This window comes from Ascaphus truei, chromosome 8 (assembly GCF_040206685.1).
Source record: "Ascaphus truei isolate aAscTru1 chromosome 8, aAscTru1.hap1, whole genome shotgun sequence".
In the NCBI taxonomy this organism is placed as follows: domain Eukaryota; kingdom Metazoa; phylum Chordata; class Amphibia; order Anura; family Ascaphidae; genus Ascaphus; species Ascaphus truei.
In genome coordinates, this window is record NC_134490.1 from 99,363,469 (window position 1) to 99,610,641 (window position 247,173).

Below are 247,173 nucleotides of genomic sequence, written 5' to 3' on the forward strand. Positions count from 1 at the left end.
CATTTGTACACATTGCCATAACTCCTCCTATATACCTAGTTAGACCTCAGTAAGGGATATCTGTACACCAGACCCCTTTCAGATAGTTGATTCAATCAAGCTCAACTATTTGTTTTAATAAGTGATCCAGAGTGCCTCCAGCACTCGACATAGGATCAGCGTGTGTCCAAAGTCAATCTATTTTAATCACCATTATGTTAGATATTAAGATCATTAAAGATTAATTTTAATTAATTTATATACCAGTCAGCAGAGGAGTTTGAGTGCTAGAATTTGGGTTACTTGTCTTCGTTTTGTTCTCTCTCACTAACTTACTCAATAGCACCTCTCCCGTACATTAGTACTCATATCCATAGATTAAGCTGCAGCAGGGGTTCCTTATTATACTGTTTCTTGTGGTGCCTTGGTATCCCCAACCTTTTAGCGAAGGACAGGTCAAAAAAGTTTCCGGTCGCTCCAGAATCGATGAGAACAGAAACATCAATGGGGTAATTGTCTTTATACTGTACAACAGCTGAAAGGTTCAAGTGAAAATATAGTTTTTGGTTTCTCAATGCTCGGCAGGTCGACTCTTTCTACTACTGAGTTAGCGCTCTAGTGTAAGTTCTTGGGTTTTCTGAGATATTCCCACACAAAATGCCCTAGATTACCACAATAGAAACATAAGTCTTGCTTTTGCCTTCTTTCCCTTTCCTCCTTGGAAAGGGATACCTGGGTACCCCTTATTTGCTGGGTTTGGGTGAAGTGAAGACTCCCTTATTTGACAAACATTGCTTTCATGTCGTACTGCATCTAGGCATTCATAAATAGTTCTGGAGTCTTTCCTCCGTCTTTCTCCATTACGCTCTGTTAAAAGGTGATAGAAAAAAGAGATATGTGTTTACAGCGCTAATGCTGAAATAAAAAATATAGTATATTATAATACTAAAGTGATTACTATACCCTTACATAAAGGACTAGGCTGCCTGGACAAAAATGACCGATACAGAATAAAATACAAATAGCTGGTGCCTATAATAAAATAAAACTCTTAAATCACCAATGAATACACTCTGACAAAATAAAGAATCCAATCTTGGTATCCAAACAGTTCCTGAGATGAATCTTGAATGAAGTCTCACAGCACATGCAGACAAAAACAAAAAGAACAATCATAGTGTAACCCTAATAAAAAATATATATAGTATGATACTATGCACTAAACATAAAATACCTAAACATTAAACACTCACAGAGAATAACTAAATGACTGTTTCAATGTAATAGTAAAACACATGTAACATATGCTATAAAAATGACAAACAATTGCCTATAATATCTTGGAACATTGGTCGCAAAAGTCCATCCGGTAAGAGTAAAATTAGAATCCTACTTACAGTACAACAGGACCAAAGTGTAAACGCTCATAAGACACTTCTCCCCTCCTTTCTCAGTAGCAGGCCTCTGGGGACACTCCACACAGATCCTCCGGAGCTCAGATTCTGCTCTGGCGTTCACCGCCGCCGCGATCACAGACCCGCTGGTCACATGGCAGATATGTGACGTCCCGGCACTTGTAGGAAGAATTCCCATGGCCAGTCTTAGGTCTATGGGGGGATGAACCAGCAATGCTCACGTTCCAATGAGTAAAAGATTACCACCCTACGCTTTTCGTGACGTAGGTCACTTCATTAGGGGGATTGTTGGTAATGTAGTATAAACATATATACTCATATGACTAATTGTAAAATAATGATTGAATAATTACATAATTGTACTTAAAATAAGATACTGTGCAAGTTATTCTTAATACTAAATACATATACTATGGACACATACAACTTCTAAAATACAACCGTAATAAAAACATAAACATATAAAAATAATAAATAACAAATGAACAAATAGTTAATACCTCATTGACCCATCTAAGGCTTGAAAACTTATCCAAGCCAACACAAACAGTCACCAACACAAAAAGGCTCACTTATTAATTGAATGACTGAATTAAAAGGTGTTCCAATTGAAGAAATAAGTCCACTAACCCTGAGTAGGTAGCGGGATTTGGGAGCAACATGGGCCAAAATGTCTTCAATTTCATTTCTGAGACCTCTATAAATAAATAAGAAGGCAAACTGAAGTTAGCTGAAAGTATTATAGTGCTACATGCAAGAGCAATAGCAGCAGTGGACAAAAGATAATAGGGAACAGTAAGTGCAAAGGGAATACTAGACACAAATAAGAAGATACTTGTAGATCTGAGGAGAGACTAGAAACCAGATGAAAGGGATCATGGAAAGACACAGTGCTAAGGAACAAAGGAAAACCTGACTGCTGACCTGTTAAACAGAACGTTTGGCACACAGAGAAACCAACAGACTGGGTGGGGTTTTACACCCAAACTAAGATAGTAGCTGGCAACTGCTAGCAACTCTCATGGAGAGTTGTAGTTCTACAGTAGCTGGCCATAATCTAAACCTAACTCCTCTGTGCACCCCTACAGGTCTGCAAGGAGCACTGCAGGAGGGAATCATGACAATCATCATCTCCAACAGTCCTATGACCACCCCCAAAAAGGCCAGAAGCAAACTGGGCCGCACATAGATTTTCACAATTTTCTTGTTGGTTTTTATGGCTGATCATTTCTAACGCGTGCAATATTCAGCCAAAATAGCGATGCACGAATTAACGCGGCTGTTAATGATGCGTTAATGACCCTGCATCACGATCATATTTCTATCATTGGCTTATGTAATAACTAATTTTACAGAAGCTTATGATAGAAATATCACTAACCCATTTGATGCCTGTGGTTACATACAGCAAAGGGGTTAATACATTAAAGGAATGCACCACCTAGCGCCTTTGCCCACCATGGCAATGCTTTATAACCACTAAGTTATCCAAGGGGTTAACCCATCCCACCACCCCCTAGGAAGCCTAACCAACCTCTCCGGGACAACTACCCCCTACCCTCACATCACCCCTCTATACTAATGTCCAAGATCCCTATTAGCCAAATGCGGCTATTAGTGGTTTAGGGCATTGTGGCAGGACGGCCTCGCAGTTGGGTCAGGAAGAGTCCCAAACAGTGGATAAGGTTTTAACTTCAGTGGTTTATTTTTCTATGGTCAGACAATTAATAGGCACATCGTCCCTTTAAGGAAAACCAACACAAAAGAAAACTACTGCCTTGAGAGATTAACTATAGAGTAAGTCCCTAGCTATCCCCCTGGGTAGCTAACCTACTTCCAGGTCAAACAATATTATGTAAATATCTGGTATGAAGTTCTTATCTGTATTTTGGGAGCTATGCCCCAAGAGAGTGCAAGTAATCCCTTCTGGATACTGCAACAACAGCTTTAATTCCTCTGCAGGGTTGTAAGGCGTATTACTTGTAGACAGGGCTGTGTACAGCAGGCTTGTCTCAGTTCATGGAAATCCTCTGTCTGGGGACCGGAGACTCCGATGTACTTCCTGGTTTGGAAAAGTCTCCCTCCCTTCCTGCTCAGGTCTGGCACCTTATACAGCTACCTGACAGCTGCCTTAACTCAGCCCTGATAGCTCAGCTACCTCCAGCTGGGTTAACCCTCTAACTGCTGGTTTCAGCTGTCAGAGGTGTGTATCCCATGCGTAATTATCAGCAAATGAATTCACCCTGTCACAGGCATTAACAAAAATAATATACACATAAGAACAAAAACAACAAGAACAATCAAAGTACATATTAAACATAAAATAATTGATTGTCGCTGTGGATACTTAGGCTCTCTCAATGAGGAGCCTAGATAGCCACATTGGCAATAAATGGTAAGCTGTAATACAAAAAAAAACATTAACACAATATTAAAACACATATATTACCCCCTCATTTCCTTAGTGGCAAACCGCTAAGGCAATGAAGGGGTTAACCACTCCCGTCACCCCTCAGGGGAAACTACCCCCATCAGCCAACCTCTCTACCCCAACAAGAGCTCTCCACCCCCACTCCCCCTCAATACTGGGCAATAGTCCTATTAGGCAAATGTGTCAAATAGGATTTTTGCCAATTGAAAAGCATAAAATATACATAAAACTAAATCTAATTACTAAGCCATTTAATCCATTGATTGGCTTATGCACTGTAGGCACAGTGCCATCAACGGGGGCCTAGATACCCACATTGCCGATCAATGAACACCCTAACTAAATAAAAGTGTTACTTACCCCTTCCAGAATAAAGGCCTTCTTCCTCATCATTAGGGGCAGCCGCTGTAAAATCTAATAAAGGGCCGATACCCAACCATAAATAAACCCACAAACAAACCCATGCCCAATGGCCAAGTACAGTAAAAAAAACCTCCAACCTTATATAAGGCATTTGTCATCACATTTCACAGTCACGTGGTACATCCACCAATCGTATTGGTGGATGTAGCATGTGAACACCAATCAATTTGGTTGAGAATGACCTCTCAACCAACATGATACATCAAGCAATAGGATTGGTTGATGTACCATCTGATGCCTTCCCTTGTTGTGACGTCACCTTAATGGGGAGAACAGAGGGAGGAAAACTTTGAAAGTAGAAGCGCTCACTTCATCAGTTAATCACTGCAAACTTTATTGAAAAAAAATAAACACTCCACAAGACTTTGCAAATGTAAAAAAAAGAGTGTTTAATGGTGGTCATATTGACGTTTCGGTCTTAACGTTAGGATAACGGATGTTTAATAATATAGTTTATTAATTGAGAAGAGAGAAAACAATACAGACCGGCGCCTCGAATGTCCAAAAAGGAAAATAAGTCCAAAGATGTGCTGCAGTGTCCAGTACAGGTGATCCAGTTGCTAGACAGCAGACTCCACAGCAGCAATCATGGTATATAATGCAGGGAAGATAAAGAGAGAAATCATAGCGTGACACTGCATATATGAAACATGTAACACACACACACACAAGACATACACCACTAACAACACTGACAGAAAGGCTGACAATATAACAGATTTATTAGAACAATATACTAAAATTGGCAGTGAACTATGGAGCAGGTCTAGGATCCGGTGTGTAAAAACCGGAATCCTACTTACAACAATCCAGAGTTTTCAGGCAGTGATAGCAAGTGATGCAGTCCGGTATCAGCTGATCCTAGGCGCGTGGTGCTTCTATAATGGCCGCCGGCGCCTCCTCTGATAACTCTCAGGCCGGGCGTCTCTGCAGGCCAACCCTCGCGAGATTTTCCATCCGGAATGACGTCACTCGCTAGGTGGAGCTATTCGCCGCTTACCGCTTGCCACACGTCTCCGCTGCCATCTGGAACTAGGGATTAATGCAGGGGTCCGCTCCTTGTGGTGTTCACTAACCAACTGAGCACATTTATAATATTAGACGAGGTTTATCCACACATAGTATTTCGCACCACTTCAGCGTGCACCATAATAAAAGTACTGTTGGACTGAAATGTCAAGCTATAGAAAGTGCACAAGCGAATTGGAGGGGGGGTAATCAATTACAACAGATTAGTAGGCGTGAAGCTTACTGGATCTATGAACTGAAAACCCTCTCTCCTAATGGACTTAATATAGACTTCGATCTGGGTGTCTTTCTTAAATAATTTTTTATAAATATTTTAAAATAATTTTTAAACATAAAAACAAAATTTTAAAAATATCATATATATTTGTATTGATGGTTTTATAATATAAAGTATTTATCTATAATGTTTCTAAATTTAAAATAAGGTTTTACTAGTAGAGTTATGATATGGTATAATCAGGTTCTTGGAGAATTACATTTTTTATATTGAACCATATACTATTCAATAACTCTTTAATTTTTAATTTTTAATATTTTTTTTTATATTCATTTGAATTATGACATATATATATATATATATATATATATATATATATATATATATACAGGAATTAACTGCATCATTAGCTATCTTGCACATAGTGGGTGCAGGATTGGTGCAAAACTGTGCAACATCAATGGTGGATAGATAAATATCTAGTAATGTGTAAAAATTGTAATAAAATTAATTTCATGATTGTCAGGATATTGTGAATATGAAATGTATTTGTAGCGTGTTTTATGTTATATGTTGTATTATGTGTATGTTAGGCTGCCGTTTTTTAGCACAGGTCATGAGTGACAGGAGTATCAACCACTCACGATTGTCATAAGATCAATTTGAGAGACAATCTATTTCCACCAATTGTGTATCACCTGCCATTATATAAGGTATGCATGGACTGTGCTAATTACCCCCTGAGAAGTGCGCATGCGCACGAAACGCATTGGGTGTTTTAGAGAATCATTTGGTTAGTGAACACCACAAGGAGCGGACCCCTGCATTAATCCCTAGTTCCAGACGGCAGCGGAGACGTGTGGCAAGCGGTAAGCGGCGAATAGCTCCACCCAGCGAGTGACGTCATTCCGGACGGAAAATCTCGCAAGGGTTGGCCTGCAGAGACGCCCGGCCTGAGAGTTATCAGAGGAGGCGCCGGCGGCCATTATAGAAGCACCACGCGCCTAGGATCAGCTGATACCGGACTGCATCACTTGCTATCACTGCCTGAAAACTCTGGATTGTTGTAAGTAGGATTCCGGTTTTTACACACCGGATCCTAGACCTGCTCCATAGTTCACTGCCAATTTTAGTATATTCCTAATCATCAACAGATGCTTTCGGGCGGAGCGCCCCCCTCTTCTTGCGAGGCCAGACGGGAAGTGCTACGCAACAGCCAGTAGAAGGGATGAGGTATTAGGTCAGCAGTGGAGTCAGCGGCACCACCCTACGCGTTTCGAAAGACGCAGCTTTCTTCCTCAGGGTTATAAGGATAATGTCTTGGTGTGTCCATATATATACTACATGAATTAGAAGATGCAGTGCACCTGATTATAGTCCCGGGCATGCGCAGTAATGGTGACCCAAAACTGCAAGATCAACTCAGCAATCTGCTACTGCTTGTACGTCAGATTGAGAGGTAAACTCTGTCAGTGCCGTGCCGAGGAGACAGAGCCTGGAGCTGTTACGCCACAAATGATTCGTATTAAAATAGAGATAAAGGCAAATCAAATTCAATTATGTACGTTTCCTGGCAGCTTATGATGAAAAAGTTAATAGGTTTGCCACAGCTGCTTTTTTATTTTATTTTTAATCAAACAAAAACAAACCCCCAAAAAGTTAACATATCCACTGCCTGATGCCACTTTCCGTCTGGCACGTGGGCTTTTCAGCCTCAGCAGAGGAGTTTTCAGTGGGACTTGTCTTATAGGATTTTTACCTGTCCAGTATTGTCATTCATTTGCGTCGTTTTATTAAATGTTTATTTTATCAGTTCACCTGTTGTTCACCTCAGCATGTTTACTTTATCGAGTTTTGTCTACCATCATATGTCTTAGTTTGTATTGTTTTGTTTTAACCCCACAGTATTACGCTATGTATTCTGTTTGTTTTTATTTCATGTAACGATTTCCTCACCGATTAGAGCACATCCTTGGATTCATACTACCTGCCAGTCCTGGTTGTATATATCCTTTATTTTTGCATATATTTATATGTGTTGGGCGCTAGAGATATAAACACTTCCTTCACATACTTGTTCCTCTTACCTGGGGGTCAGAGTTATATCACAGGCAGCCGCCTATATTCTTGTATACCAAAGAATACTAGGTTATTTACATAGCACTCACATATTTCATTAGATTTAGCGCTACCTTACTCTGTTTTCTGGTAGAGAACAGGCAGCTACATCTGTACTTAAGCTGGCAAACCTCCCATACAGGAACTCCCATAGGGAAAACAAACGGTGCACTGCGTCTCACACAAAGAGAATAGGGATATGATAATCAAAAGGTTTATTTAGATAAAAACATGGACAAAAAGAGTACTGATGCAGACACTCACACGCAGGGTGCTTTATCAAAGAGTATCAGGTGATTGCCAAGTGCTCTCCTATATAGCACCTCCCTTCATAACACTGACAACTGAGCCAATCAAATGGATAATCTGTATAGCTAGCAGCTGGTAATTATGCAAATAGCAGGGAGTATACAATAGGGAACTCTTAGTATAAAAACTTGGTGAACAACTATGTATAAGAGAGACGTTAACCACTCCTCTCTTATTGGTGAATCATTGATTAAATTCACATTAATAACAACAAATTAAAAACAACTAATTCAGGTCTATTTTACTAGACCCCCATGAATAAGCTGTATAAACTAAATCTATGAAATGAATATATATGTATCGTTTAGACCAAAGTTTGTTAAACATAGCCAGTGCTACATTTAACTATATCTCTAGAAATGAATCATATTATAATGCAACCTGTGGAACTCTAAACAATTCTAGATAATAAATGGTGATCATTATAACTCATTGAATTTAATAAACCATTTGAATAATTCTAACTGTCTGAATAAACTGTAACATTAGATATCTATGGACACCTTGCTTATAAAAACTATAGTCCATTATATCATACCATAACGTGAATGAATTAATAAATCCATACTCCATGTTATTCATCATCTATTACTAGTTAATGAATTTATATCATATAAATATATATTCTAACATGGGTAAATAAACATAAATGGAACATCTATGAACATGATATATGAACATTAAACCGCACACCAGAGTGATCAAGATCTCTGTGATAAGAAATGTTTCAATTCCCAATCCACATTGATGCCATTGGGGCCCAGAGTATCTAATACAAAGATCCAATACATCTCCCTGCGATTGAGAAGATTGAGTCTATCACCTCCTCTAGTGTGCAGTGGAACATGTTCAAGACCTGAGAAATGAAAAATGGCAATACCACCTTCAACAAAGTTAGTAAAGTGTCTAGATACAGGATGAGACAAATCATGATTTTTGATGAGACGTACATGCTCAGAGATCCTTGTTTATAGGGGTCTGATTGTACGACGCACACAGCTTTTGCCACATCCACACCAAAGTGTGTAAATGACAAAGCTAGTGTGACAGTTTATAAATGTTTGTATCTTGTAACTATTTTTTGAATGTGCTTTTCTTATTCTTTTCAAAGGATTAGCATAACTGCAAAAATTGCAGTAGCCACAAGAGAAAAAGCCATTAGGAATGCCACGAATGCAGCTTTGTTTATCAGCTGATTGGAATAGACTAGGGGACACTGATGTCGCAATGGTATTAGCTTTTTTAAAAACCATGCGAGGTCCCCTAGTTAGAATCGGTTGTAGATCAAGATCTAATCTGTGTGTGTCCCAATGTTTTCTTATGATTTTGAAAATCTGAGTTGCCTGTCTATTGTATTGTGCAATGAATAAAGGAATCTGCAAGTCCTGTTTGTCTTTTTGTTTCTTATCGTGTTTCTTATGACTTAGCAAGTCCCTTCTATCAGTATGCTTAGCTTGTTCGAATGCTGATTTTATAACCTCTTTGGGGTACCCTCTTTGTTCAAATCTGTGACATAAATCCTGAGATTGTTCACAAAAGACAGCCTCCTCTGAACACAATCTTTTATATCGGAGAAACTGCCCTTTTGGAATTCCATGTATTAAGGATCTTGGATGACTACTTTTGGCATTTAGAAATGAATTCCTTGAATGGGATTTTCCAAAAATGTTAGTTTGTATATGATTGTCCATATCCACGGATAACGTCACGTCTGAATAGTTAATATGATTAATATTAGTTTCAATCGTAAAATGTAAATTAATATAATTATTATTAAGTTTATCAATAAAGGTGTTTAGTGTATTAATATCCCCATCCCAAATAAAAATCAAATCGTTTATAAAGCGTTTATAAAAAATCATATGGTGACGAAATCGATTAGTGCTACTATATATGTGCTCGTGCTCCCAGTAACCCATATACAGATTTGCATAAGAAGGGGCAAATGAGGTCCCCATTACTGTCCCCTTCTTCTGCAAATAAAACTGTGCATCAAACAAAAAATAATTGTGCATGAGTAAAAATAATATTGAATCTATAAGAAATGTTCGTTGTGCAATTAATAAATGTGAAGATTGCAAAAGATATTGTGTTGTCGTAATACCGTGATTGTGCTCAATGTTAGTATAGAAAGACGTGACGTCCATGGTGACCCATCGATAACGTTTTTCCCATGTCACATTTTCTATAGCCATGAGTAAATCTGTGGTGTCACGTATAAAAGAGGGCAGCCCAAACACTAACGGTTTCAAATAGTTATTCACGTACCGTGATAGACCATCTCCCAAATATCCAATACTCGACACGATGGGTCGCCCCGCAGGCTTGTTGAGTGACTTATAGATCTTTGGGAGATGGTGAAACACAGGCACAACAGAATACTCAGTGTAACAGAATACTCAGTGTAACAGAATACTCAGTGTAACAGAATACTCAGTGTAACAGAATACTCGGTGTAACAGAATACTCAGTGTAACAGAATACTCAGTGTAACAGAATACTCAGTGTACAGGAATTGATATTCCTTAGGATGTAGAACATGCAATGCTTTCCCCAATTCCAAATGATCCGCAAATGATACCTGGGAGCACGCAAGATAGGAGACTGCTCAGTGGTTCAGGAGTTCTACTGCAATCCGGTAACAATTATTAACGTCTAGGAGGTGGGCGAGATATCCTGACTGACCGGCTACAAGTGGAGACACTGAGTCGCAGAGCCCGTGGGAGTACACTCGGTACATCAGAGGAACAGTCCAGCGTGGAGGTATACAAGTGCCCTGCAGTCTGACATCATCGTGCTGTTTGTCAAGCCAGTCTAAGACTGCCCCGTGGGAGGACACGCGCTAATGACTGACCTGTGGATCCGTGGACCCTATGTGTGAATACTTATGGATTTTCCTATTCATCAAGCCTTGAGTAGAATTGACTCTCATTGAGAGCTTATATCTTATAGTCACAGATGTGGTACATGTTCAGTCTTTTCTCCTATCAACAAAGAGACTTATGAGGTTTTCTTTTTGAGCACCGGATTTTTGAGCAGCTATGCTCTATAGCAGGCTTGCACAACTCGTAAAGTGCGAAGGGCCGAACTGCTCCAAGGAAAAAAAATTTGGGCCGCATGGATAAAATCATCATCATCATCATCATCATCATCATCATCATCATCATCATCATCATCATCATCATCATCATCATCTCTCCTCCAGCACCTCTCATCATCATCATCATCCTCATATATCTCCCCCAGCACCTCACATCATCATCCTCGTATCTCCACCAGAACCCCCCACTAGCAAGCTTTGCGATACTTCCCATCTATCTCTCATACCCCCATCTCTCCCCCTCACCCACACACATAATACTCCCCCTCCACATCAAACACACAACCCCCCATGCACCTCACATCCCACCCCCCCTGCACCTCACATCCCTCTCCCCCCCTATACCTCACATCACACTCCCCCCTGCACCTCACATCACACTCCCCCCTGCACCTCACATCACACTCCCCCCCTGCACCTCACATCACACTCCCCCCCTTCACCTCCAATCACCCCCCCTGCACCTCCAATCACCCTTCATAATCTCCCCCAGTACCTTTCAGCAGTCCCCCCAGCACCCTTCAGCAGTCCCCCCCAGCACCCTTCAGCAGTCCCACTAATCCTCAACCCCCCCATCTTTCAGCAGTCCCCCCCAGCACCCTTCATAATTTCCCCCAGCACCCCCAGTCATCCTCAACCCCACCCCCAGCACCTTTCAGCAGTCCCCCCCAGCACCCTTCAGCAGTCCACCCCAGCACCCTTCAGCAGTCCCCCCAGCACACTTCAGCAGTCCCACTCATCCTCAACCCACCCCCCACCTTTCAGCAGTCCCCACCAGCACCCCTCATAATCTCCACCAGCACCCCCACTCATCCTCAACCCCCCCAGCACATTTCAGCAGTCCCCCCCAGCACCCTTCAGCAGTCCACCCCAGCACCCTTCAGCAGTCCCCCCAGCACCCTTCAGCAGTCCCCCCCAGCACACTTCAGCAGTCCACCCTAGCACACTTCAGCAGTCCACCCCAGCACCCTTCAGCAGTCCCACTAATCCTCAACCCCCCCCCACCTTTCAGCAGTCCCCCCCAGCACCCTTCATAATCTCCCCCAGCACCCCCACTCATCCTCAACCCCCCCAGCACCTTTCAGCAGTCCCCCCCAGCATACTTCAGCAGTCCACCCCAGCACCCTTCAGCAGTCCCCCCCAGCACACTTCAGCAGTCCACCCTAGCACACTTCAGCAGTCCACCCCAGCACCCTTCAGCAGTCCCACTCATCCTCAACCCCCCCCACCTTTCAGCAGTCCCCCCCAGCACCCTTCATAATCTCCCCCAGCACCCCCACTCATCCTCAACCCCCCCAGCACCTTTCAGCAGTCCCCCCCAGCATACTTCAGCAGTCCACCCCAGCACCCTTCAGCAGTCCCCCCCAGCACACTTCAGCAGTCTCCCCCAGCACCCTTCAGCAGTTCCACTCATCCTCAACCCCCTCCTCACCTGACAAGGTGACAAGGGACTTGACGCTGGCTACAGTTTCAATAAACAAACCAATTCGTTTTTTGAAGCTGCAGCAGTCACTGGGACCTCGGCAGCCAATGAAATCATTCTTGAGAATGATTTCAAGACTGCAACTTGGATCCCTAACCTCACGTCTGTACCCCCCCCCCCTCCCAGCCTCGTCAACTCCTGAAAATGTCTGCTGGGAGGATGAACACAGATCGCCCAGCAGACTGATGCCCGCCCTCGCGAACGCCCGCCCTCCAACTCCTGCCTCCGGCACCCTGAACGAGGCCTAAGAAACGCGCTCTAGCAGCCGACCCCGGAAGCTCTGGGTCACACTGCTAGAGCTCTGGGTCACACTGCTGGGTCACGACTGGAAAGAACTCCCCACTTGGTGCGGACCTGCCGTCGTCCCTCCCTAATCTTCCCAGGACAAAGTACTAGTCTTCTGATATAAAAAGGAACCGAGGTCGCATCGATAACAAGGCTACGAGGAGGCACCCGCAGAATGGCAACCAGAGAAGTGATGCGGCTTAACCGAAGCCGGAGACGCAGGAGGGAAAAGCCATCATGTACTTAAACTTAAAAACCATAGTACCTTTTTTCTGATCACTTTAAATTAAGTTCATTGTGAAGGACATACGTTTTTCTGTTACAATGCTACAGTTCTGGAATAAAAAGTATTCTTGATTGAATTCCAAAGAGAAATGGATGATTATCCTCATGCTTCTGAGTTTCAGGTTATGCTGACCTATGCCTTAACCATCTCACTTTGCCACATGTTGTACTAGAGCTTCACTTAATGTCAGACATTGTTTGTTACATTTAATTTAACACAACATTGTGCTTTTTAAATAAAATATAAAGTATCTCCCATTTGATCATCCCTGAACTTGTGCCCAAGTCTCTCCTGGCAGCCTAGTCACTTAAATTATTTGTGCCAAAGGCACAATTTGAAAAGAGCTTTAAGTGAATTAGAATTCTATAGATAAAGATTTCACAAAGCTACCATTGTTCAAAGAAAGTATTATTATCGGTCCTAATATGGAAATGCACCATAATCTTTTCAACATGACATTTTGAAGTGTGAATCATCAAAGCATTGAGAAGATGAATGTGACAATGGATCTCCCTTTGGTTTCAATCAAAGTAACATCTTTGATAAAGTAAAGAAAAACGTTAGTCTAATTAATCAAAAGTCACTGCAAAATGCTAACACTGCAGCTCTGTATAATTTTAATACCTTAGTGAGCAGACACATGTGATTTTCAATATACTCTGGCTATCTAGAGAATTGCTTTATTGATGTATAAAAGCTCCAGTTTTAAATATGTCTGTTTGAGATATTTTTATGATAATCAAAACACACTCTGTTGTAGCTTTGAGGATTGTGTCTCAAAGCAATGTAAGCTATTGAAAAATCTGAAAATAAGTCCCCAACTGCTCTTCTATTGAATATTTTGATATTGGCTTATTGCATTTTTTTATTGCAATGAGCTATGCATGAACTACAGTATCTGGTTAAGCTAAGTCTAATGATTGTCTCATAAATATTAATTCAGTTGAATCATTATTTTTGTTGTACATTTTTATTTCATTTCAAAATGTTAGCTGCAATGTGCAGCTTCTATTGTTCTCTTTTTTTTTTTTTTATTGCTTTATGAAACATTCATAGGCCGGGAGTCAGTAAATTGAAAAAAAAAAAAATCGCATATGATAATGTGTATACAGTAAATACATAATATCCCCAAACCTGCATGTAACGTCTTACCGCAGGAGCGCAAAACAGTAGGTCATTGGTATACTGAGTCTATCCAGACTCCACCCACTGGGAAAGTGCTTGGTCCTACCGACAGGAAGGGCAATTCCTCCCGAGCTATGGCAAAAAGGTGCCAAATATTCCAAAAGAAGAAGAATCCTAACCTAACATCTACTACAATGGTAGCACCACCAACCTGGACCACTAGGGGCACCACCCAAAAGCTGCTTTCATATCTGGGAAACATACCATCCCCTCCGGATAATCATATTCTCTCTGTGAGAACCACAGACATAATACTATTCATTGGGGTTTATAGGGGTGAGGAGACTTCTGCTAACTCAGGCAGTTACAGGACTCCCAGAACACACCCAAACAAAAATCTAACATGAATATTGTGAATAAAAAAACAGCATCCCGGCCTATACTCTTAATAGTGGTTACTGGCGACAATAGGATCTCAGCCAATGCAGGGGTCACAGGGGTCACAGTAAGCACACTAGCAAATTACCACCAAAAATACAGTTTACAGCAGAATATCAAAATATCAAAATCTTCCATTAGCAAGCACTCAGTAATATCAATTTCCTTATAAAAAAGTTAGGTTTAATAGGGAAAGGTAAAGTACACAAAATTAATAACAAAGTTAGAGATATGAAAAGATATCAGGCTGTGCTCATATACTGTATTGATAAAACCTCTACCTTAATGCAATAGGTAAGTAGTGAAATATTAACACAAATACTTGTGACTGTGATCTAAAACAACAATTACATAAACAACAATAAAGTGTCCACATAGATAAAAGTTTTTTTGATGAGAGATCCTGATCTAACAGACCTCCTCAAAAAAAATATTTTGGATGGAATTCATTTTATCCTTACCCACAATTATTTCTTGTTCCAATAGCAATTCTATCTGCAGGTCAAAGGCATGGCAATGTGCACTAAATTTGCTCCCAGCTATACCAATTTGTACATGGGTAGATGGGAGGAACATTTTATTTGGAACAACTGCCCATATGCGAACAGATTAGTGGCATGGAAAAGATTTATTGACAGACATACGTAAAGTGTGGGATGGAGAAGCAGACACTTTTGAAGAATTCCTTAGATAGCTTAATGATAATGAGTGGTGCCTGATTTTTAATTCTAAACATAGTACAACGAGTATTGAATTCCTTGACCTCATTCATAGGCCGGGAGTCAGGTAGATTTAGGAGGTACTATAAACTCTACAATTTATACCAAAGAGGTTGATGTAAGTAATTATTTGGAGGCTTCCGGTAACCACAGTAAGAGCTGAATCCTTAATATACCCCTGTGAAAATTGTACAGGGTGTGGAGAAATTGCAGTATGGATTCAGATTGCATGGCATAAAACATGACGGCGCATATTATGAGAACCAGATTTATGGAAAAGGGACATAAGGAGGGGGATCTAGATAGAGCAACAGCAAAAGTTCAACAGAAGAACAGAGCAGATCTTCTGAGATCCAGGGGAGCAGGAATAGATAGTGTTCTGAAGGTCAGCATGAAGGAGAAAAAATATAAAGCACCATTTATTATGTATGACCTTTAATAATGCGGCGGCTAACATCAAAAAAATTATGAGTAAGCATTGGGATGTTCTTCAGTGTTACTGATTTTGGGTCCACATTTAAAAACTTTCCCCAATGTTATCTATTGGAAAGTACGTACCATTAAAAATTTCATAGCACCTAATATGATTAGGAACTCCACCTCTTAACAATGTATTGCTATCAACTGGTTGGGACCAAAACCCCAAGGGTGCTACAGATTAAAACAAGAAAAAACACAAAAGCGCACCAAGATGAGAGATAGATATTGTATTAGCAACAAATAATAAAATTAGTAACTTACATATAAAATTTCTTTAATAATCCCCGATTCTGGTGTCTATCACAGGAGTAGGGCATCACATAGGAAGTATGAAGGGTAATCTCAGTTCTGAGAGATCAGACCCGCGCGCTGGGGCTGTCTCTGTTCACTCTCCTGTCCTCCACGTGTGGTAGCGTGGTGCAGAGTGTAGCACACATGTGCAGGAACCGGGGCCTTCAATAGGTGTCCTTAGGATGCCTGTCCGTTTTTGATAGCATAGAAATGATCGGAAATAAGCAGGAACGGTACACTTGAGTGTGTACTGGTGGTGGGTAGTAAAACCGCCAGCCACAACAGTCGCGACGCGTTTCGTTTAACAAAGTAAACTTCTTCATTGCCTGAAGAAGTTTACTTTGTTAAACGAAACGCGTCGTGACTGTTGTGGCTGGCGGTTTTACTACCCACCACAAGTACACACTCAAGTGTACCGTTCCTGCTTATTTCCGATCATTTCTATGCTATCAAAAACGGACAGGCATCCTAAGGACACCTATTGAAGGCCCCGGTTCCTGCACATGTGTGCTACACTCTGCACCACGCTACCACACGTGGAGGACAGGAGAGTGAACAGAGACAGCCCCAGCGCGCGGGTCTGATCTCTCAGAACTGAGATTACCCTTCATACTTCCTATGTGATGCCATACTCCTGTGATAGACACCAGAATCGGGGATTATTAAAGAAATTTTATATGTAAGTTACTAATTTTATTATTTGTTGCTAATACAATATCTATCTCTCATCTTGGTGCGCTTTTGTGTTTTTTCTTGTTTTGCTGATATTGGTATCACCATCGGGGTTCCGGTGGAGACCACATTTGGAGGTGGGGGAGACACCTCATAAACACAGAAGCAGCAAGAGAACTGAGAGGGACCAACACTCCAAGTTTAAAGAGCCAGAGCGCGGACTGAACTTTTCATTACTGGTGCTACAGATTAATTCCGAAACCAACTCAAAATGAATAGTAACACTAACCAATCTAAACAATGAATTACTACAACATTATTGAATTTAAACAGTTAAATAGAAAGAAAGAAATTTTAACAATATCTTAACTAACCATAAAACACATTAGCTAACATAATATAACATTAAATACAAACGAACACCAATCGCAAACCTTTAATTACATTAAGCATGAAAAAACAAACAATGACATCCACATAATACATGAAATGCAAAAAAGCAACACCAATACCAAGCGAGAAATGCCCCCCAAATATTGGCATAATAATGTATTTATCTGTACCCTAAAGAGGTACAGATTAATATATTATCAGTCAATGTGCCTCCCTCAAAAAAATCAAAAAACACATCCAAAGATTAAACCTGTAAAAAGAGACATTTACAAACATTCAATATATTACTTACCATTAGAAGCGGTGGCCCTCCGACTCCCGGGGAAACAGGAAGCTCACGTACCTTGAAAGCCTCCAACAGCATCTGATGCCATCCGCCATGAAGATCTGGCTCAGGTACCCCAATCTTCTTTTTTCTTTCTTTAATCACCTTCTTCTATCTTTATCTGTCACAATTTCTTGTTCTTCTTTATCTTCTTTCTTCATCTGTCAATCCAAAATACCCCATGTTAAATCCCAGCCGATGCTGTCTCGTCGGCTTCTTGGGCTCAAATGAGGCGTCACGGCCTTAAATAGGGCTTGTGACGTCACATTTAGCCTCAAAATGGTTAACAGCCACCTGATTGGCTGTTAAAACCATGTTCCGACTTAAATTTTTTTTTTTTGGACATGATGTCACTTAAAGGGAATGATGCCAGCCAATCAGAATGGCTGTGCTTCATTTGCCTTTAAGATGACGTCACTAAATCCAAGATGGCCGCTGTGTCACAAGGTATTTCAGCCAATCAGAGTGTGGAATTGGTTCACACGATAACTTTATTTATTTATTTTATTTATGTATGCTAATGCAGTGTTAATAATGGTCAAATAATCTATTATCTATATCTGGATAATAGTTATTTTGCCCATTACTGTACTGTATGGGTTTGGGCGGAGGGGGAGGAGGGGCGTGTATTGATGTTTTTTTAAATATTTATTAATATACATTTCTTTAATAGTGTAGAGGTGCAGGGGGTCTCCGAAGCTGAACCACGTTGGTTTTATGTCCGGGGACCCCCTGCTTCCCGGGATACAGGCACCTTTATGGGGTGCCGGTATCCCTCTGCATTGAAATGTCCCGCGTCACGTGACCGGGGCATTTCCTTGCATAGGAGATACCGGCACCCCATAAAGAGGCCTGTATCTCGGGAAGCTGGGGGTCCCCGGACATAAAACCAACGTGGTTCAGCTCCGGAGACCCCCTGCACCGCTACACTATTAAAGAAATATATATTTAAATAAATAATTTTCGGGCGACATTTCAGTTGGGTGAGGCGGCTCTCTCAGAGCAGCTCTCTCTGCAGCAGAAATGAATCACCGGTTCAGGCCTTTTCAGAGGGTTGATGCTATCGCTGGCAGCAACTCGCCCGTTTTAGGCATTTTGCTATCACTGGTAATCGAGCCTTTCTGAATACCATGATAGCAACACCCAAAAAAACGGCATTTTACATTCCCTGGCGATTTTTTTTATCAACCCTCTCTGAATAAGGCCCAGTGTGTCTCGACATTTCCTTACATATCATTGATGCAATCCCAAGGGCCTCAAAACATAGGCTATTGAAAATGTCAAATTAGGAAAGAGAGGAGGATACAGTCTCTTTTTGTTGTCCAAGAGCAAAAAATCGAGTGTAGGGCTGATCACAGCAAAAGATAGGGCTGCAGGCTAATATCCAATAAAAAGTATTTATTAAATAGGCATAAAGGCAGACAGATACAAGGTCCTCTGACGTGTTTCTCGCCCGACGGGCGCATTATCAAAGATAATGCGCCCGTCGGGCGAGAAACGCATCAGAGGACCTTGTATTTGTCTGCCTTTATGCCTATTTAATAAATACTTTTTATTGGATATTAGCCTGCAGCCCTATCTTTTGCTGTGATCAGCCTACAGTACATTTGATTTTTTGCTATACCTATCTTGGACTGAAGCACGCCACACCGAGACCCAGCAGACTCCTACATTGTGAGTTCAATTCCTTATTTATATCCACAGACTTTCCTCCCGTAGCCAGTGTGTGCTCTACATCCCTTCAGCCGTCCAGACCGCCCGGCAGAGACATGTGCTTCTATACAGGGTGAGTGTTGGTTTTGCTCCACTTACCCTTGTTAGCACAGTCAGGTTCCCATTTATTGGTCTTACTTTATGGGGCTACATAGGAGTGAGATTTCTTATTATACACACTATATTGTGCATTCGGATGGATTAATGTTACATTTCAAATGGATCCCGGATTTGTTTGATACAGTACATTCTCATACCATGCTGTGATATTTTGTAGCACCAGTTAGGGGATTGTTACTATTTCTCCTATGTTCTTTTATCTTCATTTGATGTCCAAGAGGGAGACTTTTTGGAATGTTCAAATGAAAAGTCTTGAGTCCCTGGGTCTCAATGAAGAGATAGATGTTTGCTTCAATTGTGAGAAGTAGTAAACTATTTGGATTCACCAATCAATTATGCTCTGGTGTCATTCAAAAGACTCACCTGCCAGAGCCTCTGAGGAATTTAATCGGATTCATGAAACGTGTAGGGCATTGTGAGTAATTTCCCATGGAGCAAGTGAATATCACCTGGTGATTTCAAACTGGAAGTACAAGGCAGAATAAAGGGAAAAATCCCGACGTGAGGCTGCGGACTGTGTGCAGAGAGAGACCTGCTGGATGTCCACTGATCATCTGTGAGCAGTAAGACCTTCCCCTCCATCCCCACCCCCCTCTTCGCTTATGGGGTTAGACCCATTTCTTGCAATCTTGCTTGTGTTAGAAGTGTTCAGGAGTTCATCGCAGCGAGGAGTCTCCCTTTTCATGTGCTGTATTTTGCGTTTGTTTTATTTTTGGCAATAACCGTCGCTATGCTTATAGATCCACTGACGCATTGCCTGACATCAGCTTGCGCGACCTGCCCCAGCCACTCAGGGAGAAGTGCAAGGTTGCAAGTGCTGGTATAGCCCAGAGATATGCCCTGTACATCTTCAAACACCACGTCAGTTACGAGGTGTACTGCGGGTGGACCCACAACGTGAACTACGAAGGGAATCGAATAAAAAAGGCTCTGCCAGAAAATATACGGAGAACAATTGTGGAGGAAGTGCAGCGGTATTTCAAAATTACCGATCATTTAATGAAAATCGTGAGAGACTCAATAAATGGCATTTTGAGGCATACAAGCGCTCGTCCATGGAAGGACAAACTGGTGGGGATCGACTTCGCAGCTTGATTGTTCGTCTGCTCAAAAGTTATCAAAAAATGTTTTTAATCCCAAAAAATAAAACAAAGTTCATTTTTTTTAAATTGTTTCATTGTGTCACCTTTTATAAGAAATACAGTGTTTCAAAAACATTCAGTCAGTAATGGTTGGTTAAAATCAGTCAGTCCCTCAAGAAGGCTACAAGCATTAGAGGGGGTGGGGAGTTGATAAGCGGTTGCATTACTGTTGTCTTGTTAGTAAGACTTTGCGTGTGAGGTGCTTGGGGGGGGGGGAACTGCTACTGTCGAAGTGTGTGCAGGAGTTAGTAAACACAGTAAGGGCTTAGGGAATTTTCATGAATGGCTCGGGGGGTATGTGGTGTCTCTTGTTCACATACATGCATGCGCATAAATGTGATGACACGCATACTGTTTGTACTTCAACATGGTTCCATGAGACATATACTGTACGCATGCGCATTAAATCAAAACAGTATTAAAACAATACATATACAATACATATACTGTAGAATAAATACATACTGTATTGAATAAAAGATTATACATTTTTATTTTTGGGGTTTCTTATACAGTACAGTATGTACTGTAAAAAAAGTATTGAATATGAAAACAACAGCATAGTGTTTAAGGTTTTCTATAAAGCTCAGTAATTCTATACTAATCAATACAAATTGCACTGTCACTAAATTGTTGCCTCCAGTACTTGGATTTTTAAATCAGATTCATCAATGCGCAAGCAACATTTCAAAAAAGTGATATTATCCATCGAAATCCGTCCATTTGCCGTTCTCTGTTTGATGACAAAGTTTTTTTTCTGAGGAAAAATAAAATTATTACTGGTACCGTATCTGTTGTTCAAAATTTATAACAGAATGTTTTAACTCCAAAAAAATAAAAAAAAGTTGAATTTTTTTTCATTGTTTCATTGTTGCATTCTGCAACCTTTAATAAAAATTTCAGTGTCTCAAAAACATAAAGTAAGTACTGTATAACATTTCACATAATGGTTGGTTAAAATCAATCAGTCTCCTCAAGAAGGCCACAATAATTTTCTCGGTGGGGGGGGCGTCTCTTGTTCACATACACGCATGCGCTAAATGTGATGACACGCATATGCGTTTCAACAAGGTTCCAATGAGACATACAGTATGCAGATGCGCCTAGCTGTCCACCAATTATTCAGTATCTACTGTAGAAGCTGCTCAGCCAATCATATTGCTGGATTACATTTTCTAGAATTGTGAATAAAATAATAGAACTAAATAACCATAAGCAAAGCAATTGATTACAGGAGAACGGACCGAACTGCAGCAACTAATCGCTTGTCTGTGTGCATAATGTATTGATATTTTTAAAAAAAGAATAAAATACGGCAGCTTGAACTGCAGGTTTTTACCTTCATTATAGACTTTGCCAATTGGATGGTGCTGAGCCACTGCCAGTCCCGTATTCTTTATTATACACGTAGTTGACAGGTGACAGCGGGCCTGCTACACCTGTAGTTGACAGCTGATGAAACTGGAAATCTTTTTGGAACATGCAAGCTTGCTGGTATCTGTACGTGAAATCTTGCTCAGGCTGCAGGTATCCTGGCGGGGGCTGATAGCAAGGGTTGCGGGTCACCAGGTTTTCACTGACGGTCAGACCGTTATTGTAAGCCGGTGCTGGTGTTGTTCCATTGCTGGCATGGGACTGACGAATCTTAGTTGGTTTTACAGTACCATGACCTTTCACCTTTTGAAGTCTACATGTTCAAAGATACTGGAAAAATCTGGCAACACACACCAATACCCTCCTCTAACTCTGTGTACAGGAGCAATATGAGAAAAACACGGATCGATACATAACTTTTTCCTTACTGCACGCTTCCACACACGAGCATCTGGTGAAAATTTGTAAAAGTCATAATTTGAGATAAAATATTGATAAATTTGACCAACTGTGGCATTTTATCATCTGCTGCATTAATTGCGGACCATATTAAATAAGCGTACGTTATGTCAGGCTTTTTGCACACGTACTGCGGTGTACTCATTGCAGGACAGGAGAAATCCAGTACAGTTATTGAAAAAAGACACTGTGCATTGAGTTTTTATTATGAAACACCTACATTGATACAGTATTGTAACTTCTTTAGTAACAAGGTCAATTCACAATGGACCACTGTGGTTTTTTTTAAACACCTGCAAGTAGATACTTTACTGTAGCACATTAGAATTCATTACAATTCATGAATATCTGCCATCTGTCGGATACGCGAAGAATTGCCCCCAATTAAATCTGAACCATTATAATTAAACAGATGAACCGCGGATCAGCCATGGGTGCTGGGCGGCACGAATGCGGCATGAATGCAGGGATGCCCAATTTATTGCACGTGGATATCAGAAGATGCAACCGCTATGCCCCCGAGAATTTTTAAAATAAAGGCTGGCGCAGCAGTAAATTGAAAATTGTGAACAGTGGTGGGAGAGGGTGGGGCTAAAGTGGTACTCTCAGAATGAGGTTCATGTAGTTTGAGTTGCGTTTGGCTAATAAGTTAGTAGCGCATCCCACAAAGTAATACATTTGCAATGTCAGTGGGATTTGTCAGAGTAATTCCCTCCTTAGTGATATTACTTGGTTGTTGATGACTAGAAGGCTGGAATATATTGTTGATAACTTTACAGAAGTTAGCTGGGTTTGATGTTTTCTGGCGAAGATTATCACAGATTCTCACAGTAATATTGTGCTTTTGCATGTCTTATTTGCCTTGTGCACATACAGTATTCTGCAGACATCTGTAGTTATTAAGATCTTTGGTAGTTCCAGTTACTTTGTAGATTTTCCACAAGACATCCCTGAAATGGTAGAGCGCTATAAGGTCAGTTGTAACCCACAGAAGTTGGGCCCCCGTACTCTTATTCTGCGTAGTGGAGCATGGCTATCACAGAGTTTTAAGAACTCGGATTGGAAATAGTTGAGTTCAAAATAAGGGTTGGGAATTAAGTCGATTCTGTAGCAAGGGCAGTTGGTAAGGTCTGCCAGAAACTGTTGTGGATTCAAGTTTCTAAATGTTCTAGTGAGGAGATCATTAGGGCTTGATTGGGTTGGTTTAATTTTCCTTACACAGTCCACTATTGCATGGCCACTGAAAATGTCAGGAAGGATGCCAGAGGATTGGATTGTGCTGGGATTTGAGGAGAGAATACAGTCTAGCAAGGCATGGTTGTGAGATTTCAGGTTTGTCCGTGTGGGTTGGGAAATTAGTTGCGTTAGGTTAAGTGACTTGAGTTGTATCTGGATTTTGTGGTTTTTAGGGTCAAGCCAATTGTAGTTGAAATCCCCAAGAACTAGCAGCTCACTCTTCTCATTCAGAAAGGAAATGGAGCCAAGAAACTGGGCGATATCAGTCAGGGACTGTAGAGGGGCTTTAAATAATCTGTATTTTAAATCTTTGTACTCTTGAGCTATATATGCTTCTTTGCATAGTCATAGTAACAAGCAATTAGGTTTGGCTCACTTATTTTATACTTCTACAGGCTAGATCCAATCATAATGGGATGTTACCTAAAACAGGAATAATAGTTATGTTCCCTGAGTTAACATGCTATCCTCAAAGCGTAAGTAAACTCTATGATCTTTACGGGAGAAAACATTACTTTAGGTTATCCTATTGTCCTTAAAAGATCAACAATGACGTTAAGTTAGGTTAATGCTACGTTAAGTAATCTTGGTGGATATTTCGTTTTGGCAGGTATTAAAGTTGACTTAAAATGTACCAGTTTGAATGTGTTAAGCAATGCCAGCTTTAAAAAAAGGCTAACAATAATGAAAACTAATATATATACATACAATAAATAGGTCAAATACAGGATACTGAACTACTCAATAGTTGTGTTTAATATTGTGCATGTGTTAAAGCTGTGATTTTGCATACCATTTCATTAATGAGGATGATAACATTGTTGAAATGAAAGGGAATTTGTTTAATATGTTTATTATACCATGCTCCCTACTTAGAATTCACTTTCGATACACGAGCAGAAAACTAACATAACTTGTTAATTTATTTAGCTAAATGCTATGAATGAACAGCGTTAAGCCCCCCACCCCCCCTCCAAAAAAAAAAAGAATAATCTTGACCCTTTTCCTGGTTATTTGAGAATAGAAAATGATGTGCAATGATTTCCAGCATATTTTTACATAGGCATATTGATATGTTTAAACTTAAAATTCACCCTGCCAGCCAAATACATGTGTGCATATAAATTATGAGCACTCCATTACAGTTCTTGCATCGGCTATAGTGGTGCAGTTCTTGTTAGAGGTAGAGGTTATGATCTGAAAACATACGAACAATCTCCTAGGGCATATTTCCTTTAAGTTGTTCTCTACACACGATAATACTCGGACTGTTTCTTAGTATTTTTCCAACATAGCCCAAGTTTAAAAATCAAGTGAAAACAGCTGTTCTATATATTTGGCAGATGTTTCTTGAAATAATTCAACAATGCCAAAAGGTTCCAACCAAATCTCTATCAATTTTAGGTGTTGGATCTTGCAATCTATGCACTTGTTGAAACCAAAATATTAATTAAAACATCATAATCCTGTTACTACAACTGCTTGACATCACAGTCAGTTAAAGCATTTTTAACACGTTTTTACTGGATGAGTCACTTTTTTGTAAAGATTGTTTTTCTCCTAACGTAAAACTCCAGTTACTCACAAAAAACTAAAATAAAATAACAGCAGAAAATCATAGTTAATTTTGTGCTGATCTATTTCTTGCTTTTCATGAAAATGTCATATTTTACTAATTGTTATTTTACTAGCATCAGCCATTACCATGGCAACCTCTGTTAATGAATGTGAACGGCAAATTGTCAGCAACGATATCTCCTGAGTGCAACTACAGAATTTTAAACATGTGGCATTGCTAAAGACAATTACCATACAACTTCACATTGGTACAATAGAAGGAAAGGCGATATTTTGTTTTTATGCAGAGTAGAGAGGGTTGCTGCTTCTAGTTGTACACGGACACAGCAATGTCAGCGTATTCCATGATTTTCATATTAACCTGGTTATTATATCATGGTAAGTGTAAATTAAAATAAATACAAGATAGAAAAATACAATGTTTTCTAATACTAGTATTGAAGTGTTTAAGCTACAGTTAATAGAAAAGAAAAAAAATGTTATGCCCCTTACAAGTTTTGATGATGAATACATTTTAATACATTTTATATATATATATATATATATATATATATATATATATATATATATATATATATATATATACACACTCATACTTTATACTCATGAGCAGCTACGCTATACCATTAATATTTACAAAGCTTTATAAAATATTACGTACAGTGCCGGTCTTTTTTTTCTACTACAAAACTATGTAGTCGTTAATATATTGTCACGGTGGAACAGAACTTATATATAATAACCGGGCTAGATTGAACAAGACAAGAGACAGGAGGTGCCCAATGCTACATCCCATTGACAAAACATATATGATGAAAAGTATAAAGTAAAATACTTCAATAATAATAATATTAAATACTTGGTTATTTAATTAACCCTTTGTATAATTCCAGTATTGTTGGGTTATGTATTGTTTGTTTTATATAAACTGTTCGTGACAGGTAGATGCACATGGCCTTACAATGAGTGTATATCACTTTAACCACTAATTAATTTTTAATTGGTAAGTGTATTAATTAGTAGCCATGGGCATCATGTTAATATCCACCGAGGAAGTAGTATACGTTCTATGAAACGCGTAGGGTGGGTGTTATCTATCACCCTTGTGTCTGCATAGAGGTTTGCTGCAATTAGCTGGTCGCAGTAGCACTGGTATATCCATGCAAGTGGAGGAGTTTGTGTCACTTTAAGCACACGGGCACACGCGCGCGGGTGCGCATCTTCAGTCGGGCGGAGAGGAGGAGCAGAAGGAGGGGGATTAGCTACACGCGTTTCCAGCGTGGGTGCCCCAGAGAGACTGCTTCCCCCACCGGCATATCCCCGTGTGTGGTAGAAGGGAGATCCGGGCGAGTGAGCCGGTGCTACAGAGTGGGAACTCTGTTCTGACATAATCCCCTGGACAGTGACACTGTACCACCACCGCTTGCTATTACCCTGCTTCTCGTGAGTAGGGTTTTGATTTTACATCTCCGGACGACCAGCTGTTCGTTTACCCCTTGCAGCCATTGTTAATGGCATAGTTCATTATATGTATTTTAATAAATAAGTTTTAGCTTTGTCACTAGGAGTTTGTTTAATGTTCTGTGGTATAGCATAGACTGTCATTACCCAGCAGTGTTACGCTATGATTTGTCTTGTTTGTCGTTCTTCTCGTTCCATGGCTTGAAAGCATCTGTGCAGTTTTACTGAGGATTACAGGACTTGCCTTTATGGACTTTATTTGGCGCCATGTTTGTTTTTGTTTACAATCTGTTTCTGTCTGTACTAGGCAGTAGTTATCAGGCAGCCTAACCTTTATGTAAAGTGTGTAATATTGTCACTATTTGTTTTATCACTGATTAGTTTTATACACTTTAGCGCTAGTCACAATTTTTTCTTTTTTCTGTAATTTTTAGACCTGCTAAGGAACAGATGATTGTTATTATGTCCTGATATGTAAAACCATGGAATTCAAAGAGGGTGTACTTTCTTCTTCACATGACTGTATACAGCAAAAGTTATAATTTTACACTTTATCCATTGTCAGGGATACAATACAATTCTTCCCCTCTCTCCATGTTAATACATAGCACCATTACTTTCAATGGGGCTGAAGGCTTTTGAACCTCTAAGACAGGATTTATACATACATAGTAATTAGCACACAGACTGCCGGAGTTTGCAGCTATTTCCTGGAGAAAAACAGATGGTGAGGGGGATGCAGATCAACATATACACAGATCCCATTAATCCCTCATATCCCGATTATGATACAGGATATATAGCATAACACACAGTACTGCTGGGGAAATACATCTAAGACCTGGGACAATTCTGCTGAAGCAGGGGAATGCAGATAAACATATACAGCAGCGGCAGCTCTTATTCGAGCAAATGCCGCTGGCTGAATGAGGCTGGGAAGCGGGTAGCCGCGGCGCGTGGCGGCGCACTGTGACGTCACGGTCACAAGCGCGCCCGGCTTCCCCGTCTTCCCCGGCTTCCCCAGGCTTCCCCGACACCCCTGGAGTTCAAATCTAGGTAAGCGGGGGTGCGGGGAAGCAGAGGGGCAGAGTAGAAGCCGGGTTCGGGGTGTCTTTGGGGGGGTAATTGCGCGCGATGTGGAGGGGGGGTGCGTGGGGGAAACGCGGCGGCGCGCGTTTCTGACTGGCGGCAGCTGGGGTAGATCCCGGCATGCCGCCGGCATTTACTCGAATAAAAGATGTCGCTACTGTACACAGATCTCATTAACCCCTTGTGTCCCGCATGATTGCAGGGACTGTCGGCTGGGTGTTATCCCTTTATTCCAAGCCTAGCAGCCCCTCTCATGACATATATTTCTCTCAATATATATCTATGTATATATATATTTCCATTTCTATATATATATAAAACCAGAGACGAACATGAAACAGGTTATTAAGAATTTATATTAGTGTAGGGACCCTTGAGATTTGGTCTGCCGTGCAGTGGCTCAGGGGCTTACAACAATTTGGCCAAAATGTTAAACTAAAAGACCATTTTATTTAATAGATATCAATACATGTATATTTAGGCACTGTACCGTGCATAAAGTTTCGCTGGATGTGCATTGAGCTCTGTCTATGTTTCATATTCGTCTCTGGTTTTAAATGTATATTGCCATGCTCAGTAGCACTCCTCTGTGACACTTATACGCTTATATATATGTTGTGGCTATTTTGGGGGTTCAATATGAGCTTGTGGGTGTTCTATATGTCTTACAATTCTTGTTCAGCGGGTCTTAGCTGATTGGAGGGTGGCAACCTCCTACCTAATTTAAGCTCACCCCCTCCCACTTTTAAATGGTTAAAAGCTCACTCCATAGCATCTCCCACTCTCAGGGGAACTTGCCTGCTTGCAGTGTGACTGTGACAAATCTAATACAGAGTGCCTTTCCTGGTAATGTACAGGTTAATAAAAGCTTCAATCAGACTTAGAACTTTGCAACTAATTTTGACAGATTTATTATAAATCATTCTTCCTGGCAATGCACATGTTATTAAGAATTTATATTAGTGTAGGGACTCTTGAGATTTGGTCTGCCATGCAGTGGCTCAAGGGCTTACAATTTGGCCAAAATGTTAAACTAAAAGACCATTTTATTTAATAGATATCAATACATGTATATTTATTTACTGTACCGTGTATAAATTTTGCTGGATGTGCATTGAGCTCTGTCTGTGTTTCATGTTCTTCTCTGGTTTTAAATGTATATATATATATACATACATATATCTGGAACAACCTACCAGAGACTCTCATATCCACCACCAGCTTAAGTTCTTACAAATCTAAGGCTGTCTCACACTTTAATCTGGTCTGTAACTGTTTCATACGCTCATAATATATATTTTCTTTAACTGTGCATGCAATGTCTTGTATATAATGTATACCTTGTTCATTTATGTAACTGTATTTGTAACCATGTATTATTTTGTTTTACTCTGTGCCCAGGACATACTTGAAAATGAGAGGTAACTCTCAATGTATTACTTCCTGGTAAAATATTTTATAAATAAATAAATAAATAACATAGATATATATTGAGAGAAATATATTAACGACTACATGGTTTTGTAGTAGAAAAAAAAAGACCGGCACTGTACGTAATATGTTATAAAGCCTTGTAAATATTAGTGGTATAGCGTAGCTGCTCATGAGTTTTTGCTAAGCATGTAGTGATTTCACAACTCATTTAGAAAGTCTCCAGTGTAAGATAGTATATGACTCATTCTACGAAACAACCTGCAAATGAGCACATTCAGTCTGGCTCATATTTAATGATATCAAGTAACAGTACAATATAATAGATATTTTTATTCTAGCATTTTACAAACTGACTTCATTTATATTGGATTCAATCTAGTCTTTTCCCATTTATTGCATCAAATGTGTAATTATACATATGTATTCTTTATATGTAAAGTGTAAATTAGTTCTAATTATCATTAGGCTTCTCCATCAGTGTGCAGTTAAAAGGTAATAAACTGTAGTACAATTTTTGTTAATGTAGAGAAAAATAATTGAGGAAATATATAAATATAATGTTATATATCTACATATAAACTATTCCAGAACATTACAATAAATGTTATACACAAGAGGGTGCTTTCTCAAAATCTTGAACAAAATGATACTAATCAAGCTCTGATGATGAAGACAAATAATGTGTTTAAGCATTAACACTCTACATCAAACAAATTGAATTCTAAGATGTTTAAAACATTATTTTCCCACACATGTATAGAATTAAAAAAAAGGAACCAATAAATGAAGCAGCATTCTATTTTTAATGTTTTGAAAACGATATATTTTACTTTATAATATACAGTCTCCAGAACCGTGGTTTAAAAAGCTTAAAGCCACAGTTCCTGATATAGTGCTGCCGCAGTCTCACTGCTGGGTGTCAATGCTTCCGGATTGGACTCCCCGCAGGGATAAACCTCTGGCACCGAGACAGTTGCGGTCCGACAGCTTGCTCCTGTGCTGAAAAGAGTAAGAGGCCAATTCTATAAGCCTTGATAACGAACTTATCGAGGCTTTTGATCTATTCTCGCATTGTACTGTAGCTATTCAGAAAGCCTCGATAAGTTGGTGAAATTGTGTGGCGAAAGCATTTAATCGCGATTTCTGGCTCCTGGCCAAACACGCTGTGCGGTAGTCGGCGAGAAACCCCAAATCACAATTTTGAAAAAATCGTACAATTCTAGTAGCCTTGATTATCTTAATCAGGGCTCTGGAATTGCGATTTAATCCTAGATTCTTCTCGTCAGCAAAAGCTGGTGAGAAGGGTTGTGTGATGGTAGGGTAGCCAGTCTTCATAATAGAGGTGAACCTGACTTGTTACCCCTGAAAACCGTGTGTCCCTGGTAGCTTAGAAGCACCATAAGCCAGGGACATTGTGTGTATTATAACTTCTACTGTTGTCCAATAAACCAGGGATTTCTGGAGTAGGATTTAAAAGGGGGATATTTGTGTGGAAATGTGACATGGTCGGGGGGCAAAGATACCAGTTCTCCCCCCATTTTTACCCGCAGACCGCATCTGTGGGGTTTTAAAATGTATACATCTCTATACAGACAGTCCTCGTATTCTAATAAGTAGCCAGGATGTCTGCATAGAGATGAAGAATCAAAGAGGAGAAGGGAAGTCGAGAGGTGTCAGAATGTTTGGTGAGCAGGCAAGGGTAGAGTACCGGGTCTGGAAACAAAGGCTCCCCACGGAAGAGACTCTTTGTTCGCCCAGACTTAGTGGAGCCTTCTCAGTGGGAGGTATAGGGCTGGCAAGGGGAATCAATTGCTGGTAGGCACGATTCCCATTATCCAGTTTGAATTTCCTGCTTTCCGGCATCCTGAGTTGGCTCGACACTCCCCCTCCTCTGACGCATACAGCCAGACAAGCCAAAGCTCTGATTGGCTGGTAATGCTATGATCCGTGCTCTGATTGGTCGCCAGCCCCTTCTCCATGTTGAACATACAACAGCAAGGTCTATGTAAGGGGACTGGTCGATCAGAGAACCAGACAATCTTGAGACTCGGCCTGATGAAGCCCTGGGGATCTTTTCAAAAGTGCTTTGTTCTGAAAAGCAACACACGGAATGGAGTTGCCGGAGATGTCTAGCTTAGCTGAGGACAAGTTCTCAGATTTTGGCCAAGTTCCAGCTTTTATCTAGCTCACGATTAGCAGGTATAACCAGATATCTTTCCAGAAAAGAGTACCGTGGAGTTCCTGGATGTACAGTGGACAGGGTAATATTTATGAAGCATGCACCTTGTTGAGGTTAGAGACTCTCCCTAGACCCCCAGTTAAGTGTGTATTTCTTGTATTTTGTGTATCATTGTGTTTCTGCTGGTCTCACCAGAATAAGCCTCATTTTAATCCACTACCTAGTTCTGGCTATTAAATAGATCCCTGAAGGTTAAAGGTGTTACAAGTACTGGTCACTCATGACAGTGCCTATATTTAAAAAGGGAGCTAGATCACAACCGGGGAATTACAGACCTGTAAGCCTGACTTCAATAGTGGGGAAACTACTTGAAGGTTTAATACGAGATAATATTCATTTATTAGTAATAGACAGCATGGATTTATGGAGGATAGATCATGCCAAACTAACCTTATTTGTTTCTTTGAGGAGGTAAGTAGGAATTTAGACCAGGGTAATGCAGTTGATGTGGTCTACTTAAATTTTGCAAAGGGTTTTGATACAGTTTCACACAAGAGGTTGGTGTACAAAATAAAGAAAATTGGACTCAGTAAAATATATGCACCTGGTTTGAAAACAGGTTAAAAGAGGGTTGTCATAAATGGAACTTTTTCAGGTTGGACTAAAGTCGTGAGTGAAGTACCTCAGGGATCAGTACTGGAACCCCTGCTTTTTAATTTGTTTATTAATGACCATTAGGTTGGCATCGAGAGAAAAGTCTCCATCTTTGCTGATGATACTAAATTGTGTAAGGTAATAGAATCAGAGCAGGATGTAACTTCTCTTCAGAAGGACTTGGAGAGACTGGAAACGTGGGCAGGTAAATGGCAGATGAGGTTTAATACAGATAAATGTAAGGTATAGCCAGGTATACTATACAGGCATTTGGGATGCAAGAATAAAAAGGCGAATTACAAATAAAATGGCGATAAATTGGGGGAATCCTTGATGGAGAAGGATTTCGAGTGCTTGTAGACAGCAGGCTCAGCAATAGTGCCCAAAGTCATGCAATAGCTGCAAAGGCAAACAAGATCTGATCTTGCATCAAACAGGCAATGGATGGAAGGGAAGTAAACATAATGATGCCCCTTTACAAAGCATTTGTACGACCACACCTTGAATATGGAGTACAATTTTGGGCACCAATCCTAAGAAAAGACATTATGGAACTAGAGAGAGTGCAGAGAAGAGCCACCAAATTAATAAAGGGGATGGACAATCTAACTTATGAGGAGAGACTAGCTAAATTAGATTTATTTACATTAGAAAAGATGCGTCTAAGAGGGGATATGATAACTATATACAAATATATTTGGGGACAATACAAGGAGCTTTCAAAAGAACTATTCATCCCACGGGCAGTACAGACGACTCTGGGGCATTCCTTAAGGTTGTAGGTAAGGAGATTTCCCCATCAACAAAGGAAAGGGTTCTTTACAGTTAAAACGTGGAATTCATTACCCATGGAGACTGTGATGGCTGATACCATAGATTTGTTAAAAAAAAAGTTGGACATCTTTTTAGAATGGAAAGGTATACAGGGATATGCCAAATAAGTAAACTTTGGAAGAATTATTGATCCAGGGAATAATCCGATTGCCAATTCTTGGAGTCAGGAAGGAATTTATTTTTCCCCTTATGATTTAATGTAGAAGGTAGATCTGGTATGAAGTTCATCCTACTTGACAGATTGCCTTTAACCCCATGCCCTATGCGAAGCCCCATGCTGGGCTGGCAGGTGACAATGGGTGATATCAATGGAACCCATGAGTCCAGCTTAACAAGAGAAAAATATCCTGACTGACCCGTCTATTGTTATCTAATGCTTTTTAGATAGGAAAGGTATACAGGGATATACCAAATAAGTATACATGGGAAGGATGTTGATCCAGGGATTAATCCGATTGCCAAATCTTGGAGTCAGGAAGGAATTTATTTGTCTCCTTATGAGATATCCTTGGATGATAATACTCTGGGTTTTTTTGTTTGCCTTCCTCTGGATCAATAAGTATAGACATCTGATAAAATATCTGTTGTCTAAATTTAGCATACAGTAGGTTGAACTTGATGGACAGATGTCTTTTTTCAACCTCATCTACTATGTAACTATGTAACTATGTGACAGATTACGTAACCCTCCCGCTACCCACATGGTAGGTATAAACACCCACCGCGGGCCAAATAACACCTTCACCCTATCCCTCTACCCCCAATAATCATTTAAAAAAAACCTAATGCCCAACTCCTCTACCCACAACAACCCACCCAACACATACAGTACAGTAATGGGCAAAATTACTTTTATCAAATCTGGATAATAGTGCCCATTCAAAATAAAATATACAGCAGCATAAAGTAAATAAAATTTCTACTTACCCCTGCCAGGATGAAGGTCATCCTCGTCATCATCCTTCTCGTCCAAGTACTCCATTGACAGGAACACAACAAGAAAAAATATAATCTAATGGCCGGGTCGAGAGCTTCCTGATACGCCGGGAATCGGAGGGTCAAGACATCTAAAGGTAAGACAAATATTGAATGTATGTAATTTTACATTTTCAGGTGTTTTTATTGTATTTTTTTCTATTTATGCTTTTGATTGCCCATTGACTGCTAATGTATTTATCTATGCCCCTTTAGGGTATAGATAAATACAGTGACAAACAATGCATTTTTTGGCAAATTCTTGTTTTTAATTAATTGTAAAGTTTTCGATTTCTGTTTATTGTTTTGAGTTAATAGTAATGTATTTGTTGAGCTTTTTTATTACATTTTTGGATTGTTTATGACGTTTAATGTAATTGTTCTGTTTGTTAGGGGTTAGATATCTTTTATTGGTTTAGTGGTTAGGTGTTTGATTAATTTAATAATTCTATTGTTTTGGTGTTAGCTTAATTGTTTTCTTTTGGTGTTTAGGTGCTTGGGTATTTATTTTATTCTTGTGTGTTTTTGGTGCTGTTGTTGTTTGTTAGGTTGCCATTGACTGCTATAGTTGCTTATCATGCCCTTATTATATGGGCATGATTACCACTGTGCCAATCAATGGGTAGAGGTTGAGGATATTTGTTCCGGGGTGAGTGGTTAGGCCTCCCGGGTGGGTAGCGGGGAAGGGGTTTAACCCCTTAATTACTGTAGCGGTTATTAATCGCTAAGGTGATTAAGGGGTTAGGGGACATTAGATTGTATTTTTTATTGTGTTATTAACACAATTTCAATAAAAACAGCATGATCACCTGTAAGCAGGGGAGAAGGGTGCTCCACCGTTGAATAACTTCATCCAATGATCAATCAATCTTAAAGGGCCCCAAATAGACTATAACGGAGTGGGTATATATAGAATGGCCTGTGAGTCACTCATAGGATCAATAGTAATGGAGAAGCATACTTGTATAAACGATCCAGGTAAGAGTACTCAGCTATAAAGGTCATAAAGAATAAATATACAGTAAGCTTCTTACCCACTCCTGTAGTCTCTGGTGGTCCACTGTGGCGTGCCAGCCATTGAAATAGAGATCCAGAACAAGAGAAAAACAAGGAGCAAACAGCGTACTGCCAGGGAGTCAGGTGGTGAAAAAAGTAGATCCTATTTATTTCAGTACATCACCGATAAAAACATTACCCCAGGAGGGGAACAAAAAGCCTCCTACGCGTTTCGAACAGGTAGGATAAAGGACCTACCCGTCCGAAACTCATAGGAGGCTTTTTGTTCCCCTCCTGGGGTGATGTTTTTATCGGTGATGTATTGAAATAAATAGGATCTACTTTTCTCACCACCTGACTCCCTGGCAGTGTGCTGTTTGCTCCTTGTTTTTCTCTTGTTCTGATCGCCTGTAAGAGCTGTGCAGGAAAATGGAGTTTGTCTCTGCACTTTCTGCAAAGCTCTTCCGGACTGATAGCGGGAAATCAAACGTTACTGGAATTTAGCCCATAATGCAACTACCGGTATGTCTTTTTTTTTTTTTTTAATAACCAGTACGTAACATGTGATATATCATTTTTTCAAAAATGTCATACTGTGAGGTAGTACTGTAACATGTAAACACGCTTGATGGTGCAGTGATAACATTGAAGCTACCTGAATAGGTCCCTATGCATGAATAATCAATATCAGCTATTATGCAAACATGATCTAGTTTTCATGCCTTTTCCTTTTGCAAAAGTATTTTAACTTTGTGAATCTCACATGTTTGGTGAGTTATAGCATATCCCTACAAACATTTTCTTTGTACTTTTACCTCCACTGCTAATTTCTATCCAGAGGTCGCTACATTTTCATCATGCCCTTCCTAAACATCTAACCTAATAATAGGTTTTAAATCCAGTTAAAATATAAACATACTCCACCACTTCTTCTATTTGCTTGATCCCTACAAAAAAGCGAATAACCCTCTAATTTACTGCCCACAGTCATGAGTTTCATCCCACTATGATTTTAGGAGACATGTCCTTAATGAAGTGCAGTTCATGATCCCAAAAGCAAATCTCCTGCTTGCTTCTACTAGTGAAGATAAGGTGGACTGAGGTAAATCGCAAGTCAAGGCTTAAGACCCCTATAAGCACTGTCCAAGAGGAGCATGTTGGGGCTCCATTTCTGACGGGTACAGAACCAGCCAGATAAGATATGGTATCAGACTTTTATCATCAATTTATTCCGGTATTCCTCTGATCCTTACATCATTCCTCCAGGACCTATTTTGAGAGTCTGCTTAAAGATCTTATAGGTAGGTCTCTTACATTTGTGATTGTTTGACCTCCTTCTCAAGGGAAGACTGTGTAATGACCATCTCATAATGTTTGTTTTTGATAGTATCCATACCCAATGAGGATATGTCATGTTTTACCTCAGACACTTCTATTTGGAGATCAGAGAAAAATAATATAACAATTTTTGAATATACATAATAGATCTTTTTTTAGTGGCACCGTTCGCTTCCGATTCTAATGCAGTTGTGCCCTGTCTCGTCTTTTAGAAAACTGGGAAACCTATATGTATAATTACATTTTTATCTTTGTGGCATGCTCAGTGATTACAACAAAACCCTAACTGGATAAAAATTGGTCCAGAAGGGCCAGTGATCCAGTAAAAGATCCCTAGAAATAGCACTCAATATCACTCAGGAAATTAAATAGTAACAGTGTAACTAAATGAAGCAACGGGACTAAGAACGTCCACTGATGAGAAGTGATATGCTATATATAATAATTTAAAAACTATTTAATAGTACAGTATAGTAAAACATTGGGTGTTAAAATCTCCCCGATGCAACAAGGTGGTGCTGGTATACAGCACTACTATAAAGTATGACCAATACCTATGGGAACAGCAGAAAAATGGCTAAAAGAGCCCAACGGATAGGAGTTGAGCCTACTAGAAGGAAAGAAGTTTCTAATCCAACTCCCCCCTCCCACGACTATGCTACGATTGTAACTATATTAATAAAAACCGTATATTATACTCTATAATAATGAAGATCAAATATGCAAATGCTGTATTGTGTCACAACAGCTACAAATGATAAAGAAAGGATGCCAGTATATCCCTAAGGTCCAGATTGTAGTAAATCGATAATAAGGGATATATACCGTACATGGGCGTCCACAGAAATGTTTTCAGGGGGGGCATAATTTTAACTAGACAGAGAGAGAGAGTGGGTGTGGGGGGTGTGTGGGTGACGGGGTGGGTGACTGACACTTGGGTGGGTGACTGACTGACTCGCGTGTGACTGACACTTGGGTGACTGACTGACACTTGGGTGGGTGACTGACTGACTGTGGGTTGGTGTCTGTATTCATTCACAGACAGACAGACACAAACACACACACACCCTCCCTCTCAGACTCTCCCTCTCAGTCTCTCCCTCTCAGACTCTTTCAGACTCTCCCTCTCAGACTCTCTCAGACTCTCCCTCTCAGACTCTCCCTCTCAGTCTCTCCCTCTCAGACTCTCTCAGACTCTCCCTCTCAGACTCTCTCAGACTCTCCCTCTCAGACTCTCTCAGACTCTCCGTCTCAGACTCTCCCTCTCAGACTCTCCCTCAGACTCTCTCAGACTCTCCCTCTCAGACTCTCTCAGACTCCCCCCCCCTCTGACACTCTCTCCCCCTCAGACTCTCCCTCTCAGACTCTCTCAGACTCTCCCTCTCAGACTCTCCCTCTCAGACCAGACTCTCTCAGACTCTCCCCTCTCCCTCTCAGACTCTCCCTCTCAGACTCTCCCTCCCAGACTCTCTCAGACTCTCTTAGACTTCCCCCCCTCAGACTCTCTCCCCCTCAGACTCTCTCAGACTTTCTCCCCCTCAGACTCTCTCCCCCTCAGACTCTCTCAGACTTTCTCCCCCTCAGACTCTCTCCCCCTCAGACTCTCTCCCCCTCAGACTCTCTCCCCCACAGACTCTCTCAGACTTTCTCCCCCTCAGACTCTCTCCCCCTCAGACTCTCTCCCCCTCAGACTCTCTCAGACTCCCCCCCTCAGACTCCCTCCCCTTCAGAATCCCTCTCTCACTCTCACTCTCTCTCTCACTCTCAGACACACACACACACACACACACACACACACACACACACACACACACACACACACACACACACACACACACACACACACACACACACACACACACACACACACACACACACACACACACACACACACTCACCTTGTCAGGTGCCACTCTAATGCAGATAGTCCCAAGGTGTAGCCCCATCTCTTTCTTACCCCCTCTCTTCTTCATTCACTCTCCCCCCTCACCCCTCTCTTCCTCACTTCCTCTATTACACCGCCTGTCTCCTCACTCTCCCCCCTCCATCAATTATCCCCCTCTGACTCAAACTCACTCCCTGAATCCGCCCTCCTCACATTCATTCCCTCCCCCCCTGATCTCACACACACACACACTCTCACTCACACACACACACACACACACTCACACACACTCTCACACACACACACACACACACACACACGCACGCACGCACACACACACACACACATACACACACACACACACACACACTCAGACACTCAGACACACACACACACACTCAGACACAAACTTAGACACTCGCAACAAGGGGGAATCGGAGCAGGGGGGGGGGGACGGAACGGGGGGGCGGAGCAGGGGGGGAATCAGAACGGGGGGGGGGACCTGAGCAGGGGGGAATCGGAATGGGAAGGGGGGACCGGAGCAGGGGGGGGGAATGAGAATGGGGGGGACCAGAGCAGGGGGAAGATTTTGGAATGGGGGGGATCGGAGCAGGGGGTGGGAATCAGAGCAGGAGGACAAGGGGGAAGCAATAGTGGCATGGAGCAGTAGTCATCTGACTTACTCCATGCAGGAAAGGGCGGGCCTCGCTATGCAAGCTCAGATAGAGCTTGTGAGGGCCAAAAAAAAAAATCCTGGCAGCGTGCCAACACGCGCCAGCCAATCAGGATACAAGGGAGGTTTTTTTTTTTTTTGCAGAGACGCGCGCTCTTCCTTGCACATCGTGAGCGCGCTAAATCCTGTCATGCCAGTGCCCTCTGTCCCCCACTGTTGGCGGCCGTGGATCCAGGGGGGCAAGCGCCCCCCCTTGCCCCCTCCTGCGGACGCCCATGATACCGTATTGGTACTAAGTAGCAAATATAAATGCTATATTAGTACCTGAGGTACACGTAGACACCTCTACTGAAGGATGATGAAACTCCCTGGTCAGATAGCCATAATTGGGAGCAGCGTGGTCAGTCTGTGTATGTTGACCACCCTGATACCACTGATGGGATCAGAAAGACAGGTGGCATATATCCAAGATTAATATTGTTAGGTGGTTTATAAAGTAGTAGGTCTAGGTCTTTAATAAAACCAAAACCAGTGGGAACTAGGTATATGCCTGGTCTAAAATAAATGTCAGGCACTGTCCCAAAAACTGCAATATTACATAAAGATGTTAATGGTGAGTGGTCCTAGTATATCCCATCCTTAGGGTCTGTATAAAACCTCTAGTAAACAAATATGGAAACAACCCACTTAACACCTGTCAGTAGTGCAAATCTATCCCGCAAAGTAAGATAAAAAGCCTAAATCAGTCTCAGTAACTGGCCCCAAATGTCGAAGAGGGTATATGTACTGCTTAAAAAAGCAGATCTACAGTATGTGCAGTGAGCCCATTAGTATACTTGTGGTATCGGCATCACAATGTAAGTAGCCAGGTGATCGGTGGCAATTAGATACCTCAGAGCCTTTTGTATGGTCGAGCATTAAGGGATGTGGAAAGCTGTAATATTAATCCAGCAGGGGAATAAGTCAACTAGAAGGAGGTTAACTTTTACTCTCACAATACTTGATAAGTTATCGTATAGTTGCGATTCCTCTCTTTGATAATTTTTCTCGCGTATCTGAATGGTGGGAGCTTGACACTAATCTTAAGAGCATTAGATCCACAGTTCGGCAAATAAAATGCTCAAATTTCCCAGTTTCTGCAGCCAGACCACAGTTCCCCCTGCAGTCTCTCACTGGGCTGCCAGTGTGTGTGTTTTCCTCTCAGCACAGCAGCTCAGTTATTATTATAAACTCATGGACTACAGAAATACCTAAAAGAGTTTTGTTGAGTGCTACAGTATTTATATAAAGAAAAAAGTACACGTTGGTGAGAGCGACAGCTGTAAGCTACATCTTCATTGGCTGTGCATTTTCTTTCCCCCCATCCTAATGCTTTTAACTTTACCACATACACGCTGATCCTACCCTCACCTCAGTAATACAGATAATACTAGAAAACTTCTAAAGACTAAACCAAATTGGCATAGAAAGGCAGGAGAAGATAATAGTACAGGCTGAAAAAAAATTGTAAATGCATGCTTGCTAATGCAAGAAGCCTTACAGATAAAATGGGGGAGCTTGAATTAATAGCTGCAAGGGAGCAGTATGATATCATAGGAATTACTGAAACATGGTGGGATGAAACTCATGACTGTGCAGTTAATTTAGAGGGTTATTCCCTTTTTCGTAAGGATCGAGCAAAGAGAAGAGGTGGAGTATGCTTATATGTTGAACCAGATCTAAAAACCTATTATAAGGGAAGATGTTTATGAAGGGAATTTTGAAAATGTAGAGACCTTGTGTATAGAAATTAGCAGTGGAGGTAAAAGTATAAAGTATAAAGAAAATGTTTGTAGGGATATGCTATAAACCACCAAATATCTGTGAGATTGAGGAAGCTAAAATACTTTTGCAAATAGAGAAGGCATCAAAACTAGGTCATGTTTGCAGAATTTTAATTATCCAGACAAAGACTGGGGCAATGAGATTAGCATTACAGCATAAGGAAACAGGTTTTTGGGGGTGCTTAAAGACAATTATATGACCCAAATTATTGGGGAACCAAACAGCAGAGGGGCAATACTGGATTTGGTAATATCAAACAAGGTAGAAGTCATAGCAAATATCCAAGGCCTTAACATTTGGGTAACAGTGATCATAACATGGTCTTATTTGAAATAAATTATCAAAAAAAAGATTGCTTGGGTTCAACAAAGACCTTAAACTTTAGAAAAGCAGATTTTAATCAACTGAGGACTAATCTACAAGTAATACATTGGGATGATGTTTTTGCAGAGAAAAATGTAGAAGATAAATGGGCAGTCATTAAAACATTGTTAGGAAAGCACACTTATCAGTGTATACCCTTGGGCAATAAGTATAAAAGAAATAAGTCAAAACAAATGTGGCTAAATAAACAGGTAGGGGAGGAAATGGACAAGAAGAGGATGGCGTTTACATTATTGAAGTCAGAAGGGACGAGACATCGTATCAGAATTATAAGTAATGTAACAAAAATTGCAAAAGAGCAATCAAATTAGCAAAAATGGATAATGAAAAAAGGATTGCAATAGAAAGTGAGATCAACACTAAAAATTTCTTTAAGTACCTTAATAACAAAAAATCAGAAAATAAAATATAGGACCCTTTCAGTGTGAGATGGGCAGGCAGATTATTGGAGATAAGGAAAAAGCCGAAGTATTAAACAAATTCTTTGCCTCTGTGCTTACCAGGGAAGAATCAATTTCAATTGTTGTGCTGCAGGAAGAAGCCACAACCTCTATATTAATGAACAATTGGTTAGAAGTTCATAGGCAGCTTGGAAAAATTAAATTAAATAAGGCACCTGGCCCCTATGGTATACATCCCAGAGTTCTGAATGTGTTCAGTTCAGTAATAGCCAAACCATTACTTTTAATATTAAAGGACTTCATTTCCACAGGCTCAGTACCACAAGATTGGCGTAACGCAGATGTTGTACCTATATTTATAAAGGAGCTAGATCACAACCGGGAAATTACAGACCTGTAAGCCTGACTTCAATAGTGGGGAAGCTACTTGAAGGTTTAATATGGGATAATATTCAGAAATACCTAATGGAAAACAAAATTATTAGTAATAGTCAGCATATATTTATAAAGGATATATCACGAAACTGGGGAGTCTTGGTAGCAAAGGCCAAAGCGTGTTAGGATCCTTCATTTGTCTCCAGGTGCATCCGCTGATATGAGCCATCAGGCAGCACTTTTCCTTTGATTCCGCACCTTGTGTGTACATGCGGTGCGTTACTGCATCACAGCGTATTGATGTAACAGCCTCCTAACGTCCATCGTGAGATCCAAGCTCCACCGGCTCTCCTTCTCCTACACACACATCCAGGCTCAGCTCCCACAGCTTACAATACTAACAATAGAAAGCCACCCTATGCATTTCGAGGCATATCCTTTTCGTCAGGTGTGTGGATTTTGTTGATAAAAATGTCCTTTAAATACCTCCAACAGTCTAATACTTAAATAAATCTAGTTGGAGTAATACAATAATAAAAAATGAACCCCAAATGGGTTTGCCCTAACAATAAATACATATATACTAGGACCATAGAAATCCTCATATGCTATTCCAACCCCATATCAATTTATGAATAATAAATGCAATAGAAAAATGCATCCATCCAATGTCATGAAACCAAAATGATTTAGATAGGCGCTAAATAAAAGTGCAGTGATACAGTGATAGATTCACACAAAAAAAAAAAAATATATATATATAGGTAACTGGAACGATGTCTCAACCTTCCTGTGGGGAATATGTACAGATCCCCCTCAAATGGAATGGATACAGGTGGTTGGAAGGGAGCAAAAGTCGCAGGAACATCCAAAAAAATAAAAGGAAAAATAATAGTGCAATATGTTGTGATAAAGCGAATTCTGAGTTATCTTGGCTCTATAAAGTGTCTACTTACAATAAGTAGGTGTATATAAAGCGTTTTGCAAAGTAAGGTGGTGTGTAGCAGGCTGCAAATACAGGATCTTCACGAGTTTGAGGTGAAGGAGATCTCACTCAGGTACACATGCCACAGGAAAAATAGAGAAAGACCATGGTACAGATCAGACAAAAACAGTTTGTATTAAAAGCGGGGTTAAAAGTTGTACTTACAATAAGTACATAAACAATGTACACGTAGCGTTTACTTTAGAGGTGAAACCGGCGTCTATGTGGATAGCCTCTAGCTGCTGCAACTCCCAGTCCTCCTCGTCGGATCGCGATGACTGGCGTCTGACGTCACTTCCGGCGCAAGGGTGACGGCTTCCGATCAGGAACATACAGAGGTTGGCAGACAGCAGGGGAACCGCAGACTCGGCACCTTCTCCTTCTGGGCAGCTGTGCAGGCTGCAGGAATCGGCTCAACGCGTTTCGCTGTGTTACACCACAGCTTCCTCAGGAGCAAGTGAATACCCCTAGTGGGTGTGTAGTTTATATACCAGTGACATTTAGCTTTTATTGAGTAATTGTCACTGGTATATAAACTACACACCCACTAGGGGTATTCACTTGCTCCTGAGGAAGCTGTGGTGTAACACAGCGAAACGCGTTGAGCCGATTCCTGCAGCCTGCACAGCTGCCCAGAAGGAGAAGGTGCCGAGTCTGCGGTTCCCCTGCTGTCTGCCAACCTCTGTATGTTCCTGATCGGAAGCCGTCACCCTTGCGCCGGAAGTGACGTCAGACGCCAGTCATCGCGATCCGACGAGGAGGACTGGGAGTTGCAGCAGCTAGAGGCTATCCACATAGACGCCGGTTTCACCTCTAAAGTAAACGCTACGTGTACATTGTTTATGTACTTATTGTAAGTACAACTTTTAACCCCGCTTTTAATACAAACTGTTTTTGTCCGATCTGTACCATGGTATTTCTCTATTTTTCCTGTGGCATGTGTACCTGAGTGAGATCTCCTTCACCTCAAACTCGTGAAGATCCTGTATTTGCAGCCTGCTACACACCACCTTACTTTGCAAAACGCTTTATATACACCTACTTATTGTAAATAGACACTTTATAGAGCCAAGATAACTCAGAATTCGCTTTATCACAACATATTGCACTATTATTTTTCCTTTTACTTTTTTGGATGTTCCTGCGACTTTTGCTCCCTTCCAACCACCTGTATCCATTCCATCCAATGTCAGGCATAAATTAGTTATATGATAGAAGTAACTGCAATATATAAATAATTATAAAACAAAATGTCAGAGAATCAAAAACCGAAACCTAAACCTTACATTTTTAAATTCCAAAACTTTTGAATATATACTATATTAAATAACCCTCAGAATCAGTCATAAATCATAAATATATTTTAAAAAGGCTGATTATTTAAAACCTTCCTTTTGGCGAAGCTTCAGGAACCAATCGTGACCTTTAGCACCCAATTTGATATGTTCAATCCCTATTATTTTCAATCCACGTGGATTCATATTGTGTACAAATTAAAAATGTTTTGACACTCAAAGGTTCTAGAAACCTTTTTTTCCAGGGGCGTTTGTTCTCCCTACGTATTGCTTGTTAAATACAGGGGTTTGCTCCTGCACCTATTTATTGTAAGATCTCGGGGAACACCTCTCCCAAAGAGGGTTCCCTCCTTGCCACAACAAACCGGGCGCTCCCTGGCCCCAGCCCCACAGGCTCACCACCGCGAGCTGAACCCTCATCCTACCTCTGTGGTCCCCACGGCTGCCATCGGACTCGCGCATGCGCGCGCACACATACGGACTCTTCTGCCCTCTCGCGGGAGGAACTCCCGCCCCCTGCTCAGGCCGCGCGCACCTCCCTCGCGCGGTGCACATGCCTGATGCGCGTGCACCGCTCACAAGCCACGCATCAAACTCATCAGCTGTGGCATATTCTCTGACCTATCTCTACCTCCCATGGGGCCGCTCCTCCGTCCCCCCCATCCTGTTCCTATTGGGCTCTGTCCACATTAATACCCTGCTCAGCCATTCCTTCTTTGGCTGAGCATAGCTTTGTGTGACCTGCGTTACCCATGTTCGTGCCTGCCTTAGTGCTTCTTGTCTCTGTCTCTCCTGTGTACCGAACCGGCTTGACTGTGGACCCGCTCTGGATTTCGACCTCTGGCTTGCCCTCTGACCTTCCGACCTCTCCAACCCTCCACCTCAGCTTACGGATTCCTACCTATCTCCCGTCTCCAAACCCAAGGCTCTCAGCACGACCATTCTACTGGAACTTCCCATTTATCCGGCGAGTATCTGAACTTTTTCCATCTCTCCCGTTCAGTTCCGGATGCCTACTATCCACCTTCCAGGCGTGTCCCCGCAGCTGTGGGTGCAAGTACTACCCTTTCCACCTCAGTTCCGGGGTCCCTCCTTGTCCGTGGTGAGCACAGCGTGACATTTATGCACATTGGGCTATTTTGGTTGTATATTATTTGTTCTGACTAGCAATTGCTTCATGCCGAAGGGCACTTATTAGCAATTATAATTAGGTTTAGTAGTATCTATAGGTGCAATATTAGCACTTTATTTATGGCACCTTTTCATAATATTGCACACTGAGTATATGGAACTCCTGCAGGTGGTCATTTATATTACCCTATTACAGGTTACTTTTGATATAACCTGTGTTGTATGTAAGTTTATGCTGCTGTGCATATAGACAATCTGGGCACATTATGTGGTAGCCACCAACCTACTGTACATTGCCTGTTGCTATTACAAACTGGACCCAATTAGAGTCCAAAGGAATTAGAAATGCTAAAATAGCCTTTTACCAACAAGGCATTTCCAGCATCTATATCTTCATAGACCACTACAGTACCGGCATACAGTACATCAGCAGGTCCTGTAGTCTCAGGTTACATAGCAATTCCTAAAATGCCTAGAGTTAGCCCCAGTGAGGAACAGGCATCAGCTGCTTGACTGAGCACCTGATACCTTGGCCCAAACAGTTTTCAGTTATATATTTATAAGTATAGATATAGGGTGATCAACTATGGTCATACTTTACCCGATCATATGCTGCACACCTGCGCTCGTTTAGGTTTTAATATATGCTTTCTTGAATATTTTCAATAAAATGTATTTATTTGACTTTATAATTAGTAGAGGTCGAGTGCATCAAATGCGATTCTTTGTTTTCCTGTGTTTTTCCCATTTACTTATTTATCGACCTCAATACATTTGTTAGGAAGGTAACTTTAAAAAGACACTTTTCAAAAATAAGTGAATATTAAAACAATGAGGCGATAACAGATGATATCATCCAACTCACTGCTACGGATCAAGATGCCCTAGATTGCATGATTTCACTATTAGAAGAAAATGAAGTTTCGGAAATTTAAAAAGTACAGTATGTTCTGATTTAGCTGAGATAGAGACCCATCAGGACATCACATCCATCTCTAATAGAACATTCGTTCTGGAACCTCCCTTTTTACATACAGTACTACAGTAGTTTTAAACCACAGACCATTTTTTATCCCATACAATCGAAAGGGAAGTTCATTGACACCTTCTATGAATTGGTTTATAGGGATTTTAAGCTTTAGGTTAGCTCAGTTTATTTCTTAGCTGGGTCTTTGTATATGGAATTATTGGCCCGTACAGCTTTACTGAGTTTCTCTTTACTCTATCTACGTCTGTGTTTGTATTTTTTGCCTTACGATTGGTTGCCTTGTATACTTGTCTGGGGCCCTGTTTTGAACTTTAGACAGGTCTTGCGCTACAGTCTTGTATCTATCCTATTGGGATCACACCTCTGTATATTTTCACTGTAGAGAGGTATTTTAATCAAAGTGTGTCAAGGGAAGTACCTTAGACCAACCTGGTCTTTAGGAACGGACCATAAGAAGGGGTTCAAACCCTTAAACGTTGCCCCCCTTATTCTCCTTTCACTCTTTCCCTTGATTCTCTTCCTCTCCTTTCCTTGTCCCTTCCCCCTTGCTCTCGTTGCACAGAATTAATGTATTACACAGTTGTTTCTTTTTTTTTTTTTTACATATATCAGTGTATTTTGTACTTTGTGATCCCTTTAGATAGAATATAAAAATGTATTTTGGCACATCCATATCTTCTTTGGTATTCTTTGAGTGCTGGGAACCCAGTTGGTAATTTAGGATTGTTAGAAGTGCCTTTAAAAAAATTCTCCAACAAGAACCTTAACTGCTGCTTTATTTATAACAACGTCTAAACTATTAAACTACAGTTCTACAGTATATGCAGTAATCTCTTTCCAGAACATTTAGTAATGTCATACAAAATCTGCACAGTTCTTCCTAACTCTACAGATCAAAGTATTCTATCAAGTGTTTTGGCAGCCATCTGTTCAGCCTCATAGGATAGCTACTTCATAAAATAAAAAAAAACCCGCAAAGGAAACAGCCTCCCTGACTCTTTGTTGTTTTAACACCATCATCACCCTTTTCCTGGATTAACAGTGGTTCTGGACGAGAAAAGGATACTACGATTATTTAAAAATGAAGAGGATTTAGAGTACAGGCCATCGTTGAAAAGCTGTACGAATTAAGGCAGCATTTAATTTGAAGCTGAAAATGTGGTACATCCGGTATCACCTGGTTCATATTGGACCGACCCAAAAGTTAGAGAACTGAGCTAAACTATAGCAAATTTTAAATTGTATTCCCTGTATAGACCCGATATTTTTTAATAAACTGATTATTATTATACAAGAGAAATTAAACATATATAGTGCAGACTGTAATCACTGCTACTGTTCCTTATAAATCTATAAGAATAGAACTCACAAAAATCGCTGTATAATATCGCATGTCAGAGATCCATCTCTCTCTGACTGGAGCCCTTTCAACAGCAAATGTCAGGATATCCCTCAATGGGTGAGTATGGTATGAAAATAAAGAAAAACCACATTAGTGCATACTATTCAGACTCAGTATATTATAAAATCATCCGAGTGTTATAAACTCACATTTTCCATACAATAATCGGATGGGGGAGAGAACCGCCGGTGGATCTGGAGGACAATTGCAAGCTGCTTCCCAGCGTCTCACTCGCTCCTTGCTGTGTGCTTCCGCGAGCGTCACTGCCGTCGCGTCACTTCCACTATCGCGTCACAGCTTAGGGCGGGAGTTCAAACTAGGTCTGGTGCCAGCTCTGATCTTGCCAGTCCTTCCGATCGTAGGTTCTCTGGACAAAGCATTTAGCGAAACGCGTAGAGTTGAAGCAGAGAACCCAGGCTGGACAATTGGGCTGCGACAAATCATGGACTCTGGGGTGAATTGAGGCCGTTACCTCTCCCCCGAGCGATGTTCCCCTCCGGGCCCCCGTTGTGCTGCTAACTCCAGAAGGGTCTGTAATATAATAGTTAAAGTGTGCCGGATTAGCCTAAGTGTGTTGTGTTGAAATAGAGTTAATTTACTTATAAGTTTGTAGTTATATAATAGTATGTCAAGTGGCCAGGTTCTAAAATGGCCTTACCCCTCCAGGCCCCACAGCCATCTACCCTGATATCCGAACCCCTTTTCTACCCCCCATCCCCCACCTCCCTCCCCTGCCCCCTCTGTCCCCCCCCCTGCCCCCCCTCCTCCCCCTTCAGCCCTTTCCCCCCCATTCTTTCCCCCCCCCCCCGCCATTCTCTCCCTTCCCCACCCCCAGACCCCCCTAAGGGACAAATAAAGACAGCTAAAGGACCACTGAGAAACACTGAAATTACCACTGATTGCTGCCGTTACGCAAGGTTAGGACATTAGAGAAAATATAAGGTTGCATATTCTGTAGAATATTAGCATGTCCAAAGGTACATCTTCCACCCTCCGTAACCTTATCAGCACATATATGTTTACCGCCCCCCTCCCTCCTTAACATTCCCCCCCACCCCCATTCGCCCCCCCCTCCCTCCATACCCCCTCCCTCCTCATCCCCTCCCAACCCTCTCCCCCCCCCATCCCCGGGTATTACCAATGTTCAAAGCAGGACTCCTAAAGATCCCAAAGAGATTAGGAAAATGGGACTAAGAGATGTTTATGTGTGAGTCTAGGCCTACAAAGAAGGTATAGGATGGTATAACTTGTATAAGACAAATGGGCCTAAATGTACGCCCCCCTCCTGCACCCCTTAAAGCACAAAAATGCCCCTTCATTTCCCCTCTCCCCCCCCTTACCCTCTCCCCCCCCTCCCCTCCCCCCTCTCTCCCCTTATTTCCCCTCTCCCTCCTCCCCCTCCTCCCCCTCCCCCCACCCCTCCTCCTACCTCCCTCCCCTCCATCCCCCACCCCTTTCCCCTTCCTCCCCCCACCTCCTGACAGTCTCAATGGGCAAATTGAGACAGCTAAAGGTCCCAAAGAAACTATGAGTCTGGTCTGAACGCAATTTCCCCTAACAAGGTAGCGACCAAGGAAAATGTATAAAGTTATATATGCTGTATAAAATAAAGGTGCCTAAATGTACAATCAGCTACCCCCCTCCCTTCTCCCCTCTCCCCCCCCCCAGCCCCTAACAAACCTTAAAAAAGGCAAAACAGGGCAACCAAAGGAGCGACAGAATGTAGGGCACCTTCTCTGAAGGTTCCCCCATGAAGGTATAAATGGACTTACCAGATATAAAACAATTATTACTGAAAAAACATTTCCCCCTCATCCATCTCGCACTTGCCCCCACACCCCCTCACCCTCCCTCCCCTTCCCCCTCCCGCCCCCCACCTCCTGGCAATCTTAAAGGGCAAACTGAGACAGCTAAAGGTTCCAAAGAAAATCTGAGTCCTGACTGAACACAACCTCCTCTCACGAGGCAGGGACTAAGGAAACAGTATAAGGTTATATATGATGTATAAAACAAAGGTGTCTGAATGTGCAGCTATCTCCCCCCCTCCCCCCCCTTCCCCGACCCCTCCCCCCCCCAGCCCTCAACAAACCTTAAAAAAGGCAAAACAGGGCAAGTAAAGGAGCGGCAGAATTGAAGGCACCCTATCCGAAGGTTCCCCCGTGGGGATAAGGCGCAAACAAGGAAGGTATAAATGGGCCTACCATCAGCCAAACAAATGTTACCGGAAGAACACCTCCCCCCTCCCCCCATCACACCTGCCCCCCCGCCCCTTCCCCCCCATTTTCCTACCCCCCCCCTCCGGGCATGAAACCCCTAAGGGGATCAGCTCACATCAGCAGAGGACAGTCCACACCTCCTAGGATGTACCATAGGAATTGGTCAACACCCCATCAGCCCGGACCAGTCTAATTATGTAGGCAGTCTACCTGACCGTAGTGGATTGGCCTGGGACGCAGAAGGGAATTAATTGTATGGGGCCAAGATGCAGCCCTGTCCCCACCCACCGGCGGGCCACCCCCCCCACCCCCCTCCTTACACCTTCCCCCTAACCTGCCCCACTCCCCCTCTACTCCCTCCGAGTTAGGAGAGGACTTGTAAGCCAAAGAAGGGTAGAGTGAGCCCGATACTTGCTATCGGGCCTACCTAGACTTTAGATCCCCTCTACATAAACACTACCCTCGTACTACCCTACTACCCATATGAAAATAAATGTGAAAATTCGGGGAAATGGGGAACCATAGGGTCTCTACAACGCCCATTCCGGACGGTTACCGCCACCGGACCCACCCCCCAAGGGTCTTATACCCGACAAACCGACTACTAGTTAAGTCGGTCTTAATCCACTGACACCACACCAAGGTCTACTTTCATCTCTTTCTGTTACCTGCTGTTACTATCCCAGCAGGCCCCCTCCCCGCCCCTCCCCCCCCTCCTCACACACTGGTCAACTAAGGCCTACAAAGGACGAAAACAACACTTAATTGAACATCCAGTCACTGACCCTAGCGAGAAGGAACAGACCCTAAAAAGGTTATGGCTAAACAAGGACCAATTAAACTAGTATCCCTCAATGTAAAGGGATTACAGAATAATAGGAAAAGAAGGCTGGCCCTTCAAGAATAAAAAAGCTCAATGGTGATATTGTCTTTATCCAGGAGACGCACTTCACAGCGCAGGAGTCGCCAAAAATTTTCCAAAACACATTCCCTATGAGTTACTACTCATCATTTAGTAGTAAAAAGCGGGGAGTAGCTATTTTGATCCAGCAGGGCACCCCCTTTAATTTAACAAAAGTCACTACTGACCCAGAGGGTAGATTCGTTGTGGTGTACGGCTCTCTGGCGGGATCCGCGATCGCCCTGATCAACCTCTATGCCCCCAATGAGAATCAGCCGAATTTTCTCAAAAAGGTATTAGAGGAGATTGACCCGGAATATCTATCTTCCATGATAATAGGTGGAGACCTTAACATGGCACTTAACCCAGTAGAAGACAAATCGACCATACCAGGACGACTGCACCCAACCCAAGCACTAAGATTAGGGAAAAACTTTAGGGATATCATAAAGGAATTTTCTTTAGTGGATATTTGGAGAGCTCAGCACCAGGGACAAAAAGACTACACCTTTTTCTCGGCCCCTCACCAGACCTATTCCCATATTGATTATTTCCTTGCTACCAAGAACATTCTAGAAGCAACAACTAACACAGACATAGGCCCAATTACATGGTCAGATCACACCCCCATTTTCCTGAACCTCTCGGCCCCATTCATTAAAACATTTACTTATAGCTGGAAACTAAATGACTCTCTCTTAAACAACAAAGAGATAGAAAGAGAGATCAAAAGAGCCCTTAAGGACTATTTTAGGCTAAATCTGGGTACGGTGGAATCCCCAATGGGAAGCCCACAAAGCGGCTATAAGGGGCCAATTTATTTCGATAGCATCATACAGGAAAAAAGCCAAAGTAAAACTAACTAAAGAGCTCATGGAGAAAATTATACAACTTGAGCAAAAACACAAATTAAACCCATCCAGGAAAATTTACAAGTTACTAACATCCGCCAGAACCAAACTAAAAGATATACAATTAGACAATGTAGAAAAAGCTCTAAAATGGACGGGCCAGAGGTACTTTGATAAAGGGAATAAAGCCGATAGACTTCTTGCTAGCAAGTTAAGAGGCATACATAAAAGATCACAAAATACAGCGATCAAGAATAGGTCTGGTGAGATAGTCTATAATGAAAAAAAAAATCGCGGAGGAATTTACCAAATTCTACACCAAATTATATAATCTGAGATCTGACTCCGCGATTCCAAAGTCAACCGTAGAAGCATCAATAATAGATTACCTTGCCGACTGTAATCTTCCCTCCCTGACAGAGGAGGAGAATGATAGGTTGAATGGTAAAATAACGCTTGAAGAACTGACAGAGGCAGTTAAAGCATCCAAATCTTCCAAAGCACCGGGACCTGATGGCTATACAAACTTCTACTACAAGAAAATCCTAACCATACTGTCACTCCACCTACTAGATCTATTTAACTCCTTTATGGAGGGGAACCCAATCCCAAACTCTATGTCATCAGCTAATTTAGCAATAATCCTTAAGGACGGAAAGGACCCGACCCAGTGCGGAAGTTACAGGCCTATATCTCTCCTGAACAACGATTTAAAGCTTTATAGTAAGATACTGGCGAATAGGCTGAACCCTATACTACCTAGACTCATCCATCCAGACCAAGTTGAATTTGTCTCGGGGCGCCAAGCCGTGGATAATACGCGCAAAATAATAAACATAGTTGATCACGTCCATATGTCCAAAACAAGAGCGATGCTTCTGAGCCTAGACGCAGAGAAGGCATTTGATAGGATAGACTGGTTATTCCTAGTTAATGCCTTGAAAAAATTTGGCTTCAAAGACAAATTCCTGGAAGGGGTCCGGGCTCTCTACAAGAACCCTTCCGCTGCGGTCAAATTCCCAGGCGGAACGGGCGAGAGATTTCAAATTAAAAATGGCACAAGGCAGGGATGCCCCTTATCGCCTCTTCTCTTCGCCCTCACGATTGAACCACTTGCAACTAGAATTCGGAACAATATGAACATTCAGGGCGTTGGAATAGGTGAGATAAATTATAAAGTATCCCTATTCGCTGATGATATCATTCTGACCCTGACCAGACCCCAAACTTCTCTTCCGAACCTGCAAAGAGAACTGTCAGACTTTGGTAAAGTGTCTGGATACAAAATAAATTGTGGAAAGTCGGAGGCCCTAAATATTAGCCTTCCAGACGAGGAGGTGAAACTACTCAAACTAAATTTCAATTATCGGTGGTGTCCTTTATATTTTAAATACTTGGGGTAAATATATCAAGACACTACAGAGCTCTATACCAAGATAATTACCCAACACTCTGGGAAACGATTAAGAAAAACTTGGAACAGTGGCAAGGTTTCCAGATATCATGGATTGGGAGAATGATTTCCGTTAAGATGAACATACTCCCTAGACTGTTATACTACTTTCAGACACTCCCAGTCCATGTACCTGGCGCTGATTTAAAGAGCATACAGAACAGAATATTTAACTTTATTTGGCAGGGCAAAAGGCCCAGAGTAGCAAGATCGGTCCTGTTGGCATCAAGAGGAAGGGGAGGTATGGCCGTCCCAGATATACATAAATACTACATAGCAGCACAATTGAAACAAGCTGTTATGTGGAATGCCGACCCTGCCAAACACTGCTGGATCGATATAGAATCTAAGTATGCCAAAATGCCTTCTCTGCAGGCCTATCTCTGGAGTATAGACAGAGGAGATAGGCAAACACACAACTTAAAACTACAGGCGTCTCTACTTACCTGGGAAATATGGTCAAAACACAAGACCAGATTTGGCCTGTGCTCAGCCAATCCGCAACTCACGCCTTTAACAAATAACCCAAAATTCCCCCCGGGATGCGGATCTAAGCTATACGAACAATTAAAATCAAAGGGGATCGGGACGATCGCGGATCTTCTCAGCTTTGACACGTTCCTGGGCTACCAGGAAATACGAGCCAAATTTAAGATTAGGGAACTGGACACATTCAAATACCTTCAAATCCGGCACTTTGCCCAAAAAATTTGCTCAGCCCCAGAATTCCCCTCTCTGACCAAATTCGAGCGACTTTGTAAAGCAAACACCTACCAAAAGGGACTAATCTCCGACATATATACTATCCTGGAAAATTCGGCGGCCCCCAAGATCACGATTACATGCTCAAATGGGCAGCAGATTTGAACATTACAATAGAAAAAGAGATTTGGGAAGAAATTTGGCTGGCAGCCCCAGGAACGTCTCTATGCACCATAACGAAGGAGAATACCTATAAAATTCTCTATCACTGGTATCTTACCCCAGCGAGACTGAGCCAGATCTATGTTGGAGAGGCTGTGGACTTAGAGGAGACATGGCCCACATCTGGTGGACCTGTCCGGAAATTGTTAAGTACTGGGCGAAGGTCCAGAATTTGATAAAAGAGGTCACAGACCTAGAACTGCCTATAGAACCACTGACCTTTCTACTTGCAAGGCCAATATCCGGAATTGGGCGGACAACTAGGAAATTGATCTCCCATATTTTAACGGTGGCCAGATGTGAGATAGCGGCTTCCTGGAAGAGACAAACCACCCCATCCAAAAGGTCCATAAAAAGAAGGGTCAGTGAAGTGATGTTAATGGAGAAGCTGACGGCAATGCTCAGACAAAAGCTCACAGCGTTCGACAAGATATGGGAGCCCTGGTCACTTATCACGAGAGGAGGGCCCCAGTAGATACCACTTAAGGGAGCAAACTAGATCCCTCCGATTCTCAGCGCCAGTCCTGTATAACCGAAGGTCCCAGAAATGAGGCCTCCAGGATGTGAACTCCCCCCTCCCCCCTGCCTCCCCCCCTTGCCCCTCTGTCCTCACTCTCTGAGGACCTCCTTTTCCAGGACAATCAAGGTTGCCCTTTCTGTAACCCGAAAAGGTTAAAATGTTGATGTGTTAGGCTATGTAATGAACCTGTGTGTCACCTGTTGTACCAATGCCTAATAAAATTATTTGGAAAAAAAAAAAAGGGAGTGAAGTAATCCAATCAAGTCCCATATGATTTCCTACCTTTAAGGTGAGGTCACATCACCCAAAAAAGGCATAGATAACCACAGTGAAAATCACTGGATTAAATGGCTAGAGTATTTTTTAATAGTAATGTATTTTTATTGTATGTAATTTTATTGCACTGTAGTGTATATTTTAATGGGCAAAAGCACTATTAGCCATCTTTGACTATTGGCACATTTGCAAATTACTGTCTGGGGTGTTGGTGGGAGATGGGCCAGGTGAAAGGGGTAATTGTGACAGGGTAGGTTTTTAGGTCTCTCTGATAGGGTTAACCCCTTCATTACCTTAGCAGTATTAACCTCTAAGGTAATGAAAGGTTTAACCCTTCCTGCAGCCCTACTGGGAGGCCTAACCATCTACCCTGTGGAAACTACAAACTTTACCCACCCCCTCTACCAACAAGCAACTAGGCACTGCTATTTAGCCCCTTCGCTACTTTAGCAATTAGGCACTAAGTTAAGGAAGCTGAGCTGTAAGTGTACTTTTACTACGTAGGATTGAATTAGGGGATTCCTGGAGCTGAAATGAATGCAGGTCAGCGCCGAAGACCCAAGCTTCAATCCTATGTAGTAACAATACATTTTTCTTCTTTATATGCACATCGTGAATCCGATCTCGCCACCCTTTAGGTGGATAGATCTGAAAATGCATGTTATAGTTTGGAATTTTATAAGACCCTTACTCATTAGCAGTTAAGCACTGAAGTACTGTAATATATGTTGTGTTATTTTGTATGTTGTTCTGGCCTTTCTGTCTTTGTGTGGGAATTTTGAAAGATACCACATGGCTTGTCAGAACCAGAGTGCTAATGCACATTAAAAAGCAATTTCCAAGTGATTTTGACATGTTATTGAAGCTTTCTGAATAGCTGCACATGCAAAGTGCTTGGAAAGGGCACTTAACAAGTGTTAAGTCACTTATTGAAGCTGAGTGAAACAAACAACACGGGCAAACCAAAAACACCAATAGTGAATCCAACAAAGCAGGGATAAACCAAAGCAGTGAAAAGACTTCAAGAGATCTAAGACGAGAAATGCAGCTTTTTTGGAAGATGTTTCTCATAGAACAGGGTAATTGTGATGCATCAGAATTGGTCAAAATTCCTCCATAGCATATACAGATGATACTGGATAACAGTAGAAAGTCCATGAGTAATATGGCAATTGATAAATAAATTGATAAAGTGCCTAGTGCACGAAACGCGTAGGTGCGTTCGTGTTGCTCTGTTGTCCTTTTGCTGCACCACCCTGCAATAAACCTGACCTGTTGCTCAATTGAGTGCTCACCTTATTATTTTTTCCGGTCTCATTGGGAGTTGGAAACCGAGGCAGTGCTACACATCTTCACCTCTCTTCTTGGAAGATGTTTCTCAACATCTATAATGGCAAGGGGTTATCAAAGTGTGAACCCCGCTACAGCTAAATACTGAGTATGTATGAAAGGTAAGGTGCTATGAGGCAATTAACTAAAGGTAAGGTGCTATTAGGCAATTAACTAACACCACCTGGCTGATTACAGGTGGTAGAAAAAACCTGCCTCGGAGACAGGAAGAGAGACTCCTTAGCTCACACCTGAGCTGAACTAGGAGACAGAGCAGAGACTCCTTAGCTCACGCCTGAGCTGAACTAGGAGACAAAACAGAGATTCCTTAGTCCACAACTGGGCTGAACCAAGGAAGGACAGATGTCTTGAGCGACAAGCTGACCACAAGACAAAGGGGACAAGATTCTAACCTGGAGCCTGACATTGCCTGTGCACACAAGTGTGCGGTTCCAAGAGAGCAGAGAAGCTTTCCCTACAGCAGCCCAGCTAAGAGATAAGACTTTTCGTATAAGACTATTATCTATGTCTATGTGTATTGATAAATGTCTCCATGATTTGGGGCGGGTAAATAGCTTAGCTAACCAACTCAGTCAGAGAGGGCTGAGCTACATATGTAGATAGTCTCCAAAGTAGAGATAGGATTTTTGTTTGGCTTATTTTCTTATGTTGATTTTTGTTGTGTTTAAAGCGACAGGCACAATAAAGCCTTGTTTTAATTTCACCTGAAAACAGTCTCCATTGTGTACCTCTGCACATGTCCTCCTACATATGGTGTCAGAAGTTTAGGATGACAGGTGGCCTTTGAAGTTAAAAGTGCCCGGAGATTTCATGTGGAATTTTTTTTGTGCTTTTTGCCTACAAACAGCTTGAGCAACATAAACAATCACATGCAGCAGAGATCAAAGTTAAAGCGACACACCCAGGCAGGAAATCTACACTGCACTGAAACTCACAAAACCACAGATGGACTCTTTTTCCCAATCCCAAGAGGAGAAAGAGAGAGACTGCTGAAGCAGGTAAACCTTATTTGCCTATCACAATAAAGTGTAAGATGGTCATTGAAATAGGGGTTTTACCTTCCAGCCGTAGTCACGGTTCAAGAAGTGAGTTAGCCCTTAAAAGAGATAGGCGTTTGTTGTTTTCAAAGACTGTGCTGAAGCAGGGGAATTTTCAGCAAACAAATGCTGAGTGTAAAATTGCCCTACCAGGGAAAAAGGGATTGCTGAACTGTGTAAAAGGTATCCCAAAGCCAATTGCTGAGTGTTAAGTCACCCTGCCGGGAGTGAAAGAAATATTCCACTGCAGATAATGTTTTTTTTTTCTGCAAGTAAAAAAGTCTGCCTATGTATCCTGGGAGTAAAACAGGCACCCAAAGTGTGAAGAGTGAATGCCATAATACCCAAAGATGAGACTGAAAATTACTGAACTAAAGCAGAAAACCAAATTCTGTTGCTGAAGCGGAGGGATTGCACATAGCAAGTAAATAGTGTAAAGCAAATGCCTTTGCTGAAGCCAGAAAATGGGCAGCTAGCAAGCATTGTATTTTAAGAAATGTGGGAATTTAAAATGGCCACCCAGCTGAAGTCAAATTCAGACTGTAAAAATAGGGAAGAAAATGTGTTCCTGGTGTAAAGAACCCCACCACATGGAGCAGTGTCCCTTCAGGCCTTATTCAGACGATGAGAGTGAATGCATGCACAGCAATGCTAATGTTGTAAAACTTACCCAAGGGAAGAAAAAGTCTACAGAGAGGCCTGTGAGAGCTATGACCTCTACAAGCAAAATGTGCTCACCTGTAGGACTACAACCATTTGGGGTTCTAGCAAATACACTGGCAATAGCTGCAATAGCGCCTCCAGAGGTCAGGAAGAAAAATACACCTGATAGCCCCTAAATCGAGGACAAGATGCAGCGTTCCTGGAATGAACCCTACCCCACGGAAGATTGGCCCTTCCAGTCCGATGCGGAGGAAGACATCTCTTACAGTGAACACAAACCGAGTCACACCCACAAAACACCCCAAGAATGGTGGGGGTGCCTGAACTCGGTACGAACCGAAAAGACTGCTCCCTATGATGACGAAAATGATCGGCAGGAGAAAGAGCGGGAGCAACGGATCACCGAATATTTCCATCAGCTAATACAGTTGCAAGAAAAGCATGGTGGATCCAGTGACGCTGCTAAAATTTCAAATGAAGATGGAGACCCCAGTATCCCTGAGGGTACGGTGTCATCCAAAACAAAAGGCAAAAAAAGAAAAAGAAAAGCGGTTCTTCACTTACCGTGAAAGGAACAGACACGCCTGCAGATCTTGCGGAGGAAAAGGGGGTCCGAAATGCCCTGCAGCCTAGAGAAAATGGAGAAGTCGTCCCGCGGATGACCGAATATCCAGAGGGCCCAAGGCAGAAGTCGTGTACCCCAAAGAAGTGTCTGTCCGGTGCTAATAGTGAAAAAACCTCAACCAACCATCCCAGGGAAGTGGAGCCGGAACCTCTGAGTGACGATCCCTTGACCAGCCCTGGGGATGCCCTGAAGGTTGCCATGCATGACTGTAATTGGCTCCGGGAAAATAACGTGAAGCTACAGAAAGATGTGCTCACAATGTACTCTTTGACCAGGACACAATTGGACGATCTCAAGACTGAGCTAGATACTGCAAACTCTACTATTACCACCATGGAGGAAAAGCAGAGCCAATCTGATAAAATGATGGCTAAGCTGAAGCGGAAGTATGAGGAGGCACTGAAGCAGATGACAGTCTTCCAGCAAGAGATGCACACTCTTCGCATAGAGCTGAATGCCTCACAACAAGAGGTCAACAGTGTCCGGACAGAGGTAGACGTATCTCAGAAGGAGGTTCATACACTCCGCAGAGCACTGGATGCCTCACATCATGAGATCAACAGCTCCCGCACAGAACTGGAAGTCTCCAGAAAGGAACTTCACAGTCTCACTGAGGAGCTGGACATTTCAAAGAAAACTATCCTACATCTTAACTTAGATCTCAAAGTCTCTCAGAAGGAGCTTCAGAACCTAAACCTGGAGATGGAAGTCTCACGCCAGGAGACAGCCCGCCTCCAAGCAGATGTGCAAAAATGGAAGGTGGACTGCAAGGAGGCCCTGAATAGTACAGAGACTGAAAGAAGAGAAAATTTACGATTAAAAAAAGAAAATTCTGAGTTGACAGAACACGTCAAGGGAAAGAATGAAAAGCTGCACGAGCTTAAAGAAATAAATAAACTTTTGGAAGATGAAAAGTTTGAAGCAGAGCACCGACTGCAAAACCAACTGCAAAGTCTGCGTACGCACCTCCAGTATGCTGAGGAGAAGCAGCAAACGCTGCAGGAAGAAAAGATGCAGGCTGCTAAAGAGATACAAGCGCTGCTGCAACGTCTGAATACCCAGTACGTCCCCACAGAGCAGTATGAGGAGCTAAAGGCCACGCTGCATGTCTTCAGAGCATCATTGGAGGCAGAGCTTCGATACCAGGTGACTCTGTATGAGAGGGAGCGGGAGAAGGCTCAGAAACTGGAGTAAGAGCTGGAGAGACAGAGAGACTGTTCCATTCCCTTGAGTTAGTACACCAAGGAGAAAACAGATGCAGCGGCAACCTTGACGACAAAAATTACAGAACTCCAGAATATGAAGGAGACACTGATACAGACTCAGAGAAAGCAAAGTGCGCAGATAAATTACCTAAGAAGAGACTTGAAAGACGCACTCAAACAGAGTGAGACTCTGCAGACCAGTAACTTACAGATTCCTCCAATACGGGAAAAGGTATTGGCTCTGCCCAAGCACCGATATCCCACAGTAACTAATGCCCATGAGGACAAGGGTATAGTGAGAGTTGGGGACTCCATGCACCTTCAAAACAAGATTACGAAGTTTGAGCCACCTAAGAAAGCACTAGCCAAACCTGCAGCTGCCCAACAGGCAACAAACAGAGGTACTGTCGCGGCCGAGTTTATTCTAACACTTACCCGGTCTCGGCCGTGACAGATACCGGGCACGTGCCGAGGTGTCCCGTGCGTGCACCGGAGCCTCGGAGGATAGGTCCTCCGATCGAGGCACCCCCCTCCCCTCTCCGGGTCCACCGGGTCCCCCGGAGCCCCCCACCGCCATCCCCCACATGTCAGCAACCCTGTGCTCCCTTCGGGGAGCCCTGGGCACGCGGGCATGGCGCGCACGCACCCGATGAAGCTTGACCGCGCATCGGTGACGCGCGGCACGCTGAGGGGATTGAATTAGAAAGCCGGGAAACCTCCCGGCTTACAGCTCTAGCCGCATTAGAATAAAACGAGTCGCCACTGTAGGAGTGCAGAATCAAAGCCAGAAGAATCCTTAGCTGAGGAAGCTGAAAAGATAGGACGTTCTCTGGAAAGGGAGGTGGAGGTGCAACTCAGTCCCAAAGAAGCTGAATTGGTGACTCCGTTGTGTGGAGGAGGTGCAGAAAGACCGCTTCAAGAGCAGAAAACTCTAAGGGCTAGTCCTAACTGCTCTACAACTGTTGCCATACAGTTTGTCTACAAAAAGAGGAGTGCCTGACGCAACGGAAATCTCATGACCGCGTACTCGGTAAAAAGACTTTACTTGTAAAAAGTCCTCCTCGAGCGACTGAGGAGTGCTGATCTCAAGCTCCTTCGGGAGGAGACAAAAATAAACTGGAGAAAGGGCTCCAATCCCAGCGGGACAGAGGGTTCTCTTCCTCCATCCACTCTCATTCAAGTCACAGAAAGATCTCAAGTAAGAGTGGAAGGATGGGCTTTGGCCGTGGTAAGCCGGAGCTTCCCACAAACAGGGGAGGTATGTAACAGGGGACTTATCCCTGTTCACAAATGTGCCTTTAATCCAGTAGTGTGGTGGTTAACTGCTGGTAGGCAATTAACTAACACCACCTGGCTGATTACAGGTGGTAGAAAAAGCCTGCCTCTGAGACAGGAAGAGAGACTCCTTAGCTCACACCTGAGCTGAACTAGGAGACAGAGCAGAGACTCCTTAGCTCACACCTGAGCTGAACTAGGAGACAGACCGAACAGGGATTCCTTAGTCCACAACTGGGCTGAACCAAGGAAGGACAGATGTCTTGAGCGACAAGCTGACCACAAGACAAAGGGGACAAGATTCTAACTTGGAACCTGACATTGCCTGTGCACACAAGGGTGCGGTTCCAAGAGAGCAGAGAAGCTTCCCCTACAGCAGCCCAGCTGACAGATAAGACTTTTCGTATAAGACTATTATCTATGTCTATGTGTATTGATAAATGTCTCCATGATTTGGGGCTGGTAAATAGCTTAGCTAACCAACCCAGTCAGAGAGGGCTGAGCTACATATGTAGATAGTCTCCAAAGCAGAGATAGGTTTTTTGTTTGGCTTATTTTCTTATGTTGATTATTGCTGTGTTTAAAGCTACAGGCACAATAAAGCCTTGTTTTAATTTCACCTGAAAACAGTCTCCATTGTGTACCTCTGCACATGTCCTTCTACAGGGTCACATAATCAAACTATGACCTCACATATAGCACTATACCTCACTTCAGACAGTGTGCAATTTAGCACACAGCCGGAGTAGCATGAGCATCAGCAGATTATCAATTTCAATGACTGATGCATCCCTTTGTGCTATTATTTATATATATGTCTAAGGGCCTCTCCTTCTCCACTTAGCAGTGCTGTATACAGGTACTCACATCAGCACTCTTTGAGCAGGCTCCTAGGGTGAACCAGGTAACCAATCGAAACACTCGCAAGCATATAAATACCAGATTGCAGCTACGGGACTCCCCTCCTCATACCTAAGCCTTGAGAAAGCATTTCATTCGCGGAACGTGCACGTCGGCACCCGTCACGTGCACGTGCAGGGTCAGTATTGACGTGGCAGCCTTCTGACTCGCATTTGCGAGCAGCTGCCAGACCGCACGCGTGCATTCCCTCTGATACTGGGCTAGAGTATTAACAGTTCACTCGAGATCGTCGGAGAGGTGATTGTTTGTTAGTTTAATACCAACCAAGGTTCCTCAAGTGGCAGTATTACCCAGGACTGTGGAGCACATTCATGAATATGTGCATAGGCATACACACAGCCACACCGTCACTGGTCATTTATCAGTCACTTATCCACTGAAGTTTTTGCTATTAGCCTGTACCTATTCGGAGATTCTCCCTTTATAGGTAGCATTTAGTTGTGACATCTATACTTAGGGACGTGCATGTTCATTTATACATCTATTCATGGCTAGTACAGTACCAGACAGTTGAGCACATTCATTAATATGTGCACAGGCATACTCATTCAGCCACACCATTACCTGGTATCTGTCAGCTGCTCTATTCACTACTAGCTATACATGTACTGCATCCCTATTTGGTTGGCTATCACCTGCTTCACATAGGCAGGTCTACTACGCATCCTCACCTCTGCTTCTACCGAAGCAACTGTATTTAGGGAATACTGAATACCAGCTCCCTCACCGACATTTGATTTAATCCACCTCATTTGTTCACTCCTTTGTAGTACCCGGAGTGTCACATACACTCGACACAGGGTCAATATATGTGTGTCCTTGTTGAATTTTAAAACCCATTATTTTAATCAGTTTAACATTAAAGATTTTTTTTAAGATTGTCACTAATACCTTTAAAGTTTGAGTGCTACATCTGGGTTCTTGCTTCTTTGCTATCTATTATGGCAAGATAGAAAAAAACATCAAAGCGCAAGCCTCTTCACAGTGCGGTGTCAGAGAAAATCAGGCGTTTTTCAATATTTAGTCAGGTCGTGGTCTTTGGGAACGTAGGCATATGTAAAGCTCTCCATGATTATACAAAGAAAAAGGAGGTAGACATAGTGAAATATTGTTTATAGAATAAAAAATACACTTGAGCAGTGAACACATTAAACTAACATGCTCCAGGTGAAAAAAAAAAGCTGTACTGTATGACCACTCAGGGTCTAAAAGGTGCGCTGTCCCAATCGCTCACTCCTGTGGTAGCTGACTCCTCAACTGCTAGCTGGCAGTCACACTTCCTATGGCTTTGATGAAAAGTCTCCAAAGATGCAGGAGCAGCAGGAGGGGCATGTGAAGAACAACCCTACGCATTTCACTCGTGCACTGAGATTCTTCAGAGGTGCAGTAGTACTACGGCATCCCTGAGGAAATGTCCTCCAAAATTTTTACATATTAAACATCTTTTAAACTACAACATTTCTGACAATTTATTGATGTATCAAAATGTATTATTGCATTGCAGGAACTGTGCGTTTTTTTTTTAACCATGTTTCCCATGTGCAACGCTTGCACTGCCCACGAGCATGATAGGACTCCGGTACCGAGGTGGGGAAGTACAGAACCACGCACCCACAGCAGCAGAAGCGTGCCTGGCAGGCGTAATGTCAACGTAGCCTGGTCTGGGTTGGAGAGAGTGGGTTAGTCCTGATACTTGCCAAGGTATTGGGTTGGAGAGGTCAGAATTGTCAAAGTCCCTTAAGCCGTGGTCAGGGGTTGGAGAGGTCAGAATCGTAGGAGTCCTTATAGCCATTGTCTGGATTGGAGAGTGTTACGCTGTGCTCGCCACAAACTAGACGAGACCCCTGTGCTGAAATGGGATAGTAGCCACCAGCCACAGACACGGGGACCCCGTCTGGAATGTAGAGTAATCTAGCTGGCCGAGTCTAGGGCAGGAGAAGTGAGAGTAAACGTATACTTGCCGAGTTCGATGCGAGAGAGGTCCAGAGCGAGCGAGGTACTATTGCCAAGGTCAGAACTGGAGAAGAGCGGATGGTCGGAGTCCAGAGCCAAGGGTCAGGACAGGAGAGATACGGATTGTCAAAGTTCAAGCCAAGGTCGCGGTTCCAGAGAGCGAGAGTTCCAAAGGCAGGCAGACTCGGTACACGGGTAAGCAGAACTAAGGCAAGATAACAAGACAAGGGAGGCAGAGGCAAATACCAGGTAACAGAGTGTATGCTCAGCTGAAGTGCCAGTGGCACAGCTGAGCATAAGTAGCAGGCAAGGACCAATCACCCCAGGGGGTGGAGCGGGGGCGTAACCCTCACGAGGATCAGGGATAGGTCGGAAGGGAAGAGACAGCTGGCAGCACTGGAACTAATGAGTTCCTCTTGACTCGTCGCTCGGGGGCGTTGCGCGTGCGTCACGCGCGCGCGTCACACACAGGTGACATATCTTGCTTCTGCCCTCCATTCCCGCGGTGCGGGGGCATGGCCTGCGCAGCGCATCAGTGGGGACTGACGCTCCCGAGGGGAGTGCACTGCACATGCGGGGAGAGGCGCGTGATGGAGGAGGACAGCGCGGAAGGTTGCCAGTAGGTGTCGGGCCGGAGCGGAGGTATGTGCGGGTCCACGGAGTCCGCGCGGGAGCGTGCGAGGGACCGAGAGTCGTGACAGAGAGGTATGCAGAGTCGAGGGTAAGCCGGGATCAATATCCAGAGGGGTTCAGAAGTCAAGCCGGGTCGGAACATGTAGATTCCAAACTGCAAGAAAAGACAAGACAGGAGCAAGTCACAACAACAGCAGGAGCTCAAAGCTAAAACCAGTTATGCTCAGCAAAACAGGAAGTGAAGTGCAGGGCATTTGTAGCATACAGGAATCAGTAGCAAAGGAGGCGGAGCGTAGGCGCGGCCTCTTCGGATGCAAGGATTGGCTGCAGGAGACAAGTGGGCTTGATGAGAACTTGCAACATAGCTGGAGAGCGGTGCACAGCATCACATGTGCGCGCCGTGCATGAGAGAAACGTGATGCATCTGAGAGGGCAGAGCTAAGCTCTGTGGCAACCTAGAAGTTCTGCACGTGCGTGCGCTCTGTAAGCAGAGCGGGGGTGCGCGCATGCGCTGGATCCAGAGTGGAAGTCTGTGTGGTGACAGGTAAGGAGGGAACATGTCGCAAAGGACGTGTTCACTGATTCCTTACAGTACCGGCAGTACAGGATCGGCCTCAGGACGATTCCCATAAGGCTTGTGCAGGAACCTGGAGTGGAACCGCCTCAACAATCCAGGAGCATGAATCTGATGAAGAGGTATCAAAGAACGTTCCTCTGTCCCAAAACCTTTCCAGTGTACGAGGAATTGGACCACTCCTCTGGAGTATCTGGAATCGATTATGGATTGAATTTCTAATTCTTCTTGACCCTGTATGATGACAGGTGGAGGTTTGGGTGAGATGTCAGGTTTTAACAATGAGACGTGAAAGACTGCCAGGATTCTCATAGACTGAGGCAGTTGCAAGCAGTACGCCACGGAATTGACATGTTTGAGAATGGTGACTGAACCCAGGAATCTTGGAGCCAGTTTCAGTGTAGGTGTCTTCAATTTTATGTTCTTAGATGAAAGCCACACCTTGTCTCCTGGCCTAAACTTGAGAGCCTCACGGCGATGGCGATCTGCCTGTGTCTTTTGTCTGAGTACTGCTTCCAGTATAGTTTTTTGAATTCTCTTCCAAGAATTTTGAAGCGAGTTCACTCTGGAATCTGCTGCGGGAACTCCGGAAGGATTGGAAGAAATAGGAAGACAAGCTGGATGGAACCCATAATTTATAAAAAAAAAAAATAATGATTCTAGGGTGGACTCATTTCTAAGCGAGTTATGGGCGAATTCGGCCCATGGGAGTAGTTCCACCCAGTCATCTTGTGCATCCGAAATAAAGCATTGCAGATATTGCTCTAATGACTGGTTTGTTCTTTCGGTTTGTCCGTTGGTTTGGGGATGGTACCCAGAAGAAAAAAGAAGAGTGATATCCAACCTTTGAGCGAAGGCATGCCAAAATTTCGAGACGAACTGTGACCCCCGATCGGACACTATAGAGAGTGGAACTCCATGATTACGAAATATTTCTTTAATGTAAATATCTGCTTAGGTGGCAGAATTAGGAAGACCCTTGAGGGGAATGAAATGGGCCTGTTTGGAAAACCTATCAACCATAACGAGAATAGTATTCATCCCACTAGAAACCGGAAGCTCAACAATAAAGTCCATTGATAAGTGGGTCCACGGTCGGTCCGGAATGGGTAAAGGACGAAGCAGACCAGACGGCTTATTCCGGGCGGACTTATTTTCAGCTCAGGTGGAATATGAGTTGATTAATTCCTTGACATCCTTAAACATTTTGGGCCACCAAAAGGTGCGTCTGATCATATCAGAAGTTATTTTTGTACCAGGGTGACCGGCAGACTTAGAGGAGTGACCCCACTCAAGGATTTTCTGCTGAAATTGAGGTGCAGCATACAAACAGCCCTCCGGCACTTCCATACCCTCAGGAATGTGCATTTGAGTCTCCATGATCTTGTCCAGTGCAAGAGTTAGCCGAGATGACATATTTGGCAAGTAAGATGGTCTCAGGAATATCTTCGGATTTGTCTTCACTTACGAATTGACGGGATAAGGCTTTAGATTCTTAGGGCCTCATGCAGAAAGCGGCGCAAAGTCACTTTTCGTCCGTTTTGCGCCAAAAATGCATACCACGATTCAGTTAGCCCCGAAAAATTGGCAAAAAGCAAAAAAAAGCCACGTTTTTTGGCGGTTTTTATTTTTACGCCATCGGCGTGGCAAAAAAACACTTTGCACCGCAACTAGCCATGTTTTCAAACCCGCTCAATTCTAGTAGCGCCGAGTAGCTTTGTGCCGCTACTCGCCGCTCTAGAATTTAGATTTTCACGCAAATCCGTCTCGCCCCAAAAAGTTGACAAGTTCCTGGGGAGAGGCTGAGGATGAGCGACGGAACGGCACTTAGAAAAAAATCAGGCCCTTTTCCTTGCTCGGATTGATGCCGGGGTTCTCCGGAGCTGATACCATTAATACCAGCACTGGAGGCCCCAGGCATGCATCCGAGGCAGGAAAAATGCATGTAAAGCCCACTTCATTACCTTAGCGGCTAACTGCTAAGGCAATGAAGGGGTTAACCAGCCATTCCAGGTTTATTGTAGGTAGCGGGTGTGGGTGAAGGGGGTATTTGGCCCTTGGTGGCTGTTTAGGGCTTACGGGGGGGTTGCGGGTGGACTTAACCCTTCATTACCTTAGCGGTTAATACCACTATGGTCATGAAGGGGTGAAGCCCTCCCGATACCCACCCGCAAGCCCTAAACACCCACCAATGGCCAAATACCCCCTTCACCCACCCGCTACCCACAATAAAAAAAATACACACACAACAGCCACACAATAAATACATATATATATATATGTCTGTACATACTGTGCTATATGTATGCACACACAGCTGTCTCTCACACATACTTATACTCCTTGTTTTTCCATACCTATACACCAATAGGGACCACAAAGTATCCACACACACTTTTAGTTGTGCTACAAACTCTCACATTTCCACACCCACCCACATCATTTATATCCACTCCCACGCCACACACACCTTGTGTAAAGCACTGTATATACTGTGGGCTCTCCATTCATTTTTATTCACACTGATACACACACACACTCTTTCTTCACTTGCTTTCAGGAACCTTTTGACACCTCTAGTCATTAAACACATCCACACCGGGGGAAGGACCAGCACAGATAACATTCCAAGAGACACTGTTTTTAAGTATACCCTTGTTTCATTCATTGTAACATCGCCGGAAGAAGAGATCAGTTTATCTCGAAAGCTCGCACAAATAAAAGCATTTCGTTAGCCACAGAACGGTATCATCTATTTATTTTTTTATTTTATATATATATATATATATATATATATATATATATATATATATATATATATATATATAAACACAAAGAAGAAAACCTCTAAAAAGCACTCAGACAAATATATGCAAAAATAGTAATGGTAATTTATTAAATCAAAAAATAATGAAAAACACAAACAGCTGACTGAAGAACCTGCCTAACTAAATAAAACAGAAAATCATGTGAATAAACCCAAGAAAACCACAAAAATACAATATTGTAAACCCAGCATGAATGATACAGTATCAAAGAGTGAGTAGTTCCCACAGTGAAAACAAAAGACCGGCCGGCCATAGTAAATGATACTGAGCTGAAGGTAATTAAATAATAAACCTTGAAAAAAACATATACAATATTGTAAAATAAATAACAGATATTCTATACCAATATGCAGGATATTAGATGACAAAAACCTGTAAGCCTATTGCCATAACACAATTTATATCAATAAGGAAGCATGTTAAATAAGTACTTCAGTGACCCAAATACATATATCATAATGATGGGAAAAAAAGGATGATACTCAGCTCCTTAATGGCATGGCAGTGCAGTCTCAGGCAAGCACAACCCACAAGAAATGATTTCCATGGATGGGAAACAAAAAATAAATTGTCCCAATAAACACATAAATACTTATAAATAAATTCACCCCCCCAACACATACCGTGTATTAATGGGCACGATTACTATTAGCCACAAATGGATAATAGTGCATTTGCCTATTAAAAATACATAAAGCACAATAAATACATATAGCACTCACCCTTGTCCGGCTGCCATGATGAAGGCCATCCTCATCTTCATCCCTGTCCATGCCCCCTCCGATGCTGCAAAACATAAACAAGAATAAAAACAGCCAATATAATGTCCCCTGACCCCTTAATCACCTTAGCGGTTATTAACCGCCACAGTCATTAAGGGGTTAACCCACCCTCACCCACCACTTGGAAGGCCTAAATACTCTCCCCTACTACCCACCCCCCACCCCGAGAGGCCTAACCACCCTCACACACTACCCAGGCGGGAGGCCTACCCACATACCCTTGGGGCCAATACCCCCTTCCCCCGCCCCCAGTACCCACAATAAAAACAATACACAGCCCCTCAATAAACATCATTATATTTATTAAATACATAACCCACCACCTGTGCCCCCCCCCCATAAAATAAATGATTTATTATTTTACATACAGGGTTAATACCCCAAGCCCACCGGAGTCCCCGGTGGCCCTGACGGGTGTCCGTAGACCTCACAGTAGCCCAGCATCAGGTTTGAAACAGGGTCTGGAGGCTTAAAGGTGGTCCCTCCAGGCGCCATGGTCCACCAGGTGGTCTCCGTGGGTCACCGTGGGCCACATTGGGGTCTCCACGGGTAGGCCTGCGGGTGTCTGGGGGGGCCCCGTGTCAGACTCACAGGTGTCGCCCCGTGTCAGACTCACAGGTGTCTGAGGGGCCTCTGGTGGTTCACACGGTGGTCTGGGGGCCCTTGGGTGGTCCCTACGGGTCCGCAGTGCCCCCACAGCACATGTGGGGCCACCGGTTCTTCCCCACAGGTGGCCCTACAGCAGTCGTTTACCCGTGAGAAGTCCGAGGAGACCTCAGGTGGTCTCCAGAGGTCTCCGCAGACCTAAGGTAAGAACCCTGTATGTAAAAATAAATAAACCTATCCAATACATTAAATACACCAATTCCCCCCCCCCCCAACACATACAGTACAATAATGTGCAAAATAACTATTATCCAGATATGGATAATAGATTATTTGCCCATTATGAAACACATTAACTAGCATAATAAAAGAAATAAAGTTCTACTAACCTCATAAATATGAAGCCCCTTCTCCAGCAAATTCCCTGTGGTCCTCCGTTGCCAACACAATACATAGCCAATATATTACAATAACATTCTGATACCAATAACTCCCTTAATCACCATATCGGATAATAACTACAAAGGTAATTAAGGGGTAAAGCCACCCTTGTCCCGATACCCACCCTTCACCCATTCACTTGTACAGTGGCTTAATTATGCAAATATATATATATATATATATATATATATATACATACACACACACACACACACACACACACACACACACACACACACACACACACACACGCACACACACACACACACACACACACACACACACACACATGATTAACCAATATACAAAGAAATGTTTAAGGGTTAACAAAAACATGCACAAATAAAAATACCACTTCTCCATATCAGCCACAGTAAAACAAAATCCTATTTCCTAATAAAATCATTCTCAACTTCCAATCAAGAGCATCAAATGCCAATCAAAACATTGAATTTACATTGTATACATGATGTATAAAATTTGTGCACCATGTACCCTCTGCCACTCAATGTTAACAATAAAATATTCCAAACAAAATACAATGAAATCCAAACAAGTATACTATTTAAACCAAGCAAGGCAACAGAAATAAATTACCATTAATTAATCAAATCCCAAATCAATTAAAATACCATCCAAATCAATTACACACTTAACTATTTTAATCGTTAAACAAAACCATTCTCCAAAAAAGTTACCATCTGACAAAATATAAGTACCAAAAATAATCCACTATAAAAAAGCAAGCCTCACCCTGACCTAAAGTACAGCATACAACACTAAAAATTACATCTATCTAATTAAAAATTACATTACACACCTTTAAGCATAGCAGCATAGCAAAATACATTTTAAATACAGCAAAACAAGCATTTCCTACAAAATCATTTCTTACCCTGTATGTATATATCGATCTAGACATACATACATACATACATACATACATACATACATACATACAGTGGCAAGAAATTATCTTTAAAAAAAACTATCACATGTTTAAAAAAAAAACATGTACAAGTTAAAAAAAATACATATCTTTTGTTGACTTACCATTACTTGACCCACTCATCGACTCCCGTTGAACCGCTTACTCTCGAACCAATCCACGCACAGGAACCCATAAAATAAAAAAACATAAAATAATAAACCATAAAATAATAAACGAAGTTTCTCTTTTCTTTGTAATTCATTCCGTCACCGTCTTCATCTGTGTTCTTCCATCTTCCGGCTTCATCTGGGGTCTTCTGGGGCTCTTTTTACCGTCTGCTGCCACGCCCTCTTCTCTTCTTCCTCTAGGAGGTCCGTCTGACCAGATCGGAAGTTCTCTTTGTACCAGGGTGACCAGCAGACTTAAAGGAGTGACCCCACTCAAGGATCTTCTGCTGAAATTGAGGTGCAGCATACAAACAGCCCTCCGGCACTTCCACACCCTTGGGGATGAGCATCTTAGCCTCCAAAATCTTGTCCAGTACATCAAAAGAGTTAGCCGAGATGACATATTTGGCGGGTAGGATGGTCTCAGGAATGTCTTTGGATCTGTCTTCACTGACGAATTGACGGGATAAGGCATCAGCCTATATATTCTTAGTACCAGGAATGTAGGAAATTATATAGTTGAATCAGTAAAAGAACAATGCCCAGCGAGCCTGACGGGAACCGAGGCGATGGGCACCCTCGATATATAATAGATTTTTATGGCCCGTGAGGATCGAAATCGGATTTTCAGTACCCTCCAGGAGGTTTCTCCGCTCTTGCAGAGCAAATTTGATGGCCAAGAGTTCCCTGTTGCCAACATCGTAGTTTTGTTTTGCGGGGGAGAATTTTTTTGAGAAAAACCCACAGGGATGTAGCTTATCCTGGGGAGACAGTCTCTGTGAAAGTACGGCTCCTGCTCCAATATCCGAGGCGTCTACTTCCAAGGTAAAAGGAAGTTTAGGGTCCAGATGGCGTAAGATGGGAGCAGAAATTAATGCTTTTTTAAGAGTTTCAAAGGCCTGGCATGCCTCAGGAGACCAGGAAGAAGTGTCCGCATCTTTCTTCGTCAGGGCGGTGATAGGAGCCACTGGGGCGGAAAAATTACGGATACATTTACAATAATAATTGGCGAAGCCAAGAAACAGCTGAATCGCCTTGAGAGTAGTGGGCTGGGTCCAATCTACAACTGCCTTGAGTTTATCAGGATCCATGGAGAAACCTTTATCAAAGATAATGTATCCCAAGAAAGAAGTGGACGTTTGGTGAAAAATACATTTATCCGTCTTGGCATAGAGATGATTCCTGCGTAGACGGAAGAGAACTAGCTTGGTGTGCTGGATATGTTCGGATATAGATTTAGAAAAAATAAGAATATCATCGAGGTAGACAATTTCAAAAATATTGAGGACATCCCGAAAAATATCATTCACGAATTCTTGAAAGACAGCTGGGGCATTACAGAGCCCGAAAGGCATAACCAAATATTCTTAATGGCCGCCTCGCATATTGAAGGCCGTTTTCCATTTATCCCCTTGTTAGATGTGTATGAGATTGGAGGCCCCACGAAGATCGAGTATAGAAAAAATGGAAGAACCTTGTAGATGATAAAACAATTTGGAAATGAGCAGCAAGGGGTAACAATTCTTCAGGGTTATTTTGTTCAGACCCCTATAGTCTATGCATGGGCAGAGAGAACCATCTTTCTTCTTTACAAAAAAGAACCCAGCCCCATCTGGAGACGAGGAAGCCCTAATGAACCCTTTCTTTAAGTTCTCCTGAATATACTCAGATATAGTCTTAGTCTCAGGAAGAGGCAAGGGATAAGATCTACCTTTAGGAAGGATAGCCCCGGGAAGAAGATCGATGGGGCAATCATAAGGACGGTGAGGAGGAAGGATTTCGGAACGAACCTTATCAAAAACATCAATTAAATCTGCATATACTTCAAGAAGCATAGGTTTGGCCAGAGTACTGGTCTCTACACCAACGATAAGTTGTTCATGGTCCCAAGGCTCAACAAAGTATCCGGACGTTCCTCCTTCTCCTACCGTGCACCCCAAAAATGGAACAACCTACCAGAGACTCTCACATTCACCACCAGTTTAGGTTCTTTCAAATCTAAGGCTTTTTCACATTTTAACCTGGTCTGTAACTGTTTCATACGCTCATAATATATATTTTCTTTAACTGTGCACGCAATGTCTTGTATATAATGTATACCCTGTTCATTTATGTAACTGTACTTGTAACCATGTATTATTTGTTTTACTCTGTGCCCAGGACATACTTGAAAACGAGAAGTAACTCTCAATGTATTACTTCCTGGTAAAATATTTTATAAATAAATAAAAAATAAATAAAGTTATACCGAGCAAACACAAGCAACTTCAGAAGCAACACCCCATTGTATAGGTTTCTTGTCAGTCCAGTCTATAAGCGGGTTGTGTTGTTGGAGCCAAGGGAGGCCCAAAATTACCTGCACAGATGGTGAATGGATAACATCCAGTGAGATCTCCTCCTTATTACCGTCCTTGGTGGAGAAAGCAATATTAGGAGTTTTTAAAGTAATGAAGGCTGGCTGGAGAGGACGTCCGTCGATAGCCTCTAGGCCCACTGGTACTGACTTCTTGTCCAGTGGGAATCTTATGTTTAGTAGTGAAATCTTGATCCACAAAATTTCCCCAGACCCGGAATCGATGAAGGCAGAACAGGAACTAGAAAGCCAGGGCCCTCAAGGAGTATCGGCAGCAAGACCCTGGTAGGCAGACCTCTCTTAATAGTAAGGGAAGAAGAAATGAAGAAGAAATGGTACCCAATGCGATCCCCTCATATGTACACAGGAATAAATTCCAAGCTTCGGTGCTCAGTAAACAAAGGAAACATATACCTGTATCCAAAAAAACAGAAACATATATCCAAAAAAAGACTCCTGAGCAATAAGTATAGTCCAGTAGTGGATAAACTATAATAAAGCCTTGTGGGTCTCGTAGACCTAGTGCATATTGATATCCTTTGACAGGGCATGAGTAGTAACAGTCCATGTAGTGAAATCCATAATCTATCAGGCGATATAATGATCCTGTAATAGTGTATCATTAGGACATTGGCCCTGGAGTAGCAGTCAATAAGTGGTCACAATCTCCCCATCCATATCAAAGAAGAAACAAGTACTCACATATCTGGCAGTTCATCCATTTGCGTGCATCACGCCAATCAGTAGCAGCGAGAATGATCCAAAGGAACAATACAGAGAACAGCTATGAATAACAGTGATATTATAATATCATTCTGCTGGTGTGTACACCAGCAGAATGAGGTTAAAAATATACTTTAATCCATGGTGAAAACGTGGGGGGACACGGAGGTAAAACTCTGACGCGTTTTGGGCAAAAGCCCTTTGTCAAAGAGTAAGTTCGCGTCTGTAAATGCTCTCGTTGTTATGGACGTTCCCCCGCCCCAAACAGTGAGTGACGCGCGGTGGAATGGCATGAAAATCTAAATGGACAGACCTCATTGGCGGAACTTGTCAACCAATGGACTACCCGCAAGACAAAACTACTCCTGTGTGTGCGGAGGATCTTACACAACAGCGCAAGAGCATACATAGTAATACAATAAATGTGCCAACAAAGACAAAGTGATAAACATAAAAAACAAATAAACACAATAAAAAATTATTAAAAACAATGAACAATTTACAATGAAAGTAGATACTATAAGGGGAGCCTGTTGATAACGGAGTGAACACTCCAGAGCATGAAAATCCTACACATTAATAAAAAATCAATAATATTAGTTGAGGAACAATATAACAGATTATATGAAATATATACCCAAGACTGCAGACAAAATTGTAATACAATGATTGAGTACAAAATAACGGACCCGATATGAGAGACATTTAGGTTCAAAAATTAATCTAGGGTGTACAACTAAATACTAATACCAGCACAACAATGATGCATCCATGTTAGGAGATACCTATAAACAAAAATAAATAAATGAATATAATCCTGGCATAATAAAAATAGTCAAATGATTATACACTAAATATGTATCCATATTCTAAACCACTAATACGATGAGAGCTATAAACAATATTATAAGAAACAATTATTATATTAACCTAGACAAAAAATAATAACTGAATGAATATAGATAAAATAAACTCTAAACTATCTAGAATAGTGAACAATCAACATCTATATATGTATGTAATGTACATCCTAATAGAGAAAGGGTTATTAAAGAATAAATAGAAACATTCCTATGCAATAATAAGCATAGCAGTATCATGACCACATTACAAATGGCCAACAGTTGAAAAATCCTCAATCACAGAAATTCTATCTGTAAATATTCTATCGGAAAAAAGACAGAACAATTATTTCAAGAAATGTTTTAATTCCCAATCTGTGTTCATGCCCTTGGGCGCTAAAGTCCCAAGGGCATAAATCCAGTGCATTTCTCGACAATTCAAGTATTCCTCTCTGTCCCATCCCCTGGTATTGGTATGTATGTGTTCAATCGTACTAAAGGAGAAGGTGCTTATTGATCCTTCAGGACATCTGATGAAATGGCGTGCCACGGGCAACCTATCATCCCAATTTTTGATACTTCATAGAGGTTCACTAATTCTAATTCTGAGCGCTCGAATAGTCCTACCAACATACCCACTACCGCATGCACATTTTAGGATGTAGATCACATAGTTGGACCTACAAGTCATGAAAGAACCAATCTTATGTCTCTGATTTGTATGTACATTTCTAACAGATTTTATAGGTGTCGCATATTTGCAAAAATTGCAGTCTTCACACCTAAAAAAGCCAGTTGGAGTATTTAGAACAGAAAAGACTAGGTGAGATATGACTCCCGATAGTCTTCGCATTTCTAAATACTACCCTTGAGTTGGATTGGGTATACGTCCAAATCTTTGTCAGAATCTTAAGAATTCCCAATGTTTGTGTAAGATGAGTCTAATCTGTTCAGCTTGTTTGGAATATGTAGTGATAAACAATGGTGTTTCTTTGGCCTGATCAGTCTACAAGTGTAACTTCCTCTGATTGTTAACAGTATGTTTTTTAGCTTTAGCTAAATTTCCGCCCTATCAGTATGTAAAACCTGCTCAAAGGCCGCCTCAAGGACACCATCTTTATATCCTCTATTTTTAAATCTCATTCACAATTGCTCGGCCTGTAGGAGGAAGGACTCTTCAGTAGAGCAAATTCTTCGCAATCTTAGGAACTGCCCTTTAGGGATACCCTGGAGTAATGATCTAGGGGGGGCACTATTTGCTCTGAGCAGTGAATTGCGTGAGTTCTCTTTTCTGAAAATATCCGTCTGTATTTTCAGATTCACATCTACATAAAGATGTAGATCCAAGTAGTCTATATGAATGTCATGATAATTATGAGTAAATTTAAGATTGTAACTATTCACATTCAGATATTCAAAAAAAGCAAAGTGTCTGTAAATACCCACACCAAATAAGCAATAAATCATCAATATATCGGCGATAGAAAATAAAATACTCTCTGAAAGGGTTAGTATCGCCGAAAATGAGAACAGTTTCCCAAAATCCCATAAAGAGGTTAGCATAAGAGGGTGCAAAAGATGTACCCATGGCTGTGCCTTGTGTCTGTAAATAATATTGTGTGTCAAATAGAAAGTAATTATGTTGTAATAAAATGTGGTCTGTGCTAAGTGAAGATTAGAGTGATTCAGAAAATAACTAATAGCTTTTATTCCCAGTGTGTGATCCCCTCATACCTCATTGAGTGTTGGCGTTTCCCAGCTTCGTGGGACAGTGAAGCACCAGGTGACCCGACATTCTGCAGTAGAAACATAAACCTCCAGTCCTCCAACGTTGTTTCTCTGAAGGCGAGATCTGGTGACTTCCTAACTGCATCGGTTCTGGAGCCTCAAGATCTCTCTCCCACCCCCTATCTCTCTCACCCCCTGCTCTATCTCTCTCTCCGCTTTCTCCCCTCTTTCTCTCTCCCACCTCTTTCTCTCTCCCCCCCATCTCCCACCCATATCCCACCCATATTTCTCTCTCTCCCTTTCCCCCCCCCCCCTCTTTCTCTCCCCCTCTTTCTTTCCCCCCCCCCATCTCTCCCCCCTTCTCTCTCACCCCTGCTCTCTCTCTCACCCCTGCTCTCTCTCTCCTTTCTCGCCCCTCTTTCTTTCTCCCCCCATCTCACCCCCCTATCTCTCTCACACCCTGCTCTCCCCCCATCTCTCTAACCCCCTCCTCAATTGCCCCTTTCTCCCCCCCTCTCTCTCCCCCCATCTCTCTCACCCCTGCTCTCTCTCTCTTTTTTCTCCCCCCATCTCTCTCTCCCCTTTATCCCCCCTCTTTCTCTCAACCCCCATCTCTCTCACCCCCCCATATATCTCACCCCCATCTCTCACCCCCTGATCTCTCCTCTTCTCCCCTTTCTCCCCCTCTCTTTCTCCCCCCCTCTCTCTCCCTCTCATCTGAGCTATACTTTTGGCTCAGAGAGACGGGGGGTGGAGAGGTGCGAAAGGGGGGGGGGGCGGAGAGATGCGAATATTAGAGAGATGCGAATGGGGGGGGAACAGAATTACAGTTGCAACAGTACACATCTTTTGAAACATCTGACCTACTTTACCCTATCAGAGGACAGCAAGTCAACAACCAATGCAATACAAGCACTGGGAGCTTGTATTCCATTGGATGTCGACTTGCTGTCCTCTGATAGGGTAAATTCTGCCATGTGATCAGACGTCGGAGCTACAGATTCAAAAGTTTTGAGCTCTTGAAACTGAGCGCCGACTACAGCTCACAGGGTCGTGCAGGCGGACCCCCACGCAGGCCACACGCATTGTCGCAACGTGACTCATCGTTGCGAGCATGACACGCGCGCCCTTCAGTGCCACCCTGGTTGAGCCCTCAGGAGGGAACACGTCGTAAAGGATGTGTTCCCCGATTCCTTACAAAATGAGTGCTATCGCGCTATAAATCCTATCACGCGGCAACTGATTGAAAAAATTGCAGCCACGAAGAGCGGCATGGAGACGCTGCATCACCATTCATGGCTCTTACAGGCGATCATGCATTTTCAATATTAATTATAGTGTGCGGGAGCAGGGGGTCTCCTGTGCTGAACTGCATTGATTTCACCCTCGGAAACCCCCTACTTACCGAGATGCAGGCTCCAGTATGAGGAGCCGATATACCCCATGCTTTTAAATCTCTGGCGTCATGTGAACATGGGGATTTAAATCCTGCAGTGGGATACTGGCACCCCATAACCGAGCCTGTAACTCGGGAAGCAGGAGGTACCCGAGGCTTAAATCAACGTGGTTCAGCTCAGAAGACCCCTTGCTCCCGTACACTAGTATTAAAATGTTAATAAAAGCAGGGAGATCCCTGTAATAGCTGTGCAGGGAGATGTGCTTACACCCTTACTCAGTCATTTTAAAGATATTCACAAATGTAATCCAAGTACTTTGACATTTAGAGGGATTGAATCCATCCCCTAGTCGATGAGACAAGGAAATAAGGAGTTGTTGCTCTTAAAACGTGAACAATTTTGGATTTACACATTTGGGTCAAAACACCCTTTTGATTTTAATGAACTGACAGAATTAACTCCCTTTATAAGGTAATGACCAATAGCATTATGAATATTCATATTTATATGTTTGCTCTGTATACTGCGTGACTTCTTTGTTCTGTCCTCTAAGTATTTTGTCATGATAACAGTAGTTCCGTTGCATTTATTTTATCTATTTTAGTTTTTAATGGTTAATTCATATTACACGTTTTTAGGTCATGTTTTTTATTCTTGCATTTATATTGTGATTAGTTGTTACATTATGTCTTATTATGCAGATGTTTATAATCTAGTGCTACGTGAATGTATGTGAATGTATGTGAATGTATGTGAATGTATGTGAATGTGTGTGAATGTGTGTGAATGTATGTGAATGTATGTGAATGTATGTGAATGTATGTGAATGTGTGTACTTATCCAGATTGCATGGTATTTTGGATTAACATAATTTTATTTTATTTTAATTTTGCTTATTTGGTTATTAACATATTGAATTATGAATGTCAATATTGGCAGGTGTACAGTACATCCGAGCTAAATTGGGCATGATATATTTATAGTTCATATCATTACACATTAAGTTATTATGTGTGTTGCCGCATGACAAACAATGGGTCTGTGAAAGTTTGACAGCCTCACAGCACGGTTCTGCCTTCCCCATGCCAGCTCCCCAACTTTCCTTTATTTATTTAGCCATTCTCGTTGGCTGAAGGAGGTACTTAATGCGCGTGGACAGCGTCTCACGTGACCCCCTGTTGAAGTACGGTGTTACGAAACATGTCGTGGTCATGTGAGGCTGTCTCAGTGCACGTGCCCATTGGCTCAGGACAGCTACCAGGAAGTGTCAACGGGGATTCTACTCTACCGCAGTGCAGTTGCAGTCCTGACTGTTTTTACAGCATCTTCCTCTTCATCCCGTTTTTCACCTTTTTCATATTTGTATTTGTTTTGGGTTTGTTTTTGGTTTATCTGTTGTGGTTTCTTTAAGGTTTGGGCTATATGTATTGCACTTTATATGGCTGCAGTGAGTTGTAGTCACTATACGTTATAGCTACTGTACCATCTTCATTGTATTTTTGCATGTATGTGGTCTGGTTTCATCATAGGTGATCAATCATTGCTCAACTATATTTCCTGTCACTTTATGTGTATTTTAATGCTGTTATTGTAGCCTGCTAGATCCTGTGAGATCTGAATAAATATCCCAGGTATACCCCTTGGGTTATCTTGTTTAGGAGACTGTGGGGAGTGACTCCATGTGCCTAGCAGCAAAGGGGTCTGGTTTCTTAAAGACTTTTAAGACAGCACGAGTGCGGAATTCTCAAATTTTGTTAATCTTCAATACAGGTTATGACATTTTGAGCCCTCATTTACTGCAGTAGAAGTCAATGGCAGGAAACGCAGGATCAAGGTTTAATAACCCATATCAGAATTTAGTAAATACTTGCAAAAAGTATTGTTCACCTTCTTAGGCTCTCTAAACATCAATATCTTATATCATGACTGTAATGTAAGGCAGAAGTGCAATTCAAGGTGTCCTTTCAAGAAATGTGAATATTAGCTTTTAATGCCTTTAAAAAAAACTGCAGCTATAGGTGTAGCAAACCTCATTGTTCCTAGTGTTACCACAGCATAACCCATTATGACTCACAAAGACACATATTCACTAACAGGTGCTAAGCTTTAGCACAACCTAACTCTCTCCTCCCACCGTGCATTCTGTAGATGTTATTATTAAACTAACATTCATTAAGGTTAACATTAGGTTAAATAGTCTAAAAGAGCCCAGTGCATCTGGCCCATAGTTCTGTTGAAGGAATCTTGATGTCAGAGTTTCATTCTGTATTTACATTAGCAGTTTAATATGCTTCAAAACATATCTACACTTTGGTGTACAAGCGTAATTTATTGCATAAATAAACATGTAAAGACATTCATATATTTTAGTAAATGTTTTCAAAGAAATTTGCTTTAAACATGTGCATTTTTCATGTCAACCTTTAATTGTAGCTATTTTTTTATTCTCTGTATTTAATGCTATCATTTAGCTATTTAGACCAACATAAATACAATTTATAATCTAAAGACACCATTCTCATTTAGAAGCATTTTATATTTTCCATCTGATGCACAAAGTGGACTGTATTACTAAATCTCAGTAGCGATTATTCTGTGTAACAATGCTTATATTATACCATGTCAATAAGAGATAGCAACAATGTCTTGTTTGTTTAAACTCAACTAAACATCTTATGTGTCAACCTTGGAACTCTGGGGTATACTGATATATATTAGGTAACAACAATAAAGAAAATGCTACGCAATTAAAGTAATTTTAAGCTCTTTATTTGCAACATCAATTGTCACACAATACTTTAATTCCCACAAATTGTTTGCTCTTTACAATGTTTATAATGTTGAACATTTCATTATCTCTAATGCAAAACAGAAATGTGGTTTTATTTCGTCTTGTGGTTCCATTTAACATTCTTTCCTTGTATTTTGTTAATATAAATGTCTCTTGTGGTGAGAGACAGCAAATACATAAACAGACCTCTTTATAACCTCTTCTGTAGATTTAGGAAACTGTACAAGACAAAGAAAAACACACAAGAAAGGCTCATAGTTCATTGGCATTCTGAAACTGATGGAGAATCCTCAAAGTCAATGATAGTACTGTTGTACTTTGCATTTTTTGTTTCAGCATCAAGATCACTGGCTAGTAGATTTCTGTCTCCGTCAATTAATTCACATGGACAGCAACTGTCTGCCCCCTTCCCACTGTCTGCCTGATTTCCCAAAGAGGCATGGAAGTCAATCAATAATACTATAAGACGGTAAAGCTGTAACATCACAACTAATATATTCTTTGCAGTGAAAAACACCAGCATCTGATTTATGACATTGAAATAGGCCATAAGGATCAATCGGCAAATAAGGAATGGACCATCTTGTATAAACAGGCTTATTCCTATGTTCCAAAGGTCTGCACCATATCTGCACAGCAGCAAACACAAGTTCCTCTTGGATGATGAAGTTGGCTGGCATCCAATATTTTGCACTATAAAGAAAAAACAAATTGTAAAACATATGACAGCAAATTGTTAAAGCAGAAATCTCCCACGTATGGCTCTTTTTGTTCTGGTTTTGACACATTAAACTATAAATATGGCCACCAGGTGACTAATAAAAAGTTGTAACATCATATCCATGTGATATTGCAACTTTCAATGAGCTCACTTGAGTTAGCCATGACCCGCTGCCATTTTGTGTCCACTGTGTAGTTACATAGTTACATGTGTAAGCATGCTTGCCTTGTAATTGTAAGGATCCGCGCTGCGGGTATACCCGCGTCTAGCGCTTCCTTACTTCTTTTTCAGGCCGTCCGGGCTCCCCGGAGGCGTTTCCCTCTGCCTCCTGCGGTCGCTGCACCCCCGGGCCGTACGCGTCACCCCTACGGGTACGCGCAGACTCAGGCCGCCATTGATTGGTGCCGGGCGCCTGAATCCGCCCCCGCTGATGCGGCACAAGCGTCTGGCGTGCCTCTGCCCCATCAGCTCCACCTCCCAGGTCTGTTTTCCTTTCTGTTCCTTCCCTCGTCCGTCCCTCCGCTCCTCCCCTCACTCAGATCACTCCCAAAGCCTCTGGTAATTCTCCCCTATCCGGGTCTTCCTTAGGTCACTCCCCCGTTCCTCCCCTCACTCCCCTTGGCTCCAAACCCTCATTCTCTGCTCTCCTATCAGGTCCTCCTTTGGGCCGCTCCTCTGTCACTCCCCTTCCCCTGATTGGTCCCAGCTCCCTATTTAATCCCTCTTCACCATTTCCTCTTTGCTCTGCATAGCTTCTGTACCTTGGTGCTGTCTGCTCTTGCCTGGCCTCGCTGGTCTTTTCAGTGCTGCTCCTGTCCCTAGAATCTTTGCTGACCTCCCTGGATTTGACCTTTGCTTTGGACTGTACTACGCTGCTCTCTGGAACCCTTTGGACCTTGCTTTGGACTTCTACGCTGCAGACCTCTACAACCCTTGGACACGGCACACAGACAAAGTACTACCCTGCTCTCTCCAATCCACGACCCAGGCTTACGGACAATCTATTACGCTGCCCTCTCCAACCCACGACCCTTGGCATACGAATTTAACCCTTCTACGACGGAGCTGTCAAGTACGGTATCTTTTACATTCTGTTCACCCGGACCACCTACGCTACTTCCACACTCCGGCCGTGCCCCCGTTTGGTGCTAGGTTTGTGGTATTACTCCTTTCCACTCAGTCCCAGGGTCTCGTCTGGCTTGTGGGCAGGCCGAGCGTTACATAGACCTGGTTTAATTTGTTGTGTTTTTATATGTGTATAGCAGATGGTATTTTTTTCTGCAGATGCTTTTATAACTCCTTGGAACGAACAGCAATTAAACTACAGAAGTTAAACATGGTCAGCAACTGAACTACAAACGTTAAACATAGTTGCCAATATTGTTGCTTTCTTTATTTTCTTAGTCATGTTTGTTTTTTACTAGATCTATAATAAATGTATTTTATTTATTTACTTTATTTAAGGGGTTCATATATGCTTTGCATAATTTCCCCTGACCCTAATGTGCCTTTCTACTAATCAAATATTGTAAATGAGTGTATGACTTCCCTGGGGCAGGGTTCAAATGTGGGTTTGGTAAATTGTATTGTAAACCTAATGACAGACCCGAGTGAATCCAAAATATTGGTGCTGTTTTTCATGGTGCAATAAATACAGTTAACTTTTTTCCAATGTGACTGCATATCATAACTTTTCCTTTTTCGCATAAGTGTTCAGTAGCTGTAGAGTTATTTCTGTCTTGCTGCCATATCCAGTGAGAAGATTGTAAAATATCTGGACAGTTGGTCAAGGGAGGAGATGTCTAGGGTGAATGCAAGATGCCACCATCTTGAGAATGGGACTCTGGCCCTAATGTTTCTGCCTTTATACTGTGTATTTTTAGCTTGCATAAATAATTTTAGGCTAGCAAAGACCGGCCCTCACTAATTTTCAGGAAAGCTATTGCAAAATTGTCTGCAAAACCCAAGACGTAAAGAACCATTTCCCTGTTCTCTAGTATGTTGACACCCAAGGCCAGATGGTGTTTTGATGTTTGCTGTCTTCTCAGGAAACCCCATCACCCAAATAGAGACAGAAATATATAGAGGAAAGGTTAGCCTTTATAAGATGTTTAGCTCGCATAAGTAATTTTAGGCTAATTGTATAAGAAAAATGTACTTCTCCATTTAGTAAGCCTACCCCTTAGGGGAAGGACAAATGTAATTGAAACTGTATAAGAATATATTCTTTTTTGATTATAAGGCAGATCAGCTACCTGTAGCGGTCCCCTTGTGCACTCAGATGCAATAAAACTCATTTGACATTCTGAACCCCAGATAATTCTACTTCTATTATTTTATCCACTTTCACACCAGCCTTATTGGGAAGGATTGGCAATTCTCTAATAGCTTGATTGAACAATCTGATAAATCATCTGTGGTTGAGAATCATGGCACGTCTCAGGAGCAGAGTCCAAGAAAGATTTTTTTTCTGAGATTTACTACTTGAAATTCCATCCCCATAATACCAATAAGGAAAATGGTTTGAAAAACAGGCTTAGGGCATTCTACTGCTAAGAAAAATAGTAAAAGGTTCCAGAGTAAAAGCACTGAACCCCAAAATACTATAGTTTTAGAAGGGAAAAGACCAAGTGAAAATGAGGAGAAGATTACACAGCCTAGAGCAGGGGTCTCCAAACTCAGTCCTCAAGGGCCGCCAACAGGCCGGCTTTTGTGGATATGTAAAAAAACGATTGTTATGAAACAGCTGATCCAGTAAAGGGCACAAAACAACTCACCGGGTGGATGAATTGCTGTGCAAGTTTGCCTGGAGAACACCCACTAAGCATCACGGAAAAACGCCATCATACTCTGAGCACTCCACGTGGTATCCAGCCTGGAAGGATCTTTCTTGTATGGACCGGAGTTCCATGGTATCATTACCAGCTCCGGCACTCGGGAGCTCCACACTTCCGCAACGCAAGAGGATGGCACTTTTTCAAAGCGCCTAAGGCAGCAACGGGATCCAACAGTGACGGACGGAGGACTTGCTCTTCAGACTGGGGATGCAGAGGTAAACTATACGTTCTCTGTATTATATATCCCCATTAGTTCTCATTTCGTAGTCCCCACTTAGAAAACCCAGCCTGCTCATACCTCATTACTTGCTGTGGCTTCATTTGCTTATACGCTTGCAACAAAACAGCCATTGTTTATCCAAATAAGATTACATTATGGATACATCATGTGGGACTTTGTGAACTTTCATCTTCCCTGAGTGCTATTTTTTGTAGCTATAAGTAGTCATGCTTTTACATGGCTTTTATGGATATCCCTGTTTCAGCACAGGTGGCTCAATCAGTGGCTCAGTCTTTGGCTCTTTGACTGAGCCACTGTTTGAGCCACCTGTGCTGAAACAGTGATATCCATAAAAGCCAGCCTGTTGGGTGTCCTTAAGAACTGAGTTTGGAAACCCCTGGCCTAGAGGTACAAAATATACTAGAGCAATCTTTTCCTGATTCTCACCAGGTGCAAAGGGAGGATCTCCTGTTGTCAAATACCTACTGTATACAAATTGATGACAATTTTGTGACCCTGATGAAGTCTAGTTATTCCCCCACTTTGAGCTGGTGGGTGATCTACTGTTTGGACCTTATAAGCACAAGCAAACTGGTGAGGTACGGAAACAGGTTCTACTGCCAAAAGCTTTTAAAAAAAATGCAAACATTTAGGCCAGGAAAGAATAACGGTGGGCATTCTTGCACTATATCATTGTCCTTAAATTGTGTCCAGTTCAGAGTGCCACCTCATCAGTCAGAGCGGGAAAACTCCTGTTCAATTGGTGCCTTTGCCCCTTTGCCTCTTGTGGAGACAGCCTTTGAAAGGGTTGTGATAGACTAAGTAGGACGCTTTGATGTATGATTCAATGGTATCCAGAGGCATTGCCTGGGTAAAAACAGTAACAGGCAAATAGGTGGCTAATAAATTGATGGAAATGTTTTCTAGATTTGGTCCACACTAGGTAATTCTAACTGACCAAGACACCAATTTCATGTCTAAACTCATGACGGATGTCCTGACAGAATTGAAAGGGACATCAGTGCAAATGCAAAAAATTGTCAAAGTTTACAAATGAACATACTGTAGATCATTTTCACTCATAGGCAAAAGTTTACAAATTCACAGAGCACTTTCACTGATGGGAAAGTTTGTAAATTGCTCCCCACAAAAGTTAAAAAATGTGCACCATATTTGAGATTTTTTTCACAGTTTTCCAGAGATTCTAAAAACAACCAGTGAATCGAATTGTAATTAAATTCACCCATCTCTACTGATGGGAGCAAACATCCTCCTCTAAATATGTACTTCAGTATGTTCTCAATCTCAGAGAATGGATAGATCTGATTGTCAACTTTCCAAAGTACAGTATATTTTAACAACTCAAAGCAAACCGAGGAAAAGCATTATAAGCAGGGAGTCGGGATGAGAGTCTACCAATGTGGGAATAGGGAAATGTAACCTCAGAGAGAAAACTGGCTAAATGGCAAGAGTTTGAAAATCCTAATAGAACAAGAGAAGTAAATGATGAGGTGACCAAGCTCAGAACACAACGTGATAAAAAAAATACCATAGGAGGGGGTGCATGGGCGGCGCTGGTGGAAGCATCACGTGAGTAAATAGCTCTGCTCGGGACTGCTCACAAAAGGCAGTCAATAAGCCCCTGTCATGTCTCAATATCATGTCACCATAAACCTCAGACAGCCCCGGAACTGCCTGGGATAAAACACATGCCACCCAAATAAAAAAAAACAGTCCTCACAAGACCAGGAGGCTCTGGAGACAAAGTGGGATACCATTATAGAATCACAGAAAGGCATGCAATGTGAACTATTAGAAACAACAGCCCTTATAATAGAATTAAGGGGAAAGGAAGAGAATCTAGACAAAAGATCCAGAAAGAATAATGTGAGGATATGAGGAATCCCTGAGTGGAGGATCTGGAGGCATATCTACTGTTCAGTTTAAGCAACCTATAGCAGCCATGAGAGTAATGGGCATTAAGGTAATTCCATCGGGTGGGGTGCACCAGATAGAGATACTGCATTACAAAAACGTGAAGCTTATTGGATTTTCCATCTGCAGACTAGTAATGGAGGTGGAAAGGGATCCAAATCAGGAACTGGAGCACAGCCTCACCAATGTTACATGGGACACGAGGAGTATTTATCAAAGATTTATTAAATTAAAAGGACATGAAAACAAGGTCCTAACAAGCACTCTGACATGTGTCGCGCACAAGGCACTTTATAAAAGAGTAGTTTATCAGGAAACAAAGCACCCAATTATAGACAAAAATTCACAATTCTGTCAGCTGCAACATATGATGAATAAATTGCTCAGCAAATCTCATGCAAGATATACTTAATGTCAAAAGTTGAACTCAATAGACTAAATGGGGTGTGGAAAAACACAAATACAAAATAAAAAATTTCAAACTATTCTAAATAGTAAACATTGAATAAAATGAAACGTATTACAATCTATAAAATTTTAAAACATATAAGGAAACCTTGTATCAAACATACTGAGTGTATCAAATATATATAATAAATCAATACAAAGATATAAAGACATATATAGATCATGATGAGAAACACAAAATATATTGTATAAATAATAAAAACCAAAAAAAAAATGAAACAATGTAATGGATGAACCATATAATGGATAAGTAGACACAATCCCAAAGAGGAATCATATTGTAAGGGAGTCAAAGCATGTAGTCCATGGCTAATATATAACCTTTATTCAATTGAGTAGAAAATGCTTTAGCTCCCATTCAACATTTAACCCCCTAGGGTAAAGTGAATCTGCTGTGAAAACCCAATAAATTTCCCTTTTATTGAGAATATTAAGTCTATCACTTCCTCTAATAGCAGAAGCTATATGTTCAATGCCATAAAATTGAAAATGAGTGATGCCCCCTTGGTGACATTCTGTGAAATGTCTTGACACAGGATGTTCCAAATCTTGTTTTTTAATCAACCTGACATGTTCGGCAATTCTGCTTTCTAAAGGCGTGATAGTTCTACCTATGTATTTTTTATTACAACCCCACAAAATCACGTATACTATGTAACTTGTGTGGCAGTTAATAAATGTAGAAATTTTATAATTACATTTTGGTTGTGTGGTCAAGAATTCTTTAATGGGTTTAGCATATTGGCAGAAATTACATCTGCCACATCTGTGGAACCCACTGGGTATACCACAGATTTAATCATAGTAGGTGGTAGAGGTAAAAAAGGCTCGGAGATATACAGTAGAAGAGGCCAGAGTTCTGGCCTTTTTGAACACAAATTTGGGGCCCTCATCAAGATCTGTGTCAAGTCTAAATGTGTTCCAATATCTGTGGACAATTTTTTGTAATTGATTAACTTGTCCATTAAATTGCATTATGAATAAAGGATTAGAAGATTCCCATTTGTTCTCTTTTTTCCAATGCACTAATGTACTTCTATCTTGAATATTTGCCTATTGAAAGGCGACATCTATATCATTTTTATCATATCCCCTGGCTTCAAACCTTGCACTGAGATCTCTAGACTTCTCAATGAATGATGTCCGATCAGAGCAAAGCCTTTTGTACCTAAGGAATTGTCCCTTGGGGATCCCACATACAAGGGATCTAGGGTGACTAATCCTGGCATGGAGGAAAGAGTTTCTGGAACGTGTTTTTTTGTAAACATCAGTCTGTATGGTATTATTAAGATCAACACAGAGCGTCACATCCAAGAAAGTGATATGATGAACATGAGTGTCCATGGTAAATTTTAAATTCATAACATTATTATTAAGGGTGTTGAAAAAAGAGTGAAGTGTATCTAATGCCCCAAATAAAAATCAGGTCATCTATATTACGTTAATAGAAGACAATATGGTGATGGTGAATATTAGTGCTACTATAAATGTGATTAAGTTTTCAGAATCCCATAAATAAATGTGCATGAGAGGGGGCAAAAGAAGTCCCCATAGCAGTGCCTTTCTTCTGAACAAAAAATTATTGTGAGTCAAAAAGAAAATAATTGTGCGTGAGTTAAAAAAGGATACAATCTTGAATGAATGTGCGCTCTGTGCTGTAGAAAGTGAAGATAATTGCAAAAAGTGTTGGATAGCAGAACAACCGTGACCGTGTGCAATAATAGTATAAAGAGATGTGACGTCCATGGTTACCCAACGATAATTCACATTCCAGACAGCACACTCCATAACCAGGAGGAGATCAGTGGTACCACGGGTATAAGAGGGTAAAGCATGAACCAATGGTTGTAAAAACCTATCGACGTACCTGGAAACACCATCCCCCAAAGATCCAATAATCGACACAATGGGCCTGCCTGGTGGATTGTCAAGCCCCTTGTGGATCTTTGGGAGATGGTGATACACAGGCACGACTTGATGCAAATAATTAAGATATTGAAATTCTTTAGGAGTAAGTACATATAAAGTATTTCCTAGCTCCAGTAAATTTTGGAACTCCCTCTGAAAAACACTTGTGGAATCTCCCCCAAGTTTAGTATAGAAAGTACTATCACAAAACTGTCTTAAAGCTTCTATTTTATATTGTGTTGTTGATTGGACCACAATTGCACCCCCCTTGTCCGCATTCTTAATCACTATAGAATGATCGTATTTGAGAGTTTTTAGAGTAAGACATTCATCTCGGGTCAAATTATCACAGGTGGGAGTAGAGAAGGGAAAGCCACCTGCTAGAATCTTGAGGTCCCTTTCTACTAATGACTCAGAGGTAAAAATATAAGGACCTATAGAATGACTAGGTACAAAGAGAGATTTGGTTTTTGTCTAATCTATGTGACCAAAGAATGTGGGGTGGGGGGGTGTCAGTGGTAGAAACCTCTGTATGATTTTGTTCATATAGAATCTCATATCCAAAATGAATGTGGAGTCTGTAAAAGTGTGGGAGCAAACACCAGTTTGTACAATGCATGTATTCTAGAATCAGTATTTTTGTTAGAATATAGCTTTTTTAAGGCCAGTTTACGTGTTAATTTCTGAAGATCTATAACCGTATAAAATAAATCGAACTTTCTATAGGGAGAAAAATTGAGGCCCTTATTCATGAATGCCAGAAATATTAATATTATATGTTCTAGTAACATTACATTAGTTATATAAATACGCTAAGACTATACTGTAAATATACAGGGTTCGAATGAATATATTTTTTATTGCAGATATGGCTATAAGATCTATTAATTATGTATTATGGCATATGTATTGCATAACATTGAAAATATATATGAAAAGGTTATCAAGGTTCAAATACTAACTGTACTAATTACATCTTAAAACTGAATAGAGTGTGCCTTTAAGAGTAAATCTGAGAGTGGTTAAATGTATATTCACAATGTGTGTTTTCTGCGTTTATAGAATGAATTAAGTGACTTTTTTAACTAATTAATGTTATTAAGTGTATAGTAAGTTATACCACAAGGGTTGTATTAAGAATGTATTTATATAGTGTGACAGAAACCAGGGGATGGTAATAAATTCCGTATATAGGGCTCCCAGGATACTAGACAGTTTCTATCCTGTTTGGCCTGGGAGTGCAGCCTTATAATACATACACTCCATCCCACAGTTTGGCAAGAGCTGGAACTGAGGGATGAGAGATCCAGACCAGAGTTTGTCTGCTGCCTGATTTCTGTCACCTGTCATGCTAATTAGGAATCAGGTATGAAAGACTGATTTCCTGTTTGCTCTGGTCTCCCCACAAGAGCCAGGAGGCTGGAAGGCTGCTGAACTACAGAGGGGAGAAGCCTCTTCCCCAAACAGGTTCAATCTTTCTGTTCATTTGTGTAAGACTGCAAAAGTACCGTGTTTTGATGTTGGAAGTGGAAAAGCCACTTCCAACCCTGAGTCAGGGATATCTAAGTTAAGTTATCGCTCAGGTGAGCAGCTTTTGTTTTTGATCTGTTTTCTGTTGTATGCACTGTGGCAGTCTCAGTGCCTGGGACTGAATAAACCAGGCATAGCCTGTTTAAAGGAACAGTACGTGACGCCTCATCATTTAACCTACCCTAAAAGACCGTGTTCTAAACAGTCCCGGACAAACGACGGAGCCCCGGAGTAAGCCGTTTGTCACATATGGTGGAGAATGCGGGCAGAGCACTAGGGGGTCTGCGGGTTGAAGAACTTTGAAAAAAAAAAAAAAAAAAAAAGTTTTTTTCATCCTCTGCAAACAAGATGGAAGACGTGGTGGGTGCGCTGGTACGCAATGTCGCTGCCCAGAAAGACGCGAATGAAACCCAGCAACAGCTGTTAATAGCCCAGAAAGAAACTAATGCAAACCAGCAGCAGACGAATGCAGCCCATCAACAGCTGCTAATAGCCCAGCAAGAGATTAATGCCAACCAGCAACAGGCGAATGCCAACCAGCAACAGGCGAATGCAAACCAGCAACAGACGAATGAAGCCCTGCAAAATGCGAATGCAAACCAGCAAGAGACAAACCGCTTGCTGAGAGAGGAGCAACAGCGGTTCGCTCAGGGCTTACAGCAGGAACTCGAGATCCTGAGGGGGACTATCAGTAACCTTCCACTGGCAGCGGCAGCCCCAGTACCGAAAATGACCAGGGCAAGCCACTACCTTCAGAAGATGGGACCCTCGGATGATGTGGAAGCCTATCTTCTCACGTTTGAACGCACGGCACAGAGAGAGGGATGGCCAGAAGCTGAGTGGGCTGGTCTAATCGCACCCTTCCTAAGCGGCGAACCCCAGAAGGCTTACTTTGATCTAGAGCCAGCCGAAGCTAACGTCTATGCAAAATTGAAGTTCGAGATCCTCGCCCGCCTCGGAGTAACCACGGCTGTTCGCGCCCAAAGGTTTCACGCATGGTCCTTCACGATGGATAAAGCCACCCGAAGCCAGATGTATGACCTCATCCACCTCGCCCGGAAGTGGCTACAACCCGAGATCAACTCAGCCAGCCACATCGTGGAACGGTTGGTCATGGACCAGTTCTTGAGGAAACTTCCCTCTGCCTTACGCCGTTGGGTCAGTCGGAGTGACCCCCACAATGCGGATGAGCTTGTGGCCCTCGTAGAAAGGTACAATGCAGCAGAAGAGCACCCGCAACCCACAGTCGTGGAGCAACCCCACTACCCGAGGTTCCAGGATTCTTCCAGAGACGGTAAAAGGGTACCGGGGTTAAGGGGCGCTGAAGAGCGGCGACCACCTTCACGCATCACCAGCAACAGTGGTTCGCACACTAAGGGCAATAGCCAACATGGGGAGCCGGGAAAAGGCTCTAAGTGGGACACAGACTATGTACCTAAATGTGTAAATTGTCATGAGAGGGGCCACACAGCAAAAATCTGCCCACTAAATGATGAGCCCATGCAATGCAACAGCGTGGAACCTTATTCGCTGTTGTCCCAATGTATGGGCCCTAGCCCAGAGGACCCCTTGAATAACCATCTGTGGGCATTTGTAAAGGTTAATGGTAAGAGGGTTCGGGCACTTCTTGACTCTGGGAGCATGGTCACACTAGTGTCCGAATACCTCTTGCCCATTAAGAAGAAACAGGGAAACAGTTCACAAAGAGTGGCAATTTGTTGTATACATGGGGATAATCATGAATATTCCACTGTTGATGTTTTTTTTTAAACAGAGTTTGGTTCTTTAGATTTCAAGGTGGGTATTGTACCCAAACTGGCACATGATGTGTTAATAGGGACCGACTTTCCCCATTTTCTAAAAATGTGGTCCCCCGCTCAGAATAGCGCCCAGAGTTCAATAGCGGACCATAATGAAGTATTAGAAGAAACAAATCCTTTCCCTTTTTCAGAAATGGAGGTTGACGAGGGCCCAAATAAGAAGGGGAAAAAGGAGGAGTGCTGTAAAATTCCCTTCCCCATCACTACTTTGGTAGGGAATACCCCAAATCAAGATGTTGAGCAGACACTTACCACCCCAGAACCGGATAAGACCCTCGCTGACATAGAGGTCAGTCCTGGGAGTTTTAAGAAGGCCCAGTGGGAGGACCCCACATTAGCGGTAGCAAGGGGAAATATACGGGACCAGAATAGTACTCCTGGCCAACCAGATAAGTCACTTGCTTACCCCTACTTCGAGGTAGAGAACGACCTAGTATATCGGGTTGATAAAAGGAAATCAGTTACAACTAAACAATTGTTGGTACCACGGACATTCCGTAACGTAGTATTACACCTCGCACATAGTCATCCATTGGGGGGACACCTAGGGGTGGAAAAGACAAAAGAAAAGGTTCTTCGAAGCTTCTATTGGCCTGGGGTTCTGGCAGAAATTACGAATTATTGTTCCTCATGCCCAGAATGTCAGATCACCGCCCCGTTCAAGGCGTACCGCAGCCCATTGGTACCCCTTCCCATAATAGAGGTACCATTTGACCGGATTGCTATGGATCTAGTAGGACCCCTAATAAAGTCTGCTAGGGGACACCAGCATATATTGGTAATATTAGATTATGCCACCCGATATCCGGAGGCAGTTCCCCTACGTAGCACCTCAGCTAAAAACATAGCAAAAGAGTTAGTAGTTCTGTTTTCCCGGGTCGGGATTCCTAAAGAGATTCTATCTGACCAGGGAACACCATTTATGTCCCAAGTAACGAAAGAGCTATGTAAACTCCTAAAAATCAAGCATCTCAGAACCTCAGTCTATCATCCACAAACAGATGGTTTAGTGGAAAGGTTCAATAAAACCTTAAAGAGCATGTTACGGCGGGCGGTTGATAAAGATGGGAAAAACTGGGATTGTTTGTTACCGTACCTGTTATTTGCCATTAGGGAAGTTCCCCAATCATCCACTGGCTTCTCCCCGTTTGAACTATTGTATGGCCGACACCCAAGGGGCTTACTGGATATAGCCAAAGAGACTTGGGAACACGAGGTTACCCCTTACAGAAGTGTAATAGAGCATGTTGCCCAGATGCAGGACCGCATTGCTGCAGTCCTACCCATAGTGAGGGAACACATGGAGAAAGCTCAAGAAGCACAGAGGAATACATATAATAAGGGTGCTAGGGTCAGAATTTTTTCTCCAGGTGATAGGGTACTAGTTCTGGTTCCCACCGTGGAGAGTAAATTCCTTGCTAAATGGCATGGGCCATATGAGGTCTTGGAAAGAGTGGGAGAAGTAAATTATAAGGTAAGACAGCCAGGTAGGAGGAAACCTGAGCAAATTTACCATATAAACCTACTCAAGCCCTGGAAAGATAGAGAAGTCTTGTTAACCCTAGTACCCCCAGGTCCGTCAGAGAATCAAGAAACTGACCCAGAGGTTAGCATAGCTGAAACCCTGTCTGTTCATCAGAAACGAGAGGTTCAGAATTTAGTGAAAAGAAACAAAGAAATCTTCTCTATACGGCCAGGTAGAACTAGCGTAATTGAACATGACCTAGTCTCTGAACCGGGGGTCCGAGTTAACCTTAAACCGTACCGAATCCCAGAGGCCAAAAGAAAGGCTATAAGTTTAGAGGTTAAAAAAATGCTAAAACTAGGTGTAATTGAGGAATCCCAAAGTGGGTGGAACAGCCCTATAGTCTTAGTCCCAAAGCCAGATGGTACAACAAGGTTTTGTAATGACTACCGGAAACTAAACGCGGTGTCAAAATTTGATACTTATCCTATGCCTAGGGTAGATGAACTTGTAGAGAGACTGGGCAAAGCCCGATATCTCACAACCCTAGACCTAACAAAAGGGTACTGGCAGGTTCCCCTCACAGAAAGGGCAAAAGAAAAGACAGCCTTCTCAACCCCAGACGGCCTCTTTCAGTATAAGGTGTTGCCTTTTGGCTTACATGGAGCTCCCGCCACATTCCAAAGAATGATGGATAAAATTTTAAAACCACATGCTCGGTATGCTGCCGCCTACCTGGATGATGTGGTAATCCATAGTGAAGATTGGCAATCCCACCTTCCAAAGGTCCAAGCTGTGCTTGACGCAGTCTGGTCTGCTGGACTAACTGCTAACCCCGCTAAATGCACTATTGGTCTGGAGGAGGCCAAGTATCTGGGATATTCTATTGGCAGAGGTTTACAAACCTTGGCAGAGGCAAACCCCAAACACTCAAAGTGGAGGCGATACAAAATTGGCCAAGGCCAGTTACAAAAAAACAAGTAAGGACCTTTTTGGGGTTAATTGGGTACTATAGAAGGTTTATTCCCAATTTTGCAACTAAGGCAACCCCACTAACTGACCTCACAAAAGCAAGAGGACCGCTAATGGTAAAGTGGTCCCCCGAAACCGAACAGGCCTTTAGAAGCCTGAAAGAAGCTCTCTGTGCCCAACCAGTGTTGGTCACACCTGACTTCTCCAAAGAGTTCGTAGTCCAAACCGACGCATCTGAGGTAGGGCTGGGGGCGGTACTCTCCCAGGAGTCTCAAGGTGAGGAGCACCCCATCCTTTATTTAAGTAGGAAACTAAATCCCCAGGAGAAAAATTACTCCATAGTAGAGAAAGAGTGTCTCGCAATAAAGTGGGCTGTAGAGACGCTCAAATACTACCTGTTGGGGAGAAAATTCCGGTTGGTCACAGATCATGCACCCCTTACCTGGATGTGTCAAAACAGGGAAAAGAATGCTAGAGTGACCAGGTGGTTCCTAAGCCTACAACCCTTTAAATTTTCTGTGGAACACAGGTCAGGGCACAAACATGGCAATGCTGACGGGTTGTCAAGGATGCACTCCCTAATATCCATGGTCGCTCATCCCTCGAGGTCTGAGCTGGGGGGGAGGATATGTGACAGAAACCAGGGGATGGTAATAAATTCCGTATATAGGGCTCCCAGGATACTAGACAGTTTCTATCCTGTTTGGCCTGGGAGTGCAGCCTTATAATACATACACTCCATCCCACAGTTTGGCAAGAGCTGGAACTGAGGGATGAGAGATCCAGACCAGAGTTTGTCTGCTGCCTGATTTCTGTCACCTGTCATGCTAATTAGGAATCAGGTATGAAAGACTGATTTCCTGTTTGCTCTGGTCTCCCCACAAGAGCCAGGAGGCTGGAAGGCTGCTGAACTACAGAGGGGAGAAGCCTCTTCCCCAAACAGGTTCAATCTTTCTGTTCATTTGTGTAAGACTGCAAAAGTACCGTGTTTTGATGTTGGAAGTGGAAAAGCCACTTCCAACCCTGAGTCAGGGATATCTAAGTTAAGTTATCGCTCAGGTGAGCAGCTTTTGTTTTTGATCTGTTTTCTGTTGTATGCACTGTGGCAGTCTCAGTGCCTGGGACTGAATAAACCAGGCATAGCCTGTTTAAAGGAACAGTACGTGACGCCTCATCATTTAACCTACCCTAAAAGACCGTGTTCTAAACAGTCCTGGACAAACGACGGAGCCCCGGAGTAAGCCGTTTGTCACAATAGGTTAATTGTATAAACATATAGGGTTAATATATTAATATGCATTATGTATAGTTGTTTTTCGATGAGCATATTTTTATTCTCAAGTGATATCACATGTTTAGCTTTAATGTGGTAATTGATGGGACTATTTAATGCTAGGACCGGATCTAACTCCCATACATCATACCCCTGGAGAAGCGGAAGGATCCGTGAAACGCGTAGGGTGGAGTTTGCCCTACACACACGCATGCGCAAACAGAGTAGCATCTATGTGCACTCCTTCCAAACGGCCATTTGGGACCTCACGAGACACCACGTCACACCCAGACTGTATCTGTGGTTACCATCGCTTCTCGCGAGAGAAGCAACCGGACATCCGGGACATTGGGAGCCCCCGAGCAAGTAGAGGGAAGCCAGCCATTTGATCACTCAGCCAGTGAACCGGAGGATCATCACGCCCCATCGGGTCTGGAGTGCATCGTCAGGACTCCGGGAGTAGCTGTTGGCAGCGACAGGCATTTTTTCCTGTGATCTAGAGATATTTCATGCGCATTTCCTACTTGGGTCTAGTAAGTAGGATTCCAATTTTTGTTTGCCAGCGTGAGGAGAGGAGCTGTTTTTATTGTATTTTTTATTAATATTAAATGTATCTTTTGTTCATCTCACTATCTCGCTTACTTTTTACCCTAGGGAACTAACTATTCCCTTACCATTGGGCATTTAGTTCATTGTTTTTTGCAGTATTACACTATATATATTTTATTTCCTTCTCTTGTATGAGCTGCATCCCATGAATTGACCACCAATTGGATTCATCGATTTTTGGATTTTTGGACTTACAGTACCTGCTATTTTCACTTTACTAAGGACTTTCATGTTTGGTAAAATGTATTAATACTTGTTCACATTTGTTTTTTGTACAGTTTGTTGGTTCATGCACTACTGGTGTCATTAGGTAACACATTTTTTCATATATATATAAATATATATATATCTCTTTGGGTGAATCTTGGGTGGGTGGGATACATCTTGGGGGTGGGGGGTGGTGAGGTGGGGGTGTGTGAGTCCCCCCCCTCCCAGGCGATCGGTTCCCCCCCTGTCCCCGGTGCTTGTTTTCACCTCCCCCCTGCAGTGTTTCTCTCCCTCCCCCTTGTCCCCTGCGCGTATTCCCCACCCCCTATCTCCACCCCTCCCGGGCACTCCCAGCGGTCCCCAGTGAGGGGAGGGGAGAGAGAACGGGGTCCGGGGTGCTGAGGAGAAGTGGCGTGCGCTCCTTCCCCCTCCCCTCCCCAGTGCTCCCGGCGTCCCCGCTGAGGGGAGATAAAATGGGGCCCGCAGGTGGTGAGAGCTGCGGGTGAGGGGGTGATGGGGGGGGAGCCGGCGGGGTGGTGAGCTGCGGCTGAGAGAGTGTAAGTAGTGGTGGTACCGGAGGGTGTATGGTAGGGGTGAGGGGGGTGGTGGTGGTTGTGGCAGTTGTTTGTGGGGTGGGGGTGGCATTTGGGTGTCAGCAGCGGAGGGTGTGCGTGATGGGTGACTGCACCGGGTGGTGTTGGTGAAGGGGGGAGGGGCGGGAGCGGGGCGGTTTAGGGTGGGGGGTGGTGTTAGGGAGGGGAGCACATGGCAGCGCACGGTACCTGAGGTGGTGTCTAGTCCGCAGGGGAGGTGAGAGCAGGCAGTGAGGCAGTGATTGTTCTGAGGTTGGCAGTTGGGCTTGTGAGGTCAGCGAACCACGCAGGCCAATGAGAGTCATGTGGGGGCGGGATCGGGCCACGGACCAATCAGATTGGCCAGAGGGTGAGTGACAGACCAATGGAACAATCAGATTGCCCATAGGCACAGCAAATATACAACGTTTTCAGCAAACAAACAACATTTTCATGTGTGTGTGTGTGTGTGTGTGTGTGTGTGTGTGTGTGTGTGTGTGTGTGTGTGTGTGTGTAAACGTCCACTCACAATATACCGTTTGTTACATTCCCACAAATTTTTGTTTCGTATATCAGATAATTCCGTTCTAATACTGTAAATACAGTATGTCACACTGATACATACTATAATTGTGTAATAGCCCAAAAAAATTATAGAACAATAGACAAAGTAACTTTTTCACTTTTAAGTATCTGAAGTGCAGGACTGGTGTCACCCTATTAAGATGTCTTTAGGCTTGGAAATTGTACCTTTTCCTTTGTGGAGTTACCTAAATCTCCTGAATAAAAGTAACCACTCTTGTAATTTCTTTTTGTTCAATATATATTCCACAATGGATAGTTTATCTGAATGTAGTACTTACCAGCAAGGTCAAGAGGAAACTGTAGCATGCTCCATGTCCATACAGCAAGGATAGAATAAACTAGAATGGTGTTACTTCTGAAAAACAAATTAAGTGTGATTTATTAATGAGAACAAATAAAAAAATAATAAAACATAAATTGTATTTCTTTGATTCCATTGCAAACTTGGATTCCAATTTCTTAAAAGAATAGGGAGTTATGGACGTAACGTGTGTAATTATCTGATGAAAACTGCTGTTAGAAAATGCTTTCATGAATTATATTTTTTATTGTCTCAACTGGGATAGCTACTGTAGTTATTGTAATATGTAAATAGTGACTCGCCCTCCTAAATCTATGTGCAGGTAAGACATTTAACTTCTCCCCTGGATGTCATCTAGTTTTTATCAACTTCAAAGTACAGCACTTTAGATCAAGACAATTTGCTCGATAACACAAGAACAGATTAGGCACATTACTGTTAAATGGGCTTTTTTCCAGTACAAGAGTTAGATAAATAATCTAATCTCACTTGATCTAACTACAGTCTTACAAAAACAATATGTGGAAGTTTAACGTAGTTCGTCTATTTAACATGTATTTTAGATTCAATATTTAGCTTTTTTTGGCATCTACTGTATCTCAAATATGTGTTAAAGTTTGATTCATTTGACACAATATAATTTATAGCATCTTGGACCTACAGATGCAGCAACGAGTATTTGAACACTTGCCTTTGAAAATCTGGGGCAATCTCCCAGTAATGCTGCAACATTTCTGTGACATTTCTGCAAACAGATTAATGGCCCATCGGGTTAAAACAGCGGGGGTCCCTGGCAGTCTCTTCAGTTTGAATGGGACCCCCGCTGTGTTAATCCGATGGGCCATTAGTCTGTTTGAAGAAATGTCACAGAAATGTTGCAGCATTACTGGGAGATTGCCCCAGATTTTCCCAGGCGAGTGTTCGGATACTCGTTGCTGCATCAGTATACTGGTCAATTCACTTTTCAGATAAGATAACTTAAAAAAATGAATCCTTAATTTACACATTTATACAGGTTACAATATTTTATAGGGTGCTGTGCCTTTCTGACTTACTTCTGCTTTCTTTGTAGTCACTGGGAAGTAAGAAAATGTACAATGAATTTGACACAGCTTTTTAACACCCAAGTGCTACCCCATAAAACATGTTACAGCCCATTCAAGTGTAGGTGTCTTTATGCCCAAAAGGGATTTTATGGAGTAATACTACTTAGTAAATAGGGCCCTTTAGGACTCATTCACTTGAATGGAGTGGTAAGGTGTAATGTGGCATGGAATGTGTCTCGCAGAGTAGAACGTCTTAGTAAATATTACCCTCAATAAAATTAACATATATACCATATTTATGAATGTGTCAAATAGATTTAGAACGTCTATGGTGTTCATAATAAAAAACAGAAAAGCAAAATTAAATTTTTAAAATAAAATGCGACTGGAATTTCAAAGCTTTTGTTTCTGTGTCAACCAAGGGTGTAATTCTATATACTGTACTATGAAGCAGCTGCTTGGGCTGTTTTCAGCTGAAAACCCCTATTGACATGATTTTTTTTTTTTGACAAATGGCCACTTCAAAGTACATAAAATGACTCCCTAAAATTTATTACTATATAAAATAATCTGTAATCCTTTAAACCTTTAATTTTTTAGATACAATGGCCTAGAGTCATCAACGTTCATTAGGCCAAAAATGCGGTGTTTTAGGGGGGGGGAAATCCATTATCATCAAGTCATAAACCTCTGGTTTGTTTAAATCCCCCGATCATGTGGGACGTGACATGGGAGAATTTAAACATGGCTGCCGGGATACCGGCACCCCATAACTGGGCCTGAACCTCGGGAAGTAGGGTGTCCCCGGACCTGAAATCCATGCGGTTCAGCTCCGGAGACCTGGAAAGAACATAAACCTAGTGCATAAAATAATGAAATTAAATTAAAACCACTGTTTTCTATTTAATTTTTTTATGCGCTAGGGTTTATGTTCTTTCCAATTCTTTCTGTGCATGGGAATTGAATATTCACTTTCATTTACCTAAGCAGCAGAAATGACTCTATACACATAGTGTGATTGGGTCTCACCCCTACCATTGGAGATGTATTCAGTTAGCGCCTTTTATTTCTATTCCAGCTCAGGAGACGCCCTACTACAGAACTGTAAAATTAAAATTAAACAACCCACCCCCCCCTGCGATCGCTTGTTACAGGCGTGCAGGTAGAGTGACTGATTTCAGTCTATCTCTTACTGCGCATCTCTTACAGACATGTGGAACCCGGGAGGATTCACACAGCAGGGACTCCTGCTATGTTAATCGGATGCGCCATTAGTCTGCTGCAGTTAATCTAGGGAGGATGTAAGGCAAAATCTAGAAAATTTGACCGAGAAATGGTCGAATGTTGGTGGCTGCATCTGTAATGGGGATAAAACATTAAAAAATTATAATTTTAACAGGGTATTAGTCCCCTAGAAGCCGAAGTAGTGAACTAATCATGGATTTTCAAACTAGCTGATCACTAAGAGCTACTAAAAGGTTAATATTTATCTCAAACTACACTGCATATCCACCTTATCTACTTAAGATGCAAGTAATGCATTTCATGGCATTAAATGGCTTTTTCAACGTGTACTACATTTTCAGACAATTTTTGGAACCGTTTCAGACATTAAATATTTACACTGGAAATAAATTGGTAACCACGGTAACAGACAGCACTGTACATTCTTATAGGTACATCAATGTAGATGTACATACAGTAGATGCTCAGACTCCATTAGTAGTTTTTTAGATATGTATATACTTATACATTTTCTACTTCTGTCAATTTAATTCCCCATTTTAGTATTATTACAACCAATACATTTATCATTTGTTTATATAACCTCTTGAGAATTGTAATGTTCCTTATCTGTCTATACTGGTAATAGTGTTGCCTGAAGAGTGAACACTGAGCCTTATTCTTTACAAAAATGCAATAACTTGTCAATGTGTGTGATGATGGTGGCGGTCCTCGATTGCAGCTACGTCCTCATTGTGAGTCCTGGTTACTGGAAACTATAATAATATATTGATTGACTGACAAAGTAGAACTTCTTAGTAAATATTACTAATAAATAAGTTAAATACAATTTCTCATTTGCAATTTTTGTGTTTATTTCAACATTTGTAGTAATATGTACAGTATAGTATTACTGCAAATGTTGAAATAAACATAAAAATGGCAAATGAGAAATTGTATTTAACTTACAGTATTCTGTTTTTCTGACAGATAGAGAGCGTACTACGATTTTCCTCATTCAGAATGTTGAAAATATTGATTATGTTATGTATTTTATTACTAAAGCTGCTGACTGGATTTAGAACTCGGTTTTTGATTTTTCAGTTAAAACAGAACACTAACTATGCACACATACTGTAATAAAAGCAATGTTTACTTGCTCATCCCACAAAGTGGTATAAAATATAGCATTTTCCTAGTATATTGTACTGTTAGTGTTAATTTATGTATTCATTGATGTATGTTCATTTATTTGTTTTTTTACTTATAATGGTCACAAGCCTTATTAACCATATTTGGCTAATAGGGTTATATGGCATTACTCTACAGGGGGAGTAATGTGTGTTAGTGGAGTAAAGGGGAGTACTGTGGGTAGTTGCTCTGGCTAAGGTGGTTAGGCCCTACAGGGAGGTGGTGATAGGGGCAAAGCCCCTGTTTGTTGCCTTAATGATTAGTAAAGCAATGCATTGCAGTGCTTTACTAGTCACCTAAGTAGCCAATGGGAGTAGTTACTGTAGTTTACCTTTAATATTAACCCATTTGGTGACTGTAGTATGCCTTGGTAGCCACAGGCATCAAAGAGGTTAATATTTTTTCTACAATAGGGTTATGTACTCATATGTATTACATAACCCTATGGAAGAAATATTAATTACCCTCCCTCATTGTATCACGGAGGAGTTAATTACTGCATTGCTACTCACATTAAACTATCACACCCAGTAAAATGTTACCGCAATGTTGATGACTTCTGTCATAAAAATGCGGGTAAAGCACCCAATATTTTTTTTTTACTGCATGCAATATTTCCTCCATTTTAATGAAGTTTGATGACTATCTAGGACCTCTAGGTCAGTGTACTGCAGGACTTCTATTGTTTACCACTATACAGCACCCCTTAAGGCCTCAGCTAGTATTAACTGCTGTAGCCATCACTAGAGATGATCAAAATATTCAAAATTTGATCCGGTATTTCCCTTGGCTTTTTGGGTGCAATCAGATCCACACACTAAAATCCACAGAAGATTGCATGCTCCTAAATCCATGTGGAATCCTCGGAATCCACTTTCGAATTCTGTCCATGCGGTTTCTGCAGAATCCACAAACTGAAATACTCGGAATCCGTTCTGAGGAGTCTGAAATCGAGCACATTTATTTTGCCTCTCCCACTTCCTGTCTGTTGTTTTTCTCACACTTTGAGATTGTGACAGAAGGGAGAGGGTGTGTGGGACTTGGCTTGTGGCTGGGTGGGTAGGAAGGAACTGGGCAGCAGGCAGGGAGAGTGGGAGAGAGAAATTAGAGGGAGAGAAAAGATTTTTTATTTTGCTTGCATTTGGGGTAAATTTTTATTTTTATTATGAGTGGTGGTGTCTGTGCTTGTGTCCCTCCTGTGAGACTGAGGAATAATTTTTAAGGCTCAGTTGGCAGGGAGGGCAGAGTAGCAAGTGCTGTAGTTTTAGTCCCAGGTTACTTTCCTGGTACCAGCCATACGAGTAGCCAAAGCACTGTGGCTGTTGTCACCCCAGTTGTCTGCTACCTCATGCATATTTTATTCAGGTTTAATTTTGATTGGTTGGCAAAAAAATGGCACACCAGTGGTTATTTTACAGACCTAACGGGAAAAGAAAACCTTATAAAACAAAATTATATAGAAAAGCATTTCAACTGCACTGTAAAATAAATAAAAGCGCACAAAAATGGGAAGGTGATTGTAAATGAACCTAAATGGTGGGTTATCGAGCAGAGCACCCTTCCTGATGCCTACTGTGAAGGAGAATTGGGAGCCGTTTTAATGATTGAGTCGAACAACTGCAAGCAGCACACCCCTTTAATCAACTCATATAACGTACAATGGGTTGCTGCCACCCGATTTTCAGCCTATGCATGTGGATAATCAAGGTCAATTTAAGTTTACATAGAATGACCCTCATATGCGTTCCATAGAGCACTCATGCGCCTACATTCAAAGACCTGCATTTATGTTCCATAGAACACTCATGCGCTTGCATTCAAGGATACACATTGCACAGACAGGAGCGAGCAGAGTGTTCTTTAAGCATTTTTTTTGTCTTATTGTTTATTAATACGTAACAATCACAATTATTTTACAGAATGAAACTGCATAAGAGACAGCCAAAAGAAGAAGAATATATATTGATTGAAGTAATTGATTTTTTTATCTTCAAGTTCTAATATAAACTAATAACTAATAATATTTTCAATTTTTTTCTACTACTGTAACTTCTTTTACTTGTATGTTATTTTCAAGAATAGGTAAAGTGACTCGATATAATATTTTCTACCTTTTTAATATATTAATTGGAGAAGCACATAGAGACATAAATTAATTATACTTTTATACTATGTTAGTTTCACTTAAATATAAAACATTGTAACTGCAATGGGCTGTTTCTTGTTTAATATATACATGTACTGAGTGTTGTGGGATTTTGCCAAAAGCCACAATATTGACACAACCTGCCTACACTATCTAATACATAAACAAAGCCATTACACAGTGCCCACCCTCCCCTACTACTTGCTTCCAAGGTCCGGGCCGCAACTGTTTCTACAAGCAAATGGGGATAAATCCCCGACGTGCTACAAAAACTCCTCCATGTAGTGTGATCAGTGTGGCAGTCATAAATGCTCAATAAAGTGGAACGGATAGTAGATAATCCATGAGTGACTGTGTTGTGGCACTATAAAGTGGTATATCCAAGCAGGTAGCAGTGTAAATGTTTCTACAAGCAAACAAAAGAAAACCTGGTCAAATGCGAGTAGCTAAGGGCCCAACTTTTTTTAGCCTTTTGTTCATGTGAAGACAATCCCTCCCACCTTCTGTATTCAAAGGCCCACATATGCATTCCATAGACACGCATGCGTATAAACAGGTTCGACCCCAGTGAATAGGATGTATAGGCAAAATTAGGCAAAATTACACAGTGTAATATTTTCTTCTTTTTGTGTACATTAATCAGAGTAGGCACATAGAGACATACATTATTATACTTTGAAACTATGGGAGTTTCACTTTCATAAAAACCACTCTAACTGCAATGGGCTGTTTCTTGCATAATACTAACATGTATTGAGTGCTGTGGGATTTGGTCACAATACTGACACAACTTGCCAACAGTATGTTCTGCATAGACAAATCCTTCCCACTCCCTGCTTCTAAGGCCACAACGGTTTATATAAGCAAACAAAAACACTGGCAATAAAATACTAGTGACTAATGTCCCAACTGTTTTTTAAGCCTTTCGTTCATGTGAAGACAATCCCCCCACTCCCCATAGGGTTAAAGTCCCGCATTGGCATTCTATAGAAACACATGCACATAAACAGGAGCGATGCAACAATGTACATTAAGAAAATATGTGATTATAGGCAGCACTTTTTATGGAAGTAATTAGAACAGTACTGAAATGAAGGTTGCACGGGTACAATGGAACATTAAGTATCCATGTATAGGAAGTACTGTATAGGCAAAGAGACACAGTGTAATATTTTCTACTTTTTTAATACATTAATCATAGTAGGCACATAGAGACAGATATATGTTTATACTTGTTTTCATTATTCATAAATACAAACATTGTAACGGTAAAATGTTGCAATTCACATAATGCATGATTCATTCATGTGCAACTCTCAGAGTGTCTGTGATTAGGGCTCAACTAGGCAACAGGATTTCTGCTAAACACTAATTGCTTATATTGTTAAAAGCGAGAACGATACAGCTGTCCGCATACTTATCAAATATTAAGGATTTTGAGGGGATAAAAATGGGAAACTGTGAGAGTAAAATCTCATTATTCGCGGACGATATGCTTCTGTTTGTATCTAATCCAAAACAGTCAGTACCAACTATTACTGTATAAAAGCTATAGAGAATTTTGGATCCTTCTCAGGATACACTATCAATTTCAGTAAATCAGAGGCACTTACAGTCTGCCATTAACTGTCTAAACCTAATGTCGGAAACACCTTCCCTTTCAGATAGGCCCCCGAATATATTAAATATCTACAGTAGGTATAACGATACCAAATAATATGAAAAAACGATATTCGTTTAACTTTACCCTATAATTGGAAAAATGAGAGAAAAATTTGTATTGTGGAATAAACTACCCCTGTCCTTCTGGGGAAAAGGAAATTTGATTAAAATGTCAATATACCCTAAATGATTATATCCAATGATGATGCTCCCTATCACACCAACCAACAAAGATATTTAAAAAGTACAAACAGTAGTATGTTCACAGGGTTTACATGGGGAGGCAAGAAAAAGAGAATAAGCGGCAGAAAACTACAAATTAATAAATTGGAGGGAGGAATATCCATGCCAGATGTGAAGAACTATGGGCAGGCCTGCCTATGTAGATATATACAGCCTGGGTTAACCATACATACGGGTTTGTCATCCCAGAAATTAAAAAGTATATATGGAGTGCTACAACCCAATAGCAATACTAAACGCAAAAAAATCAAAACTCCAAACCTATATAAAAAATTCCTTACTAATATACCACACAAAAAAGCATGGAGAACGATAAGGAAGCTGCTAGCACTAGATAGTAAAATATCCCAATTTATCCCAATACAGGGGAACCCAGAATTCCCAGAAGGCTCCACGAGTCAACCCTTCTTTAATTGGAAGGAGCAGGGATTAACAAAAATAACACAACTAATTGAAAAGAAGGGAAAGCAATGCAAATCCTTCCAGGAACTAAAGAACGAATTCAGTATAGACAATAGAGGGTTCTTTGCTTATCTTAAAGTTAGACACAATGTAAATGGGCTTATTACACAGAATTCACATGGGTTGGAGGACAATGTCCTGGACACTATACTAAAAATGACAAAAAATAAAAAATGTCATATTAGTAAGATCTCCAAACTGACAACTCCCAAGGCAGAGGAACCTATCATGACAGGGACATGGGCCCAGTGGAAAAAAGATCTTCCGGAAATAGGAAATCACGAAATAATAACTAAGGGATTAAAAAATATTTTCAAAAGCACCCAATCTCTATATTGGAGAGCAACACAAATACAAATTATACACTGGGCATATATTGCGCCCGGAATACAAGCTACATTTTCGGATAAGTGTGAGGGTGAGTGCCCAAAGTGTTTTAGGAAGGATGCTCGTTTTTTCCATATGTTTTGGACAAGATTTCTGGAATAAAATAGGTGATTTTATAGACCATATTTGCCAAATAAAATATAGAATAGATCATATAAGCCTGCTATTGGGCACAGAACAGGGGGCGGTAGCTGACAAAACAAGATACCCTAGGCTTATTCAAACAATTCTGTTGATAGCCAAGAGATGCATTGCGCTAAACTGGATAGACAAAGAACCACCAACTTTGGATCTAGTAGAGCGCAAAATGCTGGACCTGTTCAAATTGGACAGGTTAGATGCATGGTTAGAAGGGCCATCCTCAAAAAAATAGAATGATTGAGCATTGGAAACAGTTCCTGACAAACACCCAATTTATCAATAGAAAAATCTGGGAGGAAATACTAGAAACTAATATATAAGGTACTCAAGGATTCAACAAGATAAAGTGTTTAAACGTCGATTCAGTTAGAGTGATTTTTAGTTAAAGTTAAGAGTTAGAATAGGATTTTAGGTCTTTTTTGTATTTTCTATGTATGTTTTATGTGGAGTTGGGCCTTCTTCCTAAACAACAAAAATGTTAAGGATAGGAATAAACTGTATCTTCTGAATGAGGAGAAAGGGCCGAAAGAAAAAGGGAAGAAAATAATAGATCACAACCAAGCGCTTTCAAGATCTAAAGCTATGTATAGACAGATAATTGGGAACAACAGTCATGGGGATAAATTATACTACAGTATGTGTATAGTATAACAAAAAGTTGTATAAGTAGCAAATGTACTAATATAATATATGATCAATGCTGTACTGTGAAAGTTGATATTCTATGTATCTGTGTTATCAGAATAAAGTTTTTATTAAAAAAAGAAAAAAAAAGCGAGAACAATTATCTCACCGATCAACCGGCCTTATGTTAACCCAAATATGATCAAGATGTTCACACCCCATCAGTGGTCGATACTTGTCTGTTGCTCACGGAACTTAATACAATATATTATTATACCTTTACACATATAAAATAGAGACATTAAAACAATACATTACGGTTCCATTTAAATAAAAGTTTAAATTAGAGTGTCATATAAATAAAAACTACGATACAATCAATAAAATAATAAAACTACTATTTTCTGCGTTTTTACTATATTAATCAGATGAGGCACATGGAGACAATAAAACAATGCATTACTGCTTAATTTAAATAAAAGTTTAAATTAAGAGAGTTTTGTCACGGGAGACCAGGGCTAACACACCAGGGATCAATTTACCAGACAGAAACAGAGTTTATAAAATTAATTTACTGGAAAAAGAATTATCCACAGCTATTTACAGTAAATCAACACACACAATTACAACTGGGAAACTGGGGTACCCTATAAACCTAGGTGCAGGGATCTCCCTAAAGAGATTTTCCCTGTCTCTCTTCCTGCAATGTCCACTGGAGCTTCTCCCAGTTGCACACAGCTTCTTTTCAAGCTGCTTCTTCTTAAGAATTCCCTTTCACAACTAAAACACACTGACCTCACAGCTCACAAAGAGCGGGTCTTATCTCACCTAGCTTGGTGTTTGCAATATGAACCAGCTCCTGATTGGTGGGGGGAAGTGCAATAACAAACACAGGTACTTGAGTAGCCCACTTTACAACATTCCAGCTGAAAACAAAATGAACCCCTTGTCCCTGAAGTGCTGAAAAGATGGCTCAGAAAATATCTACACATACAACATAATACAAATGTATTACTAACAGGTAGGGTAATGGCAGGCTTGATCTTTATTAAAAGCAGTAACACAGATGCTGTTATTGAAACACTTCACGCGGTGTATACCTCGGAATACCCATGTGATGGTGCGCAATTTCTTCCAACCGTACCGCCTTTAGACGCGAGTGCAGAAAATGGCATTTTAGTGTTCTGGTTTATAAAAAACCTGAAATTGGCACAGTAGCACAGTACAGAACACATTACAATGCATTAATTTCAATGCATTTAATTGCACACAATCCATGAAATTCAAACAAAGCAAGCACGATAAACATGTGTGCCTGTGGCGATTGGCCGCGTTAATGCCGTACAGAGTACAGCAACGCATACGAAAAAGGCTCCGTGATTTGTTCGAATAACGGCCGCTGCATCTGTATTTACCCCAACCATCACAAATTTCACTTAAACAAAAACTGAAATAAAATACTAATGCCTCACTAATTAACTAACTAATTTCTATAATGATAATCTTATAATAATATAATAATAATAATTGCTATCCAGAGCTGTACACTAAGCTATGTTCTCCTCCCTATGAGGGTCTGTGCTTAGGGCTCAGCTAGGCATGATTTAGGCAACAGGATTTCTGCTCAACACACGTGCCAGACTAATTGCATACATTATTAAAAGCGACAATGATTATCACCCCTTTTGTTAATCAATTGTCAAATATGATCAAGATGTTTACACCGCATTAGCAGTCAATACTTGTCAACTGGTACTGAAACATGTATCTGAAAGAGTCCAAAAAATATAGAAGGAAAATTATTTAGCTTAAAATACAATACATTTGTATACTATAGTCACATTCTTATAGCCATTTCAAATCGTTCAATAACAACTGGTAACACATTATTTATAAGATTTATGTAATCATTGCAAGTTTTTACATCTAAATACTCATCCCAGCAATGTGGGATTCCCTTCGCAAGCTCTTCTTTATTTGCTGGTTTCATCGCATGTCACACAAATTCTATGTGGTTCAAATTGGGGGATCGGCAAATCTAGACATAAATACAGAACAGTTATTGCCAAGAATAAAGTAAGCACACAAAATAGCACAGCACTGTTAATAGTAGACTATTGCTCAAAGCAGTTACAGTACTTACTCTGGCACTGTTCTGACCCAGTTGATTCCACTGTCCTTAATAAAGGTAGCAGACGCACTGTGTTTTTGGTCATTTTCTTAGAAGAACCAGTGACCAGATGGGAAGAAATCAGAAATGTATCATGCTATCTGGACAATAATGGCCTCCTGGAAGTACAATTAATCCAATGATTCCTGGGGAAATAACAAATATAACACTTATACAGGGACAGGAATCTTTCATTCAAATACAATGATGGATTCTGGTCTAAGTCTTGAGAGTGCCCAACACACATCAAGCTTGAGTTGATTCTTCAGCTTAAGTTTCAGGGTTTAACATTTTTTTTCCCAGAATGCCATAGTGGAAATATTCCCAGGGTGACTCATGGCTCATCAGAAGAAATAACATTGTCAATCTTTTCTCCACTCTCAATCCATGTAAGCACTTAGTCAACCCTTTACAACATGTTAACACATCTTATCATGGGAAACACTCTGCAATAATAAGAAAAATTGATTAAATAAATAACACTTTTCTATTATGGGGTGTATTTACATGTATTGAGTGCTGACATTAAGGGATTTGGGATTTGGTTACTGCAGTATAGATAATGATAGCATATCTTGGAATGCGGTAATAAGGAAATAAAGACATTCCTTTGCCAGCAATCCCCCCCTTCGTTTTTTCTTTAGAATATGTTACCGTACAGAACATCGCAGAATGAGTCATACAGTACCTCAGTGTAATATTGAAACATTTCTACATAATAAAAATGCTACAGTATAGGTAAATGGAGATATTAACCGCTACATACTTTATTTGTACTTTATGTACAATATAGCACTTTACCTCACACGTCCAAAAGTTCAACTCAAATCACAAATCATAAGTCTGATGATGGTCTCAGACACTGGGCTCACAATCGCCCGAAACTCTGCAGCAGACCACTCATCATTTTACAGGCTGATCTCATCCACCAGCCGAATTGTTTCACTGTGAAAGACAACATTTGGTAGATGAAAAAGATTAAAAGAGTGCAGATGCATACGCATACTGTGTGGATGTGTGAATGAAAACCTTAGCGGCAAAAGTATATACAGTACTGTACTTACTCGGTTCTGACCCTGTGGACCATTTTACAAATCTTTGTCTTCCCTTAAACAATGTAAAGAACACAACGTAGTGTCACATTAATGCCCCCTTGCTGAAGCCACCATGGGATTTCGCTTGTTGAAAATCTATTCTTGTTTATATGCATTATTTTAATGCTAGATTGTTTGTTAATTATTTTGGTCATGGCTACTATTAGAATGTACAGAACTATTAATGAATGTGTATTCAATGTGTATTGCATCTTTGTTGGCTGTATTATACAGGTAAAGCGACATGTACAGGTATTTGCCTACTTTTTACACATTACAACAGTAAACGAATAACCAATTTAGCTCCACATGACATTAACACTTTGTGCCGAATGCTGCCCCTGTGACATCAGCAGTACTGTACATAAATTCACACATAAATTGTATTAAAACACTCACTGATCTTGATCTAGCTCTTGTGCTGCAATGAGCAATCCAGCTTCTAGGGACACCAGAACATGCTTACTGCTGTACCAACAAGAAGACTAATAAAGTGAAGGATGCTTGTTGACCTAAGTCTACCTTAGACCCCCAAAAACAAAGAAAAAAGTGAGGAAAGAAAACAAGACATCACCCAAAACTCCGGGATCGATGTGGAAAAAGAAGATGGACAAAATCCGTGCTCAGGAAATCTGATTCTGCACCAGGTACCTGTTCCCCAATCCACATCGCTCCTAGCACTAGACCGTTCCCGCCTCGTCCCAGACCCAGCTTAGCCCAACTTGGACCCTGCTCACCTCGCCCTAAACCAAGCTCATCCCTGCTCACTTTGCCCCGGACCCAGCTCAGCAAAAGTACACAGCTCCAGCCTAGCTATAAATTCGGGACTTGGTCAGGCACAGCTTGGCAATGTCTAGTCAATTTGTAATGTACAATTATGATCCCCCTGTAAAAGATGCCTGTGGCCAGACCTGCCATTGATATGGACCTGCTGCCACATCCAGAGCAGAGATGGGAAACAATGGAATCAGGAATCTGATTATGCACTAGCTTGAAATGATTAGAGACGCTATGCGTCTCGAGGCCTCTCTTGATGTTGTATATATGCTCGGCAAATCGCATAGGGTCTCTAATCATTTCAAGCTAATGCATAATCAGATTCCTGATGGCCTTATATGTATGGGTATTGAACATCTAAAACTAAATTGGCGCGGGGGAGACAGGCTGGGCATGTTGTCCAAAAGAGAAAGTTATTGGATATATGTCCTGAAAACCTTGTCCCCATTGGGTCTAAATATTGATTTCGATCTGGCATCCTTTTTGAAAGACCCTTAGAATCTGCTTGTTTCATCTTTCTTCAATGTAGTTATCGTTTTCTATTGAATTTGTAAATATGACCAATGTTAAACATTAGGTTTATGTAATCAACTATAGGATAAGTGTTTATTTTATTAATTTAATGTTTTAACATGTTTTAAGTCATTTTATATGTTTTGATATTTTAAAAGGGTAGTAGTGAGGACTGGTTTGACCCCAACAGCACAGTATATCAATTAAGCTGTTTCTGGTCCTGCAATTACTCAGTTAAGTGACGAAAATGATCGCCGCCCATTTGTGGGCAGATACAAGTTTTAGTGCATGTACTTAAGGCACCAGTGTACTGGACTCCTTCATCTCCTGAGGAAGTGACGTAGCGTCACGAAACGCGTAGAGAGGAGGAGCCTAGTACAGTGCACGTTGTAAGCTGTCACCTGCGTTGCATCTCGTGGTGTGGGGAGAACTTCGGGCGCTGCGCCGCTGACATCATCGGTTGGCGCGCGACGTCGTGAACAACAGACCATCGAGTGGACATAGGCTGCGGACAGCATTCTTGAGCGGCATGTTTGCCCTCGCAAAATGTGAGTGTAACATCGCTGCTTTTTAACATTGTTAAATAAAATTTGCGTAGTACACTAGGCTGTCTTTCAATTTTCTCCAACCACGGTTGTTGCAGTGTAGGCTGCTACTGGGACGACACAGACCGAGTTGAAGAGAGCCACCTTAGAAACCACGAGGGGTCCGTAGGAGATCAAGGTGGAGGAAGAGAGCTAAAGAACAGATTCTCTCCCCCGAATGAACAAGAAAATATCCTGTAAGTAGGGATTTTCCTCTTCAGGTTGGGGCAATTGAGTCTGTATACTGCGCAATGGTGTGTTTTCTTTATCTGTCATTGCAGACAACATAAGGGAACACGCCTAGAGGAAAATCTACCTCACATTGTTGATGAATCATTCTACTGCCAGGACTGACTTTTCAAACAGGACTGTCTTTCGATATGGTACTGTAATTATCATCACCACACTTTGCGCCGGGGACATTTTTTGTATTTGTATTTGTATGGTATTGGATTTGAACAATCCATTGTTTATTGCCCCCTTGGCTGCATATGTAATCACATTGTAATCACACAATTGTTGTTATCACACCAATTAGTCTATCACTTGGATCAAGCGCTGGTAGAGAGTTTTTTTTTAGTTAGTTTTGTATTCCCGATGAACAGTGCATTACTGGCCAATAATTCCCTGTTCTGAACGGATTATTACTATTATAAACTGAATGTAGGCTTTTTTCATCAATAATAGACACTTTTGTGTAGTTATATAGATATTTTTATTAAAATAAACACTGCTGCTGACACTGACACACACACACACACACACACACACACACACACACACACACACACACACACACTGCAGCTACACACACACACACACACACACACACACACACACACACACACACACACACACACACACACACACACACACACACACACACACACACACACACACACACACACACACACACACACACACTGCTGCTACACCCTTAAACACTGCTACTGACACACACACACCAGACAGACAGAAACTGCAGCCACAAACAAACTGCAGACAGCCACTTACTTACTTTGCAGTCTCTCTCCCTCCCTCTCTCCATCTCTCCCTCCCTCTCTCCCTCTATCCCTCCTTCTCTCCCTCTCCAATTCAACTGAATCTGCTCAGTCAGCTCTGTCACGGAAGGAGCGGGAAGAGTCAACCCGTGGCTGATACTTCCTGACCAATCCCCTGCCCTGTCTCAGAGCTGTTCCTGCCTTCTGACCAATCCTCTGCCCTGTCTGAAAGCTGATTGGCTGGAAATAAACACATTAGAAAGCAACACATTGCAAGCAGCAAATATTCCGGGCATTACTGATTGGATAATGCCTGGAATTTTAACCAATCAGAGAGCAGGGATTTCAATAATGCCCGGAATTTTACTGCTTTAGCCTATAATATTTGATAACTCTTTGGTGGTGACAGCAAAGTAAAGATTTATTGTCATGGATTGACAGGAGATACTGTATTACTAATTTGTGGGACGTTGCACAGGTGAAGATTGGATCAGATAGTTAGCTGTGTGTATTAACCCTTGTCACATATACAAGTTCTAAAAAAAAAAAAAAAAGTTCTAATAAAATGTAGGGTTATAAAAAAAAGACATAAAAAAATTATATAATAACAATGTAAAAAAACACAAAAAGGGAATACCCCCCAAAAGTGTGGAAAAGTTAAAAACAAAGTTTAAAAAATATATATCATTAATCATGTTTATAAAATGTTGTTACATTTTCATTTTTATGGTAGATTCATCAAGTTTTTCTAGTTCAAGGCTGTGTTAATGGCCTTTTTCCAAATTAATTGGCAATATGTTAAAATGCATTTAATTCCATTATCCTAAGACATATTTAACAATCAGTGTTTGATACTTCTTACCTTAGAAAATCATGGTTTTCTAGTTCTAGGCTGTGTTAATGGACATTTTTTTTTTCCAAATGAAATGCCACATTTCAAATTGCATTTAATGGCATTCAATCATAGACATATTTAATAATTACTGCTAGTTATTTTTTGACAAAGATACTGTCATAGTACTATTAGTCATTAATTATGTAACAAATCAAAGAAGAAAACAACTAAAAGTTCAACCTATGTTAAATTGTAAATCATGAAAAAAAACATGATTTGAAGTTGTGATGATTAATTATAAAGATGAATCGTGTGTCAGTCTACTCCTCACTCTCCAATCTTTTTTTCCAGCCATATATTGTTTTCTCAGCCTATATGTGCTCAGACCAGATGGAGTCCTGTCTGTGTAAAGTTCTGCTGCCTCGTGTCTTGTTTTCCCACCTAGATGTTACATTGGTGGCTGTTGTAACAGTCTATTATTTTATGCAGGTTTAATCACTGGTACTGGAATCCTACTGGTTTTACTGGATCAAATAGGAAAAAGTGAAAACTACATAAACAAAGAATAAAATAAACTGATCATTAACATGTGTCTTAAATAAAGAGTGCACTAAATCAGGGAGGTAAGAGAAGAACGTTAAAAGTAAAATCATCCAAATCTGAGGTTACTGATAACCGCACCTGGGATGCCCACTGGAAGGGAGGCAAACTCTAAACTGTCCCAGTGGACTTGGCATGGGTGTGCTCTTCCCGTATATGGTACTGCACCAGTGCCCAGGACAATACCACAATGTGGTCTCCCTCTCTGGTGTAGTAGAGCTAAGCCCAGGACTGCTCTGATGCCAGTTTCAGCACCTTGCTGCGAGTCGCTATTCTAGGACTTTGAAGGTTTTTTTTTCAAAGCCTGAAAGGAACTCTGCAAAGTCACTGGTTGACAGAAGTCGCTTTGATGCAGCACCCAGAAGTTTAATTCCATGCTCCTCCGTTGCAAGTGAGATTATTAGTTTCTTCTCTCCTATGCTGAGAGAGGCCTCTGTCATTATTAAAAGAAAAAAAATATTATCTAAAATATATTTATTAACTGAATATATATGAATACAGGGTGGCAGTGGCTGGATCAGTGATTCACACATTCAGTATAACACTCAAAACAATGGTGTTTTTCAAAGTGTATCGTAATTTCCGGACTATAAGCCGCTACTTTTCCCCCACTCTTAGAACCTCGCGGCTTATATTCAGGTGCGGCTTATATATAAATTTTCCCCGCTTTCTGCTCTCGAGCAGACTCCAGCTCGCCCATCATTCCGCTCCCGGTAACGCCAAGGAGTGTGAGACGAGAGATGCGAGGAGGCAAGTGAAAACGCAGAAAACAAGGACAGATTCCCAAAGATGAAGTTCCATGTGTAAGAACGAAACACGTGTCGGGTGAGATGCCCCTGGTGACGTCATTGGCGAGACCGGCTAGCTAGTAGCGCGGTCAATTTGCCTTCACAGCGTGGAGCACTCGTGGAGCACCTAGATAACTGAGATGTGGGCCAAATGTGGATCCCACTAGCTAGGGAAAGAATGAATAACCTATACCGCAGTTTGGAGGGTTCCTTCAACAAGTACACAGGTACACTGGCGACACACTTTATCGCAGTGCGGCCAGATCCGCAAGCCGGGAGATTTCCCGGCTTGCTAGTGGCCGCCCCTCGGCGTGCCGCGCGTCATAGACGCGCGGTCACGCGTATTCGGGAGCCTGCGCCCCCTGCATGCGCGTCCAGGGCTCCCCGAGGGAGCCCTGGTGTCCCGCGATCTGCGGGACGGCGGCAGGGGGTTCCGGGGGACCCGGCGGACCCGGCAGCGGGAGGGAGAGCGCCCCGATCGGAGGGCGCTCTTCCGCTGCTTCGGCGCGCGCCCGTCACACTCGGGCGCGCGCCAGGCTACTGCTGCGGCACAGAACGGGCAAATGCTCGAATAAACTGTGCCGCAGCAGTACACGACATACTGTCAGCTAATTGTTACAAGGGACATGAGGGGTTACTATCTCTACTGCTCCCTGTTTATTGTGAGCCCGAGGGTTATTTAAACTGTTCAACCTAGCAACCGGAAATGGTGGGGTTTTGCGTTTACTCACTATATCCCAGCATGCAGTGAAATTCTATGCCTGAGATAGATAGGCAAGTGTTATTGACTATTAATGTCAGCAAACCCACCTAGCACTACAGTTCTAGGGCCATTTCAACTTACCCATGGGTTATTTGGAATGGAAGTGGAACACTAGCCATTATTTTTGATTTGGTGTATCTACCCCATTATCTCTTTGATAGAGTTTTGTTTGGGATTGTATATACTTACCTGAATAGGTACTTAGCTTGTCCACTACACTATCACAACTCAGCCTGTTGTCTGGATCACTCTAAGTGTGCATATACCCAGGAAAAGGGTGGTAGCTCAGTGATAACAAAGTGAATATCAGTGTCACGCTCACTCTGGATACCTACTACCTAAACTATCACCTCTCAGCCTGTTGTCTGGATCACTCTTAATGTGCACATACCCAGAAATAGGGTGGTAGCTCAGTGAAAACAACGTGAATATCAGTGTCAAGCTCACTCTGGGTACCTACCCCTGTACCCCTTCATCTCCCCAAAGAGGTCTTGGATGGGACTGTGTAAGCTGGACTAAAGCTGATACCTAGGCACCTGCGGCTTATATTCAGGTGCAGCTTATATTCAGGTGCGGCTTATATTCAGGTGCGGCTTATTTATGTTCAAAGTAATAAATTGTTTAAAATTCAATGGGTGCGGATTATATTCAGGTGCGGCTTATAGTTCGGAATTTACGGTAATACATATTAATTATTGAGACGTGAAAATAAAGTAAAGAAATGAAAGAAGTATGTCCTTGGGCCCTACCTCCCACCGGTGTGTTATTGAGAGATCAATAACTCTTTTTCGGCCATACTGTACAGTACAGTATGACAGTACAGTACAGTTAAACAAGCCAAGCACTGTGGCAACTGCAAACCTAAATGTTAAGTAATGGTGGTTGCTGGCCAGCCTATAGTGCCAGATGTCAATTCCACCATAGATGTTATGTTGTGGAACTGTCTGGCCAAGCAAGGCATTTTGGGTGCTCGCTGGTTTGGGCCCCCACTAGATGATCAGCCCCAAAAATATATAACTAGTCACATTCATGAATGACACCATATTTCACCATTTGGTTTTGCAATGGCAATGAGATAAATATTGATGATGATGATGATGATGATGATGATGATGATGATGATGATGATGATGATGATGATGATGATGATGATGATGATGGTGGTGGTGGTGGTGGTGGTGGTGGTGGTGGTGGTGGTGGTTGCTTTGGTGAAGGTCATTGAAAACACAAGCCACTGACAGCAGTGACATTGGAAAATCTGTCTGTGGGCAATTATGCTGCCTCAAAGCTTGCCTAAGTTTTGTTTATGTCAGACAGTCAAAAATGCAAAGAAGAAATGGTGCACAGCCAACGTCCAGAAGAGACATAAAAATTCAAATCCAGGGCAACTCCAAATATAGTTAATTTAATGTGCAGCTCACAAAAACACGCAGACAAAAACGCACCTATGCGTTTCGTGCAGAACGCACTTTATCAAGGTGTGAGGCACAATGAACAAACACATTTAAATATATAACGTTCGCAGCACACAGCGCTGGGGATGACTTAATCGGACCACGACTCCGGGTAAAGTCGTGCTGACACACCGTCAATCCTCATTGGCACTGAGTGTCAGCTGACCAGGAATACAGTATAAAAAACTTTAATCAGTGCCAGATGGACACACAAACTAAAATATCAACAATATGCATAAAAATTCATTAAAAATGCATTAAAATGCACTAAGATACATAGAAACATATAAAAAATGTATAAAAAAACATCTGCACAAACCCTGCCTATTTACAGAAGGAGATAAATACACTGAATAACTCAAAAAACATAATAATACGTAAGGCATAAATTATATATAAATGGCCATGTAAACAGATAATTACATATTATCTCACACTGTAAAATCCTATTAATTAAGGCAGGAACACAAAGAACCCCTTTTAATTCATCTGTGATACTTAATAAGCATACAGATCAAATGATCTCTAAGAAAAGGAAGGAAATTCCCAATAGTACTAATAAGTGCTATGGAAACAGTATGGTGTACCTTAACTGTATACTGACTAATGTAATACAATACAATACATGGACAAGATCATACTGTAGTTACAAATATGTATTATTAAATACATATTGTATATTATTGAAAATATGTATGTTGTCAGTATATCCAAACAGACATGAGTCTATAATAAATATAAACCTGAAATAATGGAATGATTAAATCCACTCTAATGAGGAAAGAATTCTCATATTATATCATATTGATGTCCCTCTATCCAGATCGAGACTCAAATATGCTTAAATTACAGATAACCTGAGTACCTAAGTTAGTAAACGATGGAAGTATATAGTATTCCTCACAAAAATATACATAAATCCCAATCAGATCAGAAATTAATATACATTATCTATTTAATAATATTGAAAATTATGATATTTACAGATAATTCAATATTAGATATTGGTTAAAGATATATGTAACTAACCCCAAGGGGCCTATGCAGAGTCGTCCGAATACATGCCATTCGGCATGTATTCGGCAGAATTTGCTTCCCGTATGCACAGAGGCTTCCTTGAGTGGCGAAATTTGAAATTTTCGCCAGGAGATTTGCTAGGCGGCAGCATCCCGCCAATGTGTTGGCGAGAAGCGTGTTTTTTTTAAATTTCGCCATGTTTCTAGGTTCGGCATATGCAGGAAAGGGCAAAGTGTGGTATTCGGCATGTGTGCTTGAATTCTCAGCGCTGAAGTCGCCAATTGTGCGCGCCAGGATAAAACGGCAGTAGCCGTCCAGTTCACTGGAAAGTGCTGTCAGTTAGAAAGGGGAAGCGGAGGAGCGGTCACGTGACCGCTCCCATCCAATGGGTCTGCAGCCGGTTCCCTACAGAGCCGTCATTGCCAGACAGAAGGTGGGGTGTGTGTGTGTGATGCCCCGATCGCTGTCTCCCTTCTGCCCTGGTCCCTGCCCCCCTTCTGCTCCGGTCCCTGCCTCCCTTCTGCTCCGGTCTCTGCCCCGATCGCTGTCTCCCTTCTGCTCCGGTCCCTGCCCCCCTCCTGCCCCGATCGCTGTCTCCCTTCTGCTCCGGTCCCTGCCCCCCTTCTGCTCCGGTTCCTGCCCCCCTTCTGCTCCGGTCCCTGTCTCCTGTGTGTGTGTGTGTGTGCATTGTGTGCTTTGTGTGCTTTGTGTGTGTGTGTGTGTGTTTGCATTGTGTGCATATGTGTGTGTATATATAATGTGTATTTGTGTATGTGTGTGTGTATATGTATGTGTATATATATATATATATATATATATATATATATATATATATATATATATATATATACATACACATATACACACACAAATACACATTATATATACACACACATATGCACACACACATTATATATACACACACAGACATATATATATATATTATGTGTGTGTGTTTGCGTGCGTGCGTGAATATATTTTTCAAAGTAATCTTCGCCAAATCTAGGTACCTCCATTCTTCATGGCGACATTAGCACAGGGTAATACTCGCCATTAATAAACATTGCGATTTTATTGCCACTTTGTCGTTTCTGCATTTGGTACAATAAACACGCCAAAATTTTGAGCTTTTGTAACAATGGAGACTTTTATTGGCGCTTCTCTCTGCATAGGCCCCCAAGTATATTAATAAACCCGTAATGAGAATGTATAAATAACCAGTTCAAAATGAAACATATAAATATATAATGAATTAGTTATAAATTAATGATTAATGTAACTTAACTAGTGCGCTTCTTCCCCAATCAGGGCAAAGAAAGAAAAAGAGGGGAGGAAAAAAAAGGAAAAAGAAGAGTAAAAGAAGAAATAGAAAAAAACAAGGGAGGAAGGAAAAAGGGGAAAAAAGGGAGAAAAACAAAAACAACAAAGATGCCAGATTGAAAGGAGGAGAGTTGGGGAGCCCTGATCCGTTAAAGAAAGTGACCAAGGTCCCAATAAATATTGAGGCCAAGTGGTGTTTTAGTTCTTAATATTAAAATCCAGAAAGCTTCACGCTTGTCTAACACCTTAATTCTGCCCCCGTCCTCTAGGGAGCGGGGGGATGTGTTCAATACCCTGAAATATAAAGTACTCTATATTTCCTCGGGGGTAACTCGAGAAGAGACTGGGTGACTAAGGTCTTTTTTCATAATTAGGCGAAGATGTTCCATGATCATTTTTTAAGGTTCTGTGTGGTCCTGCCCACGTATTTTTGACCACAACCGCATGTTAACAAATATATAATAAATTGTGAATTGCAATTACCTGACTCGATACGTATACATTCTACTTTATAGAGATTCTGACCGTTTGCTGTATATTGTGGTTGTTATGTGAACACCATTATGCACCTTATTGTCTCATTGGTACATTATACACAGACTGCAATATTGTGGACATTCATTACAGTTACCTGAAACTTAAGGATTTATTTACACAATTTTGTGAGAGAGTTCACATGTGAGTCGAAACACCCTACCTCAATGCAATATATGTCAGACAGTCAGCCTCTCTAATCGGTAACATTATTTACTTATTGTTGTTCCTGAACTGAATTTATTACTCAATTATATACTTATTCAGAGTCAGTCACTAATTCCTATGAAGACTAGTGGCACTGGACAAAACATTGATTCACACAGATATAACACTCGAAAGTTTGCTGTGTTAGTGTTAACAGATTAATAATTATTGTGAGCAAAGTTTTAACAAAATAACAGGAACATGTCCTTGGGCCCTCCCTCCCACTCGTTGGATTCTGAGAGATAGAGCACTACATTCTTTTATCACATATACATTTTAAACAAGTCAAGCAAAGTGACAACTACCAACCTAGATGTTAATTAATGGTGGTTGCTGACTGAGCTGTAGTGTCACGTGTCAATTCCACGCTAGATGTTATGTAGTGGAACTAGCTGGCATAATAAAGCAGTTTGGATGCTGGCTGGTTTGGGCCCCCAGTTAGTGGTCTGTCCAAAAACTAATCTCGTTCATGATGCCATATTTGCACCTTTTGGTTTTGGCAATAAGATGATGGTGGTGGTAGTGTGGTGGCATTCGTGGTGATAGATGTTGTAGCCGATCAACAACAATAACACAATAAGCCACTGACAGAATGAAGTGACACTGACAGATTAAGTGGCAAGCCAGTCTGTGACTGATTATACAGCTGCAGAACTTGGCTAAATGTAGTTTATCTCAGACGGTCTGTCTCCCTGACCGGTTGTGTTAATTAATTGTTGTTGTTACTGAATTAATCAATCCATTCAGAGTCAGTCATTCAAGGCTTCTAAACTAGTGGCAGTGGACAATGCATTGATTCATACAGTTATAGCATGTAAAAGCGTGTTGGCTTAGTGTTCACAGGTTAGTAATTATTGTGTGCAAAATGTTAACAACATAAAAGGAGTATGCCCTTGGGACCTCTCTCCCACCCGTTCATTACTAAGAGAGGGAACAGTAACTGTGGTTTAGGACATGGAGCACATTAATATACACAGCAAGCCAAGCACTGTGCCAATGCCAACCTGCATGTTTCCTAATTGGTGGCTGACTGTCATGCAGTACCAGGTGCCAATAAGCCAATTGGCAATTCCAACAAAGATGTTAGGGTGCAGCACTGCCTGCCTGGCATAGAATCGCAGTTTGGGTGCTGACTTTTTTGGGTGTCCACCAGATGGTCTATATACAGTAAAATGTACTACAGTAATATGATGCCATATTTGCAAGTTTTGGTTTTGCCAATAAGATAATGATAGACGTGGTGACACAGCCCACTAATAGCAGGCACACAGTGACAGTGGGCAGTAGCGGTCAGGTAGCCAACGCCTCCAGAACTACTACTCAATATATCAGTAGTGAGGTGTACTATACTTCCCTCTGACTGTGCTATAGCATCAACCACCAATGCCACAACTTTGCTATACAGTTTGGGAAGCGCCTTGTTAGAGAAATATAATCTCTTGGGATGATCCAACATGCACTGTGTACATTGCATACGCTGTCTCAACTCCTGAGATTTAACAAATGTGAAAAGCAACAAGTCCATTTCAAGCATCTGAGCTAAATTGCCATTAAGCAAAAAATCTGGGTTTGGTGGAATTTGTTCACCTTTTAAAATTCTTCTCAAACTGTGGGCTGCTGCTGTGTCATTGGGGGGTGCACATCTGGCAGCTACTACTAATAGGAGCAGTAACGCTGACATGATGTTGACTAGTTTGCAAACTGCTGCTGCACAGACTGCACCCACTCCATCATCCTTATCTTCATCGCTGCTATTGATCATGATGCCTATTGCACAAAATCTAAATCACCATCATCATTAAATTCATCAACAGGAGACAATTGTGACTGTGCTGGTGGTGTGAGTCTGCAGTTCTGATGGTGACCTATGGTCTTCATCTGTGCCTTTATACTGTGTTTCCTAATTGCAACCCCCCATTGTCTTACCTGGTTCTACTGTACCTCCTTTTGAAATCATTAATGGAGGAGATCACAGTCATGTCTGGCAGTTTGCAGTGCATCTTCAGGACTGGTCAAGGGATCGTTTTTATTTGTTCTAGATCCCCTTCCCTGGTACGGCTTGTTGAGAGTTTCTCCTTGTCTGAACCAGATAGACACTTCTTTAGGGAACACTACTTCTGCCTTGGGCCCCTGGAGATTCTGCCATTCCCGAGACAAATCTGCCAGTCATTCTAGCATGCAGATAATCTGAAGGGACACTCTTTTGTGTGGCCGAGTTAGTTACAGACAAACCACATTTTGCCATCCATTCTAGCACTTTCAAGTGTATTCTTTACACTGACCTCAGGAGGCACTATTGCATCAATATTCTCTGATTCATCTCCACCACAACAACCATAACTAAGTCCACCTCTTTCTTACCCCTGCACGTCTACTTTCAAAATCTTTCTTTAAACTGCTAAAACTTATATTGTTATCAGAAATGTTGAACTTGTAATATTATTTGTTATCTAGTGATATATTAAGATTGCTAGCCGTGGGATAGAAAGCAAACACAAATGTCACTGAGTCCAGATGAGTGGTCAGGCACAGGACACACAGACAAGGGTTCATCCAGTCCATCACAGTTAAATACTACAAGTAAAGTAAAGCTATAACCCCACAACTTCACAGCAAGCAGCCCTAAAAGCAATCCAATTCAATTGATACAGTTAGATTTAGTAGACATGGTCATAAGTCACAGAATAAAATTTGACAACAAGCCATATTCTGTATTACAAATCGTAGTGTTTAAACCACATGGTTAAACAGCCAATCCAACTGGAGTGTACTTGCTTCTGAAGTGGAATGACCAGGTGCTATCTCCCCCAGAGCCTGATATACAGATAGCATCATTTACTGGCACATTTGTCTTGCTGATAGAGTTTAACATTAATCAAGCTTCAGGCGTGAGAGAGAAGGAGAGAGGGAGAGGGGAGAGAGGGACAGATTCTGGGAAGCTCCATCTCCAAGGTATCTCAGGTGTGCCTCTTTTTGTGCACAAGGCACATTGGACTGGAAACCAGGAAGTGGAAGTGATATGCTTAAAAGAAAGCCAGGGTTAGGAGACTAGAGGTGTGAGCCATAGAGCGCAAAAGTCTGCTGTGACAGTAGAGCTTCCGGAATATATATATATGTATATATATATGCAAATATAGCTGTATGCTCATCTGCATGTCTTAGGCAGGTCTGCAACCCCGCCTTTCCCCATTATCACCCAGTATACAGCACTTCCACTGCAGCAAGGGATTCTGGGAAATGACATGCAAATGAGCACACAGTGTCACTTTTTGCCTCAATAACCATTTTTAACATGGTTCCCTATAGGCTTAAGCTTGCTACATGGTCACAGCTTTGAGCACATTGGAAAAAATATATATCAATGTGGCGCTCTAAAATTATATTCCTATATAAACAAGTGCATATAAATATGGTGATACTAATACAAACATGTGAATGCCGCTTAACCCAGAGGGGGGGGTCGTTCTCTCGATCCCGTGGACGTGGAAGAAGTGAAGATCATCGGGAAGCGCAAAGTCATGTAAAACAGAAACACATTTCCTGATGGTGCAGTATTGTGATGTAGATAAATAAAAAAAAAAAAAAAAAAAATTAAAAAAAAAAAAATTTTTAAAGTGCGGTGTGCTAGGTACTCACAAGTGTATGGTGAGTGTTGTTCCCATAAAGGTATCTTTCAGGGACAGCCTGTCTACCCGTGGTAGAGGTGGGTCAGTGTATATAGGTGGATACTGAGGACCTTAGGTAAAAAATGAGGAAACAGACATAGTGCAGACTGTACGAAATATCTATTAAAATGGTAAGTGGATGTACAATACACTCACAATGTATAAAAGAATAACAAGCGTTTAGATCACATATTGGATCTCTGTGCAAAGCAGCTGTGTTAGTCCCCCCTTCGCCTCGGCGTGCGTTTCACTGATGCGTCTCACCCAAACCGGAAACCGGAAGTGACGTCATCTGCGCTTGGCTCTCTGGGGAACTTCGATCCTTTAGTGGTCTTCTCTCATCAGGGTTCACTCTACGCGTTTCTCCGTATAGCGGTTTCATCAGGAGTGTAATCTGACATGTTCTAAGAGACTATTTATAGGCTGTGCTAGAGTCCCATTGGCTTACATTAAGTATGGTAATCAAATAGCATAGCAGCAACAGACTTGTAGTTAACAGCAATTAAGACTCACATCACACATATATGAGTCTTCCAAAATGACATAACAATTACATATTTCATTTCTTTGACATCTGCATGTCTTAGGCAGGTCTGCAACCCCGCCTTTCCCCATTATCACCCAGCATACAGCACTTCCACTGCAGCAAGGGATTCTGGGAAATGACATGCAAATGAGCACACAGTGTCACTTTTTGCCTCAATAACCATTTTTAACATGGTTCCCTATATATATATACAAAGCAGAAAATAGCCGTGTTAGTCCAGTTGCAGTGTTAGTCCAGTGCAATAGTGCAGAATAAATGAGTTCTTCAGTAAAACGGTATCACCTAATACTGAAGAACTCATTTATTCTGCACTATAAATATATATATATATATATATATATATATATATATATATATATATATATATATATATATATATCCCTGTGTAGGATGGGCTATATTTCTGCTCTCCTCCTGGCAGTAATTCCTGTTAAGGGCAGGTTGCCAGGAGTAATCATGGATTTTCCCTGCTTCAGACATTGCCCTGAGTCAGTGAAGGTAGGTCACCTGACCCTGTGTCCAATCAAGAGACACAGGGGCGGTGCCTGCTGAAGTTACTTAGAGCACTGTCATTTCCTATTTAATGTCATAATTAGTCAGTGTGAGTTAGCTAGTGAGAGGAGTGGAGCTGGTAGACCTATAGGGACATAGGTGGACCAAATACCTCCTGCCCTGCCTAGGGGGCAGGAGAAGAGCTAGACCCACTCTGGGTGCCCTAGGCCCAGAGTGGCGTCGGGGGGAAATCCTTAAGGGAAACAGCCGGCTGAGAGTGATTGCTGTACCTGCTGTAAGCTGCGGCTGCTGGGAACTTGAATAAAGAGTTGTGATAGAAAAGAGACAGTGTGTGAGACTGGAATCTCTCATCCCTGGGAGGGAAGTTCTGCGGTAGGGATTCCACCCCATATCCCTGGGGCCTGCCACAGATGGAGGCGCTGCACCATTGAAGAGAATGAAGGCTCAACCCCAGAAACCAACCCCAGAAACCCCATGTCACCGCGGGAGACTTAGGCCCTCCTGTTGCCAGCAGATATGCACCACATTCAGACATGTAGTCTGAGCAAGAGACACCCTAGGGCAGCGGTGCGCAAACTTGGGGGCACGCCCCCCCTGGGAGGGCGCAAGATTGTTTAGGGGGGGCGCAGAAGCAGCGGCGATTTTGCCAGGAGCAGAGGAAAAAAAGCCGTCTGCAGCTGCAATTTTTCTTTTGGCTATTAGGTGGTGCTGTGCTATACAGCAGCATCTCCTTGCTTCCTACATCAGTGTGTGTGACATGGGGAGAGGGGGTGAGTGAGACTGGCCCATGGGGGAGTGAGACTGGCACATGGGGGAGTGTGAAATGGGGAGAGGGGGTGAGTGAGACTGGCACATGGGGGAATGAGACTGGCACATGGGGGAGTGAGACGGGGACATGGGGGAGTGAGACTGTGACATGGGGGAGTGAGACTGGGACATGGGGGAGTGAGACTGGCATATGGGGGAGTGAGACTGGGACATGGGGGAGTGAGACTGGGACATGGGGGGAGTGAGACTGGGACATGGGGGGGTGAGACTGGGACATGGGGAGTGAGACTGGGACCTGGGGGAGTGAGACTGGGACATGGGGGAGTGAGACTGGGACATGGGGGAGTGAGACTGGGACATGGGGGAGTGAGACTGGGACATGGGGGTGTGAGACTGGGACATGGGGGGGAGACTGGGACATGGGGGGGGAGACTGGGACATGAGGGGTGAGACTGGGACATGGGGGGTGAGACTGGGACATGAGGAGGGTAAGTGAGAGACATGGGGATGAGACAGACACTGGTGGGAGGGAGGGAGACACTGGCAGGAGGGAGAGAGACACACAATGGCTGGAGGGAGAGTGTGAGAGAGACACCGGGTGGAGGGAGAAACAATAGCTGGAGGAGAGTGCAAGAGAGACACTGGGGGGAGGGAGAGACAATGGCTGGAGGGAGAGACAATGGCTGGAGGGAGAGTGAGAGACAATGGGGGGAGGGAGAGAGACACTAGGGGGAGGGAGAAAGAGAGAGAGACACACGGGGGGAGGGAAAGAGAGTGGGGGGAGACACTGGGGGGAGGGATAGAGAGGGACTGGAGGGGGAGTGAGAAATAGAGGGAGATGGAGAGACTGGGAGAGGAGTGTGAGACTGGAAGAGGGGAGAGAGTGAGAGACAATGGGGGGAGGGAGAAAGAGACACACAATGGGGGGAGGGAAAGAGAGAGTGGGGGGAGGGAGGGGGAGACACTGAGGGGAAGAATAGAGAGGGACTGGAGGGGGAGTGAGAAATACAGGGAGAGGGAGAGACTGGGAGAGGGGAGAGAGGTCCTGAGAGATTCTAATGTGGCGGGAAGAGAGAGATTAATAATACAGCAGAAATGGGGACGCTATTAGACAAATATCATAATATTTATTTTTAAGTTATGTAATTTTTGTTATAAATACATTTTTTTTGTAGACGCGTGGTGGGGGCGTTACAAGGCTGAACCAGCTCATGTGCGCTGACGTCATGTGATTTTGATTACGTCAGGCAGGGGGGGCCCGAGAGATTTCATGGATGAAAAGGGGGGCTCGGCATATAAAGTTTGCTCACCCCTGCCCTAGGGTACCCGATGTGAGATTAGGTGGGGGTCCATGGGCTACAATTGGAGGTGCTGCTGAGATAATCAGGACAGGTTTTCAGCGTAGCAGGACTGGAAGTAGTATGTACACTTTCAGAGCAAGTGCTGCAGAAAGATGGGCATTATTGGAGACTAGGGGTAGTCAGGAGGGTCTGTTCTCTCGCAAAGTACACCCTAGGTGCCCTAAGAGGGTGATGTAGATTTGGGTACACTCGGCTATAGCTGTTCTAGTTACCTTGAGGCAGATAGTGTAGGATGGCTATGGGGGTAGCCTGGTTAACTTGGGACAGGAACTTCAGCATAGGGTCTGCACTATGAGTGGCCAAAAGTAGGTTGATGCCAAGTACTGCTGGAAGTAACGATATACTAGCCAGTACCCAGAATACACACCACAGAGTGCTTGTAATGAACCGTCAGTGAGTGCGGTGTATAAGGAGAGAGTTCTGCCTAGACTGGGGTATGCCATGCGTTTTTATCACTGGTTAGAGCTTACATTGAGAGTAGTGAGTTCCTAGGAACGAGTTGCACTTCAGACACTGAGAGTAGTGCTATCGTGGGTTTAGTGGGTTCACTAAAGATGGTGGCGATAGATACATGTGCTCTGCGGGGCATAGAGGAGTTTAAAATGGCAACTGCGATGCCATTCACTGCAGCTGATCCAAAATGGTGACTCCCGCCAAGCCTAGATCGTGCACATGCTGCGTGCAAGCAGGCTGTGTGAGAGATGTGGAGAGAAATGTGCAAGGGTTTGGCGCCAAAACCAGAACCCCAGCTAAAAGAGGGAAGTGGCACGAAAGCTGTGGCCGCGCCCACCTGTGCAGTGACAGGCCAAAGGACGAGCTCAGGTCACCCAAAGAGATAGAGTGCCCGCCTCTACCATCCACCAGAGGGACGGGGCACGCCAAGAGCCAATCACAGCATTCCTCCCAAGCTGAAGGAGGGGCAGGAAGTGAGACTCAGAAACCTCACTCTTGTTTGGAGCTATTTGTCGAGCAAGCAAACTGATTGAATCAACCCCTGCGCAAAAGATGGCTGATTTGAGCGTGACTATTTATCAGCTTCCAGGAGGCTTCCTGGTTGTGAAGATTGATGGCCACGAGTATCTGCGGTGCCTGTGCATACAATGCAGGTCACCCGGGCCTGCGGCGAGTACCACAGCACGGTGTCAACAGTGTGGCATTTTCTACCTCTGGCCTACCGAGCCATACCCTACCATAGTGATGCCGTGAGAGGCCTCTCCAGCAATGCTGATCGAAGTGGAGGAGGAGGATGCGAAGGTTGCCCTAGTCCCATATATCACCCCTGCGGTAGGGATCCAGCCCCAGCTACTAAGATGTGCTCCGACGGAGAGGAGAGCAACCACAGTTGAGGTACCGGAGCGGGCCCATTTCGCAGCCATATCAACTGGCAGTGCCGCGAGAACAAGATGTTGCTCCCCAGCGGAGGTGCCATTGCCGTCCTCGTCGGACGATGAGAAAGGAAGCCTGTCATCGGTGGTGATGCGCCGGCCGGCGGACCACCCCAGTAGTGAAAGACAGAGTCCACTTACTGTACCCGAGAGACGGAGCGGATGAGTCTGGAGACCCCCCGACGGCGAGCGCTGGTGCGGCCTGAACCGCGTAGAAGTCCCATGGCCGTGGCGACTCCCAGTGTGGCGGAGATGGAACCTGAGACTACTCCGGAGGAACCGCAGAGCATTGCAAGGCAGCGGAACGGTAAGATTACTCCACCACCCCCTTACTTCCGCCAGGTGAAGGAGGAACCTGTAGAGAAAGAGAGTCTGGATGCCTACCTGCCCGTCCGTGACCCCGCAAGTCCACCGCCGCCCCTTCCGGTGAGTGACGCACTTCCGGTGTGGGACCAAGAGGCGGATGAAGACTCCACAATGACCCATGATGACGTCACTTCCGGATCGACATGGAGCCGAGGCCCGGAAGCCTTAATCGACTCTTTGAAGAGAGCCGGTCTAGAGGAAGAGTTTGAGAAATTTAAAGTGCAAGTGGCTAAGAGAGGAGCCAGACACGCTACAGCCAGAGACGGTAAAAGAGCATCTACAGGTCGCGGCATAGCCCGACTAAGAGACACTGTGATGGACTATGGCAATCCTATGGTCACCGCTCCTAGCACCATTGCCCCGGTCCCTGCCCCATCACGTTCTATGCCACCGGGTCCTAGTGGGAGTAAGCCGAGTAAGACGCCCACATTTTCTACTGATTGGCGGGATTGGGTTTCGAGTGATGAGGGCTCTGATGGGGAGATATCTTGGGTGAGTCATATACCTGTACCTAACCCCACTGTGTTTACTCCTGTACCCAGAGGTAGGACCAGAGGGTCCCCGTCTTCTGTCAAGGAGGGTCCTGTAAGTCCTAAGGCACCCAAAATGAATCCTACTATATACACAAATGTCATTAGAGGGAGATGTAAAGGTTCACACTCTACTGATAGAGAGACATCTGGTGTGTCCTCAAAAGCTGATTCTGAGGAATGAATGACTGTGTCATCCTCATATGAGCACCGAGATAAATTGTGGGCACCCTTATTCAAGGGTTATGATAAAGGGATGGACCGCACAAGATTTGTTTTGTTAAAGATGATGTAGTAGACCATTGGTGGGATGTAGGCACTTACTCTAGGCAGGAGGTTGCCGAGGAACTAGATAGTAGATGGAGAGAGAACATGCAGAAAGTAGTGACACCTAAAGGTTCATCCATCTTATATGATGACATTGCGTCTGAGGAGCCTAAATTCTGGGTACTGCCAGGAAAGGCTGGGAACAGAAAATTGACAAAGTTAAGCAGAGCTGATAGAGTTTTGTGGCGAGATACAGACAGTCTCATGGGTATGAGTTCCCGTATGTACCAGAGCCAATCATGCAAGATCAGAGAGATTCCTGGCTCAGAGACGTAGTCTTTGAGTACTTACGCATTAAGTGCAGTAGTTCTGCTTATCAGACAGAGGAGAGAATATGTTCCCTTATGAGAGTGTGGAGCATAGGCAGGAACATATACATGCACAAGATAGTGTACAGGCCGGAGAATGGGCCTCTGCAATCATTCTTTACTAAGATTGTGGACCATAAAGGATGGGAAATAAGGAACCCTGATCCCTGCCATTATTATTAGTGTGAGTTCTCCATGTTGGGAGATTCCCTTGTTATATATGTCACCATCTGGGTGTTACATTCTGTGTATGCATATATTAACTGCAATGTTTGTATTTTCACAGGTTGTTCACCTGCAGGATGGCCCAGCAAAAGTAAATTAGGTCCAAATTTGGATTCCACCTGAGGGAGAGTGTAGCCCTGTGTAGTTTGGGCTATATTTCTGCTCTCCTCCTGGAAATAATGCCTGTTAAGGGCAGGTTTGCCATGAGTAATCATGGATTTTCCCTGCTTCAGACATTGCCCTGAGTCAGTGAAGGTAGGTCACCTGACCCTGTGTCCAATCAAGAGACACAGGGGCAGTGCCTGCTGAAGCTACTTAGAGCAGTGACATTTCCTATTTAATGTCATAATTAGTCAGTGTGAGTTAGCTAGTGAGAGGAGTGGAGCTGATAGACCTATAGGGACATAGGTGGACCAAATACCTCCTGCCCTGCCTAGGGGGCAGGGGAAGAGCTAGACCCACTCTGGGTGCCCTAGGCCCAGAGTGGCGTCGGGGGGACATCCTTAAGGGAAACAGCCGGCTGAGAGTGATTGCCTGCTACAGATGGAGGCCCTGCACTATTGAGGAGAACGAAGGCACAACCCCAGAACCCTATTCAGTTGTCCCCCATGTCACCGCTGGAGACTCAGGCCCTCCTGTTGCCAGCAGGTATGCACCACATTCAGACATGTAGCCAGAGCAAGAGACACCCTATGGTACCCGATGTGAGATTGGGTTGGGGCCCATGAGATATATATATATATATATATTTATACACACACACACTCACACACTTCCCCACTCACACACCTATAAACACATCTTGAGATACTAGAAAATTAGGGCTCTCCCCCTTCCATATTTCAGGCTCTTGTCAGAACTCTCAATTCCAATCTCCCCTCTTAAGGTGGCGAGGAATACAATTTGAGGTTTATGTAAGCAGTTAGCTTTTTCACTTAAACAATGTACTAGAATACAAGCGTGTTGGTTTCAACCTTGTTGGTCATTCCGATCAGAGTGAACCCGCTTCTAAATGTGCCTTTTCCACACGGTTCGAAGATGTGAGAAGGATTTATAGAAGACCAAAACCTGCAAATCTGAGTGGAAATTACTCTTTCTGCATGGATTTTCACAGCTTGTAGCTACTAGAATATGCCCGTTAGACTACTCTATATAAAGAGAAAGTGTTCCAAGTTAGATTTAGTATGTTTTCTTACAAATACAGATTGTCTAGTATAAAAAATATGACTCAATTATTAGTCCCAAATCAACCATGGTTTTACCAGTACTCATATTTTATAGACTAAGTTAATGGACAAACAAAAAGTAAATAGTGTGACTGAGACGTGTTATAATTAAAGTGAAGCAATAGTAAAGTACAAGCCTTTAGTAAAGTACTGAATCAAAAGCTAAGATGCCATCCCTATTACAGTATGATGCTAGTTATTTAAACAGCAAATAGATTACTTTTTAGTTTGTTTTCGTCAATATATTTTTTTGTGATTTCGCATTTGTTAATATGTTTAATGAGCATTTGATACAACATTTGTGTAGGTATATTTTGTAGTATCCAACTATCAGCAAAACAACATCTTGTATTTTAATATAGATGTAGCCACAGTAGGCAGGTTAACTCTCCCTTGAGCCATGAGAAAAAGCTGTGGGTTGCAGCTCAATGCTTCACCAGCTGCATGCTCCTCACATGGAGAAGCCCGGTGATTATATTTGTTTTACATTATTTGTTGGCCCAATTTTAATCCTTAGCAGCACGCTCCTAGAGGGCAACACTACTATGGTGTAATTTAATATATTTAGCCAATCACATGCAACTGCTTATTGAGCAGTTTGTGGCAGGCAGCCCCTCCTCTTCCAGGTTTATAATCTCCCAGCAAGGTCCCAGTATTTCACTTCACTTGCAGACATGTGAGTATCTGTACTGGTATATACCAGTTTTTAACTGCACTAGGTTATATAAGCATATGCTTTGATATTTTAACCCCTTCTGGGCTTATTTCACATAACACTAGTATGCATTTAGCGTAGGGACCTGCTATAATGAGACTTATCTTGAGTGGTTAGCAGGCTTGGCATTATTTGATCAAAGGATGTATACCAAAAGTCTCCTTTTTTCTTATAGGTATTTACACTATATATACTATAGTATATATACACTATATATAAAATGAAAGGCTCCTTACCAGGCAGACCATGGAATCCAGGGAATCCGAGGGACACACAGCAAAGAAGAGACAGCACACTTGTTAGCAATGTGCCTTGATAAAGGTCCTGTACCTAGGACCGAAACGTTGGTGATTGTGCCTGCTGTTTAAATATATTTTTTCATTGCTACCAAGTGTGCTGTCTCTTCTTTGCTGTGTGTCCCTCGGATTCCCTGGATTCCATGGTCTGCCTGGTAAGGAGCCTTTAATTATACCTGTTCTTATGGGACTAGCACCTGTCTACATCTTTATGTGTGTGCCATCTGCTCTTTTATAATATATATATATATATATATATATATATATATATATATATATATATATATAAAAATATATATATATATATAACGAAAAGAAAACAGCGCTGTTTTCTTTTCGTTCTGCAGATTGAGAGGAAGGTGGTTTTTTCCTGAAGACTGGCAGCGACAGTTCTTTTTTCTCCCCTTTCCTTCCCCCCTCTCACTCCCTTTCCACTTCCATCCACCCCTTCCCTTCCACTTGTTTGTGTTGTATGTTTATTCATGTTTTGTCTTTAGCAACAACTCTGTACATTCAGGTACTAGTGTATTCCTCTGTGTGTGTATATATATATCACTTTGCAACTATCACCCTTGTTGGTTGATATTCCAGCTAGCGCAGCAGTGTTTTTTTCCCATATATATATATATACAGAAAAATATTTTACCAGATGGGGATCCAGGAAAAACGAGACAGCACACAGTCAGGGAAATCCAAAGTAGATATATTCAAGACAAATACATAGGCACTGCATCCAACGTTTCGGTCATCATACAGTGACCTTCCTCAGGGTCGTGCAGTGTGCTGTCTCGTTTTTCCTGGATCCCCATCTGCTAAAATATTTTTCTGTGTATGTGCATATATGGGATAAGCATCAGTGAATAATCTGTTTTCAGTGTGCCAACTGCTCTTTATTTTTTCTATATATATATATATATATATATATATATATATATATATATGTATGTTCCCCACTGACTGCTATCCCAAAGGGAGAAGCGCAGGGATTCACTTTTTGGTTTGCAGCTCAATGCTGGCAGAACCGGGCAGCATGTAGCTATTTTTCCCATGGCCGAGGCAAACCGAGTTCTAAATCTGATGATATGCCCCACCCATTGGGAAAGTTACAACAGATATATTTGTATAAAGGATTGAATCCAAAATTGGACATACAGTACCTTACGTTTTCTTGCTCCAGGGTCTCACTAGAAAATTCTAGTATGTCTGCTGCAGTGCCCACAAACATGAGAAGAAGCTGAGAAAGCTGATCCCGCGTGACTCCAACTCCAATTGGAAGAAGCCATTTTCCAATAATTAGAAGTAGCAGGAATGTCTGGTGGAGTCCTAGTGTCCAAATAGTCTCACATATTGTGACCAGGGTATTAACTAACTCTACAGCCTGAATTATAAAAAAAAAAGAAAGTATTATAGCAAAGTCACTAATAGTGAAGAGTTTTATATCAAATATCAGATTGTTGTCATAACATATTTTTTTACTTGCCTCCAAATTCTATCACTGGAACAATAGATCAAAATACCCAGCTTATATAATGTAGCTCCAAATACTGTACATAAATTTATACTCCATGTTGAGAGACAAAAGTTACCAGGGGACAAACCCGAGAGAGAGATAGTTGGGAAATATACAATAAGTAATTTGAATAAATTGTGTATGTCTCTCTTCTCTCTCTCTCTTCTCCAGCAATAGCTCTATTTTGCCTATCCAAATAAGGTTCAGTTAACCAGCAGCAAATCCGGGGCAAAGCACATGCAGATAAGATGTAAGATAGTGTGGTTTCTATGTATATTTAATCCTGGACAAAATGGCAGATTTCAATTCCGTCAAATTGCATGCCTTTTTTGTGTGATTTTGCATTGGCAATATAAGAGTTTAATGAATAGGCCGGAAGTTCTGTACTGACTGAGCCAAACATTTTCAGCTACAGTTGAGCAATAAGGATTATTATTTTCTTCGAAGAGCAATTACACTTGCTTGTCAGTACAAATGTAGCAGGCGTTATTACACCCATTATCGTGCAATTTCGCGTTACCACAGTCGTAGGTTTTACCGGGTGATATGCCATTCAATTTAATGCAGCCGTGATTTGCCAAATCGCATGGTTTGGTAACCACAATGCGCCAAGTAGTGCTTAAACGCAGATAATGGGTGCAATAATGTCGGCAACATCTGTATGTGAATCTGACAACCTCGCCATGATGCACTCTTACTGCCAAACGCGAAAGGTCTCTACACCTCCACAAGACTTCAAACCTTATTTTATATATAAGCAGCACCTCAGGCAGTCTGATCTGCTGATTATCACTGAAATAAATATTCAAAGTCTTGAGGAAGTTTGGGGGTCTTTCATGTTTGGCAGTAAGCGTTCCATGTGACAAGAGGTTCTTTGCTTTACTTGTATTGATTCAGGAAATCAAGACACAGCACTGGATGCCTATGAGTGTTGCTGCCACATACTATTGGTCTTATATAGGAATCCCTGACCTGTTAGTGGAAGGATAGCATGACCCTTGACCCGAGCGCCATGGAGTGGTGCATTGGGGGGTGGAGGGAGAGGAGTATGAATATCAATAAAGAAAAAAGGGTATGGTTAAAGGTGTTGATGATGGTATTACTTTTGTCAAAGCCTGAAAATGTGGACTGGCTAGTTTTACCCAATTGGTTAATTTGGTAGAATGTAAGCGGTCCAACTGGATGCACTGTTGGGACAAAGCAACATGTGATGGGCCTTAGGGCCTGCTACTAAGAGGGATTCCAGGTGGTACAAACCATGAATGCTCACTGGGTTTCGGAAGTGAGCATACAGTGTGTTTACTTTTTTGGGCTACTTGCTGACCAGGCATAGGAGGTTGCTTTTATATTAAATAAAAGGCGGTGGCTATTGGTACCCAACCAAGGTGTCTGTTTTTATTTGGGTGGGTTATTAAATGCAGGGGCAAGAGTCGAGGTGACAAGGATCAAGTGCATATAAGACTGAATGAAAATGTTGCTTATCGCTTTGAGCACTTAATGTACCTACTAATGTACAGTATGCTAGTTTGTTTGATCTGACTACCACAAGTGCCTTCACAAATTTTAGAACAGTTCAAAGAACTATAAACCAATGTCTGTCAAGGTTCAAAAGTGAAGGATTCTTCTATTCCATGTCCTACTACCGGGGTCATAGTACTGTACATGTTAATATTAAATAGCATTGCTAAGCAGTTACAGCACATCCCTCAAAATCATTAAATGTTTCCACCCTTGTCCCATTTCCCATGCCCACTTGTAGTTAGAAGAGCAAATAGAAAAAGGGGAAGGGCCATACATTCAGTATGTAAGAAGATTTTATGTTATTCTTACCACACAAAAAGCAAAACTACAGCAAGTAAAACTTTCCCAAGTGCTAGACTACCATAGTTATAAAACAAAATAATCTAACATTGAAATATGAATCCTGCATCTATGGTATTAACTGCCTGTATTGCATTCCTCTCTATCACCTGCACCACAATTTTTAAAATATTATGCCATAAAAATACTCCTGAAAATTTAATTGTATGTTTTAAGCAAGAAGATCGTATACCTTACCGTTTTAACGACACTTGACTGGATACCGCTTCCATCGTCGTTAGGATCAGTGTAGGACCTGTTTTCTAGATTCAGGAGATTGTCTGTGGATTTATTGCTATTACATGACTGCAAAGAAACCAATAATTACTGTACTATTTTTCATATATTAATATTCAAACGATGTATGGCTTTTCTTGAAATTGCATTACTTCATCAGCCGCGAAGAACACAACATACGATACGTCAAAAGAATAACCACCAAACACAGACTCTCTTTCTATGTAACTCAAAGGACAGAATGCACTATGGGTGTATTAATCTATTGTTTTTTTCAGTGTTTAATCTTTAAATATTTAATATATTGTGTAAGTATCAGACTTATACTAAACCCCTTCTTACGGCAACTAAATGTAACTACTGTATGTCTATTCTATACGGGTACATGTAAAGAAAGTTAGTAACATACATAAGTATGTTTAATTATCTTTGTAAATGATGTTCATTATGTGACTTTGTAACTAAGTGTATTTAATAAAATGTCTAAGAAGAAGAAAAAACGTTCCTTTGTGTCAATATAATACTTGTAGTGTTTATTACTGTACATTTGATGTCTTGTGCAAAGAGACCAACTGGGTTTAGATGATGCAATCAAAAAGGCAAACTGCACCATTTATAGATGTACGCTTTGAGATATAGGGGCTGATTCTATATACTCTGAACTACTGAATACAATGCCACTGGCTTGAATGTGAGTTTTGTATATAGAATCCCCCCCATAGGTGAATATTTACTAAGTGATGCTCTGGCATAAGAAACCTTCGCGCCGTGGAGGTCACCTTACAGCCCATTCACTTGAATGGGATATAAGGTGTTTTTTGGTGTGAGAAGTTTTCTTAAGGAATAGTACTGATAAGTAAAAATGTGCGAAAGGAAAACAGGTAATGCACACCAAAAATACTGTATACTATTCTTAGAGAGGTTACTGGGTGCAGGAAAAAAAAGAACAAGCAGCCACTTAGCAGTACCTTTTTCCCACTTATTGATGCATGTACTGTACTGCAATCGTCATATACGTGCATACTGATGTAAATAATGCATTTGTAACAGGCTCTATAGTCTCCCCGCTTGCGCGCAGCTTCAATACAGGTAGGGAGCCGGTATTGCTGTTCAGGACGTGCTGACAGACGCATGCACGAGCTGCCGTTTGCCTAATGGGCGATATGTCCTTACTCGCGAGTGTACTTAAAGTGAGTGTCCTTAAACCGGGGTATGCCTGTATATATGAAACACTTTATTCTACAGTTAGGTCCGGAAATAATTGGACACTGACACAATTTTCATAATTTTGGCTCTGTACGCCACTACAATGGATTTGAAATGAAACAACCGACATGCAATAGAAGTGCAGACGTTCAGCTTTAATTCAAGGGGCTAAAAAAAATATCGTATGAAACGTTTAGGAATTGCAACCATTTACATACACAGTCCCCTTATTTCAGGGGCTCAAATGTAATTGGACAAGTTAACACAATCATAAATTAAATGTTCATTTTTAATACTTTGTCGAGAATACTTTGCAGGCAATGACTGCTTGAAGTCTGGAACACATGGACATCACCAAACGCTGGGTTTCCTCCTTTGTGATGCTTTGCCAGGCCTTTACTGCAGCTGTCTTCAGTTGTTGTTTGTTCATGGGTCTTTCTGCCTTAAGTTCTGTCTTCAGCAAGTGAAATGCATGCTCGATCAGGTTGAGATCAGGTGATTGACTCGGCCATTGCAGAATATTCCACTTCTTTGCCTTAAACTCCTGGGTTGCTTTTGCAGTATGTTTTGGGTTATTATCCATCTGTAAAGTGAAGCTCCATCCAATCAACTTCGCTGAATTTGGCTGAATCTGAGCAGACAATAAATCCCTATACATTTCAGAATTCATCCGGCTGCTTCTGTCTTCTGTCACATCATCAATAAACACTAGTGACTCAGTGCCATTGTAAGCCATGCATGCCCATGCCATCACACTGCCTCCACCGTGTTTTACAGATGATGTGGTGTGCCTCGGATCATGAGCCGTTCCAAGCCTTCTCCATACTTTTTTGTTCCCATCATTCTGGTACAGGTTGAAATTAGTTTCATTTGTCCAAAAAATGCTGTTCCAGAACTGGGCTGGCTTTTTTAGATATTGTTTGGCAAAGTCTAATCTGGCCTTTCTATTCTTCAGGCTTATGAATGGTGTGCACCTTGTGGTTAACCCTCTGTATTTGCTCTCGTGAAGTCTTCTCTTTATGGTAGACTTGGATAATGATATGCCTCCCTCCCGGAGAGTGTTCCACACTTGGCTGGATGTTGTGAAGGGGTTTTTCTTTACCATGGAAAGGATCCTACGGTCATCCACCACTGTTGTCTTCCATGGACGTCCAGGCCTTTTTGTGTTGCAGAGCTCACAAGTGCGTTCTTTTTTTCTCAGAATGTACCAAACTGTTGATTTGGCCACTCCTAATGATCCTGCTATCTCTCTGATGGATTTTTTATTTTTTTTTGCAGTCTATGGATGCCCTGTTTCACTTGCATTGAGAGCTCCTTTGACCGCATGTTGTGGGTTCACAGCAACAGCTTCCAAATGCGAATGCCACACCTGGAATCAACACCAGACCTTTTACCTGCTTAATTGATGATGAAATAACGAAGGAATAGCCCACACCTGTCCATGAAACAGCTTTTGAGTCAATTGTCCAATTACTTTTTGTCCCTTGAAAAAGAGGGGGCTACATATTAAAGAGATAATTCCTAAACCCTTCCTCCAATTTGGATGTGAATACCCTCAAATTAAAGCTGATAGACTGCACTTTAAGCCCATAATAATTCTTTAACTGTAACTTGAATCTATTTTGGTACACAGCCGAAAGAACAAAACTTGTATCAGTGTCCAATTATTTCCGGACCTAACTGTATGTAAAATGTGTTGTGTTGAACTGTAACTGTGTACCTCTTTGTTCCCTGGGCATGCAAGGCTGGTAATAAACTAATCCTGCCTGCACGCCCTGGGATCTGGGTTTACCTGGTTCCAATAGGGGGTTGGGGGCAATGGATAGTGGGGATGGGCTGGCCTATCTGGGAGCCATTGTCTGCCCAGAAAGAGAGGTGCCTATCTCATTAAAAGATAGCAAGTCAGCATTGAAAACATGGGTAGTAATGCACTGATTTCATTGACTGGTTCGTAGTTCCCGTCCTCTTTGCCTCGGCCTCCCTGGCACACCCCCAGCCCGGCTTGGCCAACACAGACAAGCGATCGCAATCTGATTGAGAATAGAGGACATTCAGCATCCATGCTGTGATTGGTCGCTACCCACACTCCATGATTTCTTATGGAGACAGGAACCTAGAAAAGGAGCAGCCGATCTCCGTTGCACAGACCTTGCTAAGGCTAGCATGGAGATGGACTAAGCGGTATACTCTGAGGTTGTGACAGAGACATTCGAAACAAAGGCTGCCTCCTATTCCGAACGGGAGATTTAAAGTTTCTTTTTTGCAACTTGCATTCAGCACCACCTGGATTTTCCGATCCCCAACATGAATGGAAACTGTGCCAAGTAAGCCATTTTGGTGGAGCAGGCACATGGGTCAACTAGGATTCTCCCTGTATCCCCCTAGTATGTGAGTTTAGCTCTGTTAGTTAACTTTGTGCTGTGTCTGTTTATTTGATCTGTGTACTTTTGGTGCTTGATCCTGTGAAAGAGTCCTGGTCTCTAGTGACAAGCTTTTCTGGCGGCAGCGGTGGGATCACCAGGCTCAGGGCTGAACTTCTCAAGTTAATTTAGAATAAGTGGGTCTCAATCCTTGAAACCTCCAGGCAATGAGTCAAGGACACTCCAATCACCCTCAGAGCTCACCTCATCCCTCCAGCAGTCATTGTAGACAGTAGACAACCCGAAAGAGCAGTCCAAAAAGAGCAGTACTTATTGTAGTACATCCCCGAGATGAGGGAATGGATCACAGTCCATATGTCGGATCAGACCAGACAAGCTGACAAGACAGCAAATAATTTTTTGATGGACAAACCCCTGCCGACCACACCGGTCCCTTCCAGCAGAGCCCCTCCACCCACTGCAGCATGGAGATCTGATGCTCCCTATTGGAGGAGTGCTCTAGCGTATTCCAGGTTATGAATTGAGTTGCTCCGTCACTGGCTTCCTCGTGCCATGCCCAGGTCACTGACCACAAGGTAGCCTCTCCTGTTTGGCTGCGGGGTTGCCTACACTAGACAATAATGCCAGGCAATTGTAGAGGCTTTGCCGACTTTTCTACCGAACGTAGATGACCAGGTAGCCCCTTCAGACCATGGACTTTTGTGGAAGGAAATAATCGCACCCTGTATGGCCTGGCGAGCCACATTTTGGCCTGATCTTGGGGTACAACCCATTAGGGTTGATGCCCCAGAGCTCTCCGTTTAAAAGTGTAATGTTGCTGACTGCCAGACAGGATGCGCCCCTCAGGGCAGAGGTAGGGTGTAGTACACCAACCTTGGCCTGGGATCTGAGGCCTGGGATACATGGATAGTTAACTCCAATTCTGGGGTCAATGCAGGCCCCAGGCAGGGGTAGTCAAGTTCAATCAGAAGTAAAGCACAAGCAGGCAATCACTGAGTCAAAGACAGAGCTCAAGCAGAACCAGGTACAGATTACTTTGCACGGGCAAAGTCAGGGAGCAATTGCCTGCTATTTAAAGGCCAGAAGCAGCTGCTGGCAATAAGGGCCAGTGAGAGGCTGACTTCCTGTCAGGAACTGAGGGCAGGAATTGCCAGGAAGCAAGATGGCCAGGTAGCTTCATTGAGGGTGTGAGGTCACTTCCTGTTTACAGCTATCTTAGGTATCTAGAAGATCCCTTATAAAAAGGGGAGGTATGATGGTAGGGGCAATGGGGCTTATAATAAATGTTAAGCCCAGCCATTGCGCCTGTCGGTCTGGATGGATGTACAGGATTTCACTGTAAATCCATCTTTCTGTGGCTTATCAGGCCCAGTGTATATAATAATGTATATAAAGCCGTTTATTCTATGTATGTGTTGTGTTTAACTGTAACTGTGTACCTCTTTGTTCCATGGGCATGCTATGCTGGTAATGCACTTATACTGCCTGAATGATCAGGGATCAGGCTTTACCTGGCTCTACGAGGAGGTTTGGGACAATGGAGAGTGGGGATGGCATTCCTCCTATCTGGGAGCCATTTTCTACCCAAGACAGAAAGGCGCCTATCTCATCAAGAGATAACAAGTCAACATTAAGAACATGAGCAGGTAGGCACTGTTTTCATTGGCTGTTTTTTAATTCCCGCCCTCCTTGCTCCGTCTCCCCATCACTCCCCCAGGCAGGATTGTCCAACACAGACAAGCCCTCATGCTGTAATTGGTTCCACACACAGCATCCATGCTGTGATTAGTCCCTACCCATTCGCCATGATTTACTATGGAGACAGGAACCTAGAAAAGGGTCGGTCGATCTCCGTTCCACTGACCTTTCTGAGGATAGAGTGGAGATGAAGTAAGCTGTGTACTCTGAGGTTTTGCCAGAGACAACCGAACCCGAGTCTGCCTGCTATTCCAAGCGGGAGATTTAAAGTTGCTCTGCTGTGACTTGCATTCAGCGCCACCTGGAATTCCTGATTCCTGACAAGAGGAAGCTGCACCGGGTAAGCCATTTCAGTGGCACTGGGCTGCTAGGTTGACTATGATTCCCCCTGTATCCTCCTGATGTGTGTATATTTCTGTTATGTGACTTTTTACTGTGTCTGTTTGCGTCGGCTGACACAAACACCCGTTTATTTGATCTCTATGTCCTGTCTGATGTTTGATCCTGTGAAAGTGTTCTGGACTCCCATGAAAGGAATGTAATTTTATTATTACCTAGACAAGTGTATACTTTTTGCTCATTGTTACTGTAATTAGCCCCTTTTTTTGCCAGCATGTTCCCTTTAATACACACACGTGACAGCACTAAGCTAAATATTAAGGGGTAGGGACTTGTTGGATGGAACACTTTGACACTGAAGTTTTCACCTCATATGGACAGATGCTGCACTAGACACAGCGATGATGGAAGTCACCATCATAGAACACCATTACCATGCTACAGTCACTTAGGACACTGGGGGGGGGGGTGTATATGTTATATATATGTAAATATATATGAAAATGTAATGAGGCATTAAACTAAGTTAATGCTGCGTTAAGTCTGATTGCTCCTAGTTTGGAATCGTGAATTGGAGACACTTTTTTCCCCCGTCTAATCTCTTTTTTCGTGTATGTCACTTAGGACACTGGGGGGTTTATAATTAGGGATAGATGCACGTATCAAGCCTGATGAAGGACAAAACATTGGTCTGCTAAATACTGTATGTGGAAAATCAAGTTTCAAATTCTTTGGAATGGATGGAAATTCTTGACTACTTAGTAAATACTGTATGGGGCAAGTGTTAAAATCTTGCACAATCAGTGTATTATTCCCTAACAGCTGTGAAAACCTCTCTCCAAATTGCTCCTTGATAGAAGTGGAGAAAATACAGTACTGTATGCTGCTATGTGAAATTGATGCACTAAGTTCTGGATAAAGAATTGCAGCGTTATCAGAAAAGTACTTTTGAAAAAGGCACAACAAGGCAGCAAATAAAGTAACTTTCTAGGTTGCAACTAATAGTGTGGAACAGCACAGAATGTCCTTTGTTTTATCTTTGTACAATGTGCCCCTTTACTGTACTGTACTTGTATCAAGTGTTAGTTGTAAGTGGAAAACACAGTGTGATCAGTATACTGCATTTGTATCATGTTGGCTATAAGAAAGAAAACACAAAGGACGTTATTCTTTATACTGCTGTAGTGCAGATCGGGGCATTATTGGACAGAAATTCTCATTGTCTACAATGGGAGTTGCCATGCAAAAGTGCACCAGTTAGTACTATTGTGGTTTAATGAATAACCACAGATGTACTGCATCAAGATTTACTTTGGAAAATACACTGTGTAAAAAAAATTGATGTAAAAATAAATAAGGCAGCTAAAACTAAATAATTGGTGATGCATATAAGGATATAAATATCTGGAATGTCTGATGTAATAAAATATCTTTTTTAAATAGCTGCTTTAAAATTATTTTGAAGGCCACAAAACCTTAAAGCAGTAGTATCATTTTGTAAGACACAGCTATAATTATAATGGTGTTTCATTTTAGGAAAAAATATATATTTTATTTAGCATCTCTATATCAAGGAAAAAATCTATATTTTGTCTTGAACGAAACCAAAGGCATTTCAATTTATTTATGTATTTTGCTTATTAGGCAGGATACAGTATAATTGAGCTATACACAATATATTTTGTCATCATTTTTTTTAACACTTCCAACAAGATTAAGAATTAAATATTTTCTCGATCAGATTAGATTTGTAAATGTGTAATACATATCTAGTAAGTATATACAAATACCACTTGTGAGCACATTCACGTGTCTCAGACAGGTCAGCATCCCTGATTTTCACCAATATCTACTAGCATACCGTGCTTCCACTGCAGCCAGGGATTCTGGGAAATGACATGCAAATGAGCACACAGTGCTTCCACTGTGTGACCTTTTGCTTCATGTCAATTTTAACATGGACTACGATAAGCTTATGCCTGCTGTATTACAGTGTAGCCCCCTGTAAACAGCACAGGCTATACCTATCTCCCTTCTACTGTGGTAAGTCCTTTTAAGATCAGGCACCAGTAATCATCACGGGTTTTCCCCCTTCATAGCCCTGCCCTGAGTGGTAGATGCAGGCCTGGACTCTGCTGCAGGCGTGAGCAAGAGGGGAGGTTCTGCTGATATCACAAGAGGTGGGGCTAGCTCTATATTTAGCAGCCAACTCCTGTAAGTGACGAGTCTGCCGCAAGTCTGCCGTGGGACTGTCTGAGTAGTGAGTCCTGTGGATCGGTCCAAGGAGTTGGAGGAGACCGCGGTCTCACCTGCGCAGCCGTGCAGGAGCAGAGAGAGGAGTGGAGAGACTCAGCCACTTTGAGTAGAGCTGATAGCCTTATAGACCTGGTGGACCAATGCCCCTCACCCCCTGCCTGGGGTGATGGGGAGAATCCAATCCCCACCGCGAGGATAACCTCGGAGGTGGGCCATGGGGTATTGAAGCCCCAGCCCAGACCATCCTGTCGGAGGAGAGACTTGGAGGGAAGGAGAGGAGGAAATATCTGTGTGGGAGGAGAGCGGAGTAATTAGCAAGGCTTTGCTGTTGTTGTTGCTGCCGCTGAACGCCACTACATTTGGGAGTTGCTGATTTGCCAATAAAGAGACTATCCTTTGTACCAAAGACTGTGTGTGAGTTGGAAGATATTACCCTGGGACCGAAGGGGTTCTTCTATACAGGTCCTTTTCCATATTCCTGGGAGTATAGAAGATGGAGGCGCTGCACCACTAAGAGATCATGAAGGCTACCACCCCAGAAGCCCGGTCCTGGCTCCCCAATAACATCGCGGGACGCTCAGGCCCTCCTGTTCCTCACAGGTATGCACCACCACACCGCATGTAATCTGCCCTCATGCACCCTAGACACCACTGTAGAGTCTGGGGTGGGGGGAAGCAGAGTTACAACAGTAAACAGCTTTTCAGCGCAGCCTGGTTAAAGACGTGCATGACCAATATGTGTGGTTAATAAATGTTTTGCCATCCTTTTATTTTTGATGCAGTCAGGCTTAAGTAGATACTACTGCTATTAAGTAGAAGTTCCTTGCTATTACATACTTCATGTAGTTCGAAAAGAAAACCATCATTACAAAATCATAATGCCCTTCTGTCTGTAGGCATTAACCATCTGCACAAGTCCAGATGTTTTCTAATTGTCTTTATAATCAGGCTTGCCAGCACAAATCTTCTTCAAATTCAACAAATGCTTCAGACTGGCTCTATACTTTATTAAAACATTTAAAAGTCTATACTGCAGATCCTTGCACTGATTTTTTTGAATATTGCTTAGAAAGTTATAATACTGTATAAACAAGATTTGTGTTTATTGCATCTTTTCATTTACGGGCTTCTTCATATTATAACATTCTGTAGAAGTAAGGGAACATAGGGTACAAAGGGTACAAAAACATGTTACAGCAGATAGTGCTGCTAGCACTTTATAGTTTTAGTACAAGTTTTACACAATCTAATTTGTACACCTCCCAATAGTAACTCCATATCTGACCCTTACTAGTGGCCAGAATAGTATCACAACATAGAGCTGCAACTGCCAGTTGCCGACCGCTTGCCTAGAGAATTCTGCACTTAACCAGTCGCACGCCGCAAGATTCCAGCGGCCAGACTAATGGCCCATCGGATTAACACAGCGGTGGGTCCCTCCGTTTTAATGGGACTCGTGCTGCGTGAATCCTACCGGGTTCCACCTTTCTGTAAGAGATGTGCAGTAAGAGAGACAGAATCAGTCACTCTACCTGCGCGCCTCTAATAAGCAATTGCCAGGCTTTTATTTTATTTTAATTACATATTATTATAGCAGGGGGTCTCCGGAGCTGAACCGCATTAATTTCAGGTGCTTATTTGTTTTTTGCAGGTTGCACATTGACTGCCATAGTGGCAACCAATGCTCATAGGGCATATGTGTGCCACTGTGCCAATCAATTGGTTTATGGGCATTTAAAAAAAAAATTGAATGTCTTTTTTATTTGGTGCTTGTTTTTTGATTTGCAGGTTGCACAATGACTGCCATAGTGGCAACCCATGCCCAACAGGGCATGGGTGTGCCACTGTGCCAAACAATTGGTTTATGGTATTTTTTTTATTGAAATTGAATGTTTTTTTTATTTGCTGCTTTTTTATTTATTTGCAGGTTGCACATTGACTGCCATAGTGGCAAGCCATTCCCATGGGGCATTCGTGTGACACTGTGCCAATCAATGGATAAAGGAGGTGGGGGTAGTTGTCCCGGGGAAGGTGGTTAGGCCTCCCGGGTGGGTAGCAGGAGGTGTTTAACTAATTAGTTACCATAGTGGTTAATAACCGCTAAGGTGATTAAGGGGTTAGTTACAGTAGTTAGTTTTATTTACTTTACTGTTGGTGATCACTGAAGAAGAGAAAAACAAGGTGGACGATGACAGCCTTCATCCTGGAAGGGGTAAGTAGAACTTTAACTTACTATATGCTAGCTGGCTAATGTTTTGGCTATTTTATATTTATTAATGGGCAAATTAGTTAGTATCCAGACATGGATAATAGGGATTTTGCCCATTGCTGTACTGTATGTGTTGGGGGAGGGGGTGGGGGGGTTGTTCAATGAATTGTATTGATGTTTGTATTGTAATGTTTACTGGGGGCAGAGGAGGAGGGTGAGGGGGTAAGGGGGTAGCTGCCCCAGGGTGGGTGGTTAGGCCTCTCGGGTGTGTATTGGGAGGGGTTAACCCTTTCATTACCATAGCAGTTACTACTGCTTAGGTAATGAAGGGTTAAACTCCTCCCGCAACCTTCCCGGTAGGCCTAACCACCCACAAACTACCCCATTCACTCACCCCCTCTTACCCCTATAAACCAGGTAGTCTGGCTTAACCCCTTCATTGTCTTAGCAGTTAGCCGCTAAGGTAATGAAGCTGCTTTTATTTTATTTTGATAACATTATTGAAGCAGGGGGTCTCCGTAGCTGAACAGCATTGATTTCAGGTCCGGGGATCCCATGATTCCTGAGTTACAGGCCCAGTTATGGGGTGCTGGTATCCCTCTGGTTTGTTTAAATCTCTTGATCATGTGGGCCGTGATATGGGAGAATTTAAACATGGCCGCTGGGATACTGGCACCCCATACCGGGGCCTGTAACTCTGGAAGCAGGGGGTCCCACAACCTGAAATCAATGCGTCCAGCTCCGGTGACCCCCTGCTACAATAATATGTTATTAAAATAAAATCCCCATGATTGAGGATGGAGAGGTGCTGATGGTCATATGTAGCCAAGCTCAGGAGAACAGAAGAGCTGAGTCAAGAGGAAAAGCTAAGGTCAGGAGCAAGGATCTGGAAGAACGACAACTGTGGAGGCAAGACAGCAGTGAATACTTTGAAAATAGGAAGGTTTATGCTCAGCTGATGAACCAGTGAACCAATGGGGACAAGACAAGAGGAGGCACGTCAGGAACGCATGCTGCGATAGGTGTAGGACACAGGTGTGGGAGGGCTTACAGGCGGAGGCTGGTGACGTGGTACCTGCGTCACGCGCATACGTGACATGCTCATGACGCCCCTGCATGGACGCATCCTGGAGGTGGGACCGGAGGGCTTGGTATAAACTTCTGTGCATGATGCACGGGCGGCCGTAGTCCAACAGCTGATAGATGGCCCAGGTGAAGCGCTGCAGGAGGAGGGGGAAGTGGAGCACCCGATCATGGGTCAAGGTAAGGAGGGGGTGTGCTGAGGATAGCAGGACTCACTGATCCTTACAGTCCCCACCCCCCCTTCAGGAGCGACCTCCGGGCATCTCAGGAATGGCTTGTGAGGGTACTTGGCATGGAAGATGCAAACAAGTCTTGGAGCGTGAAGATGGTGGTGAGGAACCCAGGATCATTCCTCGGGTTCTAAATCCTTCCAGTGCATAAGATACTGGACCAATCGCCTTGAAATCCTGGAGTCCAAGATAGACTGAACCTTGTACTCTTGTTGTCTGTGTATGGGAACAGGAGCCTTAGACGAGGAGGGATCGGGAAAGCGAGCATCCTGCACAGCTGGTTTTAGCAGAGACACATGAAAAACAGAGGTGATCTTCATAGAAGGAGGAAGGCATAGCCGGTATGCCACTGGGTTGACTTTTTCCAAGATGGAATATGGTCCGATTAACCTTGGTGCCAGTTTCAGTGTAGGGACCTTGAGCCTTATATTCCTAGAACATCCACACCCTGTTTCCTGGTTTGAACTCTTGGATCCTTCTTCGGTGACCGTATGCCTGTCTCTTTTGTCTGGTAGTTGACTTCTTGAGTTTCTCCTTTATCTTTTCCACAAATTTTGAAGACTAAGACTTCTGTTGTCTGCTGGTGGTACCCCAGAAGTGGGTGTAGAGATGGGTAGAAGTGAAGGGTGGAACCCATAATTGATGAAAAAGGGCGACTCCATGGTGAATTCATTACACAAATTGTTATGTGCGATCTCGGCCCAAGGCAGAAGATCCAGCCAGTCGTCCTCAGTGTTCGAAACGAAACACCTGATGTATTGTTCGAGAGACTGGTTGGTGCGCTCAGTCTGACCGTTGGTTTGGGGATGAATTCTTTGATGTTCTTTTGCATGCCGGGCCACCAAAAGGTCCGTTCCACAAGGTCGTGGTCCTTCTAGCACCTCTGTGACCTGAAGACTTAAAAGAGTGACCGAAATCCCGATAGTTACAGCAATTCACCGGTACACAGTGTGTTTCTTCCCTCTGCTTCTCTGCTCCCATCTACGTCACATCCGGTTGACGCAGGGCTGTGGGCGGAAGTGCTGTAAGGGGGATCTCCGGCTGCCAGGACTTCGTAACCCTGACTTGCACAGACTGGATGCTGAACACAGGATTCTACGTGTTTCGTCGGTACGACTTCTTCAGGAATCTCTATCGGGATTTCGTACAATGACTGTACCTATTATTACTTATGTGAGTGCATAGCCATATGTTTTATCTGTGATGATCTCCAATACATTTTAAGACGTTATTGCGCAATTTTGGTATTTCTTATTATTTCTGGGTATTCGTGCGGTGGTGGAGAAATAAGTGAAAGGGATCTACACCTGTGGATATCCATGCTCATTGCTCTAAACAGAGAGAGAAGTGTCTCTGTAATGCCTGATTTTTGAAAGGAAAATTGTGAGTGGATTACCTTCTTCACTAGAAAGAAAAGAACTGAGACTCTATCACACTATGTTGCTTTTATCTTTCTTTTTCATATAATCACGTGAACATTGGCGCTCCCCTGTATCTTTGAGGAATTCTGCAATCAAAAAGGCTAAGAGAACAGTCTTTATAAGGGTTTTGAGTAGCTTTTCTATTAGCACCTTTTACACTGGGTGGTGGATTTATCACATAATTAACTAATAGATCACAGTTCACATTGCAATTGAAGTTATAGATATTATTTCTGTCATTTGCTTTTAAACACATTGTTATACATATTTTTTTTTAGGACATTGTTATAAGTAAGCGCCGTTACAATCACATTTTTTCACTACATACTTATTTGCATGTCAGCGCTTTTCTTACCCTGTGACAATGTATAATTTACCTGAGGGTCATAGTTCATTTCAAGAAGCCAGAGAGATGGCACTATGCTTATTAAGTAGCAGAAGATTGCTGGTGAAAACCTGCAAAAAGAAAATGATATCAAAAACAGAAATCATGGTAGTTACTTTAAGTACTTACTATATAAGCATACTGTATATTATTTATTTAATAAAAAATATACTTTTCATATAGCATTGACAAGATATTGTTTTACACCGATCTGGTGGTAGAGCATGGCAAAGCCCCTTGAAGTCTATAGGGCTTTCAGTACGATAGTGTTTGATCTCTAGCATAATCTTTCTTTACCATGTTGATGTAAATTTACCTTTTCACAAATCCTTAAAATACAGTAGAAGCCACTTATCTCTATCTAAAAGAGGGGACTATGTAATCGTCTATGTTGTTTTTAAGGAGTTTACTGTACTGTAGATTGCTGTAGTAATGGAGTAAACTGGATTGATGGTAAAATGGGAGTTTTTGTGTGAAAGACAATATAATCTTAACCATTTAATTATTGAATTTACGACCATTCGAATATGCCACTGCATTTTCCCCATTAAAGAATACAGTACGACCTTCCATCTAAACAGGTCAACAAATATGAACCACTGTATATAGTATTCCCCATAAATACTTATCACCTTGTAAACCAGACATTTAAAATTCACTGTTAAAATATACAGTACAGTACCACCTTTTAAACTAGGCAGTGACATTTTGCAATTGCATATTTATAATTAAAATCTCTGAACCGCCTAGAAAATTCACTTTATTTTAAATTCAGTTAATTTTAAGCAAATATGCAAGAATAAAATTTTGTATGGCATTTAATTTGCAAAGTAATTAGGAGTTCATAAAAATAAAATACATTTCTTCTTACACAGTATATAAAACAAAACACGGAGTAAACCAATCTACAGTAACGCAGTTTACAAAGGAAAAAAATTAAAATTATCTTGTCATACTAACACATGCAGTATTGCAAATCCCTTATGGGTAACAACATGTGAGGATTCACCATCCTGGCGATCGCAGAAAATCTCCTCACCCTAAACAAGGCTTCCGTGACGGACACCCAGGATGCGCGGTTTCGTGGTCCCAGTACGAACACGGACCTTGCGCGTCCTGATCCCCCGCCCGTGGATTTGGATCCCGCCCCCATCTCTGACGCACGTCGGGTGCATTTGGCCAGCCTCCCTGCTGACGCGTGAGTCAAGCCCCCGCTCTGGTGAAAGTCAGGATCACCGTGGGAATGACGCGCGTTCTCAACTCCGCCCCTTGACCTCCGTGACATGCACGGGTCGGCGCACGATTGGTACCGCCCCTCTTACCCCAAGAATCGGCCTGGGAGTGAGTCCAAGCCATGCCCCTTGGCCTCACTCGGAACTGGCAGTTCCGCACTCATCCCCGATTAGGCTGTAATATAGGGCACACCTCTGTGCAACAGCAGCCTATCGGCACTTACTTCCTGGTTCCATCCTGGCTGGCTATTGGAGGCTCCTCCTATATATACCTTCAGTCTGCTCTCTATCCTTGCTGAGCATAGTCATTGTGACGCCGTGCCTTGCTGCATTCCTGTTCCTGAGACCTTGCCTTCCTTACCTGCCGTTAATCTCTTGTTGCCTGAACCCTGCTACTGTATTACTGTATCTTGGACTCCGCTTCTCACTACTCCTGTTCCGGCTTGTATGACCTTTCTCCTGTCTCCAGTCCTGACCTTGGCTAAGTACTCCAACGATCCGATATTCTCCCATCCTGAACCTGGCTACGTACCCCGACTATCCGATACTCTCCAATCCTGAACCTGGATACGCTCTCTGCCGATCCGCAACTCTCCATTCCTGAACCTGGCAAGTACCTTAGCTATTCTACAATCTGTAATCCTGACCTGGCTTGAACGACTACTCTACATCCTAGGCGCGCCCACGTGGCTGTGGGTCAACGTTATCCAATCCCCTACCTCAGCACCGCGGTCGCGCTTGGGTTTGTGGTGAGCTACGAGTTACAGTATGCTCAGCCACACAAACTTTGACCCCGCTGCGGTAGGAAGAGTCCTGCGCACACGCAAGCTACCTAACTACCTTAGAGGAAAAGATTGTGGGTAGCGAGCAAACCATGCTCTCCCGTCAGGAGGAGTTTCGCACCCTTTCTCGTGCTTTACAGGAACTGCATTCCCCTCTTGTACCTGCTGTTCCTGAGATTCCCACTAGTCCAGCTTTGCCTCTCTCTCAAGAACCTTGCTTACCTACCCCTAACCGTTATGGGGGTGACCCTCATGAATGTCGTTTTTTTTTAAATCAATGCTTTATACAATTTTAAATTAATCCTTCACGCTTTACTGCACCCCGCGCCAAGGTGGCGTATATTTTTTTTTTCTCCTAATAGATGACGCTCTTGCCTGGGTATCTCCCATCTGGGAGCGAAGAACCGACCTCACACAGGTTATTGGAGCCTTTGCCCGGGAATTCCGGAAAGTGTTTGATACACCCAGTCGTAAGGTATGTGCTTCCTCTGCACTTTTTCATGTTTCCCAACGCAGTCGTTCAGTCGCCAAATATGCTCTTGAGTTCAGAACTATAGCTGCCGAGACCGACTGGAACAACGTAGCCCTGGCCGCAGCCTTTTGGCAAGGTTTATCGGAAACCTTGAAGGATGAATTAGCAGCCTACGATCGTCCCACCGATTTGGAGGAGCTCATCGCTGTCTGTATCATGGTGGATCGTCGCCTCCTGGAGTGACGTACAGAGAAGGTTCACCATCGTACCATCCCAGCACGGATCAATCCTGGTCAGGTGAGCTCCACTGAGGTTTCTACCCCGGACACGTCTGAACTTATGCAATTAGGAGGTACCAGTCTTTCCAAATCGGAGAAATTAAGCTGCAAAAACACTGGCCTATGTCTTTACTGCTGTGTTTCTGGACACTTTGCCTATTTTTGTCCCCAAAGTCGGGAAAAGCAAAGTTCCCATGAGTCCTGGGGGAGTCTCATTCGGAACTCTTTTTCTCTCCCCTATTTCTGCTGACAACCCGTCTCGCATTCTTGTCCCCATTACACTCTTTTGGGAGGGCTTTCAAGTATCCACACTTGCTTTCATCGATTCAGGTGCCGGTTGGAACTTCATAGATCAAGCTTTCGCAGAACACCATCTGGTTCCTACCAGGCACAGAAAGAAGCCCATTGCTCTTGAAGCCATAGACGGAAGACCTCTGCAGCCGGCATTCATCTCCTTGGAGACAGAGGTGCTTCAACTCAAGGTGCAAGACACACACCTGGAAAGATCAAATTCAATGTTATCCATACTCCTTCCATCAGCATGATCCTCAGGCTACCCTAGCTACAAATTCACAACCCTCGAGTTTATTGGCTCAACAAGGAACCCAACCAATGGAGTAAATTTTGCCATAAGAACTGCATTCTGGAGGCAAGTAGTATCGGGGGTACCAACGTGTCCGAGGAGCAGGAGAAGGTGCCAGACAAGTAAATGCACAGGTTCAGGATATCTTCGATAAGGTCAGATCAGAGGTTTTTCCCCCTCACCGCCCGTTCAATTGTCCCATCGATCTGCTTCCAGGCACTACACCCTCCAAAGGGACTTCCTATCGTCTGTCTATGCCGGAGACTAAGGCAATGAAAGAGTACATTGCGGAGAACTTTCAGAAGGGGTTTATCTGGAAATCCACCTCTCCTGCGGGCACAGGGTTTTTCTTTGTGAAGAAGGACGGGTCCTTACGCCCTTGCATAGACTACCGGTCCCTTAACAAGATTACCGTAAAAAAAACGCTATCCCTTGCCCCTCATTTCTGAACTGTTTGATCGATTACAAGGAGCTAGTATCTTTTCAAGTTGGATTTAGGAGGTGCTTATAATCTGGTCAGGAGCCGTCAGGGAGATGAATGGAAGACGGATTTCAACACCAGAGATGGACATTATGAGTACTTGGTCATGCCCTTTGGTCTGTGCAATGCCCCAGCCGTGTTTCAGGATTTCGTAAATTAAATTTTCAGAGATCTCCTCAAATCTTTTGTAATCGTTTATCTTGATGACATTTTAATTTTCTCCAAATCCAGACAGGAACACATCTCTCATGTGAAACAGGTGCTCCATCACTTATGACAGAACAAACTTTTTGCCAAACTGGAGAAATGTCATTTTCATCAAACATCCACCATGTTTCTAAACTACATCATTTTCGATACCGGCCTCACCATGGATCCCGCCAAGGTCAAAGCCGTCCTAGATTGGCCACAATCTACCACCCTGATGGCAGTACAATGCTTCCTTGGATTCTCAAACTATTACCGTAGGTTTATCCAAAAAAAATCTTCTCTAGTAGCTCCACTTACGGAATTAACCAAGAAGGGAGTGGACCCTGCTTCTTGGTCCGCTGCTGCCCTCCAGTCTTTCGCCCGTCTCAAAAAAGCCTTTGTATCCGTCCCCATTCTCATTCATCCTGATCCCAAGCTTCTTTTACCCTTGAGGTCTACACCTCAGATGTGGGTGTAGGCGCTGTTCTGTCCCAAAGGAAGTATTCCCTGTCCAGGTTGCATCCTTGTGCAAAAATGTGAAAAAATAAAGTGCGCAACTACAATCAATAAAAGTGATGTGATTATGTGATGTAAAAAATGGGTGACCTTTAAACAACGTAGAATATATGGAACGTCTGCAGCTGTGGCACCAGGGATGGCTCAAATACCCCCTAATAGCAAACAGAAATACAAAAAACACAGCGCACAACGCTCATAGTGCATTAAAAATTATATTAGTAACCACAAGAGTAAGGTGAGTATTAAGCGTATATTTAAATAGAAATAACAAGCATTTCAGGGTTAATGTTACCCAAGCACCAATGGACGCCAATGAAGATGTCGTGGCTCTCTCCTTCTTAATCCCTCAGCCTCGGGATAGGGCCTGGGTGGTCTTCCGATCGGGTAGCTGTTGATCCAGCCCTCAGCCTCAAGGTAGTGCTTAGATGGTCTCCGGTTCAGCTAAACAACAGTACAGCCAGATCGCCGTGCCGAGCAGTAATGCCTCACACTGTTAAAGTCTCTGTAGCAGCGGAGCACACGATGTAGGGCATCTGAATTCGGCGCTTCGGGGTCCGTGACGTCACACGGTCGCGACTGAACATCGCAAGTCAGCAAAACACCGGGCTGGTTCTCACGGGGTGATAGGTGGTGAGGGTTCACAAATAGTCTTTAATCCAATGCTTTTCAAGACCACAGGGGTCTCTTCATCAGGGTATATTGACTCGTCATAATAATGTCATTTAAATACCCCTCGCTTGTCACCGATTGGGCCCTCAATTGGGAGAGGCAACCAATCATAAGGCAGCGGGGAGGAGTCAAGTTACTCCAAGCATACACGAATGTATACACATTGCCCTTGGTAACCTAATACAATACAATAAACTTTATTAAACATAAAATGACGCACAAAAACATATAACAGTGTGTGGTGACTCTAAAATGAAGAGAAAAAATATTAGTACACAAATATATAGGAACAGCTGCATCTATATAAAATATACTGTGTTTAAAACCATAGAAGTGGATTATTATATTGAAAAAGAAGCATGAAATTAAAATATCGCAATAAATAATCTAATAAATAGATAAATTGTAAAAATTGGAGTGTAATTAAAAACCAGCTCAAAAGATATATAAAAAATTACTATTTAATATAGGCTAAAAAGCTAAAAAAGGGAAAGGATTTTCCTAAACCTCCAAATAGCATGGATCAATATACTGCTGCGGCCGAGTTTATTTGAGCATTTGCCCGGTCTCGGCCGCAGCAGTAACCAGGCGCGCGCCGGGATGTGCCTGACGCGTGCCGAAGCCGCGGAGGAGCGCCCTCCGATCGGGGCTTTCTCCCTCCGCTCGCCGGGTCCGCCGGGTCCCCCGGAACCCCCTGCCGCCGTCCCCCACATCGCGGGACACTAGGGCTCCCTCGGGGAGCCCTAGACGCGCGTGCAGGGGGCGCAGGCACCCGATGACGCGTGACCGCGCGTCAATGACGCGCGTCACGCCGAGGGAGTGCGGCTAGCATGCCGGGGCATCCCCAAGCTTGCGGAGCTAGCCGCACTCAAATAAAATGTGCCGCCTCTGTAGGGACCATATATCTATATCCTCACACTTAATACTCCCCTTACTCTTGTGGTTACTAATATAATTTTTAATGCACTATGAGCGTTGTGCGCTGTGTTTTTTGTATTTCTGCATCCTTGTGCATTTAAAAAAAAAAAAATCTCCGGCCCAATGCAACTACGACGTTGGGAACCAGGAACCCCTGGCCATGAAGCTAGCTCTCAAAGTATGGAGACCCCTGCTTGAGGGCACTGAAGATCCGATAACCATCCTCATGGATCATAAGAACTTGCTTTACATTGAAGTTGCACACCGCCTGGGAGCCCGCCAAGCCAGATGGTCACTGTTTTTCTCTAGGTTTAATTTCATAATTTCCTACCTTCCCGGATCCAAGCATATTAAAGCGGACACTCTTTCTCGACAATTCTCCCTGGACGACAAGACTGAGGATCAGCAAAAACCCATTTTATCGCCCAAATGTTTTCTCTCGGCCACATCATTTGGAGCACTCAAGGACATCGTCCGCCAACAAAGCCACATCCCTCCTGTATTTTGCCTCCACAGGACCGTCTCTTCACTTCACCCCCACACCGTAAGAAGGTCCTCGAATGGAGTCATTCATCCAAATCTGCAGGCCATCCCGGCACCTAAAGGACCTTGGACCTCATCTCTCGCACCTTTTGGTTTCCAGGAATGCAAAAGGACATTAAAAAAATTGTAGCTTCGTGCCCTACGTGTGCCAGGACTAAAATTCCCAGGATAACTCCTTCAGGTCTCCTTCAACCTCTACCTGTTCCGGATCGGCCAGGGACACATTTGTTGATGGATTTCATTGTGGACTTGCCTAGTTCCAAAGGTATGGACACGGTTCTTGTAGTAGTGGACCGTTTTTCGAAGCAGGCCCATTTCATACCACACAAGGGCCTGCCTAACTCTCCTAGATTAGCTGACATCTTTATCAGGGAGATCTTTCGGTTACATGGAGTACCCTTGTAAATAGTTTCAGATAGAGGATCGCAATTCATTTCTCGTTTCTGGCGCTTGTTTTGTATTCAGCTAGGTATCACCCTCCATTTCTCGTTGGGATACCACCCACAGACCAATGGTCAAACGGAGAGGACCAACCAGTCCCTGGAACAGTATCTACGTTGATTTACGTCGGATTCCCAAGATGACTGGGCGGAACTCTTACCCTGGGCAGAATTCGCCCACAATAACGCACGAAGCAGCTCTACCCTGGAGTCGCCGTTCTTAGTAAATTACGGTTTCAACCCTTCCACTCTTCCTCTTGTTTTACCTTCCTCAGGGGATCTGCGCCGTATGACAGGATAAAGACCTTACAAGACCTATGGAGAAAGATTGAGATCAACATCAGGAAAGCAGTCAATAGGCAAAATAATCAGGTAGAATGCCACCGCAGACCTGCTCTGGACCTTAAACCTGGCGACACGGTCTGGTTGTCATCCCGGAACATCAGGCTGAAGGTACCCTCTATGAAGTTCGCACCTAGATGTCTTGGACCCTTTGCGATTTGCGAAAGGATGAACCCGGTGGCATATCGTCACGCTCTCCCACCTTCCATGAAGATTCCTTCTGTATTTCCCGTTTCTCTTCTCAAACCGGTGGTCCAGAATGCCTTTTCAGTTCCGGTGGCCCCCACCTCTCCCCTCATGGTTCAAGGACAACCTGAATACGAGATCCAATCTATCCTTGACTCTAAGATCTCCAGAGGTTCGCTACACTATCTGGTGCAATGGAGAGGTTTCGGCCCGGAAGAGAGGTCCTGGATTCCGGGCCACCAGGTTCACGCAGCCAAACTGGTCCGCATGTTCCATGACAAATTTCCTGAGAAACCATCGTGGAGTCGCCCGGAGGTCGCTCCTAAAGGGGGGGGGGTACTGTGAGGATTCACCATCCTGGCGGTCGCAGACCATCTCCTCACCCTAACAAGCCTTCTGTTATGGACACCCAGGATGTGCGATTTCGTGGTCCCAGTATGCGCGCACGCACGAACTTTACGCGTCCTGATCCCCAGCCCACGGATTCGGATCCCGCCCCATCTCTGTCGGGTGCGTTCGGCCAGTTTCCCTGCTGACACGCGAGTCATGCCCCGCCCCCGCTCTGGTGAAAGTCTGGATCGCCGTGGGAATGACGCATGTTCTCGGCTCCGCCCCTTGACCTCCCTGACATGCGCGGGTCAGAGCGCGATTGGTTCCACCCCCTCTTACCCCAAGAATCGGCGTGGGAGTGACACGCGCTCCAAGCCACACCCCTTGGCCTCCGTGACGTGAGTGGGATGGCACGCGAGCAGTTCCGCCCTCATCCCCGATTAGGCTGCATCATAGGGCACATCTGTGTGCACCAGCAGCTTATCGGCACTTACTTCCTGGTTCCGCCCTGGCTGGCTATTGGAGGCTCCTCCTATATATACCTTTAGTCTGCTCTCTTTCCTTGCTGAGCATAATCATTTTGACGCTGTGCCTTGCTGCATTCCTATTCCTGAGACCTTGCCTTGCCTTACCTGCCTGTTAACCTCTTGTTGCCTGAACCCTGCTAGTATCTTGGACTTCACTTCTCTCTACTCCTTATCCGGCTTGTATGACCATTCTCCTGTCTCAAGTCCTGACCTTGGCTAAGTACTCCAACGATCTGATATTCTCCCATCCTGAACCTGGCTACGTACCCCGACTATCCGATACTCTCCAATCCTGAACCTGGCTACACACTCTGACGATCCGCAACTCTCCGCTCCTGAACCTGGCAAGTACCTTAACTATTCTACAATCTGTAATCCTGACCTGGCTTGAACGACTACTGTACATCCTATCATTCAATCCTCTACCTCAGCACCGTGGTCGCGCTTCGTTTGTGGTGAGCTATGCATTACACAACACCAGCCTGCAGCTGGTGAAGAATGCTGTGGCCAGGTTGCTAACTAACCAGACCCGCACTTGCCACATGCCACCTGTCCTCGGCACTGGCTGTCTGTAAAATCGTGAATTTATTTCAAGGTTGCCTTATTGACATTCAAAGCGCTACATGACCAGGGTCTTGGCTATCTGAGAGGGCTTCTAGTTCCCTACACTCCCATTCGCTCACTTCTATCTACAGATAATAGACTCCTAAGAGTTCCCAGAATCTCCATTACTTCCGTTGGGGTCTGAGCTTTGAGCCATACTGCTCCCACTATAGGAAGGAAGAAAAATCCGGCGCCACAGCCTGTGACAAAATCCAAGGCACTTCTGGGTTGTAGAATAACTTAATTGAGACTTCACGAACACAACATGCTACACCACAGTCTCCCCCTCAACGCATTTCACGCTAGAATCAGCGATTCGTCTTGGAGTGGGGAGATGTGGTCTGAGCCTGCATATTTAAAGTAAAAAAAGCCCGTGAAATGGACTTAAATGTTAACCCCTGGTGTACAAAACTACTATATCTTATCAAGTTCACAACCATGTTAATAAACAGACATCTCTCTTATGTACAATACACATGTAACTATTAGATGTGTGAACACATATAATTGTGTCACTCCTACTGTCAAATACGTTGTGATCTAGTGATATATCATCAGGGATAAATAAAAAAACACTTAATGCAACATTTCTAAATGATCTGGCATATGGGACAGCATGAATTACTAAACCACTTCTTAGGGACACAGTCTATAAATATAACTGTATCTATCAATTCTCAGTGTCATATATTAATAACCTCTAGAGAATGATTAAGTTCAAAATATATTAGTTTGTCCTTAATGACAGAAAGGAGGGGAGGGGAAAGGGGGAGGGAGGGGGGGAGGGCGAGTTGGGAGGGGGGAGAAAAGAAACTAACACGAAAGAGGCAAATAGTACATATGCATAGTAAAAATGATAATAAACTCTAGTACCAATGATTAAACAAATACAGTAAAAAGTTAATCATGAATAATAAAGCAAGATCTCAAAATCTCACTCAAATATATATGTATCAAAGGAAACAACGGAGGTCCCATTCACTATTTAGTCCATTGGGTTGCAGTTTTTGAAGCGTAAAGATCCAGTGCTTCTCGCTGATGCAAGATTTTAATATGATCCCCACCCCTTGGGGGTAAAGGGATATGTTCTAATGCTATACACTGTAATGATCCCACTGAACCCAATGGACAAGTATTGAAATGAATGGATACTGGATGCAACATGTCTTTATTCCATATAAGTCTCAAATGCTCAAGAATACGTATCTTGAGAATTCTACTAGTGAGACCTACGTACTGTTTGCTGCATTTGCATATTAATACATAAACAACGAAATCTGTTTGACATGTGATAAATTATTTCATTTTGAACCTGTGTGTCTCATCTCTGTTTGAAAAGTGAGTGGATTTGGTCATGTTAGGACATATTTTGCATCGTCCACACTTGTATGAGGCTAATAGTTTAGGCAACACAGAAAGCAGATTACCAGTTGACTTTTTAGGACGTACAGTAGCATGCTAGGTGATAATGTATTTCCTATAGTAGCTGCCTTACGGAATACTACACGTGGGCCCGAACACACCATCTTATGGATCAGGGGATCCAAGGCTAATGTACCCCAATGTTTCCAAATAATGGATTTAATTGCCCCTGCTTGTTCACTATAACTAGTGATAAAGTATGGTGCATCTGTGCTCTCCACAGGATATTTTTGTCTGGATTGACTCATATCCATGTTTATCTTAATATATAAATCTGAAGTTTGTGGGGTTGTAGATGTGGCCAATCAGATTGCTCCGTATCCCTGCCCCGCACGCTTCTCATTGGCCTGCGTGGCTCTATGGCTCTGACGTCACCCAACTGGCACTCTTCTCCTCCTCACCCAACTGATCTGATACACACACACACACTGTCCTCTTCACCCAGCTCACCTCCCCACCCTAACCCCCCCAGCTCACCTCCCCGCCGGCTCTGCCTATCACCCGCACCACCAGGCTCCGCTGCTCCCTTCTGTCCCGCTCACCCCTGCTCCCGCTGCATGGCCGCTGTTCCCGCCGCACTCTAGCCTCCTCCTCCTGCCTCTGCCGGTATATGTTGCGGATGGCGGCAGAGGAGGGTGGGGGGTACAGCGCCCGAGAAAGGCACTGCACGGGACTGTGGGGGGGCAGGGCCTGCGCCAGAGAAAGGCGATACTCGGGACTGCGGGGGGGCGGGGCTTGCACCCAAGAAAGGCACCGCTCGGGACTGCGGGGGGCGGGGCCTGCGCCCAAGAAAGGCACCGCTCGGGACTGCACGGGGGGCCTGCACCCAAGAAAGGCACCGCACGGGACTGCGGGGGGGGGGCGGGCCTGCGCCCAAGAAAGGCACCGCACGGGACTGAGACCTCTGTGTGTGTCTCTGTCTCTCACTGTTTGTGTGTGTGACACTGTGTGTGTGTGTGACACTGTTTGTAAGTGTGTGTGTGTGTGTGTCTGTGTATGTGTCTCTCACTGTTTGTGTGTGTGTATGTGACACTGTGTGTGTGTGACACTGTCTCCCCCCTGTATACTGTCCCCCCCTCCAGGCCACTGTCCCCACCCCCCCTCCTGTCCACTGTACCCACCCCCCCTCCTGTCCACTGTACCCACCCCCCTCCTGTCCACTGTACCCAACCCCCCTCCTGTTCACTGTCCCCTGTCCCCACCCCCCCCCTGTCCACTGTCCCCACCCCCCCCTCCTGTCCACTGTCCCCACCCCCCTCCTGTCCACTGTACCCACCCCCCCTCCTGTCCACTGTACCCACCCCCCTCCTGTCCACTGTACCCAACCCCCCTCCTGTTCACTGTCCCCTGTCCCCACCCCCCCCTGTCCACTGTCCCCACCCCCCCCTCCTGTCCACTGTCCCCACCCCCCTCATGTCCACTGTCGTCGTCCCCTCCTGTCCACTGTCCCTCCCTCTGGGGGGGAACGGAGAAAGAGGGGGAGCACAGAAATATGGGGAGAGGAGGGAGCGGGAAATTTAACTCACGAGCAACGCCAGGTATATCAGCTAGTAATATTATAAAGAGAAGCTACATCTAGAGTAACCCAGAAGTAGGATGAGTGCCAGGAGAAAGTAGCTTCTCTTTATAATATTATTAATCACGATCATGGCCTCACAGCAGTAGAATTTTTTCTTTATTTACACTCTTCCTTTTCCCCAGCACATATAGATTTTTTACTCGATAGTATCAGATTTTCACTCACACACAAATATTTTCTTTTTGACGGGCATTATTATCTCCAAACACGTGGGACTGCTATGGGGACTTCCTTTGCCCCCTCCTACACCAACCTTTTCATGGGTTGGTGGGAGACGTCCCACGTGTTTGGAGATTCTAATCCCTTTAGGCATCATAGCGTTTTACAAGCGCTATATTGATGACCTTCTGTTATCTGGAGTGGTGGGGAAGATGATCTCATTAAATTTTTTGAGTATCTGGCAGATAATCAATTAAATCTTAGATTTACGCATAGCTATGATATGCAACGCATACAGTTTTTGGATCTTGATCTTTTTATAGATATCGATAGTAAAATTCAATCTGACATTTTCAGAAAAGAGAATGCCAGAAACTCTTTGTTACACGCTAAAAGCTGTCATTCCCGCCCTCTGATCAAAGGAATCCCAAGAGGACAGTTCCTGCGTTTACGCAGGAATTGTTCCTCGATGGAGGACTTTGTTCGAAGGGCGGAGGAGATGAAGGGGAGGTTCCTTTCAAGAGGATATACAGCCAATGATCTTGATCAGGCCTTTCATTTAGCTCTCTCAACTGATAGAGAGTCATTGATAAACATTGATATGAGTCAAGCCAGACAAATGCTGTGGAGAGCACAGATGCACCATACTTTGTCACTAGTTATAGTAAACAAGCAGGGGCAATTAAATCCATTATTTGGAAACATTGGGGTACATTAGCCTTGGATCCCCTGATCCATAAGATGATGTGTTCGGGCCCACGTGTAGTATTCCATAAGGCAGCAACTATAGGAAATACATTATCACCTAGCATGCTACGTCCTAAAAAGTCAACTGGTAATCTGCTTTCTCTGTTTCCTAAACTATTAGGCTCATACAAGTGTGGACGATGCAAAATATGTCCTAACATGACCAAATCCTCTCACTTTTCAAACAGAGATGAGACACGCAGGTTCAAAATTAAATCATTTGTCACATGTCAAATAGATTTCGTTGTTTATGTATTAATATGCAAATGCAGCAAACAGTACGTAGGTCTCACTAGTAGAATTCTCAAGATACGCCCTCCCCCCCTCCCTCCCCCTTTCCCCTCCCCTCCTTTCTGTCATTAAGGACAAACTAATATATTTTGAACTTAATCATTCTCTAGAGGTTATTAATATATGACACTGAGAATTGATAGATACAGTTATATTTATAGACTGTGTCCCTAAGAAGTGGTTTAGTAATTCATGCTGTCCCATATGCCAGATCATGTAGAAATGTTGCATTAAGTGTTTTTTATTTATCCCTGATGATATATCACTAGATCACAACGTATTTGACAGTAGGAGTGACACAATTATATGTGTTCACCCATCTAATAGTTACATGTGTATTGTACATAAGAGAGATGTCTGTTTATTAACATGGTTGTGAACTTGATAAGATACAGTAGTTTTGTACACCAGGGGTTAACATTTAAGTCCATTTTCACGGGCTTTTTTTTACTTTAAATATGCAAGCTCAGACCACATCTCCCCACTCCAAGACAAAGCGCTGATTCTAGCGTGAAACACATTGAGGGGGAGATTGTGGTGTAGCCTGTTGTGTTCGTGAAGTCTCAATAAAGTTATTCTACAACCAGGAAGTGCCTTGGATTTTGTCACAGGCTGTGGCGCCGGATTTTTCTTCCTTCCTATGCTGCATACACAGAAGGCTGCACGCCTGGAACCGGAGCACAGAGGAGAGCAGGACTGAAGTTTTCCAGTGAGCTTTCATAGGTAAAGTTTTCCTTCCCAGCTCTGACCTCTCTTTGGTCCGTATATGTCTCCCTGCTCCATTCTGAGTGATTCACTTGACACCTATGTGTGCTGCATTCATGGCCAGAGCGCAGGACAGACTTTCTTTTTGCCATACAGTACTGCTCCCACTGTCTGGAACAGTCTGCCTCATACAGATGGAGACGCTCCCTCTCTGGAAATCTAACAAACAGGCTGAAGACCTATCTGTTTACCCAAGCATTTAATGTATGAACCACGACTTGTCCGGCATTTAATAGCTACACTACCGTCCAATCCTGAATTGTATCTTTCCGTGTGTTTGGTCTTGTTTATAACCTTCAATGTTTTCTTCTTTTTTTCTTCTTGGAACTGTGCAGTGCTCGGAGCCACATTGGGAGAAAAACGCTATATAAATAAAGTTATTATTATTATTACTATAACACAGCCAGGGCACCGTATTGTCTGTACAATCAGTTTCTCCTACCACACTATACTGTATACAGTATTATTTCAACCTTACTGGAAAAAATTATACATCATATTAATACCTTAGATTGGTTAATACAGTACAAATATTATTTAATGATATTTATTTATGTTTAACATTAGAATTAAAGCCATATTTACTAAGCAGTGATATTCCATAAGACACCTTCAAGCACTGGTACCATATGACCAATTACATTGAATGAGCTGTAAGATGTCTTCCGACGCTGGAAGGTGCCTCAAGGAGTAATACCGCGTAGTAAATATATGGCCCTAAATGTCTTGAGGGTGAACTACCACACTGTATACAAATAGCTCTGTCCTACCATATGTTATGCTAACTGTTCTACCTTAGTATACAAAAATATACATGATAGAAAGATATATTGTTGAGTGGCATTGTATGGTTAAATATTTTGGAACTTGAATACAGTTTTCTATTAACATTAAACACAACTATATTAAATGTCAATAAAGATTACAGTACTATCACCATATGTGTTTTAATAATAGATGTTCTCATTTGCTTCCTGGAAAAATCTGCATTATGATGCCTTTGCCTTGTATGGTAACAGTTTCAGCTATATTTATTAACACAACTCTATTTTACTATTATTTAATGAAATGCAAGCTTATGATTGTTTTATTAATTTATGTGTTACACTTCTGCGTTGTACTGTTTAGGAAAATTAAGATCTCTCATGAAACATTGCAAATCATTAAAATCAAACATCTCAAATACTTTTCATCAGAGATGTAACTTCAGGGAGTTTATAGACTGTCAGCCAGCATCTGGAGTATCTCATGCAAAACATGGTTTCATAGATAGGGACCCAACACAAAGAAGCCATGCAATGATCCCTTTAACCTGAAAATGCAGGTTGCTTTGTTAGTCCATTAGGCTTTGAAAACCTAAAAGCATTAACAATTCTTCTTAGAAAGAGAATGCCTCATGCTAAAAAAGCAACTATCAGTTATATTAGATAAAAACAAAAGAAAAGACAGCGCAAAACCTCCTAGTGTAGTATTAAAAATATATATATATATATATATATTGTGTGACAGCAGGTGAGTATCTCACGTACATCAATTTAGATATTTAAAAGCATGGCATGTTACCACTCTGCTACCGCAACAGCACACGACAGTCAGACCGATCGATGAGGTACAGTAGGGGCAACTCTTATTCTAACAAAAAACAGTGGCAATTCCCCAAAAAACCCAGGAAACACCCAGGTACATTCTGAATACAAGCCTTAAACTTTCCTTAAACTAGCCCCAGCATTTCTGCATTGATTAATGGCCTATCAGATTAACAGCGGGGGTCCCTGGCAGTTCCATTCAAACTGAATTGGACTGCCAGGGATCCCTGCTGTGTTAATCCTATGGGTCGTTAGTCAATGCAGAAATGCCTTAGACGTGCCTCAAACTAGCCCAGAACATACCCAGCACATACCCAGCACATACCCAGAATGTAACCCGGCTAGTTTACGGCAAATGTTAGAATAAACGTTGCCTCTACTGTAGGTTCCTCTCTCTCACAGGATATCGTCTCTGCAACTTCTGCCAGTGTGTAGGTCACAGGTAAGGGGGGAGATGTTGGCTTCAATCTGGAAGCATTCTATTCCTCGCTGGATGCGTGCGTCCGGTATACAGTACAGCAGACTACTGATGACGTCACCAGAGTTCCGTCGCGTGTTTGTACCGGAAGGGGCTGGATGGAAATGTCCGTGAGGATACTAGCCTCGCAATGAGCTTCAATGTCCAAAGATGCAATGAAAGTGGCACTGGAACGCGATTTGAGTCTCTATTAGGAGGGAGAAATACCACCATTGGATCTGTATCCAGTAGAATGTAGGTCCTTTCATTCTACTGGATACAGATCCAATGGTGGTCGTTCTCCCTCCTAATAGAGACTCAAATCGCGTTCCAGTGCCACTTGATTGCATCTTTGGACATTGAAGCTCATTGTGAGGCTAGTATCCTCACGGACATTTCCATCCAGCCCCTTCCGGTACAAACACGCGACGGAACTCTGGTGACGTCATCAGTAGTCTGCTGTATACCGGACGCACGTATCCAGCGAGGAATAGAATGCTTCCAGATTGAAGCCAACATCTCCCCCCTTACCTGTGACCTACACACCGGCAGAAGTTGCAGAGACGATATCCTATGAGAGAGAGGAACCTACCTCATCGATCGGTCTGACTGTCGTGTGCTGTTGCGGTAGCGGCGTGGTGACATGTCCATAACATGCCATGCTTTTAAATATTTAAATTGATGTACGTGAGATACTCACCTGCTGTCACACAATATATATATATATATATTTAATACTACACTATGAGGTTTTGCGCTGTCTTTTCTTTTGTTTTTATCTAGTACGTGTGGTTTGTGGAGCCAGTCCACGGAATACAGCAGCATACCTCCATCACATACCTAGCAACAGGTTTAAATTTATGGTTGAACACAGCACTTTATTTATTGTTTTATGTATATCACATTATAGATTCACCTAAGTTGTTTATTTATATCACTTGTTTTTCACCATGTCACAGTCCTGAGCGCATTTTCTATTTTTGTTTCCATATCAGTTATATTGCCTATATTTGGCTATATTGGCACATACAGAATGCAATGTACTGTAAATTGCCACTTTTCAAAAATATATTACCTAAAGTTGCAACCATGACATTCTATTTAAACAAAAACTATTTTGCACAGGGTTGCCCTTTAACAAACTTTCTAATGCTTTTGTAATGAGCGTTAACTTTTATTTCGTTTACGCTTTCCCTAAAAATGTATGGAGTATGGGAGGGCGGCCTTAATCATGGCAGGGGTAAATACAACTTTTATTTACTATAGGGTGGCTGGCTATGATTGGTTTTTGAATGGGAAATGTGCTGTTAGCCAGATCTGGCTAATAGGGCGTTTGCCCATTACTGTGTGGTGAGGCGAAGGTGGGGGGGTGTTGTTGGGGGTATGCGGATGCATACAGATACAGATACAGTTTCTCTCTGCTCTTTCTGCACAGCTCTTCCAGACTGATGGAGAGAAATCAAACGTTACTAGCATTTCATATGTAAAGCAACTACTAACTTATATGTCATTTTTTTTTAACAAACGTTATATAACAAGCGATATACCTTACGGAATACATCTTTTTTACATTTCATACAGTGAGATTGTAACATGCAAACACATTCGATGTTGCAGTGATAACATCGAAGCTATCTGAAAAGGGCCCTTAAAGCCCCTTTACAGTCCCTGACTGATATCACCCAGTTTCTTGGCTCCATTTCCTCTCTGAATGAGAAGAGTGAGCTCGAGTTCTTGGGGATTTCAACTTCAATTGGCTTGACCCTAAAAACCACAAAATCCACACACAAATTAAATCGCTTAACCTATCGCAACACACAATTTGTAATTTACTACATTTGGTGTAAATGCAATAAGGGTTATGTAGGCCGCACTATTAGGCCCCTAAAACAGCGCATGATGGAACATGTGAGATTCATTAGAAATAAAGATCTAAAGTATCCAGTTTCCAAACATTTTGTAGAATGTCCCCATGGTGGTATTGATAACTTTAAATTCATGGCAATTGAACATGTTGAGGCCCACAAACGTGGGGGTGACAGACTAAATGCCTTAAATAAGAGAGAGATGTTCTGGGTGTTCTCTTTGGACACTCTGGTCCCAGCCGGCATTAATGTCGACTGGGAACTTCAACATTTTTTACATTAAGTAATTTTTCTGTATTGATTATATTATTTTTTGTCATTATTTTGTTATTATTTTTCTATTAATTTTTATTTCTTTATTCATTATTATCTCTTCATTCTTCCTTCCCCCCTTTCCCCTCCCCCCCTCCCCCCTCCCCCCCTCCCCCCCATTCTTTCTTTCTTTTTCTTCTTTTTCTTTTTTCTTTTCTTTCCTTCTTCTTTTTTCTGTCTCCATGATTTCAGGTTTATATATTGTTGGGTATGTTGGACATGCATAATCATTGGTTATTTAACATTATATGAATATTATCCAATGGATTGGTATCATTTAATGATTTAAGAGTCCTAGATGGTTATTGGTATAGATATCTTTTCATTTTTGTGTCTTGTCTACATATACACATCATTATTATTACAAATATGTGTTCTTTATTGTTTATAAGCACATATGATTGATACATTATATGATAAGATATCAATTTCTATATATTAATTTTCTGCCAGTCATTATACAGTAAGTTGTAATATATTGTGATGATTTAATATTCAGCATTTGTTTTTAACATTCAAATCACTTCATATGGGAGTGAGTTTTTTTTTATCACACAGTTTTTGGTAAACAGCTGTTGGAATTCAGGGTTCCTTGTTTTTACTCGGAATCCTGAACCTTTATTAACGAATAATGTGAAAGGTATAATTGTGTGTATAATGCCCATTGTTTCCTGACCCTGTCATGAAGTATCGTTTCCAGCAGGCAATTAGTTAAGCTTAGTAATAATAAGATTGAGAGCTTTCATTGGTGGCTCAGCCGTCACGTCACAGGGGAGTACAAGTTTCTATGTCTCTCCGTGATTATTGCTTGTTTACAGGAATCAGCTGTTTCAGTGCTGCTATCCCTCAGCGTCGCTGTGAGAGAGGGGGCGTGTTGACTCTCATAGGTAGAGAGCGCCGATACGTCATTGTAGGAGGAAGGAATGGTGGGTTTTTAAATTTTATGTGTGTCTTGTATACTTTACTCTTTGACAAAGGCCCGTTGCGGCTGAAACGCGTCAGAGTATTTGCTGTGGCTGTTTTTAAGTGCCAATAAATCTTTTTTGTACCCAGCATTTTACTATTTTGGTCCCACGCTTTTTTCCAAAGGCAGCTGCACCGCTATCCACGAATCTCCTGCATATGTACAGTAAGAGAAAGATAGGGATTGTCCGAGGGCCGCCAGCAGGGGGCCCAGAAAAGCTGTAGTTGGGCCTCCTGAGTCGTCTTCTTTTCTAAGGCCTCGGGCATGGTCAGCGCTTATACGCTGACCGTGCTGAGGCGCGCTGCTGCTCTGCACTGAGCCCCTGCAGCCGCAATGAGAGCGGCTTTAGCAGGGGCTCGCGCACGCGTCCGCACGCTTGGGGAAGCGTGTGTCTCACGGAGGTTTAAAATTTGGCGCTCGCCGGAGCGCAGGGCCGGTCACGTGAGCGGTTCGCCCAATGAGGGTGAACCAGCTCCGTGACGTCACTGGCCCACCCCCAGACCCGCCCCCGACACGCCCACGGACGGCGCTCTATGTAAGGCCAGGGAAAGCACCGCTTTCCCTGAGCCTCCGCGCGCCTCCGCCCGCATTAATTCACTATGTCCCAGGCCTTCCAGGAGACTTGAACCCATCCAAAGACTTTAAAGTTTTGTTTAGAAAAGTAATGTAATTTCAACATAAAACTAAATCTATTTGTTTTATGTTGAAGTTTTTTTATTCTACTTCAGTGCTGTAAAGAGCTGCACACTATGATCTCTCCTGTACAAAATGTCTTTATTAAAATGAACTAATGTATCTATTAATGGGAAATTCTTTCAAATATACATATTTGATCACCTATGCTACAAATGGTACAGTAGCTGTTTCATATTTTTGTTTGGTTGCAAGACACATCCAAGTTCATCATAGATTCTAAACTTTAATAAACGAAAGAAAATTAAGCTGTTGGTTTGAGAACAGTCTAATTGTTCCTCAATCAGTATCTAGAGTATTTTAAATTGCTCAATTAGTGAATAAATCCCTTGCAACAGGTAGTTCGTTATCAAATGAGCATACTGTACACTGTAAACATATTCACCCATTATTTTTAAAAGGTGCTACAAGTGTATTAGAATGAAGGTCCTGCTGCAGTGAACTCATTTATTATTTAACCTAACACTAAACTAAATTAACATTTGGTTAATAGAAAGTGTATCCACTAAAAGAAATAATGTTAATCCAGTGTTAAAAACATGTTCCAAAATAGAAAAATATTTTATATGGAATTAAAAGAAACACAAATGAGTGCTATAAAAAAAAACCCACTAGATTAGTTAAGCAAACATAAAATTCAAATGAAACAAAGTTACGAGAGGCTACGTTTGTTGCCCTTGCAAACAGTCACATTTACAATGCACAAGGAGCTTCTGGTAATGTAACTGCCTGCACTGACGAGCTGAGATCGTGTGCTTTCCCTAGCCGCATTGCCTGTACCACAGCACTGCTACTTTTGTTGCCTTTGCTAACAGCTGCATTCACAAAGCACAAGGAGCCTCTCCTAACTTTGTATCGTTTTCATTTTATGTTTGTTTAACCAATCTAGGGGTTCATGCAGTAAGCAGCGGAAAGGCAAATCTCACCACTTTCCCGCCAAAAAAGCCTATCCCTATTCAGTAAGGAGCGTGAAAGTGGCGAGAATCAAAAAATCCGCCAGTTTTGTTGGCGTTTTTTTTTTTCCGCCGGTGGCGAGGCAAGAAGGCACTTTCCGCCTAAAATAGACACATTTTCTGCCACGCTGTATTCTAGTAGTGGCGAGTAGCTTAGCGGAGCTATTCGCCACTCTAGAATGGCGTTTTTCTGGCGAATCAGCCACGCAAGAAAAAGTTGGCAAGTTGATGGTGAGAGGCTGCTGATGAGTGGCGGATCGGCACTTAGAAAAATGTCTGGCCTTTTTCCTGGCTGGGATTGATGCCGGTGGTCTCCAGAGCTGATACCATTAATACCAGCACCGGACCCCCCCGGCATGCATCCGAGGCAGGAAAAATGCATTTAAAGGCCACTTCATTACCTTAGCGGCTAACCGCTAAGGCAATGAAGGGGTTAAACAGCCGTGCCAAGTTTCTTGTGGGTAGCGGGGGTGGGTGAAGGGGGTATTTGGCCCTTGTTGTTTCTTTAAGGCTTGCGGGGGGGTTGCGGTTGCGCTTAACCCCTTCACGACCGTAGCAGTTAATACCGTTATGCTCATGAAGGGGTTAAACCCTCCAGCTACCCACCCGCAAGCCCTAAACAAACCACCGTTAGGGCTAATACCCCCCTCACCCACACCCGCTACCCACAATAAAAAGAAAACACACACAACAGCCCCACACTAACTAAATATATATATATATATATATCAATAAATATATATATATATGACACCAACAACACCTATACCCCCCTAACATACAGTATAGTAATGGGCAACATTACTATTATCCACAAATGGATAATAGTGCATGTGTCCATTTAAAATACATACAGAACAATAAATACATTAAATACATATAGTACTCACCCATGTCCGGCTGCCGCGATGAAGGCCATCCTCATCTTCATCCTGCTAATGCCCCATCCGCTTCTGCAAAACAGACACAAGAATAAAAACATCCAATGTAATGTTCCCTAACCCCTTAATCACCATAGCGGTTATTAACCGCTACAGTCACTAAGGGGTTAACCCACCATCACCCAGATACCCTACCCCACTACCCCCCACCCCCTGAGGCCTAACCACCCTCACCCACTACCCACAAGGGAGGCCTACCCACATACCCTTGGGGCCAATACCCCCTCCCCCCACCCCAACACATACAGAACAATAATGTGCCAAATAACTATTATCCACATAGGGATAATACATTATTTGGCCATTATTAAACACATTAAATACCATAGTAAAATAAAGAAAATTCTACTAACCTCATCAATAAGAAGGCCCCGTCGCCAGCATTATCCTTGTGGTCCGTTGCCAAAATAATACATAGCCAATACATTGCAATGACATTCACATATCAATGAACCCCTTCATCACCTTATCGGGTACTAACCGCAAAGGTAATTAAGGGGTTAAGCCTTCCTGGCAATGGCAATACCACTGATCCATAACATCCTCAATGAAATAAAATGCAATTTCCTAAACAAATCTAATGTAATCATCCAATCTAAAGCATCAAATGCCAATCCAAAATCTCAAATGCCACTTAAAACATTGCATTTACATTGTATACATGCTGCATAAAATGTAAGCTAGATGTAGACGCTGCAAATCAATGTTAACAATACAATATTTCAAATAAAATAGCATTACATCAAAATAAGTATATACTATGTAATCCAATAAAGTCACCATCAATCAATTAACATACATGAATTACATCCCAAAACAATTAAAATAGCATCCATACCAATTACACAATTAACTATAGCAACCGTTACAGAGAACAAGTTAGCATCATACAAAATAGGACACCAACAATTACAATATACTAAAGCAAGCATGACCTAAAGTACAGCATAGAAGCCCAAAAATTACATATATGTAATTATAAAATACATTAAACACACATCTATGCATAGCAGCATAGCCAATATCATTTACAATACAGTAGTTCAAAGAAAGCTTTTAAAACACTATCATTTCTTACCCTGTATGTATATATCTCTCTAGACATACATACATACATACAGTGGCAAGAAATGATGTACAAAAAAAAATATATACATGAAAAAATGAAAAAAAAACACAGTTACATTAAATACATTTCTTTAGTTCACTTACCATTACTTGACCCACTCACCGACTTCCGTTGATCAGCTTACTCACGAACCAATCCACGAACAGGAACCCATAAAATAATAAACCAGAAAATAATAAACATTAAAATAATAAAACACGGCAATCCAGGGGTCTTCTCCTTCTAATCCACCTTCATCTGTATTCTTCTATCTTCTACCGGGGTCTTCTTCCCGTCTGCTGCCACGCCCTGGTCTTCTTTCTTCTCCGGAGGTCCTTCCTCCTCGGCGTCTGGCTTCAAACTGAGACGACATAGGCTTTTAAAGGCCTATGACGTCACATTTTCATCATGGTTCCCACGGCCCTAATTGGTCCGTGAAAACCATGTGTTTTGGCCGATGCAAAAAAAAATGATGACGTCACTTAAAGGCAATGAAAGCACAGCCAATCAGAATGGCTTTGCTTCAATTGCCTTTAAGATGACGTCATTAAAAGAAATATGGCCGCCCTCACATGGTACGGTAGCCAATCAGAGCGTGGGAAGTCTATCCCTTCTCTGATTGGTTCTAGTACCATGTGACAGGCTTTCAATGACGTCATATCCGTTCTTCCCCAAGCCTCTGTCACATGGTCTACTAGAGCCAATCAGAGTTGGGATACACTTCCCACGCTCTGATTGGCTACCGTACCATGTGAGGCCAGCCATGTTTCTTTTAATGACGTCATCTTAAAGGCAATTGAAGCAAAACCATTCTGATTGGCTGTGCTTTCATTGCCTTTAAGTGACATCATCATTTTTTTTTGCATCGGCCAAAACACATGGTTTTCACGGCCCAATCAGGGCCGTGGGAACCATGATGAAAATGTGACATCATAGGCCTTTAAAAGCCTATGTCGTCTCATTTTGAAGCCAGACGCCGAGGAGGAAGGACCTCCGGAGAAGAAAGAAGACCAGGGCGTGGCAGCAGACGGGAAGAAGACCCAGGAAGAAGATAGAAGAATAAAGATGAAGATGGATTACAAGTAGAAGACCCCTGGATTGTCGTGTTTTATTATTTTAATGTTAATTATTTTCTGGTTTATTATTTTATGGGTTCCTGTTCTTGGATTGGTTCGTGAGTAAGCTGATCAACGGGAGTCGGTGAGTGAGTCAAGTAATGGTAAGTGAACTAAAGAAATGTATTTAATGTAACTGTGTTTTTTGTTGCTTTTTACATGTGTTTTTTTTTTTTAATTGTACATCATTTCTTGCCACTGTATGTATGTATGTATGTCTAGAGAGATATATATATACAGGGTAAGAAATGATTGTGTTGTAAAAGCTTGCTTTTCACTATTGTAAATAATTGTGGCTATGCTGCTATGCATAGATGTGTGTTAAATGTATTTTATAATTAGATAGATGTAATTTTTGGGCTTCTATGCTGTACTTTAGGTCATGGTGAGGCTTGCTTTTCTATATTGTAATTGTTGGTGTCCTATTTTGTATGATGCTAACTTGTTCTCTTTAACGGTTGCTATAGTTAATTGTGTAATTGGTATGGATTCTATTTTAATTGTTTGGGGATGTAATTAATGTATGCTAATTGATTGATGGTGACTTTATTGGATTACATTGTATACTTCTTTTCATGTAATGCTATTTTATTTGAAATATTGTATTGTTAACATTGATTTGCAGTGTCTACATGTAGCTTACATTTTATGCAGCATGTATACAATGTAAATGCAATGTTTTAAGTGGCATTTGAGGCTTTGGATTGGCATTTGATGCTTTAGATTGAATGATTACATTTGATTTGTGTACGAAATAGCATTGTATTTCATTGAGGATGTTATGGATAAGTGGTATTTTTATTTGAGCATGTTTTTGTTAACCCAGAGACATTTATTTGTATATTGGTTCATCATGTGTGTATATATATATATGTGAGTGTGTGTATATATATATATATATATATATATATATATATATATATATATATATATAGCAACTGTAAATATTCCTGTATATTCATTTGCATGTCTTATACAGGTCTGCAACCCTGTCTTTCACCATTATCACCCAGCAAACAGCACTTCCACTGCAGCAAGGGATTCTGGGAAATGACATGCAAATGAGCACACAGTGCCACTTTTTATCTCATGCTCACATTACACCATTACCTTAATAGTCGTGGTGATTACCTACTCTTATCTCATTTGAGCAAATGTCAGCAAGCCAACCTCACACTGATGATACCCATCAAGGTTGAAACATGTCTGTGAGTGGGTTAACTGACTTTGCATCTCCCAAGTCCTTGCTTAAAAGCTGTGTTTAAAGCAGCATGCATTGACTAAGGGTTGCTCATGTAATGTGAGCATGAGATAAAAAGTGGCACTGTGTGCTCATTTGCATGTCATTTCCCAGAATCCCTTGCTGCAGTGGAAGTGCTGTTTGCTGGGTGATAATGGTGAAAGACAGGGTTGCAGACCTGTCTAAGACATGCAAATGAATATACAGGAATATTTACAGTTGCTTTATGCTTTACTGTGGAGGGGTTTAGTCACTTTTTTTACCCACCATAACCTTAATAGTCGTATATATATATATATATATATATATATATATATATATATATATATATATATTTTTTTATTGTATTTTTTCATGATGAAGCCACTGTACGAAGGAATGTGTGAAGGGTGGGTATGTGGCCAGGATGGCTTAACCCCTTCATTACCTTTGCGGTTAATATTCTATAAGGTGATGAAGGGGTTCATTGATATGTGAATGTCATTGCAATGTATTGGCTATGTATTATTTTGGCAACGGACCACAAGGATGATGCTAGCGACGGGGCCTTCTTATTGATGAGGTTAGTAGAATTTTCTTTATTTTACTATGGTATTTAATGTGTTTAATAATGGCCAAATAATGTATTATCCCTATGTGGATAATAGTTATTTGGCACATTATTGTACTGTATGTGTTGGGGTGGGGGAAGGGGTATTGGCCACAAGGGTATGTGGGTAGGCCTCCCTTGTGGGTAGTGGGTGAGGGTGGTTAGGCCTCAGGGGGTGGGGGGGTAGTGGGGTAGCGTATGTGGGTAGGCCTCCCTTGTGGGTAGTGGGTGAGGGTGGTTAGGCCTCAGGGGGTGGGGGGGTAGTGTGGTAGCGTATGTGGGTGATGGTGGGTTAACCGCTTAATGACTGTAGCGGTTAATAACCGCTATGGTGATTAAGGGGTTAGGGGACATTACATTGGATGTTTTCATTCTTGTGTCTGTTTTTCAGAAGCGGATGGGGCATTAGCAGGATGAAGATGAGGATGGCCTTCATCGTGGCAGCCGGACATTGGTGAGTGCTACATGTATTTAATGTATTTATTGTTCTGTATGTATTTTAAATGGACAACTGCACTATTATCCATTTGTGGATAATAGTAATGTTGCCCATTACTGTATTGTATGTTGTGTATTGTTATGTTTATTGGGGGCAATTGTCCCCAATAAACATACTATTATGCGTTAACCCCTTCATTGCCTTAGCGGCTATCCGCTATGGTAATGAAGCAGCATTTATGTATTTTAATAATATTGTGCCCTGCTTCCCGAGTTATAGGCCCCGGTTTGGGGCATCGGTTACAGTGTCGACGCCATGTTTATTGCGGGCACGTAGCGTATGGGATGCTATAAACATGGCGGCGACACTGCCCACCCGATCACACATACCGGGGTCTGTAACTTGGGAACCAGGGGGTCCCTGGTCCACAAAGCAATGCGGTTCAGCTCAGGGACCCCCCTGCTCACTGTACAGTATTATTAAAAAAATATTCATGCTGCTTCGCTACCATAGCACATAGCCGCAAAAGTAAGGAACGAGTCTTTATTGATATGTGTGTTTTACTCATAGTGTAGATGTGCCTAGGGTCTCCGGAGCTGAACCGCTTTGGTTTCAGGTCCGGGGACCCCCTGCTTCCTGAGATATAGTCCCCTTTAGGGGGTGCCGGTATCCCTCTGCTTTGTTTACATTCTGCGGTCACGTGATCGGGACCTTTAAATGCAGAGGGATACCCTAAGATGGTATTTTCAGTTACAGTGCCCAACAGTACTGGGGCACTAGTCAGGAAACCGGACCCTGAGCACTATTAGTGAGGTTCTCCATGTTGGGAGGAACCTAAATTCTGTAAGATGGCCAACTTATGGCTATCGTCAAATAAAGCTGCTAATGATTTCAGCAAACCTGTAATGACTGTATTCACAGAGAATGTATCATGTATAATGAATGTGATAATAATTATGTGAATGTTATGCTGTTATGTTCCAGGTTACCTTTAAGGATGGTACTCGAAAATTTAAGGCCCAAGCGGGGTCGTTGGGATTTCATCAGAGGGAGGATGTATCCATGCCACCTTTGCTACTAACCTGCCCTACTCATGGCAGTACATCCTGCTATAATCAGGCAATAGTAGTCAATATGGGTTTTCCCCACTCACTGGAGCTGCACTTGAGTGACAGTGGGAGGCGGTGAAATACGGCCTGAGCTTGTCCAATCATGGAACAGTCCTGGTGCCCTCCTCCTAGCTGTACTTAAGGGCAGTGCCACCCTAATTTAGTAGTGCTTCTACCTACTTGAGAGTGGCAGGTCACACAGCCAAGAGCCTGACTATTGGGCCTTCTCTGGTCCTCTTCACCTCGGGGGAGAGTGAGTGTGTACCATACCCCTGTCCCTGCTAGAGGGGCAGAGAAGCGCTAGGACTGCTGCGGGTGCCCTTGGCCTGTAGTGAAGGTACAGGGACACATCCTTTAGTGAGTAGCTGAGAGTTGCTGCATTGGGCTGAACCCTGCCGTGTACTGTGCTGCACCAAGAGAGAGAATAAACCATTCCTGTTGTTATACTCCCGCCTAGTGTGTGATCTTACTGGAGGGAGAGGTGATAGTTCTACTGTAGGAGATCATCTCCACCTATCTGGAGCCTCCGGCAGATGGAGGCGCTGCACTCCTAGAGAACCACGTGGGTAATGTACCCCAAAAACCTGATCCTGTGTCCCCACTACCACCGGTGGACAGCTCAGCCCTCCTGTTACCAGCAGGTATCATGCACCACATAAGTAGTAATGGCAGAATCTCCCAGCAGGTTGGCGAAGCACCGTTACACTAATGAGTTAAACAATGGTCATTGTGTTTGCATAACATTATCTTTGTGAATATGCGTTAAACTCAGGGAAAATAACATCTGTTACTAATTTACGTGTAGATGTAGCAGACATTACTGCTGGTGTGTTGCAGCGGGACACACATAGCACCAGCGGGAGCAATCGCCATTAAAAAATGTATTAGCCACGAGCAGGGCCATCAACAGAAATGTTTGGGTCCAGGAAAATTTAAAGCTGCAGTTGAAGCTGACGTTTTTATTTTTAAATATATATATTTTTCCCCATTCAATATGTGCATCAATACAATCTGCACACTGACAAGTGATTAGCTAAGCTGCAGATCGATCCGTTCTCCTGTAATCAATCGTTTGCTCCGGGTTATTTAAGTCTTTAAGTCAGTTCTTGCAAAGCATTGTGGGAATTGTAGTTCCTAGAATATGATTGACTGGGCAGTTACTAGATACAATTGGTGCACTGCTAGAGAGAGGGCGGGTCTGAAGAGCCAGAGCCTATCAGAAGGGGAAGGGACTGTCACTTTGCAAATGCTTCCTACATTAGAAACATTAAAAATGTCTTTTAAAACTTTTTTAAATAATTTTTTGCTACAAGTACTTTCTCATAGTACAGAAATGATTTATTTAAAAAAAAAAAAAAACACATGTAGGATATTGCTTGAACTTTTGCTTTAAAGGAGCAGGACTCCTTCTTATTTGCTCCATTTACCCCTCCGCACCTTTATTCCTCCGTTAACCCCCCCCCCCTTCGCACTGGGTATCCTAGAGGTGGGGAGAACAAGATACAGGCCTGGGGGAGTAGGGGTGTGTGGGGGAGGGAAGGAGATAAGGGCCTACAATGTGTAGTTATGGACCTGGTGTAGGGGAGAAGAAAGGGGTGAGGGAGCAGCGGGGGGGGGGAGAAAGGAGGGGAGAGAGACAAAATTGGGAGAGATAGAGAGAGAGAGGGGGAGGAGAGAGGGGAAGTAAGAGACAAGTTAATTAGGGGGAAAGAGAGAGAGAGAAGAGATAGACAAAAGCGGGGTAGAGCAGTGGAGAGAGAGGGCAGAAGAGATGTGGGAGAGGGTGAAGAGAGAGATAGAGAAGGGGAAAGAGAAATGGGAGAGAATGTGGAAAAAGAGGGGGAGGGAGGGGAAAGAGATAGACAGGAGAGACAGTGGTTGGAGAGAGGGGAAGAGACAGAGCGGGGAGAGAAGGGGGAAGAGACAGAGTGGGGAGAGAAGGGGGAAGAGAGTTAAAAGGTGGAGAGGGAGGGGGAGGGGAGAGAAGGGGGAAAGAGATGAGAGAGAGAGGGTGGAAGAGAGACAAAAAGGAGAGGGGGAAGAGAGGGGAGGGAAGAAAGATGGGTAAAAGAGAGGGATGATGAGTGAGACAAAAGGGAGAGAGGGGGAGAGAGGGAGACAGAAAGAGGGGGGAGAGCGAGAGAGATCGAGAAGAGAGAGAGGGGGGTCAGATGGAGAGGGAGAAAGAGAGAGAGAAGGGGAAGGGAGAGACCAAAGGGGAGGAGAGAGAAAGGGGGGAGAGAGAGACAAAAAAGATGGAGGGGGAGAGAAAGGGGGAGAGAGAACAGGGGAAGAGAAGGGAGGGAAGAGAGAAACAAAGGAGAGAGGGAGGGGGAGAGGGAGGAGAGGGGACAAGAGAGAGGGGGAGAGAGCAGGGGAAGTGGAGGGAAGATAGTGGGGTAAAAGAGAGGGATGAAGAAAGTGGGGGAGAGAAGGGGAAGGGGGAGAGAGAGAGACAAAAGGGGAAGTGGGAGAAAGAGAGAGAGAAATAGGGGGAGAGCAAAACAGATAGAGAAGAGAGAGAGAGAGAGAGAGAGAGAGACAGAGAGAGAGAGAGAGAGAGAGAGAGAGAGAGAGAGAGAGAGAGAGAGAGAGAGAGAGAGAGAGAGAGAGAGAGAGAGAGAGAGAGAGAGAGAGAGAGAGAGAGAGAGAGAGAGAGAGAGAGAGAGAGAGAGAGAGAGAGAAGAAAGTCAAAAGGGGGAGATGGGAGAAAGAGAGAGGTTAGAATAGAGAGGGGGATAGAGAGCAGGGGAGAGAAAGGGGTAAAAGAGAGGGATGAACAGAGTGGGGGTAGAGAGGGGGGATAGAGAGGGAGATGGGGCAAGAGAAGGATAGATGAAGGGTAGAGCTTGGGGGAGGGAGGAGAGGAGGGGGAAAGAGAGAGGAAGCATGAGAGAGAAGGGGGAAAGAGAGAGGGAGGGATAGAGTTTAGGCAGAGAGAGAAAGTGAGGAGAGCGAAAGGGGGAGAGAGAGGTGGGAGGATAGAGCGGTGGGAGGAGAGAGCGAGGGGGGAAGAGAGACAAACGGGGAGAGGGAGGGGGGAAGAGGGAGAAGGGGGAAACAGAGGGGAGGAGAGAGTGGGAGTGTGGGGGGAGAGAGGATGTAAACCCACTGCATACCTGCTGCCCTGGAGGATTGAGGGGGCCCCTGTTAGAGGAGGCCTGTGACTGTGGCCTTCAGAGTCTCCCATTCACCGGCTTACAGCATGCCGCTTCAGACAGGCACCTCCAATACAACCTATAGCAGGCCCTTTCTGCAAACCCTTCCACAAGGCCCCTCTGCAGGGTTTTTTGGCAGGGACCCCTGGCCACTTTACTCTCCTAGCCCGGGACAGTAGTCCTGACTGTGACCCCCGTCGGTGGCCCTGGCCGTGAGAGAAAAAGCACTGGGGTTAACACAAAAAAGGGACGAGGTCAACATCGTATTAACTTAAATGGGCTGTAGAGGGCCATGTTACTAAGCTGTGCTATATTGTGCCTTATGGAGTAACTCTGCTTAGTACATATGGCCCAAAATGTGTTAACAGCAAATCTGAGACTGAGGCCCATATTCACTAATGGCTGCTAAGCTTTAGCATGACAGCTTCCATTCAAATTAATGGGAGTTAGAACGTCCTAAATCTAAGCACCCTTTAGTGCCTTAAGCAAAGATAGGAAGGGATGCCACGATGGAAGGATATAGCAGAGAGACATGGAGAGCATATAGTGGTATAGTTTCCAGTTTCACGGTTTTCCTGATTTTTACCCTCTCTACCTCTGTTAAATAAACCCCTATGGTGATGATGTGCTGTGATGTTAAGTGTTCTGACAGCTATAGTACTAGAAAAAACGTGTCCTCAGAAGCAATGGGAACTGTGTTATCTATTAGTTTCACTTTTTTAATGCTCTGCAATAAACAATCCAGTCTTATAGATACATTTATATAATGCTATATAATTGAAAAATTAATAATACTTTAATCATATATAGCACAATGATATACGTAGATGACCTGGGAACCATAACATAGATAATATGTCCCTTTTCCGGGGGCACAACACTTGAATGCAATATTCTGATTTTATTAAAGGGTCTTGCAATATATATATATATATATATATATATATATATATATATATATATATATATATATATATATATATATATATATATATATATATATAACAGTTACATGTACTACATCTGTATTAAAGAAAAATGTTTTTGAAGAATAGAATAATTAGGAATATGCTGGACAAGCCAGGATCATTTTCAGAACAAATCTCTGTTTCATGGCTGGTGGTAAAACATATATTAAAACTGATATAAATCTTTCCATTCTTCCAAAACATACTGTACACAAACCTGAACGACCAGTTCTGTAAATTGTATGATCATTGCCAGATGTAACAAGACCAACATTTAGCTCGCTGTTTGTCCTTGAATCATTAACTTATAACACTAGTTCAATATAAATCACTTAAAGCTGTTTACCCTTGCCAACTGAGATTATAATCTGCAGAACTGCTTTTGCTCTGTGTAGTACACAAGGGAAGAAGATAAACACCATTGCCAGTATAATATATATTATTTGCAGCTTAGCATAAGAATAGAGACAGCACGATATTTATGAACAAAAATACGACACTTTTCTTAAAGAAATTGTTTGAGTATCAAAAAATAGTTATTGTGGAGGCTGACACTCGCGGTGGAGAATGTGCTCCCTTGGAGGAATAGAGAGGAGGTGAAAACCATGATTTGTGGCACGGTAAGGCTTAGGGGAGCCAGGACTCAGGACCATGGCCTGTACCACACACATGGGGAAAGCTATCTAGAGCGGGAACTGCAGGAGAAAGACAGGTGAATCTGTAGACTCTGGCCTGTCTTTGTGGGTTGCTGTGACTTGACCCAAAAGACCGACCCAGACAGACATACTTTCCTTTATGAACTCTGCTGAGGGTTCCATAACTATGCAAGATCTCTGGAATCTCAAGAAATTCCCCAAGGTGCTGTGCCCCTACAGATCCGGGCACAACAGTGGAGTCAATAGCAGGGATAACAATTTTTCAGGACGCTTTCTTTGTTTCTTATTGCAATTCAAATGGGAAAAGCCACTTGTGCTAACTTTTGTGCTGTTTGTTTGTGTGGGGAGAGGTGCATTCTGATAGTTACTATCAATATCCAAATTGAGTGGTCGGGATCAACAACCATGTACAGTAATATCATTAAGGAGGATATTACTCTGACAAATCCCACTGACATTGCAAATGCATTTAATGATTACTTTGTGGAATGTGCTACTAATTTATAAGCAAAACAGAACTCGAACTACAAACATGAAGCTCAATCTGTTAGAACCCCTGTAGCCCCACTTTCTCCCAACACTGCCCACAATTTTCAATTTGTCCCAGTATCTGAAGAGGAGATTACACAAGCTCTCCTCAAATTAAAACCAAGCAGCCAATGTGGACCTGACCTTCTGCAATCTAAGTTCCTACGACTTGGTGCCCCAGGAATTGCCACTCTGCTTGCCTCCCTAATTAACTATATTCTGTCTGCAGGCCATATCCTTAACACGCGGAAAACTTTGTGGCAATCTTCAAACGTGGGGACAAAAACACTGTCTCCAAAAACACTGTCTCCAAAAACACTGTCTCAAACTTCAGGCCAATCTCTCTTCTCCCAATACTATCCAAAGTCATGGAAAAATATGTTCACTCACAATTAAGCGATTACTATACCAAGACCAATATCCCTAGCCAATTCCAATATTGCTTTCGCCCCAATCACTCCACAGTAACTACCCTCCTAAAAGTTTGCAATGAGATTCAGTGTTGAATGGAACGGGGACAACTTACTGTGCAATATTCCTAGATTTTGCAAAGGCTTTTGATATTGTTGATCATGTTATCTTGATAAACAAACTTCGATACTCTGGAATATGGCAGAATAGAAAATGAACCTCAAAGGACGGCGCTACTAGCCCCTAAAGACATGTGTTTATCTCGGGCACTAACTTCAACTCCTTGGATATCACCTGTGGTGTCCCGCAAGGCTCTGTTCTGGGGCCCCTACTTCTCTCAGTATTCATTTTGATCTTCCTACAGCTTGTAAGGGAGCTTCAATACTCATGTACAGTATGTGAATGACACAATCCTACTGTATACAGTATGCACACATCCCTAGCATCTCTGATCTTGAACATGTACAATAATTCAATCTGATTTTTTGAGACTTGAAAATTGGATTTCCCAAAACAAACTGTATTTAAACACTGATACGACTGCAACAACGGTATTTGGGACCAAGGCTAAATTTCTAAAGCTATCAATGACAGAGCTTCAGATCATAACTAGGTCTAATAAAATCCTTGCCCCTGTTACTAGTTTTAAATATCTGGGCATATGGTTTGACTCCCATTTAACATTTGGGTTGTACATTGATACCCTGACATCCAAAACCTATGCCAAACTAGGTGTACTTAATAGGAACAAATACTCTTAAACCCGCTGGTCAGAAAGTGCATTGCACAGCAGATGCTAATGTCAATTATAGACTATGGGAAAATAGTATATGGCACAGCACCCCAAAGTCACCTTAGCAAATTAGACACCCTCTACAATTCAATATGCCACTTTGCCCTCCAATGTTAAACTACAACACACCTCACTGGGAAATGCAATGTTCATGAATTGTCTTTATACATAATGTATATCTATGTTAACTTAATGTAACCATGTATTTGTAACCATGTGTTTGTCATCATAACTCTGTGCCCAGGACATAATTGAAAACGAGAGATAACTTTGAATGTATTACTTCCTGGTAAAATATTTCATAAATTAATAAATAACAACTATATAGAGTTAATAAGCCTAAAGCACCAATTGACTGGACTGATGTACTGATATCAGACCCAGCAGGACTAGAACCCACAGCCACTGCTTTTTTAGGTAGTAGCTCTAGCCGTGCGAGTTAATAACCACTGTTTACTAGTATACCTCTAAGGCAGGGCTGCACAACATGCGGCCCGCGGGCCGCATGCGGCCCCCCTGGCCTCTCTGTCTGGCCCGCGGTGACTCCGGCCGGGCACCAGTTAATTAATTAAATAAATTTAAAAAAAAAAAAATTTTTTTTTAAAAGTTTAAAAAAGTGGCGGCGATTCATCCCCCTCCCCTCCTCCACCGCCCCCCCCCCCCTCCTCCACCGCCCCTGGGTTTTGCAGTGCGCGGGGGCAGAAGCAGCATGAGGAGGATGCAGGATGCCGGGGAGGTCAGAGCATGCTGGGGGCGGGGCTTAGTGCCGGGGAGAGGATGTGCTGATCTAAAAGAGGTAGAGGTGTGTGTGTGTGTGTGTGTGTGTGCGTGCGTGCGTGCGTGTGTGTGTGTGTGTGTGTGAGAGAGAAAAACGGGCTGGTGGGGGGTGGGTGTGAAAAACGGGCTGGTGCAGAGGTGGGAGGTGGGGGGTGGGCTGCTGACATGTGAGGGGGGGGGTGCTGCTGACATGTGAGGGGGGGGCTGCTGACATGTGAGGGGGGGGTGCTGACATGTGAGGGGGGGTGCTGACATGTGAGGGGGGGTGGGTTGCTGACATGTGAGGGGGGGTGGGCTGACATGTGAGGGGGAGTGGGCTGCTGACATGTGAGGGGGGCGGGCTGCTGACATGTGAGGGGGAGTGGGCTGCTGACATGTGAGGGGGGTGGGCTGCTGACATGTGAGGGGGGGGGCTGCTGACATGTGAGGGGGGGTGGGCTGCTGACATGTGAGGGGGGGTGGGCTGCTGACATGTGAGGGGGGTGGGCTGCTGACATGTGAGGGGGGGTGGGCTGCTGACATGTGAGGGGGGGTGGGCTGCTGACATGTGAGGGGGGGTGGGCTGCTGACATGTGAGGGGGAGTGGGCTGCTGACATGTGAGGGGGGGCTGCTGACATGTGAGGGGGGGTGGGCTGCTGACATGTGAGGGGGGGTGGGCTGCTGACATGTGAGGGGGTGGGCTGCTGACATGTGAGGGGGGTGGGCTGCTGACATGTGAGGGGGGTGGGCTGCTGACATGTGAGGGGGGGTGGGCTGCTGACATGTGAGGGGGAGTGGGCTGCTGACATGTGAGGGGGGGTGGGTTGCTGACATGTGAGGGGGAGTGGGCTGCTGACATGTGAGGGGGGGGTGGGCTGCTGGCATGTGAGGGGGGGCTGCTAGCATGTGAGGGGGGGCTGCTGACATGTGAGGTGCAGGGGGGGAAGTGATGTGAGGTGCAGGGGGTGTATGATGTGAGTTGCAGGGGGGGAGAGAGTGTCATATTGAGGAGAGGGGGAAAGAGTGTCATTTAGGGGAGGGGGAGAGTGTCATATTGAAGAGCGGGAGAGAGAGAGTGTCATATTGAGGAGAGAGAGTGTCATATTGAGGGGAGGGGGAGAGAGTGTTATATTGAGGGGAGGGGGAGAGTGTGTTATATTGAGGGGAGGGGGAGAGTGTGTCATATTGAGGGGAGGGGGAGAGTGTCACATTGAGGGGAGGGGGAGAGTGTGTCATATTGAGGGGGGAGGGGGAGAGTGTGTCATATTGAGGGGGGAGGGGGAGTGTGTCATATTGAGGAGGGAGGGGGAGTGTGTCATATTGAGGGGGGAGGGGGAGTGTGTCATATTGAGGGGAGGGAGAGAGTGTCATATTGAGGGGAGGGAGAGAAAGAGTGTCATATTGAGGGGAGGGAGAGAGAGAGAGTGTCATATTGAGGGGAGGGGGAGAGAGTGCCATATTGAGGGGAGGGGAAGAGTGTCATATTGAGGGGAGGGAGAGAGAGAGTGTCATATTGAGGGGAGGGAGAGAGAGTCATATTGAGAGGAGGGGGAGAGGGTGTGATTTAGGGGAGGGGGAGAGTGTCATATTGAGGGGAGGGGGAGAGTGTCATATTGAGGGGAGGGGGAGAGAGTGTCATATGGAGGGGAGGGGGAGAGAGTGTCATATTGAGTGGAGGGGGAGAGAGTGTCATATTGAGGGGAGGGGGAGAGTGTGTCATATTGAGGGGAGGGGGAGAGTGTCATTGAGAGGAAGGGGAGAGGGTGTGATTTAGGGGAGGGGGAGAGAGTGTTATATTGAGGGAAGAGAGACATGGGGGGGGATGCTGACATGGGATGCTGACTTGGGGGGGGGACTGCTGACATGGAATGGGCTGGGGGGATGTGGAGGGGGTATTGTGTTTTTGATGTGGAGGGTGGTATTGTGTGGGTGAGGGGGAGAGATGGGGGTATTAGAGATAGATGAGGATGATGATGATGGAGAGGTGCTGGAGGAGAGATGATGATGATGATGATGATGATGATGATGATGATGATGATGATGATGATGATGATGATGATGATGATGATGATGATGATGATGATGATGATTTAACCCGTGCGGCCCAAATTTTTTTTCCTTGGAGCAGTTCGGCCCTTCTCACTTTACGAGTTGGGCAGGCCTGCTCTAAGGGATATCTACAGTATTTTCATTATAACTTTTAAAGGACTTCAAGCACAAAGTATTAATATGTACTGAGGGCTTTGAGTTACTGAGGCCAGGTGAGATTAAATAAAACACATGTTTTCTGACACACAAGTAAAAACAAGATAAAGCACAGCAAATAAAACAGATGAGAGAGAAAGTGATATAACAGTACTGAGCTCGTGACTTGAGTTAGTATTTCTAATCTTTTATAAAGGACAAAGACATATTTACTAAGCTGTGTTCTGCCATAAAGCCCCTTCAGTGCTCGAATACATTACAGCCTATTCAAATAACTGGGCTGTAAGGTGTGTTCCCACGCCAGAAGGTGTCTTATGGCAGAAGACTGCTTATTATGTATGGCTCTCTATCCCAGAAGAGGGTAAAATGCTTTGTACATGTATTAGCACTCAATGAGTAGTAGAGCACAAAAGTATGACATGACAGTGGTGCATACCATCAGCTAGTTAGCTCACACTGCTAGAGCTGTTGTCCTTACTAACATAGCTGGTGTGGGTTCAACTTCTGATCCTGTTGGGTCTGACACCATACCCGATTCCTCATAAGGTCCCTTTGACGTGTCATCCTAATATCACCTTGTGCGCTTTTGGAATCACTTCCTACAGTTTGTACAGTTTTATTTAGTTTAAAATAAAGTATTTCAATTCAGTATGTGTCTGTCACTGTGGCAGATGGCAAAGTGAATATTCTTGTCCCTGTTCTGTTACACTGTAGACACCTTTGTCCTTATCCATCATTTAGCATCAAATAAGTACTCATACTGTACCTGTAGTAGCTCCCTCCCCCTGGCATATTTTAAAAAGAATAGATGGGGATGGGGAAATAGCAAGGGGTTACGGAGGTAGAATGGAGGCAAGTGCGAGTTTGGCAAGCAGCGAGACACCCATAGTAAATACAGATAATACTAGAAAACTGTAACGCTTTGCTAACCACAAACATGGCAGGACCCCGGTACTGGAGTGGGAATGGGTAGAAACACCACTCACAGCCAATGGGGCACATCTGGAGAGTGGATGATCGAGGTAGCCGGGTCAGGGTTGGAGAGGTGAGATTGGTCCAGACACTTGCCGAGGTCAGAGGTAGGAGTCAGTAGAATAGTAAGAGTCTGAGTGCCATGGTCAAGTGTTAAAGCCAGTAGGATCGTAGAAGATCGTAGAAGATGCGGAAAGTCTGAGGAAAGCCGGGGTCAGTAAGCCAGAGGTGCAGAGTCCAAGGGTAAAGCCGGGTCGGTACACAGGAGATCAATCTGAAAAGCAAGGCAACAGGACACGAGGCAAGGTAAGGCCAGGAACCAGGAAGTGGGAGAACAACGCTACCAGGAACTATGCTCAGACAAAGTGCAAGTGGCACAGCTGAGCATATATGGGAGAGCAGGACCAATGAGACGAGGGGAGGATTGGAGGTGCAGCCACAGTGGAGGCAGGGATAGGTGGAGCAGTTCAGGCGACAGGTGGGCATGATAAGGAGATATTGATTGTTGACACACAGCTGGGGAGCGGTGCACACGCATGACGTGTACGCGCCGCGCGGCACCATCACGTGACGTGAAGAGGAGGCGGGGTTAGTCCCTAAGATATTATTAGAATCTCTCAGTGCGCGCGTGCGTGGTAATATCCGCTGAGCTGCTTGAGGCTGCATGTAAGGAGGGAGTGCGCCGCGGGGGATGCGCTCCCGATTCCTTACAGTACCCTCCCTTGAGGAGCATCTTCTGGACGACTCCAATATGACTTGAGGGGGTACTTCACATGAAACCGCCTTACTAGGCTGGGAGCATGTATTTGGTGATGGGGCATCCAGGACCGTTCTTTTGGTCCAAACGCCTTCCAATGAACCAAATATTGTACCACTCCTCTTGATATTCTTGAATCAATAATGGACTGTGGCTCATATTCTTCTTGACCTTGTACAATTACTGGAGCTGGAATAGATGAGGAGTATGGAAAATTAGAACTTTGAAAGACAGGCTTCAAGAGTGTTACATGGAACACCAATGGTATCCTCATGGATGAGGGGAGTTGAAGACGGTACACAACCAAATTGATTTTCCCCAGGATAGAGTAAGGGCCCAAAAATCTTGGGACCAATTTGAGAGTAGGTGTCTTGAGCCTGATGTTCTTCGAAGAGAGCCACACTCTGTCTCCTGGTTTGAACTCGGGCACCTTGCGATGGTGACGATTCGCCTGGGACTTTTGTCTGCGAGTCGCCTCCCCGAGAGTCCTTTTGAATTTTCCTCCAAGATTCTCGTAAAGAATTGATTCTGTTGTCTGCCGCTGGGACCCCGGAAGAAGAAGAAGTTATGAGGAGCTATGCAGGATGAAATCCATAGTTAATACAAAATGGGGATTCCCGTTTTGATTTGATCCTTATTGAATTGTGAGCGAATTCTGCCCAGGGAAGAAGATCCACCCAGTCGTCTTGGGTGTCGGAGATGAAGCACCATAAGTACTGTTCCAGGGTTTGATTTGTCCTATCGGTCTGACCGTTGGTCTGAGCGTGGTTTCCAGATAAAAAATGTAAGGAAATGCCCATCCTTTGGGAAAATTATTGCCAAAACTTGGAAACGAATTGTGACCCTTGATCAGAGACTATGTTTAAGAGTAGCCCATTGATGCGGAAGATTTCTTTGGTGAAAACATCTGCTTGGCGTATATTGGCGTGGCTGAGTTGGGCAGGCCTTTTAGAGGGATGAAATGAGATTGTTTAGAAAAACGGTCGACTACGACGAGTATGGTGTTCATTCTTTTGCAGGGAGGTAATTCGACAATAAAGTCCATGGACAAGTGACTCCAAGGGTGGTCCGGTATGTGCAGAGGGCATAAGAGTCCAGGTGGTTTGTTTTTGCGATAGGTTTTGTTGCGGGTGCATGTGAAGCAAGGCTTGACATATTGGTCGGTGTCTTTTTGCATAGTGGGCCACCAAAATGTTCATTTAATGAGGTCGGTAGTTCTTCGGGTACCGGGATGCCCGGACGAATTGGACGAGTGGCTCCATTCCAAAATTTTCTTGCGAAAACGTGGTGGGTGCCGCATACAAACAACCGTCCGGAACCTCTAGACCATCTGAAATATGGGATTGGTTCACCAAAATGTCATCCAGGATGTCGAAAAAGTTGGAGGACAGGATGTACAGTATTTAGACGGGTGGATGGTCTCTGATTGGCACTCTGGTTTGTCCTCAGCCATAAACTGGCGGGATAAGGCTTCCGCTTTTAAATTTTTTGACCCCGGAATGAAAGAAATTATATAATTATATTTAAGAAATTATATAATTATAATTAAGACGACGAGCGCTCTCTATATACAGCAAGTTCTTATGGTCTGTGAGAATGGTGATTTAGTGTTCCATGCTTTCCAGGATGTTTCTCCATTCCTGTAGAGCGAGTTTTATAGCTAAAAGCTCCCGATTACCAACGTCATAGTTCTGTTCTGCTGAACACATCAATCACACAAAACTGGTCTTATCCCGTCTTCGTGAAAATCACCTTATACCAAATTAGAGAAATGCCAGTTCCACTAGACTTCCACAACTTATCTAGGCTACATTATCCTTGACTCTGGTTTTGCTATGGACCCTGCCAAGCTTAAAGCAGTTCTGGACTGGCCACAATTCTGGCCAGTTCTGGACTGGCCACAAAATTTCTTTGAAAAAAAAGCACATGGGTGTAGCTTGGATTGTGGTGACTGTCTCTGAGATAATATGGCACCGGCCCCTACATCGGACGCATCTACTTCCAAGGTCAAGGGTACTTTGGGGTCTGGATGAATTAAGATGGGTGCGGAGACGAAAGTTCTTTTGAGAAAGTCAAAAACCTACACAGCTGTGGGTGGCCAGGACGCTGGATCTGCTCCTTTATTGGGTAAGGCTGTGATCGGGGCTACTGTGGTAGTGAAGTCTCGAATGAATCTGTGATAGTAGTTTGCGAATCCTAAGAAACACTGGATTGCTTTGAGAGAAGTGGGTTGTGGCCAGTCCAGAACTGCTTTAAGCTTGGCAGGGTCCATAGCAAAACCAGAGTCAAGGATAATGTAGCCTAGATAAGTTGTGGTAGTCTAGTGGAACTGGCATTTCTCTAATTTGGCATAAGGTGATTTTCACGAAGACGGGATAAGACCAGTTTTGTGTGATTGATGTGTTCAGGAAGGGACTTGGAGAAGATTAGAATGTCGTCAAGGTAGACGATGACAAAAAGATTCAGGAGATCTCGGAATATCTCATTCACAAATTCTTGGAAACCGGCTGGGGCATTACACAAACCAAAGGGCATGACTAAATACTTGTAATGACTGTCTCGGGTATTGAAGGCAGTCTTCCACTCGTTGCCCTGCCTTATCCGTACCAGATTATATGCACCATGCAGATCTAGCTTAGAAAAGATAGTGGTTCCTTGGAGATGATCAAAAAGCTCAGAGATAAGGGATAGTGGATAGCGGTTCTTAAGGGTGATTCTATTTTGCCCTCTATAATCAATGCAAGGGCAAAGAGAACCGTCTTTTTTCTTAACAAAGAAGAACCCGGCTTCGGCTGGGGATGAGGAATTCCGTATGAAGCTTTTCTTTACATTTTCTTGGATACATTCCGATTTGGCTTTAGTTTCAGGAAGCGACAGGGGATAAGATTTGCTTCTGGGCAAGACGGAACCAGGCAAGAGATCTAAAGGACAGTCGAAAGGGCAATGAGGGGGAAGAACTTTGGATCGTACCTTATCGAACATGTCCTTGAATTCTGCGTAGACCCCGGGTAAGGCACTCTTATCCTCCTTGGGAGTAATTAGACCGCAGATTAGTTGGGTAGGAGTTACACAGGTCTCGGCACAGCAGAGGCTCCACTGAATGGGTTCTTTATCGGTCCAGTCAAGTTGCGGATGTGCCATGGCAGTCCTAGGATGACCTCAACGGATGGTGTATGAATGACATCCAGGGAAATCTCCTCATCGTGGCCATCCGTCGTTAAGAGGGTAATTTTGCTGGTTTCCAAGGAAATGAAGGCCGGTTGAAATGGGCATCCATTGATGGCCTCCAACCCGACAGGCACAGCTTTACGGATGAGCAATTTAGTTTTTTAGTGCAAAACTATGGTCAATAACGTTGCCCCCGGAACTGGAATCGATAAAGGCGGAGGTCATGATCTGGAAATCAGCCCCTTTGAGGGAGATAGGGAGCATGATCTGAGTAGGACAGATTTATTGGGAAGTAGGGGAAGGAGAGATAGTGCCTAATGTGATTCCCCGATACCTCATTTGAGCTCTTGCTTTTCCCGGTTTGAGCAGGCAGAGAAGGACTTGGTGCCCGGAGTGACCGCAATAGTGAAAGAGTCCATTGGTTCGTCTGCGCTGCCTCTCCAAAAAGGATAACCCGGGGCTTCCCAGCTGCATGGGTTCCGGATCATCAGGAGGCAACAGATCTGTAGGGGAAAAATGAAAAGCAGGTGATCTGGCCGGGAGCAGTCGAGAGCGAAAACGTTCGGCTTTCCTCTCCTGAAGACGTTGGCCCACTCAAATGCAGACAGCAATGAGTTCCTACAGATCAGCAGGGCGCTCTTGATCAGCCAGTTCATCCTTTAGATAGTTGGATAGGCCCTACCAAAAGGCTGCCCACAAGGCCTCATTATTCCAGCCTGTCTTAGCTGCAATGGTACGAAACTCCAGGGCGTACTGAGCGACCGGCCAAGGACCCTGGGAAAGATGAAATAAGGAAGTTGCAGCAGTCACCTTACGGCCCGGAGTGTTGAAGACATGTATGAACTCTGATCTCCTCTTACCTCTCCCATCGTACTTTCAGTGTCTCTTCCGCTATCACCTCCTCTATTGATCTCTCTGTGGGGGTACCCCAGGGCTCTGTCCTGAGACCTCTTCTCTTTTCTCTGCACACACTCTCTCTATGTGACCTAATCACATCTTTTGGGTTTAAATATCACTTCCATGCTGACAACACACAAATTTACTTTTCAACCCCTGACCTTACACCTGCTGTACAGACCAAAGTTTCGGAATGCCTCTCTGCGATATCATCCTGGATGGCCCTCAGCCTATTTAAACTTAACACAAAAAAAACAGAGCTCCTCCTACTTCCTCCCAAACCTGGTCCTACTACCTCCTTCCACATTACTGTTGGAAGTACCATCATTCACCTGTCTCCCCTACAATCTATCCTAAACATTGCTGACAGAATCACTCTACTCTTCTGCTGAAATCGCTCTCCTGGCTTCCTATCAAATCCTGTATCACACATGCATTTCTCCTTCTCACTTTTAAAGTTTTACACTCTTCTGCCCCTCCCTACATCTCATCCCTAATTTCTCACTATGCATCATCCCGACTCTTGCGTTCTGCTCAAGGATGTCTTCTCTCTATCCCCTTTGTATCTAAAGCCCTCGCCCGCTTTAAACCTCTCACACTGACTGCCCAACACCTCTGGAATGCCCTTCCCCTCAATACCTGACTAGCACCCTCTCTATCCACCATTAAGACCCACCTTAAGACACACATGCTTAACGAAGCATATGAGTAGCACCGTAGATATTACTAGACACATGATACATAAAGCTTGGCCCCCTGCAGAAGCACTTACCAAAATGCCCTCCTGCTGTGTCTGTATGTTCCTCCTACATACCAATTAGATTGTAAGCTCCTTGGAGCAGGGACTCCTTTTCCTAAATGTTATGTTTATGTCTGAAGCACTTACTCCCATGACCCGCTATTTATATTATTTGTTATTTATATGACTACCACGTGTATTACTACTGTGAAGCGCTATGTACATTAATGGCGCTATACAAATTAAGACATACAATTCAACTCCATAGTGAAGTGTTTGAGGTTCTGCGTTAGCTCCGGTTTCCGTTCCCAGATGGGGGAGGCCCATGCCAGTGCGCCTCCATTGAGTAGGGCGATGATATACGCCAACTTAGATCTTGCAGAGGGGAAGCGAGAAGGGGATAGCTCGAATTGAATCGCACATGGTTAAGGAAGGCCCGACACCAATGGGGGTCACCAGAGTAGCGATTTGGAGTAGGAAGACAGGGTTCAGTGGACAAATTGTTGTCCGGTGAGGACAGGAAAGGGGTCGTGGGTCTCAGAGGACTGGCCTGTTGGTGTTGCAATGTTAGGGCCCCGAACGATTGTGCAAGGGATGCAACATGACTCTCCAGTTAGGAAAACCTGTCACCAACTGAGGACAAGGCCTGACCCATCTCTGTCGGGTCCATGTTTGTGGGGCTGAGCATACTGTAATGCTGTGCTCACCACAAACAAGGCAGGACCCCGGTACTGAGGTGGGAATGTGTAGAAACGCCACCCACAGGCACGTATGGAGAGTGGATGGTCGAGGTAGCTGGGTCAGGATTGGAGAGGTGAGATTGGTCTTGATACTTGCCAATGTCAGAGGTAGGAGTCTGTAGAAAAGTAAGAGTCCAAGTGCCGTGCTGAGGGGTTAAAGCCAGTAGGATCGTAGAAGTCCAAGTGCCGTGGTCAGGGTTGGAGAGATGCGGAAAGTCTGAGATAAGCCGGGGTCGGTAAGCCAGAGGTGCGGAGTCCAAGGGTAAAGCCGGGTCGGTACACAGGAGATCAATCTGAAAAGCAAGGCAGCAGGAAACGAGGCAAGGCTAGTATCCAGGTAGTGGGCAAATAACGCTACCAGGAACTATGCTCAGCCAAAGTGCAAGTGGCACAACTGAGCATATATGGGAGATCAGGACCAATGAGACAGAGGGGAGGATTGGAGGTGTGGCCACAGCGGAGGCAGAGATAGGTGGAGCGGTGCAGGAGACAGGTGGTCGTGATAAGGAGATATTGATTGTTGACACGCAGCTGGGGAGCGTGCACACGCATCATGTCTGCGCCATCATGTGACTGAATGGAAGACGGGCTTAGTCCCTAAGATGTTATTAGAACCTCTCTGTGCGCATGCGCGTGGTAATATCCGCGGAGATGCTTCAGGATACAGGTAAGGAGGGTGTGCGCCACGGGGGACGCGCTCCCTGATTCCTTACAAAAACTTCCTAAAGACTAAACCCAATTGACGCTGAAAGGCAGGAGCAGATAAGATAATAGTACAGACGTTAAAAAATTTTTTAATGCATGCTTGCTAATGCAAGAAGCCTGGCAGATAAAATGGGGGAGCTTGAATTCATAGCTGCAAGGGAGAAGTATGATATCATAGGCATTACTGAAACATGGTGGGATGAAATTCATGACTGGATAGTTAATTTGGGGGATTATTCCCTTTTTTTTTGGAAGATCGAGCAAATAGAAGGGGAGGTGGAGTATGCTTATATGTTAAACCAGATCTAAAACCTATTATAAGGGAAGATGTTTATAAAGGGAATGATGAAAATGTACAGTAGAGACCTTGTGGATATAAATTGGCAGTGGAGGTAAAAGTATTAAGAAAATGTTTGTAGGAATATTCCATAAACCACCAAATATCTGGAGATTGAAGAAGTTAAAATACTTTTGCAAATGGAGAAGGCATCAAAACTGGGTCATGTTTGCATAATGGGTGATTTTAATTATCCAGACACAGACTGGGGCAATGAGATTAGCATTACAACAAAAGGAAAAACAGAAATCGCACAGAGCGATTTTTGTGTCTGTTTTGCAGAAGCGGAGGGGCCATGGCCAGGATGGGGGGGGGTAACGGTATGTGGGTAGTGGGTGAGGGTGGTTAGACCTCACAGTATGCACATCGGGTCCCCCCCCCCATCCCCACATTTACATAAACTGTACTCACAGCAACACAGGCAGGGAGATTTAACAGACACATTAGGGGGAGGGGGCTTTACACAGATCACAGTCAAGGAGATGGGGTTATAACCCACTCCCCCTCCCCACATTTACATAAACTGCACTCACAGCAACACAGGCAGGGAGATTTAACAGACACATTAGGGGGAGGGGGCTTTAAACAGATTACACTCAAGGCAGGGAGATTTAACAGAAATATTAGGGGGGAGGGGGCTTTACACAGATTACACTCAAGGCAGGGAGATACAGGGGATGTACTGTACTGTATGTTGTTTATTGCAATGCTTCAATGTGTGTACAGTATAATGTTTTTTACAATTAGATAGATGTAATCCTTGGTATTGTAAGGGTTAGCCTTGGTTTAAATTTTGTTTTCTGGTTGGTACTTATATATTGATTTTTGTTTACTTGATTGGTTAAAATAGTTGACTTGTTTGGAGGTACAGTGTTTGTATTTAGCTTGCAATGAAATTGTTCACATTCATTTGCAGAATGTATATGGTGCATAGATTTTATGCATCATAAATACAATGTAAATGCAATGTATTGATTGGAATGTGAGGTTTTTCATTGGCATTTGATGATTTAGATTGTAAGATCAGTTAGGATTATTAAAGGAAATTCATTGTAATGTAGTGTGTCTGTATGGAGAAGTGTTATTTGTAGTACATTATGATTTTGATAACCCTTCTACATTTATTTGTATATTGGTTCATCATGTGTGTGTATATACTGTATATATATATATATATATATATATATATATATATATATATATATATATATATATATATATATATATGTACACATATATATATATTTATTTATATTCATGTATTTATTTATTTATTTAGATTTATTTATTAATTGTGGGGCTGCTGTGCGTGAATTTTTTTTATTGTGGGTAGCGGGGGTGGGTGAAGGGGGTATTTGGCCCTTGGTGTGAGTTTAGGACTTGCGGGTGGGTTGCGGGTGCACTTAACCCCTTCACGACCTTAGCAGTTAATACCGCTACGGTCGTGAAGGGGTTAAGTGCACCCGCTACCCCCCCGCAAGCCCTAAACAACCACCGTTGGGGCTAATACCCCTTTCACCCACCCCCGCTACCCACAATAAAAAATTCACACACAGCAGCCGCACAATTAATAAATAAATCTAAATAAATAAATAAATACATGAATATAAATAAATACATTTAAAATACATTTTTATTCATAGTGTAGATTTGCAGGGGGTCTCCGGAGCTGAACTGCTGTGGTTTTAGGTCCGGGGACCCCCTGCTTCCCGAGATACAGGCCCCTTTATGGGGAAACCAATGCGGTTCATCTCCGGAGACCCCCTGCACATCTACACTATGAATAAAAATGTACAGGTGCGCCGACGAGTATTCTAAAACTTGCCTTGGAAAATCTTTGGCAAACACCAACAAGACCCAGGTAGATGCTGGGTACATGTTGCAACATTTCGGTGACATTTCTGCAGACAGACAAATGGCCCATCGGATTAACACTGCGGGGGTCCCTGGCAGTCCCATTCAAACTGCTAGGGACCCCTGCTATGTTAATTCGATGGGCCATTAGTCTTTCTGCAGAAATGTCACTTAAATGTTGCAGCATGTACCCAGCATGTACCTGGGTCTTGTTGGTGATAGCCCCAGATTTTCCAATGCAAGTTTTAGAATACTCGTTGGCGCACCTGTAGTAGAATCAGAGCAGGATGTAATTTCTCTCCAGAAGGACTTGGAGAGACTGGAAACTTGGGCAGGTAAATAACAGACGAGATCTAATGCAGATAAATGTAAGGTTATGCATTTGGGAAGCAAGAATAAACAGGCGACACAAATTAAATGGGGATAAATTAGTGGAATCCTTGATGGAGAAGGATTTAGGAGTGCTTGTAGACAGCAGGTTTAGCAATAGTGCCCAAAGTCATGCAGTTGTTGCAAAGGCAAACAAGATCTTACATTGCATTAAACGGGCAATGGATGGAAGGGAAGTAAACATAATTATGCCCCTTTATAAAGAATTTGTAAGTCCACACCTTGAATATGGAGAACAATTTTGGGCACCACTGCATAGAAAAGACATTATGGTATTAGAGAGAGTGCAGGGAAGAGCCACCAAATGAATAAAGGGGATGAACAATCTAACGTATGAGGAGAGGCTAGCTAAATTATATTTATTTTCATTTTAAAAGAAGCATCTAAGAGGGGATATGATAAATATTTACAAATATATTCAGGGTCAGTACAAGGAGCTTTCAAAAAAACTATTCATCCCGAGGGCAGTACAAAGGACTCGGGCCATCCCTTTAGTTTGAGGAAAGGAGATTTCACCAGCAACAAAGGAAATTATTCTTTAAAGTAAGGGCAGTTAAAATGTGGAATTCATTACCCATGGAGACTGTGATGGCAGATACAATAGATTTGTTAAAAAAAATGTTAGCCATCTTTTTAGAAAGGAAAGGTATACAAGGATATACCAAATAAGTAAACATGGGCAGGATGTTGATCCAGGGAGTAATCTGATTGCCAAATCTTGGATTCAGGAAGGAATGTATTTTTCCCCTTATGAGATATCATTGGATGATATTTCACTGGGGTTTTTTGTTTGCTTTCCTCTGAATCAATATACTGTAAGTACGGACGTAGGATAAAGTATCTGTCGTCTGAATTTAGCATAGGTTGAACTTGATGGAGCATGTCTTTTTTCAACCTCTACTATGTAACTTTGTAACTAACTGGTTTATTGGGGGTAGAAAGGGTGGGTGAATGGGAGTACTTGGCCCATGGTGGATGGCTAGGCCTACCAGGAAGGTTGCAGGGGAGTTAACCCCTTCATTACCATAGTTGTGGTAACCTCTATGGTAATGAAGGAATTAACCCCCCCCCCACTACCCACCTGGTTGCTTAACCACCCACCCTGGGCCAAGTACCCCCATTCACCCACCCCCCTACCCCAATAAACATTAAACTACAACAACTCTTCTATCTACTCCCAACAGCCGCTCCCCTCCCTCCAACACATACAGTACAATAATTTGCAAAATCCCTATTATCCAGATCTGGATAATAGCTCATTTGCTTGTTAAAAATAAAACATTACCCAGTCAACTGCTGCCCACTAACCCCTTAATCGCCTTAGTGGTTTGTAACCACTATAGTAATTAAGGGGTTAACAACCCTCCCCTGTTACCCACCCGGGATGCCTAACCACCCTTCCTGTGGCAACTAACCTCATCCCCCACCCCCTCTACCCATTGATTGTGACAGTGGTAAACCATTCCTGCAATATGGGCAAGGATTGCCACACTGGGTCAGAGCACTGGAACTGGATAGCATCACCTCCAATCAGACCCCGATCCTTCATAAACGGCCGCTTCAGCAGTAGATGAAGTGCCAGAGTTGATAATTCTGAAACCAAATCTCAGCTACAGTCCTCCAGCAGCAAACAAATGCCCCTCCAAAGTTCATATGCTCAGAAAAACTCTGCCCAACGCATTTCATTAAAATATGAATTTTCTCAGGGGATTTTCAGTTATGTAGTGGTGTTCCCTTCGTTTTAAATGTTCAACAGCCGCTGAGCCACCAATGAGAGCACACCTATAATGTGCATCACCTTCAGCTCTCACTTGTCACTGCACCACCGAGAGCACTGCATCTACACAGAACTGCACATATACTATACAGAAATGTGCTTAGATATACAGAGATAAATCCTCATTTATACATATAATAAACATCTAAAACACAAAAGACGATATATTTGTTAATGCCAAAATAGATGTTATTTACACAACATAGAAATCTTCAACACTACTGTAGCTGTCATCACAAAAATTGTCTTAAAAATATTCCGTCTGGTCAAATGGCGCATTCAGAGGAATTTTTCAGAGATTAATACATTTCAGGAACAAGCACACATGTTAGAAGATAGGTTTTTATATAAAAAGTATAAACCTCTCCAGATTAAACAAGCCAGAGATAGGGCATCTAATTTAGACTGTGAAAGTTTGTTGGGTGTGCCCCAAAAAAAGAGATTTAAAATCCAACTTTATTCCATTAATCACACAGTATAATACCCATAAAATAAAGAAAATATTACGAAAATGGCATATTCTGAAACAGGATAATGTCCTAAAAGATTACTTACCAAAAAATCTGCAATTAGTTTTTACTAGAGCAAGAAATCTTAAGGATAATTTAGCACCAAGTGACCTTAAAAAACATGAAGCTATTCGAGATGGAATATGGTTACCAAATAAACCAAATGGATTTTTTATGTGTGACGCTTGTAAATTTGGCGTAGAGAAGACCAATTCATTTATTTCCAATGTAACAAAAGTTACAACTAAAAGTAAGGGGCTTATGCAGAGAGCATAGATAAGGAAATAGCGCCATCTTCTGGCGAAAAAACTAGCCAGAAATCCTTAAACTCGGGAGAAAATGGCGCGATTTTTAAAAGTGGCCAGAAAATTTTTCAGAGGTGTAAAAGTCGCCAAACTCGTGGCGAGAACCTGGAACTCGCCATTCTAATATAGCGTGCAATGCACGAAGGACCTAATCGCTGGAACACGCCATTCTGACCTATAATATGGCGTGTTCCAGGTCGCCAGAAAACGTTGGCAATTTTACTACTATCTGCTAACAGAAGGTAAATGCGCTTTCTGCATACGGCCATAATTTATGCCAAATATGTGGCTATGTTATTGCCGTTTTCAAAGCAAATCACGCTCCTCTCTGCATAAGCCCCTAAGAGCTTTAAAAATTGTAAAAGTTTGTTTGTAGTATATGTCCTCATCTGCCACTGTGGGTATCAATATGTGGGCCATACGATTCACCCCCACAGGGTCAGAATTTTGGAGCATATACGTAACATTGGATTAGGGTTAGAAACCCATAATGTATTGTTGCTTTTCAAGAAACATAACCAATCAAATCCCTCTAGTCTCAAATATATGGAAAGAGAGCAGTCATCTGCCCATTGGAGGGGTGGCAATAGAACACTAGCTCTATCCAAAAGAGAGTCATTTTGGATACACCGACTATGCACCTTACAACCTAAAGGCAACATTTTTTTATTTTGTTATCAAACTACTCGGATCATTGGTTTCTTTATATTTATTTTCATTTCACCTTATCCTTGTTGTTATTCTTATTGTGAACTTTATTTTACAATTAGGGTTGGTTAAATTAAATCTTTATTTGACTCACTTTGATATGTTTTGGTTTATGATATAATTTAAGTATATTTAATTCAACTACAGTAATTCAGTTTTTGGTTAGATTAGATTTTTTTTAACTTATTTGGGTGATAGCAATGTATCTGTTAGTCCATTTAATTTTTTTTAATTTTTTTCACTAGTTGGTAACAATATTTATATTTTTAATGATTTTATAAATATTCAGGACAATAACTATAGTTAGCTATTAAAGTGGGTCCTATTTATATATTACAATTTGTATGTGGTGTAAATAACATCTATTTTGACATTAACACATATATCTTCTTTTGTGTTTTAGATGCGTAGCCCCTGGACCCACACCCTAGGTCAGATTAGGTCTGCTTCTCCATATTAGTGGTGGTGTGGTGCGTACCTGTAAGGTAACAGGAGGGCTGAGCTCTTCCATGGTGGTGTAGGGAATTATCAGGACAGGCTTTCAGTGTTCTTCACTCATGGTCAGCGCCTCCAGCCAGCATGGGTTCTGTGTTTGCAGGATGGTCCATACTGACACTATGGGCTCTATGCATTAAGCGCCGAAAAAGTCCTCTCGCCAAGTGTTCCTTATTGGCATGATTGTGCCGATTTTCCCTCGCCGTATGCAATAAGTGCCGAATCCCTTCCGAATAAAGCTGAAAACATTTGTTCCCACTCTGCCGATGATTTGCCGATCACACACTGGTGTGTCGGCGTGCATGGCGAGGTGATGTTAGGTTCGCCAATGAAACTTCTTGCTGAATCTGCCGAAGCAAGCATGTATTTCATTGAGCGGCCCATTTAAAGGCAGCGTGTATTTTTATTCATTCTCTGTGTTGTTGGGAGAGAGAGAGAGAGAGAGAGAGAGAGAGAGAGAGACACACAGAGCTGGGCGATTTACATATTCCATATTGACTGAGAGAGTTGTTGTGTATTGTGAGAGGTTTGTCCTGTGTTGTTTTGTTAACACCTTTGTCTTGTTTTCACTTTGTAAGTGTTCAGTGCGATTGTCTTTAAATTTCTTTTCTGTTCTTTGTGAGTGCTACTGCACCGACACACTTTATTCGAGCAAATACCCGGTATGTACCTGGCAGATACCTGGAATGCGCCGCTCCTCACCTCAGACAAGCCCCGTTGCATTTGCCTTCCCAGCCTGGGTTCATGCCTGGCTGATGGGTGGCTGATCTGTTAAATGATAATGATTAGGATTTAATAGGCTGCAATGCTTCGCGTGTCTACCAGATGGCATAAATTCATGAATTGTAATGCAGTATATATATATGTACTGTGCAGTATTGCAGCCAGCGGGAATAAAATGCTTCAATCCCTGCCTGGAAAATAACTCAATGCACTCGGCCAGAAAACAGTCACAAACCTCAATACACCCGGGTATACCCGAATTCGTGGGACTAGCCGAGCTCGAATAAAGTGTGTCGCCAGTGTATAGGTATGGCTGAAAGGCGTGGGAGGAGTGATGCTGGTGTGAGTGGTACTGGTAGTCGTGTGAGTACGCGTCTGAGTGAACATAGGATTCAGGGGAGTGCTGTTGCTGCGAGTGCGAATGGTGTTGCTGGGAGTGCGAGTGGTGGTGCTGTGAGTGCGAGTACTGCTGGTGGCTCTGTTGCTGGTGCTGCTGGGGTGTCTGTTGCTGTTGCTGATGGGGTGTCTGTTGCTGGTGCTGCTGGGGTGTCTGGTGGTGATGGTGCTGCTGGGGTGTCTGGTGGTGGTGCTGCTGGGGTGTCTGGTGGTGGAGTGGTTGGTGGTGGGCCGCTTTTGGAGTCTCTTCCATTGGAAGGAGAGTCTAGTCAGCAGAAGCCAAGCTCTGTGGCTGCACGTGGTAGGAGGAAACGTGTGGAGCGGCCACGTAATCCTCGTTTCAATGAAGAGGAAAACAGAGTTCTTGTCACAGGGATTTTGGAGCACTATGACTCTCTGTATGGCCATTTACTAGGTAAGTCTATCTTTGCATTGATTGTTCAAAGACATGTTATCCTATCTCATGTGAGATGTCTTAATATCAAACTATTATTCTCTAATATCTATCAATTAAAGTTAATTGTTACACACATAATCCTTCATGCTTTATAACGACCATAACAATCAGTCTAAAAAGTTTGCCAAAGTTCATACAATATTCATGCAAGCTTCCTTAGATGTGTATGTTTCCACGTAAATGCTCATGTGGTACACATATTCAACCTAAACCAGCATGTTTGGTATCTCTTGGAACAGGTAGCAGTTTAGGAAACTGCTCGTTTTTCTGATAATAATTAACGTCATATATATTGTATGTATTTCAAGGGCGGACAAGTTCAGCATCAAAAAAAGAAATGTGGGATCAAATAACATTGGCTGTGTCTGCGTGCGGGAATCATGTCAGGGACCGGGCGAGTTGTCGGAAGAGATTCGATGATATCAGGGCAAACTTAAAGAAAACATCCAAGCACAACGGATGCATGCTTCTGCCACTGGAGGTGGGCCACCAGCACAAGCTCTAATGTTAACTCCATTGGAGGAGCAGATGCGGGAAAAATTTGTTCCTGTCGTCGTGGAGGGTTTGCCAGGGGACAGAGATATCGGAATTTATTCGGCTCAATTTCCACCAAGTGACAAATGTTACTGTACTACGTGTGTCGTATGTTACAGTTCTTATCTATATTTCCACTGAAACTTATAGTTTCTTCCCAATATAAGCATACCTACATATATATCTGTATATATGTCTCTCTCAATATCTATCTATCTATCTATCTATCTATCTATCTATCTATCTATCTATCTATCTATCTATCTATCTATCTATCTATATATATATATATTTATATATAGTAGTCCTAAAAAAACAAAAAAATATTATATATATATATATATATATATATCTATGTGTGTTTGGAAACATGTATTGGCTCAGCTATCGTGGATGACATCATTATGAGTAAACATACACAACTTGACCTGCATGAAGGGATTATGTGTAATGATCTTCCAAATAACACACACTGCAACCTTCTACTTTACAAAGCATTCAGCATCTTTGCCCTATAGTTGAAAGCTGAATTTATGTGTGAATCTTTTTACAAACAATGGGTTAACATGCATAACCACAAAGCACACCCGCACTCATTCTTTGTCACAGTAATGTATAACTTCATTATACTGTGTCTGTGCACACAAATGCATAATTCACTATTTCATGTACAGTATGTGTCAATACATATATATATATATATATATATATATATATATATATATATATATATATATATATATATATATATATATATATATATATATATATTAGTGATAAAATATGTTACACCTATAAACAGGCCATTACTGCCTAATCAAGTCTTGCATGGAATATTGAGCATTCAAAGGTGAACCTAAAAAATGTGCACAAACATATTTCGTTATGTTTTATTAAAGCACTTTTTTCGCTTCATGTAGAATAATGTGAGCATACATAGGAACATGTACCATATGGTATTTAATTGTGTTCATATGTAGCTCACTTCATATTTTTATTCCGCTCATGTACCGGTGTGTGAAACCAGCTGCAATTAATATGTATTCACAGCATAGAGGTGAACAGAGGGGGTGGTGTCGGGCACAGAGCCAGATCACAGGGTCATGGTAGGGTCAAGTCTTGTGGGACGGCTTACAGGGGGTAGAAGCAAATAAAAGGTCAGGGTGGTGTCATGTCTTGGAGGAGGGACTACAGTTGTTAGAAGCTGACAAGATGAACAGAAGTTCATCACATTCATTTGAAATGGTAATTATCTGAATACTTTCACCCACCAGTCCACTATATATTAAAACGTACGTTAGTCATTCGTTCACTCATATATTCTTTTAACGTTATATATACACCACCTTATCACACCAGTACCATCTGTGAGCGACACACTGCATGTGTTGCTGAGTGTCATCCACATTGAGCGCTATACCTGCTTCTCTTAAATGTTCGGACAGATCTCTAAACACATTCATACACATTTCCACAATTAGGTGCTGGATTCTAAGCAGAGTCAACTTTGCTTTCATGGTAGTGATGTACATTCTTATTGTTAGATTACTACACAACATATGCAGTGTATGTACAACAGAACACTTAATTTTACAACGCATTCCTGCATGAACATTGTATGTTGTATGGTGTTTAAAATAAATGTGCCGATTAGGTTCACATGTACATTTATGTTAAGATGGATAATATACAGATTGCCCTAACCATATCATTGTGATTTCGTTATGTGATGCTGATATTTAGCCATAACTACTCCCACTACAGATACTTCATGTTAATTATGTACACATGACAATTAAATTCTGATGTTATTCTTCTATATAGTTGCTCCTGCAGCTCTTGTGTTACCTGACACTGAACATGTCTCATCACCTGTCTCATCAAGGTCATCATCAAGAATGGAAGGTGAGTGTATGAGGTGCAGCCCATATAATGTGTACATTTGAAGAATTTCATTTGCCATGCAAAATAAATGCCTTTCACATGTAATGAACTTCACATCAGTTATTGTCACAGAAGATGTAGTATTTCCTGACAACATGTATTGTGTGTGTTTTAAAGTATCAGCTAGGAGTTGTGATGTTACAACAACCTTTAATTCATTCTTCTTTCACACTGAGTCGAAACATCATTATTACTTCAAGCATCATCTTTTAATTGGACACAAATAAAAAATTATGGAAACATGTTATGTGTTCCACTATGAGAACAACTATCATTATAGTGAAAACAAAGTGAAAGTTCCATGGCAGTTCATAATGTCTTTCTTTATTTGTAGAACCAGATGTTGCCGCTCAAGGACAAATTCACTCAAGTGACCATGAAGATGTTGACACTCCTGGATTAACACAGCATTCAAGTCTTCCTGCTCGTGACACATACTCAGCTATTGCAGCTTCTGAAGAACGAATCTTGGGTGAAGAAAATCGTCACCATTCAGAAATGATGTCAATGCTTGAAAGGATGATGTTACTGCATGAAAGGATGCATGAAAGGTCAATATCAGAAATGTCACAAATTAAAAAAGTCATCATCCAAGTTCCTTAAGAAATCCAAAATGTAAACAGGACATTACAAGCACTAGTTCTTAATGTAAGCCAAGCAATCAGTTTCGGAGTACAGCAAGAGAACAATTCCACTTTACCCCATCATAGGATGGATCTTTACATGCTGCTACTTTTTCTCCAGAGTCATCAGTTCTTCATTTCCCAGTTCTGGATGATACCGGTACAGTAGGTGCAAGTTCTGTGCAGGTCCCTGTCAACATCCAACCGCTTACATCTGTTCAAAATATGGAACCGACACCTACAAATGAGACACGCAAAAGAAAGTTAGGGCAACAATTACTAATAACCAGCTTTTGGAAGAAGATTAAAACACAAAAACAAGAAAGTGCTCCACCATCACTCTTGCAATGTTTATCAAGTGTTTCACAACTGCCACAGCCCACACCCAGTGCCCCTGAACTGCCACAGGCCATACCCAGTGCCCCCGAACTGCCACAGCCCACACTTAGTGCCCCTGAAGTGCAACAGCCCACACCCAGTGCCCCTGAAGTGCAACAGCCCACACTTAGTGCCCCTGAAGTGCAACAGCCCACAGTTAGTGCCACTGAAGTGCCACAGCCCACACCCAGTGCCACTGAACTGCCACAGGCCAGTACAAGTGGTACAGTTAAGGCCAGAGTACTTGGCAGAGGGAAAAGGCAAACACAACAGCCAACAAGCAGGCCTGTGACTCGCTCTCAAAAGGATAAACAAAAATAAATAATCACATTCACTAAAATTTTTGGTGCACTGGTGTTGTTTACTGCAGACTATTTCATGCATAGTGTATGTATGATCATGTACAGATGCTTGATAACATTCAAGTATGTCCTTGTACACATGAATGTTTATAAATGCTCACTGACTGAATTAAGGCATATTTTATAACATATGAATATCTATTAATCATCAGTTGATTCATGGTATAACATTATTACACACTTGGCATGTTAATGGAAGATGACATTCACTTAGCTCTTGTTCAAGATGAGATGTATGTGGGTTATTTTGGTAATGTAGATAGTCATTTCATGCTAATATTATTGACATACAACTTTAAGTAAGTACCCAAATAACAGCATACATTTTACTGTTATGTTTTCTTGTGTCTTAACTCTGTAAGACATTACTTACCTTGATCTTCTTTCATAGTTCATAATGTTGGCATGTGATCATGTATGATTTTTGGTTACAATAACAGATCTATAAGGCTGTATGAATATATCTGTAGTCTCTCTGTATCTCTATCTATATATGTATACACACACACACACACGGTGTGTGTGTGTGTGTGTGTGTGTGTGTGTGTGTGTGTGTGTGTGTGTGTGTGTGTGTGTGTGTGTGTGTGTGTGTGTGTGTGTATATATATATATTAACTGATTATATATATATATATCAGTTAATATATATATATATACATGTAGAGGTATCAGTACCGTGTTAGCCGTGTTAGCCGAGCTTCAATAATCAAAAAATAAATAGATGATACCGTTCTGTGGCTAACGAAATGCTTTTATTTGTGCGAGCTTTCGAGATACACTGATCTCTTCTTCCGGCGATGTTACAATGAATGAAGCAAAAGGTATACTTAAAAACAGTGTCTCTTGGAATGTTACCTGTGCTGTTCCTTACCCCGGTGTGGATGTGTTTATATATATATATATATATATATATATATATATATATATATATATATATATATATATCTGCCAGTGTTGTCAGCAAACAGGCCTTGTGTTAATGAGATATAAATGTTAGGACACTTGCTACAATTATGGTATCAGTATGAGTGAGCCCCTAATTCACTCAGCTGTATTTAACTTTGAAAATGATTACAACAAGGCCTGCTTACACACATCTATGCCTTTAGTTTTGCACTCTATATATAATATATATATAATCAGAATGAACAGTACAGGCCTTCATGGCTGCAAAGAGGCCTTGTTTGCTATTAAATACAACTTCTACACAGCTGACTCAATTAGGCCCTCAAACATACTGACCCAGTAATGTTATAAATTTTAATGAACTGTTAAGATAATTACAACAAGGCCTGTTTGCACACAACAAGGCCTTCAATGTATCAATATCTATATATATCTATATCTATATCTATATCTATATATAGATATAGATATATATATATATATATATATATATATATATATATCTATATATAGATATAGATATAGATATATATATATATAGATATAGATATATACTGTATATATATATATATCTATATATATATATATATATATATATCTCTATATATATATTTAGCAACTGTAAATATTACTCTATGTTTCTTTGTCTGACCCTGTGACCCAGTGTGGTCTGAATGCTCTCAAACAAAGGCACTTATGTAAGTGGAATACTTTGTGTTTTTAACATTAAAAACAGTACTATACTATTTTGCTTTTCCCCTCTTTTTGTATATGGAATTTCCCCCTCTCTATGTGGATCTGGAGTACCTGTTTGGAGACATAAGTTGGTAACTTTGAATAACCACAACGCTCTGATTTCATGTTAAACACGTGAGTGCAAATTTTATAGAACTTCAAGCATTGAAGCTAATTTGCTGAAGTAGACAATATTGCACTATTTGGTGTTTTACTCTCTCTTACATGTCCTGATGTGATTTGCGCACCTGTTTCTCCTTCATTCATGTTCATTTGCATGTCTTATACACACACACACACACACACACACACACACACACACATATATATACACACACACATATATATATATACACATATATACATACTATATATATATATATACACACAATATATAGTTAAATATATATAGATATATATTTATATATATATCTAATTATATATATTTATTTATATATATATATCTATATATCTATATATCAAGAGAGACAAACAGAGAGAGTCAAAGAGAGAGAGAGAGAAACAGAGAGAGAAAGAGAGAGAGAAACAGAGAGAGAAAGAGAGAGAGAAAGAGTGAGAGAAAGAGAGAGAGAAACAGAGAGAGAAAGAGAGAGAGAGAGAAACAGAAAAAGAGACAAAGAGAGAGATGTGTGTGCATGGTTAATTTTAGCTAAGTGTAAGTAGAAATCTGTTCATCATAGCACTGTAGATGATTTCACACACATTGTTATTGTAATTAAAAGAGTAAACTTGTTTTGCACATTTTGATTGCCTAAGCCGAAAGTAAAGTTTCAATTCCTGTGAAAAGAGGGTATCTTAGACAAAGAATTTCAGCCAATTATTGTAACAAATTTCTTGTGGGAGAAAACCTAGGCGTATAACTGTTAGGTTGTATTATAACCTTGGAACAAACCGCGAAGATAACATGTAACTATTCACACATTCAGCAGAGATCCGTATGCGTTCAACTTAGACACTGTACACTTGAAGAGAGAAGAAATGGCAAGAGCTTCCACATTGCACAGCCATCCACGTAAATCATACAAATTTTTGATTTATGAAGCAATCGAGTCAACGCCACAGAAAAAGGCAACCGTGGGGGAAATCTATGACTTGATCGAAAACAAATATCCATACTACCAAGAACCAGCCAAACAAAGAAATTTGAAAACTTCTGTACGTTTCACTTTATCCGCAAATGAATGTTTTGAGCGTTTCCATGATCGTCAAGATCAACGATATGGATGCTGGCATGTTGCTTCATCATTTAAACTTACCATGGAACATGGAACATATCTTCTGTTAAATAGCATATTTTTGCCTAATACCAGTTACATTGAAGCCGCACAGACTGTCGCTTCTGCTAATATACCTGCACCGTCCATTCATCAAGACCAGATGCAAGATGGACATAACTACTATGATATGTATCCAAACTTATATGGCCAATACTAATGTGGATGTGAAAACAACCAACAACTGTGCGTACCTCCGGACGTCTTGTTTGAAGAAGCCACTGCAGATCAATATGACGGCCTCACAGAGATGTGTCTGATTCAGGATTCAATGGTTGCCTCAACCATGGATGATACTGTTGTGCCTTCCTGGAGCGAGTTGTTGCAGCCAAATCAGTTTAGACTTCTACAAGAATGGTAAATACAAATTTCGTTATGCCTTTACTCAAATTATATATGTGTACATTAATAATATAGACAATTTGTTAGCCAAATGAGTGGATACAGCTTAACATTGCAGACAGCCTTACATATAGCGTGCACAAAGACATTATTTCCTATAACAATATACTACATGACGAACCATTAGTACACATTGGTGACGGAGTCCTAAATCATAGATTATTATCGCTTTTAAAGTATCATTTCAACATGTTACACTAACTGTAACACACGCACCTCATTGTTTAGCATTCAACATATAAAAATAAAGTGTCGCCCACATATGACGTGGGAATGTGGTCATGTCCCAAGGCGTCCTTAAAAAGGTTACCGATGCAAGGCCCACCCCCAACCGACGTGCGCGTGCGAAACAGTATTGGCTGTGCCCGTAGCTTATTGTTACGGTCAGTGCAGTGTGTCATGCGCGCGCGTCGGTGGGGCGATGTGTGCACAGCGCTGGGGGCCAATGTTCATTCAGTAGGAGGGGTGTTTGCGTGCATTTCACGGTGCCTTAACATGACATCACACGTATTTTGTTCGCTCATTGGCTGATCGTCCGTTTTGGCCGTGGGCACACGTCCGTTTACAAAGTTTAGATATGTACGTGAGTAGAAGTGAATTTGTTTCGCTTCCATATCATAACTTTCAGCCATGATATGCGTACTGCTAGCAGCACCATGGAGGGACATGTATTGAACGCACAGCGTACACATCGTTTTGCGCATGCGCTAAGACTTAGACCACACATTCATGACGTGCGTGCGCAACAGACGTTGTGCGCGCACATTATTATGTATACAGGCACCGGAACAAACATATCAATAGTAATGCCAGCAACGCTATTTGAAAAATGAGATAGTTCTGTATCTTTAGTTTTATCCTTGCAGTTTAAACATATACGTAACTTATGCGTGAATATCCACAATCATATAGAGATGTGTTAAGCGTTGTCATGCTGAAACATAGATAAATGTGCCATCTTTGAACATCATGTGTTTTCTGTATTTCACAGATGTCGAGGATGAATACATGGGACCAATGTATGATTTCAGATGGGACAATCGTTATATGAGATGATTGTGAGGACTAGCGAACAACTATTATAATAAATATGTAACAATGCTTTCAATGATTGGTGCGCAGATTAACAATCACTACATAATGTTATCCAATTGTGCAAATATTTACTATGTTCTTAATTATCATAATGATGTTGCTAAGCACTGAAGTTAGATCTTATATTCATAAATTTTAAATTTCTACTAACATTATATGTATTGTCATGTGATATATGCTACCAACATTATCACTCAGCAAACACATTAATCTACTATATATTATATTCTCACGTGTGACTTGTCAAAGAATGTAAATGCTACATAACAACTCGTAGACATTGTATCTGAATGTACACAATAACAATAGGGAGGTGATAGAAACTTTTTAGTCGTGTGAATGTTATATTATCACCTAGGTTGTAGTGGTAACCTAACATGCATGAGCTAATGAATGTTGGGTACAGATCATTAGACCATGAACATTTGTGTGTGCATTTAATTCACACGAGTAACTATAGTTTAGTGTTATTAGTAAATGTTCAACACATACATAGCTACTGCTGCGGCAGAGTTTATTCGAGCATTTGCCCGTTCTCTGCCGCAGCAGTAGCCTGGCGCGCGCCCGAGAGTGACGGGCGCGCGCCGAAGCAGCGGAAGAGCGCCCTCCGATCGGGGCGCTCTCCCTACCGCTGCCGGGTCCGCCGGGTCCCCCGGAACCCCCTGCCGCTGTCCCACGATCGCGGGACACCAGGGCTCCCTCGGGGAGCCCCTGGACGCGCGTGCAGGGGGCGCACGCTCCCGATGACGCGTGACCGCGCGTCTATGACGCGCGGCACGCCGAGGGGCGGCCACTAGCAAGCCGGGAGATTTCCCGGCTTGCGGTACCGACCACACTCGGATAAAGTGTGTCGGTACTGTAAGTGACGCCGATGATCAAAACAACATTATTATGTAGGTTTATATTATTTCTGGTAGAAAAACATGCATCACACAAATGCTAAAACACACACACACACACACTATGTTGCTGAAATGTGTGCGTATGTAAATGTCTACTTCATTTATGTTCATATGTTGACAGTAGTTATAAAGGATCATGATCATTATGAATAAGTCACGTGAATGAAATAAAAATTTTATTAACTACATTGTCATTGTGTTGAATGATTTATGAAAAGTTGAGAATCCAAAGAACTATACTTTGGAATGGTGTTAACATTTTGACAAATGTCAGATGTACGTCAAATCAACACACATCTTTCACTTATACATACACATGTGACAATGTAGTAATCAACATGAAGATGAAGTGAGAGAATAAATAATCACATACATTGCAATGTTAATGATGTTTACCAACTTTGGGTAATTTCATACAAACATACATTGAGTGTTAACATCGCTCATGTGCATGAATGGATGTTGTTACGTTGTCAAAATTACATGTTATGTAATGTACGTAATGATTTGAAAACATACTGCACAATAACCACCAAGCGTAGATAAACCCACGGACACAATACAGAAACGACATTTTTCAATTGTCACATCTTTTTCATTACGTTCTTTTTATACATCCTGTAACTATACCTGTATCGAGGTTTGCACATCTTATTACAGATGTGAATTCAAATACATACCATGAGCAGTCCTTGGAGTGATATACCTTGAAAAAGAAAACATGAATGAATATAAATCATTGTCATGACATGTTCATTAAGGTAAGCAACACACAGAAGTGACACTTTTGTATGTGATATGAAACAAAATCTAGAATACGTCAAATATGATCTTAAATACACAATAGTCTACACATCATTGTGACACACATGTCACACTCCAAAAGAAAAATTGTATGTAACCATATTGCACTAGCTATTGGCTATCAACATAGTAGATTTATTGTGTATGCATAACCAAAAAGAGCATGTACAGAAAATATAGATTTAGTACACATTATTTCCTCACAACACCTTTTAGTGGTAAGAAGTATAATACAACCTGTTGATGAATGACATACCGGTGCCACATGCAATTGTCCACACAGCAGAGAACAGAAAGGTGGGAGAACCATATTCATCTGTTTCCTAAGTGAATGGTATTTGGACACATGTATTTATCATTACAATGAATTAATACATCTATGTAGTACTATGAACATATATGTATTTGCTTACATGCAAAATATGTGTTTATGACATTCCGACGTGTCTCCACACCACAGGCTGTTTGCTCAGTGCCAGCTGGTTAATTTACGGGATGCTCCCCCTCCAAGCCCTGACGTATGTCGGTTTCTATATTATTGCGGAGTGCCAGATTGTGCAAAATGCAACATGCAATTATAATATCTGACACTTTAGCAGGCTTATATTGAAGTGCCCCACCAGTTCTATCTAAACACCTGAATCATGTTTTCAGAAGCCCAAATGTCCTCTCTATGATGGATCGTGTAGATATATGTGCCACATTATACCTCTCCTCTGCTTCACATTGAGGGTTTGCCAGCGGGGTCAACAGCCACTGCCTAATTCCGTATCCTGAGTCACCTATAATCCATCGTGCACAAATATGATACAATTTGTGTTAACATTATTACAGTTCATAGAAAAACAAGAGTGGTTTGTTAACACATCATAATATGTACTCACCCACCAGCCAACCAGGTCCAAAATAGCCTTCATCGAAAGCATGGAAGACTGATGAGTTTCTCAGGATAGAGGAATCGTGACTGGAACCAGGAAATTTGGCTACCACATGCATAATCTTCATCGTGGCATCGCATACCACCTGTACATTCAGGGAATGGTAGTGCTTACGATTGCGGTAAGCATGCTCACTCTGACTAGGCGGGATCAAAGCAACATGGGTGCAATCCATTGCACCCATCACACATGGTATCCCGGCTATGGCATAAAAGCCATTCCTCCCTTCCAGCCACTCTGTGTACTCTGTAGGAAAATGTATATAATTCCTTGCGCGTCTATTCAGTGCACATAGAAACTGAGTAAAGGCCCGCGAGAATGTAGATTGCGGGACCCCGCCCACTATGCCCACAGTTGTCTGGAATGACGCGGAAGCAAGATAATGTAATGAGCACAGCATTTTAACAAGCCCAGGGACTGCACGACCTCTGGCTGTCACAAGATCTAAATCTCCCCGTATCTCTTCATAAAGAGCTAAGATTGCTGCTGAACTCAAACGATACCGACTTATAATCTCCTCCTCGCTCATCCCATCTAACATGGTTCTCTCCCTGTACAAACGAGGACGAGGCACAACTTCTCTCCTCTCTCTTCTCCTCTCATCTCCTTGCCCTCTCCCTCGCCCTCTCCCTCTCCCTCTCCTCTCCGCGTCCCTGTCCCTGTCCCTTCCTTGGCCTGTGACATCCTGTCCCTCAGCTAGCCTCTCCTCCAATAGAATCTTCCTCCGTCTCATGAACATTCGTATCATTTTCAGGTCTGTAGCTGTCAATGCGCAGGTAATTGGCTTCCTTTAAATACCTATGTGATGATGTCAGGTGACTTGATGAAGTGCAAGGTGTTACATTAACATATCCAAGTAGTTAACTCCAAACGGGTATCCAGTACGAAATTAAAGGATTATTTATGTGTGTTCACCAGGCAATCATGATATTTGACAATGATGTAACGTTAAGCTTTGTACAACAATTTATTCGCAAGTATTTATGGAATGTGTAATGCATGTACCACTTCTGAACGCAACACTCAGTCATCTCATTAGGATACAACCATGACATTGACGTTGAAAAACTATGTTGCAACATGTCTAATTTCGCATGTTATTGTCACATGTTCACATGAACTAATTGTAATGTGCATATGCATAATTTATGCCATCAGGACACTTGCTATTGATTATGTTTCAATCGTGTAAAAATGAGTAACTATTATAGATCTGTATATAACTTAGCATGAAGTGATTATAATGCATCGTGTACAATGTAAACATGCAATGTTATTGAGTGTCCAATTGCGGACGTCATCAAAAGAGGGAGGTCACAAAGTACATGTAAACATGAAAACAAACAGCTACATTTACATTTGATCAAGGTTACACATTCAAAGCATTCTCTAATGTATACAAACATTACTATACGCTGGATCTGTTAGATGTGTGAAATCTGTTACATCATATAATAATTTGAAGCACACTTAAGTAATATGTTTCATATTATGTGACCTCTTCCTTTAAGACTTTACTATAGGAGTTTAGCTTGACACATCATAACATTAATACTAATGTGACACGCAAATCATCATAACATAGAAAAGTACAATGTTCTGCCAATAATAAACGTAAGCGGTGACACGATGAAGTGAATCACATCGACACTGTAATGCCAAGCACATTTGTATTAGGAGCAATAGAACGTACTGCACCGACACACTTTATTCGAGCAAATACCCAGTATGTACCTGGCAGATACCTGGAATGCGCCGCTCCTCACCTCTGACAAGCCCCGTTGCGTTTGCCTTCCCAGCCTGGGTTCATGCCTGGCTGACGGGCGGCTGATCTGTTAAATGATAATGATTAGGATTTAATAGGCTGCAATGCTTCGCGTGTCTACCAGATGGCATAAATTCATGAATTGTAATGCAGTATATATATATATACTGTGCAGTATTGCAGCCAGCGGGAATAAAATGCTTCAATCCCTGCCTGGAAAATACCTCAATGCACTCGGGCAGAAAACAGTCACAAACCTCAATACACCCGGGTATACCCGAATTCGTGGGACTAGCCGAGCTCGAATAAAGTGTGTCGCCAGTGTAAACACTCCTATAAAGTTATAAGTCCCCGCTCCATTGACTCCATTGATGTAGAGATGAGCTATTTTTTCTAAGTGCCGTCCCGGCAACCTTGCCGATCCTTCTCCCCTCCAACTTGCCAACTTTAGTTGGCGGGACAAATTGCCGTAGAAATCTCCATTTTTGAGTGCCGATCAGCACCGATAAGCTGATCGGGGCTACTAGAATACAGCCAATTTCAAAAAGTGCCGAAAAGTGCCGATAAGTGAATTATCGGCAGCCGCATGCCGATAAATTTTTATCGGGAAGAAAAAAATCCGATTTTGACCACTTATCGGCGCTTACTGAATCTCAAATGCAATTTTGGCGGGAAAATGCCGATAAAAGCCTTATCGGCGCTTACCGCATGAGGCCCTATGTTCTGATCCAGTCAGTAACCACAATGGATTATGGTGCAACAGGTTCTTTATTCAGTACAGCACGTCAGCCAGACTATACAGCCCTTCTTTAGGGATAAGGCCTTGCAGGCCCCATCCAGATTCTTATCCCTGGTAGTGCTCAGGATAACACTCACCCACTCCCACTCCATAGGGGGAGGGGAGACAGATTGACTAACTTCGGAGAAAGTGCCAGAATAAACCCAGAGGATATGTTTGTAACCCCGCCCATTAACAGAGCAGGTCTGGATACTGTTAGGTCATCACATACAGCATGTGACCCAATCACTATCCTTCCCTCAGGCTGACACTTTCTGGTTGTTGCTAGGCCCGCCGTGAGATACATCAAATATATCTAAAGTTGCAAAAGCACACAAGGCCTTTCTGAAGGAATTAACCCATCCACTGCCTGTACCTAACAGGACTTACACTGGTAGGGCCCAGGAACATAAGTAGTGACCAGGAGGCTATGCTATAGATGTTATTATATGTATAAATGTGGATTTATCTCTGTATATCTCAGCACATTTCTGTATAGCATCTGTGCAGTTCTGTGTAGATGCTGCGCTCTCATTGGTGGTGCAGTGACATGTGAGAGCTGCTGGTGATGCACATTATAGGTGTAGCCAGGTCCCCTCTGGCTCCCCGGTTCTCCGTTTTCCCCCTTCCTTAACTCCGCATGGTGGAGGCTTTGTTGGGTGCTAACGGGATGGCCGGCGGCTCCGGCTGCAGGGAGCTGCCATGTTTTGTGGGCTCGCGCATGCGCAGAACAGTTGCAGTGGCCATTACAATGATCCCGGATGGGAAGATGTGGCTTTCCGTAGTGGAAGGCCTCCCCGAGTTTGCGCATACACAGTTACGAGCAGCGACGGCCATTACCAAGTCGCGCATGCAATACTACGCACGTGGCAGCAATAAGAAAAGGCTCTGCAAGGGACTACAATACCTAGCACCCACTAGGGCTGCTAACCACGTGACGCCAGGGAGCCAATCGCGCAGCCAGATCTTCTGCAAGGTGATAGATACATTTTGCGCACTGGCACCAGTGAGTCAATTAGAGCTGGGACAGAGCAAAAGTAGGGTGTGCCGGTACAGGGAGTAGGTGGCCCCCGTACTAGGTCTGTACCCCCCAATTCCCCAGCTTGGCCCTGACTCCCCTCAGCTTGTTGTTGCTGCAGGGACCGCCCCATAGGATAGGGACACGGTCCTGTAGAGCCAGCCTGAGTGAGGGTCAAAATCAGGAAGCGTGGATATCCTGGTCACTGGTGATAAGACTGAATCACCCTCTGCTGGCTAGCAGAGATAAGAGATATTCCCAAGGTGGATCACTCCAAGCGGAAGTCATCCACCATAGAGGCGGATCACGACATGGGATTACCCTTCTGGAGCAGGGACCCCAAGTACAGGATCTGCGTGCCCGAGATTGGACACACCCGGCAGGTACCTTCTTCCCAACACATGCACCAACTAGTACACCTCACCTAGTGGGCAGCGCTGTATCACACTTGGGTGGGTGGGGGACTCTTGGGACTCTGGGTACACGGTGTTGGGGGAAAAAGGTGTGGGGTTAAGGCCCTGCGATGCGAAGTGGTAGTTGTACCTATTAGTAACCCTTAGAGTGTTAAGAGTTATACCTGCGTCAGTAAATGTTATTGTTTTATACACAATGTGTGATTGATGTTATTGGGTCCTGTGAGGGACTCCTCCCACTACGCTGGGATCCCTCACAGGTGGAGGCGTTGCTCCGAGATTATTGTATTATATCACGCTGAGCTCCCAGTGGCGGAGGCTTAGGCCCCTGTGAGCCAACAGGTAAGCGCAGCACCAGTAGCATCCATAGCGTACACCCCCAATCTCACTTAGGAGGGGGGGATACATGGGCTACGTAGGTATGGAAGAATAATATTTTCACATTATTTCTCTGCATAGCTATAACCAGGCTTTTGTTTTCCATAGCTATAAAAAGAGTCATATTTTGTGTTTCATCGTGTTTCGGGTTAAGTGAAAGTGTGTGTGTAACAATTTCTTCCCTTTAAACTTTCTTTAATGCTGAAACTGTAATTTCTTTGTTAAGCTGGACCTCTCGTCTTATGTACTAATTCCCGCTTACAGAGGCAGATGTACCAGCTGTCGGCCTTGAGAAGAATGTGTTAGCTTAGCACCTGCATTTTCCTTTTTGCTTAATTGCTAATATATATATATATATATATATTGCAAAAATTTATAACCAAGTAACCGCAAGAAAAACCAGATAAAGAAAAGTAAGATGTCCAATGAAGTCATATGAGCTGACATTGTGATATTAAATATGCCGGTCCTTTTTCCTGGTATAAGATAGCTTACTTAGAGCCTATAGTCAGTGCCTTTGTGTTAGGTCAGACGCATGTCTTGAGTTAATGTTAATGTACTCTTATAAGCGGCCGCTGCAAAATAGTTTCTCAACAGATTGCTTTTATCTAAATAATAAGTGCGGACTGAGTTTTTTTTCCATGACATAGGTGTCCTGTCATTGGTGGCTTAGAGGCAGGTGAACATTTCAACATAATGGAACACCATTACACAACTGAAAAGCCCCTGAGGTTCATATTTGAACAAAATGCATAGGGCGGAGTTTTGCTGAGCATATGAACTTTGGGAGGACCATTGTTTGCTGCTGGAGGACTGCAGCTGAAATTTGGTTCCAGAGTTTTCAACCCTGTGATTTCATCTACTGCTGAAGCGACCAGTTAAGCAGGATCAAGGGCAGATTGGAGGTGCTGCTATCCAGTACCAGTGCTGTGCTCAGGGTGGTCTAAAAGAGCATGTAAAAGATGCTAATGTACAGTAAGTGCATTACTTTGTGTTTTTGATATATACATGCAATCTTCACTATATTTGCTTTGTCTTTTTTGACTTTGATATGTTTATGATATAATTTAAGTATATTTAATTAAACTAATTCAGTTTTTGGTTAGATTAGTTTTTTTTACTTATTTGGGTGATAGCAATGTATCTTTAAGTCTATTTAAAACATTTTAATATTTTTTTAATATATTTTTCTCTAGTTGGTAAGCAATATTTATATTTTTAATTATTTTTTAAATATTCAGGACAATAACTATAGTTGTCTTATTTAACCTATGAAAGTGGTCCTATTTAGATATTAAAGTTTGTATGTTGTGTAAATAACATCTATTTTTGCATTAACACATACTGTATATCTTCTTTTCTATGTGGGATTCCCCTCTCTCTTCTCTTTTAACCTTCATGGAATTCACTGTGGATGTATGAAGAGACTAACTAGATGTCCTTCTGAGTTGGTTACTCTATATGCCCCCCCCCCAACCCCCAGCAACCCCCCCCCTACCCCTCCTCCATCCACTGCCTGATTTCTACATGGAACATGTGAGTGGAATATTCACAAAAACTCCTATTCGTATTTAAATTGTGTATACTGTATTGCACTATTGTTATTATTTTTTTTCTATGTCCCTGGATGTAATTTGTGTCCTGAAATGTTCTGCTATTTGACAATAAAGCCATTCCTTATGACTGTGGTAAACCATGCCCAAAATATGGGCATGGATTGCCACAATGGCAATGAATGGGCAACTAAAAAAAAAACCACATAACAAAAAAACAATACTATTACATTTAAATAAAAACAAACATTTGCCTAAAAATGCAATCCTAGCCACTATCACTACGTTCAATTCTCAGAACTTGGCCCCGAAAAGTGGGAAATTTCTGAAGCCGGCTCGCTGCTATTTCTCCAAGAGCATCTTTGGGTCGTTTCAAATTTGCCACTGCTGTTCTGACGCTTAGAATCTGATTTCCGGATTGGCTGAGGGTTTCTTGTAGTATTTCAGAGTTCATTTATGAAATTCTACAGCCAATCCGAGTGTGGGGAATTTCCTACTGACAATCAGAGCGATGTCAGTCTTCTGAAGCCAGGCAAGCGGATCTAATGCATCTAGCAAGGGCATGCACCAACCTGCACCTCACCAACTTAAGGATTTGCGGAGAGACACCGAATACCTTTGGTACTTAAGGATCGTCTCGTGGGTCTCGAAGTGATAGATGGCCGTCTGCTGCAACCTGCGTTTATCTCCCTTCAGACGGTAACCATACCGATATTGACTGGGGAGTCTCACTCCGAGAGTATACAATTGGACGCCATCCATACCCCCTCAGCAGACATCCTACTGGGGCTTCCGTGGCTGTAGACACACAACCCCCTAATCGACTGGATGGAGTCTTTGCCTATCCGCTGGAGCCCTCAATGTCAGAAGCATTGCTTACCCCCTTCCAAGGCTTTGGCAGGAGTATCAGTACCTGATCCAGACAGAGTACAACTTCCAGCAGAATACGAAGACTTCTGGGATGTGTTCAACAAACAGCAAGCAGAGGAACTTCCACCGCATCGCCCGTATGACTGCCCCATCGATTTGTTGCCCGGTGCCATTCCGCCTAGAGGTTGCTCCTATCCACTGTCTTTGCTTGAGACTAAAGCTATGAAAGACTACATTCAGGAGAATCTTCAGAGGGGTTTTATTCGAAAATCTTCCTCACATGCTGGCGCAGGCTTCTTTTTTGTAAAAAAGAAGGATGGCTCGCTCCATCCTTGTATAGACTATCGTGGCCTCAACAAGATTACCGTAAAAGAATCCTCTCCCGTTAATCTCCGAACTGTTCGATAGGCTACAGGGCGCCAACATCTTTACCAAGTTGGATCTACGAGGGGCCTACAACTTGGTAAGGATTCGTCAGGGGGACGAGTCAAAGACGGCCTTCAATACTCGCGATGGGCACTACGAGTACCTAGTGATGCCGTTTGGTCTCTGCAATGCGTCAGCCGTATTTCAAGACTTCATTAATGAAATCTTCAGGGACCTGTTAGACCAACATGTCGTGTACCTGGATGACATTTTGATCTACATTTTGATCTACTCCAAAAACATTCAGGAACATCCAGTACATGTTAAGTTCTTCAAAGGCTACGGGAGAATAAGCTCTTTGCCAAACTGGAGAAATGCCACTTTCATCAGTCTTCAACCTCCTTCCTCGGTTACATTATTTCAGACACCGGACTCGCCATGGATCCCGACACGGTCAAAGCAGTTACGGACTGGCCGTGTCCATTATCTCTTAAAGCCGTGCAAAGATTTCTTGGGTTCGCAAATTACTATCGGCGGTTTATTCAAAACTTCTCCTCTATAGTGGCACCTATTATGGCTTTAACACAAAAAAGGGCGGATCCAACACAATGGTCTCCCGAAGCCACCAGAGCGTTTGAAAAATTAAAGAAAGCCTTTTCTTCTGCTCCCATCTTGGTACACCCAGATCCAGGGTTACCTTTCATGCTGGAAGTGGACGCCTCCGACGTAAGAGTTGGGGCAATACTGTCTCAGGAAAAACCCGCAGGCCCGCCTGCATCCATGTGCGTTTTTTCCCAAAAAAAATCTTCTGCAGAGAGAAACTATGATGTAGGAAACCACAAACTCCTCGCAATAAAGATGGCCTTAGAAGAATGGCGACACCTTCTCGAGGGTACTGAGACAGCGGTCTCTATCCTGACTGACCACAAGAATCTACTCTACATTGAAGGTGCGCGTCACTTGGGGTCACGACAGGCACGGTGGTCCCTATTTTTCACCCGTTTTATCTTTATTATATCATATATTCCTGTTCCAAAAACGTAAAAGCCGATGCACTATCCAGACAATTCCTGGTCGAGGACAGAGCAGAGGATCGTCAACAGACTATACTTCCTCCCGCATGTATTTTGTCTGCAAACACCTTTGACGCTTTACCACACAGTACCAGGGCTCAACGTAACATCCCTGTAGGCCTCAAGGTTCCAGGAGGATGTCTGTTCACTCCCACGAACTTCCATAGGAAAGTGATGGAATGGGGTCATGCTTCCAGCACCACTGGTCATCCTGGCAACAGGAGAACAATCAACTTGTTGGAGCGCACCTTCTGGTGGCCAGGCATGCACAAACACATTGAAAAATTTGTGGCTTCATGTCCCATATGCGCTCAGAATAAAATGCCTCGCAATAGGCCGGCAAGCCTTCTTCAACCACTACCAATTCTAGATCGTCCATGGACACATCTCTCCATGGATTTTATCGTGGAGTTACCCAGCTCTAAAGGGATGAACACCATACTGGTGGTCGTGGATCGCTTTTCTAAACAGGCGCATTTCATCCAACTTAAAGGTTTGCCCAGCGCGCCTAAACTCTCAGAAGTCTTCGTCAATGAGATTTTCAGACTCCACGGTACTCCACAAGTCATAGTCTCGGACCGAGGCTCGCAATTTATCTCCAGATTCTGGAGAGCCTTCAGCCAACGTCTGGGCATTTCACTTCATTTCTCCTCTGGGTACCACCCACAAACGAATTGACAAACGGAAAGGACCAATCAGTCTTTAGAACAGTTCATTTGCTGTTTTGTCTCGTTTTCACAAGGCAATTGGTCTGATCTCCTCCCATGGGCAGAATTTTCACATAATAATCTTAGAAATGAGTCCACTCAACAGTCCCCCTTTTTCACGAATTATGGATTTCATCCCTCGGCCTTTCCTTCCACAGTCTCCAGTTTGGGAGTTCCCGCTGCTGAGGACAGAATCCAGTACCTCCAGGACTCTTGGGAGAAGATTCAGGGGAACCTGAGACAAGCCATCAATATGCAGAAGAAACAAGCCGATTGTCACCGTCGGGAGGTTCCAACTTTTACACCTGGACAAAAGGTCTGGCTTTCTCGAGACTTGCCACCTCAGCCTGTTCTTGTGGAGGGTCAACAGGAGTTTGAGGTGCAGACAATCCTCGACTCCAGAGTATCGAGGGGGAAACTGCAATACCTTGTTCATTGGAGGGGTTTTGGTCCAGAGGAACGTGAATGGATTCCTCGGGAACAGGTACACGCTTCCAGATTGGTCAGGGCTTTTCATCACAGATACCATTTGAAGCCTGCCCTGGGTTGTCCGGAGGTCTCCCCTGAAGGGGGGGGTACTGTCAGGATCGCCGCCAGGCTCCGCCCCCAGCACGCGTCACGCGGCTGTACCTCTGGCATTCACAGACCACTATCTGTGCGCACGCAGCTGCGCAATGCTTCATCCGTGGAGGCGCGCTCCCGCAGTATCACCACGGCACCTACTCTGTGTCACACTCCTCATACGCGCGCACGCCGCACGCCAACGAACACTAGCAGCATCAGCTGTGTTACACCAGCAGCCAATCCTGCACTACCCTATCGGCTCATGGCTTATGTGTGAGGTCATCATCTGCTAGTTCCTGATTGGTGCTTTCCCTATTAAATGCCTTCCTGTTTCACTTTCACTTAGCTGAACATAAACACGGTTGTGCTGCGCTTGCTGCTTCTTGGATCTTGTCTGTTCCTGTGCCTTGCCTGACTCGTGTTGTGACCCCTGCTTGTACCTGGACCTGTCTCTTCTCTACCCCTGGACTTCGGCTTGTTATTGGACCCCCGCTCTCTCCTCTCCTCGATCACGGCTTTGGATAACGACAATTCTTCTCTCTCCAACCCCGGATCACGGCAAGTACCACGGCTTCCCCGAAATCTCCTACCCCGACCCAGCTCCACGACTTTGACTACGCATTCCAGACCTGGCTCTGTGGTTATAGGGTGGCGGTTATATACATCCCCACCTCAGCCCCGCGGTCTAGTACTGTTTGTGTGGGCGCAGCGTGACACCCGGCTTGCTAGACACATTCTGACAAGACTTTCTCCATAAAACCCCCCTTGAAACTCAGCCCAGCAAATTCTGCTTGCTGGCACTCCTGGAAAGGTAAAAACATATTAATTCTTTATTGTCGCATAATTACAAACTGTAACGCTCGCGCTGCCCACAAACAAGACAAGACCCCGACACTGAGGTGGGAAGGTATAACACCACATAACCGCAGTGGCGGAGGCGTGCCTGGAAGGCGGATAGTTTAGCGGAGCCGGGTCTGGGTTGGAGAGTGTAGGAGATGCGGTATACTTGCCGAGTTCCGGAATTGGAGAAGATAGGATAGTAGGGGTCCGTAAACCGTGGTCTGGGATTGGAGAGAGCAGTGTAGTCCGAGTCCGTATGCCATGTTCAAGGGTACAACATGTGTATACATAGAGATTGACGCTCATACACGTGTATGGACTCACAAGCTGTATATCAACATATAGATAGATGGGAACTTCAATAAATCATTCCACATTGTATAATACAGAGTTAAGGGGGGACATATACATGGGACCTAGCGGTCAGTCAGCACGACTACCGCAGATATGGTTTACCCTGCTTACCCCCCTTAACATATACACTTCCCTAAATAGGGACCAAGGTAACAATAAATGAGGGCTACTGCCCATTACCTTTCCATTAAGTGTATAGGAATACGAAATCCATCCAGGTGAAGTTCCACTGCGTGCAGTCCGGATAGAAGGAACCAGAATGTAGAGAAGCAAGGAGCACAGCTGGGTTAAAAATCTGCAGGAAGGGTCCTGTATAAAAAATGAAGGGCACAACTCCGTTCTAAAACTGAGGGTGGTTTATTGAATAAGTGCACAGGGACAGAAACACAGCCCACACACCGACATGTTTCGTCCCACGGGACTTTATCAAGGTGTATCACATAACACAACCTCCTTACCTTTAATAGCCCCAGTTCGCGCCAAAATTGCCCGATTGAGTACACTGCGCATGCGCGCCAGTGACGCGTCGCATCTCCGTGACACCGCCCCCCCCTCTGGCACAAGTCCTGGAGAGCAGAGACCACGTCACTGAAATGCGTCCGTTTCCACCCTGGAACGCATGCCAGCTGGGCTCCTATCGGATAGAGGCGGAAGGGGGTTAACAAATACATTTTTTTACATTTTATTACACAACAACTTTATTAGTTTTAAAAAAAGAGACAAACACATTTAGCCCAAAGCTGAACATTGCAAAAAACGCAGTGATAGTTCAGCCTAGGAGTACAATAAAAAAAGAGAAGTGCTCACATTTGATAACCTATGATAAATAAAGAAAAAAAGAGGATGTTTTAGCAATCACAGAACTATAATTGGACTTTAATCATGTTGAATGGGACTATATTATAATCTCAGTATATAAGTACCTACAAAGAGTACCATAATATGATAACTTTACTACTATCAAGCCATATCTAATCCATAAACTTGAATTGTAATCTTGAAGTCCAAATATATACTGATTTTATGTGATTGACTGTGTAAGGTAATTTTATATGGAAGAAAAACTTTTTTATTATTTTATTATCAATTAAAAGAATATATATTTTTTTGCATGTTGATTTTCTCTTATTCATGACCCATATATAGATGGTACAGAAGGACATGGAACATGGATTCCACCATCAAGACATATATTAATATTTAAACAAATGATCAATGTATATTAGCATCATAAAGAACCCTCCTCTACTATAAAAAGTGGGAGAGGTCCCAATCGATATTCATGCCGTGAGGCACCCTGGTTCTTAATGTGAAGATCCAGAATGCCTCACGTTGGTCAAGCTTCTTGACTCTATCACCCCCTCTGGGTGACAGCTGAATGGACTCAATACCTTGAAATTTAAAGTTTTTTAATCCACCTTTGCTGCAGTTAGTGAAATGTTTGGGGACAGGGTGGTCCAGGTTCCCTTTGGAGATCAATCGGATATGCTCCATAATTCGCACTTTGAGGTTCCTAATGGTTCTTCCAACATATTGGCTACCGCACCCGCAAGTGATGAGGTAGACAATATATGTGGAGTTGCAGTTGATAAATGATCTAGTGGCATGAGATTTTCCAGTTTGACTGGATACACATTTGTTTGATTTATTAATGTATCCACAAATTTTGCATTTCCCACAGGGGAAAGAGCCACTAGGAGCTGTATTGCAATGTACCTTTTTTGAGGAAAAGAGACTTGGGGTAAGAGAATTCGCAACCGTCTTGGCCTTCCTATAAACAACATTTGGACCTGCAGTAATATATTGTTTTAATATGGGGTCCAAGGAGAGTACCGACCAATGTTTTTTAAGAATAAATCTGACTTGTTCAGCTTGGGAGCTAAATGAGGTAATAAACAGGGGTGTATCATTAAATCTTAAGCCTCTTTTTGAGCGGTGGAATAGTTCTGATCTATTGGTAGACGAGACCTCCTGAATGGCCCTTTTTAAATCATCTGGTTTGTAGCCCCGTTGTACAAAACGATCAAACAGATCTTTTACACGTTCATTATAGTCTTCCTCGTTGGAACAATCACACCGTAGGCGAATGAATTGGCCCTTTGGGATACCTTTAAGGAGGGGCCCTGGGTGACAGCTGTTGGCACGTAAGAAAGTATTACGTGAGTTAGGTTTGCGATAAATGTCGGATTGAATAGATAAATTCATGTCAATGTATAGGTATAAATCTAAGTAGTGAATGTGATGGTGATTATATGTGTACGTGAAATTGAGATTATAAGCATTAGTATTTAAAGTGTTAATAAAAGATAAAAGTGAAGTGACATCACCCTCCCAAATGAAAATAAGATCATCGATGAAACGTTTGTAAAAGAAAATGTGCTCCCTGAATTTGTTCCCATCTCCAAACACGTGGACAGACTCCCACCACCCCATAAAGAGGTTGGCGTAACTGGGAGCGAAGCTCGTTCCCATGGCTGTACCACGTGTTTGGAGATAGTGAACCCCATCAAACAAAAAATAATTGTGCGTTAACAAAAAGTGAATAGAATCTAATAAAAAGGTTGTCTGTGCTGGTGATATGTCTGTGCGTGAAAGAAAGTGACCAACAGCTGACAGTCCGTATTTATGTGTAATCATTGTGTACAAGGACGTCACGTCCAGTGTGACCCAGATCATATTAGGTTTCCATACAATTTGATCAATATATGTCAGGAGGTCTCCACTATCAAGTATGAAAGAGGGCAGAGATTTCACAATGGGTTGTAAGAACCGATCGACATAGCGTGAAACACCATCTCCCAAAGATCCAATACTGGATATTATGGGCCTCCCCGGAGGGTGGATCAGAGTTTTGTGAATCTTTGGGAGATGGTGAAACACTGCAACAGTCGGGGTAGCATTAAATAAGAATTCTCTTTCATTTTCATCAAGAACACATAACATGGTTCCTTCATCAAGGAGTGATTTTAATTCTCCCTGAAATCTCTTAGTGGTGTCTGTTGTTAGTACAGCATAGGAACAAGTATCACAGAGCTGTCTCAAGGCCTCCCTGTGATAGTCATCCCTATGCTGCACCACTACCGCTCCCCCCTTATCCGCATTCTTAATAATCAGATTTTTGTTCTTCTTTAGTTCATCTAGTGCAATACTTTCACCTCTAGTGAGATTATCTTTGTAATGCGTATAACGCGGGGTATCAAAAGAAAAGCCCTTTTCTAGAAGCATACGGTCCCTCTCCACTAGGCTCTCAAAAGTAGATAGGTATTTCCCTTTCATAAATGTGGGAAAAAACAGGGACCTTTTCTTGAGACCAGATGGTCTTCTCCCCAAGAAGTTATCTGGGTCGTACTCTTCCACCGGATCACCCCCCAGTTCTTCCAAGTCTTGGATGGTATAATGTTCCTTAAAGGATAAAAAGGGGTTACAGACATCTTCAACATTCTGAGTATTTGGAACAGTAGTATTAGAACTTCTAGCGTCATAGAACTTTTTTAAGGTGCATTTTCGAATAAACTTATGTAAGTCAATTACAGTATCAAAGATATTGAATTTACACTCTGGTGCAAACTTTAACCCTTTAGTTAGAAGAGAAAGTTCATCTGAGGAAAGTTCAACGTTTGATAAATTGATAACACCATTCAAAAGTTCTTTTTCCGCTTGTGTGGTGCTCCTTTTCCCTGATTTCCTCTTCCCCCTTCTCGTCGCTTTTCGTTTTTTGACGAATAGCTCGTTGAGGGACCGTCATAGTGGGCCTCTGATGTCCCAGTTGGTTGTTCATAACGAGACCTTGCTCCCTGCTGGCGTTGCTCTTTAGGCCTCTCCTGATAGGGAAAATTATTTCCTTGTTGTGAAAAAAATGAAACAGAATGACTGGCATTATCTGAGTATGACAACTCAGATTCAACATTTTGAACTTCATTAGGTGAAGAAGTTTTCTTCAAGATTGATTTTTGTGACCAGGAATTGCTTCTAGACCTACCAGGTGTAGAGAAGCCAGACTGCTGCTCCCTACTCCCTCTTCTTGGCTGTACTATTCTTTCCCATGCGTTTTTTGCAATGTTCAGCTTTGGGCTAAATGTGTTTGTCTCTTTTTTTAAAACTAATAAAGTTGTTGTGTAATAAAATGTAAAAAAATGTATTTGTTAACCCCCTTCCGCCTCTATCCGATAGGAGCCCAGCTGGCATGCGTTCCAGGGTGGAAACGGACGCATCTCAGTGACGTGGTCTCTGCTCTCCAGGACTTGTGCCAGAGGGGGGGCGGTGTCACGGAGATGCGACGCGTCACTGGCGCGCATGCGCAGTGTACTCAATCGGGCGATTTTGGCGCGAACTGGGGCTATTAAAGGTAAGGAGGTTGTGTTATGTGATACACCTTAATAAAGTCCCGTGGGACGAAACATGTCGGTGTGTGGGCTGTGTTTCTGTCCCTGTGCACTTATTCAATAAACCACCCTCAGTTTTAGAACGGAGTTGTGCCCTTCATTTTTTATACAGGACCCTTCCTGCAGATTTTTAACCCAGCTTAATGGAAAGGTAATGGGCAGTAGCCCTCATTTATTGTTACCTTGGTCCCTATTTAGGGAAGTGTATATGTTAAGGGGGGTAAGCAGGGTAAACCATATCTGCGGTAGTCGTGCTGACTGGCCGCTAGGTCCCATGTATATGTCCCCCCTTAACTCTGTATTATACAATGTGGAATGATTTATTGAAGTTCCCATCTATCTATATGTTGATATACAGCTTGTGAGTCCATACACGTGTATGAGCGTCAATCTCTATGTATACACATGTTGGATCCTATCGGATGATTGCTCTACAGTGTGACTCGATATATTTTTTATGAATAAGGGCCACTCCTATCAAACTGCTGGGTTGGATACTCATATTTTTTTATTGAGTTTTGTACTGGTTTATGGTGGTAATACCCACAGAATATTCCTCTATATATTTAAATACCAGTACAATCTATTGTTCAGTATGGAGACGGAGGATGGTACAGAGGACACTTTACAGGACTCTAATAATACAGACTTTGTGTTTAATTACCTTGACTATGGTGTGAGAACAAAGAAAGCACAGAGAGTGTTTGATGATAATGCAGAGGTGGAATGTGAGGACCTCTCGGATTTGCATGATTACTTCTTGAGGCTGGAAAAACTATTGATTGTTGATACAAGACTTTGGTAGGACATTATCTCCCTTGAAAACTATGCAAGAGTCAAACGTATCCCTAGGGGACTCAGAATCAAGAAATCCCCCACTTTTGGTTTTCCTAGTCAAGAGTTCGAAACTGACTGGAAAACCATTCTGAATGAATGTTCATTCAAACTCATTGACCTTATCTTAACACTCAAAAATAAGGAAAAATCAGGGATACGAAATGAGATTAAATGCTTGCAAACAAAACTGTCCAAATTTTCAAAAATGGAGGGCTTCAAAGAAAGTGACAAAAAGCTGGCCCTGTTTATTAAGGAGGCAGAGAAGGAAATAATGGGAAAGAAAGATGTAAAGTTCTCACGTGACAAAATGGACTATGAGAAAAAGCAAGTTTACTCATGGGAAAGAATAGTACAGCCAAGAAGAGGGAGTAGGGACCAGCAGTCTGGCTTCTCTACACCTGGTAGGTCTAGAAGCAATTCCTGGTCACAAAAATCAATCTTGAAGAAAACTTCTTCACCTAATGAAGTTCAAAATGTTGAGTCTGAGTTGTCATACTCAGATAATGCCAGTCATTCTGTTTCATTTTTTTCACAACAAGGAAATAATTTTCCCTATCAGGAGAGGCCTAAAGAGCAACGCCAGCAGGGAGCAAGGTCTCGTTATGAACAACCAACTGGGACATCAGAGGCCCACTATGACGGTCCCTCAACGAGCTATTCGTCAAAAAACGAAAAGCGTCGAGAAGGGGGAAGAGGAAATCAGGGAAAAGGAGCACCACACAAGCGGAAAAAGAACTTTTGAATGGTGTTATCAATTTATCAAACGTTGAACTTTCCTCAGATGAACTTTCTCTTCTAACTAAAGGGTTAAAGTTCGCACCAGAGTGTAAATTCAATATCTTTGATACTGTAATTGACTTACATAAGTTTATTCGAAAATGCACCTTAAAAAAGTTCTATGACGCTAGAAGTTCTAATATTACTGTTCCAAATACTCAGAATGTTGAAGATGTCTGTAACCCCTTTTTATCCTTTAAGGAACATTATACCATCCAAGACTTGGAAGAACTGGGGGGTGATCCGGTGGAAGAGTACGACCCAGATAACTTCTTGGGGAGAAGACCATCTGGTCTCAAGAAAAGGTCCCTGTTTTTTCCCACATTTATGAAAGGGAAATACCTATCTACTTTTGAGAGCCTAGTGGAGAGGGACCGTATGCTTCTAGAAAAGGGCTTTTCTTTTGATACCCCGCGTTATACGCATTACAAAGATAATCTCACTAGAGGTGAAAGTATTGCACTAGATGAACTAAAGAAGAACAAAAATCTGATTATTAAGAATGCGGATAAGGGGGGAGCGGTAGTGGTGCAGCATAGGGATGACTATCACAGGGAGGCCTTGAGACAGCTCTGTGATACTTGTTCCTATGCTGTACTAACAACAGACCCCACTAAGAGATTTCAGGGAGAATTAAAATCACTCCTTGATGAAGGAACCATGTTATGTGTTCTTGATGAAAATGAAAGAGAATTCTTATTTAATGCTACCCCGACTGTTGCAGTGTTTCACCATCTCCCAAAGATTCACAAAACTCTGATCCACCCTCCGGGGAGGCCCATAATATCCAGTATTGGATCTTTGGGAGATGGTGTTTCACGCTATGTCGATCGGTTCTTACAAACCATTGTGAAATCTCTGCCCTCTTTCATACTTGATAGTGGAGACCTCCTGACATATATTGATCAAATTGTATGGAAACCTAATATGATCTGGGTCACACTGGACGTGACGTCCTTGTACACAATGATTACACATGAATACGGACTGTCAGCTGTTGGTCAATTTCTTTCACGCACAGACATATCACCAGCACAGACAACCTTTTTATTAGATTCTATTCACTTTTTGTTAACGCACAATTATTTTTTGTTTGATGGGGTTCACTATCTCCAAACACGTGGTACAGCCATGGGAACGAGCTTCGCTCCCAGTTACGCCAACCTCTTTATGGGGTGGTGGGAGTCTGTCCACGTGTTTGGAGATGGGAACAAATTCAGGGAGCACATTTTCTTTTACAAACGTTTCATCGGTTTATTACCTCATTTAGCTCCCAAGCTGAACAAGTCAGATTTATTCTTAAAAAACATTGGTCGGTACTCTCCTTGGACCCCATATTAAAACAATATATTACTGCAGGTCCAAATGTTGTTTATAGGAAGGCCAAGACGGTTGCGAATTCTCTTACCCCAAGTCTCTTTTCCTCAAAAAAGGTACATTGCAATACAGCTCCTAGTGGCTCTTTCCCCTGTGGGAAATGCAAAATTTGTGGATACATTAATAAATCAAACAAATGTGTATCCAGTCAAACTTTAAAATCTCATGCCACTGGATCATTTATCAACTGCAACTCCACATATATTGTTTACCTCATCACTTGCGGGTGCGGTAGCCAATATGTTGGAAGAACCATTAGGAACCTCAAAGTGCGAATTATGGAGCATATCCGATTGATCTCCAAAGGGAACCTGGACCACCCTGTCCCCAAACATTTCACTAACTGCAGCAAAGGTGGATTAAAAAACTTTAAATTTCAAGGTATTGAGTCCATTCAGCTGTCACCCAGAGGGGGTGATAGAGTCAAGAAGCTTGACCAACGTGAGGCATTCTGGATCTTCACATTAAGAACCAGGGTGCCTCACGGCATGAATATCGATTGGGACCTCTCCCACTTTTTATAGGAGAGGAGGGTTCTTTATGATGCTAATATACATTGATCATTTGTTTAAATATTAATATATGTCTTGATGGTGGAATCCATGTTCCATGTCCTTCTGTACCATCTATATATGGGTCATGAATAAGAGAAAATCAACATGCAAAAAAATATATATTCTTTTAATTGATAATAAAATAATAAAAAAGTTTTTCTTCCATATAAAATTACCTTACACAGTCAATCACATAAAATCAGTCTATATTTGGACATCAAGATTACAATTCAAGTTTATGCATTAGATATGGCTTGATAGTAGTAAAGTTATCATATTATGGTACTCTTTGTAGGTACTTATATACTGAGATTATAATATAGTCCCATTCAACATGATTAAAGTCCAATTATAGTTCTGTGATTGCTAAAACATCCTCTTTTTTTCTTTATTTATCATAGGTTATCAAATGTGAGCACTTCTCTTTTTTATTGTACTCCTAGGCTGAACTATCACTGCGTTGTTTGCAATGTTCAGCTTTGGGCTAAATGTGTTTGTCTCTTTTTTTAAAACTAATAAAGTTGTTGTGTAATAAAATGTAAAAAAATGTATCTGTTAACCCCCTTATGCCTCTATCCGATAGGAGCCCAGCTGGCATGCGTTCCAGGGTGGAAATGGACGCATCTCAGTGACGTGGTCTCTGCTCTCCAGGACTTGTGCCAGAGGGGGGGGCGGTGTCACGGAGATGCGACGCGTCACTGGCGCGCATGCGCAGTGTACTCAATCGGGCAATTTTGGCGCGAACTGGGGCTATTAAAGGTAAGGAGGTTGTGTTATGTGATACACCTTGATAAAGTCCCGTGGGACGAAACATGTCGGTGTGTGGGCTGTGTTTCTGTCCCTGTGCACTTATTCAATAAACCACCCTCAGTTTTAGAACGGAGTTGTGCCCTTCATTTTTTATACAGGACCCTTCCTGCAGATTTTAAACCCAGCTGTGCTCCTTGCTTCTCTACATTCATGTTCAAGGGTAGGAGAGATCGCCTTTTGGTCGAGGGTATGCCAAAGTTCAAAATCCAGAAGGGTCCACAAACAAGCCGAGTCGGTACACAAGAGGTTAACTGCAAAGGAGAGAGCACTGCACAAACGAAGTGAGCTTCACGATGCTACATAGGATTATGCTGAGCAAAGCATGGGAGGAAGCAGGAAGTATTTAAAGGCAGGACAGACCAAAGGGGACAGGAAGCGGAGCTGAGGCGTGGCCCCAGCGGAGCTGGGATAGGCTGCAGGTAACAAGACAGGAAGGAGAGACTTGCCAATCAGCTGGGGATCGTCACACATCATCGCATGTCTGCGCCACACGGGAGAGATGCGCTGCGCGTGCGGGAGGCGGGACCAGGTTCCATGCAGCAGCTAGAAGAGCTGCAGGTGCACGCGCGCTCTGTAATGAGAGCGGGGAAGTGCGCATGGGCAGGAACAGTGGCCGTGGCGGCAGCAGCAGGTAAGGAGGGAACACGCCGCAAAGGACGTGTTCCCTGATTCCTTACATATACAATGCATAGACATTCATTGGGCTCAAAAGCTGACACTCCAGAACCCGAATACAAGGATCAGAGGAATCCAAACGGGCTTAACTTTTATTATTGAGCCTGGTTACCCCATCATGTCACATAGTTACCCTGCGGAGAAATATCTACGATGACCACCGCTGCACTGTTGGGACTGCACATGCGCACCTTTTGGAAAGGCTGCCGCTACCTCGGAACACTCTGCACATGCGCGAGCATCCTGCACATGCGCGGCTGGTAACATGGCGGCCCCCACTAGCCGGGTGAGCTGCAAAGCCTCCAGAGCACCTGAGCTCCCTCTCTCCTCTGCCCGCACACAGCCGCAGCCTCCCTGCACACCACCGGCACTCGCAGTAGCCAGCTGTAGTCTCCCCCTGCTCCGCTCCCACATCGGATGTAAGGGAGGGACAGGAGACCTGACTACACTACTATAATTTATTAGAGAGTTAGGGGCATATGTATGAAAATGGTTCAATTTGCTGCAAATATTTGTGTCTGTGGTAAATTGCACAAGCAACTTATGTGTGAAGCTTGCTAAACTTGTTTCTTACTGTACTATATTTGGAGTTAAATTATATTTACATTATATTTGGAACACATTTCTCAAGAGCAGAAGATAATGCAATTGACCCTAACAGATATATTTGACACAAAAAGTAAGGAAAACTGCAAGATTTATAAGAGCAAACATTTATAAATGTCATTATGATATTGAGTTCACTATCTCAACTTCTAACTCCTTATCGCTCAATTACACATATAGAATAAAACTTTAGCAAAGCACCTAGATACATTGACACAAAATGAAGCAATCTGAAGCATCAGTGCTCAAGTTTGCAACACTTGATACATATCCCCCATAGGGATACAATTGCATGCAATGTAAATTATTTATGAGTCAGAAGGAAGAATATTTACCAAATAGATAAGAAGAAACATGCCACAATAAATAAGTAAAGAAGAACAGAGCAAATAAGAAAATAGGATATACACTAATTTATGTGGAGCAATCTATTTGATTATTCTTTGCCAATTGCAACATTTATTTTGTCAGTTGTCCTAGTCCACCTGGATGTGTTTAGTAAAGTTTGAGTGGTAATGTCATTCAGATGTGACCGGAGACGGTTGCCCTGCTGGCTCTATATGCTGTGATATACTGTGCAAGTATGTTAACTAAAGTCTGTGAAAAATCTCTTATGTTGTACCATGCCATCATGGCAAATGGCAAAGGTCACATCTGTATGGAAAATAACACCATGTTTAATTTCAGTGAAAGATTTATTGGATGGTTACAATATTCCTTAGTTAAAGGTTTAATATTTGATGGAACGGAGAAGCTGAGGGCAGTATTACCAATTTTACCAACAAATACAACACACTTAAGTTTTAGAATGATTACTGTACAATCAGAGAGAGAAAGCAGAAAGAGGACAGCAACTAAACTGATGTAGAGTTAGCATTGTAGTCCTGAATTACATGAATAGTTGATGTTTAAAGCAACAGTCAATGCTGTTTTTTTTTATTTTTTTTTACTTTATTTATCCTGACATAGGTCAGCCACTCTGGAGATCAGGAGATGATATTCCAGCTTTCTATTTTGTGTTATTTGCATCTGAAAATGGCAAAAAAATAGCCTACAAATATCTCAGATACCAAGGGCTTATCGGTGTTTAGGGATTACGGATCATATCCAGGTGACCCAAAGTTCAAGTAAAAAGTATCTTATAAAAAGGTGCATTGTTTTAAATTACATTTTTAAAAACTGTGTGTCTGTATTTGTCTTTATTTATGTAGTCCATTAATGTACATGGGCGCTTCACAGCAGTAATACACAAGACAATCATATAAATAACAAATAAAACAAATAACAAATGATGGGAAGAAGTTCTTCAGATATAAAATTAACATTTAGTTAAGGGAGTCCCTTCTCCAAAGAGCTTACAATCTAATTGGTAGATAGGAAGAACATACAGAGACAGTAGGAGGGTGTTCTGGTAAGTTCGTCTGCAAGGGACCAAGGTTTATGTAAGGTGTAAATTATCAGCCACGGAGCTACTCCTATGCTTCATTAAGCAGATGTGTTATAATGTGGGTCTTAAATGTGTATAGAGAGGGTGCTGGTCGGATATTGAGGGGAAGGGCATTGCAGAGGAGTGGGGCCGTCAGTGAGAAAGGTTTAAGATGGGAGAGTGCTTTAGATACAAAAGGGGTAGAGAGAAGACATCCTTGAGCAGAACGCTAGAGTCAGGATGGTGTATAGCGAGAAATTAGGTCTGAGATTTAAAGAGAAGCAGAAGAGTGTAAAGCTTTATAAGTGACGAGGAGAATGGAGTGTGAAATGGGATTTGATAGGAAGCCAGGAGAGGGATTTCAGCAGGGGCGACGCTGAGACAGATTTAGGAAAGAGTAGAGTGATTCTGGCAGAAGCGTTTAGGATAGATTCTAGGGGAGAAGGTGATAGGCAGGAAGGCCGGACAGCAGGAGGTTACAGTAATCGAGACGGGAGAGAATGAGGGCCTGTGTCAGAGTTTTAGCAGTCGAGCAACAGAGGAAGGGGCGTATCTTTGTGATATTGCAGAGGAATAAAATACCGGTTTTAGTTTAGTTGAGTGTGACCCCAAGGCAGCATGCTTGTTCTTCTGGGTGTATAATGGTACTCCCAAAAGTAATGTGGAAGGAGGTAGTAAAGCCAGATTTAGGAAAAAATATGAGGAGCTCCATTTTTGACATGTTAAGTTTAAGTCAGCGGAGGGCCATCCAGGATGATATAGGGGAGAGCCATTCAGTAACATTGGTCTGTAGAGCAGGTGTAAGGTCAAGGGTTGAAAAGTAAATTTGTGTGTCATCAGTATATAGGTGATATTTTAACCCAATTGATGTGATTAGGTCACCATAAGAGAGTGTGTAAAGAGAAAAGAGAAGAGGTCCCAGGACATAGCCCTGGGGTACCCCCACAGAGAGATCCATAGAGGAGAGGTGTTAGCAAAAGAGACACTGAAAGTACAATGTTAGAGGTAAGAGGAGATCCAGGATAGAGCTTTGTTATGCATACCAAGTATGGAGAATGTGAAGGCGAAGAGGATGGTCCTCAGTATCAAATGCCGCAGAGAGGTCGAGTAATATGAGCAGGGTTTAATGACCTCTGTCTTTTTCAGCATGGAGGTCATTAGTTATTTTAGTGAGGGCTGTTTCTGTGGAGTGAGCAGTGTGGAAGCCAGATTGTAGAGGATCTAGGAGAGAATACAGAGGCGACCAACTTTATTCTAACTCGGCTAGTTCCGCAAATTTGGGTATATCCCGGTGATGTTCGGTTTTGTACCGTTTTCGGCCGGAGTGTATTGCGTTATTTTCCCGGCTGTGATTTAAGCATTTTATTCCCGCTGGCTGCAATACTGCAATGCCGTGTAAAAACACATGGGGGCGTTTGCGAGCTGTTGTCTTTAAAGCCGTCCCCTATAACCCCTAACATACAGTACTGTACATTTTTATTCATAGTGTACATGTGCAGGGGGTCTCCGGAGGTGAACCGCGTTGGTTTCAGGTCGGGGGACCCCCTGCTTCCCGAGATACAGGCCCCTTTATGAGGTGCCGGTATCCCTCTGCGTTTAAAGGTCCCGATCACGTGACCGCGACCTGTAAACCAAGCAGAGGGATACCGGCACCCCCTAAAGGGGCCTGTATCTCGGGGAGCAGGGGGTCCCCGGACCTAAAACCACAGCGGTTCTGCTCCGGAGACCCTCTGCACATGTACAGTATAAATAAAATACATATATAAATAAACACTCGTTCCTTACCTTAGCGGCTATGTGAGGCGGTAACGAAGCAGCATTTCTGTATTTTAATAATATTGTACAGTGAGCAGGGGGTTCCCTGAGCCAGAAATTAATGCTCAGGGGACCCCTGCTCCTGCACAATATTATTAAAAATACAGAAATGCTGCTTCATTACCATAGCATATAGCCGCTAAGGCAATGAAGGGGTTAACCCACCGTGCCCGCTTTATTGTGGGTAGCGGGGGTGGGTGAAGGGGGTATTTGGCCCTTGGTGTGAGTTTAGGACTTGCGGGGGAGTTGCGGGTGCACTTAACCCCTTCACGACCGTAGCAGTTAATACCGCTACGGTCATGAAGGGGTTAAGCCCTCCCGCTACCCCCCGCAAGCCCTAAACAACCACCGTTGGGGCTAATACCCCCTTCACCCACCCCCACTACCCACAAGAACCAACGCGGTTCAGCTCCAGAGACCACCTGCACATCTACACTATAAATAAAAATGTATTTTAAATCATTTTTAATGTGCCGATGTTTGCGCAGAGAGAGCAGCGGATCTCTCTCTGCTGCAAACACATCTCGCCCCCGCCGGCTCATAGTATCATTGATGTGCATATACAGTACTGTATGTGTACAGTACTGTATGTTAGGGGTTATAGGGGTTGTTGTTATACAGTATATATATATATATATATATATATATATATATATATACTGTACAGTATATATATATATACTGCATTACAATTCATGATTTTATGCCATCTGGCGGACACGCGAAGCATTGCAGCCTAATAAATCCTGAACCATTTTAAATTAACACATCAGCCAGCCGGGCATCACCCCTGGCTTGGAACGCGGCATGCTCCAGGTGAACAGTGTCACATTCCAGGATCCTGCCAGGTACAAACCGGTGATTTGTTCGAATAAAGTCTGCCGCAGCAGTAGGTGGTGTTAGAAGTAACCGCTAAGGTAATGAAGGGGTTAACTCCTCCCGCAACCATACCGGTAGTCCTATCCACCCGCCACCGGCCAAATACAACCTTCATCAACCCCATCTACACCCAAAAAACCAAGCACTGATATTTAACCCCTTCATTATCTTAGCGGTAATGGAAGGAGGAAAACAGGGTGGTCTCTGGAGCTAATATTAATAGTGTCAGCTTCAGAAACACCCGGGTTCAATCCGATGTAGTAAAAATACATTTTTTCTTACATCACGGATCCCATCTCGCCACACTTCAGGTGGCGAGATAAGAACCTGTGAGTTGCAACCACGATGTGAATCTCAGAGCCACTGTACCTGAATAGTTCGATTTCTGAAAAATTGCAAGTTTGAGCATTTTTTGTGCTCCCGCATGGTTTATCTGATCTGGAGTGTTGTCGATTGGGAAGAAGCACTTCTTGAGCTAGTTTGGTATGTTATTGAAGCTTTCTGAATAGCTACACATGCAAACTCCCTCGAAGTGCCCGAAACTGTTGAACTCACTAATCGAAGTTACTAGAATAGGTACCATAGACTTCTTTCACGTTGTAGAATGTTGGAGATATTAACCTGTGTGTTTTTTTACTTGTTTTTGAAATATGAAAGTTATTCTTTTGTGTTCTTTTTTTGAAGCTCAAATTATTTGCTAAAGTTCATGTGTTTTGCGGAAAAAAAACGAATACATTTTCGGAAAAAAAATAATTCCTTTCAATGCTTTCCAATGCAACCTTATGGGCCGTTTTTCGACGCCTGAATGCGTTATCCAATGCTCACCGCCACTGATTAACATGGGATTCACTTTACAACGGTTTCACTATCCAACGCTACTTCCAGCACGCATTCCGTTGGATAACCGAGGACTGCCAGTACGATAATATTTTAAATAACCAGTTAGTTGCATTTAAACCAATGTTTAAACATATTATTAATCATACAAAAGGGGGAAAAAATACTCACTCGTTGTGGAAGTGTGTGCCATATTGCTGATTAGTTCATGTACACAAGGACCTCTATAGCTAAAGATAATTGTTCTGGACCAGGGGATCTCAATCCTTCTGAGCTACAGTCTGCAAGTGCTTATTGTTTGTATAGTTTAGTTACACTTGGATGAACCCCAGTGTTCACAATGGGCAATATTAGATGCACATCTAAATGTCTGGAAAAATCTGTGTGTATCAAATAAATAGTATATGTATCATCAAATGTGAGCTTTTTATGTTTTCAGTGAAATTGCCTACTAGTAGTAAAAGTTTATTTGTATACTGCTGCGGCCAAGTTTATTCGAGCATTTGCCCGTTCTTGGCCGCAGCAGTAGCCTGGCGCGCGCCCGAGAGTGACGGGCGCGCGCCGAAGCAGCGGAAGAGAGCCCTCCGATCGGGGCGCTCTCCCTACCGCTGCCGGGTCCGCCGGGTCCCCCGGAACCCCCTGCCGCTGTCCCGCGATCTCCCTCGGGGAGCCCCTGGACGCGCGTGCAGGGGGCGCACGCTCCCGAAGACGCGTGACCGCGCGTCTATGACGCGCGGCACGCCGAGGGGCGGCCAATAGCAAGCCGGGAAATCTCCCGGCTTGCGGTACCGGCCACACTTTAATAAAGTGTGTCAGTAGTGTAAGTATTTATTAACAGTTTTTCTAGCTTCTGGGTTTAGGCCATGTGAATCATCTAGTGCTGGCAGGAAATATAATTGTTCTATAATTGTTACAAAGATACACAGTTACTCATCTTGGACATCTGCTGTGATTTCCACAAACCTTAAATTTCATCCTTCACAATTCTGTTTTCTACCTGTTCTCTTGGTATTTCCTCTCCTTCATTGTCCACTAAATTACAGTACCAACAGGTGATCAAAAAAAGAGTTCCAGATGCTTAGTTTACAGCATATACATTTGACATATTCTCTACCCAGACAAAACGCACTTATGGGAAGGGCTTACATTATCTTATACAGGGTATGTCTTAGCTAAAAGAAAAATTCACAATGGGTCAGAACAGACTATTGGGTTTTGTTATTACTATTTATATTGTATAAAGCTTCAGAATATGCTACAGTAGTTTAATTGAAATAATGACATCAGTCATTTCAAACCCCTTTAGAACTAAACTGCAAAGCTATCAGTTATACAGGATCTGGTGCACTTTAACATACAGTATGAAAGGTCTGGAACTTTTACATTTAATTAACATACTTTATTCAGCAACACCGGCTTCCATACTGTACAGCGCAATGCTTCAGGTTCCCTGATGAAGAGATCTTCTGATAATGAAGTTTGCCGTTTACACTATACTGTAGCAGCCGATGTTCCTGAATAAAGTGTGGTGACAATATTTTTTAGCGCCAGATCATTTTCTGTTGTTTTTTATAGATTAAAGTGCACCATGGCGCATATTTGCTAGGCAGTCTTCTGTAACAAGACATCATTAGGCACTGGATGACACTTTACAGTCCATTGATTTTAATTAACTGCAATATGTTTTCCACCACTGGAAGGTGTCCAATGGCAGAAGACTGCTTAGTAAATATGGACCCATATTGTATGTGATTTGTAGCTTTGCAGTTTAGTTGAAGGGATGTTCTGATTCCAAAATGTTTCTGTTACAGTATGGTAACCTGTATTTATGAATATGTGTGGTAACTGTACTGCCAAAGCATTTATTATTTTTGGATAATGAGCTGTGGGGGTGGGGTGGGGGGGAGGGGTAAGCCACGTGGTCCCTGAGTACGGAACAGTAACTGACTATTGTTTATTATTTAGATAATAAGAGTGCCATGCTTAGATGTATTTTTTATACTTTAACATATAGCAATACATCAGTGTTCTACTTATTTGTCTAACTTTTCCCCTCTGTAAATACTGTAGTTACCCATAAATTAAAGACTCTACCAGTTCAAATGCAATAAGCACTCTATGATTTGATATGAGAGTTTGTAGGATTGCAAACATATGAAGTTGCATTAATAACTTGAATAGCATGCAATTATAACTGTGTTGTTTTGTTATTCACAATTTTATTAAAACACATTCAATATTTTCCATGACAATTGTTTCACTAATATATCACAATATACCACATGATATTGTGACTGACATCACATTGGAACATACATATTATTATGGGTAGAGGCTATTTAACCGGAGAGACAGGTAAATAAGGCACTTGTTCAGTCATATTTAAGTGGAAGTAGATTAAATAAGGGACTCAATCCTCCTTATTTAACCGGCAGCTGGTTAAATAAAGAAATTGTTCAGGCCTGACCCAAACCCTAATCTGCCGGCGTAACTCTAACATACAAGCCAAACCTTTATCCTAACCCCAATATGCCAGCATAATCTTCATATACCAGTCTAATCTTTATCTCAACCTTAATACGCAGCCTAATTCTAATATGCTATTTTAACCCTTACCTTAAGCCTAACATGGCAGCATACTCCTAATATGCAAGCCTAACCCTAATATACCAGCCTAATCCTAACATGCCAGCCTAAACCTTACCCTTACCAGTACTCTATAAATCCTGGACAATTGCCAGAAGGAGTTTATAGAGGTGGCTGCTGGATAAATAAATACTTCAATTCTTATATGAAGGAATTGACATCAACACACATCCATGTTATTCTTTCCTGAGTGTATAATGTATCTATTATTATTCTTTTTTAAACACATAGAAAATACTAATCCCACATCCTCTAATTTTATACAGTATTATATGACATTAACAAACAACATTTCTAATTGATTTAGGTCAGAGCTTAATATTGTAAATCAAATTTAATTTAAAAAAAGGGAATACTTAAAGTTCTGTTAAAAAAAAAACAGAAAATAGAAATAGAAGATTTGAGAGCCAGAAATACATCTGACTGACATGACCCTACAAAATATTATTCATACAAAGTTGCTTACCATTTTAAACCTCTGCCTTTTTTAAATTTCAATGTCAGCACCATCTCAAGGCACAGAAAGATGTTCAGAAGAGCCAGCATCCAGAATGTTTTGTCCTTTTTCATTTCTGTAACTCTCCAAACTCCTACTAAAGAATGAAGAATAAATAGAAGTCTTGTGAATATTGCATTTAAGAATACTATCAACTCCATGGTTTTATTCTGTGCTTGCTTGGAATTATTCTCTGTACGGAAGATTTTTCCTTTTCACAGAAGTTTCTTGGAGTACAGGAAAGTTGCTCCCGGGATATGTGATGTGTGTCAGTGTGATGCTTTTTCCTCCCCTACAACAAAGAAGTCTATAGCAGTTTTAAAAAATGCCCCTCCTCCAAACTTCCTGCAAGTACATTTTTTTTCAGACCTGCACAACTGGTAATCTATACTTGCAGCTAAAGTGAAAAATAAAGTGTGTGTCTATAACCTTTGTTATTTTGACTGTAAATAATTAATACACTATGCTGCCCAACACAAATATAACAATTCGAATAAATGGATTTCAAATGCTAATTTGGCAGTGCTTAAGTGTAGGCTACTAGTGCTAAGTGATATGTACGAGGAAAAGCATATATTATTATAGACATCTATAAAACTAATATGTAAGTGAAATTCACGAAGTGCGGTTTTGTGGATAGAGAATTTAGAGTACAAAAAAACAATACAACAATAGTTGTGAATGTTGGCTGGATGAAATAATAGATGATAATAAAGCTATTTGTTCTAAATGCCTTGGAAGCTAAAATGATTTATATTGGTGTTATTTCTAAATATTTCAGGTGAGATCGAAATAGTTTGATCACTGACTATCTGCTTAGTAGTTGCGGGATATGCAGAACACAAATGTGCGATATTATCGTAAATATTAATTAACAATCATAAGCTATATTCCTTATTTCAAAATATTTAAAATATTCCAGTGGCACTCGTTCCAAGAAGGATTTAAAAAAATGATATACCCATGTGTAAGAGACATGTGAAGAGGTACAACCACACAAAAATAAATAAACATCCTATCCATGTGTAAGTCTAACTCACTTTCCCAGTACCTATCTGCAGAGATGGGAGGATAATCCACTTTCCAACCTATGACTCCAAAGTCCAAAGAGGTACCTGTAAGCAGAGGGCCCTTTATGTCAGTCTCTGGGTCTGCATTGGTATCCATTGAGGGGCCACCCTCTGGCAGTTTCCAGGGTTCGCAGCGCCCAGGAATAGAGGTCTGGTACCTGATGTCTTGCTGGCAGCACAATCCTTCTGTGCTCAAGAGATCTTCTGCAGTTCAAGCAGGAGATTTTTCTACCTGTCTGATGAGCCAGGTGGAGACTGGTCAATTGTGTCTAGCTGCAATTAGCCAGCTCCCTGCTGGATTCCTCAGACCAGTACAGGCTTTCTATTGATGCCCTTTTAGACAGAAGTTAAAGCCTTGTCGCACCATGCCATGTATCAGTAGAAACGTTCCGTCTAAATTCGAACCCAAAGCAAATTGTACAGTTACTTTGTCCATGAATTTAGTCTAAAAAAGATAGATTTTAGTTATTTTTCCTATTGCTGAAAATCAGTCCGACAAACTGAATCTGAATCTGATAAACTGAATCCAAATCCAAATTAATATGGGAGAATTATATAAATAGGGGCACAATTGTAAGCCATTGAGTTGGAGCCAGGCAGAGTAAGCTGTTGGTTGCTTATGGCTGCTGCTGCTGTATTACTATAGCTCAAACAATTATACATTATTTACTTAATACAACTTGTTGCTGAACCCTTAACCAGTGACTCAATGGACTGACCCATGTGTGTGTGTCTATCTGTATTTCTCGCTTTGTCTCTCCCCCAAACCCCACCACATTCTCTCCTGTCCCTCACCAAAGTGCAGCCATTCAGAAAGTGGGAGTGTCACTATTTAGACCTCATTTTCATATTCATTTGAATCTGAGTTTGGATTCAATATAAATCTGATCTCGGATTTTTTTAAATCCGAGCCCCATGAACAGATTATAAAGAATGTGAATAGGCTAAAATGGATGAAATCCGACTTCAGATTTCAGTGTGTGGATCGGATTTGCTCTGAACAGCCCAGGATAATCTGTGGATCGGATTCAGACATGTTCGCCCATCTCTATCAGCCAAAATGCATTGGCAGAATAACATAAAATTTGTAAGCTAAGAGTAACTAATACTGTACATATTACCTGCGCTTCCTCCCTTTGTGTAAGGATGGGCCTTACATTTATGAAACTAAAGAACAATTCCTGCGCTCCTCCTAACTGGGCTAAAATATACCAGTGACATGTTTACATTTAGAACCTACGTCTGTATAACAAAGGAGACATTTGGTTGCATCTTTTGATCAAAATATGATTCAAGCCTGCCAACCGCGTCAACGTAAACCTACACTGAATATACAGTATGCAATTTCTTATTGTCCTATGGACTAAACTTTGTGAAGTCGGTGAAAGAGCCCCGAAGGCGTTAAATAAATGAAGCAAAGGCTTATTTGTTATTTAGTGCAGTTCAAATCTGGTCAAAAATAGTAACAAAGTTCCTTATTATAAAGGTAAACTGTGGGAGCACAAATACCCTAGTAAGAAATATTAATACTTACACATATCTCTTCTTTCTGTCAGCCATAACACTCACCTACTCTTCAGTGGAGGGTGAAGTGTAGACTGACAATGAGGGGTATAATACCTGTATACTAATTGGAGAAATGGTAAGGAACTCTATCCTGAAGGGAGAAGCCCTACACCGCCAAGGAACTGTTTAGTAAAACAGAAACCAGGTGAGCTAAAACCTAACCCTCTGACGGAATGTATCAGTAACATTACAATGCCCTTATGGAGGCAGGATTGAATCATGTTTTGATCAAACAATGCAACTAAACAAACTTAGGTTCTAAATATAAAAATTTTGCTATTATATTTTAGCCCAATTGGGATAAGCACAGGAATTGTTCTTTGTTTTATTTAAGAGTAACTAATAAGTGTAACCTTTTCTTGATATTTACGTTTATATGTTAAGTGTCATTCACACTTAGGTTACAGTAAATCAAATTATTTATCCTCAAAATTACTTGAAATTAAAATATAGAAGGAGTATACAGATACAGTTCAGTTCATCTGCTCCCCATCTGTTCCTCTGCTTCCATACACTGCCACCTTGAATATTTGACATTGTAAGAAATTATTGCCTTTATTTGATGCAAATGGACATGCATACATTCGGGTGTAATAATCCCTACTATTTAATGTTGTTAGTTCAGAAATAACTCTTTCAACTGGCCAATTCGGCAAAATATTATCTGACATATGCATCAAGCGCTGGTATGAGTTATAGCAACAGTTCTCACATTAACTCCTGTTCAAATCAATATGAACTAATGCAGGAACTACTGTGATAACCCACCCCAGCACTTGATACATGTCCCCCTACTATATTTTGCAATATACTGTTGAACATTATTATTGAAAATCAGTCATTTTGAATTATACTGTGATACAAGTTGTGTTGTAAATTACAAAATTACAGAATCAAATGTATGTGAATGTTCTCTCTTTCTCCCTGATTATCCATTTGAAATAGCCATTTTTTTTAAATTTTTTAATTACTTTAAGAGATCTTTGAAATCTGATGCTTCATTCAGGAGATATGTGTTTGAAATATGCAGAAGTTCAAATGAAGCTCTCCCCCAGAGCCCATTGCAGTGTAAATGTTAACATTGTAACCTCAGAAGCTAGAGATTAAAAAATAATGTTTTTACCCCCAAAAATATGATATATTTTTAAAGTGGAGGACATGCTAAGGGGGCAAGATGCTAACATTATATAAATTAAGCTCATATACTGCACATACTGTATAAAGATTTTGGGGGGATTACTGCATTAAAGTCATTTTGCCTTATTTGATTCATTTGAGAACTACTCTGATCAAAAATTCCTGCATTGTTTTTGTTTAGTCTGGTATGTTAATGTTTTAGTGTGCTGTTATCTTAAATTAATTGCCAATTCTCCAGTCTGTATTGCAATTATCACAATGTATAATTGAAAAATACACTTACATAGTTACATAATAGATGAGGTTGAAAAAAGACATACGTCCATCAAGTTCAATCTATGCTAAATTTTATACAACAGATATTTTATCCTATATCTATACTTACTTATTTAAACAGAGGAAGGCAAACATATAAATCCCAGTGTCATATCATCCATTGACATCTCATAAAGGGAACAATTAATTCTTTCCTGACTCCAAGAATTGGCAATCGGATTATTCCCTGGATCAACATTCTTCCCATGTGTCAAATAGGCATGTAGAACTATAGCTGCCCTGGACTCAGCGACCAGACTTCTCATCTGGGATCTGGCGTCTCTTCTCCTATGACACTTCCAGATGTCGTCAATTCCAGAGTCGTGGGCAGCTGTAGTTCCAAATGCCTATGCTTATTTGCCAGTATGCAAGTGTATTTTTAGATTATTTTACAAACCTATTGGAACAGTTCACATCATGGTTTGTTTCTGTCTATTCTGAGACCACCACACCATTGGAAAATGGGTAGAACTTCACATCACAAGAGTCTCCAGGTTAAACACCTACCCACCTCTAACCAAATAAAGATTTGGGAAATGCTGATTTAATTCTAAAGAAATGTGAGTCCCCATCTCATAAAAATTGCACAGTTCTATCATCTTCAGTTGAAGAACGTTATTGCACTATGTTCTATTGTTTTGTTTCCTTATACATGGTGACAACTGCGCTTCCCAACTTTTCGCTACACAATTCAACTTAGGAGGAGTCTGGACCACCCGCTATGGGGTTGTGATCTGCAATTAGTTTTCACTATCATCACTGAGCACTTTATTTATGCTTGTGTTTCACACTTTTTTCACCATTATTTGTACCAACTGTTGCCAGATATTTCACTTCACTGCACTGGGAGTTGCCAGATACATCACAATATGGTAG

General features: G+C 42.4%; 1 protein-coding gene across 1 annotated transcript; it reads right to left on the reverse strand.

The window, feature by feature from the left end:
* Positions 1-80,385: 80,385 nt before the first annotated feature.
* Positions 80,386-242,495, reverse strand: TMEM26 (transmembrane protein 26). The gene is made up of 6 exons (XM_075612967.1): positions 242,180-242,495; positions 149,655-149,733; positions 136,416-136,523; positions 134,005-134,225; positions 97,810-97,886; positions 80,386-81,102 (listed from the first exon to the last, which is right to left on the reverse strand). Exons 1-6 carry the CDS (start codon positions 242,368-242,370, stop codon positions 80,669-80,671), a joined length of 1,110 nt encoding a protein of 369 aa, XP_075469082.1. The 5' UTR covers positions 242,371-242,495; the 3' UTR covers positions 80,386-80,668.
* Between the last annotated feature and the right edge of the window lie 4,678 nt (positions 242,496-247,173).

Bases quoted from the DNA above. Each gene is read 5' to 3' on its own strand.
- TMEM26 (XM_075612967.1), bottom strand. From the start codon at position 242,370: ATGGAGTTGATAGTATTCTTAAATGCAATATTCACAAGACTTCTATTT. The intron at 149,734-242,179 runs GTAAGCAACTTT...TTCTTTTTGCAG, and splicing joins AAAGGCAGAGGTTTAAAATG to GTTTTCACCAGCAATCTTCT. The intron at 81,103-97,809 runs GTAAGTACTACA...TTTTCTTTATAG, and splicing joins GTTTCCTCTTGACCTTGCTG to TGCAAAATATTGGATGCCAG.